Source organism: Cervus elaphus, chromosome 7 (genome assembly GCF_910594005.1).
Source record: "Cervus elaphus chromosome 7, mCerEla1.1, whole genome shotgun sequence".
Classification (NCBI taxonomy): Eukaryota; Metazoa; Chordata; class Mammalia; order Artiodactyla; family Cervidae; genus Cervus; species Cervus elaphus.
Window position 1 is genome coordinate 6,324,416 of NC_057821.1, and position 225,174 is coordinate 6,549,589.

The 225,174-nt window shown below is 39.7% G+C and overlaps 2 protein-coding genes and 1 non-coding gene across 6 annotated transcripts; 2 read left to right on the forward strand and 1 right to left on the reverse strand.

Annotated features, from left to right (window-relative positions):
- Positions 1–8,469: 8,469 nt before the first annotated feature.
- On the forward strand, positions 8,470–198,446 carry HMGCLL1 (3-hydroxymethyl-3-methylglutaryl-CoA lyase like 1). 3 transcript variants are annotated; one of them, XM_043907052.1, is made up of 9 exons: positions 8,470–8,724; positions 72,651–72,731; positions 72,959–73,066; positions 94,222–94,317; positions 97,156–97,304; positions 120,525–120,588; positions 126,494–126,682; positions 191,515–191,640; positions 195,962–198,446. In XM_043907052.1, exons 1-9 carry the CDS (start codon positions 8,617–8,619, stop codon positions 196,061–196,063), a joined length of 1,023 nt encoding a protein of 340 aa, XP_043762987.1. In that variant the 5' UTR covers positions 8,470–8,616; the 3' UTR covers positions 196,064–198,446. The 3 variants fall into 3 exon arrangements, with proteins under 3 accessions (XP_043762987.1, XP_043762988.1, XP_043762989.1); XM_043907053.1 differs by lacking the exon at positions 94,222–94,317 and having other exon boundaries at positions 8,471–8,724; XM_043907054.1 differs by lacking the exons at positions 8,470–8,724; positions 72,651–72,731; positions 72,959–73,066 and adding an exon at positions 88,278–88,338.
- LOC122696899 (src substrate cortactin-like) lies at positions 107,249–109,947 on the forward strand. 2 transcript variants are annotated; one of them, XM_043907051.1, is made up of 2 exons: positions 107,249–108,208; positions 108,320–109,947. In XM_043907051.1, the coding sequence occupies exons 1-2, from the start codon at positions 107,419–107,421 to the stop codon at positions 109,033–109,035; spliced, it is 1,506 nt and encodes a 501-aa protein (XP_043762986.1). In that variant the 5' UTR covers positions 107,249–107,418; the 3' UTR covers positions 109,036–109,947. The 2 variants fall into 2 exon arrangements, with proteins under 2 accessions (XP_043762986.1, XP_043762985.1); XM_043907050.1 differs by having other exon boundaries at positions 107,249–109,947.
- TRNAH-GUG lies at positions 142,899–142,971 on the reverse strand. The gene has a single exon. It is a non-coding gene; the product is annotated as a tRNA-His (tRNA).
- Positions 198,447–225,174: the final 26,728 nt, after the last annotated feature.

The following is a 225,174-nucleotide window of genomic DNA, read 5'->3' on the forward strand; positions in this document are numbered from 1 at the left end:
TGTAGCCCACCAGGCTGCTCTGTCCATGGAATTCTCCAGGCAACAGTACTGGAGTGGGTTGCCATTCCCTTCTTCAGGGGATCTTCCTGATCCAGGGATCAAACCTGGGTTTCCTGCATTACAGGAAAATTCTTTACCATCTGAGCCACTCGGGAAGCCTAAACCAATTGCCATCTGAGGAAAGGGAGCTAATTGAGCCAAGATCATAAACCACTGGGTCTCTCAAGGCTGTTCCATGTATGGGAGATGGAAAAACTTCACCTGTCTGTTAGTGAGAAAGTAAACTCCAGCAAAAACACTGAAGTGGAGCTTCACTGTGTATGGTTTTAGGATAGATTTATTACGGGCTTCTCTGGTAATGCAAGTGTAAAGAATCTCCTGCAATGCAGGCAACATGGGTTCGGTCCCTGGGTTGGGAAGATTCCCCTGGAGAAGGGAATGGCAACCCCCTCCAGTATTCTTGTGTGGATAATTCCATGGACAGAGGAGCCTGGCGGGCACAGTCCATGGGGTTGCAAAGAGTCAGACAAGACCAAGAGATTAACACTTTCATCCTGCTATAGCCCAAGCTAAAGGGTTGGCCACCTCATGCAAAGAGTTGACTCATTGGAAAGGACCCTGATGCTGGGAGGGATTGGGGGCTGGAGGAGAAGGGGACGACAGAGGATGAGATGGCTGGATGGCATCACCGACTAGATGGGCATGGGTTTGGGTAGACTCTAGGAGTTGGTGATGGACAGGGAGGCCTGGTGTGCTGCAGTTCATGGGGTCGCAAGGAGTCGGACATGACTGAGCAACTGAACTGAACTGAACTGAAGGGGTTAGCAAAATAAATAAATAAATCCTAGAACTGTCAAACTAAACTCATTAGAAATTCTGGCTAAACAAACCTGAAACCATTCTTCAGTGGTATTACCATATTCCAAAGATGATTCCCGTAGACACTCTCCCACCCCCATATAGCAAAACCAACCAAACAAAAAACCCAAAAATCTTTCACTGAAGATAAGCTTATACCAAGCAAACCAGTAACCAAGGATACATATTCTATGTTAAAAATATAAATGAAATTAGCAGAAATACAATTTCTGTAGTGGAAGATTTTCACTGTCATATTTTTGGAAGATCAAATTAGATAATTACTTATATAAACATTCACAAGATCACATTATGGCTGTTGATCTTCCCTTTCAAAAATAATTAAAAGTCTATACTCTAGAAGATTATTGAAAATATGACTACATATATATAGTATAACCATTAGAACCCTAGTTTTAAAGAATTTAAATCAATGTTAAATGAAAAGAGTCGAATAAAAAGCATAGATAGAAAATATTAATATAATTTTTTCTCTAAAAGAAAATTTAATAAAATATTTCTGGCCTTAGAATGATGGGTGGTTTATCTATACATCTTCTGCATTTCCCAAAATGTCTATTTTTAATAATGAGATTGGAATTATAAGGGAGCATGGGAGAGTTTAAAACTTGGGGAATTATACATAATTTGATATTTCTGGAGTGAAAGATGAGTTTACAAAATGGGCAGGAGTGAAAAGTATTGTTAAGACTGTTAGGTAGCTAAAACTCTCATCTAGAAAATGTAAGTGTATCATTTAAGAAACAACTTCTCTTCTAAAGGTATGAGAAATCTCTAAGGATTTTAAGCTTAAAAGCACTGACTAGATATGTATTTTCAAAAATTTCTTAGGCTGTGGCGGGTAGATTTGTGAATGTAAAATAAAACAAAATACCAGGCTACAGTAGCAATAATAGCTGACATTCAATGGACGCCTATTATGTGCCAGAGACCTTGTGTTGAGTATTTATATGTTCTAGCTGGTTTTATCTTTACAACAGCCCTGTCAGGTAGGAGATTTTAATCATCATTCTCTTACAGATAAGAAACAGAGACTAAAGAACTTGCGACGGTCAGTCATTTGGTGGAGCCAGGCTCTCGTAACGGGGAATCTAAAGCCAGCACATAGGCTCTGCCACTGCACAATGATGATGCCATCCAAGAGAAAGAGAGGGAGGAAGTCAGTAGGAGGACAGAGAGAGACAATTGATGCGTGGGTCCGAGATGTTAGCTGACTGCTCTGGGTGACAGATGAAATTTAGGGTGGGAGGCTAAGGAGAGAAGACAGTCAAGAGTAATTCAGGAGAGGAAGGCAAACTTAAACGATTTTTCATGGAACATTCCATTTGCAACAACATGGAGGGACCTAGAGATGATCATACCAAGTGAAGTAAGTCAGGCAGAGAGACAAATATCATATGATGTCACTCGTTTGTGGAATCTAAAATATGATACAAATGAACTTATTTACAAGACAGAAGCAGACTCAGAGACACAGAAATTAAATTTATGGTTACTACAGGGGAAAGGAAGTGAAGTGAAGTCTTTCAGTCATGTCCGACTCTTTGCAACCCCATGGACTGTAGCCTACCAGGATCCTCCATCCATGGGATTTTCAAGGCAAGAATACTGGAGTGGGTTGCCATTTCCTTCTCCAGGAGATCTTCCTGACCCAGGGATTGAACCCAGGTCTCCCACATTGTAGGCAGATGCGTTACGGTCTGAGCCACCAGGGAAAGGGGGCAGGGATAAATTAGGAGTTTGGAATTAAAAGGTACATATTACTATACATCAAATAGATAAACAACAAGGTCGTACTGTATAGCACAGGGTACTATGCTCAATATCTTGTAATAAATCATAATGGAAATTAATATGAAAAGATATGTATGGATGTATACATGTTATTATTTTCCATAGAATTTCTTAGATGTTCACTAACAGTGGTACGTATTGAGGATTTTCATTTTAATCACAAAAACTGGGAATGTGTATACTAATATTAACTGTTTCAAGTTATAAGTTGAAGCTTTTTAAATTTATAAATTTTAAGCATTCCTGATTACATTTAACATCAAACATCAAAAGGGTATCTATTTTCACTCTCTTTTACATGTGAGATAAAACATTCTTATGATGATCTTTATTTGGTCCTCATTGCTAACAGTTTGGGTATTTACAGGAATTATAGTTTCATTTTTTGTGATTATAGCATTTTCCACATGAAGTGCATGAAAATAAAACTATATTCAATATTTTGATATTTATATGGTTTCCCTGTCTAAAAAACCCCATATTCCTATGGTGAACTAATTGAGATATGAATTTGTCTAAAGACCTTCCCCATTTAGAAAAGTATTAAGTAGTAAAGTTTATTTCTAGATGTTCTTTTTCCTAGTAATAGAGGATCATACAATTTTTGACTTATCTCAGAGGCCATACTCCAAGAGTTTGGATTTCAGTATTGTCAAAGCTTTTTCAAGTTCTGAACAACTGACTCTATGGTAAAAGTTACCTTGTCTAAATACTGTTGTTCAAGTTGGGTCCTTTTAAATTCTTTCAAGTACTATTTTTCCTGTTATAGAATTACAGAAAAAATAGTATTAAGCATTGATATAACTTCTAAGCTGCATTTCAACTGTGTTGGAAAAATAACAGCTAAGCTCGGCTGAAGCCAATTATCAAAGAGATTTAGACCTATGAATATACACCTCTAAAATAGGCATATTCAGATAAATACTAATTGGAATTTGGGGTGTATTAGAGTTTTATTTCTTATTATTAGTGGTAGTAGTATCAGTAGTATACATATGTTAACCTCAATCTCCCAGTTTCTCCCACTCCCCCTTCACCCACCTTTGTTCTCTATGTCTGTATCTCCACCTCTACCTTGCAAATAAGATCATCTGTACCATTTTTCTAGATTCTACATATATATGTTAATGTATGATATTTGTTTTTCTTTTTCTGACATGCTTCACTATATATGACAGTTTCTAGATCCATCCACCTCTCCACGAATGACCAATTTCATTCTTTTTAATGGCTGAGTAATAGTCCATTGTGGGCTTCCCTGGTGGCTAAGTGGTAAAGAACACTCCTGCCAGTGCAGGAGATGCAGGTTTGATCCCTGAGTCAGGAAAACCCCCTGGAGAGGGAAATGGAAACCCACTCCATTATTCTTGTCCGGGAAATCCCATGAACGGAAGGAGCCCATGAATGGAAGGGCTACATTCCATGGAGTCGCAAAAGGGTAATAGATAACTTAGCAACTAAGCAACAATATTCCATTGTGTATATGTACCACGTCTTCTTTATCCATTCCCCTGTTGATGGAAATTTAGGTTGCTTCCATGTTCTGGCTATTGTAAAGAGTTCTGATATGAACATTAGGGTACATGAGACTTTTTGAATTATGGAATATACACAGTAGTGGGGTTGATTGGTCTTATGGTGGTTCTATTTACAGTCTTTTGCATTAGAGAGCTTTAGAGGCCTTCAAGAATTGCATGACCTCACTTTGGCAGTTCTGATCATGTTCTCCATGTTAATCAACCTTGATCAAAGTGACGAGGGTTCCCTTCATCCTCTTTGCCCCTCCAGTCCTGTTCCAATAAGGATTCAAAAGCTCCCTCTCCCACTGTTTGCCTTGTTCTATTCTTAACTGTTTTATTTCTGTTACTAGTGGAAGTCTCACCACTCTCAGAAGCGTGAATGATGACTTGCTTATTCTGTGTGTTAAATTCCTTAAGTGTGTTTATACTATATTGTACAAAGTAGTCTTTGAATCTTTTGGTGTGTAATAATGTTTGCTGCAGCAGCCCGTGGAGCTGACTGGTGCCCCTGGCCAGGCCACTTGGCAACACCAGACTGTTCCTGATGGCTGTCCATTCAAATGCAGGTGCTGAAATCCTGCTGAAGAGTCTCAGAGTGTGTAAGTGTATTTGTGCTTGTGAAAGACTGGGAGGAAGAGAGGTGGTCTGCTCCAGGACCATCTCCCCAACTCTTCACTACCCAAGACCAGTCCTATTCTAATGACATACGGATGTGTTCACAATTTTCATTTGAATGACTTTAGCCTTTATGGCTTCAGTAATTTTGTGCCCTGCATCTCTTTAAGCAACTCATCTCTATGTCAGCGCTTAACCTGTATTACCCACTTACTGTCAGCTGACTGACATGCCAAATTATCTGTGACATCTCCCCTAATCGACCACCTTCTATCTTTTCTTCTTTATTAGACCACTGCACATAAGGGTTCTAACCTTGCAAATTGCCTTAGAATATTTCCTGTTCATATTCTGTACGTTTTCAGTTGAAGGATAGCTGATTGACAGTGTTGCGTCAGTTTCAGGTGTACATGATTCACCTGATTCATATTTTTTTTAATTCTCCAAAAAGTTTATTTTAGCATATGCCATAGGTTGACATAATCATTATAATAATTCTATATGAAGTGAAACCATTGCAGAAGTAACTAAGGAGGTGCCCTTACAAGGAAACAAAAAGGACATGAAGAATTCTTGCATGTAAAGATTCTGGATCTGCACCATTTTTTTTTAAATATATGAAAACTTAATATCAGAAGCAAAAAGAAAGGTAGTAAAGAAAAAACAGAAGCTTTTTTTTTTTTTTTTACTACATATGTAATATATATGTATTGGCTGAGTTATAATACAAGTATATGTGTGTGTGTGTGTGTGTGTGTTTGTTAGTCACTCAGTTGTGTCTGACTCTTTGCAACTCCATGGACTGTAGCCCACTAGGATCCTCTGTCCATGGAATTCTCCAGGCAAGAATACTGGAGTGGGTACGCATTCCCTTCTCCAGGGGAATCTTCCTGGCCCAGGTATGGAACCTATTTATCCTGCATTGCAGGTAGATTCTTTACCCTCTGAGCCACCAGGGAAGCCCAAATATGTGTGTATGTTTATATATATATATATGTGTGTGTGTGTGTATATATATACATACATACATATATATATATGTACATATACATACATATACTTTTGCAGATTCTTTTCTTTTACAGGGCATGCAAGAATATTAAGCATAGTTCCAAGTTGCTCTCATAATATTTAAAAATATTTTTTTTCTTTTTTCAAATGGGACATCATTGAGACAGTTGGTGAAATTTGTATGGGGTATGTGGATTGGATGGTAGCACTATACCAAGGGTGATTCTCTGTTCTGGAGGCTTGTTTGGTGGTAATGCAGGAGACTGTCTTTGCCCAGGGGAAATACACATTGGCGAATTAAGGCATCGTTAGGGGTGGAGGTCATATCTATTACTGCTCTCAAACAGTTCAGGAAAAGACTAATGATAATTGGCAGAGAAGAGAGGATGATAAAAGTGGAGAATCCATGGGTTACAGGATGTTCCCCCTTTCCAAATTCACATGTTGAAAGCCTATCCTCTGGTATCTCAGAAGAACTATACAAAAAAAGACCCTCATGATCCAGATAACCATGTGGTGTGATCACTCATGTAGAGCCAGACATCCTGGAATATGAAGTCAAGTGGGCCTTAGGAAGCATCACTATGAACAAAACTAATGGAGGTGATGGAATTCCAGTTGAGCTATTTCAAATCCTGAAAGATGATGCTGTGAAAGTGCTGCACTCAATATGCCAGCAAATTTGGAAAACTCAGCAGTGGCTACAGGACTGGAAAAGGTCAGTTTTCATTCCCATTCCAAAGAAAGGCAGTGGCAAAGAGTGCTCAAACTACGGCACAATTGTACTCATCTCACATGCTAGCAAAGTAATGCTCAAAATCCTCCAAGCCAGACTCCAAAAGTACATGAACTGTAAACTTCCATATGTTCAAGCTGGATTTAGAAAATGCAGAGGAACCAGAGGTCAAGTTGCCAACATCCACTGGATCATCAAAAAAGGAAGAGAGTTCCAGAAAAACATCTATTTCTGTTTTATTGACTATGCCAAAGCCTTTGACTGTGTGGATCACAACAAACTGTGGAAAATTCTGACCACCTGACCTGCCTCCTGAGAAATCTATAACAGATCAAGAAGCAACAGTTAGAACTGGACATGGAACAACAGACTGGTTCCAAATTGGGAAAAGAGTACATCAAAGCTGTATATTGTCACCCTGCTTATTTAACTTCTATGCAGAGTATATCATGCTAAATGCTGGGCTGGATGAAGCACAAGCTGGAATCAAGACTGGTTGGAGAAATATCAATAACCTCAGATATGCAGATGACACCACCCTTATGGCAGAAAGTGAGGAAGAACTAAAGAGTCTCTTGATGAAAGTGAAAGAGGAGAATGAAAAAGTTGGCTTAAAACTCAACACTCAAAAAACTAAGATCATGGCCTCTGGTCCCATCACTTCGTGGCAAACAGATGGGGAAACAATGGAAATAGTAAGAGACTTTACTTTTTTGGGCTCCCAAATCACTGCAGATGGTGACTGCAGCCATGAAATTAAAAGATGTTTGCTCCTTGGAAGAAAAGTTCTGACCAACCTAGACAGCATATTAAAAAGCAGAGACATTACTTTGCCAACAAAGGTCTGACTAGTCAAGGCTATGGTTTTCCAGTGATTATGTATGGATGTAAGTGTTGGACTGTGAAGAGAGCTGAGCACCAAAGAATTGATGCTTTTGAACTGTGGTGTTGGAGAAGACTCTTGAGAGTCTCTTGGAGGGCAAGGAGACCCAACCACTCCATCCTAAAGGAAATTAGCCCTGAATATTCATTGGAAGAACTGATGCTGAAGCTGAAACTCTAATACTTTGGCCAACTGATGCAAAGAACTGACTCATTGGAAAAAACCCTGATGCTGGCAAAGATTGAAGGCGGGAGGAGAAGAGGACAACAGAGGATGAGGTGGTTGGACGGCATCACTGACTTGATGGGCACAAATTTGAGTAAGCACCATGATCTGGTGATGGACAGGGAGGCCTGTTGTGCTGCAGTCCACAGGGTTGCAAAGAGTCAGACAGGACTGAGCGACTGAACTGACCTGAACTGGTATCTCAGAATGTGCTCTTATTTCCAGAGATAGTTTTATAGAGGTAATCAAGTTAAAGGGAGGCTCATCAGACTGGGTTTTAATGCAATATGGCTGATATCTTTATTTTTAAATTTTTATTTTAGCAATATAGTTGCTTAACAATGTTGCATTAGTTTCATAGGAGCAAATTTATGCATATACAGGCATCTAGTCTTTTTTTCCAGTTCTTTTCCCATTCAGGTTATTACAAAATATTGGGCAAAGCTTACTGTGCTATTCAGGTGGTCCTTGTTGATTATCTATTTTAAACATAGCAGTGTGCATCTGTCAAGCTTATTCTCATGAAGACAAACTCAGGTGAGTTCAAGGCCAGGCAAGTCTGCACAGCGCAGGAAAAATCATACGTGGGCACGAGCAAACTCCCCAAAGAAAACACAGATGCTCTTCCTTTGGTGGAGACCTAACCCTTGCTTTTTCTGGGGGATCTGAACCCGATGGGAAGCCAGTAAGTGCAGGTGTGCGCCAAGGCTCTCAGCCCCGAGTGCGCGCACAGTGCGGAACGCGCGCGCCGGGCTGTGACTGGCGGGCCCGGGGCGCGGGGTGGGCCGCGTGTGCGCAGGTGCCCGTCGGCGTCCCGCGCGGCGCCGCCGCAGTGCGCAGAGCGCGCGCGGGAGGCGCTCGGAGGCCCGCACGCGGAGCGTCCCTGGGCGCCGGCCCCGTCCCTCGCCCCCTGCCTGCTCGCTCCGCTCTCCCCGCGCCGCCCGGGCCCCGCCATGGGGAACGTGCCCTGCGCGGTGAAGCAGTGCCTCAGCTACCAGCAGCTGCTGCGTGAGCATCTCTGGATCGGGGATTCAGTGGCAGGGGCGCTCGAGCCCGCCCAGGTACCATCTCGCGGCCCGGGGCGTCCCCTCCTCTCCCGCCGCCGCGGCGCCTCCCCGCCCGGGGCCCTTCCTGCGGCGCTTCTGCGGCGTGAAGGCCTCTCCTCCGAAAAGGGTTCCCACCGTCTCCGCGGGTGAACTTGCGGACCCGCCCCTCGGGGAGACCCTTTAAATTCCTCCCCCCTTGGCCGCGTGCAGGCGGTCTGAAGCAAAGTGTTCCTTCTCTGCGTTTCCCTGGGAAAGGATGCTTCATGTGATACGTAGCACTTGTCTGAGGACAGCGTCTCTCCTTTCAATTCTCTTATTATTATTGTGTGGCAGAGGCAAAGAATTTGTCGAAATATGAGGCAGAAAAACGGAAGGAAGCCAACACAGAAGGCTAGGAGAACAGGGTGGGGTGAAATCATTCCTTATCTGTAATGTATTTATGCTTGAACACGCTTGAACAAGCCTGGGGGAAGATGGTAAATAGCAGAAGGATTTCAGAGCAAAATGTATTCCCATGTGATGCCTGAAATCCCATTTGAAGACAGCTATGAGGGCCGGTGAATAGAAGGCACGTGCCTGCAATTTAATGCACTCAACCGGAAATGGCAAGTATATGAAGAAAATCTATGGAAAGAGATTGATTTTCTCTTAAAAGAGCTTACAATTTGAAGTTTCACAGAGAAATAGCAGTGGTAGTTAAGTGAATTTTGAAACGTGGGAAAAGGGAAGGAGACTATGAGGGTTTAGTTATTAATTTTTCAAATTTTTCTGGATGCAAAATATTTATTCTTTATACATCTATGTGAAAAATAAAAACGTGTATTAAATATAACAGTTTAGCGGGTAAGCACAATTTGAGTTTGTGTCTTTTAAAAAAATTTTTTTCTTAAAAAAAATATTGTAGCGGTTTTTGCCATACATTGACATGAATCAGCCAATCAACTATTCTAATACTGATATTAGGCTCTGTTTTTCCTATCGTTTTACATTCAAGGTTTATCTTCAATGTATCACCATGTTACATTGTAACCTTAGTTCTACAGTTTGGAGTTCAGCATTCGTGGATTCCTTCAAAGATTTCTCATTACCTGAAAGATGTCCGAGGTCATCTAACTCAAAGACTGTTGCTGACAATGCAAGAGAAGGAAAATTAGTCTTTATCTTCCCATATGTTTGTATGTCTTCTATTAAATTTTTTGGTCTTCTCCTTTGATCTTTGTATTATAACTTTAAACATTCATATTTACTGTTACAGAATCAGAAATCCTTACATTTCAGTCAAAAAGTGTGAGACTTTATATGACTTCTGTTGCCATGTTAATATTATTTTTCTCTTCTCCCACCCCATATTCTGATTTTGTGGGTTTGGGGACGATGACAGAGGCTAGACTGCTGGGTAAGGATGTCTGCTTTCCCCTTTTAGGATGTGGAAGCAGGGTAATTGAAAATGGCTAGAATGACTGATCTAGGAATGTAGGAAATAGGGTTTTGGGATATTCATCAGCCTAATGAAGATGCTTTGTTTCCTTTTTGAGAAATTGCTGTACCTTCTCTAAACATTGCCTTTTTATTTAACATTGCCTGGACTGATTTGCTTGAGAAACTCCTATTCATTCCTCAGGCACAGCTTAAAGATCACTTCTTTTGATCAACTCTTTTCTCTTTCTAGAGTCAGTATCCTTTTTCTGCGCTCTTGTGGCACTTTTTGCATAATTCTGTTGTGGTTCCAATGTTGTGGATTTGTAATGTAGGTCTTGTCCTGTTGAATTCCCAGTGATATCTGACACTTCACTCTGCAATTTGCCTCCTTCCCTGGCTTCTCCGTTTAACATCCTTACTGCTTTCAGCCCTCTTGCTCTGGGTTCCTCAGGCTGGAACCAGACTGGCTCAGAGGCCTCTGTCTGTCTGGTAAATATTCAGATTTCTCATGACTTTTTATCCACACTCACAGTATCTGACACTATTAGTATATCTGTATCTTCCAGACTAGTAGTCCCTTCTGTCTCTTAAACTCCGGTCCTGATGTCCATCTGCTCACCTGACATCATCACTTGAGTATCTCAAAAGCAATTCAGACTCAACATTTGCAAAATCAGATTCACATTCTTCCTCTTCCAACTGCAGCCCTTCTCTACAATTTCCTATCACAGAGAATGCTATCACAATTCATGCTGCCTGGAAGCACAAACCAAGAGTCCATTTCCTTTTTTCTGTCATATCCAGGGTGTCACTAAGTCCTACAGTTTTACGTCTTGAATGTCTCTCAGATCCATCTGCTTTTCCAACTTACTGCTGCTGTGGATTTTAAAGTGACATTTTCTTTCCCGTGCACTACTGGAGTCTTGTCATCTTTCAACCCACTGTTTCTGCAGCTAGTTGAGAGATGTTCTCTGTTTCAAATGGTATCATGCTGTTCTCTTGTTTCACAACCTTCTGTGAATTCTGCTTTTAAGAGTGAATAGCAAGCAAAACCTTTGATGCATTATTGGAAGGCTCAGATGATATTTTCATGGCAACTGTGCAGCATTGTCTTAAGCTGTCTCCTTATCCTTGCCACTGTGTCCTTCTTTGAGTTTTCCAATCATCTTTCCTCTGGAAACAGGGCCTTTATCTATTTACCTTTCTGATAGATTCTTTTCAACTAATTAACCTTGAGATCTTAACGCAGATTTTACTTTCTCAGACTCTCAAGCCAAGCGTTTCCTGTTATCTTACACTTCACAGTGCACTGTTCACTATATATAATATGAATTACTATATTTATTTTTGTTATCATTTTATGTTTAATTCCCTACCTGACTGTAAGCATCATAAAAGTAAGGAAAAATTCCACCACAAAATTCTCAGCAGTGAACAAAATGTCCAGTTAGTTTTTGATGGCCAATGAATTCTTGTTGAATAAACAAAGGAATAGAGGTTTACCTTTCTAGAGCATAAACATCTCAAGTATATGGGGACCATGGACTCCTTCTTAGCACTTTTCAGGGTTCAAAACAATGATTGGTACATTGTAGTGCAATGCTAATCTTTTTTATGTGAATTCCAACGTTATGACAGTTAAGACGGATGTCGATAAAGTTTGGTCTTAGTGCCGATAGCTGGATATTATTCCTGTTTGTGTTTTACCTTTTTTTACATTGAACTATAATGTATAATGTTTTACTTACAAGTGTGCAGAAAAGTGATTCAGTTATATACATACATATTCTTTTTTGTATTCTTTTCCACTATAGGTTATTACAAGGTATTGATTGTGACTCCCTGTGCTATACAGTAGGACCTTGTTTATCTATTTTATATACAGTAGTGTGTATCTATTAACTCCAAGTTCCTAATTTATTCCACTCCCCTTTTCCTTTGGTATCTGTAAAATAGTTTTCTATGTCTATGAGTCTATTTGTTTTGTCAGTAATTTCATTTGTATCATTTTTAAAATTCTACATATAAGTGATAGATCATATGGTATTTGTCTCTCTGACTTATTAATTCTTCACTTATTATGATTCTCTTAGTTGCATGCGTGTCGCTGCAAATCTCATTATCATTCATTTTTTGGCTGACTAATATTCCATCATACGTATGTATATGTATATATATTTGTGTACCATATCTTCTCTATCCATTCACATGTTGATGGACATTTAGGTTGTGTCTTATCATCTTTTCATCTGATCGAATTTAGTCATACTTTCATGGGGAAAGAGTTGAAAATTGATTCTGGAGCTTGTTAAATGAGCTTAACTATTTCTCCACTGCTAAATATGGTAGAGGGAGTCATGGGTAAGACCCCTAAGTTTTGAAATAATTTGGCTGCAAGTGGGACAGACAGAGTGCTCTGTTTTGGAAGAATCTGTGCTAGTCAATAGAAGCTTCAAAACCTAGACTCTTTTCTGCTACCAATAAATTATTAGATAAAATATAATGTTGTCTATGTGTGTAAGTACACTCTTTTGGAGCTTAGCAATTTATTACCAAATATAAAATGAGTCAATGTGCATTAAAGGCTTACACTACAATAGCTCAACATAATAAAATTCTTTAGATCTCTCTCTCTTTTTTTTGTTTCTCTTTTTTGATAATGGCATTGGTTTTTCAGAAGAATTCCTTAATAGGCCAGGAGGTCAAAACTGATCCTTCTGTGGTTCAAGCTATCGCTTAGGGTCTATTTTATTTTTTGTTATTCATCTCAGTTAAAATGGATATGAAGCTGGCTTACCTGGTGGTTTCAAGTTTTGATTAAAATGAAGTTTCCTTGTAAAATAGTCCTTGTTTGATTCAGTAACTAAATTTCTTTCTATATTAATAAAGAGACTTAAGCAGTAAGTAAATCTCTTTATATATTAATACGCTATCACAGCAATAAAATTTCCAGTGATCTAAATTCTATCATAAACAGCATTTTAAATATGTTTGTTTTTTAAAGACACAATTGTAGATTATCTGAGATTAAGTTTATAGTTATTTTACATTTTATCCTGATCCTTTAAGTTACATTTGCTATGAGCAAAAATTAAGATTCTAAGTAAAGTATTTAGTGTTAAAGGATTGCTTGAGTTTAACCTGAATATATAATATTTTTGTTTAAATTTAGTGAAAAGATTAAAGTGACTGTATACTTTTTGGTTAACAGTGTGCAGCTGTTAATAAACACCTTAGGGTCAGTGGGGAGGAATTGTCAAAAAAAACAAACTACCAGCCTATCCCACTGCTTGTTTTCTGTTTGACTCAGCTGTTCTTTGGCCCCTTATGTCACCCTTTTTACTTGTTTTATGACTTCTTTGAAATTATGTAATTTTTAAAATTCATTTTCCCCCTGCATTAGCTTGGTGGTTATATACTCGGTTTTTTTTTTTTTTTTTTGAGAGGTGGTGTACCAATTTATTTGAAGGAATGATACTAAGAAAAGAACTTAAGTAGATGTTTCAGTAGAATTTACAGAAAAGGTGGAGGTAATCCAAGCATGCATGCACTGTCTTGGTGACCAGGGAAGTCAGCCCCTGGTGACCAGGGAACCGGCCTAAGGCTTAGCTCTGTCTCTCGTTATCCTTACAGTGTTTCCCAGGGTGTGTTTATCAAGGGGTACTCTGCCATGCCAGATTCGGGGCCCCCATCTTGCACCGGTTCGTTCCGTGCTCACCCAGTCTTTGATGGATTTCACCTGCTCTTTCAGGCAGTGAGTGTCAATGAAGTCACCCACATGGGGGTCATTTTTTGTCAGTGGCCGGTGTGTGCAGTTCCAGTAGTGGCTGACTGACACTTTTTTCCAGGTGTAGCGCACATTCCATTGCATTCAGCCGAGGCTCCCGTCATCAGGGTCCAATTTCCTGATATCCCGAAGGACGGTTCGGCCACCCCCTTAGTTCTGCAGCTCCATCCGTTTCTCAGCATGTTCACTCTCCCCACGAGACTGGTGAAAGTTGGCAAAGTCTTTCAAAGCCACATAACCGCCGTCCACAGAGTAAGACACGGACAGGCAGACGTAGGAGGCCTAGCGCTCCAGGTTGCCCTGGCGGTCACGGCCGCCCCGGGCCCGGTGGCCTTTCTGGCACCTGCGAGGCGGCGCGGCCCTCCCTGAGGCCCAGAAAGGCCCGTGGGCTGTGCCGCGCGGGAGGGCGGGGGGTGACCCGGAGGGGGCAGGGGGGGGCACCCGGAGGGGGCAGGGGGACCTGGAGGGGGCGGGGGGGGGGGCACCCGGAGGGGCAGCGTGCGGGACCCAGAGGGGCCGGGGGGTGGGGATGGGGGCGGGGGCAGGACCCGGGGGGCGCGGGGGGCGGGACCCAGAGGGGCGGGGGGACCCGGAGGGGCGGGACGGGACCTGGGAGGGGGAGGGGCGCGGCGGGGGGGGGGGGGGGGGGCGCGGCGTGGGGGGGGGGGTCCGGAGGCTCCCGAGGGGCAGTGAGGCGTGCCCAGGGCTGGCTCCGAGGGGCGGTCCCGGCAGGATCCCAGGTGCAGTCCAAGCATCCTTGAAACTGGAAACCGCAGGGGACCTCCACTAAGATAGCCTGTGGCATACTGTTTCTACAGTACTGTCAGTTGTTACCTATAAGGTCTCAACATACAAACTTGACTTATTAAAATATCGTATCAGTTAGTTCTATATTAAAAATGTAACTTCTCTTAGTGCCTTCATATATTGTTGTATGTATTCATCCTCTACATCCTATATTTGGAATATATACTTATACAGTCAATGTACATTTACATTTATGCATGTATTTCCCATTTCCTTGCTCTTCATTACTTTCTAAAGATCCATCCCTTCATCTGGAATTATTCCCCCTTCACCCTAACGTGTTTGCTTTAATATTTTCTTTAATAAAAGTCTGGTGGTGATACTTTCAGTTCTTATTTGCTTGAAATTACAGTTATGTATACACGCATACAATATGCATAAATATAATGAATATTGAGTTTAAATATATGTTCCAAATAAAGAATTAGGATACATGACATGGCAAGCATACAAAATGCAGATTTCTCAATAGATAAATGGAAACCAGGGGCAAATGGGAGAGAAAGCAGCTGTTGGCTTCATTTCTGGGCCTTTGATGATAACCTGTCTTCAGTTCTCTTCTTGTTATCTTTGGTTTCCAACAGTATGGCTATGATGTGTCTAGAGGTGGTTTTCTTCATATCTGATAGTGGTTTATAGTGCTTCTTGGATCTATGACTTGATGCTTGTTGGTTTCTAGGTGTTTTGGCAAATTTTCAACCAGTTGTTTTCAAATATTGCTTATTTCTTTTTTACCCCCAACTCCAATTTAGGCCTACAGTTTGAAGAATCTTAGAACATTTTGTTGTGCCCCATTGATTTCTTATACTCATTTTTGTATTTTTCATCTTTTCTTATCATTTTTGATCTGAATATTTTTCTCAAGTATATTCCATTTGACTAATTCCCAATTTAGCTTTGTCTAATTTGCTGCTAATTTAATTTGCGTCCTTAATTTTTAGTTATGTTTTTCTGTTACTACATTTCTACCTTGTTTCTGAAACCAGTTTTTAGTTCTCTGCCACAGTTCTCCATCTTATCAAAAATTCTTGAATGTTTATCAGTTATTTTAAGTTTCATCTCTAATCATTCCAATATTCAAAACTTTAGTGGGTCTCTTTCATTTATCTTCCCTCTTGGAAAGCCTACTAGCTTTTCAGTTTAAGTTAGACACCTGTTATGAAAATACTATAGACAAAATTTGAGGTTTTCAGTCTTACTGTCCTTCTCCAGAAAAGATTAACTGTTCCTCCACCTCTTTTTCCTCACCCTCTACAAACTGACTTTGGAAACCACAAGCCTGTTTTCTCTCTCTCTCTCTTTATTTAAGATTCTATGTGTAAGTGAAATAGTATAGTATTTGTCTTTCTCTGTCTGACTTATTTTGTTTAACATAATGCCGTTAGGTCCCATCTGGTAGCAAATGTCATGGTTTCCTTCTTTTTATAATTGAATAATGTGCCTTTTAAAAAATATATAGCACATTTTCTTTGTCCATCAGTGGACACGTGGGTTATTTTCACCTCTTGGCTATTGTAAGTAATGCTGCAGTGAACATGGGAGTGAAGATATCTATTTGAGATAGTGATTTCCTATCCTTGGGATAAACACTTAGAAGTAGAATTGTTGAATCATATGTTAGTTTTATTTCTCACTTTTTGAGGAACCTTCATACTCAAAAATGTTTTCTATAGTGGCTGCACCAATTCACATTTTCATCAACAGTGCACAAGGTTTCCCTTTTCTGCACATCCTCACCAACAACACCAACACTTATTTCTTGTCATTTGGATAATAGTCACTCTGATGGGTGCCTGGAGAAATACCAATAACCTCAGATATGCAGATGACACCATCCTTCTGGCAGAAAGCAAAGAGGAACTGAAGAGCCTCTTGATGAAGGTGAAAGGGGAGAGTAAAAAAGCTGGCTTAAAACTCAACATTCAGAAAACTAAGATTATGGCGTCTGGTCCCATCACTTCATGGCAAATAGGTATAGGAAAAAAAGGAAACAGTGACAGACTTTATTTCACTGGGCTCCAAAATCACTGTGAACAGTGACTGCAGCCATGGAATTAAAAGACGCTTGCTCCTTGAAAGAAAAGCTATGACAAACCTAGACAGTGTATTAAAAAGCAGAGACATCAGTTTGCTGACAAAAGTCTGTATAGTCAAAGCTATGGTTTTTCCAGTAGTCATGTACGGTTGTGAGAGTTGGACCATAAAGAAGGCTGAGCACTGAAGAATTGATGCTTGTGAACTGTGGTGTTGGAGAAGACTCTTGAGAGTCCCTTGGACTGCAGGGAGATCCAACCAGTCCATCCTGAAGGAGGTCAACATTGAATATTGATTGGAAGGACGGATGCTGAAGCTTCAGTTGAGCGCCTGATGTGAAAGGTGACTCATTGGAAAAGACCCTGATGCTTGGAAAGATTGAGGGCAGGAGGAGAAGGGGGCGACAGAGGATAAGGTGGTTGGATGGCATCATCGACTCAATGGACTTGAGTTTGAACAAACTCCAAGAGATAGTAAAGGACGGGGAAGCCTGGCATGCTGCAGTCCATGGGGTTGCAAAGAGTTGGACATGACTGAGCAACTGAACAACAATAGTCCTGATGGGTGTAGGGTACAGGAAGAGTTATCTTTTGCTTCTAGCAGGCCATTAGTGCAAGGGTAGCTTTTGTTGTTCTTCAGTCGCAAGGGTAGCTTATCTTAAGGCAATCATATATTTAGCTGATTCAAGGCTGGACCTACTTCATTTGTGAGGGCTTCTCTTTTCTTGTCGTCCTAATTTTTATCTTGTCATCCTTCAGGGTTGACTAAAGCCCTAGAGTATTTACCAGAATGTCTTCTCCTTTTGGGATCTGAACTCAAAAATATTTCCTCCTCAACCTCTCAGGCTCCTGGGAGCTCTGATGCTCATCCTAGCTTTTCACCTAATTACATTAGAATTGGTGAATGCCCCAAGGGGAAAAGTCATGCTGAAAATTAGCCTCAATCACTTTATGTTTTTCTTCTGCACGATATTTTGGCCACTGAAGTGAACCTACCCCTGGAAGCCCCTAAGGCTATCAAAAGGAGTTTTTCACTAATTTTCACCAGATTTTCTGGCTTCCCTGGTGGCTCAGCAGGAAAGAATCCACCTTTAATGCAGGAGCCACAGGAGACACAGGTCCAATCCCTGGGTCAGGAAGATCCCCTGGAGAAGGGAATGGCAACCCACTCCAGTATTCTTGTCTGGAAAATTCCATGGACAGGAGAGCCTGGTGGGCTGTGGTTCATAGGGTTGCAAAGAGTCGAACAAAATGAAGACTTAGCATGCACTCTCACCAGATTTTCTGGTTCTCAGTGAGAAGTTTGTTCTGGAGAAGCTAATTGAAAGACCAACAATAAGACAGTGGAAATATAAAAAGCACTTGTTTTGCAATATAATTTGAATTGTAAAAAATATATTCATTTACCATGTTATAAAGCTTTGGAAGTGGTTACATTCCAGATAATATGCAAACTATTGACACTAATAACTTATGAATTTATTTTTCCAGCTTTATTGAGATATAGTTGACATCAAACATTATAAGTTTAAGCTGTACAGATTTGATATGCATATATTACAAAATGATTACCATAGTTTTGCCTAATATCTGCATCATATCCCATACTTAATCATCATTTAATTAATTAAAAGAAATCACCTTTACTTTTTTCGTGGTGAGATTGTTTAAGATCTACCCTCTTAACAACTTTCAAGCATATAATATTATTAACTATCATGAGGCTATACCTTAGGTTCCGAGAGCTTATTCATCTTATAGATTAAAGTTTGTATAGAAAAGCAATTTAAAGTTTAAAAAATGAATAAAGAGTTGTCTGCTTCATTAAAAAGTAAGATTTTACAGAGAACTTGACTTACACTGGTTTTCACTCTAAGTTAAAATTGGGAAAGATACAGAAGGTATTTTTTAAACATGAAAATTATTATTATGCCTAACTTAAGTATCTGTCTTTACAGAAATAGTATACTATTATTTACTCCCTTTTATGTATGATGTAGTTCAATAAACTTTGTTAAATGAGTGACTGAATAAATGAGTGATTAAGTGGATAGTTCCTTTATTACATTTTATCTCTATTGATGTAAGATTATTTTGGATCTTTCCACTTAATGTGTGTGAAGTTGGTAACAGTAATTTCTTCTTTTTATTAACCTCTTCTTTACAGTCTTATCTTTTGCTTTGCCTGGATTCATTCCTGATTCATATTTAACAGGCACTGGACACTGCCTAACTCCATGACATGCAATAACTCACGTAATCCTCATAACAATCCTTTTTATAGATACAGTAACTGAGACACAGGTTACATGACTTGCTCAGTTAGTGATCTGGGAGGTGAATTCAGGCAGCTGAGGTTCCAGAGCCCCTGGTTTTCACAGTCTACCAGTGTTTGCTGACCTTGCTGGTGAGAGGAGTCGACTGAGGCATTTATTAAATGTGCTAGAAATTCTGATTCAGTAGCAGCGCTCGCTGTCCTTTGCTTCAGCTGTCTTTGGGGAAATGCTGGGCTGGGTGATGCTGCTCCTCCTTCATCCCAGTCTCTGCTTTAGAGGGTCTGCTGTTGGCTCCTCTTTGCTCCAGTCTGTCTTTGGAGAGCTCCTGGCTCCAGCCCGCGGACTCCTATGAGTTTTGACTTCCCTTTTCCCCTCTCTGAGGGGGAGAATAGAGTTCTGCCTGGAGTAGAACTGCATTGGATACAAAAGGAAAAACAACTTGGTTTCCAATAAATTTCCTGTTCCCTTCCTTCTCCAATACTTTCTGTCTTTGGATTTCTGTTGGCTTCCCTCTTCCTTGCTTCTCTCCTTCCAGCTGGCTTTCTCATCCTTCCCTCCCCCAACCCAGTGTTCTTGTTTTTTGCATTAGCTCTGAGCTCCTCCAAGTCTTCTGGCTTCCTTTCTGCTTATTCACTCTGGGCTGCAACTTTCCCTGACCCTCTCTCCTTTCCTCATTTTCCTCTTCTAAGCTTAGCTTTTATTTTTATTTCTTTTGATTTTCCTTCATCAACCAAGGGGCTAGACTGTACAGACATATAATTTGATGTGTTACGCTCATGGAGCAGATGGTATTTAAAAGAGATCAAGCAAATTCATATATGTGGAGAATATCACTTTTAGCAGAAATTCTGATTTCAAAGTGATTGTCCAGCCTGCTTGAAGACCTCACAGTAAAATCAACACATGAACATGGTTTCCTGGTCTCACGATTGTTAGACTAAGTAGGAGATTCAAATTGACTGCTACACAGATGAGCCTTATTAACCTCTGGAAATGTTTTATTTTGTCAAGACTACACTTAAAAGATAAAAACAGATGAATGCCTTAAACAGGATTTGTATTCTTCCTCATATCCTTAGCTGCCTCAGACATCCAGTTTATCTTCCCTCCTTTTTTTTAATCTTAAAAATTAGCTCATTTACTCTTTTACAAGAAAAAATAATAAAGGCCCCTAATCTTATAAACTGCTTTACTATTGTTTTTCACCCTTAATTTGAAGATGGATACTCACCTTCTACTAGTGATGAAGCTTTCCTTAAATGTCTTTCTCTGTGTCCTTCATTTCCACCCCTGCCAACCCCAGCTGTTAAGTAACACTCAGTGAGCCCATGTTTGTTTTCTGCATCAAAGCTCTGTTCCCCATCAAAGATGATCAAATAGACGGAAACATCCCTCTAGTAAATATGTAATATTTGGAATGCTAGACTGAGATTTTCTAAAAGGTGAAACTTCATTTACCTTTTTTATTATCCAGAAGATTTAAATACTTAAATTCTGGTAAATATTTATAGAATAAAATAGTTTGTATGTGCTAAAAATCCATTCATAGTGTAAACTCAGGTAGTTTTAGCCAAATTCACTGACTTTATGACTGGCATAAAAGATATATGTTTAATTATATCAAAGATATTATTTTTATAAACAAGAATAAGGAGCTTTCAATCATAGTTTTTTTTATATTGGACTAGGATGTTTTAAAATTCACATATTCATTTTGGAAGTTTGAGCATCTATTTCTTTTCTTTCATGGCTGTCATTTAAAGGTCAGAAGGAGTAGAATCTAGCTCTTCCTTCACTTTCCACGTCTAGGTTTTTACTGGGTTAGTTCACACCGTGAAGAAGAATGCATCTTCTTGTCATCCCACTTTACAAGAGAAGGAATAGAGACATGCAGGGAATAATGACACCCTCAGGGTGAAACAGCTTCTCTGTTGCAGGGTGTGAGCTGTGGGCCCGGGTTTTGGATTCAGTGATGGTGCTGAATATCCCACTGATGATCAAATGTCTCCTTACGCTTGTTTCTTTCCAAATTATGCTTCCATGGATTTGTGAAGTAGGGAAGTGCACGTGAAGGGGAACTTCAGCTACAGGAAAAACACCTTTAATATGTTTCACCCTGTGAAATCAGCCTTTCAGAAAGCCTTTTCAGTGAACTTTATTAACAACCAGTGGAGTCTGGGAAGCTTGGCAAGCAAGGAGGCAGGAAACCCCAGAGAAATATATCTGTCAGACATCTTTCCTCCTGAAGTTTCCTTCCACGTGATTTTGGATCCTGAAGGAAGTAGAGGGTCTCTCTGTCACTGCGTTTGTACATCTGTAACCCACTGGGTGTGCAGAGTCTGGCATCCACTTTTTAAATTCTTTCCTTGATCTGTGTTTCACTGTGAAATAGAAACCAATTATAGCTGAATGTTGAAGTCAAAATATGAATCTTATTTTAGTTAGACACAATTTCTACTTTTTGAGAATTTTTATTTAAGGGCTGAGGCTTCTGAGTTTTAAATGCTATGTCACATTTCAAGCCTTGCATTCTACAGGGAGGTGTGGACCCAGTCACAGATAAAAGCTGAGGGCCATTTGGAATTCTCTTTGGCCAGGTTTTAGGGCTGGGTTTAAAAGGCATATGCAGGACCTATGGAGAAACAGATGAAGTGATTCAGGGGTTCACTCATGAATGTCTGGTATCACTTAGTTTCCATTCTCGTGTGAGAAGATTTTAATATTTAATTTAGTATAATTCTGCTGAATGTATGCTCTAGAAAATATTGAAAGGAAAAACTTGAGTTAAAGGAAATGGAACAGAAGCTTGCATAAACACTCAGCTCTGGAGAGCTGGATCTCTTAAATCTATTTGCTCTTGAACGCATGTATACAGATAGACCTCTCGATGAGAATGCCATAGTGATAACTTGTTAAATAGAATGTCAGTCATTTGTTTTAATTTTTTAAAAAAGTGTTATTTAGGGGCAGGAGGTAACTTACTTGCACTAAATTTGCAACTAACTTATTGCATAGGGCAATTTTAAGAATATATTTAATTTTAAGAATACATCAGAGACATATTATGCTAATTGTTAATAGAATATTATTAACAGGAGTTTAGAAACTTATATGATGATAATGATGATGATATTACCAACCACTCTTTTTTTTAAAAAATTATTTTATTGGAGTATAGTTGATTTACAATGTTGTGTGCAGCAACGTGACTCAGTTATACATATATGTGTACATTATTAGGGGCTTCCCTTGTGGCTCAGCTGGTAAAGAATCTGCCTGCAATGCAGGAGACCTGGGTTCGATCCCTGGGTTGGGAAGATCCCCTGGAGAAGGGAAAGGTTACCCAGCCCAGTATTCTGGCCTGGAGAATTCTGTGGACTGTATAGTCCATGGGGTCACAAAGAGTCAGACACGACTGAGCGACTTTCACTCACTCAGTCATACATTCTTTTTTGTGTTCTTTTCCATTAGCGTTGATCCCAGGAGAATGAGTATGGTTCCCCAAGCTATATAGCAGACCCTTGTTTGTCCACTCTGTATATAATAGTTTAAATCTGCTCACCCCAAACTCCTGCTCCATCCCTCCGCCACCCTGCTTGGCAACCACATATCTGTTCTCTTTCTGTGAGTCTGTTTCTGTTTCATAAATAAGTTTATTTGTGTCATATTTTAGATTCCACATATAAGTGATATCATATGATATTTGTCTTTGACTGACTTCACTTGGTATAATAATCTCTAGGTCCATCCATGTTTCCTCAAATGGCATTAATTCACACGTTTTTATGGCTGAGTAATATTCCATTGTATATATGTACCACATGTTCTTTATCCATTGATCTGTTGATGGACTTTAGGCGCCAACCTCTGTTTATCAGCAAAGTTTGGTAAAGGCTTTACATAATTTCTGAATTCTTACAGTTCTGCAAAGAAAATTCTGTTATTTTCAGTTTTCATATGAGGAAAGAAAGTGTATAATATTTTTTCCAGGTCAAATACCTGGTAAAAATGCTGGGTTTGAATCTATGTTAGGTTCCAAAGCCTGTATTTCTTCACTGTTTCATGTCAGTTGATTGAACACTAGGAACTACAATTATAGGAAAATTACTTTGTACTCATTTTTTGCAATGTGTTTTCTTTTAACACATTTGTAAAGTTCTAGATTTATCTATTATTACACTGCAGTTGGTTGCAAATGGCTTATAATGATACAGCTTAGTTTTGATCTATAGTTTATTTTGAGCCTGAGTTCATTTAAAGCCTGAGGTGGATGGACCTGAATAAATCACTCTTCTTCAGAGACAAGTTATTAAGATGTTTTATGATGATTCCATAGATTTTTGTAACGTTTCAGGATCTCCTTCCTTCACTCTGACCTACCAGCCACATTCCTCTTACTGTGAGCCTAGCTTAATGGTTTTAGAGGGTATTTCTGAGACATACACCCTTAGTTTTTAGTAAGTTGCTCAAATGGACATGTACAGTCCTATCCAAAAGGTCAGATATTTTTAAGAAGTATTGTTGCATACATACCACATATTGTGTGTGCAGATTTCATATACATACTGAAAGACCCTGGATAGCTTCTGTTGGGAAAATCTATTTACTTTATGCAACCACTGGATATTTATTCATTTTTTCTGAGTGGCCATCCGAAACCATAGTATGTAGTGAAAAGTTGCACTACAATGCAATAAATTAACTTTTTAAAAAGTCTCAGTGATCTAAAATGTGCTGAAGTGCTCTTGTGAGGTTCATACAATTTTTTATTAATAATTCGTGGGTGGTTTGAAGCCTGGACAATGATAACTTTCTGTCAAAAGCGTAGAAGTAAAGATCATGAAACAAGTTGTACACAATGGATCACAGAACAAAAAGACTACAGATGAGAAAGAAAAATAATGACAAAGCAGGTGTTCTGTACCCAGGATGTGCTCTTACGTAGAAGGATATCAGTATCTCCCATTTGAGAAACTCACTCTGAGCTGCTCAGGAACCAGAGCCAGCCGTGTTAGGATTGAACAGTGGAGTTGAAGTTACACTCTCACTCTGGACTTTCCTGCAGTTTTGCCATCCTTGCATTACCGCTCAGCATTTCTCAAGCCTGGGCCGGCGTGTGGACTGGTAAGGGGTCAGGAGTCCCACAGTCCCTCACCCTCTCCATGAGGCTGCCTTGGTTCCCAGGGGCTGCAGACATTGAGGCTGCACCATCCACCTCTGTGAATGGCAAGCGTTCCCAGATAGATGATGCACTTTTCTTTTTCCTAAAAGTGAGAAGGAAAGATGACAAGCAACTCCTTCTCAACCTTGGGAAGGAGAAGACAAATAGGATCTTCGTCATTCAATTTGTGTGAACTACTATTTAGCTAGTTCTAATGAAGCCACATATAAAACTTGATTAAACTACTCAAACTACATATAATAACCTTCTTTTGTTTTCAGATTCATAATGTTGTTGGAGGCATTTTCTCTTAACTAGTAGAGACAATAAAAAATGAATGCTGAGAACTCTATTTTATCTTTTTTTAAAATAAGTTAATTTATAATGTTATGTTAATTTCTGCTGTACTGCAAAGTGATTCAGATACATTCAAATGCAATCTTTATATTCTTCTCCGTTGTGGCTTATCACAGGATATTGAATATAGTTTCTTGTGCTTTACAGTAGGGTCTTGTTTGTCCTTTCTTTTTTTTTTTTAGCCAATCTGAATTTTTTTCATTTAATGTGGGAATTAGCCTATTTACATTTATTGAAAGTAACAGTATATTCAGTTATAATCCTATATTTTTAAAAATTACACATATATACATGCATGATTATAAAATAGATAAAAACATATAAAATACATGTGTTTGCATCTCTACTATGTAATTGATTTTTTTATTCTTTAATTTTTACATTCATGATATATTTTGTTCTAATGGTTAATCCATGCAAATATCTTTATGCTAATACCCATAAATAGTCCCTTCTTTTTAAGACACCGTCTTTTGTATCTGTATTAAGAATGACATTGGATATACTAGTAATCTCTTAGCTCCCTTCCCTAGCATCTAATTCATAGTAACTACTTTTTATTCCCACTTAACTTTTTTTTTTTCAATTATTTTTATTAGTTGGAGGCTAATTACTTCACAACATTGCAGTGGGTTTTGTCATATATTGACATGAATCAGCCATGGAGTTACATGTATTCCCCATCCCAATCCCCCCTCCCACCTCCCCTCCCACCCGATTCCCCTGGGTCCTCCCAGTGCACCAGGCCCAAGCACCTGTCTCATGCATCCCACCTGGGCCGGTGATCTGTTTCACCATAGATAATATACATGCTGTTCTCTCGAAACATCCCACCCTCGCCTTCTCCCACAGAGTCCAAAAGTCTGTTCTGTACATCTGTGTCTCTTTTTCTGTTTTGCATATAGGGTTATCATTACCATCTTTCTAAATTCCATGTATATGTGTTAGTATGCTGTAATGATCTTTATCTTTCTGGCTTACTTCACTCTGTATAATGGGCTCCAGTTTCATCCATCTCATTAGAACTGATTCAAATGAATTCTTTTTAATAGATGAGTAATATTCCACGGTGTATATGTACCACAGCTTCCTTATCCATTTGTCTGCTGATGGGCGTCTAGGTTGCTTCCATGTCCTGGCTATTATAAACAGTGCCGCGATGAACATTGGGGTGCACGTGTCTCTTTCAGATTTGGTTTCCTCAGTGTGTATGCCCAGAAGTGGGATTGCTGGGTCATATGGCAGTTCTATTTCCAGTTTTTTAAGAAATCTCCACACTGTTTTCCATAGTGGCTGTACTAGTTTGCATTCCCACCAACAGTGTAAGAGGGTTCCCTTTTCTTCACACCCTCTCCAGCATTTATTGCTTGTAGACTTTTGGATAGCAGCCATCCTGACTGGCGTGTAATGGTACCTCATTGTAGTTTTGATTTGCATTTCTCTGATAATGAGTGATGTTGAGCATCTTTTCATGTGTTTGTTAGCCATCTGTATGTCTTCTTTGGAGAAATGTCTGTTTAGTTCTTTGGCCCATTTTTTGATTGGGTCATTTATTTTTCTGGAATTGAGCTTCAGGAGTTGCTTGTGTATTTTTGAGATTAATCCTTTGTCTGTTGCTTCATTTGCTATTATTTTCTCCCAATCTGAGGGCTGTCTTTTCACCTTGCTTATAGTTTCCTTTGTTGTGCAAAAGCTTAAGCTTTTGTTTGTCCTTTCTATATAAAGTAGCTTATATCTGCTAACCCCAGCCTCCCACTCCATCCTCCCCCAACCCTTTCCCCTTTGGCAACCACAAATCTGTTCTGAGAACGTTTCAGAAAGTTTAAAATGACTAAAGTGAACTGAGACATGGTATAAAATGGTATCTTATTAATTTCCAGGAGGAAAAATGCATGAAAAAGTTGAATTTGTGCCTAATCGTTAGTAAAACCGGAGAAGGAAATGACAAACCATTCCAGTATTGTTGCCTGGAGAATCCCATGGACAGAGAACCTGGTGGGCTAAGGTCCACGGGATTGCAAGAGTCGGACACGACTTAGCAACTAAACCGCCACCATTAGTAAGACGTATGAATCTCATGTACCATAAAATTCACAGGAATTGAAAGATCAGAAAAACTAAACATATTCTTGTACAGTTTTGCTATTTGTATTACTCTTGAGGCGGATCATTAGTATATTTGGTTTATAGGGTGTGTTTTATTTTGTCCATTTGGCTTAAAAGTTCTTGCTAAAAATGATCAATCCTTTCTTAGAACACTATAATTCATTATTAGTAGTGGAAAATTTGAATACTTTTCTAATGTTGATAAATTTTAGTTGCTCCAGTTTTTGTGAGTGCAAACATTTATGGCTCATGAACTTCTTGTAAATTTATGTGTACTTATCAAATTTGCATGTGTGTATACTCATTGAAATAGACACCGTCTACATCCAAACATGTTTGAGAGGGAACGGATGTAGATCTTCAAGGAGGTAGATTTATGTCTATGAATAAAAGTAAGTATATTTTTATTACTGTTGTGTGAACAGGGACATATCAAAGCCTAAGTATTGGAGATAGAGCACTCAGGGAAATTCAGACCTGGGGCAGTTGAGGACACTCTGTATGAGATTGATATGATATTGATTGATTGACATGATAGTAGCTGAGAGGGACCCCTGAAAAGTGGGCATGTAGGAAAAGACATTCATTAGGATAGAATAATCTTATTTTTTCTCCATTTGTAAAATGGGATTAACACCTGCTTCCTTTCTTCTTTTTTTATCTTTATTGAGGTATAATTGACAGATAAAATTGTAAGATATTTAAAGAGTACAGTGTGATTATTTGACACATGTATACATTGTGACGGGCTTCCCAGGTGGTGCAGTGGCAGAAAATTCTGCTTGACAATGTAGGAGACACAGGCGATGCGGGTTCGATTCCTGGGTCAGGAATATCCCCTGGAGGAGGAAATGGCAACCCACCCCAGGATTCTTGCCTGGAAAATCCCATGCACAGAAGGAGCCTGGCAGGCTGTAGTCCATGGGGTCAAAAAGAGTTGGCCACAACTTAGCAATGGAGCACACATTTTGAAAGGATTGTAAAGCAACAGTTGTTGTTCAGCCACTCCGTCATGTCCAACTCTGTGTGACCCCATGGACTGCAGCACACCAGGCTTCTCTGTCCTGCACCATCTCCCAGAGCTTGCTTAAGCTCATGTCCACTGAGTCGGTGATGCCATCCAACCATCTCGTCCTCTGTCATCCCCTTCTCCTCCTGCCTTCTGTCTTTCCCAGCATCAGGGTCTTTTCCCATGAGTAGGCTCTTCCCATCAGATGGCCAAAGTATTGGAGCTTCAGCATCAGTCCTTCCAATGAATATTCAGGACTGATTTCCTTTAGGATTGACCGGTAAGGGACTCTCAAAAGTCTTCTCCAACAGCAAAGTTCAAAAGCATAAATTCTTCAGTGCTCAGCCTTCTTTATGGTCCAACTCTCACATCCATACATGACTACTGGAAAAACCATAGCTTTGAATAGGTGGACCTTTGTCAGCAAAGTAACATCTCTGTGTTTTCACATGCTGTCTAGGTTGGTCACAGCTTTCCTTCCAATGAGCAAGTGTCTTTTTAACGTCTGCAGTCACCGTCCACAGTGATTTTGGAGCCCAAGAAAATAAAGTCTCTCACTGTTTCAGTATTTTTCCCCGTCTATTTGCCATGAAATGATGGGACTGGATGCCATGATCTTAGTGTTTTGAATGTTGAATTTTAAACCAGCTTTTTTACCCTCCTTTTTCACTTTCATCAAGAGGTTCTTTAGTTCCTCTTTGCTTTCTGCAGTAAAGGTGGTGTCATCTGCATATCTGAGGTTATTGATATTTCTCACAGCAATCTTGATTCCACCTTCTGCTTCATCCTGCCTGGCATTTCACATGATGTACTCTGCATAGAAGTTAAATAAACAGGGTGACAATATACAGCCTTGAAGTACTCCTTTCCAGATTTGGAACTAGTCCGCTATTCCACGTGCAGTTCTAACTATTGCTTCTTGACCTGCATACAGACTTCTCAGGAGGCAGGAAAGGTGATCTGATATTCCCATCTCTTTAAGAATTTTCCACAGTTTGTGGTGATCCACATAGTCAATGGCTTTAGTGTATTCAATGAAGCAAGTTTTTTTGAAATTATCTTGCTTTTTCTATGATCTAGTGGATGGATGTTGGCAATTTGATCTCTGGTTCCTCTGCCTTTTCTACATCTAGCTTGTACATCTGGAAATTCTCAGCTCATATATTGTTGAAGGCCAGCTTGGAGGATTTTGGGCATGGCCTTACTGGCATGTGAAATGGGTGCAGTTGTACAGTACGTTCTTTGGCATTTGAACATTCTTTGGCATTACCCTTCTTTGGGATTGAAATGAAAACTGACCTTTTCCAGTCCTGTGGCCACTGCTGAGTTTTCCAAATTTGTTAGCTTATTGAATGCAGCACTTTCACAGCATCATCTTTTAGGATTTGAAATAGTTCAACTGGAATTCTATCACCTCCACTAGCTTTGTTAGTTAGTGATGCTTCCTAATGTCCACTTGACTTCTGGGCCATTAAGATCTTTTTTGTACAGTTCTTCTGTGTATTCTTGCCACCTTTTCTTAATATCTTCTGTTTTTGTCAGGCCCATACCATTTCTGTCCTTAATTGTGCCTATCTTTGCATCAAATGTTTCATTGATATCTGTCTAATTTTCTTGAAGAGCTCTCTAGTCTTTCCAATTCTATTGGGAAACAGTATTCTGATAAAAATTAATTTAAAAATTACAACAAATATCACACCTAAAGGTAAAATATTAATGATTCTCTTTCCGATCAGAAACAAAGCAATGATGTTTTATTGTAACCACTTCTATTTGATATTATATTAATACTTTAGGTCCTAAGTCAGTGCAGCTTGTTAAGAAAAAAAAGTGGAAATTCACCTGATGCAGGGGAATCCTGTCACTGTGTATATGTATGTAGAATCGTTCACAGTGCTCTTTTCCTCTTGCCTACCTTGAAGTTGATTGCTTAGCCTCTGCTGTCCCCCTCGAGAGCCCTTGAGGTTTCAGTATATTATCTCAAGTTTTCCAATGACCATTTTAAGCCATGGACCTTGTTTATCTATCTTAAGATGGACCTTGTTTATCCATCTTATATACAAATAGTTTCTATTTGCAAATCCCAAACTCACAATCCATCCCTCCCTCTTCCAGTGTGTGAGTCTGTTTCACAGTTAATTCATGCAGTTTTTTAAAAGTTAGCTTAAGATACAGCAGAAGTTCTCAAATTTTAGTCCTTGGATCAGCAGCATGGCCATCATTTGTGAGCTGGTTAGAAATGCAAATTCATTGACCCAGCCTGACCCAGTGAATCATAGTCTCTGGAGATGGGCCCGAGAAACTGTTAACAAGCTCTACAGGGGTTTGTAGGCACATTAAAGTTTGAGAAACACTGATCCAAAGGAGTTGTCTAAAATAAAGAAATGACTAAAGGCCATTATGATCTATACAGGAAACAGCTGGAATAAGAGAGATTTGGCTCCATCTTTATTAGAGGGGCATTACTTTCTTATTTCTAAAATGGAATGTACATTAACTGAGATTGTAGAACAACTAAGATAAAAATTTTTAAAGTGATTTTTATAAGATAATATGGTAATTATATTCAAGTTTGTCAATATAAAGTTTGGGATGTTAATAATTCTTTTTTTCAGATTTTTTTTGGTGTGGACTATTTTTAAAGTCTTTATTGAATTTGTTACAATATTGCTTCTGTTGTGTTTTGGCGTTTTGGCTGTGAGGCATGTGGGATCCTAGCTCCCCAACCAGGGATCGAACCCATGTCTCATGCATTGGAAGGCAGCATCTTAACAACTGGATCACCGGGAAACTCCTGGAATTAATAACTCTAATAAACATTGCACATTATTAGTTTAGAATAAGCAGTTTGTTGAGCTATACCAGTGTATCTATCGATGAAAGTAATGAAGCTGAAATGAACTGTTTAAACACAGAATAAAATGAAACATTCTTTGAGCAATCTGATGAATTTTGTTAGAGATTCTATTTCCAAATACAAGCTGAGTTTGCTTAGCTGGAAGGCAGAAGGACTAATTAGTCATTGCATGTAACCTGTTTGTTAAATGTTCCTCTGAGGAGAAATTGAAAATCAGCCAGTATGGTTTATTTTTCAATAGAAATTGAAAAGAAGAACATTGATTTATTGCCTAAAATGGCCGAGAAAGTTTGTATCCAACATCAGCAGAACCCTGCACAGATTTTTTTTCTTTGTTTTGATGTTCCAGTCTGCAGATGTTAGCTGTTTTTGTGAGGAAACAATGGTGTTAGCTCTGAGTTTTCTTGGAAAGAAAGAGCTTAAAAGCTTTGGAGTACTGGACTTACAGTCTGCCCAGCCAATTGACCATGATGGAATGTTCGGTGAGGTCTGTGGGGAGTCATTCTCCAGCAGCATCTGGAAGGAAACAATAATAGGCAGGAGGGTTTACTTTTCAGGCAAATGATTAAGAGGTGATTAAATGAAGTTTTTTGGATTTGAAGGAGGGAAGGAGCAGGGAAGGTGTGTGTGTATAACATGGCATGGAGGGGTTATGGAAGAGACTTAATAGAGTGAACTATAGATCACAGCAGAACCTAGAAAAAGCTGGACTTGGAATTTGGACAGAACAGCTTAGAGGTATCACATGATACAGAAGATGAGATTCACATAACACAGATTCACATAATCACTTGTTTTTTGGAACAGTAATGGACAGTGATGATGTCTTGTTATTTCGAGCCACTGGAATTCATGTCTTAGAGTTGGAAAGGCATTCTGCTATTACACCTTTACAGTCTTACTCTGATTATATTGGCTCTGCTTTAAAGTCCTAACTAAGAAAGCTCTGAGTTTGGGAAATGGAGATCCAAGGCTTTGATCAAATGAGGGGTTTAACTTGAGCAGTTTGATGCTGATTGGTTCATCATGTGTAGAGACAGCATTTCTTTAAATTATTTTATGCAATCACGTCTTACTGCTCATGCCTCTTGCCTACTCATAGTTCCCTACTCCCAGCTGCAAATAAATGAGTTAGTGAATAAAGAGATGAGTGAATGAGTGAATAAAGGAAAGAATGAATGAATTAGAGGATAAAAGGATGAATGAATGGATTAGGGGATAAAGGGATGAATGAATGGATGAATGCATAAAATTCTCTGATAGATGACAGAGGATGAAAGCTAGTTTATGTATCCCCCAAAGACTCATGTTTATCTTTGAAAACAAAATCAAGTTTCCTCTGAATACAAGTTTTTCTTCTTGATGCTAGATATTTGAGCTTCTGGAAAAGTTAGAGAAAAAGACAAGGCAAAGTTTAGAAGCTAGTGCTGGCTCCACCCCAACCCCTACCCAGTCATCCTTCCCAGAAATCTCTTCAAATTCCTTTAATCTCAGTGTATGGAGACTTGGCAAACACAAAAGCTCCACCTCTACTCAAGGTTCAGAGTCTAAGAATTGTGTGTCATGACCCAGGATGCATAAACACTGCAATGCACAACTCCACCCTTCCCCGCCTCAAAATCATCACAAAAGATCTCTTGCTCAAGTCCAGTGTGAATTTGGCCATTTAGTGACCCAAAGTCCTTCTTCCTGCGGCCCCACTCTGCTCTAGGTCATTGCCGTTTATTTTTTAAAAAACATTTTCTTCCTTTGTTGCCGCTGCATCAGGTATTGACTGCAGCATGCGGGATCTTGGTTGCGTCATGTGGGGTCTCTGCCTTGTGGCAGACAACTCTAGTTGTGGCGCATGGGCTCCCAAGTTCACGGGCTCAGTGATAGCGCATAGGCTTAGTTGCTCTTAGGCATGTGGATCTTAGTTCCCTGATCAGGAATCTCATCCACGTCCCCTCCATTGCAAGGCCAATTCTTGACTACCAGACCCTGGGCAAGTCCTGGTCCTTGCCATTTAGAGGAGCGGGAGAGAGACCAGGGGAGAGGCCCAGACACTTCTTACCACTTCGGAGTGAAGTGACAGCTTTGCTTTGCCCTGCTGTCCGGAGTTCTCTCAAATGGTCCCCCAGATGTAAGGCTGGCAGGGCGTGTGCATGGCCGGCTCTGCCAGGCATTCGACATTCCTGTCACGGCTCTAGGCGGAATCTTTTTCTGGATGATAAAACCGTGTACATCTAATTGGGCATATTCAAGGACAAACTAACTGGGCAGATGAAATGGAGGATTGTAGATATAGTATTTGCTTCTCAATAAGACTTGGAAGAAAAAGTCCCATAGAAATTCCACTTAAATACCTCTCCAACTTCTCCTCCTGGCCAGTCTTGGTGAACATCTGGGTCTTTAGACTGGAACTCCCAGAGGACAATCATTTCATCAAGTGGCTCTGAGAAGTTCAAACCTAAGGAGGCCCCAGATTGCTAGAGTATCTCTTGGGGCTGGTTCCATTGGCAGGTGAAAGAGATGGGAATGCCCACCTGCCCAGCATGGTTCAGCTCTCCCTCCACGTGTGGTCCTGACAGAGAGATAACCAAGGTTAGAGTCCTACCAAGATCATGGACCAGGGCAGCCACATTCTCATGAGATTTGAGAAGAAGCCACCATTTGGATATTTCTGAGGACAGCAGACCCATTGAGGGATAGAAAGAACATTTTTAAAAAAGACTCAAGAAGCAGATCTTGAGGACACAAAGTTGAGAACTGGGCTCTTATTTTTTTTTGCACTGCCTGGGGAAATGTTCTATAGTAGCACGGAGACTGTATAAGGCTTAGTCTCAGGGAGAGGGGTCCATGTACTGGGATATAGTTCTTGGTCATCATGGTCACATGAGAATTACATGCAGGGGGAGATGGGAACCTTGATCTTCACTGTGAAAACTTTGTACTCTGCAGAGGGAGGAGGGATGTGGTGTATGATTGTCTATATTTCTTCAAGGTTAACTTACAGGGAAATTGAAATGAGAGGATCCCATTATATGGTCAAAACTGGGGTACATTAGAGTAAAAGGGGATAGAATTAATTTCCCTCAGGTATCAGGTCTATATTAGGACAATCTCAAACCAGAAGGGATGTACAGCCTCCTTACTTTTAAGAGAGTGTTAATGCATGTATCTAGCAGTCAGTGTCCCAGTATTTAATCACAGCCCTCACTTTCAGAAAAAAATCTCATCTTCATATTAAACCTACTGTTTCAATTAATTCCTGTGTTAAATAAAAAGCAACAGAGACACTCGTCTTTGTAGGGTCACCCGACAGAATAAGAAGCAAGTTAGAACGTTGCCCATCAGTTTCTATGCTCAAAGCTAAATATTCCCAGTGCTTTCAACCCTCTCACTTTTTCTGTAAGCTGCTATTTTGATCACTTTGCAGACCTTTTCTAAATTCTCTGTGTCTTTAGATGAGGGCCAGCCGAATCCTGAGCGAGGCACGGGTGTTTTAGACTGACTCCAACAGGTTACACTTTTATCTAAGAATCCTGTTGCTCCCTTGCTCAACTTGAGAATAGAAGGTTGTGGAAAGAATTAAGCACAGTCTTAAGGATATGAAGTTCTGTCAAATGCAGTATGGAGACCAGCTGTGCTCTATTCAGGCAACATAATTTATTGAGTTCACCCTACCCCTCTTTTTCTTGGGGATGGTTGTGATCACCACCTTCTATACAGTGTCATGAACCTCCATCCATAGTTCTTCAGGCACTCTATCAGATCTAATCCCTTGAATCTATTTGTCACATCCAATGTATAATTTTAGGAGATTTGATTTGGTCATAAATGAATGGCTTAGTGGTTTTCCCTACTTTCTTCAATTTAAGTCTGAAAGCAATAAGGAGTTCATGATCTGAGTCATAGTCAGCTCCCGGTCTTGTTTTTGCTGACCGTATAGAGCTTCTCCATCTTCGGCTGCAAAGAATATAATCAATTAGATTTTGGTGTTGACCATCTGGTGATGTGCATGTGTAGAGTTGTCTCTTGTGTTGTTGGAAGAGGGTGTCTACTGTGACCAGTGCATTCTCTTGGCAAAACGCTGTTAGCCTTTTCTCTGCTTCGTTTTGTACTCCAAGGGCAAATTTGCCTGTTACTCCAGGTATCTCTTGACTTTTTACTTTGCATTCCAATCCTCTATGATGAAAAGGACATTTTTAATGGGTGTCAGTTCTAGAAGGTCTTGTAAGTCTTCATAGAACCATTCAACTTCAGCTTCTTTAGCATTAGTGCTTGGGGCATAGACTTAGATTACTGTGATATTGAATGGTTTGGCTTGGAAGGGAACAGAGACCATTCTATCATTTTTTTTTTTTTTTAATTTTTTTATTAGTTGGCCATTCTATCATTTTTGAGATTACACCCAAGTACCGCATTTTGGACTCTTTTGTTGACTATGAGAGCTACTTTATTTCTTCTAAGAAATTCTTACCCACAGTGCTAGATGTGATGGTCATCTGAATTAAATTCGCCCATTCTGATCCATCTTAGTTCACTGATTGCTAAAATGTTGATGTTCACTCTTGCCATCTCCTGTTTGACCGCTGCTCATTTACCTTGCTTCATGGACCTAACTTTCTAGGTTCCTATGCAATATTGTTTTCACAGCATCAGACTTCACTTTCATCACCAGTCACATCCTCAACTGGGCACTGCTTCCACTTTGGCTCCATCCCTTCATTCTTTCTGGAGTTATTTCTCCACTGATCTCCAGTAGCATATTGGGCACCTACCAACCTGGGGAGTTCATCTTTCAGTGTCCTATCTTTTTGCCTTTTCATACTATTGATGGGGGTCTCAGGGCAAGAATACTGAAGTGGTTTGCCATTCTCTCTCCAGTGGACCACGTTTTGTCAGAACTCTCCACCATGACCCGTCCGTCTTGGTTGGCCCCACACAGCAAGGCTCATGGTTGCATTGAGTTAGACAAGGCTGTGATCCATGTGATCAGTTTGCTTAGTTTTCTGTATCTGTGGTTTTCATTCTCTCTGCCCTTTGATGAATAAGGATAAGAAACTTGTGGAAGCTTCCTGCTGGGAGGGACTGGCAGTGGGTAAAACTGGGTCTTGCTCTGGTGGGCAAGACCATGCTTGGTAAATCCTTAATCCAATTTTCTGCAGATGGGTGGGGCTGTATTCCCTCCCTGTAGTTTGGCCTGAGGCCAAACTATGTTAGGGGTAAGGTAGGGAATAGCAACCTCCTTCTGAAGGGCTTAAGTGGCTCCCAGGACTGTTGTAGTCAGTGCCCCCGACCCCGAGTCAGGCCACTGTTGACCCACAGTTCCACCAGAGACTCTTGGACCCTCACAGGCAAGTCTGGCTTGGTCTCTTATATGGTCACTGCTCCTTTCTCCTGGGTCCTGTGCACACAAGGTTTTGTTTGTGCTTCCAGATGCACAAGCTGCATTTAGAAAAGGCAGAGGAACCAGAGATCAAATTGCCGACATCTGCTGGATCATCGAAAAAGCAAGAGAATTCCAGAAAAACATCTACTTCTGCTGCATTGACAACACAAAAGCTTTTGACTGTGTGGATCACAACAAGCTGTGGAAAATTCTTCAAGAGATGAGAATACCAGACCACCTTACCTGCTTCCCGAGAGACAGCAACAGTTAGCACCTGACTTGAAACAATGGACTGGTTCCAAATTGGGAAAGGAGTACGCAAAGGCTGCATGTTGTCACCCTGCTTGTTTAACTTATATGCAGAGTACATTGTGCAAAATACTGGGATGGATGAAGCACAATCTGGAATCAAGATTGCCAGGAGAAATATCAATAACCTCGGATATGCAGATGACACCACCCTTATGGCAGAAAGCAAAGAGGAATTAAAGAACCTCTTGATGAAGGTGAGAGGAGAATTTAAAAAGCTGGCTTAAAATTCAGCATTGAAAAACTAAGATCATGGCATCTGGTCCCATCACTTCATGGCAGATAGATAGGGAAACAATGGAAACAGTGAGAAACTTTATTTTGGGGGGCTCCAAAATCACTGCAGATGGTGACTCCAGCCATGAAACTGAAAGACACACTTACTCCTCGGAAGAAAAGCTATGACAAAACTAGACAGCATATTAAAACTAGACAGCATATTAAAAAGCTGAGACATTACATTTCTGACAAATGTCCGCCTAGTCAAAGCTATGGCTTTTCCAGTAATCATGTATATGGATGTGGGAGCTGGACCATAAAGAAGGCTGAGCAGTGAAGAATTGATGCTTTTGAACTGTGGTGTTGGAGAAGACTCTTGAGAATCCCTTGGACTGCCAGGAGATCAAAGCAGTCCATCCTAAAGGAAATCAGTCCTGAATATTCATTGGAAGGACTGATGCTGAAGCTTTGGCCACCTGATGTGAGGAGCCAACTCATTAGAAAAGACCCTGATGCTGGGAAAGACTGAAGGCAGGAGGAGAAGGGGATGACAGAGGACGAGAAGGTTGGATGGCATCACTGACTCAATGGACATGAATTTGAGCAAGCGGTGGGAGATGGTGAATGACAGGGAAGCCTGGCCTGCTGCAGTCCATGGGGCTGCAAAGAGTCAGACATGACTTAGTGACTGAACAACGACAACCGTACCCTGGTGTGTGGAGGGCATTTAAGCAGGACTAGATTTCAGCTTGGCTTTGCAGGTGGCTCAGTGGTAGAGAATCTATCTGCCATTGCAGGAGACACAGTAGTATGGGTGTGATCCCCAGTAGTATGGTCAGGAAGATCCCCTGGAGGAGGAAATGGCGACCCACTCCAGTATTCTTGCCTGGAGAATCCCATGAACAGAGGAGCCTGTGGGCTACAGTCCATGGGGTCACAAAGAGCTGGACACGACTGATTGACCGAGCATGAGCATGATGTTTCAGCTTACAGAACAAACATACCCATGATATGATTTAGGAAGATCAGAAATTCAGCTGCCCCAGACCACCCTTCACCAGCCTGCTCACAGCCCCAACTTGAGCGACACGTCTGGGGTTCAAGATAGAGCATCTCTAAGTGAAATTGGCTACCTGGAAGGAAAAGCATGGATACTACAGGCAGTTGTGAACTCATTAGCTGGGTCCAGGGCACTGAGGAAGCACAGCATATGTTTTCTTTAAAAATTAGTTTATTTTAATTGGAGGATAATCACTTTACAGTATTGTGATGTTTTTTGCCATACATCAACATGAGTTGACCATAGGCATACATGTGTCCCCTCCTTCCTGGACTCACCCACCTCTTCCCTGCCTACCTCATCCCTTCAGGTTGTCACGGAGCACTGGCTTTGGGTTCCCTGTGTCATACATCAGACTCCCACTGACTACCTTTTTTACATATGGTAACATGTATGTTTCAATGCTTTTCTCTCAAATCATCCCACCTTCTCCTTATCCCACTGAGTCCAAAAGTCTGTTCTTTATGTCAGTGTCTCCTTTGCTGCCCTGCACATGGGATCATCACCACCTTTCTAGATTCCATATATATGCATTAATATATGATATTTGTCTTTCTCTGACTTACTTCACTGTGTAATAGGCTCTAGGTTCATCCACCTCATTAAAACTGACTCAAATGCAATCCTTTTTAGAGCTGAGTAGTATTCCATTGTGTTTATGTACAACTTCCTTACCCATTCATCTGCTGATGGACATCTAGGTTTTTCCCATGTCCTAGCAATTGTAAATAGTACTGCAATGAACACTGGGGTGTTTGTGTCTTTTTCAGTTCTGGTTCCTCAGGGTATATGCCCAGTAATGGGATTGCTGGGTCCTATGACAGGTAGTTTCATCCCTAGTTTTTAAAGGAACCTTCATACTGTTCCCTGCAGTGGCTGAATCAGTTTGCATTCCCACCAGCAGTGTCAGAGGGTTCCCTTTTCTCCACACCCTCTCCAGCGTTTACTGTTTGTAGACTTTTTGATTGGAATCAGGGACAGTAGCCATCAGTTACGTTAAGACGTGCAGCACTCCAGCAGTCGATGGGAGAGAAGCCTGGAGGTTAATAACCCAAGGAAGAGCTGGGGCTGCTGATGGCAGTGCTGTCCTGGAGGATGGAGGTTCCCTGGGCATCCTGGCATGTGGCTTTGCTGCAGTGAGCCAGCCTGGGTTTGCTGCTACAGGAAACATGAGACAAGTGCATGTGTGGCTTGGCTTCGGGGAAAAAAAAAAAGTGTGTGTGAAGGTCACTCAGTTATGTCCAACTCTTTGCAACCCCATGGACTATAGCATGCCAGGCTCCTCTGTCCATGGAATTCTCCAGGCCAGAATACTGGAGTGGGTAGCCATTCCCTTCTCCAGGGGATCTTCCCAACCCAGGGATTGAACCCAGGTCTCCTGCATTGAGGGCAGATTTTTAACCATCTGGAGAATCAGGGAAGCCCAAGAATACTGGAGTGGGTAGTCTATCCCTTCTTCAGTGGATCTTCCCAACCCAGGAATCAAACCAGTCTTCTGTATTGCAGTCGGATTCTTTACCAGCTGAGCTACCAGAGAAGCCAAAGGGCATCCTCTAAAGTGGGAAATGGATTCAATACAGTCATATAGTACTTTCAAGCTTTGTAAATGGAAAATAAATCTTTGTGTAAGACTATTTGGTATTGGTTTGTAGATACAGGTGAACTCTCAGATTTGGGGGCTAGGGAGTAAAGTAGAACAAAATACTAGTGACATTAGAATGATTGAATTTACCTTTATAAACTGTGAGAAAGCTTCTTGTAGGAAAATATTTGGTAATATTCTGGGGGAAGTTAGAAAGGAGTTTCACAGAGAAGCAGATTTTGAATACATTTAACAATTACCTTTCCTTTTTCTTATATTTGGGACTCTGGACTTTTGTCTTGTACGTATTCTGATATTTTTCTGAATTTTACATTGTCAACTGTCCAGGGAGAATCAAGTGTAAGGTTTTCACCTGTCCTGCCTGGCCCAGTAAGACTGACTTTGTCAAGGTGAAGAATTCAGTACCCAGGGTCTCCTCTTCCATCTCTACCCAAACTATCCTAATCCAGGCTGCCAATATCTCTCATCTGGATTATTGCTGTCACTTCCTAATTTTTCTCTCCTCGTTTCCACCCTGGCCTTCTTCAGCCTGTCTCAGTGTGGCAGCCGGAGCAAGCCCAGTACCAAGTCCCTTAGGGCAGTGGTTCCCAACCATTTTGGCACCTGGAACCATTTTCATGGAAGACAATTTTTCCATGAACCTGGGTGGGGATGATGGTTTTGGGATGATTCACGTGCATTACCTTATTGTGCACTTTATTTCTATTATTATTACGTCAGCTCCACACACATCATCAGGCATTACATCCCACAGGTTGCGGACTCTTGTCTCAGATCATCTCTCTGCTCTGGAAACCTCCAGACCCTTCTCATCTGCCTGTGGCTGCGTCTGTCTAGGATTTCTTGGTGCTTCTGGTCCCTTTATCTTCTTTAAAATTGATGTTGTTGGAGTATAGTTGGTTTGCAATGCTGTGTTATTTTCAGCTGCACAGCGAAGTGATTCAGTTATACCTGTACACGTATCCCCTCTTTTTCAGATTCTTCTCCCATGTAGGTCCTTACAGAGTATTGAGTAGAGTTCCCTGTGCTAATTATCTCTTTATTTCACCACTTGCTTACTCTGTCTCCAGCCCTTCCTAGGACAGTTGACACATAGGATGTATTTCCACAATCAATTCAGACAGTGTTGCCCTTTCCCAGCGTTGCTGGAAGGCTCATTCTCAGGGTGCCTGTTGAGTTTTGCACCAACCGCCGTCTCCCACCTCCTTCTGTTCTTTTCCCAAAGCACATGTTTTTATGGAAAGTTGCAGCATGTCTCCTGTCCCAAATTCCTCTTCCTTTTTTGCCTTGATTTCTTTATAATACTTATCACTATATATTTTACTTGTTTTATTCTTTAATTTAATTTTTATTTTATACTGGGTAAATCTGATCTACAGTGTTGTGTTGGTTTCAAGTGTAGAACTAGTGATTCAACTATACATATACAGGTTCTTTTCCCATATAGGTAATTTCAGGGTATTGAGTAGAGTTCTCTGTGCTATACAGTAGGTCCTTGTTGATTATCTATTTTATATATAGATAATGTGTATATGTTGATCCTAAACTCCTAATTTATCCCTCCTCCCATCTTTTACTTCTTTTTTTTTAATTTTTATATACATTTTTTGGCTACAATTTGTAAGCTCCGTAAAGACAGAGCCTTTTGTTTGTTCTGTTCACTGCTATATTTTCAGTTCAGTTCAGTTCAGTCATTCAGTTGTGTCTGACTCTCTGACCCCATGAACCGCAGCACACCAAGCCTCCCTCTCCATCACCAGCTCCCGGAGTTTACTCAAACTCATGTCCATCGAGTCGGTGATACCACCCAACCATCTCATCTTCTCATCCCCTTCTCTTCCTGCCTTCAATCTTTCCCAGCATCAGGGTCTTTTCCAATGAGTCAGTTCTTCACATGAAGTGGCCAAAGTATTGGAGTTTTAGCTGCAGCATCAGTCCTTCCAATGAATATTCAGGACTAATCTCCTTCAGGATGGACTGGTTGGATCTCCTTGCAGTCCAAGAGACTCTCAAGAGTCTTCTCCCACACCACAGTTCAGAAGCATCAATTCTTCTGCACTCAGATTCCTTCACAGTCCAACTCTCACATCCATACATGACTACTGGTAAAACCATAGCCTTGACTAGATGAACCTTTGTTGGCAAACTAATGTCTCTGCTTTTTAATATGATGTCTAGGCTGGTCATAGCTTTCCTTCCAAGGAGCAAGTATCTTTTAATTTCATGGCTGGAGTCACCATCTGCAGTGATTTTGGAGCCCAAAAAAGTAAAGTGCCTTACTATTTCCATTGTTTCCCCATCTATTTGCCATGAAGTGATGGGACGAGATGCCATGATCTTAGTTTTCTGAATGCTGAGTTTTAAGCCAACTTTTTCTACTCTCCTCTTTCACTTTCATCAAGAGGCTCTTTAGTTATTCTTCACTTTCTGCCATAAGGGTGATGTCATCTGCGTATCTGAAGTTATTGATATTTCTTCTGGCAGTCTTGATTCCAGCTTGTGCTTCATCCAGCCCGACATTTTGCATGATGTACTCTGCATATAAGTTAAATAAGCAGGGTAACAATATATAGCCTTGACATACACCTTTCCTGATTTGGAACCAGTCTGTTTTTCCGTGCTTTATTTTAGCACTTGTCAGATGAATGGACAGAAGAAAGCTCAACTCATCAACAGTCACAGAATTCCAGGGGGCCCTTAGTAAGTCCAGTAAGTTGATACTGTTAAAATGATCTCATCTCTTCCCCTTCCAGTTTATGGAACACCTCCCCACCACCCCCAGGAGATTTAGCACACTGGTAGGTATTTGGACTCTCAGGGTCAAGACTCTTGATATATTATCTTAATATATCAGAGAGCCAGTAAAGCAATGGAGAATTTCTGCTGTACCCCATCTTGCCCTAGGGAATCTGTACAACAGAAACATGGCTATTTCTGTAAATCACAGGATATTCTATCCTTTAGAAAAGCAGTGGTCCAGGTGTGTGGCTCACTTTCGGTGGGTTGAACCTGCTTTACCCCATTCAGTTTCCATTCCAAGCAGTTATGAAGGCTTTGTTTAGACAATTTGAGGGCAGATAATGATTCCAATTGGTTTCCTTTGAGTTTCTGGGAGCAGTACGGAAAGTGGATCTTTGTTGGTCCAGAAAGCCATAATATAACTTCTGTGAACTCTGGTAGGGTGCGTCATGGCTGTTCATTTATTCCACAAGTGTTTGCTGAGCATGCTGTATACAGCAGGTTGTGTTCTAATGACTGAGACACAGCAGTGAGCCCTCACGGGGCTTCTGGTCACATAGGAAAAGATAGACATAGACCAGTGAACAGATACATATATAACAGGCTCGGTGGCGATGAATGCTAGAATCATGATAAAGATTAAGAGTGAGAGAGTGGACAGTAGTGGTGGTGGTGTTGTCATTGTGAACTTGGTTCATATCATACTGGTAGGGAAGCAGTCCGCTCCCCCAGCCATTTGGCACCAGGGATACAGTTTTTTCATGGTGGAGGGGGGAATGGTTTTGGGATGATTCTCATAAGGCACGCTCAATCTGGATCTCACATGTGTGCGGTTCACAGTGGGTTTCTTGCCCCTATGAGACTCTAATGCCACCACTGATCTAACAGGAGGTGCAGCTCAGGAGGTGACGCCAGTGATCTGAGAGGCTGTAAATGCAGATGAGACTTCACTGGCTCACCCTCCGCTTCCATGCTGCTGTGTGGCCGGGTTCCTAACAGGCCACAGACCGCTACTGGGAGACGAATAGCAGTCTGTGGCCGGGACTTGGGGACAGACCCCTGATGCAGATTTTTTCAGAAAGCAGATGCCCGAAGGAATTAAGCCACAGAGATGTACAGGGGAAGGGCAGTTCAGCAGGGGCAGTGTAAAATGCCCAGGTGTGCAAGGAACAGCAAGGAATTCAGTGTGGCTGGAGCCAGGATGCAGGAGGGGTGAATGAGGAGCTCAGGAAAGAGAATTAAGTGCAATGTCATGGATGTAAAGATATGAGATTTTTCTCTAAGGGCAATGGGGAGTCATGGAGGGTGTTGAATCAGGGGAAGTGATGAGATTGGGTTTCTGTTTTAAAAGAACTAGGCTTGGGAAGTGGGTATTAAGAGTGGAGGCGGACATAGAAGCCAGTTCCCCACCGTCCCACCCCTCCTTTCTTTGTCCTGGAATAAGACACTAGATCCAGTTGGCCTGTTTCCACCCTCTGCCTCTCACCCAGACAATGTTTATGCATCAGTCTCCCTAAATGGGCAGAAGAATGTCCATTTATTTGTTCAGTTCATTCTGTGTGCTTTGGGAATAGCTCAGGTGTTAAAACCAACTTATGACAATCCTGTGTTGTCTACATCAGTTAAATCTCTGCAGGTCCATTTGCTACTAACATAAGTAAATAGATAAACAAATAAATGGGTGGGAGCAGACAGACTGCTTATGAAGCTCTTCCAGTGATCTGGGGGAGACATGATTATTTTGAAGCTGGAGCGTGGTTTGCTGATTGATCTGATAAAGGGTGTAAGAAGAAGTGGGGGTCAGGGATGAGTCCAGTTGTAGGCTTTAGGGATTATCTTAGTATGCTTGGGTAGCTATAATAGAATTCCATAGACTGGGTAGCTTATAAACCATGGGAATTTGTCTCTTTTAGTTCTGGACTCTGGAAGTCCAAGCTCAAGATGCTGGCAGATGTGGTGGGGGTAAGCTCCTGCTTTCTAGTTGGTTGTCTTTGTGATGTGTCCCCTTTTGGTGGAAGTGGAGCAGGAGCTCCCCAGACTCTTGTCTCTAAGAGCTCTAATTCCAGTCCTGGGGATTCCAATCTCATGACCCAATCCCCTCTCCAAGGCCCTGATTCCATGTACTGTCACATTGGTGATTTGGTTTCAGCATATCAATTTTCATGGGAACATAAGCATCCAGACTATGGCAACAGTTTAAAAGAAAATATACACCATCTACTGAGATGGGGAAGCTTGCAGGAGGACAGGCTGTGCAGTAATGAAGTAAGTCTTAGGTTTAGACATAACAATTCTTGGACTTGAGCAAGTGGGGCCCCTGCCTTGGGCTTCATGCCTCCATGGGCCACTGCATTGGCATAACTTCTCCAAAAATGTCTAAGCCCCACTCCATTGTTTTAGTTTTTCACAGTTTATTTCATTGCCTTTATATTTTGAATGTCTCAAATGAGGTAGTTTCTGAAAATTATGACAGATTTTGAGGTCACAAAGCTTTTCCATTCCATTACCTAGACTAACATTGAGAGTAATGAGCATCCTCAGAGAATAATGACAAAATAAGTAATTGAGTTACTTTAAAGCATCGTGAAGTCTCTTTTGCACATGGGTGTGGGTCCACTTGAACCTTATGCTGAGGTTTGAATGTCTAACCATTCATCTGCAGCCTCTGATTCCACAAAAAGATCTACACTGAAAAGATGTAGATCTCCTGTAACCCCAAACCACTCTTTAAAGTTGCAGTGAAGTTCCCTGGGGTGAAAGAAGAAATTAAAATCTAGCTTATGAAGAAGATGAGGGCTTTTTGGGTACTCTTGCCTCTGAGCATGTGATGCCATAATCAGAATTATTCATGTATTTAATTTGCCTTTTATGTTCATATTTTTTCCATGAAAATATTTCCAAGTAAATAGCTGTGACGGCTGTGTTCGTTTGTGGCATCACGATGCCAGGTTTTTGAACATGAGCTCTTATTTACCCTCATGATGAAGTGAGTGCCCCTCTGTTGCCTCTTAAAGGTTCAAACTGAAGTTGATGTTGCCAAGTGGAACAGGATGGGTGGAGCTGGTGGTGTCAGCACTGGAGGTGAAGGAAATTGTTGGCAGGCTCCAGAAAGGGATAATGTCTCCAAAGTGTTTGGAGCTCCTTGCTGAAAAGACCTTGAATAATTTCCATGTATTATTTGAATTGTACAAGGTAATCTGCTCTGCTATCAACAATGAGTTGTTTCATTGTGCATTTCAAGCAAAGTAGGACCATTTCGAAATGATAAATGGAATTATTTTAATCCATCCTGTCTTTCAAAGTATTAGAAAATACTTTCCACTTAAATGGGAAGGAAATCGAAAAAAGAGGGGATAAATATGTATATATGTATGTGTGTGTATATATATATATATATAATAATTTACAGCTGTATGTATATAGCTGATTCACTTTGCTGTACAGTGGAAACTAACACACCATTATAAGGCAACTATACTCCAATAAGATTAGTAATAAAAGATACTTTTCATGTCGTCAAGTTAGCCTTAAGAAGGCAAGCTATAAACACGGATCAGGTGTTAACCCTTAACGAAGCACTCTATAAAATGCTTTATATTCATATCCTCACTTAATTTTCATAGAACAAAAGGCCAAATGCCATTGGGTGCAGAGAAGACTTCCCACTTTAAACAGAGGAAAACAAGGAGTAATGCAATGATTTCCTCAGATCTGAGCATCGGGACAGGGCAGAGCCATGGGGTTGCCTCCAGGACTTCTTGCCACCATGCCAGCTGGCTTCTCACACCTTCGTTTGTGAGGGACTTCTAAGATTTGCTTCCGAAGTGGTGGTAGAGACAAAGCTGCTGCAGTAACCAGGGCTTTATTTTAAGGAAGGTATCACTAGAGTAACCCTTCTTAAAGCTAATTTCCATCTCCCCATCTCCAAGTGGACTTTCTTTTCTCTGACCAAGTTCCATCTCGCATAGGGTCTTGCACATATTGTGTCCAGTCAAAATTAATGATGAATCAGTGAACAAAAAAGGATTGTCTGTACCTCCTAAGTGTCTAATGGCTACTACAGGTACAGCACTCCCCTTGGCTCTGCCACAACTCTGTATCGCTAGCATGCTGTCCATTTCACAGAGTCGTCAGTGAAGCACGTAGTGGTAAGAGGAACATTTCTACTGCACCAGCGATGGCAAATGGATTTTTTGTCTTGGGTGCTGGGCTCAATCATTGATAACAATGAATGCCTGGAGCTGGACTGTGATGCCTGCCTAGGCAGTAGCAGCTAACTGATGGTCTTTACCAGTATCAGAGATACTGGAGGAGATTGCTATACTCTGAAGCTAGGGGCCCATAGCTGGGCTCATTGTGAGAATCCGCCATGTTTCGTTACTCTTTCCCACCCTGACTCTGAAATGGAGGAGTAGTCATATTCATGCCTGACATTTTAAGCCAATACAGTGTCATGCAGAGGTGGGTTTTCTGTGGTATTCATCAGACTATATGATGCTTTGAGTTCTGCACTGATAATTCATTAATCATTTTTATTTTGTTTTGTTTGCTTTTGGATGACTGCATTAAAAATCACCACCAAAGTCTTCTGAATGACTTTTATAATTGAGTAGCTTTTCATACTGTTGGAATTGTGATTAACTCTTCATTGATGTCATGGGTCTGTATGATGATCTGAAGAATGTCCAAATAGTTCCAATCCCTTGAAATATATTATGCTAGATGGTAGGAGTGTTCTTACAGCCCTGGGAAAATTCTATAAATGTCTAATCTTGTTTGTCCCAAACAAGTGGAAATTATTTTCTCCTTTTTCATCAGGTATGGAAAAGAATCCACTCTTCTGATCAGTGGCTACATACATGTTTCTGAGGCAGTGTTTGTTTTTGCAAAGATACCTCTATTGGCACAATTCAGGTTGAGTTTGGTAGTCCACTGTCAACCTTCAAAATCTTAACATCTTTCTGGTTTTGGTAGATGTTGTACTAGTGATTAAAGAGAGTTTATCAGAGAGCAGAAAAGTGGTTTTCAGGGGCTAGAGGGTGGGGGAAATAAGATGTTGGTAGAGGGTGCATACTTTCAGTTATAAGATGAATGGAGTCTGAAGATGTAATGTTTAATGTATGACATGGTGACTGTAGTTGGTAACATTGTGTTATGTAATAGGAATTTGCTCAGAGGGTAGAACTTAAATATTCTCACCAAAAAAGGGAGCAAACATGAAATGATGGATGTTTTATTTAACTTGATGGAGGAAATCCTTTCTCAATGTGTAAGTGCAGCAATCATCACGGTATAAACTTTAATGTCTGAAAATATTGTCAGTTAAACCTCAGTAAAGCTGAAAAAATAAATGGGTTTATGATGGAGTCATCACTTCTGTGTCTTTTTTATTTAGGTACTTAAGGATGGCAATAATCTCTGCCATTTCTCCAGTTCTCCCAAAATATTTCCTTTTTTCTTTTCTTTCCATTTTTCCTTTTCTTTTTCCTTTTCTTCTCTATTTTGCCCTTCCCCCTAACTTTCCCTTCTTCCTTCCTCCCTCCCTTTCATCCTGTCTTGGCTGAATAGGAGGAATGAATAATTTCAGAGGTTTCCACTTGCCCTTCTGATATGATGAAAGCAAGCCCCATCATAGGTCTTTACACTGTAGAACAAGGAATGAAAGTATGGTTTGGGATGTTCCAACTATCAGATGCATCTGTCCTAATTATATGTTTAGGGACTGGAAATAACCATGGGGACACAGGGGCCCAGGGCTCCTTTTGTTATGTTGTCCCTCTGCTCTGCATTCTAACAAGGGGCATAATGACACTTTGAGTTCCAAGTATCAATGTCAACTTGTACCTTATGTCCAGGAAACTGAAATGTTTGGTCTCCCCTGGTCACAGTGTGGTGGTTTGGTTACTAAGTTGTGTTTAACTCTTTGCAACCCCAAGGACTGTAGTCCACCAGGCGCCTCTGTCCATAAGATTTTCTAGGCAAGAATACAGGAGTGGGTTGTCATTTCCTTTTCCAGAGGATCTTGCCCACCCAGGGTCAAACCTGGGTCTCCTGCATTGCAGGCAGATTCTTTACCAACTGAGTCACTAGGGAAGGAGCAGTGCACATTTACTTAAATAAGTGTAGGTCCCTTTGGGAAGCATCAGTTGCTATAGTAGTACAGGATCTGGAAATCTGGATTTTTCTTCAGGCAGTTGATTTTTGATTTGAAAATTGGCTCAGATACGGCAACTAGGCACAGGGATTTCTATGGAGGCAGCTAATGGAAGCTAACTGGTCAACTACATCCTCAGTTTATTTCAGCTGTGTAGGTAAGCCTGCCTGGACCTGTAGACATTTTGCATGGGTAATACCATTCTGGAGGCCTGTATTGTGCATCTTAGCAGGTCTCCAGCAGTATTCCTCATGTCTGTTCACTAGATACCAGCAGTGCCTGGCAATCCTGGCAATGAGACATGTTTCCAGACATTGCCAGATGGCCCTTGCAGAGCAGAACCCCCACCAAGGACCAGTGCATCTTTTAATAATCTTTAATCATTGCTGCAGGCTTCCACGGAGTTTTCACATCTCAACTATCTCCATGGATGAGAACCAACTGGAAATAACCAGCAGATAACCAGCATAGTAGCTTCCAAATCCCATTTGAGAGACTGCTTCCTCAGCTCATTTCTGGTCTGGTTCTCAGGAAGCGAGTCTTGATGAAGATCTGTGCCCTGGTTTCTGTACCTGTGGGGAAGCCAGGGAAGTAGGACCAACAGAGGGGGGCCCGACTCCCTTCCACAGGCATCTGCTAAGCTGAGCTGTCCTCCTTAAAATGAAGGGGCTGGTCTTTATATCTCGCATCGACCCCTCAGGGGATGGTCATGGGTGGTGGCCACCACTGAAGGTAAGGTGGCTTTCTTTAGTTGAGGGCAGTTCCCGAGAGAGGGCCCAGTGAAATGGCATCGACTGCTAGACCCCTGGGCTTCCCCGGTGGCTCAGCAGGTGAGGAATCTGCCTGCAGTGCAGGAGACAGAGGAGGCACAGGTTGGACCCCTGGGTTGGGAAGACCTGGAGAAGGAAATGGCAATCCACTCCAGTATTCTTGCTTGAAAAATCCTATGAACAGAGGAGCCTGGCAGGCTATAGTCCAAAGCGTCGCAAAACCTCTAGCTTGTGGGAATGTCTCAGTCCTGAAAAGGGTATCTGAACAGCACAACAGAACGTCCGTTAATAATAGAAATAAAAATTTCATAAAATAGATAAGTAATAACCTCCTGTATCTCACAGGGAGCTCTCCTCAGTCCTCTGGTTACCTAAATGGGAAGGGAATCCGAAAACAGAGGAGAAACACATATACACACAGCCGATTCTCTTTGCTGCACAGTACAAACTAACATAACATAAGATAAATATAAAGCAACTATATTTCAATAAAAATAACTAAAAAATAAAAATTTCCAAACCTACAGACTTTACCTAACTTCACAGTCACATGGTAGTATTTAATCCACTTCTTATTCTGCCACCTCGAGCACACAATAGTTTAACCAGTATCAAAAACTGTTTATACATCGTGAGGTCTGAGACTCCACAATTTACCAATTAGATCGTCTGTTTAGGTGCTAGTGCATTTAACCATGCAAATGCTCATGCATTCCGATTGATTTTTCCCTATTAGAAAATGCATGTTACCTTGGGGAGTGTTTTGATGCAGGGGCTTCATTAAGATCTGAAAACTTTATTCAGAGTCTAAATGGATTTTGTAGATGGCTAAATGGTATTTTTTTTTTACCTTAAAAATGTGTAATACCTTTTTTTTTAATACTTTTATTTTATTTTTTTAAATGAACTTTTATTGGAGTACAGTTGCTTCACAAAGTTCTGTTCGTTTTACTGTACAGCAAAATGAATCAGACATACATATACGCATATTTCCCCCCTTTTTGACTCCCTTAAAATAGATAATGAGAACATACTGTATGGCACTGGTAACTCTACTTAATGCACTGTGAATAGTATTACTGAACTTGACACAGATCATTATAAAGCTGAAAACTCATGCTGTATCCATGATAGGATTTCTGGTTTGTTATTGTTATATAACCAACGTAGTATAACTGAAGTTATGTAAATTAATGCAATTGCTTGTTATCAGTAATAACAATCCAAATTTAAATTACTACTTAGAACAGTGAATTGTGTCTTCTTAAACAATAAGCAAAGCTTCCCCAGCAGAAGTGCTGCTATACCACTTGGGAGTATAAATTCTAAAACTCTGACAAAATTATATATCCCAATAGTTTTTTATAAACTCTGTGGTTATAAGGTCAAGCTGCTTGTATAACTAGCTTTATATAGCTAGTTGCATTTTTTAACTACTTTTTCAGAGACTTATTCAAAAAATATTTCTGTGATGTAGCTTGGTATATTATATGACATATTACATTTTGTCCTGTGAGATTCAGACTTTCTAAAAAATATGCATGTATTTTCAATCAATTTGACTGCTTCTGTGTTTGCAAAAAGCAAAATAATCTTAGTGGTTTCATGAAGGTTTTATTAATGAAGACCTTGAGGAAAAGGAAACTTTTCATACTTAGAGTATTTCAATTCAATTTTTTCTTTTGATTTTCTAATTAACACTTCTATTACTATCCTAAACTTCAGTGATACTGATAATAGTGATGAAAAAATCTATAGATTATAATGGCAAATTTTCCATACTTTATTTCGTCTGATTCTTTTTTTTTTAACTTTAAAAAATTTTATTTATTTTTAATTGGAGGATAATTGCTTTACAGTACTGTGTTCGTCTCTGCCACACATCAACATGAACCAGCCATAGTATACATATGTCCCCTCCCTCTTGACAGTCCCTCATCTCCTCCTCCATCCCACCCTCTAGGTTGTCACAATACATGGGCCCGCTGCCTCGTACAGTGAAGTCCCACTGGCTCCTTATTTTACACATGTCGTTTATGTTTCCATGCTGCTCTCTCCATTCGTCCACCCTCTCCTTCCCCCACTGGGCCCACAAGCCTGTGCACTGGGTCTGTGTTTCCGTTCCTGCCCTGCGTATACAGATGACTTTTGATCTCAGAATACATAGGCCCAGGCTACTTGCCTCAGTTCAGGACAATTCTAAAGGTGGACGGAGCCCTTTGTGGCATCTGCATGGCTCTTTAGTTTCTCTCTTTGCTACCTGCTTTTTTCATTGCCCTTCTCCCAGCACCCAAGGGGTGATTCTAAAATACCCTCCATAAACTTCTTGCATATACAAACCTATGCTTCCTAGACTATTTCTGGGAGAACCAACCTCAGAGAGTGAGACTCTAGGACATTGATTATGACTTATTTGTTATAGAACTGAATCATTGTTTTTCAGTTCAGTTCAGTCACTCAGTCGTGTCCGACTCTTTACGACCCTGTGAACCGCAACATACCAGGCCTCCCTGTCCATCACCAACTCCCAGAGTCCACCCAAACCCATGTTCATTGAGTCGGTAATGCCATCCAACCATCTCATCCTCTGTCATCCCCTTCTCCTGCTGCCCTCAATCTTTCCCAGCATCGGGGTCTTTTCCAATGAGTCAGCTCTTCGTATCAGGTGGCCAAAGTATTGGAGTTTCAGCTTCAACATCAGTCCTTCCAATGAATATCCAGGACTGATCTCCTTTAGGATGGACTGGTTGGATCTCCTTGCAGTCCAAGGGACTCTCAAGAGTCTTCTCCAACACCACAGTTCAAAAGCATCAGTTCATCGGTGCTCAGCTTTCTTTATAGTCCAACTCTCACATCCATACATGACCACTGGAAAAACCATAGCCTTGACTAGACGGATTGTTTTTAGGTAAGTTATTTAACTTAACTTGAACTTTAAAAAATTAGTTTATTTTAAATGAAAAAAAAAATTAGACACCTAACAGCAAAGAAACAAAAATACATAAAGCAAATTCAGAAGAAGTATGAGGGAAAAGTATATAATCACTAGTCATAGTGAGGCATTTTAACATTTCTCTAAGAATATTTTATCAAGTGCATAAAAGATAAGAATAAGCGCATCTTGAACGATGTCATTAATAATTTAAATATAATAGATTTATATTTAATTGCTTTATGTTGAGCTATTATCCTGGAGCTTGCTGGTGGTGCTAGAGGTAAAGAAACCGCCTGCCAATGCAAGAGACATAAGAGAAGCAAGTTCAGTCCCTGGATTGGGAAGATCCCCTGGAGGAGGGCACGGGAACCCACTCCAGTATTCTTGCCTGGAGAATCCCATGAACAGAAGAGCCTGGCAGGCTATGGTCCATAGGATGGCAGAGTCACACATGACTGAAGCCACTTTGCATGCACACACGCAATCTTATGTCTTACACAAATATATTTAAAATTTTATATCTCATACGTTGTTATTAGGTATTCATGGGACATTTAGAAAAACTGGCAAAAAGATAAACATTACTCAGTTTCAAAAAGCAGAATTATTTTTTGTGTGATTCAGTTATACATATACACATATACTATTTTTGAAATTATTTTCCATTATACATTACTACAAGATATTGACTATAGTTCCCTTTGCTATACAGTAACCTTTGTTGCTTATTGTGTATCTATTTTTTAATTAAAAATCTAACATTCTATTTGTACTAAGTCAAATAAGTAGAATCAAAATATAAATTTCTTAGGCAAAAATTTATAAGTTTTCTGAAATACACATATTATTTATATATATGTATACAAAAGCTTTTCTACTATGCTTGATAAAAGCTTGAGAAAGAACATCAAAAAAAAATGAAGAGTTGGAGAAATTGGAAAACATAAACTAAATGAAATGGGAGCACTGAATATGAAATAAAAAAAGTCAAATAAACTAGATAAAAGTAAAAATGCTCATATAGTCCAGTTGTTTTTAAACATGACTGCTCATTAGAAGCATACCTAGAGCTCTGGAGAAAAAAAAGCAATTCCTTGTCATTTGTATTTTTCAGAAACTTCCAAAATAACTCTGATATGCATCTGTATTTTAAAGAGTGATTACAGCCTTTTCTATTAAATGGTAGTTTTGGTGATATAGAATTCCATTATTTTTCTGTTGACCGATGATGATATAATGGTATTAAGTGAGTAAAATTACATAATCACAATAGTAAAAGATGTTTATCAGTTTTCACAATCAATAGCCAGACAAAAAATAAAAGATAATTACAATTTCAAACCATAATGAGAACATGATTAACCTAACAATATAAAAAAAATTACATACAATTTGGGGGGTCAAACAGAGTGGTGTGGTAAGTGGAAGTGCATACGTGCACATGTTTTCATCTGTTCAGCCAATTGATGTCTTTTGGTTGGTGCATTTAACCCATTTACATTTAAGGTAATTAGCGATATGTATGTTTCTGTTACTGTTTTCTTAATTGTTTGTTTCTCCAGAGGATCTTCCCAACCCAGTGATTGAACCTAGGTTCCCTGCATTGCAGGCAAATTCTTTACCAGCGGAGCTCTGAGGGAAGCTCAAGAATACTCGAATGGGTAACCTATCCCTTCTTCAGTAGATTTTCCCAAACCAGGAATTGAACCATGATCTCCTGCATTGCAGGCAGATTCTTTACCAACTGAGCTCTGAGGGAAGCTCTATTACTGTTTTCTTAATTGTTTTCAGTTTAGTTTCTGTAGGTAGGTCTTTTCCTTCTCTTGGTTCCTGCCTGAAGAAGTTCCTTTAGCATTCATTACAAAGCTGATTTGGTGGTGCTGAAGTCTCTTTAACTTTGCTTGTCTGGAAAGGTTTGATTTCTCCATCAGATCTAGAGGAGAGTCTTGCTGGGTAGAGTATTCTTGGTTGTAGGTTCTTCCCTTTCATCTCTTTAAATATATCATGCCATTCCCTTCTAGCTTGTAGAGTTTCGGTTAGAATATCAGCCAATAGCCTGATGGGAATTCCTTGTATGTTACTTGTCATTTTTCCCTTGTTGCTTTTAATATTTTATCTCCGTCATCAGTTTTTTTCAGTTTGATTACTGTGTGTCTTGGTGTGCTCCTCCTCCCCCAGGTTTATCCTGCCTGGGGCTCTCTGTGCTTCCTGGACTTGGTTGACTATTTCTTTCCCATGTTAGGGAAGTTTTCAACTATTATCTCTGCAAATATTTTCTCAGGTCCTTTCTTTCTGTCTCCTTATGGGATCCTATAATTCAAATGTTCTTGTGTTTAATGTTGTCCCAGAGGTCTCTTAGGCTGTCTTCATTTCTTTTCATTCTTTTTTCTATATTCTGTCCTGCAGCAGTGATTTCCACCATTCTGCCCTCCAGGTTATTTATCCGTTCTTCTGCCTCAGTTATTCTGCTATGGATTCCTCCTAGTGTATTATTTATCTCTGTTTGTTTGCTCTTTTTTGGTCAACATTTCTTTCATCTTCTCAATCTTTGCCTCCATTCTTTTTCTGAGATCCTGAATCATCTTCACGATCATTATTCTGAATTGTTTTTCTGGAAAGTTGCCTGTCTCCAGTTCATTTAGTTGTTTTTCTGGTTTTTATTTTTGCCTTTCATACTGTTCATGGGGTTCTCAAGGAAAGAATGCTGAAGTGGTTTGCCATTCCCTTCTCCAGTGGACCACATTTTGTCACAACTCTCCACCATGACCCGTCCATCTGGGGTGGCCCTACGTGGCACAGCTTATAGTTTCATTGATTAGACAAGGTTGTGATCCTTGTGATCAGTTTGGTTAGTTTTCTGTGATTGTGGTTTTCTTTCTGTCTGCCCTCTGATGGATGAGGGTAAGAGGCTTGTGCAAGCTTCCTGATGGGAGGAACTGGCTGTGGGGGAAACAGGGCCTTGTTCTAGTAGGCAAGGCCATGCTCAGTAAATCTTAAATACAAGTTTCTGCTGATGGGTTGGGCTGTGTTCCCTCCCTGTAGTGTGGCCTGAGGCCAAACTATAGTAGGGTTAATGGTGGTGATGGCAACTTCCTTTAAAGGACTTATGCCAGCATGCCAGGGCTCCCAGGTCTGCTGCAGCCAGAGCCGCGGACCCTATAGCAGGCCACTGTCTACCCGCGCCTCCGCGGGAGACTCCCAGACACGCACTGGCTCTGTCTCTTGCGGGGTCACTGCTCCTTTCCCCTGGGTCCTGGTGCACACAAGGTTTTGTTTGCATCCTCCGAGCATCTCTGGTGGCTCTGAGATTTGATTTTAAATGCAATTGTGCCCCTCCTGCTGTCTTGTTGGGGCTTCTCCTTATAGCCATGAGTATGTTCATTCACTCAGTCGTGTCTGACATTACATTACATTACTTTGCCAACAGAGGTCCATATAGTCAAAGCTATGGTTTTTCCAGTAGTCATGTATGGATGCGAGAGTTGGACCATAAAGGAGGCTGAATACTGAAGAATTGATGCTTTTGAACTGTGGTGTTGGAGAAGACTCTTGAGAGTCCCTTGGACTGCAAGGAGATCTAACCAGTCCATCCTAAAGGGAATCAGTCCTGAATATTCATTGGAAGGACTGATGTTGAAGCTGAAGCTCCAATACTTTGGCCACCTGATGTGAAGAGCTGACTCATTGGAAAAGACTCTGATTCTGGGAAAGACTGAAGGCAGGAGAAGGGGAATGACAGAGGATGGGATGGTTGGATGGCATCACCAACTCGATGGACATGAGTTTGACCAAGCTCCTGGAGACGGTGAATGACAGGGAAGCCTGGTGTGCTGCAGTCCACGGTGTCTCAAAGATTTGGACATGCCTGAGTGACTGAACAAAAACTGGGGTTTCATCTTGTCCCTTCAACTGGGACATAACTTTATGCTTTTTCATCCTGATTAGCTTTCTGTAATGTGGTTTTTGTTTTAGTCACTGTGGGGCTGTGGTTCTTCTTGCTTCTTCTGTCTGCCCTCTGATGGAGGAGGCTAAGAGGCTTGTGTAAGCTTCCTGATGGGAAGGACTGGTGGTGGGAAAAACTGAGTCTTGCTCTGGTGGGCAGGGCCATGCTCGGTAAAGCTTTAATCTGCTGGTGGATGGAGTTGCACTGTCTCCTGGCAGTTTTTTGGCCTGAGAGGACCCAGCCCTTGGGTCTGTGGGCTCTATAGTTGGGTTAATGGTGACCTCCAAGAGGATTAAGGCCAAAGGGGACCTTCCAAGACTACTGCTGCCCACCCCCCGGTTCCTGAGACCCTGTCGACTGACACCTCCACAGGAGACCCTCCTACACTGGGAGGTAGCTTTGGTTCAGTTTCCTGTGGAATCACTGCTTCTTCCTCTGAGTCTTGGCACATGCATGGCTTTGTCTGTGCCCTCAAAAACTGGAGTCTGTTTCCGCAGTCCTGTGGAAATTTTGTGGAAGTGGAAATCAAATTCCACTTGCCTTCAAGGTCAGATTCCCTGGGGATTCCCAGTCCCTTTGTCAGGTCCCCAGGCTGGGAAGCTTGACATGGTGTTCTGAACCTTCACAACAGTGGGAGAACTTCTTTGAGATTATTTTTATCCAGTTTGTGCGTCACTCACTCAGTGGGTATGGGATTTGAGTTTACTGCGATTGAGCCCCTCCTACCATCTTGCAGTGGCTTCCTGTTTATCTTTGGACATGGGGTATCTTTTTGGTAGGTTCCAGCATTCTCCTGTCGATGGTTGTTCAATAGCTGGTTGTGATTTTGGTGCTTTCGCAGGAGGAGGTGATTGCTCGCGTCTGTACTCCATCATCTTGAACCGGAAGTCTATTTTGTTGATTCTTAAATTGCCTTAAAAGCAGGAATAAATATGGTAATGTAAGTTTCCATATTACTCTTTCCATACATCTCACCCTCTCCTCCCCTCTTCCCATGTCCATAAGTCTATTCTCTATGTCTGTTTCTCCATTGTTGCCCTGTAAATAAATTCTTCAGTACCATTTTTCTAGATCCCATGTATATGCATTAGAATATGGTGTTTATCTTTCTCTTTCTGACTCACTTCACTTTGTATTATAGGTTCTAGGTTCATCCACCTCATTAGAACTGACTCAAATGCATTCCTTTTTATGGCTGAGTAATATTCCATTGTGTATATGTACCACAACTTCTTTATCCATTCATTTGTGGATGGACATCTAAGTTGCTTTCATGTTCTAGCTATTATAAATAGTGCTGCAGTAAACAATGGGATACATATGTCTCTTTTAATTTTCATTTTCTCAAGGTATATATCTAGGAGTGGTATTGCTGGGTCATATGGTGGTTTTATTCCTAGTTTTTTAAGGAATCTCCATAACGTTTCCATAGTGGCTGTGTCAATTTACATTCCCACCAACAGTACCAGAGCGTTCCTTTTTCTCCACACCCTCTCCAGCATTTATTGTTCGTAAACATTTTGATGATGGCCATTCTGACCGATATGAGGTGATATCTCATTGTAGTTTTGATTTGCATTTCTCTAATAACGAGTGATGTCAAGGATTACCATATGTAAAATAGATATCCAATGGGAATTTGCTGTGTGGCTCAGGAAACTCAAACAGTGGCTCTGTATCAAGCTAGAGGGGTGGGATGGGCAGGGAGATGGGAGGGAGGTTCAAAGGGATGGGATATATGTATACCTATGGCTCATTCATACTGAGGTTTGACAGAAAGCAGCAAAATTCTGTAAAGCCAATGTATCCTTCAATAAAAAATAAATAAAATTTAAAAAGCAGGAATAAATAATGATATTTCTTGAAATAGATAATGTTAATAACAGTCACCAATTAAAGAAGCATAACTAGGTATTCAGGGTCTCATCATGTGCTATCAATGCATGGAAGTTTTTCTCTTTTGAATTTTTAAGTTAATACTTCTATTGGATGGTTAAATACTTGCATTAAAAGCTATTTTAGAATTAGTTTCTTACGTGTGCTTCATCTTACTTTTATTTCATTTCTATTATTCTATTACCATCTACATTTCATAAACTCTTTACACAATCTATCTTAACATTTTCTATTTTCAGCTCTCATACACTATTTTATTTAAATTTCAGTTATGTGTTTGTATTAAAGTAATAATTAATGGATGATTATTTAATACATATGTATGCATTTATTACTCAAGACATGTTTAAAATATAATTCATGTAGCTAAGAAGAAAATTATGTGGCATAGATGTTAAAAGCCTTATTTTTTATTTTAATAAATAATTTTGGATGGTTTTATATTCTACTACATTTCAATCTGACATATATAACAGATGCCCCTTATATAATATTCTTAAGCTTTTTTACTGACTCTTCTTGATTTATCTAAGTGTTCATAAAATTTGCATATTTCCTGAGGGAATTCATAGTTAATCATGCTACATATCTACACTGACACTAATACTATTTTTCCCTTCTGTGCCATGAATAAACACTAGTACACATACATACAGAAGAGTGTTCATATTTTAGAGCTAGTTTTTAATATCTGTTGAAATGTTGACCAAATGCTGTTGGGAACAATGATCTTCTGCCTGCCACTACCAAAAAGGTAAGTGGATACCTTCCTTTACCTTCCAGGTCAGTAAAGTAAGATGTGTTGTTCATGGAGTTTAAGATGACTTAGTCATATATCACAAATTTATTTTCACTTCAGTTAAGTCACTCAGTTGTGTCCAACTCCTTGTGACCCCATGGTCTGCAGCACGCCAGGCTTCCCTGTCCATCACCAACTCCCAGAGCCTACTCAAACTCATGTCCATTGAGTTGGTGATGCCATCCAACCATCTCATCCTCTGTCGTCCCCTTCTCCTCCCACCTTCAATCTTGCCCAGCATCAGGGTCTTTTCCAATGAGTCGATTCTTCGAATCAGGTAGCCAAGGTATTTGTTCAGCCTCAGCATCAGTCCTTCTAATGAATATTCAGGACTGATTCCCTTTAGGATGTACTGGTTGGATATCCTTGCAGTCCAAGGGACTCTCAAGAGTCTTCTCCAACACCACAGTTCAAAAGCATCAATTCTGACTTTAGGGGAAATGCTTTCAATTTTTCACCATTGAGGACAATGTTTGCTGAGGTTTTGTCATATATAGCTTTCATTATGTTGAGGTATGTTCCTTCTAGTCCTGCTTTCTGGAGGGGTTTTTTTTTTAATCATAAATGGATGTTGAATTTTGTCAAAGGCTTTCTCTGCATCTATTGAGATAATCATTAAATTGAATGCATTTCCCCTAAAGTCAGGAACAAGACAAGGGTTCCCACTCTCACCACTACTATTCAATATAGTTTTGGAAGTTTTGGCCACAGCAATCAGAGCAGAAAAAGAAATAAAAGGAATCCAGATTGGAAAAGAAGAAGTAAAACTCTCACTGTTTGCAGATGACATGATCCTCTACATAGAAAACCCTAAAGACTCCACCAGAACATTACTAGAGCTAATGAATGAATATAGTAAAGTTGCGGGATATAAAGTTAACACACAGAAATCCCTTGCATTCGTATACACTAACAATGAGAAAACAGAAAGAGAAATTAATTCCATTCACCATTGCAATGAAAAGAATAAAATACTTAGGAATAAATCTACCTGAAGAAACAAAAGACCTATATATCAAAAACTATAAAACACTGATGAAAGAAATCAAAGAGGAAACAAATAGATGGAGAAATATACTGTGTTCATGGATCAGAAGAATCGATATAGTGAAAATGAGTATACTAACCAAAGCAATCTATAGATTCAGTGCAATCCCTATCAAGCTACCAAAGGTATTTTTCAGAGAACTAGAACAAATAATTTCACAATTTGTATGGAAATACAAAAAATGTCAAATATCCAAAGCAATCTTGCGAGAGAAGAATGGAACTGGAGGAATCAACCTGCCTGATTTCAGACTCTACTGCAAAGCCACAGTCATCAAGACAGTGTGGTACTGGCACAAAGACAGAAATGGAACAAAACAGAAAGCCCAGAGATAAATCCACGTACCTATGGACACCTTATCTTTGACAAAGGAGGCAAGAATATACAATGGAGAAAAGATAATCTCTTTAACAAATGGTGCTGGGAAAACTGATCGATCACTTGTAAAAGAATGAAACTAGAACACTTTCTAACACCATTCACAAAAATAAACTCAAAATGGATTAAAGATCTAAATGTAAGACCAGAAACTATAAAACTCCTAGAGGAAAACATAGGCAAAAAACTCTCCAACATAAACCACAGCAGGATCCTCTATGACCCACCTCCCAGAATATTGGAAATAAAATCAAATATAAACAAAATGGGACCTAATTAAAATTAAAAGCTTCTGCACAACAAAGGAAACTATAAGCAAGGTGAAAAGACAGCCTTCAGAATGGGAGAAAATAATAGCAAATGAAGCAACAGACAAAGAATTAATCTCAAAAATATACAAGCAACTCTTGCAGCTCAATTCCAGAAAAATAAAAGACCCAATCAAAAAATGGGCCAAAGAAATAAACAGACATTTCTCCAAAGAAGACATACAGATGGCTAACAAACACATGAGAAGATGCTCAACATCACTCATTATCAGAGAAATGCAAATCAAAACCACAATGAGGTACCATCTCACACCCATCAGAAAGGCTGCTATCCGAAAGTCTAAAAGCAATGAATGCTGGAGAGGGTGTGGAGAAAAGGGAACCCTCTTACACTGTTGGTGGGAATGCAAACTAGTACAGCCACTATGGAGAACAGTGTGGAGATTCCTTAAAAAACTGGAAATAGAACTGCCATATGACCCAGCAATCCTGCTACTGGGCATACACGCTGAGGAAACCAGAATTGAAAGAGACACGTGCACCCCAATATTCATCGCAGCACTGTTTATAATAGCCAGGACATGGAAGCAGCCTAGATGCCCATCAGCAGATGAATGGATAAGAAAGCTGTAGTACATATACACAATGGAATATTACTCAGCCAGTAAAAAGAATACATTTGAATCAGTTCTAATGAGGTGGATGAAACTGGAGCCTATAATACAGAGTGAAGTAAGCCAGAAAGAAAAACACCAATACTGTATACTAATGCATATATATGGAATTTACAAAGATGGTAATGATAACCCTGTATGCAGGACAGCAAGAGAGACACAGATGCAATGAACAGTCTTTTGGACTCTGTGGGAGAGGGTGAGGGCGGGATTATATGGGAGAATGGCATTGAAACAAATATATTATCACATGTGAAACGAGTCACCAGTCCAGGTTCGATGCATGATACAGGATGCTCGGGGCTGGTGCATTGGGATGACCCAGAGGGATGGGATGGGGAGGGAGGTGGGAGCGGGGTTCAGGATGGGGAACACATGTACACCCATGGCGGATTCAAGTCAATGTATGGTCAACATCCATACTACCCTGAACGCACCCGATCTCATCAAGTCAATGTATGGCAAAACCAATACAATGCTGTAAAGTAAAATACATAAATTAATTCATTTTTAGAAAAATAGAAAAAAATAATGAAACAAAAGAAAAATGAAAAAAAAAAGCATTAGTTCTTTGGCACTCAGCTTTCTTTATAGTCCAGCTCTTACATCCATACATGATTACTGGAAAAACCATAGCTTTGACTACACGGACTTTTGTTGGCAAAGTAATGTCTCTGCTTTTATATGCTGTCTAGGTTGGTCATAGCTTATCTTCCAAGGAGAAAGTGTCTTTTAACTTCACGGCTGCAGTCACCATGTGCAGTGATTTGGAGCCCTAAAAAGTAAAGTCTCTCACTGTTTCCATTATTTCCCCATATATTTCCCATGAAGTGATGGGACTGGATGCCATGATTTTAATTTTCTGAATGTTGAGTTTGTTTTTTTTTTTTTGGAGAGCTGTGAGCTTTACTTTTATTCTGGAATCTTTTTTTTTTTTTAATTAATTAATTAATTTATTTTTTTCAGTGGGTTTTGTCATCCATTGACATGAATCAGCAATAGATTTACACGTATTCCCCATCCCGATCCCCCCTCCCACCTCCCTCTCCACCCGATTCCTCTGGGTCTTCCCAGTGCACCAGGCCTGAGCACTTGTCTCATGCATCCCACCTGGGCTGGTGACCTGTTTCACCATAGATAATATACATGCTGTTCTTTCTAAACATCCCACCCTCACCTTCTCCCACAGAGTTCAAAAGTCTGTTCTGTACTTCTCTGTCTCTTTTTCTGTTTTGCATAAAGGGTTGTCGTTACCATCTTTCTAAATTCCATATATATGTGTTAGTATGCTGTAATGTTCTTTATCTTTCTGGCTTACTTCACTCTGTATAATGGGCTCCAGTTTCATCCATCTCATTAGAACTGGTTCAAATGAATTCTTTTAAATGGCTGAGTAATATTCCATGGTGTATATGTACCACAGCTTCCTTATCCATTCATCTGCTGATGGGCATCTAGGTTGCTTCCATGTCCTGGCTATTATAAATGTTGAGTTTTAAGCCAGCTTTTACACTCTCCTCTTTCACTTTCATCAAGAGCCTTTTTAATTCTTCACTTTCTGCCATAAGGGTGGTTCAGTTCAGTTTAGGCGCTCAGTTGTGTCTGACTCTTTGTGACCCCATGAACCGCAGCATGCCAGGCCTCCCTGTCCATCATCAACTCCCAGAGTTTACTCAAACTCATGTCCATCGAGTCAGTGATGCCATTCAGCCATCTCATCCTCTGTCGTCCCCTTCTCCTCCTGCCCCCAATTCCTCCCAGTTTCAGGGTCTTTTCCAATGAGTCAACTCTTCGCATGAGGTGGCCAAAGTATTGGAGTTTCAGCTTCAGCATCAGTCCCTCCAGTGAACACCCAGGACTGATCTGCTTTAGGATGGACTGGTTGGATCTCCTTGCAGTCCAAGGGACTCTCAAGAGTCTTCTCCAACACCACAGTTCAAAAGCATCAATTTTTCGGCACTCAGCTTTTTTCACTGTCCAACTTTCACATCCATACATGACCACTGGAAAAACCATAGCCTTGACCAGACGGACCTTTGTTGGCAAAGTAATGTTTCTGCTTTTTAATATGCTGTCTAGGTTGGTCATACCTTTCCTTCCAAGGAGCAAGCGTCTTTTAATTTCATGGCTGCAGTCACCATCTGCAGTGATTTTGGAGCCCAGAAGAATAAAGTCTGACACTGTTTCCATTGTTTCCCCATCTATTTCCCATGAAGTGATGGGAGCAGATGCCATGATCTTAGTTTTCTGAATGTTGAGCTTTAGGCCAACTTTTTCACTCTCCTCTTTCACTTTCATCAGGAGGCTTTTTAGTTCCTTGTCACTTTCTGCCATAAGGGTGGTGTCATCTGCATATCTGAGGTTATTGCTATTTCTTCTGGCAGTCTTGATTCCAGTTTGTGCTTCTTCCAGTCAAGTGTTTCTCATGATGTACTCTGCATATAAGTTAAATAAGCAGGGTGACAATATACAGTCTTGATGTAGTCCTTTCCCTATTTGGAACCAGTCTGTTGTTCCATATCCAGTTCTGTTTCTTCTTGAGTTGCATACAGATTTCTCAGGAGGCTGGTCAGATGGTCTGGTATTCCCATCTCATTAAGAATTTTCCACACTTTCACTTGGCTACAAATAAATTCTTAAATTGTCAGTGATTGCCTTTGAATTGACCTTAGGGCATAGATATTCTGAAAGACAGTTTTCAGATATCAGTTTTGTTGATTCAGCCCTTCATTTCAGAAAGGCAGCCAGAGAGAGAATCATCTTTATATTGTTCCAGAGAATCAAGGTTCCTGTGAATATCTCCTCCATCAGTGATGATGCTTTATGTGTTTCCAACTATGTTTGGTTAAAAGAGACATTAATATCTAAGAAACAGCAAACAGCAGAATGTGGATACTTGTATGTTGCTGCAAAATGCATTGTGTGCATGTTTCAGATGAGATGGCAAAATGAGATTCTTTTGGAAAAGTGGACATCTAATGCTCTCTAAAAAATCCAGTTTCATTTCAAAAGAAAATCTTGCAATTTCTTGATTCAAACTTTTTATCTCTGTAGTGGAAGCATTTGATTTGGCCATTGTATCAGTTCTCCAGGGGAATATGGACTATGAAATAGGTTATCTCCATATACACAAATACTTTATGTGCATGTAGAATTACACCTCAAGAAATGAAATGATTAGAAAGTTTAAAATTCTGTCTAGAAATTTCTACTGTGGATGGCATCATTTTCCTAGGGAAGAAAAAGTGGTGTTTGTGGAGTGAACAATGAATCATATCTGTCACCACCAGGAAGGTTGATTGCATATGTAGAAGCCACCTATATTGACTGCTGGGAATTAAAATATATGTGTGTTATATAGTATATATAAAATATATATATGTAATAACATATTTATACATGCAAGCTCCCTAAAGATTTTGGAGAAATTCCCATGAAAGTATGTGTTCTATTTAATTTTATTTAAGATTGAAAAATGTGAATTAAAGCAGCCCATTTATGTTCTTCATGAAAGAATGGTTCATTATTACTTTTTCAAACAAAGCTCAGTAGTTGGTGATATATTTAATCTCATCCTAAAGAAAACTAGAACAGGAGCCAAGAAACGTAGTTGGGAACCTTAGAAAGTCATTTAGTCTCTCTCTCAGTCTGCCTTCCCCACAGAGGAGCTCCACAGATGAAATGCAGATAGAAAAGTGCTTTGGAATAACAAGGCAACACATAAATGTAAGATAGTATTGCTTCAGTTTTTGCCCTATGAAAGTGAACTTTTAGAAATCCAATTCCAGATGTGGGCATACATTCAGTCATGTAACCCTGGCATTTTGAAACCCTTATTCTGGATAATACATCTTTTGTTATTCACTAGTATCATACACTACTCCACATTAAACAGGAGGCAGTGAGCTCAGTAACAGGGCTTTTAATTCCATAAAAATAAATTTATATTATAGACCTGTTTAAGGACAGTGGCGCCCAGTTCTGTAGACTAGAACATAATTCCTTGGAACTTATAAGTCATTCATCAACTCATATATTCTGTGTATGTGAATAGTGCCATGTTCCCCCCACCCCTCTCCCAGAAGGTAGCACACAGACCCCTATTCCCTTAAAATGTAATCTTGTTATGGGCAGAGATTATTGTGCAGTTGGTTCATTTTCATATATCCAATAACTCTAATAATGCTGGTTAATAAGTGTTGTATATATGGAAGGTCAGCTTTGCTTTTCTGAATTTTAGATGTGAATTTGTTCATTCATTCAGCAATGTAATTAAGCACTTACTATGTGTCCATCCTGAAAGATTATAATAAAAAATGGGAAACAGGCAGGCAAATAAGTAATTAAGATATCTTTTATAGGACATCTCTACAAAGTGTAGTGGATTCATAGAAATGAAATTGCAGTTGACTCTTGAACAAAGGTCTGAACTGTGCAGGTCCACTTCTACGTGGGTATTTTTGAATAGTGAATTCTACAGTGCTACCTGATGGGATGTGTGGTGGGTTGAATCCACAGATACAGAAGCACAGGTAGGAGGAACTGTGGATGGGAAGGAATTGTGTGCATTTGAATGCGTGGAGTGGAGGGCTGGCACCCTTTAACTCCCATGTTGTTTAAGGGTTAACTGTGCTTAATTCTCCACGGAGGTCACAAAAGTCCTGAGTAGGTAACGAGTTGAATCTTGAATAATGAGTTAAGTGTTTTGATTGAGGACAGTAATTGAGGTCATCATAGTGTTGAGACATGATTCTTCATGGGTCTCTCACATTTCTGCATGTCTTACTAGCTTCCTTTGAAAATATCTTTGCGAAGTGTTTGTGTAGCAAGTGGCCTTGGGTAATAGTGCGTCTTTTCAGAACAAAGGGCAGACATGTTGAAATGGTCTGGTTCCCCAAGCACCGCTCCGGTAATGCTTAGGGAACCAGTACAAAACTGTTGGTGCTGTGGCTGCTGCTATCAAGGTGAATAGTAAAGCCTCTTGTCTTTGACTCAAGAGTCGCATGGCCTCTGCCAGCATCCAGAACACTGGCAGGGCCACTTATTAGCTAGCATGTGCGGTAATACCATCGCCTTTCATGGATTTTGACAGCTTTGTGGATGAACTGTTGTGGAGAGAGACATGACTTTCTGCAAAAGGAAGAATGAGGGTAGTCAGGTGGTTAAAGGAATTTGAGTGAAATCAGGGCTTCCCAGGTGGCGCTAGTGGTAAAGAATCCACTTGCTAGTTCAGGAGACCCAAGAGATGGAGTTTCAATCCCTGGGTCAGAAAGATCCTGGGTCAGGAGTAGGAAGTGGCAACCCACTCCAGCATTCTTGCCAGAAAATTCCAAGGACAGAGGAACCTGGCAGGCTACAGTCTATGGGGTCGCAAAGAGTCAGACATGACTGAGTGTGTGCACACATGTGTGCACACACACACATACACATGCACAGGAATTGGTAGCAGACATGTTTCATAGTTGGTGGAGCAACAGATGGTCCTCTGCTTTGTTGCTTGTTAAAGATGAGGACCTGGGAAGATGGCTGCTGTCTGGTTTCGGGGACGTATTAATACGTTCAACAATTGAGTGATGCCACGCTTGTGCTGGCTCTTCTCAGAGAAGGGGAACATCCCTAGGTATCTACTGGTCAGTCTCAAGTCCATCCATTGTGAAAACTAGGACTAAGATGAGTCCTGGGTGGGCTGAAGGGTCTCTTCTCTCTGTCCATCAGTAGTTACTGGAAGTGTCGAAAGAAGAAATTTGGACAACATTATGAGAGGGAGCCAGGTGAATCATAAGAACTCTGGTTGAGTTGGGAGATGAGGAGTTAAGATAAGTGATTCTTGTTAGTAAGGAATAGCGACAGTTGGACCTTCTTAGCTGCCCTGGAATCTGTCCTTACCAGCTTGATACAACTAGAGAAGGCAGCGAAAGGTCTGCAGAGAGCCCTAGCTGCTCTACAGAAACTCTGCGGAGAGTTCCCTGGGCAGGGCAGACCCCTATGTAAGGAACCATGACTGAGTCCCTGAAGAGTACAGGGCTGCTGCTGCCCCAGATTATGTATAAGGTGCTGAAAAGCAGCCCGCTAGAAAATGAGAAAGGACCCAAAGAATTATAGACGAATTTTAAAGTCAGCCTTGCCACCTTGCAAAACTCTCTTAGCCCTTATACTGTAACTGGTAAGAGATGGTATCTTAACAATGGAAGCATGTACAAGTTTGGCCCTTGGCAGGAAGAGGGAACAAGCTGATGATTCTGTTGGAAACCAGCACAGCTATGGACACTAATTCCAGGGGTTACCAAGGTTAAAATAGATGGTGTCGGAAATGATGATTTTGCTTTCTGGTAAAGGGCTTTGTGTAGACCTGAGACTTTGCAAGTTCATTGTTTTGAGCCAGTGGACAGCTGCTGTGCTGTCCTGTGCTGGGGGTCCTTCTGCACCCCCTCATCATTGCTGTCCTTCCTCCTTCAGCTGTTTTAGGCAAAAGATGATTATTGGTGCATGGATAGCATCTATCTGAGTGTGCTAGGGGCCAGTGGGAAGACTGGGGACTCTTACCAAGTCACCATCTTATCAGTCCCGTGGTGGTGGGTGTCCTGATTCAGTTGACGGGGTTCAGCAGTATTCCCAGCGGCAAAGGGGAGGTGAGGCAGCCTTGTGGGTGAGGCCTTGCTGCTTCCACATCTGAATGTGTAGTAAAAACTGGAGCATATTGTGACTGTGATTTTCTGTCCCATAAATGCCAAAGGTCCCATCTCAGTAGGAAGAGCTACATGCAGTGAAGCAGACACACCATTGGGGGAATCCCCCAAATCTCTGATCTCCTGGAGCTCCGAGACTCTGTGACTGGTGATTTGGCAAATTGAAGCTTCTGGCAAAGTCAGGAAGCCTCCTCCTCCTGGCACTTTGGAGGGCTGTGTATCCGTTACTGTCCTGACACAGCCTTCCAGGTCTCTTTGGAAAATCAGTTGTCAGCCTGCCATGGAGTCCTTTTTTTAACTGGATGCTTGACTCAGGGAGGTTTCTCTGACTCTCTGGCCCATATTTCCATTTTGGGGATTCAGCCTGGAGGTGGTGGCTAACGAGGTCAGACATTTTCAGCAGGCCTCACTAATCAAATGGAAATGGTATATTTGAGAAAGTGGCTGGCCTGTCCCCAGTGCAATCTGAGCTTTACACACGAAAAGTAGTCATTGCCCTCTGTCGTCCATTCCGCCGCCTGGAACAAAGCTACCAGCTCAGTGGGGACCCTTCTCTTCACGGTGCTTTTCTTAGCGTGGTTGGATGATGTTTCAGCTGAGCTGAAACCTGATGATGACCACTGGGCTCCTGTGGTTGGGAAACCTCCCAGGCTGCCATGCAGAACTGAAAAGGACTGTGATCACTCTACTCGTCCAGTGGAACTGGAGGCCTTTCCCATGTTTTTATGGACTCGTGGGTTGTGGTCATTGGCCTAGCTTATTTGTCTGCCATTTGGCAAACTGTGGACTGAGATGTTAAAGACACCTTGGGGAGGCGCTATGAATTATGGCAATAAATTATGGCTGCCGATGGGTCCTCGGAGGCCCATAACTCGGATGAGGCACCCTGGAATCACACTGCTGATCAAACCTCCATTGCCTGGATTGCCACCACTGCTGCCTGGATATATGATAGCACTGAACATAGTAACATACCCACCGTCATAAAAAAGGTACAGCGTAAACAACTCCAGGTTTCTGATGCCGAGGCCACTGCGGCATAGGATTCATTCTGCTGGTTGGCTCCAGGACCCTCAGGAGGAGTGGGCATGGCTATTTCTGTATTGTATTGTAGGCTGTTTTTCTCCTGTTCCTTGGAGGTCTGTTGAGACTGTTGCTGTTGTTTGCTGCTGTTGTTGTTTAGTTCCTAAGTGGTGTGCAACTGTCTTGTGACCCCATGGGCTATCATCCTTCAGGCTCCTCTGTCCATGGGATTTTACAGGCAGGAGTACTGGAGTGGGTTGCTGTTTCCTCCTCCAGGGGATCTTCCTGACCCAGGGGTATAACTCATGTCTCCTGCATTGGCAGGCAGATTCTTTACCATTGTGCCACCCTGGAAGCCACCTGCTGGACTAGCTTTAAATAAATATTTTCATAAGATAAATTGAACTGATTTGGTTCTAGCTCCTGTTCATTTATCAAAGGGGCAAAACAGAATGGTTTATTAATGTGACAATTTGCCATAAAACAAGATGGTGTAAAAACGAAGAGTGGGTATTATTGGGAAATAATTCTTCATGGGCGTCTTGAATTTCTGTTTGTCTTACAAGCAGAGGCACAAATACCTTTGTTCCAAACTCTCTTTCCAAGGATTTTTGTATGCCAAGCAGCTTTGAATGACAGAACTAGTGTATCCTTCTGGAGCCAAGGGGGAGTGTCTTTCTCTGGGACAAAAGGCAGGTGAACTCATGGTCAAGCATCATAAACACATGTCTACCTCTGTCACTAAGGGGCCATAACTGTCCGTTACCAAAGTTTCAAGCTCCATGTGCTTGGAGTTCCTTTCCTATAATGGAACCCATTGCCTGTGCAAACGTTACATGGTCCTCTTTTCCTCCTGGAAATTGCGCTTGGAGAACCACAGAAATCCTGATCCTCTAACTACTGTGGTTGTTAGGAGTGATAATACTTTTTTTCTTTTCTGACCCAGAGTTCTTGTGTCTTCTACCAGCATCCATGGCAGGCTCAGCTTGTTAGCTTGCAAGTAAAGTAAAACTTCAGACCCTTCATCTTTTTCTCACAATTAGTAGCTATAAAAGATATACCTCTCAATATTGTAACGCAGTTGATGTTTATTTTTCTATGACAAAACAATTGCTTCTTATGGAATTATTTTTCAAGTAGTGATTCAAGTGTAGCTTCCTTTCTTTTTTCTTTTTTTGTCTTTATCAGATTCAAAGTTTGCCATACTCATTTACATCAAGCTGTCTGGAAGGGAAGGAGCATGGATGCATGTACATGGGGTATTTTCATGGGCCAAGCCTGAAAGGGGTACATAGCATTCACCTTCATGTTCTGCCAGCTGAACTTGTTCAAACGTGACTCTTAGGGGAGAAATGAAGTCCAGTCCTGTGCCTGTGAAGAAGAGACACGGGTTTGGTGGAACATTTCCCCTGTGGATAGAAGCTCTTTCCAACGAAAAGTAACTTCATGTGTACAGTCATGAAAGTGAGCAGGACATGACTCTAGCCCAGCTAAAATCACAGGATGCTTGAAGTAGATTGTGGTAGAAGGTCAGAGTTAGTCATGCATCATCTTTTACCTTAGGTTGATAGATCTCTCCAAATAAATGGTAGATTCTGAAAGATTTTAATCATGGAAAATAAGATTAGGGAGAATACTTAGGAAGCAATAGACTGAGTGGAAAAGGATGACAATTTAAATAAAGCCAATGACAAAAGAGATTCACTAATGTAATCAACAAGCACTTAGGAAGTGCAGCTGCTGCTGCTAAGTCGCTTCAGTCGTGTCCGACTCTGTGCGACCGCATAGACGGCAGCCCACCAGGATCCTTTGTCTCTGGGATTCTCCAGGCAAGAATACTGGAATGGGTTGCAGTTTCCTTCTCCAATGCATGCATGCCTGCTAAGTCGCTTCAGTCATGTCTGACTCTATGCGACCCCATGGACAGCAGCCCACCAGGCTCCTCTGTCCATGGGATTCTCCAGGCAAGAGCACTGGAGTGGGTTGCCGTTTCCTTCTCCCAACTAAGTGCTAGGTGTTGGGTATATGCCAAAATAGAACCAGTAATAAATGTACCAGTTAGGTACCCATTAGATATACAAGGTAAGAGAAATGGTAGTGAATAGAGGTGGATTTTTAAGGTAGTCCGTAGGGTCACACAGAATTGACAGGACTGAAGCGCCTTAGTATGCATGCACGCACGTGCTATTTAAAGGGAAATGTTCTTTGAGCTTACTGAACACATTATAACTTACTTCTGATTTCTCAGGTATTCAGGAAGAGGTTATACATATCCATGCCTAGAAGACAAAATGCTAGTGTTAGATTCAAGAAGAAATGTAAAATAATATCAAGTGAGGACATATTCCGGTTTGACAGAAATAACAGTAATTGGTGGGGGATTGTACTTTAATTTCTTAATATTGTTTGCTACCTCTGCCACTTACAACAGTGATGCAAGGGGAGGTCCCTTTAATTATACTCAGCATACTGCTGTCACCTTGAAAAGTACCATGTTCATATTCTCTGTTAAATGTTGTTGTTTAATAAAGAAATATTTTTCATCCCCTGTATGCTCCAAGCTAATTGCTATTGGAAATGAGTTTCAGGAAACAGTCAACAATAGTAAGACCACATGGTTTAAGATTGCCTAGTTTTTTGGTTTTTTTTTTTTTTTTTTTTGGTAGTTTTAGGGCTGGATGTAATAAGAGAGAGGAGTGAGCTTCTCTTTATTTGCTCTGCCTTTCCATGCCCCCCTCTCCTGTACTGTTTGGATGAAATGACGGCTGTGATCACCATCCAAAACCGAGCCTAAGGGTGAGAAACTGCACAAGTCCTCACTCGGGCCTCACCCTCCCAACTGCGTGCATCACAACCTGCTCAGGAGATGCAGGAATGAGAGTCCGTTTCCTTTTTGGTTAATTTTTGCTTATTGAACTGCCTGATTTTGTGGACATTGCAGAGGGTGGTATGTAAACTTTGTAACAGAAACCATCTGGGTTCTTTTGCTTAGTTAGTTAGCACAGAATGCTGATAAAATCAAGCAGCAGCTATAGATCCTCCAAGGGCGGGCAGGGCATGTTCCTCCATGTTATGGAAACAGAGTCCCACACCCAAAATAGCCACTTCATCACTGTATGCTTGTGGTTGTTACCAGGACAGAGACAGTACAAATTGGTCAGCCCAGATTAATCATCCCTGATGGAAGGCAAGACAAAAAACAAAAAAAAAAACCAAGTAAATGAAAACTTAGAAGCACGGGTTATGCTGATCTGGTTCAGTTCTGTTAGCTTGAAGACTTTGATGATTGATTACCGGTACTTAACTGCGCTTGGAGATAGCAGGAGGTCATGTTTGTTCCGTCTGGAAAGATGTAGCCTATTTCCAATTTTAACTGCAATATGAAGTTGAGAAAGTCTGTTTCTATTTCTCCTGTTTTAAACTAGTGTCCTTCTAAACATAGTATGTCCATAATCCTTAGTTTAGGGACAGATGGGAATATCCAGGATTGGGTCACCCTGGCGGGGGTGGGGGAGTCTGACCTTCAGGAAGCTGTGTGTAGGTGCAGGTCATGCTGCGTGACACAGACAAGAAATAAACAACACATCTTCACCAGCACAGGCAAGAAATCTGAACTCATACTTGGCAAGTGAAGGAAAGTGCAGAAGTCTGTTAATACAAAGATCTATTTTTTTTTAATGAACTCAAATGATGCTGTTTATCATCACACGCAGAAATAATCAACAAATCTGATCTTTAGATCCTAAGTCTTCTTCTTGACAGTTTTATTTTTGAAGTTCATCTTTTGAGTTTTAATCATAATTAGACTATTATGCTATGCTCAGTCGCTTCAGTTGTGTCTGACTCTTTGCAACCCTATGGACTGTAGCCCACCAGGCTCCTCTGTCCATGGATTCTCCAGGCAAGAATACTGGAGTGGGTTGCCATGCCCTCCTCCAGGGGATCTTCATGATCCAAGGATTGAACCCATGTCTCCTTCGCCTTCTGCATCCCAGGCAGATTCTGTACTGCTGATCCACCAGGGATGCCCAATTATACTATTACTGGATTGTAAGAAAAAAATGACTTCATGTTGTTAATAGGGTAAACCTTGTATTTTGCATTATATCATTGTATTGATTTCTTACCTTTCTTAACTTTCCAGGGTGAGAACTTAATCTTAACAAAGTGGAATTGTTTGACTTTTCATATAAGCAGCTTTGATGACATAACAGTTATCTCTTTTTCTTGCCTTGTATTTTCCATTTCAGGAATCAGCCCAGTTATCTGGATTCCCTGAATATGTTAAAATAGTAGAAGTTGGACCTAGGGATGGATTGCAGAATGAAAAGGTAGTTTGATGTCTATTTTACACAGTTTATTTAAAATGTTAAATCTACATATTTACTCAGAGTCTAAAGGCTTATGTGGATTTCATATATTAGATGATTATCTTTGTTCTCAGTCACTACTTGAATTTATACATCTTAAATATTATTTGCTTTCAGTTAAGAATTAATTTCTATTTATGTGCCTTAGACTCTACGCAAATAACATGAGATTTTTAATGTTTCCTTAGGTTATAGTTCCTACAGATATAAAAATTGAATTTATCAATCAGCTTTCCCAAACTGGCTTGTCTGTAATAGAAGTGACAAGCTTCGTGTCTTCCAGGTGGATACCACAGGTATGTAACTCCATAATTCCTTAACTGGATTCTGAATCCAGCATTGCCAAGATTTAGTGACCAGCGTGATATGCGTTGTGATATTAACCTGATAGAATTACCAGTTTGCTATATTCTTACTAAATTTTGGTTCATATCCCTGATGGCTCAGGCAGTAAAGGATCTGCTTGCAATGCAGGAGACCTGAGTTCCATCCCTGGGTCAGGAAGATCTTCTGGAGAAGGGAAAGGCTAAACACTTCAGTATTCTTGTCTGGAGAATTCCATGGACAGAGGAGCCTCGGGGACTACAGTTTGTGGGGTCACAAAGAGTCAGACACGACTGAGTGACTAGTGCTTTCCACTTTAGTGAAAGATTTAGTGAACAGCATGGTATACCTTGAGATAGTAACGTGATATAATTACCAGTTTCCTGTATTCTTATAAAATAGTAGTCCATACACTTAGATATAATTAAATAAAAAACATATTTAATTAAATATACCTATTAAGTCCTAAAATGTTATTTGGACTTAATTGTTTAAAAGCTGTTTGGAATTTCATCCTAAACGTCCAAGAGTGTATGGTCCTATATAATGAGTAAGGCATAAGACTCTCAATAGCAGTTTAAGGTCCTGCCTTCCCTTTATTTCCATTTATAAAAGCAGACTTATTATTGATCTTGCTTTATGCTCATAGCACACTGTTCCCTTGGGAATCTTGGATTTGAATTCTCAAAAGTCTTTTGTATCTAGTTAGTCAGTTACTGATACAAAATTCTTCCTCTTTGATGTAGCCTGTGGTTGTCTCTTTTTTTAAACTCTATGGATGAGTTAGTAACCCACAGCCTTATGAATTAATTATTGGGATGGTCTCTTAAATGATATTTGTAAGCATTGTCTCTCCCCTCTTTATGCATTCCACCCATTGCTTCTAAGATAACCTCCCAGAACCTACCATTTTTATGAGTGATCTGAATATCTCCAGCGGATTTACCATTTTTGTCTGTTAGAAGAAAGTGATGTTAAGTGTGGCCTGACACCTTCCCCATACAATCCCATTTTAAGCAGTGAGAAATGTATAATAGATATGCACTCTTTTTTAATGTTCATATTTGCTAGTTTATATATATTCATCTAATTGATGAAAATACATAGATTCATCAAAGACAAAAGGGAGTCATCTGGAATCTTCTCTTGAAGAGGATGTACTCTTATCCAGAGCTGGCTGGCATATGGAAGCAGCCGTTACTTCTGAGACTTGCCTCTGATGTTTGAAATGTGATTAATAATTAGCAAACAGTGAACCCCTCTCCCTTCCCAGTCCAGTTCTCATTCCCTGGATCCTTGGATTCCTTGAACCCTGTTCTTATTCTTTGGGTCCCCTAATCTCTCCCCAGAACTTAACTTCACTGATTATTTTTTCATCCTGTTTCCTTGGTTTCCTCATCAATCCTCCTTCACTTGCCACCCTGAAGCTCCTCTTGGCTTGCCAACAACATTTCCCCACCACCAAATTCCCTCAAGATTCTTTAGTAATTTCCCCTGCCTCTGCTCTCCTCTTTTCCGACCCTTCCAGTAGCAACAGTCACTTCTGAGAGGATGACAAGTCTGTGTTTCCAGTTCTGTCCTTTCTGACGAGCTTCAGCTGGACATGCTATTAGACACTGAAACTCAGTGGGTTCAAAACCATACTTATTGTTGATCCTACTTTATGCTCATAGCCCATTGTTCCTTTGGGAATCTTCGATTTGAATTCTCAAAAGTCTTTTATATCTAGTCAGTTACTGACCCAAAATTCTTCCTCCTCAATATAGCCTATCAGTTCAGTTCAGTCGCTCAGTCGTGTCCAACTCTTTGTGATCCCATGGACTGCAGCACGCCAGGCCTCCCTGTCAATCACCAACTCCGAGAGTCCACCCAAACCCATGTCCATTGAGTTGGTGATGCCATCCAACCATCTCATCCTCTGTCGTCCCCTTCTACTCCTGCCCTCAATCTTTCCCAGCATCAGGGTCTTTTCCAATGAGTCAGCTCTTCGCATCAGGTGGCCAAAGTATTGGAGTTTCAGCTTCAATATCAGTCCTTCCAATGAACACCCAGGACTGATCTCCTTTATGATGGACTGGTTGGATCTCCTTGCAGTCCAAGGGACTCTCAAAAGTCTTCTCCAACACCACAGTTCAAAACCATCAATTCTTCAGCACTCAGCTTTCTTTATAGTCCAACTCTCACATCCATACATGACCACTGGAAAAACCATAGCCTTGACTAGATGGACCTTTGTTGGCAGAGTAATGTCTCGGCTTTTATGTAGTAATGTCTCTACATATACATACATACAACATACAGACTAATGGCAAAGTCGTGTCTCTGCTTTTATGTAGCCTATACCTATCTCTTATTTTCCAGCTCCATGGACGAGTTAGTAATCCATATCCTTATGGACTGATATTAGTAGTCCATAAGGTCTCTCTATCAGGCCCTACTTCCTCTTGCAGAAGCTTCCACCAAACCAAACTGCTTCTTGTTCCTGCTCATGTCCTGCCTCTGTATCTAATTGCGTTTCATTTATGCTTTCTTATGTACATCTCAGTTTCTGCATTGCTTTTCAGTTATAACAAGATGGTATAAAAAGTCTTAAGACACTAAAAGCTTTTAAGTACTTTTTAAGGTGTTGGAAACAACAGAGACCACAAAAGGATAGATAGTATTATTAATAATCCATCAGTTTTCACAGCTTCAATATTCAAATATCAGGGTTACTTTATGTATCCTTAAAATAAACTGACTTTTCTTCGTCCCAGATGCCACCATTTATAATCATATATATATTTTATAAATGCCATCTGAAGATCTGCTTCCCAGACTACGAGGGCTAAAGAAATCTTGACTGTGTCTCTGTTGACTGTCACTGTGCCCCCATTGCTTGGTCCCTAGTAAGTAGGTGCTCAATAAATATTATGAAATGAATAATGAACCTGTTAGCCTGAAATCCTCATAACACATGACTCCATTCTTTGATATGGACAAGTGACTCTTAAATTTTGTTCATGTATTTGATCTTGTGTTGCAAAGGCTACAGATAATTTCCTTAGGAAGACACAAACAGCTTAATGAGATTAGACTTATTTCCTTGACATTGTCATTTTGCAGACTGTGAGCTGTTATTATTTTACTTACTATCACGTGAGACTTTTTATCATCTTTTAAGTCTTCATGACATTGCCTATGTATTCTCTTTAGTTAGTGCTCTTTTCATGTATTTGATTATTGTTGGAGAGAATCTATACAGGCTAGCATAATTTTAGAGTAAGGTTTAGGAAGGACAGGTAACATTAACGATGACCCACCAAGATGATGTTTCAGATTTTGTGTTTTTCATTAGCATCAGAACAATGAAATCTTCAGAGTCCCATGATAAGTGAAAGTGAAGGTTGCTCAGTTATGTCCGACTCTTCGCAACCCCATGGATGGTATAGTCCATGGAATTCTCCAGACGAGAATACTAGAGTGGGTAGCGGTTCCCTTCTCCAGGGGATTTTCCTAACCCAGGGATTGAACCGGGGTCTCCTGAATTGCAGATGGATTCTTTACCAACTGAGCATGTCGGAAGCCTGACATGATAAGATAACCTCCAACTACAACATCAGTATCTCTTCAAGAGACTGTTATTTCCCAATGGTTTTTTTAAGCTGTCTCTTGGCTGTGGTGATATTCAGGAAATTATCTTATTCCGCTATACTGGAAATTGCTTGGCGGGTTATTCTTGAGCCTAATCTGGGACACACCCAGGGCCACTGAGAAGAAGGAAGTGAGAGTCCCTTGCACGGAGGCCACTCTTCTGACAAGAACAAAGGAGCGAAACAGAGGGAGGGCCATCCCTCTGGGAGCAGTAGTGGGAAAATGCCTTCTGGCCTCACAGGAAGTAGAGGCCTGTGATAGGACCATAAAATAGCGTGATTCATGCGGGGCTTGGTTCTGAGGTGGATTCAGGACTTGACCTGTTGAGAGGTAATGAACTCAGCATTGGCTCAAAGTATTACTGGATGAGGGACAGAACTCCCCGCACGGCCTGTGAGGACAGCTGTGAGGAGCAGGGGCTCCTCTGTGCCGTGTCCAATCTGCACTGCCCGGAGCTGCAGTAAGTGGCTGAACCTCTGTGAACCCTGGCAGTCCCAGCGGTGATGCCTTCAGCGCAGGCGGGTTTATAAAGCCCGTGAGTGGGTCCCTGTCTGTGGCGGCCGGAGCCCAGGGCCCCTGGCTCCCACTGTGCTCACCAGTGTTATCCGAGCGAATGTCGACTGACAGACGATTGACTGACTTATCTGGGGCTCCTTATAAGTCAGTTGCTTTCTCTGGGATAAACTGCCTTTTTCTTAAATATTGAAGCAATGTGTTTAGTTTAAATATTGGATTGGACCCCACTCTGAAAAAGTAAAGATACTCATCCTTCAAATATTAAAAAAATATGCTATATATTTTACTTTCAATACTCATCTGGTTACATACATTCCAAACCGAAAAAAAAAGAGAAAAAAAAAACAAAAAAAGGAGTGTTTTTATTAAATAAATCACTGATCTATTTGTAAAGAACAGTGTGCCTGGATCAAAGATAATATCAGATTGAACTTTCAGAGTTATACTGGTTACTTATTACTACACATCATGAGTTTTTCAAAGGGCAGGACGGAGACCATACCATTTTGGCAATTTGATTTCCCATAGTCATGTTTGGATTCTAGATTTTACTAAGTTTGCGTGATGTAGACTTTTCTATTATTGTTGGTGGTGTGTGTGTGTGTGTGTGTGTGTGTGTGCGCGCGTGCACGCTGAGTTGCTTCAGTCATGTCCAACTCTTTGTGATCCCATGGACCTTAGCCCGCCAGGCTCCTCTGTCCATGGGATTCTTCAGGCAAGAATACTGGAGTGGGTTGCTGTGCCCTCCTCCAGGGAATCTTCCTGACCCAGGAATCGAACCCATGTCTCTTATGTCTCCTGCATTGACATTTCTGTTCTTGTTGTTGGAGGTTATTTCATCATGTAACTCTGTAGAGTTCATTGTTCTGATGTTAATATAAAAGGCCTTAAATCAAGAGAAATAACCTATAATGATAATTTGAAGTATTATAGCCTCCCATTTTTTGAAAGCAATTTATTTTTATTGATGTATAGTTGATTTACACTGTTGTGTTGGTTTCAGGTGTATAGCATAGGGATTCAGTTATACATCTACCTATATATATATATATATATATTTTTTTTTTTCCCCCCCAGGTTCTATAACTTCTCATTTTTTTGAGAAAATATCATGACACCAGGCCTGTCTCACTCAAAAGAATGTCTGAGATTTGTGTCAGGATGATTTTAGTGTACCAGCTTACTTGTAGTTGTCTGAATAATTTCTAATTCTTCTAAATATCTTGAATGTGGCTTGAAATTGCTATACTGTTAATTCTCTGCATCTTCTTCTATTTCTTTCCCTTAAACGTGGGTCATGGGAAGAGTCCTCTGGTTTATGTTTAGATTGCTGCTTGCTCACTTATTTCTTTTTTTAGCATTTTAAAGCGTTTTTACAGCTTCCCTCCTACTGTTTTGTTTGGCAGCAGCTTTTCTAACTAGAGCAGCTGAAAGAAAAGTTCCCCGGTAGCAGGCTGCCATATAAAACAGGATCCCACACCTATAATCTAAATGGCCAGAGATGATAAAATACCTGCCATTAAAAAATACATGTTCTTTACAACTTATCTGGAAAAAGGGTTTCCTTAGAGTGACATATAATCTAAGGACATTTGAAATGAGTCCACATAGCTCCTTACTTCAATAGAGTGAACAGCGGTAACAGTAGAAAAAAAAAATGTGTTTATAAAACTCTATGGGTTTACTGAAACTTTGGAATGGAACTCTCAGTAATGAGCTATTTAAATCATTATAAATGCAATAATTTTTGAAAGTGAACTTGAGTTTTCCATTATCTTTAATGTAGCCATTTGGTTTTAAACATGTTCATTCACGAGTGAATACCATTTATTTAAAAATAAGAATGCCTGAAAGGTACAAGACATGGTATGTTTATATCTGTCACATGCAAAGTCTCAGTTATAAATATTTGTTCCCTGTTTAATTAATTTTTAACTGTTGGAATAGGTGGGTCAGTAAGGGGCAGAAATAGCTTTTCTCTATAAAAGTAGAAAGAAATACACATAAAAGGCTGTAACAATTATTTACAAATCAGTCTAACACTTAAAAACATGGCCCAAACACAGTGTAAGCAAGAAGGAATGTGTAAACTTTTCCCTGTCCTCCTTTTAGTGTGTGAGACAATTAATTCTTTGTTAGGAATGAAAACGCACTTACTGGGCTGAAGTTTAAGATTTAGATACACTTGGATGAGAAGCGGATGGTTGTAACTTCTGCTCCTGAGCGCCCCCTGGCTGCTTTTCCTTGCTCTGCTTTTTCTGAGGGAGATGGTTGTGTGGGGAAGAGGCAGGGAAGGGGGTAATTGAGCAGAGAAGTCGTGTCTGCCTCTGTGTGTGTGTGTGTGTGTGTGTGTGTGAGAGAGAGAGAGAGAGAGAGAGAGAGGAGAGAGAGAGGAGAGAGAGAGGAGAGAGAGAGAGCTCCAGGGCGAGAGGGGAAGTGGCAGGGCTTGTGTGAAGAGCTTTTGGGGAGAGCTTCCAAAGGCCTCTGTTTATAAGGCACAGTGTCCTGGCAGGGTAATTTCATCTTCTGTGAGTCTCATCCATGTTTCCCAGAGGAGCTGACCTCTGCCTGTGGCCCAGAGAGGATGAAATTTGTAAGACCGCAGTTCCCATTTCCTGGGGTCACGGGAGCCCTTTCACCCACATAGGCTCGTTTGGATTTCCTCCCAGCGTGGCAGCCTTGCATCTATCACATGGTGATTTAGAGTTGCAGAGGTTCCAAGAGGCAAGCACAAATGGTATGCCTTTTATAGCCAAGCCTTATAAATTTTCTAGCATCACTCTTCCATACTGTATGAGCTGATGTAGCTACAAAGGCTCTCGGTTTCAAAGGGAGGGATCCATGCCACCTCTTGACTGGGGTGGGGTGTTGCGGAGGAACACATGTGTAGGGGGATATCATTGGAGCACTTTTCTAAACTGTGACACTTGTGTCTTTAAAAATGATCTAATAATTAATCTAGTTACTTATGAGCTTTTCCTTATGAATAATGAAAGAACAGAGTTGAGAGAAAAGCAGGCTAGGCAGGCATTCTGAAACCCCCAGATTCCAAAAGATTTTAGCACTTTTCAGGGCTACTAGTATTTACCTGACTTCTGCTCACTCCCAATAGGCAATTGTGCTGCCTCAAGTGGTACTGGAGTGATTGGTACTGGAGTGATTAACCTGAAATGCAATATTTTAAAGTTGTTTCATCCTACAGTTACCTCATTTGCCAGTTATCACAGAGGGTATGCAGATTGCCTAAAGCATAGTCACAGATTTTTTTAAACACTTTTGTCTCTCTCAGGAAAAAATAAAAAATATGGAAAAATTTTTATTGTTAGTCTTGTACATATTACTTGGCATTCAACAGTAACTTATTCTCTACCTAAGATGTAATTTCACTTCTGTGTGCAAAGCAAAAAGCAAAGCTTACAATGAGAAGCAATAGCGTTGCAATTCTACTAGTTAGATTTTCTTTTTTTTTTCACAGTGAAGGTACAATTCAGTATTTTTTTTACTTTTTCTCCATGAGGACAAAAGCTATGATTCTGCTCAAAGATTTACTATGCTTAGCATACACTGCTTTTCTAATGACTTAATCTTATCAATTACATTTTGACTAACAGTTTGTCTTTTTTTGTTCTTAGATTTATAAAAAAGGACCCCAAATGTTCAACTACTTTATCTCACTTTTTATTTGAGTCTGTCAAATTTTCTCTAAGTTAATCCATGAAAGAAAGAAACTTTCAAGGCATTTTTATCATATGAAAATTCTATTTTTGTATGCAATTAACATTACTTTAAAATTGGGCCTCATAGAATTATCAGTATGCATTGACAGCTTGAAAGGTCTAGCATATAATAAAATTACATAAAAGCTGAATAGAGATACAGTTTGGCACAGAAAGACTGAATTTTACCTTTTTAATGGTAGTTTCTTCATTATTTTGATTAGTTTGTCAATCTTGTTTTAGTGTAAACTAACTCCACTGGTATGGCTCCTGACTAAGCCACTTACATCCAGTTTAAGAGAAGCAGTCTGTCCTGCGGACCAGGCTCCAAGGAACTCAAGCACTTCCTGCGTGTCATGGTTACCTGTCTCGTGGGATGAGTCACAGCCATTAGTGAAAACCAGGTTTAAAGTCTTAAGATTAAATGTGGACTGTTTCAATCATCAGTTTTAAGACTGCCAAGGAGCAGCACTTGTTTTTAAGAATTCATCATCCTTGTACATTAACACTGAAAATGAAACATATACTAATTATTTTTAAATTGATTATGGTTTTAAAAGACATATTTTGTTGATATGTTTATAAAGAATTATAATTCCAGTAATATTTTAAAAATAAAAATAAAGCATTTTTTCCTAATTTTTAGATATGCACAAATACACACATGGCATGCACACCAATCTAATATTGCCTGGTTAAATTGCTGGAAGGTTCTACAGGAATAATATGTAGTGAACATAGGAAATTAGATAAATCTGAATGCTAAAAGTAGCATTACATTCCAAAAATCATATTAAGCAGTAGGTAAGTTTTATATTTCAAACTTATACATTAGTGAGACATACCTATGTTAACATTTCACTTCTTCCACATTTAATAAAGTAAAAGGAATATAAACGTGTAGTTTTTCTTTTCACCTAGCGTAGATATAAAGCATTTACTTTTATGTGCTTAAAAATTTTATCCAGATTCATTTATCTTGAATATCCTGTTTATCAAATTGAAGACTAATTGGAATTATATTTTTAGAAAAATAGAATATTTTGTAATGTCTGTGGAATTTGGCTGTTTGTTCATTGTCAATATATAAGACATTCTTTTGAAGAACGCTGTTTGTTTTATAAACGTCTTGGACAGCTTCACATTTACAATGGCGAACGCGCATAGGTTACAGTTACGCTGCTTAAATGGTTCTAGGCTCTCACATTCCTGTCTGCTTCTCAAACTACTAAATGAACCATTCTTTGAAATTTCAACATATTGAAGCAAGTCCATGCTAACAACTTGAGAAAATTAATACTACTTACTCCAGACCTTGCACTGCTGTGATGTGGAACCATCAAGAAATTGTATCACTGTTGTTAGTCAAGACTGATTATAATAAGAAACACATCTCTTAGTAATCCCCGAGTAATTATTTCTTCCCAAGTCCTCCACTTTCAGGTTTCTTGAGCTTTCAGTGACATCACTGTATCTGTTTAGAAATAACAACATACCTATTTTCCAATAGAATGTCTGAGAGCCGACTCTTGTTTCTGATACGATTTGGCAAAGTATTTTCATTTGTTTATGCCTTGGGTTCTTTCTATTCATTTATTCACCCATTCACTGCTTTTTATTATGTCTCTATTATCTGCATTGAATTCTTTGTTGAACCCAGACGTTGAATAATGTGTGGTTGATAGCATTATCTGTATAATAAGCCAGTTATAAAGTTAAAATGGGTAATGGAAATAAAATTACTCAAATCAAGTGGATATCTGTAAATGAACTGTAATAAACTAGAACCTAGTAATCAGAATATGTTAAGCAGTTTGTGTTTAAGAGGTTGTCTGTCCAGTCTTTTCAAGGTCTATCTTCTCTTCTGCTTACTGGATCTTCAGACACATATGAGGCCAGATCATTGCAGTTTGATCGTATAGGCTATTGTCCTGATGGCATTGCTTGCCAGGGTATTAAGAACCCTTTTGCTACAACTCTTTCTTTTTGCCAGTAAGATAATGTCCCTCAAACAACCCAGTCTTCCCCTCTTCTCATCAGCACAGCTCTCCAATGTGGGCAGAGGGGCTTCCAGGAGGAGGTGTAAGTATAGATGGGCAACTCCATTTACAGTCATCCAGAATGAATATAATTAGGCACAGTATTTTAAAAGTCATTTCTGCACCCATGCATGAGAAATAACACCGTTGACAGTGTTATTAACAAACACAAAGGCATGATATATGAGAGACAACACAGTTGAATGAAAAGAAAATTATACTGAGGACTTTGAGACTTGTTTTGACATGGGAAGACCAGGAGGGTGGTCCCCAAAGTCATTGACCTGAACAAAGAATCACTAATGCATGTTTGTTATATTTGCCTTAGGAAATGTCTAGTGGGGGTGGAAGGTGGGGTTAGGGGTGGGGGGATGTTAATGAATAAGGTGACTGGTTTCTCTGTCTGGAGCATTGGTCTCCCAGTTTATGACACACAAATCCATTGGGTGGATTGGATTTATTTTATAATTTAAGAATGAATATTTGTAGACATTAATAGATTATGATGAAAATGGCTTGCAGGCATTCACAGTAAGAGTGTGGGGTCATTATGCTATTTGCTCAGGTCACTCTTGAGAAGCTTGTGCATTCCTTTCCTTAGAGGGCGCTACAGAGGCCCTTAGAACACAAAGATGATGCTAAATAAGGAAACAGGAAATTATACACCAGCCCAAATTAGTTTTCAGGCTTCTGGACTTAAGAAGTTTTGTGAGTATGGTGTCAGACCATTTTAGCAGCAGCAGCCAAGACAGGGTATTGGGTAGAAAAAAAAATAAAACTAGATGTTCAATTTTCCAGAGATTTCCTGTGTTTATTATTGTAAGACTGTGATTTATTAAAACTGTCTTACTTCTTCAAGCAGACCAAGATTTCCTCTGTGCTACTGAGGCTAAGATATATGGGGTTTGTGGAAAGAGTCTGTGAATGAGACAGGGTTAAAGGACCCAGTCTACAAGCTGTTCATGGCTGGGTAGAGTGTTTTCACCCACAGTTGTCAGGAAGGACTCTAGTCCCATTTTTTCCTCATTACTGAATTTACGAATGTGTTACCTTTAACAGGAGTTACTGTTCAAATTGAGTTTTGAGTTATAGGGTCTGGAACCACATTATTTACATTTGTATAGTAATCTGTGGCATGTGTTGAAGAAATGGCACATCCTGTATCCATCCCTCCTACTGTATAAGGAAAAGTATTACCATCAGCGATATCTCACTGGCCCGTGGAGACAGTAGGCGAACACCTTCTGATATTGTCTGCTCATTTCGTGAAGATCAGAATGCTGTCCTGAGTGATAGTGGGGTGAAAAGGAATCCTTCAAATATATTCCTAAAAAATTATTCCACAAAGCATATTATTGAGGGCTATAGATCCATAAGTATATTTCCTGGCAAAATATAAAGTGGTATATTAAGCAGAGACTTGATACAAAATAAATTTACCCAGAAATATGATGGTTATACTAAGAATAAGATATTCTCTGTTACACTAAGAATAAGAAGCAGTTTATACCAAACTGATCTCAAGTGTTAAGGAAAAGAAATCCCTGAAATCTTTATTTCAGATAGATTAACTACCTTGATGATAAATTGCTAAGAGCAGGGGTAGGCAATTTCATCCGGGTTGGGGGTCTCCAAAATGTTATTTGTTTTTAATCCATGAACCTTATCACCCTTAGTGTAACTTTATTTGGAATCTCAGTATATTATTTTGTTTTGTTCAATTGCCCAGTTGTGTCCGACTCTCCGTGACATGACCCCATGGACGGCAGCACGCAAGGCTTCCCTGTCCTTCACCATCTCCCCGAGCTTGCTCAAACTCATGTCCACTGAGTCAGCGATGCCATCCAACCATCTCATCCTCTGCCGTCCCCTTCTCCTCCTGCCTTCAATCTTTCCCAGCATTAGGGTCTTTTCCAATGAGATGGCTCTTTGTATCAGATGGTCAAAGTATTGGAGCTTCAGCTTCAGCATCAGTCCATTCAATGAATATTCAGGGTTGACTTCTTTTAGGATTGATTTCCTAGTCATGTGTTTTAGTAAAATTTACTAACATTAGAGATTTTTGAAAAAGGTTCCCTTCCAAATTGCAATAATTTCAGATCCACAAAATGTGGAGTCACTTCTGAATAAAAATAAAGTGAGGCTTCCCATATTGAAGTGAGGGCCTCTTGGATGCATTGATTTTGTCTCCTGCCAGCCTAAGTGGCAGTCTTTGAGAATGAAACCACTGTGATTCCCAGAATTGTTGATATCTTGACATCTTCTGAGAATTTTTAGGAACAACAGATTCCTGGGTCCTCAACTGAACAGATTCAGAACAGATTCTGTGCAGATGAGTTCAAGAAATCTTTTTTTTTTTTAAGAACCTCAAAAATTTTGATGATAGATCAAGTTTAGGATACACTGGGTTAGATGAAAACACATACTCTTAAAACCATTCAACATGAGTGTAAGATCTTTCTAGGAACTCTTCTCTTGACATTGTGATGCAGAAAAACTTTAGCAATGACTAGGAGGAGGAGCGAGAAGATATTTAGAGGATAAGGAGGATGTACTTATCCAGGAGGAATTAGAGAGCATGCTTGGGGTCCATCCCATCTCCTGCACTTACTGGGTGATTTTCCTCAACCTTTCCATCTCTGTCTACTTCTTCTTCTACAGAAACTGTCCCTCTCATTGGATGGTTAAAAAGTGTTTAAAGAGATAATGCATGCATCTCAACACATAGAGACCTGCCCTATAGACCGGCATAAAGCAAATATTTGCCTTTATCATTAAAACATTATTAACTAACAATAAAATATTAGAATTGGTGGAGAATAAGAATCATGATTCAAAGTGGATTGAATTCAAATTGAATGTAAACTAGAATAAAGGGCAAGGAGAAGAGATTTCAGTTCAATTAAACAACCAATTATTAAATGTCCCTTTTATGTGAAGTCTTTATAGAGAAAGGATTTAGCCAGGGAGAGAAATACATAAATCAGTATAAATTATACAAACTTTGGTAAGAGTAACTATAGATAGATAGATATACACAGAGAGAACTATGGTGGAAAACAGATGTGGAAATCAAGCTGGTTGTTGAGAATGCATTCTAAGAGTTTTTGAGTTGTATATTATGAATATTGGAGGGTGAAGTAAATTGACCTGATGAAAACATAAAGAATGATATCTCATTAAGAAAGAGTGTCTTAGGACTTCCCTGGTGGTCCAGTAGTTAAGATTTCATGTTTCTAATGCAAGGGGTCTGGGTTCAACCCCTGGTCGGCGAACTAGATGCCACGTGCTGCACTAAGACCTGGTACAGCCACATTAAAAGAAAGAAAGAAAGAATGTTATTTTCCCTTGCAACAATGATCAAGACTTTTTATTATTGATAAGGGTCAAAGAGGAGAGGGAAAAAGCTGGCTTGAAATTCAACATTCAAAAAACTAAGATCATGGCATCTGGTCCTATCACTTCATGGCAAATAGAAGGGGAAAAAAATGGAAGCAGTGACTGACAAAATCACTGCAGATGGTGACTGCAGCCATGAAATTAAAAGAAACGTGCTCCTTAGAAGAAAAGTTATGATAAACTTGGACAGCATATTAAAAAGCAGAGACATCACTTTGCTGACAAAGGTCCTTATAGTCAAAGCTATGGTTTTTCCAGTGGTCATGTACAGATGTGAATGTTGGACCATAATGAAGACTGAGTGCTAAAGAATTGATGCTTTTGAACTGTGGTGTTAGAGAAGACTCTTGAGAGTCCTTTGAACTGCAAGGAGATCAAACTAGTCAATCATTGAGGAAATCAACCCTGAATATTCATTGGAAGGACTGATGCTGAAGCTGAAACTCCAATACTTGGACCACCTGATGCAAAAAACTGACTCATTGGAAAAGACCCTGATGCTGGGAAAGATTGAAGGCAAAAGGAGAAGGGGGCAGCAGAGGATGAGATGGTTAGGTAGCATCACCAACTCAATGGACGTGAATTTGAGCAAACTCCAGGAGATAGTAGAGGACAGAGAGCCTGGACTGTGTAGTCCACACAGTCACAAAGAGTCGGATATGGCTGAGCTACCAATGACAACAATTGGGCATTTGTTTTTATATTTTATGTTATATAATATATTTTATAGATATTAAATATATGACAATATTTTCACCAATATTCTTGGAGAACACAGCGTTGTTCAAGTAACAAAGTGTGCCTGGTTCACACAGGAGTAAAATTAAGAGTTTGTGATTAACATCCACACACTCCTATATATAAAATAATCAATAATCAACAGTAATGCTATGCTTACTGTATAGCATAGAGAAATCTACTCATTATTTTGTAATAACCTAAATGGGAAAAAGATTTGGAAGAGAATATATATATATGTGTGTGTATATATATATATAGATATATGTATAACATATGTATAATGGAATCGCTTTTCTGTAAACCTAACAAAACACTGTAAATCACCTGTACTCCAATATGAAATATTACTACCAAAACATAGCTCCTGGACCTATCCTGTCCCTCTCCCACTTCATGACCTTCTAAATTACTTAGGTTTTCCTGGTTATCTTATTTTCTTTTCCCTACCTCTTCTCACCTTCCTCCTTTTACTTTATACATGATGATAAGGAATCAGGTGCAGGACTCTTGTTAGATGGCGTGAATGTCATGTCCGACTCTTTGCGACCCCATGGACTGTAGGCTGCCAGGCTTCTCTGTCCATGGAATTTTCCAGGCAAGAATACTGGAGTGGGTTGCCATTTCCTTCTCCAGGGGATTTTCCTGACCCAGGGATTGGACCCGTGTCTCCTGCATCTCCTGCACTGGCAGCTGGATTATTTACCACGGTGCCACCTGGGAAGCCCTGTTTGATGGCAGGGGAGGGACGTAATTTGAGCTCTTTAGCAAGTGAGTGGAGGGAAGGGAGGAAAGGTGGTTCAAGCTCACCATTGATGATGCTTGACTTGGTCCTGTTGCCTGGACTGCCAGGGCAGAGAGGAGAGGAGACAAAGCAGAATTTTACATTTAAGTTACAAGACCCAGTGGTACAAGAAATGGCTAAGTTATATAATATTGCAGATAATTCTGTAAAGAGAGAGTATCTTACCTTTTTTTCTTACATGAATTTTAGATTCTACTCTAAACATGTTTTCAATTTAAAAACAGTACTAACTTCAACTCTGAGTAATTCTGCTCCATCACGCAGTACAATTGCCTCATCTTCACCAGAGCCACCTTGATGCACTGAATAATTTTAAACATGCAGAACAACTCAACTCTACTTAGGAAGTTTGCAGTCTCCTTAATGAGTCATCTCCTACTGAGTTAAAACTAATAAAGGTAAAAGTATTATGTGTCATTAATGTGTGTGAGACTATCACATAAAAATTTTATAGAAAACGCTGCTTCGGTACTTACTGAACTTTACAGTGTGATATTTTATAATTGTACTTATTCTAGGAAGAGAAAAAAAAAGTTCACCAGTGATTAGATTTTGCTCCTTTTAAAAAAAGGCCTTTCTCTGATAATGAGTGATGCTGAGCATCTTTTCATGTGTTTGTTAGCCATCTGTATTTCTTCTTTGGAGAAATGTCTGTTTAGTTTTTTGGCCCATTTTTTTGATTGGGTCATTTATTTTTCTGGAATTGAGCTGCAGGAATTGCTTATATATTTTTGAGATTAATCCTTTGTCTGTTTCTTTGTTTGCCAATGTATGGCAAAAACCACTACAATATAGTAAAGTAATTAGCCTCCAACTAATAAAAATAAATGAAAAAAAAAAAAGCCTTTTCTCCTTTAAAAAAATATTTTGCTCCTTTAAAAAAAGGCTCCTAAGTTATTTACATTTGACCTAGATAAGGGTTAGCTTAAGTATTGGTCATTATTCTAGTTTAGGTTGCAAAGAAAAATACTTCCTTATGTGTTTCATACAACTTCAGATCACATGGTATTTGTATTATTTTTTATTTTTGATATGTACACACACACACACACACAAGCACACATGCATACACATATCTTCCATTACTAGCCAAAGTGTAATATGTGTATGGTCTGCCTCAGCTTCATTTTTAATGCTATAATATTAAATATATTGTAAGTGTATAACCTTTTGAAATGTCAATATTCAAAAATTGGAAGGCATTTTAAAAGTTCATTTTAAGGGTTTCATGATATTTTAAAATTAAATTCTGTATTCCCCAATGACAAATTTTATAGTCTGTTTGCAAAATGTGTACTCATATGCATTATCTTGAAATTCCAATACTCTCAGGAAATTTGAATGAGCACTTAGCAATGCTCAAACTGTACTTTAGCCGTTGCTGTTGTCTGGAGAACACATTCAAGGTGTTTAGGAGAGATTATTGTATTCAGATGATGACAAAATCTTAGTAAGATGTCTAAGTATGTGTAATGTGGAGTATCTGAAGGGCTTCTCAGGTGGCTCAATGGCAAAGATTTTGCCTGCCAATGCAGGAGACACAGGAGGCACAAACTCGATCCCTGGGTTAGGAAGATCCCCTCGAGGAGAAAATGGCAACCCACTCTAGTATTCTTGCCTAGAAAGTTCAAGAGACAGAGGAGCCTGGTTGGCTACAGTCCATAGGATTGCAAAGAGTCAGACACAGCTGAGTGACTGAGCACACACACAAGGAGTGTCCAGATATCATCACCCCATGATAGAGTTAGTAGCAAGTAAAATAAATCTCTAAGTATATGTCTAGTGCACTCTAATTATGTGACCCTTTGCATATCTTTAAGATACTTGCAAATTGTGACTGAATCTGTATCAAAATTTGGATACCAGTGAAATTAATTCACCATGGTATAGCCTGTTTGGTTGGCTGGAGAGGTAAGGTGATTCCCACACAATGGCCAGATAATGGCAAATCCTGTTACTCACCAAATAATGGGAATTCTTATGATCCTAAATGAAAAGTCACAGCAAAATCTTAAAAATATGCTAATTCAAACCAGACGTAGAAAGGTTTTGTTAAAATGTCAAAATAGTACTGTAAAGGAATAGTTCTATTATTGTTTAAATAATAGTTAAACTTTAGACATTAAAATAACATCAGGACTGAAGTATAACATAAACTCCCTAAGAGTAAAAAAATAAAGTAAAGCAAGGATTTTCTACCTTTAATTGAAACCTGCTCTAGTTTATTCATTGTAATAAAATTATATCCTATCACAATTTCCTAAAGCTCTTTACATAATTGTCTTTATTGACCAAATTTAGAGAGAATACTATTATGTCTTAAATGACCTCAACATATTGTGGCTATTTTTATAAAGGAAAATGTTCTGATTTGTTGGATTCTAATTAATTAAATTAATTCTAATAAATTCTAATTTATCATAATTTCATTAAAGTATCTTCAATGATTATCAAAGTTTAGCTTTCATGACCTAAAATTTGGTTTACATTCAGAATTTGGTTACTGTCATCTCTGCTTATTTTCCAGTTCTACAAATTGAAATATCTAATAAGTTGTTTTCTTACATAATTTTCTACATAAACATTCGAGATTTTTGTTAAATTACATGTAGAGTGAATTAATCACTTACATGTTAATACGACCTAAATTTCTTGAAGATTAACATTTGTCTTGTCCCCTTCATACTGTAACGCATTGCATACTTTATTCTCTAACTATGTGTTGGTTAGAGAAGCACTTTTTATTGATTCCTGTTATCACGTTAATATAAATATGTCATACATGTTTAAACATACGACATCTAGTTAGACATAAGTGTTAATAATATCGATTAGCATTCACTGCGTTGTCCTAAAACTAGCAGTAACTTTTCTTTGTGCTTGAAGTTAGGAATCAATGCTCGAAATATTGTATGATGATTTGTGAGTGCCTTTTGCATGTATGCGTGTGAGAGAGACACATGGAGAGAGAGAGATGGGGAGAGAGACAGAGCTCACGCTCTAGCCCCAGACACAGAGGCTGCATTCGTGAATGTACAGTCAGGAACTGTGTGTTGAAACATGCACAGATCGTAGCTGTTTTAAAAAGAAGCTCTAAGAGTGAAGATTACATGTTAAAGTAAACGCCTCCCTGATCCTGCCAGCCTCTGGGTGCTCACCGGTTTGTCTCTGGGGTCTCTTCCCAGTGTCTGTCTCTGCAGTGAAGCTTGTCAGAAGCTGATTTCTCCTCACTTGGAAACTGCCTCTCTTTTCTTCCAATTGCCCTTTGCACCTCTCTCTCCCAGGTCAATCTTTCTAAAGTGCTGCTTCTCGCCCAGTCTTCCTCCGCTAATTCAGCAGCCACTCTTCATGGCTTTCTGCTGTCGTCACAGTAAATCCCTGAAGTTTTAGAATCACATGAGCTTAACTCAAGATACATCACCATGCGTTGCCCCTGTCTTAATTTATAACCTATTCCCTGATTCTTTTCTGATAATTTTTCCAGCCAGGTAGTGTATTCCTGCTGCTGTAACCTATAGTCATCTCTCCCCCTCTCCCCACCCTATTGATTCTCAGAGTTTCCGCCTTTATGGCTTTGTCATGAATTGTCTGTGAATTGAGTGGTGTCAATAAACATTTGCCATGCTCATCAAATCTTAGCTTTGGAATTTGAACAGGTTACAGGAACAAAGTTATCTGTGGTCTACCATGTCTGGGGCCTCAGGCTGAATCATCTGGAGCTCCTTTAACCACAAGTTTAGGGCTTAGGGCTCGTGTTGGTGTTGGTGGGGGGCTCACTTGCTCTAAGTGGGTCTCTCGCGTGGCCTCTCCCTGTGACCACCCTGCAGAAGCTGCTTTTTCTCGCGCAGATCCGCTGACTTTCTCATGGTGGCTCCCCCCAAAGGAGAAAGCCCTGTGGAAGCTGTGTGCTTGTTCATAAGCTAGCCTCAGAAGTCACATGGCGTGACTTCTGCTGTGTTCTGTGGGTTGAAGCAATCACAAGTCTGCCTGGGTTCCAGTGGAGGGTAAAAGCATCCATTTCTTGATGGAGATGGGTGAGGTTCTAGAAGAACATGTGGGTTTAGAAACACTGCTGTGGCCATTTAGGAAAAATTATAATGTGTCATAGCAGGGACTGCAGTTCATATCCCATATACTCTTTTAGACTATTATAGGCCCTACCAATCTTTCCCCATTCCGAACTCTTATAAACTGTGCTGTCATTCACAAGTGTGCAGTAGGTCCCCTACATACAAACGAGTTATGTTCCAAGAGTGCGTTCTTAAGCCCAGTTTGTTCATAAGTCCAATGAAGCTAGCCTAGATGCCCACCTAACCCCATCACCTATACAGTATTTTACTGTAATAGGTTTATAGTATTTTTCACACAAATAATACCCTAAAAAACAAAACACAAAAAATAAAGAAAGCATTTTTAATCTTACCTTGAAAGGGAGAGTAATGCCATGCAACAGTGGGCATACAAGGGCAGCTGACGTTCGGAGAGGTGGGGGATGGCAGAGCTGAGGATGTCAGCCGCAGGAGATGGGGGCAGCCGCAGCTTCGCGCATGCTTGACGTTGGCGTCGCGGGTTCTGATTCCTTTTCGGAACCAGTGGCACATTCACATCTTTGTTAAGTTCTCAACTTGAAGATTCGTGTGTAGGGGACTTGCTGTATTTCTTTGAATTGTGAACTCTTCCTAGTGCATTTCTTGATCTCCCCAACTATACTGCACATTTCTCAGTGCAAGGACTTTACTTTCCTGTATGTATATTTCCCACATGACCTAGCATGGGGTGGGGCTTTGGACATAGTTGATGTTCAACAAACCTTTGGGTTAAAGTGAAATAGGCTTACAATAAAATAAGCCTTGGTTTTAATACATTGTAAGTGTCTGTGGTGGATGGTCTTTGTAACACATGCAGCTGTGGGGTGGGGGATGGTAGCTGTGATCTCTAAGAAATAAGTGCCCAAGGATCACGTTTTCCACAGAATTAAACGTGTTTGGATTGAATGAAAATGGAAGCTTAAGTGTCAACTAGGCGTGATGGCAGGCAATGGGAAATGCTTTTTTACATCTTAAATATTGAATTTAAAATTTTGAATATATTTAAAACGTCATTGAATGATTCCAAATATTAGTCATTGAAAGTATTTGAATTCTACTGGCATTTAACTGAGAGTCAGTAAGACCAATGGACTAATAACAGTAAATATTGCAATATTTCACCTTTAAAAAATGTACAGTTGTGTGAATAAAAGCGTTTATATTTTAATTCTGTTTTATTTGCTTCTAAATTAAAAACACTGCATGCTTATTTTAATAAGCCAAGTTATATAGAGAAAAAACAAGTCTTCCTTCAACCATTACCACACCAGAGACACACCTTTTGGTTTAGCGCATGTTTTTACAGCTTTCCCCATGTTCATTTTGTGTACTTTTGGTGTTTATACATTATTCCTTATATTTATTGTTCACGCCGTAATTTGTTATTCTTCAGTATGCAGAACTTGTGGTTACATCAATGGTAATTTTTCTATAAGATGCTTATGGAGTTTGATCATCAGTTATTGCTCCAGGAGGCTAAATTACAGACTTTGTGGTGAACTGGCAAGTTTGATATTTTAATTCAAAGTTGATTTTTCTTAAATAGATTCAAAGAAAATATAGAAAATAAAGTCTTGATAGGATGAGCTTCCTATTGTGTGCTCCACTATATGTATTAATATTTGTTCACATTACGAGAACAAATAGTAACTCAAGGATAGAACTATGTAAAGCATTATGATTGTTAGTAACTAAAACCAATAGTATACTGGGATCTCAGCCTTGTTAAATTCTTCTAATGGACATGTGTAATTTACACTTTACTAAACATTGTAAAATTTCACATGTTGAAAATTATCTGGACATAAAATTTCCACGTGGAAGATAAATGCACAGTCTTTGCCTTTCAAACTCTCCCTACTCTCAGGGGTATTGGAGGCTTGGCCATAAAATGAAAGGAAGAGAATAAAGATTAGTCAAGTGAAAACACAAGAGTTCAGAATTCCTGAGTACCTGTAATCGGTCACTTAACCAGATCCTGTTATATAATACATAAAATCCAGATCTAGTTATTATGTATTTATGACATTGAGAACTACTTATCATTAGCTATATTGACATGGTTTTGCTATTTCAAACATGAATCAGTAGAATATAATTTCCTGTATATTTATAACCTTCCTGAAAACTAAGAACATGCTCGATAGAATATTCCAAGTCTCATGTCTCCATATAACTTATTATGTATTCAAGATGGCAGATCACACTGAAGTGATGAAGGGCATTCATCAATATCCAGGAATTCGATATCCTGTCCTTACTCCCAATCTTCAGGGTTTTCACCGTGCTGTAAGTGTGCTACTAATTTTCCCTAAAATTGATATGCTTTTTATTGTAAAGATTTTTACAAAGTTAAATGGTGTGATATGTGACTCCCTTGTTATCCTGCATAAACACTATTGCTATTATACTCATGTGGGTACTTGGCGATCAATGACTTTGTGGCATTGTTGGGACTCAGATGCTCCACACAAATGGCTCTTTCAGTTTAACCATCCAAGAATTAAAACACAGAAATACAATTGTTCATTTCAATGAGATTCTTTTGAAAAGTATATTTTGTGCTTCCCTCCCTCTTAAACAAGGAGTACAAAATAAACATTTCTCAACACAATGTTATAATTATTAATGTAACTGTAGCAGATAATTGTATTTGTCACCTCTTTTGGCCTTGCTGTTGTTCCCATCCTCTTCATGAAGCTAATCACTGTCATTGGAACTAACAGCTTTCTTTATTGTCTTCTCACTTGTTTCTCCGAATCCAAGGTGACTTGGGAATTTATATGCCAAAAAGCTTTTGTGAGTATACATATCCACCTGCAATGCGGGAGATCCCAGTTCGATTCCTGGGTCAGAAAGATCTCCTGGAGAAGAGATAGGCTACCCACTTCAGTATTCTTGGGCTTCCCTTGTGCCTCAGTTGGTAAAAAATCCGCCTGCAATGAGGGAGACCTCGGTTCAATCCCTGGGTTTGGAAGATCCCCTGGAGAAGGGAAAGGCTACCCACTCCAGTATTCTGGCCTGGAGAATTCCATGGACAGTCCATGGGGTCTCAAAGAGTTGGACACGACTGAGTGACTTTCACTTTCATACTAGAAGAATCAGTGTAGCTTTAAGTAAAGGCTTGAGGTGGTATGCTTACATGGATTTTTTATAAAAGCTAAGCAGCAGCTATTTCTGATTTTAACAGACATTTTTCACTTTTGTATTTGTGACTGTGTTGCATGAAGTTGAAGTTCTGGGTCCTAGTTGAGGTATAACCTGTTAGTGTATCTTGTGAAACTACTTTTCTATTAAAAAAATTAATACAATTTTTGATTACATTGTAAATAAAGACAGAGATCTTTTAAGAAATTGTAAATATTCTGTCATCTGGTCCTAACAGAATAGGAAATGTACCTACCCTGAGAAATATATGAAAGGACACCCTCAGGATAGCTTAGAAAGTAATAGAAGCAATCTTGGCCTGGGAGTTATGCAAACTCATGTCTAAAACATGGCCCCAGGACTTCTACTGACCTTGGGATCTCCTACTAGAGATTTATCCTCTTTGAACCACAGTTTTTGCATCTGTAAATTGGTATAGTACATGCTTAGTTTAGAAGATTGTAGATTAGAAATAGGGTGTGCAAAGTACAAACAGCAACATGGGATCAGAGTAGGTGTTCAGTAAATAGAATTTTATTTTAATTTATATCAAAAAATAATGAAATGTAGTTGATTTATGGTGATGTATTCATTTCTGATGTACGGCAAAATGATTCCATTATACATATACATTATACATATTATACATATATACATTCTTTTATACATATTACATATTATACATATATTACATTATACACACATATATACATATATATACATTATACACATTCTTATACATATATACATATACATATATATGTATACATATATACACATTCTTTTAAATTATACATATTATACATATATACATATATTATACATATATACACATTCTTTTAAAATACTCTTTTCTATTATGGTTTATCATTGGATATTAAAAATAGTTCTCTGTGTTATAGAGTAGGACATTGCTGTTATCCATAGACTTTTATTTTAAAGGTTAAGAATTTATTGTGGATAGAGGAGTGGAAGCCAATGTTTTTTTCAGTGTTGGAGGAAAGATGACAGAATTTTTGTTTTCCTAAGGTGTTAGGGTATTGGTGAGGAAGGGCAATCTAGGCACGGTGCTAGAGATATATTGATAGAAAGACTTACTCCGTCTGGAAAAGTAAGAGGCTTGACGTTTGACAATAAGTCTGTGGGAAGACTGGAGGAAGGAAGAAAGATGGCAAAGTGGGCAAAAAGGATAGTTGATTAGGTCAACATTTTGGATTTAAAGATTGGCTAGAGGGGAGGGGACTTTCTTGGCGGACCAGTGCTTAGGACTCCACGCTTCCATTGCAGGGGGCATGGGTTCAATCCCTGGAAGGGAAACCAGGATCCCTCATGCTATGCAGCACAGCCTAAATAAATAAATAAATAAAAATATAAAGTAAAAAAGACACCTACATTTACTAAAAAACAAACAAACAAAAACTGGCAAGAGGGTTAAAGAATTAGACACACAACGGTTTATTTGTCATAGTCAAAGTATGAAACAGTGGAAGGGAGGTTGAGAGATAGGGAGAAAACTGGGGGCAAAATCGAAGTGATAATTTGGAAAATTTTTTTTCTTATAGATTATAAGGAAAGAAGAAAACCAGAAAGCATTTACTATCCTCTATTTAAAAGTATATGGTCTAAAAGAAATGTTTTCCATAGATGTTAAGAGGTTTTATTGGGATGCTGGTATTTTCCACAATTTGGGTTAAAATACTTCTGAGGATAACTTTTAGGAAAGGCAAAATTAAATTGAAATACCACCATTATATATTCTGTGATTTATGAGTGTTGTAGTTTATGGAATTATCCTGTTATAAAATATTTTTACATGCCAAAAGAGAGTATATAGCAAGTAGAGAGAAATCTAATTTTAAATTCTAAGCAGAATGCTAAAGAATACAAGTATTTCTTTACAGAGTAATTAATATTTCTTCTACTGCTTTCACTTATATTGTTGAAACTAATTAGCTTTTGCCTTTAAATTATATTTTTCAGGTTGCTGCAGGAGCAACCGAGGTATCTGTTTTTGGTGCTGCCTCTGAATCCTTTAGCAAGAAGAACATTAACTGTTCTATTGAAGAAAGTATGAAGAAGTTCGAGGAGGTTGTTAAGTCTGCAAGACACATGAATATTCCAGCACGAGGGTAATTATGAAATCCCACAAATTCTATTTAATTCATTAATGTCTGATGTTAGAACTCTTTAAGAATTATTTTGACATTGTTTTCCCACATGTAATAATATACATAGAGTATGTTATTTGCACCTTATGTGATCAGGGCTGTCATTTTATAGTTACTGCTATAACTACCTCAATAATATCACCTGAATCCTGAGGGTGTATCTAGCCTGTGGGGCATGATGTATTTGAGGTCATGGGGACCAGCATCACAGCTGACACTTTCTCATTTCATTAATTCCAAATTACCCAAATGTAGCCGTGTTGTTTGGATGTCAGCCTACTATAGTGGATAGATTGGTATAAACTCATAGTAGCATTTGGAAAGTAATCATTTAATGTGGTTTCCAAATTTTTAACTTTTTATAAGAACCATGCTTTTTCTTCAAAGAATATACTGTATAGAAATTGAATAACATATGCAAACTTTAAAACTGAGAACTGCACTGGGGTGTAGGTTCACCATACCACCCATTCAGCTGACTTCTGGGCCTTCTCTGTGTGACTCCAAAGCAGCTGTATTTGGTGAAGGAGAAGAGAAAGGAAACCTGCTTTTGTTTTTGCCTTCTTTCAAGCAAGCAAGAGAGCATCTCGAGCAGACAGGCTCTACACCCAGATCCATGTCTGTGAAATGTATAATAAATTCATTTTTACTTAAGAAAGAAGTTTTTTCTAACACATTAGCTAATTTTCTATTTTTATAATTATGGAAGTATGATAAACATGCCATATCATCTTAGTAATTTAAAATGCATAGTGTTTGTAAGAGAAGGCTGAATGCTGTCCCTGGGCTTCCATGCTGGTTGTCCTTCCCTTGATTGAAGTGAGCAAGGTTCAGAGTGGCAAGAAAGATCAGTCATCAATGAGAAAACAAGTGGACCCAATTTGGAGTGAGGAGATTAGAAATGGGTTGGAATTCAATCAAGGTCATTTGGAGAGTAAGTAGAATTAGATTACATTGTAGTTAGGTACTTTTTGGTTTGCTTCCTTTTTAAAACTTCTTTTCCTTTCTCCTTAGTAAATTTCCAACATGACTTTTTAAAGATATAAAGTTATTTTGTAACTAACATGTATACATAACATGTGGAGTGCATGCAAGAAAATTCAAAAACCAAGATAATCTATTTCCATAGACAGAAAATAAAGGATGTTTGTTTTTAAGGCAAAAGTCACATAACAACCAAAAATATAAAAGTTAAATAACCACCATCAAAAAGGAGAGGTGTCCTGCAAGTTCTTAAATTCAAACATACATAAGTTGTTTTGTTTTCTTCTATTTAAAAAAAAAAAGGGAAAAATGAAGAAGCTATTCTGTTTCAGTGTACGTTTATGTTTGGAGTATAGGCTATTGAGTAAAGTAATTCTCATTGAAAAGTTGAAAGAACATAAAACCTTAAGAAGTAAGGTACATATTTCAATTGGGAAGATTTTTTTTTAATGTGGAAAGATGGGTGTTCACAAATTTTATGACAACTGATTTTATCACTTTATTTTTTATAAAATAGTATAGGCAAACTTTATAAGGCTAATAGAAACCCTGAATCTCCTTTAATACTGATTGTATTAATAAAACATTTATAACATTTAATATAAAAATAAATAAAATAAAATTTAATAAATGTTTAGTACTAAATGCTAAACATTTAATATTGTCCTATCAATAAAGAAACTTCTAACCATGCTACAACCTAAGAAATTTTTCAGGATTTGATAAGATGGATATAGAAGTACAGATGAACGAGAACTAACCTACAGCAAAATGAAATCAGCAAAAGTACATCATAGTTATACTATAGACAAATGCATGTTTTCCAGTGTAGATATTCTTCCTTTGGAGCCCCAAGTCCTTGATTTTCTGAAATACTAGTCGCTTTTAGAAATAACGCCTTTCGACGGATGGATGTGAGTTCACTACTTGTGCAGTTGAAAATTATCTTCTTCTCCCCCAAACTTTCACAGACTTTAAATTAGGTCTTATTTTAACTGGAAATATAGAAGGTTCAGTTCAGTTCAGTTCAGTCGCTCAGTCGTGTCCGACTCTTTGTGACCCCATGAATCCCAGCACGCCAGGCCTTCCTGTCCATCACAAACTCCCTGAGTTTACTCACATTCATGCCCATCAAGTTGGTGAAGCCATCCAGCCATCTCATCCTCTGTTGTCCCCTTCTCCTCCTGCCCCCAATCCCTCCCAGCATCAGGGTCTTTTCCAGCGAGTCAGCTCTTTGCATGAGGTGGCCAAAGTATTGGAGTTTCAGCTTCAGCATCAGTCCTTCCAGTGAACACCCAGGACTGATCTCCTTCAGGATGGACTGGTTGGATCTCCTTGCAGTCCCAGGGACTCTCAAGAGTCTTCTCCAACACCATAGTTCAAAAGCATCAATTTTTCGGCACTCAGATTTCTTCACAGTCCAACTCTCACATCCATACATGACCACTGGAAAAACCATAGCCTTGACCAGACGGACCTTTGTTGGCAAAGTAATGTCTCTGCTTTTTAATATGCTATCTAGGTTGGTCATACCTTTCCTTCCAAGGAGTAAGCGTCTTTTAATTTCTTGGCTGCAGTCACCATCTGCAGTGATTTTGGAGCCCAAAAAAAATATACAATATACAGCCTTGACATACTCCTTTTCCTATTTGGAACCACTCAATATTAAAAGGCATAGGCTATTGGTGCTCATTTTAGGGAAAAAGCCATGCTCAGCTAGTCAAACCTAAAGTAGATGTTCCAGCCAGTGTTACTATGGCAACAGCTGCATCAATATGGACCGTTGTTCAGAAAATGTATGGTGCCCGCTACTGTCAGATTTAAAGGCCATACAGCAGGACACATTTTATAATTGCTCACTAAAGCCATTTAAGCTTCTGTAAAACAGTAAACTTTCATATGGTCTAAATAGCAGCTTCTATTAAAGTTATGAAGTCTATTGTTTTTTTCTCCCCTCCTGGAAATACACACATACCTATGTATGCCTATGTACAGGTTTTTTTATAGATGCTTGAAACTTTATGTAACATCTGGGACACATTGGGAAAGACACCATGCCAGGTTGCCGACGTAAAATGCAGAGTCAGCTAACTACTGCTGCTCATCCACTGTATGTGAGTGAGCAATGAAATGTCGAAATTTTGGACTTCATTTTTTAGTGTGTATTTCACATATGTGTAAAACATCTAGGTTTTTTTTTCTCTTATCTGTCTAAATCTTTAAAATGTTAAAAAGAGAAAAATAGAAGCCTGTTATAAATTTAGTCATTCTCATTTTTTTATCAGTAGATTTACTAAATGAATTATCTCTTGATGTGTATTTAAAATTGAAATCCCTCAGATATGAGGTAGTTTTCTCATCTATCACATAAGACTTTCAGCTTTTATTCCCTTTTGTTTGAAATGAGTATCAGCTTCTCTTTAATGAAGACACAAGTCACAAGAATCACATGCTCCCTCTTCTTGTGGAAATTTAATTTTAAAAGGAAACTGTCACTAAGGTGACTTGTTCATTTCATTGTTAAGATACTTATAAATAGGTTATAAATTCACAAAGTGAGCAGTTGGGCATATCAGAGAGTTTTAACATGATTACTTCTTAGACTTCTCCTATAAGGTGGTCTAGAATCATATGACCCATGATTAACTTCCTGAAGGTCTGAGCCTACTGAAAGTTGAAAAAAGTAGATTGGTAACATTTTTTTTTTCTAGGAGTCAAACAAAATTATACATTCACTATTAAAACAAAATTACAAAATGCAAAAAAAAATATTTCATCGTGAACTGTCACTGCTGAATTTATTCTCAAATTCCCAGAAAAAAAAAAAAAAAAAAAACCTAAGGTACAAAATAATGAGAACAATGAATTTTAAAAAGCAAATTAGTAATTAAAGTAACAAAGACAACCATAGATCTCTGGAGGAGTGTATGGCAACCCACTCCAGTATTCTTGCCTGGAGAATCCCATGGACAGAGGAGCCTGGCAGGCTGCCGTCCATGCGGTTGCAAAGAGTTGGACATGACTGAAGGGACTTCGCACACAGACAACCATAGATAACTTTGAAGTATGAAAAAACAAAGGTGGTTTTAGGATGTAATAGCATTTTGCTTTCATCTTAAACTCTTTATAAGGCGTGATTAATATTTATTCATATTTTGGAGGAGATGAGGAATCAGACTTTTCATAAAACTCAAATGAATCTAGGATGCACATCTTACATACCTCTTCATCTGTCACCCATGTCACTTACTTTCTTCCTATCTAAATCAAAACCAGTGAAAACCCAATCTGTTTTTAAATGCTTCTGAATAAAATTATATCATTTATATGAGCGACCAACTGTTTTGATAAGACCCTCAATGTTTGGGAATTCTTCCTGTGCTTAGTTAATTTTAACTGGTTGCCTAGCTCTGAATAATTTCTAACCTTTAAAATGGTAGCCATTTCTTATGGCTGTGAAGTCAGGGGAGAGTATTCTCTCTCAAAATGGTCAGCTTTCCCTGGATTTCCCTTGGAGAAAGAACTGATAACTTAATGCATTTCTTCAGGAATTTGCAACCTACTTGTTGGTTCACCAAACCATCTAGGTCATGTGAACATGTTAGGAAGGAAGGAAGAAAGAAAGGAAGGGAAGGAAGATCTTCTGTCCTTCCCTTGCCTAAAGCAAAATGTCATTACAGACCCTGATCCTGAAATAGCAGCCTTTTTGAGTAGGATAATGAACCTCCTTGTTGAGGGCTTAGAGTTTTAAATACACAGTAAGTGACTGGCAGTTTTTCTCATGACTGATGATGTCAATGCCTCCCATAAGCTAATTTATCCTAATGAAATTCACTTGCATAGGTGGCACCATTGTCTTATAAGTAGAAGCTCATTGGTCAAAGTTTCTTTCCAATTTCTATTGTTAAACTGAAGCCTTTCCACTGGTGCCTGGAAGAGGAATTCAAATCATCATCTACCAAAATATGGCATGTGAAACCTTAAAATTGAGACATCTGTTAAAATGATTTTCTTTAGTACATATGGTGGTTTTGAGTTCTACTTTTCTTAGCCTTACATATTACTCTGTCGCTGCTGTGTGCCAGATAACACATCCCCAGCTACAGTTAATATGTATAAGTTGTGTGTGTGTGAAGTCACATCTAAATAGCCTCTTTTGAGGCAAGAATGTGTTTTCTCATTTCTCATGAAATTCACCTTTTAGAACTAAAGGTGAATTTTAGCAGAATTGCTTCTCGAGACTAAGGGACCATCATTATCTCTTCTATCATCCACAGTGATAAGGGCATGATAGGCTCGCAAAATTTATTCATAATTGGTTTGTTAATAATCGGATGCTGTTTTGTATTGCTTATAGGCTAATATATTCTGCATGGCTGCATCAAATTCACTACTCTTTTTAAATGTCTTAATTACCTTTCTTTGACATCAAATGTCACCTCATCATTCCTGACACTGACATTGTTTTTCTCTTCTGAGTGTAGCAGTGGTTCATTCTTTATGCTCCAAGTATTTGTGACATTTATTAAAGGCTTCTTTTGGTTTCTTTTTGCCAGGATGATTTGAGGAACATGGGAAAGTAGGCCTAGGTAAGGCCTAACTAGGTGATTTTTTCATGATTCAGTTCTTCTAGGTAAAGTTGTTAAAGACTTGAATGCTGCTGTTTTATCATGATTTTGCACAATACTGATAAATGGACTCAGTAAGCACAAATAAAAATAAAACAACTCATATTTCTACCCAGGGTTTATTGTAATTTTAGTACCATAGGTTTCAATATTGTTGGTGATTTTTTTATTACTCTGTCATCCTAAATAATGTTTAAAAGATGATTCCAAGTTTGAACTCTCAAATATTTGCCATCATTTCTGGATACAGAATTTGAACTGCTAAGAACTGGGATCTGGCTATATGTTGACTATAAAGATTGGGAATTTTATGAAAAATCATTCTGAAAGTTAAAATGACATCTTTACTAACATACTAATATTTTGCATGAATTCATTTAAGAAATATTGATTGTTTTATATCATGTCTTGTCTTCTGATGCTGTGTGGAATATAAAAATGAAAAAGTAGCCTAAAGAGTTTCCAGCAGACTGGGGAAGTAATTTGTATAGAAATAATGACTATGTGGTAAAAAATGCCAAGTGTTTAGGAGAAATACAGATAAATCCCATTAATTTTTAAAGTAAGACTGTCTTAAATTTCTCTGGAATTATTTGTAAAACCCTCATGGAGGTGTCAATAAAATGAAGCATAAAAATGAGTAAAAATATGGAAACATAATCAGAAATAGTGGCCTTTTCAGTGAGAACAGGAAATTTACAAAGAGCAAAGGCACAGTGAAGAGAAACCTCCAGAAATGTTTGGGTAACAGGGAGAAGTTTATATTTCCTGGAATAGGAGCTTTTAAGGCTGTGAATGGAAGAGAGGTAGAAGGTTGGATGCAGTTTCACAGATTGCTGAGCTTGAATACAAAGTTTATTTGGTAGACAACAACAGGCCATTCAAGGTTTTCAGAGTAGAAAAATATTCAATCAGACTCATGCTCCAGGAATATCGTTTCAGCAGTCGATACCGGAGTACAAATGAGGGCGTGCCGTGAGACCAGAAGCAAGGCGGGCACTTGGAGACGTCTGTGGCCATCCCGAAAAGGGCCCGCGGGCACCACTCTGCCCACGTGAGCTGGGCCAGCAGTTCCTGCTCTAGGGAAAAACCAGCCAGCACTGGTTAATGAGCCTGTTCTTAAAGGTGACCTTCAAGAGATTTAGTGGCTGAAAATGACTCTGTCTTCTTCTTCTTAATGACAAATGTGGGGAAAACAGGAATGAACATTATTTTGAATCTGTTGAGCTTCATATGCCATGTGAATGTGTCAAGCAATCAATTTATAATGTTCATAAGAAGACTGGAAGTTTGTTCTTGTGTGATAGTGAGAAAGAGAGAGATTATGAGGGACTGGGTGGATACAGAGACTCCCTTGTCTGTTCCCATTGCAAACACATAAATATAACAACTTGTAAAACCTAAGGTGAAGTTCAGAAAAGAAAAGAAGTCCTCAGATTTCATCAAAGAAAGTGCGGTAAGGATGCAGTTTGATGTCACTAGCACATGGGGATGTTTCTTGCAGCTATAAGCCCTAGTGACTTAGAAATGGGGTTTTAGAATCTTTATGAGAAAAGATAGATGTTCTGCTAAGTCTAGGATTTGAAACAGTGTTTTTGGATTCTGGAAGCACTTCCTTGCCAATGCAGAGTCACTTAAATCTGTGCCAGTGTTATAGGTTGTGGATTTATGACTTAGGAGTATTGTGGAAACCCAAATTGAGAAATAAAGGTAGACATTTGCTTGGGAACTGGTAAAGTCTGCAAGGCAAGGGAAAAAGGAAATTAGATCTCCTTTATAGGAACATTTAAATAACTCAGGACTTTCATGGAACTTCCACAGAAACTAGAGCACCATGAAAAGGCATTCACAGTAAAAATTACAGACCACATGAGGGAACAAATTACCCTAAGCAAAACAAACAGAAGAAAAAGAAAAAGAAAGAGAACTTTAGCAGAAAAGGACATATAATAACCCAAGAAGGAGATGGTAAATTAACTTTTACTGTATTTATAGAGGCAACGGAAGAATATAATAAAAGAACAAGTCTTCATGAAAAAAAGAATGAAGATTTGAGGAAAAGAAATGGAAGTGAAAAATATATGTGTTAAATAAAAACAGTAATTGCAGAACAGCAGACTAGATATAGTTGAAGTGGGATTTAATGGTCTAGAAGTGGCCTAGAACCAGGATTTGAGGAAATTGCAATAATGAGTAGAAAAATAATAGAAGTTTTGAAAGTGAAAAGAGAATGCCTAATAGAATTCTCAGAAGGAGAAAACAAGGAAACTAGATATGAGAGATATGTTTGATGAAGTATTATAGTACCTTGAGGATTTTCTAGAAGAGTAAAAAGCATTAATGTTAATAATGAAGAAGTGTAACAAGTCCTGAAGGACTCATAGTCAAACGCAGGATATTAACTGTAAGTAGATAATCCTATAGCAGTAGAGAAGACGTGTGCTCAGTCACTTCAGTTGTGTCTAACTCTGTGCAACACTATGGACTGTAGCCTGCCAGGCTCCTCTGTGCATGGGATTCTCCAAGGCAAGAATACTGAAGTGGGTTGCCATGATTTACTATAAAGCAATTATCTTTAGAGGGAAATATTCTCATCAGCAAAAACTGAGGTCAGAGATAATGAAACAATATATTCAAAATGACAAAAAAAAGAGAAAAAACCCCACAAAAACTGTCAGCTTTAGAATTCCATACCTAACCAGACTATTGAACTAAAAGTTAACAAGACCATTTGTTGACAAAACAGTCTGAAAAATTCTACTTTGCTGAAAGAAAGAAAAAAGAAATTGAGTCAGAAGGGAGGAATGAAAAAAAAGAAACAGGTAGCAGGCTGAGGCTTCGGCAGAGCAGAAACCATTTGCAATAGGTCTGTAAAAACTGATACCAGCCATTTAAAGTGGATAAATGTAAGAAGTGCCATGGATTTAATCAGAGATAGATGCTGTAGGGTAGCACTGAGATTAAACATTATATGTCTGTGTAACTTACATCCCTTTTACATAAAGGCATCAATTGAACAATCCAGGTAAGGAAATATTGCCAGAAGTTGAGTGGTTTTCTTTTTGCCTTGTTTTGCTTAATTTAAATTTTATTTTTAATTGGAGGATAATTACTTTACAATATTGTCATGGTTTTTGCCATACATCAACATGAATTAGCCACAGACATACTAAGCATGTCTTCTCCCTCTTAAATCTCCCTCCCACCTCCCTCCCTTTTCCACCCAAATAGATTGTCACAGAGCACTGGCTTTGGGTTCCCTGCATCATACAGTAAATTGCCAATGGTCACCTGTTTTATATATGGTAATGTATATGTTTCAATATACTCTCTCAAGGCATCCCACCCTCTCCCTCCCCCACTGTGACCAAAAGTCTGTCCTTTAGGTCTGGGTCTTCTTTGCTATCCTGCAAATAGGATCATCAGTACCATATTTCTAGATTCCATATATATGTGTTAATATATAACTGTGTAATATTTCATTGTGTGTATATATACCAGTATTTCTTTATCCATTCATCTGTCAGTGGACATCTAAGGTTGCTTCCATGTCCTCAGTTCAGTTCAGTTCAGTTACTCTGTCATGTCTGACTCTTGTGACTCCATGGACTGTAGCACGCCAGGCTTCCCTCTCTATCACCAACTCCTGGAGCTTGCTCAGATTCATGTCCATTGAGTTGGTGATGCCATCCAACCATCTTATCCTCTTTCATCCCCTTCTGCTCCTGCCATCAATCTTTCCCAGCATCAGAGTCTTTTCCAATGAGTTAATTCTTCACATCAGGTTGCCAAAGTATTGGAGCTTCAGCTTCAGCATCAGTCCTTCCAATGAATATTCAGGACTGATCTCCTTTAGGATGGACTGGTTGGATCTCCTCGCAGTCCAAGGGACTCTCAAGAGTCTCCTCCAACACCACAGTTCAAAAGTATCAATTATTCAGTGCTCAGATTTCTTTATGGTCTAAGTCTCACATCCATACATGACTACTGGAAAAAGCATACTTTTGACTAGATGGACCTTTATCAGCAAAGTAATGTCTCTGCTTTTTAATATGCTGTCTAGGTTGGTCATAGCTTTTCTTCCAAGGAGCAAGTGTCTTTTAATTTCATGGCTGCAATTATCATCTGCAGTGTTTTTGGAGCCCAAGAAAAGAAAGTCTGTTACTGTTTCCACATTTATTTGCCATTAAATCATGGGACTGGATGCCATGATCTTAGTTTTTTGAATGTTGAGTTTTAAGCCAGCTTTTTCACTCTTCTCTTTCACTTTCATCAAGAAATTATCTAGGGAGCGGGGCGCCTGGGAGCTGCGGGCGCGGCGGAGGCTGGGCAGTGCCGAGCCGGACCAGACCGACCCCAGTCGGCGACAGAAGCTCTCCCCAATGCCTGGGAATTCCTCGTTGGATTACTGCGTTTTCAGCAGAGTCTTGTGAGCGTCTCGCATCTGCACCTGGAGAGGAAAGATGTGGAAAGCCTCAGCCGGCCACACTGTGTCCATCACCCCGGACGACGGGGGAGCTGACGACTGGGAGACTGACCCCGATTTCGTGAATGATGTAAGTGAGAAAGAGCAGAGATGGGGGGCCAAGACCGTGCAAGGATCTGGGCACCAGGAGCACATCAACATCCACAAGCTGCGGGAGAATGTGTTTCAAGAACACCAGACCCTCAAGGAGAAGGAGCTGGAAACGGGAGCCAAAGCCTCGCACGGCTACGGAGGGAAGTTTGGCGTGGAGCAGGACAGGATGGACAAGTCGGCTGTCGGCCATGAGTATCAGTCAAAGCTCTTCAAACACTGCTCGCAGGTTGACTCCGTCCGGGGCTTTGGAGGCAAGTTTGGTGTCCAGGTGGACAGAGTGGACCAGTCTGCTGTGGGCTTCGAGTACCAGGGGAAGACCGAGAAACACGCCTCACAGAAAGACCACTCGAGCGGTTTCGGTGGCAAGTATGGCGTGCAGTCCGGCCGCGTGGACAAGAGTGCCGTGGGCTTCGACTACCAGGGCAAGACGGAGAAACACGAGTCACAGAGAGATTACTCCAGAGGTTTCGGTGGCAAGTATGGTATCGACAAGGACAAGGTGGATAAGTGCGCAGTCGGCTTCGAGTATCAAGGCAAAACGGAGAAGCACGAGTCCCAGAAAGACTACGTGAAAGGCTTTGGGGGGAAGTTTGGTGTGCAGACGGACAGACAGGACAAGTGTGCCCTCGGCTGGGACCACCAGGAGAAGCCCCAGCTGCACGAGTCCCAGAAAGATTATAAGACTGGTTTCGGAGGCAGATTTGGTGTTCAGTCCGAGAGGCAGGACTCCTGTGCTGTGGGGTTTGATTACAAGGAGAAACTGGCCAAGCACGGGTCCCAGCAAGACTACTCCAAAGGCTTCGGCGGGAAATACGGGGTGCAGAAGGACCGGATGGATAAGAATGCCTCCACTTTTGAGGACGTTGCCGCGGTGTCCTCGTCTTACCAGAAGACTGTCCCTGTTGAAGCAGTGAACAGCAAAACAAGTAACATCAGAGCGAACTTTGAAAACCTGGCTAAGGAGAAAGAACAGGAGGACCGGCGGAAGGCCGAGGCGGAGCGGGCGCAGAGAATGGCCCAGGAGCGGCAGGAGCAGGAGGAGGCACGGCGGCAGCTGGACGAGCAGGCCCGGGCCCAGAAGCCCACGCCACCCGCGTCCCCCACACCCCAGCCGGCTCAGGAGAGGCCAGCATCGAGCCCCATCTACGAGGACGCGGCTCCGTTCCGGGCTGAGCTGAGCTCCAGCACCGAGCCTGAGCTGGGCTACAGCGTGGAGACCACAGGGTACTCGGAGGCCTACGTCTCGGAGGCCGTCTACGAAAGCACGGAGGCGCCGGGCCACTATCAAGCAGAGGAAGGTACCTACGATGAATACGAAAATGACCTTGGAATCACTGCCATCGCCCTCTACGACTACCAGGCTGCGGGTGACGACGAGATCTCCTTCGACCCCGATGACATCATCACCAACATCGAGATGATTGACGACGGCTGGTGGCGCGGGCTGTGCAAGGGCAGGTACGGGCTCTTCCCCGCCAACTATGTGGAGCTGCGGCAGTAGGCGCCTCGCCCGGCCACGGCCGCCCGGCCTGGCGCCTCTTGGGTGCGGAGGGGCGTGTACGCGCCTGCTTTTCTATTTAATACTTTTGCTGATGCTTTTGGAAATGTTTACGCCCCAGAACTTGCTAATATATTGTAATCATGTTCCTTGGAGGACTCGCTGATTGTTTTTATGCATTTAAGGTATTTTCTTTTTTTGCCAAATCGACTGTGGCGTGGAGCCACTCCGGTGACCTTCAGTCCCGAGTGCGGGTTGTCTGTGCCCCACTGTCGGGAGGCAGGACCACCCCTTGTGGTGGGGGCCTTGTCCTGAGGGTTTGGAGGAAGAGGGAAGGGCCTGGTGGGAAGTTAGTGTTGCTGGAAAGCTCTAGAGATTACTGGAGTGTTCTGGTCACGTGGAGGTGCTGCTCTCGCTGTGAAATCCTGCAGTGGTTGCTGGGTTTCGCAAAGCCCTGCCTTTCTCCTCTTGTCCTGGATGCTGTGGGAAGGCAGGTCCCTTCCCCCTGTGAGCCGCAGAAATGCTTCCTATCAAGGGAGATGTACTCTTTCTGCCAAAATAGCATGTTAAATGACAGCAAAATGTAATGGATCGACTTGCCTGAGAATGTGAGGGGAACAAGCGTGAGCTCTCCTGGGCTGATGTGGGGAGCCCGTCCCCTGGGAGGGGCTGGGAGGCCCGCTCAGCACCCTCCCGAGTGACCATGTGGAACTGCTCAGGTGTTGGGACCTCAGTGACTGCAAGGGACACATTTTCTTTCCTGAAGTGCATTTGCTTTACCAGAGTTAGGTTGGGTTTTATATGCAATCCTTGTATCTAAGTTTCTGTAGTACACCTCATAGGTATGGTTTTTTTAAATTAAATATTCAAAATAAACTTTTTTTGACCCCCAAAAAAAAAAAAAAAGAAAAGAAATTATCTAGCCATTGTAAATAGTGCTGCAATGAACATTGGGGTACATGTGTCTTTTCACTTATGGTTTCTTGAGGGTGTATGCCTAGTAGTGGGATTGCTGGGTCATATGAGCTTCCCTGGTGGCTCAGCTGGTAAAGAATCCGTCTGCAATGCGGGAGACCTGGGTTCAATCCCTGGGTTGGGAAGAGTCCCTGGAGGAGGGAATGGCTACCCACTCCAGTATTCTGGCCTGGAAAATCCCATGGACTGTATAATCTATGGGGTGGCAAAGAGCAGGACATGACTGAGCAACTTTCACTTTCATGATACTTTTATTTCTAGTATTTCAAGGAATCTCCATACTCTTCTCCATAGTGGCTGCATCAGTTTGCATTCCCATTAACAGTGCAAAAGAGTTCCCCTTTCTCCACACCCTTTCCAGCATTTATTGTTTGTAGACTTTTTGATGATGCCCATTCCTACCAGTGTAAGATATCTCATTGTAGTTTTGATTTGCATTTCTCTAACAATGAGCGATGTTGAACATCATTTCTTGTGTTTACTAACCATCTGTATGTCTTCTCTGGAGACACGTCTGTTTATGTACTGCTCACTTTTTGATTGGGTTGTTTTTCTGATATTGAGCTGCAGGAACTACATGTTCAAAAAATATTTTTTATATTTTGGAGATTAATCCTTTGTCAGTTGTTTCATTTGATATTATTTTCTCCCATTCTGAGGGTTATCTTTGCTCCTTGCTATAGTTTCCTTCATTGTGAAGAAACTTTTGAGTTTAATTAGGTCTCATTTGTTTATTTTTATGTTTATTTCCATTACTCTAGGAGGGGGAGTCATAAAGGATCTTTTATGATTTATGTCAAAGGGTGTTCTGCCTAAGTTTTCCTCTAACAGTTTTATAGATTCTGGTCTTACATTTAGATCTTTAATTCAGTTTGAGTTTATTTTTGTGTATGGTGCTAGGAAGTGTTCTAACTCATTCTTTTACATGTAGCTGTCTAGTTTTCCCAGCACCACTTATTAAAGAGACTGTCTTTTCTTTATTGTGTATTCTGCCTCCTTAGTCAAAGACTGGTGTGTGGACTTATCTCCAGGCTTTCTATCTTGTTCTGTTGGTCTGTATTTCTGTCTTTGTGCCAGCACCATACTGTCTTGACAACTGCAGCTTTGTAGTATAGTCTGAAGTCAAGACAGTTGTTTCCTCAAGCTCCCTTCTTCTTTCTCAAGTTTGCTCTTATTATTCAGGATCTTTTGTGTTTACATACAAATCGTGAATTTTTTTGTTCTAGCTCTGTGAAAAATACCATTGGTAGTTTGATAGGGATTGCAATTAAATCTGTAGATTGCTTTGGATAGTATAGTCATTTTCACAATATTCATTCTTCTAATTCAAGATCATGGTATATCTCTCCATTTGTGTCTTCTTTAATTTCTTTCATCAGTGTCTTACAGTTTTCTGCATGCAGGTCTTTTGTGTCTTTAGGTAAATTTTCTCTTAAGTATTTTATTCTTTTCGTTGCAGTGGTGAATAGGATTGTTTCCTTAATCTTTCTTTCTGATTTTTTATTGTTACTATACAGGCATGCAAGGAATTTCTGTGTATTAATTTTGTATCCTGTGACTTTAGTATATTCACTGATTAGTGCTAATAATTTTCTGGTGGCATATTTCTGGTTTTCTATGTAAGGAATCATGTCATCTGCAAACAGTGAGGGCATTACTTCTTTTCTAATCTGGATTCATTTTATTTCTTTTTCTTCTGTAATTGCTGTGGCTAGGACTTTCAAAATTATGTTGAAAAATAGTAGTGAGAGCAGGCACCCTTGTCTTGTTCCTGATTTTAGAGGAAATGCTTTCAGCTTTTCACCATTGAGAATAATATTTTCTGTGGGTTTGTTGTATATGGCCTTTATTAGGTTCAAGTATGTTCCTTCTGAGGAGGACATGGCAACCCACTCCAGTATTCTTGCATGGAGAATGCCTATGGACAGAGGAGTCTGGTGGGCTACTGTCCATGAGGTAGCAGAGAATTGGAAGTGACTGAGCATTTAAGCACAGCACAGTAGATTCCTTCTATGCCTGTTTTCTGGAGACTTTTTAAAAACTATAAATCAGTATTGAATTTTGTCAAAAACTTTCTCTGAATCTATTGAAATGATCATATGGCTTTTATCTTTCAATTTGTTAATATGGTGTATCACATTGATTGATTTGCATATATGTTGAAGAATCCTTGCATCCCAGGGATAAATCTCACTTGATCATGATATATGATCTTTTTAATGTGTTTTCAGGTTCTGTTTCCTAGAATTTTGTTGAGAATTTTTGCACATATTCATCAGTGATATTGGCCTGTAGTTTTCTTTTTTTGTGGCATCTCTGGGTTTGGAATCAGGTGACGGTGGCCTCATAGAATGAGTTTGGTTGCTTTCCTTCCTCTGCAGTTTTCTGGAGAGTTTGAGCAGGATAGATACTAGCTCTTCTCTAAACTTTTGGTAGAATTCATCTGTGGATTTGTCCGTGGAGTCACTGGCTGTGGATTTTTGTTTGTTGGAAGATTTTTTATTACAGTTTTGATTTTAGTGTTTGTGATTGGTCTGTCCATATTTTCTCTTTCTTCCTGGTTCAGTTTGGATAGGTATACTTCTATAAGAATTTGTCCATTTCTTCCAGGTTATCCATTTTATTTGTATATAGTTGCTCATAGTAATCTCTTATGACCCTTTTTATTTCTGCTTTGTATGTTGCAATTTCTCCATTTTAATTTCTGATTTTATTGATTTCAGTCTTTTCCCTTTTTTCTCTTGATGAGTCTGGCTAATGGTTTATCAATTCTGTTTATCTTCTCAAAGAACCAACTTTTAGTATTATTGTCTTTGCTCAACTCTCCTTCATTTCTTTTTCATTGATTTCTTCTCTAATCTTTATGATTTCTTTTCTTCTACTAACTTTAGGGGGTTTTGTCCTTTTTCTAGTTGCTTTAGGTGTAAGTTTAGGTTATTTATTTGATGCCTCTCTTGTTTCTTTATGTAGACTTGTATTGCTATAAACTTCCCTCTTAGCATGACTTTTACTGCATCCCATGGGTTTTAAGTTGTCGTGTTTCATTGTCATTTGATTCTAGGTATATTTTGATTTCCTTTTTGATTTCTTTAGTGATCTGTTCACTATTCAGAAGATAATTCTTTAACATGTGAATTCAGAAACACGTTTCCATGTGTTTGTGTTTTTTATAGTTTTTATTTTCCTGTAGTTGATATCTAATATTATAGTGTTGCTATCAGAAAAGATGCTTGAAATGATTTCAGTTTTCTTAAATTTACCATGGCTTGATTTATGGCCCAAGATGTGATCTTTTCTGGAGAGTGTTCCAGGTACACTTGAGAAAGAAGTAAAATCTATTGTTTTTGGATGAAATGCCCTGTAGATATCAATTAGGTCAAATGTATTGCTTAAAGCTTGTGTTTCCCTATTAATTTTCTGTCTATATGATCTGTCCATTGGTGTGAATGGGGTATTAATGTCCCCCACTATTACTGTGCTATTGTCTATTTCCCCTTTAGTAGTTGTTAGCATTTGCCTTATATTTTGAAGTACTCCTGTGTTGGGTGCATATATTTATTTATAATTGTTACCTCTTCTTCTTGGTTTGATCCCTTGATCATTATATACTGACCTGCTTGTCTCTTGTAACAGTCTTTATTTTAAAGTCTATTTTATCTGAAATTAGTATTGCTACTCTTATTTTCTTTTGAATTCTGTTTTCATGGACTCTCCAGGCTTCTTGGATTTGAGTGGCTATTTCCTTTCCCTTGTTAGGGAAGTTTTCGACTATAATCTCCTTAAATATTTTCCCATGCCGTTTCCTTTTATCTTCTTCTTCTGGGCCCCTATGGTTTGAATGTTGGGGCACTTAATGTCCCAGAGGTTTCTGAGACTGTCCTCATTACTTTTTATTCTTTTTTCTTTTTTTTTGTTCTGCTTCAGTTATTTCCAGCATTCTATCTTCCAGCTCACTTATCTGTTATTCTGCTTCAGGTACTTGATGGTTGGTTCCCTTCAGTGTATTTTCAATCTCGGTTATTGCATTGTTCATTGTTGATTGTTTATTCTTTAATTTTTCCAGGTCCTGGTTAAATTTTCCTCAAATCATCTGGATTTGTGCCTTTAGTCTACTTATCTGTGTCTTCATTTAATTTCCAAGATTTTGGATCATCTTTACTGTTATTTCTTGGAGCCCCTTTTTTTGGGGGGGGGGGGTGGGCAAGAATACCGGAGTGGGTTGCCATTCCTTTCTCCAGGAGATCTTCCCGACCCAGGGATCGAACCCGGGTCTCCCACACTGTAGGCAGATGCATTACTGTCTGAGCCACCAGGTAAGTCAAATGGTAACCCACTCCAGTGTTCTTGCCTGGAGAATCCCATGGACAGAGCCGCCTGGTGGGCTACAGTCCATGAGGTCACAAAAGGCCGGACACGACTGAATGACTTCACTTACTATTATTACTGTGGATCCTTTTTCAGGTAGACTGCCTGTTTCCTCTTTATTTGTTTGGTCTTGTGGGTTTTTACTATGTTCCTTCATCTGCTGCATATTTCTCTGTCTTTTCATTTTGTTTAATTTACCATGTTTGGGGTCTCCCTTTGGCAAGCTGGAAGGTCATAATTCCTCCTAATTGTGGAGACTGTACCCCAACTGATGGGGTTGGATCAGTGCTTTGTGAAGGTTTCCTGGTGGGGGGGACCTGTGCCTGTGTTCCCATGGATGGAGCTGGATCTTGTCTCTCTGGAGGGCAGCGCTGTGTCCAGTAGTGTGTTTTGGAGTGTCTGTGGTTTGCTATGGCTTTGGGCATTCTGTTTGCTAATGTGCAGAGTTTGAAAAGGGCTTGGTCTTAGTGTTGACATGGAAGCCTTTGGGAGGGCTCTCACCTATTAAAGTTCCATGGGGTTGGAAGTTCTCTGGTGGTCCAAAGTCCTGGAGTCAAGTTTCCTGCCTCTGGGTTTCTGGCCCATCAACCAACAGCAACATCAAGGCTTCACAGACCATACAGAACAGAAGACAAGCACCTTGGATTAATGGTGAAACAACTTTTAATAGGTAAAAATATCCAAAGAGTTTCACATATTGAAAAAAGAAGAGGGGTAAGGAGAAAAAGGGGAAAGAGGGATAAATGGAGGGTTCTAAAGTGAAGAGAGGAATCTAGCCAATAAGGAAACCCTTAAGTGAAAATGGGTACCATATATTAGACTCTCAAAGCTACAGGATTAAAAACAATAGATCAAAAATCAAACGTCAAAAACATGGAAAATATTACTCTCAAAAATACAACATCAAAACATCACAACAAAAATAAAATGCATGCAATTTGTTTAAAAATAAGTTTTTTTTAAAAAAAGTATGTTATAAAAAATACAAATTGAAGGAGTAATAAAGAACCATATTAAGACAATATGAGAAAAATAAAAGGAGAAAAGAGGTGAGGGATAGAGTGGAAGTGAGAGGAATGTCCAAGTGTTTCCCCTTCTATCTGCTGCAGTTGAGTTGCCCATTCAGAACGTCCTCCAGCATATCTAGGAAGGCCTCTGGACCTGTTGCAGGCAGTGCAGAGTCAGCTCAGACTCAGATCTTCCCTTGCTCCCGCTTGCACTTGCAGTCAAATTCTACAGTTGCTCCTAAAGCGCACAGCCCCAGGCTAATTGCAGGAGTGTAAACTGCTGGACCTACCACGTCCAGGGTGGTTTCCCTTCTTTCACTTGCTCATGCAGTACCTGGTGTTCCACCTAGGCTTGGGGCCCACCCTGTTTGTAAGCCTCTGTCCAGATCCAAGTAGGTGGATGGAGCTGCTTATCAGGGTTCGCTTGCTCAGTTGTGCTGAGAAGACCGAGGGTTACCACAAACGCCACTGGGGCGTGTGGGTAGTGCTTCCGTGGCGTTGGCCTGTGGGAGGCCGCCACAGTCTGAGGTGGGTCGTGCACTGCCCCAGGGGAGTTGGTCCCTGGTTGTGACAGCCTTGGCAGAGCTGAGCCGCTCGGGCTTCCGGGAAGATGTGAGGAGAGACCCACAGCCACTCACAGCTCGTGGTCTTTGGGGTGGAGACCATAGCGGCCCCCTGCCTTCTGCCTCTGGCTCACGAGCCGTCTTCTGTGCCTCTGGGGCTGTCGGCCTCCGCCACTTTCCTCCGCTCCAGTGTCCACCAGGATGGGGTCCTTTGTCCCGTGAGAGTGTTTTACTGTTAGAACGTGGTGTCACAGCCTTCCCGTGGGAATGACCTTTTGCTTCTCTGACAGTTCCAGAATTTTCCCTGATCTGCCTCTGTGGTGTCATGTTAGCCCACTCAGAGTATCTTCACAGTCAACCCCGGTCCTCTCCTGAGGACTGGCCTTCCAGATCGGAGCCCCTGCCCCCAGCTGCCCCTCGCTGTGGGCGAATGCGAGCCTGTGAGCTGCTTCTCAGCTGAGAAGTCCTGTTTGGCACAATCTCTGTGGTGAATTTTTGCCTTCGGAGCACCTTTCTTGCTGTGCTCCCCTTTGAGGTTGCACATCTCCCCACTGCCCCAGTGTGTGAGGGGATTCCCTGGTGTGCGGAAACTTTTCCTCCATGGAAGCCTGGGGTCCTCTGCCAGCATTCACAAGATGTTTTTCGGGAATTGTTCCACAGGCTGACGAGATTTTTTGATACGTTTGTGAGGGAGAAGGTGGTTTCCTCATCCTATTCCTCTGCTGTCTTGAAGGCCTCCTTGAGTGGTTTTCAATTTTGGCAGTGTGGTAATTTTTTATTTTAATATATTGATAGTTCGATTCTATCCCCTGAGTTTCTGATTTAAGTAGTTTGGCTTGTCCTACCCATTAGTGTCTTTTGCTTTTAAGCTCTCTAAGATGATTCTGTATAGCCAAGATTGAGAAGTTCTGTAGTAGACTGTCTGAGAAGAGCAGAAGTCTAGAAACAAACTTCCGCCACCAAAGCAGATATGGCAGCCTCTTTTCATGACAGAGGCCTCTTCACATTCGTGAAAATGCCTCACTTTTTACCATTGATTGGCAAGCTTTTTCTATTAAGAGCCAGGTAGTAATATTTTAGATTTTGAGAGTCAGATGATCTTTGATGCAGCTACTGTTATGTTATTATAATGCAAAATAGCCGTGGAATATAGGTGAGCAGATGTGCATAGCTTTGCTCCAATAAAATTTTTATTTGGAAAAGAGTGATGAGCAGGATTTGGCCTCTGGACCTTCCCTTCCAACCTCTGCTTTAGAAAGTTAAAGTACAGTTAATGGACATAGTTGAGAGTCATCGCATTCACTTTGAAGAACGTAGCCCCACGTGTGAATAGGTTAAAAAAGAGGTGGAGAAGAATGTGTGAAGATAACATGCAATGGAGGATGAGGATCAGGTCAACCACAGGCCGGGGCAGGGCTGGTGGGGAAACTTGAGTGAGTGAAAATGTACCCTGAGAGAGTTAGGGGCATGGCACAAAAGGGCAACTATGGCCAGGCTTCGCCATGTGAGTTAAGAGAACACAGGAGAGGTGTGCATGTTCTATATTGTATTACATTTGTTGTTTTTCGCTTGCTTTGGTTTTTGCCTTTAGTGGGATGGCGTGTAATTAGAGAGCTTGGATTTCATTTTTAATCGTATTTAGATATTTTGGGTTCAGAATAGATGTACTTCTGTTTTCAACACGTTATTATCATTGTAGCTGAATTGAAAATATATGGCCTTTTACCTCCCTTGCCATCTTCTTCAGGGCTGTGTTCACATAAGAACGTTTCCTTTTCCACATATCTTCATTAAATTTGTAAAGATCACTCAAGCATTAAGTTTAAATTATTGTGATTGAAAGGTCAGAGAGATGGGTTTCCTGTCCAGCATAGCTTCCAAAGTTTGCTTAAATTAATCCTCTTTTCTCCTCCTCTGTCCTCATAATTGCTTGTGTGGTTATAGAACTGCTTAGTTATTTCAATTCTAAAATGCAAATTTTATTCATGCTTTGATACTTTTGAAATTCAGTTGCCTCTTTGGGATCACTGGATGTATACTGAATTATTGAATCTATGTTTCATGTTTTTTACTCCAAAACCTGTTGTGAAGTTTGTAGCTTATCTTCCAATTGACAGCATCTTTTTTATTCTTTTTATTTTTTTTCATTTATTTTTGTTAGTTGGAGGCTAATTACTTTATAATATTGTAGTGGTTTTTGCCATACATTGACATGAATCAGCCATGGATTTACATGTGTTCCCCATCCTGATCGCCCCTCCCACCTCCCACCCCATCCCATCCCTCTGGGTCTTCCCAGTGCACCAGCCCTGAGCACTTGTCTCATGCATCCAACCTGGGCTGGTGATCTGTTTCACCCTTGATGCCCATGCCCATCAGCGGACGAATGGATAAGGAAGCTATGGTACATATACACAATGGAATATTACTCAGTCATTAAAAAGAATTCATTTGAATCAGTTCTAATGAGATGGATGAAACTGGAGCCCATTATACAGAGTGAAGTAAGCCAGAAAGATAAAGACAAATACAGTATACTAATGCATGTATATGGAATTTAAAAGATGGTAATGATAACCCTATATGCAAAACAGAAAAAGAGACACAGATGTACAGAACAGACTTTGGGATTCTGTGGGAGCAGGCAAGGGTGGGATGTTCTGAGAGAAAAGCATTGAGACAGCATCTTTTTTAAAAAATAATCAAGTATAGTTGACTTAAAATGTGTTAATTTCTGCTATACAGCAAAGTGATCCAGTTATACATATATATATATAGACACACACATATATATATACACACACACACATATATAGACACACACATATATATATACACACACGTATATATATACACACACACATGTATATATACACACACACATATATTTACACACATACCCACACACTATATATATATACACACACATATATACACACACACACATATACACACTATATATATACACACACACACATATACACACACACATATATACACACACACATATATATACACACACACATATATATACACACACATATATATATGCACACACATATATCTATATACACACACATATATACACACACACACATATATATACACACCCATATATATACACACACACATATATATACACACACACATTTATGTATACACACACACATTTATATATACACATATACACACACACATATATATGCACACACATTTATATATCTATACACACACACATATATATACACACCCATATATATACACACACACATATATATACACACACACATTTATATATACACATATACACACACACATATATACACACACACATATACACACACACATATATACACACACACATATCAAGGAAACGTAGGATCGCCTTTGCTCATGTTTTTGCCCCCACCCTTCCTGTGGTACCCACTTCCAGAGTTTGTGATGAGTTGCATTTTTTAAAACAATTTGCATCTTGTCATATAGGTGTTTCAGAATAATTTTGAGTGATCTTAAAGTTTCAACCCCATTGCATAGCATCCAAGACCTTGCTATCTAAAGCCTTTCGTATTCGGCCCCAGAGAACTGTCTCCAGTCTCCTTCCCCACCAGCACTCTCCTTGTGTGAACTGCTTAATTCCTGATGACCAGGCATATGATGCATTGTATTCATAGTGTTGTAACGTGTCTGAGAAATCTTTAATAAAACAGGACTGGTGTTGAGTTGAAAATAGCTAAAAAGAGACTTTTCTTAAAGTTTCATACTTTCAGATGGAAGTGTATCATTCTTACAGGAAAGGCTTGACTTTTTATATTAAATGGTTGAAGAAGTTTATGGAATATCTTTATTTGAAGCCATTTAAACACAGACTAGACAGTCTTTGATTGTCTTGGGGATGATTTAGGTAGACCCATGAGAGATAGGCAAGGTGAAGTTTGAGGTTGTGGTCAGTTCTAGGAGTTTGGGGGTGATTAACGACTGTATCTTGGTGAGGTCAAAACATCCATACAGAAATGAAGAGAAAAGTTCAGTTAGTCAGCTACTTGCTGCCTATATGATTCCAAAGACCTGGATGTTTAACAGATGAATGTATGTACTTATTTAAGTAAAACAATAAATCTCAGGCCTCCCTTAGTGGTTCAGCGGTTAAGACTCCATGCTTCCACTGCAAGGGGCACAGGTTGAATCCCTGGTCAGTGAACTAAGATCCCACATGCCACATGCAACAACCAAAAAAATTTTTTTAAAAAACAACAAAAATAAAGATACATCTCTCTGGTATTTTCTGCTTTCGTGTATTACTATAGTGTAGGCAACCCCAACAGATACATACTTATTCCCATCTGCCATCAAATAACATATATCAAATTATAATTAGAAAAAATTTTAAATGAAAAATATGAGTAAATTGAAAATGTTTCCAGTTGTTTTTGTTTGGTTTGAGAATAAGATAATAATGAAAGAAGAGAGTAAAATAAAATTTTTTGATGAACCTTTGTCTATTCTTTTCATTTTTATACAATGGAAATTAGGAAGTGGCTTATCTACAGACACATATTTATATGGCTCTGTATTTTAAACTTAGGTATGTATCCTGTGCCCTGGGCTGTCCATATGAAGGAAACATCACAATTCAGAAAGTGACAGAAGTAAGATATACGTCTGGTTTTCTGGTTCATGGTAAAATGATGTCTATTTTTTAAAATGGGTTTTTTTTCCTACTGTTTATTACATCTGCACCACAAGGCCAAAAGAACCATGGACCGGGAGACATATTTGATCACTGAGCTAATAGTTTTATTTTAATGCTAAAGACCTAGATAGTGGCTATCACTGTCCAGAGTTAGAATCTGAGTCTTATCATTTGGATGTTCGAAGATGGAGGGGATAAAAACATCTGTGTTGTTTTTACGTGAATAGAACATAGTGAGTGGCCTGTCTACTTTCTTTTGGAATGTCAGGGCCGTTTTTGCACATATCCTTAAGCTTTGCCTTGGTTGCTCAGGTGGCGTCCCTTTGCTGTCTCCTGCCTATTTTGACTTTGGTATGAGTCCACACTGCTTCCCTGCTTTTATTCTTTTTAGATCCCATAGCTCTTTCTGCTGAGATTCAAGTTGCCATTATTCCAGAGGCAGAGGCAGATATACTATAAAATAATGAAGCTTAATTAAAAAAAATTATTGATGTGCAGTTGATTTGCCATGTTGTGTTAGTTACTGCTGTACTGAAAACTTATTCAGTTAAACATATATATTCCTTTTCATATTCTTTTCCGTTATGGTTTATCATAAGATGCTGAATGTACTTCCCTGTGCTATATAGTAGGACCTAGTTGTTTATTCATCCTATATATTTAATAGTTTGCATCTGCATACAACTTAAATTTTGCAGTCCTTTGCTGGCATCAGACCCTTCCAAGGGTCTGTTATTAATTTGTATTCACAGTTATATATCCTTTTCTTGAAAAATGTTTCCAAAATAATATGACTTCAGACTGCACAAAACCCAAATCCAACTCTGCCTATACCCCTACCCCTTGCTCTTCTGCCTTCTGCCTCATGCTGCCTCTGGACAGACCTCCCACAGCCTCAGGCTCTTCATTTTTGCTCCACAATGCCTGGGGTGCTGCCAGAGAGAATCATGGAACAGACAAATCAGAAGCGTTAGGAACTCATGACCAGTGACCTTGCCTGGGTCCTCTGTTCCACCCCAGGGTAGGGCCACCTCCTGGTCTCACTTTCTGAAATGACTGTTGCAAACCATGTCCCCTCCGCTGACTCCTCCCCTTCTCTCACTCACCTGCATATGCAACTGCAGAGCCCTTCCTGTTGACACTTGAGCATGCACAAGCCTCTTCCCTCTGAAAACTTCCTCCCTTCAGTCAGCATCCTTGGCTGGCTAGTTATTGACAATCCTCTCCATCCCACCACAGCTACATTTCAAAGGGCTGTCTGCATCAGTGGTGCCCTATCTGTGTGGCATCAACTCTTCATGACACCCCTAATGATGTCTAGACCCTTGGTGTCCATGGATTTGCTCTCTATGTCTGTGTCTGTATTTCTACTTTGCAAATAGGTTCATCATATCATTTTTCTGGTTCAACATATATAGCACAGGGAACTCTTCTCAGGGTTCTGTGGTGAACTAAATGGGAAGGAAATCCCAAAAAGAGGGGATATATGTATAAATAGAGCTGATTCATTTTGCTGTACGGCAGAAACTAACACAATATTATAAAGCAATAATTTTTTTTTAAATACATGCGAGATCCTATTCAGTCCTTCTCTTGATTATCAGCAAAATTTGGGGCTGATGACATTCCTTCCTTCCTGCCAGTCTTGTAACCCTGGGATTCCCCTGACTCCACGCATAGAATGTTCCTTTAATCACTTGGGTGGCAGCTTCACTTTTCTTTACATGGCCATTAAGAAATTCCACTATTTAATAGGCTTTTGATATAATTAATGACTGTATCTACATGAGGCAAAAAAAAAAACCCAATGGAATCACAGAGAGAAATTCAGTCACCTACATGCTTTCTATATGATTCCAAAGACCTGGATATTTAACAACTGAACGGATATACTTAAATAAAAGAGAAGAAAGAGGAGGATCAGCATTATGCTTTTTTTATCCAAGTTTCCATCCAGTAATAGTCATTGCCAAATTCAGACTTAAACTGAAGAAAGTAGGGATAACCAGTAGACCATTCAGGTATGACCTAAATCAAATCCCTAATGACTATACAGTGGAAGTGAGAAATAGATTTAAGGGACTAGATCTGATAGACAGAAAGCCTGATGAACTATGGATGGAGGTTCGTGACATTGTACAGGAGATAAGGATCAAGACCATCCCCATGGAAAAGAAATGCAAGAAGGCAAAATGGTTGTCTGAGGAGGCCTTACAAATAGCTGTAAAAAGAAAAGAAGCAAAAAGCAAAGGAGAAAAGGAATTCCAATTTGAATGCAGAGTTCCAAAGAATAGCCAGGAGAGATAAGAAAGCCTTCCTCAGCGATCAATGGAAAGAAATAGAGGAAAACAACAGAATGGGAAAGACTAGAGATCTTTTCAAGAAAATTAGAGATACCAAGGGAATATTTCATGCAAAAATGGGCTGAATAAAGGACAGAAATGGTATGGACCTAACAGAAGCAGAAGATATTAAGAAGAGGTGGCAAGAATACACAGAAGAACTGTACATAAAAGATCTTCACGACCCAGATAGTCACAATGGTGTGATCACTCACCTAGAGCCAGACATCCTGGAATGTGAAGTCAAGTGGGCCTTAGAAAGCATCACTACGAACAATGCTAGTGGAGGTGATGGAATTCCAGTTGAGCTATTTCAAATCCTGAAAGATGATGCTGTGAAAGTGCTGCACTCAATATGTCAGCAAATTTGGAAAACTCAGCAGTGGCCACAGGACTGGAAAAGGTCAGTTTTCATTCCAATCCCTAAGAACGGCAATGCCAAAGAATGCTCAAGCTACCATATAATTGTACTCCTCTCACACGCTAGTAAAGTAATGCTCACAATTCTCCAAGCCAGCCTTCAGCAATATGTGAACCAAGAACTTCCAGACGTTCAAGCTGGTTTTAGAAAAGGCAGAGGAACCAGAGATCAAATTGCCAATATCCGCTGGATCATTGAAAAAGCAAGAGAGTTCCAGAAAAACATCTATTTCTGCTTTATTGACTACGCCAAAGCCTTTGGCTGTGTGGATCACAATAAACTGTGGAAAATTCTGAAAGAGATGGGCATACCAGACCACCTGACCTGCCTCTTGAGGAACCTGTATGCAGGTCAGGAAGCAACAGTTAGAACTGGACATGGAACAACAGACTGGTTCCAAATAGGAGAAGGAGTACGTCAAGGCTGTATATTGTCACCCTGTTTATTTAACTTATATGCAGAGTACATCATGAGAAACGCTGGGCTGGAAGAAGCACAAGCTGGAATCAAGATTGCCAGGAGAAATATCAACAACCTCAGATATGCAGATGACACCACCCTTATGGCAGAAAGTGAAGAGGAACTAAAAAGCCTCTTGATGAAAGTGAAAGAGGAGAGTGAAAAAGTTGGCTTAAAGCTTAACATTCAGAAAACTAGATCATGGCATCTGGTCCCATCACCTCATGGGAAATAGATGGGGAGACAGTGGAAACAGTGTCAGACTTTATTTTTTGGGGCTCCAAAATCACTGCAGATGGTGACTGCCGCCATGAAATTAAAAGATGCTTACTCCTTGGAAGGAAAGTTATGACCAACCTAGATAGCACATTAAAAAGCAGAGACATTACTTTGCCAATAAAGTTCCATCTAGTCAAGTCTATGTTTTTTCCAGTGGTCATGTATAGATGTGAGAGTTGGACTGTGAAGAAAGCTGAGTGCCGAAAAATTGATGTTTTTGAACTGTGGTGTTGGAGAAGACTCTTGAGAGTCCCTTGGACTGCAAGGAGATCCAACCAGTCCATCCTAAAGGAGATCAGTCCTGGGTGTTCATTGGAAGGACTGATGCTGAAGCTGAAACTCTAATACTTTGGCCACCTCATGCAAAGAGCTGACTCGTTGGAAAAGACCCTGATGCTGGGAGGGATTGGGGGCAGGAGGAGAAGGGGACGACAGAGGATGAGATGGCTGGATGGGATCACCGACTCGATGGGCATGAGTTTGAGTCAACTGCGGGAGTTGGTGATGGACAGGGAGGCTTGGTGTGCTGCGATTCATGGGGTCGCAAAGAGTCGGATACGACTGAGCGACTGAACTGAACTGAACTGAACTGAACCTGGACTAGGTAGCCCTTCTGAGTGCCTTCAACCTGTTTTGGATGTTGATTGATACTGCCTTTCTGAAACATCAATCCAAGTTTATCACCACCATTCCGCATTCAGTCGAGATTTTCTACTGCTCTTATGATAGAATCCTCAACCCAAATCCTAAACCCAGTTGGTTTACAAGACTGTGTGTTCTTTGAATGCTCTGCCCTGGGCTTCCTCCCCAGCTTTATGGAGCCCTATTGCCCCTTAGTTTTTACTTTCTTGTTGCAACTGTCCTTAGCATTTGATCTTTTTTTTTTTTTTCACCTTGCTTCCTGGCATGTGGGAGCTTGGTTCCCTGACCAAGGATTGAACCTGCATCCCCTACAGCGGAAGCACAGAGCCTAGTCACTGGACCAACAGGGAATTCCCTTGACTTTCCTTCAGAGTTGGAATGCCCTTCATATTTGATATTTTAGTTGCCTCAAATTCCATCTGAATATTCTCACATCTTTCTTTTGCCACCTCTCCAACAAGTTGATGCTGACTTTATCTCAAGCTGCACTGAGGCCCTTCCTGTTTGACAGATCTAGGTCAATTTCCTTTGCTCCATGCTCTTACAATCTTGTTTCTTTGTTCTAAAACTATTATTTTAGCTGTGTTTACACATTCCCGAGTGGAATTGATTAGGGTCTGTCCTCACTTGGCTCCAGACTCCATAATACCATGAGCCTGGACATCTGCATCCCTGTCATATCCCACCACGCAGGGCAGCATCTGGAGTAAAACAGGCACTGAAGACACACATAAGGCATGAGTTTGCAGGTAACCAGGTGTCTGATTTTGCACAAAGTGATTTTTATATATTCTCATTTCATTTTCACAACCAAACATTTCAACACTAACCTCACCTTATTATGATTTCAAAAAGTTAAGTAGTAAGGCTTAGAAAATGTCCTATACAAAGATGTTTTATTGTTTGTATTTTACAGAACAGAGACTGGGGCTTCAAAATGTTCATCTTCTGCCCAGCATCATATGAGGAGCATAGATGAGATTTAAATCTAGGCCTGTGTGGTTGCACAAGCAGAGTCTTTGTCAACATATCATGCTGCCTTAAATCAAATTCATATTGCTCTTTGGTAGTAATATTATATGACTTGAAGGGAACTTGAAATTTACTAGGCTTAAGATCATCTGTTTATGAGCTAGAAATTTTAAGACAAAAATATTGTGTCTGTATCAATTACAAAGTTCCTTGATTGATATCTCTTGACCACTAGTCTAATGGCTTGAGGAATACTATTAATAGTTTCAAAGTAAATTTCTGATACTTTTGTTAGATTAAAGGGCTGAGAAAATAAGCCTCCCATAATTGAAATTATAACTTACAATGTTATCATTGAACTTGCAGTTACACAGATAGATATGGTTCTAAGGCAAACTTGAATGTTAGAAACAGATAATTGCAGGAATATCAATGGACATGAGTTTGAGCAAACTCTGGGAGACAGTCAGTGAAGGACAGGAAGCCTGGTGTGCTGCAGTTCCTGGGGTCTCAAAGAGTCAAACACAACTTAGTGACTGAACAACAACAGAAATGTCATTCAGAGTTTTATGTAATGTTTGGGATTCACAAGCAAGGGAAAAGACTAGAAAACTAAAATATATGTTTTCTATGAATACGCATGTGATCTTAGTTGTGATGTTCACCTCTAGATTGTGTTTGCTGAGGAACAGCAGGAGTTGAGTCCATTGATCTCCATTGTTTTACTTGCTTGCTTTTCCTGGTAGGTGTCTAAGAGACTGTATGGCATGGGCTGTTACGAGATATCCCTGGGAGATACAATTGGAGTGGGAACTCCAGGAAGCATGAAGAAGATGTTGGAAAGTGTCATGAAAGAAATCCCACCCAGAGCTCTTGCTGTTCACTGTCATGACACCTACGGACAAGCCTTAGCAAATATCCTCACGGCCCTTCAGGTATTTTGTATTATTTGTGTGTCTGTGTAAAGGTGTGTATACTTGTTTGGCATACAAATGTATCAAGAACTCTAGTGAGAGAATATTTATAAATTACTAAGAATATAATATTTAGACAGTACTCCACACACTCAGGAAATATTTGTCAGTTTGCCCATGCTTTTTTGGGCAATGGTGTCTCTTATTACAGTTCATTTGATTTGGTAAAATCCCTAAATTTGTTCTTTTAAAGAGCATTAATATTCTCAGGGCTATGTCTGTTTCTTTCAACTCTCACTTGCTCTCGGCCTTACTGAAAAATGATGGTATTTTGGGGGTGCAAAGCACAGAGATAGTAGCACGTACTGTTGTAATCATGTAACTTATACTCCTTTGGATAATTTGGTGCTCTGTGATGAGGAAATATGGTGCTGAAATATAGAGTATTTTGTTTAAGATGTTTTCCTGATGTTGGCAAGCATCCTTTTGAAAGAACCCCTGGTTTTTATCAAGTATATTCTGATCAAAATCAAGAGATTTAGAAAGTTGGAGGATTGAGAATTGCTTATTAAATTCTAATGGTACCTCAGTTCTTTTTAATGTATTTATTGAAAAGAACACATAAATTGCATTTTAAAATATTTATTATTAAATCAATGCTATTTCTTAAACTTGACTAAAAATAGATTCACTGGATGTTCTTTGAACCTAAGATTTTGACAACTAAAGATAAGAGTGTCTGAAAGCTTTTTGGTGAGGCTGAAAATCAATGCCTGAAGCTTAATGTCACTGTCCTGCAGTGCACAGTTATTTGGCAGAAGTTAAAAAAACCCTGTGAAGATCAAGCCCCACAAGGGCTTATTTGGACTTTGTAACATATGTGCACAAATCCTTATTTATCCTCTGGAAGCAGGCAAGGAACACTGTATTGAATTAGAAGAAAAAATGATATCCCATGGACTTTGGGGCGTGGGAATTTTGACAATTTTCCTTCTTTCTAGTTTCTAAAACAATAGAGAACTAGGCACTGCTTCAGGATTCTGTGTTCAGCTGCAACTGTAACTTATTAAGTGTTCCTCACCAGCAAGTTCCTGGAGAGGTCTGTGTGTGTGTGTGTGTGTGTGTGCATGTTTGTGTCTGGGTGTGTGTCTCTCTCTTATTTCATATATGGATATATCTTCTGTATGGTAATGCTTTGGGTTATATTTTATTCATGTACCATATTTATTGCATAATGAGTGATACTAAGGAGTGATACCTTAGTTTGGGGGAATCCAGGGCTTATAGTGAAAATTCTGGAAGCCCAAACATCTAATTTTTAAGCTTTATGCCTCTTGAAAATGCTCCAGTGTGAAATATTGCTGTTGCCTGGTTGTGATTGTGACAGTTAAGGAAGGCCTATCTGAGGAGTCTAAAATCAGATGCAAAGAATGAGAAGAGGGACTTACCTGGTGGTTCACTGGCTAAGATTCCATACTCTCTCTGCAAAGGGTGCAGGCTCAATCCCTAGTCTATGAACTGAGATCTCACATGCTGGGGGTTGTGACAGAAAAAAGAAAAAGAAAAAAGAACGAAAAGAAAGGAACTTCAATCATGGGTGTGTGGGGGGTGGGGGCATCAGTGTGTGGAAAGAATGTTCAAGCAGATGAAACACCACTCGGGCAAAAGGCCTTGGAGAGAGAGGATGATGTCCTAGGAGCTGAAAAGTCAGCTAATAACATTATTCAAAGGGGAAGCTGAGCTTTATAACATTTGCTGAGTTAGTTGAGCTGCAAAGTCTCCATTTACAGAGATGAGAACTCCAGTTCTGGAGCGTTTGCCCATCCATCCTGTAACAGCCATACGGGGTGCGGGTGTAGGAGAGAACGCTTGGTCCAAGCAAGATGGGGAGCAAAGGTCAGAACCTGACCCCCACCAAATACCACATCCTCTTTCAAAAAAGATGAACCAGCAAAACTTCCAACTCACAAAGGGAGAAGGCAGCAAGCATAGTCATTCTCAAGGCCTTGGCTGTGAGTAAGGGAGAAATACACAAGCTCCCTTTCCACTTCCTGGCTTGTTGACCCTGATGTGGATTTAGGATTCAAATTCATGTTGCCTGCAGAATGTGAAAAACCTGAGCAGATGAGTGGCTGTGGATTAGTAATACCTAGAGGTGTCAGGAAGAATGTAAATCTTGTCAGAAGGAACGTATCTTAAATTTAAGCTGAACTGTTTGGAATCTGTGTGTCTGTGTATGTCTCTGTGTGTATATATGTGTGTATGTGTATGGTCTATATCTATGTGTGTAGGTGTCTATGTATGTACGTGTGTGTGTGTATATGTGTGTATGTGTATGGTCTATATCTATGTGTGTAGGTGTCTATGTATGTACGTGTGTGTGTGTATATGTGTGTATGTGTATGGTCTATATCTATGTGTGTAGGTGTCTATGTATGTACGTGTGTGTGTGTATATGTGTGTATGTGTATGGTCTATATCTATGTGTGTAGGTGTCTATGTATGTACGTGTGTGTGTGTATATGTGTGTATGTGTATGGTCTATATCTATGTGTGTAGGTGTCTATGTATGTACATGTGTGTGTGTTTGTGTGTGAATGGATATGTGTGTGTGTGTCAGGGGAGGGGTGGATATTCTGCTCTGTTCTTGTACAAGTTAGGAGGGAGCATGTCCTCAAGCCCTGGGCATTGTGTGCACAAGCTCTAAGTATATGTGGGAGGAAAGTGCGCTTGGAGCCTGTCGGGGGCCACAGCGGGAACTTGATGTCCAGTCACTGTGTAAGCAGGCAGTGGGGAGGGTCAGAGCGGCTTGTGTAAGAAGCACTATGTAGCCCGCATGGCCAGTTCAAATGAACTTTTGAGGAAATGGTCAAAAAGCAGAGACCTGCCGGGGGAGCTAACCACTAGAGTTGTAGAGTTTGTCTTTGCTGCTGTCCGCTTTCCAACAGTGGCATCCAGTTTGATAAGCCAGTGGTAGTGTGAAATATATACACGCCTTTCTCTTTGAATCTGTGTGTAGCTGAGACAGTCTGTCAGTGTTTTGGGAGGTCTGTGTTCATCTAGGCATGGAATGTCTTTGCAAACCCACGCGTGCTGGTCCCCCAGCAGCACGAAGTGAGACAGTGTCAGCCTGGACCCCTCCCCGTTTCCTGTATCCTGTCTCCTCCCCAATAAAAGCAGCAGCAGCAACAATAACTAGGATTACCTTGAGTGGAGGAGAAAAAATATGCCTCAGAAGAAAAAGCTGCCAGTGTTTAAATAGAAGGGAAATCAGAGAAAGTTCCACTTCGTTATGAAGCCGGCCAACTTTGGCTTCAGGAAGCACTGGCCATACTTCATTCTTTAAAATGGAATCTTTGAAGTGGCTTCTAGTCAAATTGGTGGTACATGTGGAGTGGATATCATTTGCTTTAATTTAAGGGTTGAGAAACAGTTTACAGTGCTCCAAACTGGAAGTTAAGATGATGGCAAGGAGACACGCAGTAAGTGGAAACTTGGCCACGATGGTCGGAAACAAATGAGAGTTATAAATGGAACATCCCCCCTTGGTCTGGAAAGCACATACTAATCGTGTAATAGAGGGATCTTTCTTGGGTTCCCAGGTTTTATTATATTTTTTATTATTTAAACAGACTTACAGGACTGTACATGCTTGTATGGGAGTCAAGAATTTATAATTATCAGCTATTCTTTAATATAGAGAAATAATTGAGACTATAGGTTTGAGTGGGGGATATTTATAACCACCCAAACCCAAAAGAGCAAGAAAATGAGGTGACAAAATGTACAGCATTTCAGTAATGGAAGAAACGTACATAGTCCAATATACTTGTCTTAATTTTTATGTAAAAAGTGAGTCTCACCCTTCTGCATATTCCCAAGTACCTAAGTAAAACACCAGTGAACAAATTATTTAATCTACTTAATACTAAACAATTGCACAGTCTCTGTTTTTCTCCACTCAAATGATTTGAGTCTTCATAACTGGGTAAAACAGAGTAAACAAATGAGTTCTAATACCACAAATAATAAAACCACATTAATTGGTAGCAAAGACAGTAGAACAGGCAATATTTAGCTTTTCCCTAAAGAAATACCATTTGCCTTTTTTTCTCTTAAACTTAATATACATTTAGCTAATGTGCCTTTCTTCATGATGCTTTCCATATGTTTATTATTCTCTTTTAGAAAAACCAAATCATTTACCTAATTTTTACAATAAAGCATTCTTTTCTTCATATTGACTCTCACTAAGCCACATTTAAATGCTACCAAACAGCAAATATGTCCTCACATAATTGATTCTTGAGGTTCTCAAAGAAAATTTTTTAGATTCCAAATTCTCTTCTCAGTTCTATACCTATAGAATGTGTACAGTGATTTATATATCCTCAGATTTTGCAAAACTGAGATGAGGTGCAGAGTTTCTAGAACATTTATCGTTGTAACAGTGCATGTAGTTAATACTTCATATTATTACAATCATTGCAGTTAAAACTATTAGTACTGCTGATATATTAATAACAATAATAATAACCTTTATTACTCAAAGAGCTAGAGGACAAAGCATTGCTTTACAAATGTATACATTTGTAAATACATGCTTTAGATATTGTTCATTTATTCAACATCTATTAAAGAGCTAAATAGAAATCAGTGACCAAGAAAGAAAATAAAAAGTTGCAAATTGGATGCCCTTACAGAAATTTTACAAAATACATCATTAATTTATTCAACAAATATTCATTTTATTAGACACCATTTTAGATACTCGATTCAGATATAAAATCTCTAAACAGTCCTGCTATGGAGAAAAATGTTTTAGTTTAACACAGTACCTCTAGAAGCATTTTGAGTAGGAAATAGTTTTTTTTTGGGGGGTGGGGTGATTTCTTTTGGTTTTTATTTGTTTGCTTTTTGCTACACAATTGTCTTTCTCCAGTACAGTATTATGTTGAAAAACATTTTCAGGTGGAATGAGGTGTAAGTTATCATAAAAAATTAAATAAATAGTAAAGCAATTATAATCCAATTAAAATATTTTATAAAAAGAAGTGGGAAAAAGAAATAAAAGAGATCAACTAACATAATATTGTAAATCAACTATACTTCAATTAAAAAGTACTTTTAAGATCAAAATAAGCAAATAAAAGAGAACAGGGAGTCCAGCAAAAGTTTAGCACAGTTCAGCTTTTGAGTGTGTGTAATCAGGGCTTTGAGCAATAACGTCAGTAAGAAAAGATGAACAAAGTTCCATTCTATTTTTTTTTTTTTTTGTTACTGCCTGGATTGCTTGTATCAGTGATGAAAAATAAGGAAGCATAAATGATTTTGTTTTCTTTTATCTCCAACATCTTTTTATTAATAAAGATATCTTTCTGATTTTTGACTATAGGTCATCAGGTGAGATGGTATAGAATATACCTATTTATATAGATAGATAGATATAGATATAGAATATACCTATTCTATATCCAGATATTGAAGGGGGCAGTTAGAAAAAAATTCTTCTGAGCTAGATGGCATTTTAAACTGGAATTTGTGTAATCAATATTTAAAAATAGCATGCATGAATTTGGTTCTAATATGCTAAACATGAAAGCATTTAATCTTTATGTAGTGGGTTACACTTAGATATAAGCCTGAAATTCACCAAGAAAGAGAAGATGCCCCAAAAGGTTCTGTCCCTCTCAAGGCACTTAATACAAGCTGGTCAGGTAGGCAAATGTTACAAAAATTGATTATTGTTGGTGGGGATTAGGGCCAAGTTATGGTATGACTCTTGCTGTGACATAAGAGGTGAAAATTTCAGAACTCACTACCGTTCTGAGCTTCTCTCTAATTCATTCTGTAAATGTCGCATCCAGTTGTTTTAATCTTGTTTTCAGTATCTTATTTTCAACCAAGTATCTGTCACACCTTTCTTCATACAACTGTCTTTCATTTGGAAATCTTGCTGTTTTGCCCCGTTCACAGAAAAACACATTAAGCTTTTTTTTTAATATCTTAAAAGATTTGTTTCTTTTTCCTCAATTTTTCTCGCACGAAAATTTCTATTTACAAGGAAACTTTATAACTATATACACTCTTGCCCATTAATGTAACTTGACACAGAACTTTTTCCTTAAAAATATTGGTCTGAAATTGGTCAGTTTGGTATTGAACATTAAGTATTATTCTCACTACTGTCTTTTGGTTTATTGTAATGTAATCAATTAATGGTAATAACAAAACAAATGTGCGCACATGTGCGCGCACACACACACACACACACACAAATTAGAACCACTGATACATATAATAACCAAAATTCAAGAATGCTTTAGCTTTATTGTTTGAAAAATGTTCTCACATACTGCCACATATTCTAGTTCTGGGAGTGGCATACACTATTAGCTCACACTGGTTCGTTTTTTAAATGATCATTTTAGAATATTAAAGTTAATAGTATTCGTAAAGGCTAGATTGAAGACTGAAAGACAACAGCGGGTGAGGGCCAAGTCGAACATGTGGAATCCCAGACTGGATTGCTGCAAAGTTGTTTTCCTTCTCATGTATTTATAAATCTCTTCAATGCAGAACACACTATAAAATGGAAATCATGTCTATCAAAAATGACCATTTATAATTATTTCATGAATTATTTTAGAATGCTTATTTAACCAAAAACATATTTATTAACTACTGTTAATAAATCGTGTTTATTGATCATGTTAATAAATCCTGTTCCTGACGCCAATTGTCTTGCAGTATCTCACTGTGCACGCTGTTCGTTGAACGCGGGGTAGGCGAGGTGCCCGCTCAGAGGCTGGAAGAAGATGCAGGGAGCCATAGGAACGCAGACGCGTTTCCTCTCTGCTGGCCGGCGCAGCGGCCGTAGCAATATTCTTTCGTGGCGGACGCGGCGAGCCTCGCAGCAGACGCGCTGTGTCCTCGCGGGCTGAGCCCACGGACACCGCCGTGACGCCGCAGTAACACCCGCCACTGCCCAGGTGGAGCTCACGTGCATGCGCGCCGCACGCTGCCGTGACCAAGCCAGGACTTCCTGACGTGCGTGTGCAGTGCTAGATTATGAATGACCTCAGCTGTTCCATAGTCATCATTTATCAAATGAGAGGAGAGCCGGAACACCCCCTTGGCCAGTCTGCTCTCTCCCTACAACTGCCTTCTGTGTGATAGTCTGTCTGCGATTAGGAATGAGAAAAACAAACAAAAAAAAGGAATGAGAGACAAAACTGCAGGATAAAATACCATCCTATTTATTAATTATTTTTTCATATATCACAAAATGTGGGAATCATGCCAAATTGCTTAGGAAATGAGTCAGATTATTGTCACATAATTTACCTTTGACACTTTCACCTAGGTTACATTGGTAGGTGAGTTATCCTGACTTAAAAATTTGCAAAAATTATAAGAACTGTAATAATCAGGATATGATTTTGAAAGACTTCAAATTAAATAAAACTATTTTTGTAGTAATTGTTTTTTCCATGTTTATTGAGATATCATTGACATACATTGCTGCATAATTTTAAGGTATCCGGCATAACAGTTCAGTTCAGTTCAGTCGTTTCCGACTCTTTGCAACCCCATGAATCGCAGCACGCCAGGCCTCGCTGTCCATCACCAACTCCCGGAGTTGACTCAAACTCATGCCCATCGAGTCGGTGATGCCATCCAAACATCTCATCCTCTGTCGTCCCCTTCTCCCCCTGCCCCCAATCCCTCCCAGCATCAGGGTCTTTTCCAACGAGTCAACTCTTCGCATGAGGTGGCCAAAGTACTGGAGTTTCAGCTTCAGCATCAGTCCTTCCAATGAACAACCAGGACTGATCTCCTTTAGCATGGACTGGTTGGATCTCCTTGCAGTCCAAGGGGCTCTCAAGAGTCTTCTCCAACACCACAGTTCAAAAGCATCAATTTTTCGGCACTCAGCTTTCTTCACAGTCCAACTCTCACATCCATACATGACTACTGGAAAAACTATAGCCTTGACTAGGCGGATCTTTGTTGGCAAAGTAATGTCTCTGCTTTTTAATATGCTGTCTAGGTTGGTCATAACTTTCCTTCCAAGGAGTAAGCGTCTTTTAATTTCATGGCTGCAGTCACCATCCTCAGTGATTTTGGAGATCCAGCATAATAGTTTTACTTAAATATGTTGTGAGATGATTATAGCAATATGCTTGGTTAGCATCCATCATCTCATGTAAAAAGTAAAAGCAAAAAAGGAAAAAAAACTCCTTGTTATGAGAATTTTTAGGATTTGCTCTAGCATCTTTCAAATATATTATACAGCAGTGGTAACTATAGTCATCGTATCATACATCTCACCCCTAGTAATTGTTTCTCTTAAACCTGGAAGTTGCTCCAGTTTTACTACCTTCCTCCAAGTTCCCTTCTCCCCACACCAACTCTGATAAGTTTTTGTCTCAGTTTGCTGGGGTTTTTGTTTGTTTTGGTTCCTTTGGATTTTAGATTCCACAGTGAGAACATACAGTATCACTCTATGTGACTTACTTTAGTTGGCATAATGCCATCACGTTCTGTCTGTTTTGCAAATGGCAGGATTTCATAGTTTTATTTGTGAGTGAACATTATTCCAATATAAAAATATGTAATATTATATGTATGTTATATAAATGTATACTATACTGTACATTTTACATTATATTGCATATTAATATATAAAATAATTTGATCATTTTATATATCAATAAATACTTTAACTTATTTAAATAAATACTTATACAGTGTTTAAATAATTATATAAAATATTTTATTATTTATATATAGTATATGACATTATCAAACTCTATGTAATATAGTATAAATCCTATACTTTGTATAATACATAGTATCTGTTATTTAACAGTATGTGACATTATTATCATACTATATGTAATATAGTATATATTATATACATTGTATAATATGTAGTATCTTATTTAACATGTAGAATATAAATTGTGTAAAGAATATATTACAGATATATATTGGAAATATTATAGATATTATATAGGTATTATTATAGTATATATAATGTATCTTATACATTGCATATAATATGTACTATATTATAATTCTTATATGTAGTTCATAAATATAATAAATTTAATATTTTACTTAAATTTATCACATTTGTATATTACATTTATATATTTTATATATTATATGCAGTATATTTAACATATATAATATACAAATAATATATTAATACTATATAATATATAGTACATGTATATACTATATTATATATTGAATACATAGAATATACTTTGTATAATGTTTATATATTGCATGCTAAGTTGCTTCAGTTGTGTCCCAATGCTTTACAACCTTATGGACTGTAGCCTGCCAGTCTCCTCTGTCCATGTGATTCTCCAGGTGAGGATACTGGAGTGGGTTGCCATGCACTCCTCCAGGGGATCTTCCTGACCCTGGAATTGAACCCATGTCCCATGTCTCTTTGTCTCCTGAATAAGTAGGCAGGTTCTTAACCACTAGCACCAATATTTATATTTTATGTAGTATATATAATATATTTATATAAGTACAAATTTATATATTGAATACTATGTAATATCTGTATATTACATAGTATATAATTCCAGAAATATATCATATAAAATATATAACTATATAATATTATGCATAATATTTCACTATATATATTTATATATATATATAGCTCAACATTTTAATTTTTTCATCCATCAGTGGACACTTGGTTTCCATGCTTTGACTATTGTAAATAATACTGCAGTGAACTTGGAGGTGCAAATATCTTTTCAACTTACTTTTTTATTTCTTTTGGATAAGTTTTCAGATGTAGAACCCCCTGATCACATGGAAGCTCTATTTTAAATTTTTTGAGGATTCTCCATACTTTTTTGTGTAGTATCTGTACCAGTTTATAAATCCACCAATAGTGCACATGGGTTCCTTTTTCTCCACATCCTCACCAGCATTTGCTATCTCTTCTTTTTTGCTGATTATCACTCTAAAATGTTTAAAGTGATAACTCAATGTAATTTTTATTTGCATTTCCCTAATGACCATTGATTTTGAACATCTTTTCATTTTGTTGCTCAGTCATTCATTTGTGTCCGACTCTTTGTGGCCTCATGGACTGCAGCACAGCAGGCTTCCCTATCCTTCACCATCTCCTAGAGTTTACTCAAACTCATGTCCATTGAGTCAGTGATACCATCCAAACATCTCATCCTCTGTCATCCCCTTCTTCTGCCTTCAATCTTTCTCAGCCTCAGGGTCTTTTCCAATGAGTTGACTCTTCACATCAGGTGGCCAAAGTATTGGAGCTTCAGCTTCAGCTTCAGTCTTCTAATGAATATTTAGGGTTGATTTTCTTTAGGATTGATTGGTTTGATATCCTTTATGTCCAAGGGACAGAAGACTCTCTCAAGAGTCTTCTCCAACACCACAGTTCGAAAACATCATTTCTTCGGCACTCAGTCTTTATGGTCCAGCTCTCGCATCCGTACATGACCACTGGAAAAACCATAGCTTTGAATAGACAAACCTTTGTTGACAAAGTAATGTCTCTGCTTTTTAATATGCTGTCTAGGTTTGCAATAACATTTCTTATAAGGAGGAAGTATCTTTTAATTTCATGGCTGCAGTCACTGTCCCTGTTTACTATTCAAATATCGTCTTTCGACAACTGTCTATTCAGATCTTTTGCCCATTTTTAAAATGGGAGTATTTGAAATTTTTGCTGTTGAGTTCTATGAGTTTTTCATTTATACATGTATATGTATATGTATTCACACCTATATATATATGTGTGTGTGTATTCTTTTTCAAATTTTTTCCATTGTGGATTAGTATAAGGTAGTGAATATAGTTTCCTTTCCTATACAGTAAGTGCTTGTTGTTTATTTTATGTACAATCATGTGTATCTGCTAATCTCCAGCTCCCGTTTATCCCTCCCCTGTCCTTTCCCCTTTGGTAACCATTACGTTGTTTTTTCTATGTCCATGAGTCTGTTTCTGTTTTGTAAATAAGTTTATTTGCATCATTTTTTAGATTCCACATATAAGTGTTATGATATAATACTTTTATTTTTCTGTCTGATTTACTTCACTTAGTATGATAATCTCTAGGTACATCTATGTTATTGCAGATGGCATTGTTTCACTCTTTTTAATGGTTGAGTAATTTTCCATTGTATCTATGCACCTCATCTTCTTTATCCATTCTTCTGTCGATGGACACTTGGGTGCCTTCCATGTCTTGGCTTTTGTAAACAGTGCTTCTATGTACTTTGGGGTGTCTGTTTAATATTGTTATTTGTATTTAGGTGTCATATTAAAAAAAGTCAATGTCAAGAAGCATTTTTTCCTATGTTTTCTTCTAGAAATGTCATTTTTCAGATCTTATTTAAATCTTTACTCCATTTCAAGTTAGTTTTTGTGAGTGATGTAAGACAGGGGCTTTCTTTAATTCGGTTACCTGTGAAAAATCCATTGTCCCAGTGCCGTTTATTCAAAAGTTTGTCCTTTCTCCACTGAGTCTTCTTGGGTTCTGTGTTAAATATTGGTTGAACTTATATAGTTGATTTATTTGGAGACTTTTTTAAAAATTAATTTATTTTTTATTGAAGAATAACTGCTTTACAGAATTTTGCTGTTTTCTGTCAAACCTCAGCATGAATCAGCCATAGGTATACATATATCCCTCCCTTTTGAAACTCCCTCCCATCTCCCTCCTCATCCCACCCCTCTAGGGTGATACAGAGCCCCTGTTTGAGTTTCCTGAGCCAGACAGCAAATTCCCGAATCTTGATTCTGTTCCATTGATCTATTAGTCTGTTTTTGTCAGTACCATCCTGTTTTGATTACCAGGCATTCATACTATAACTTAAAATCAGGAAATATGACATGCTCTGTTTTGTTCTTCTTTCAAAGGATCGCTTTTCCTTTTTTGTTTCCATGTAAATTTTAGGATTTTTTTTCCACTTCTATAAAAAATGTCATTGGAAACTTGATAGGAATTGCTTTGAACTTATAGATGGCTTTAGGTAGTATTGTTATTTTAACAATATTAATTCTTCAATCTATGAACATGGGTAACCTTTCCATTTATGTGTCTAAGAAATCTTTAGATTTGTTGACTCAATGTCTTGTAGTTTTCAGAGTAAAGATCTCTCACCTCTTTTTAAGTTTATTCCTAATTATTTTGGGGGGAATATTATTGTAAAATGGATGATGTTCTTTATTTACTTTTCAGATAATTTGTTGTTAGTGTACAGAAATGTTTCTGATTTTCTGCATGTTATTTTGTATCCTTCAACTTTAATACATTTATTAATTACGTTTAACTGGGCTTCCCAGGTGGTGCTAGTGATAGAGAACCCATCTGCCAATGCAGGAGACATAAGAGATGTGGGTTTGATCTCTGGACTGGGAATATCTCCTGGAGAAGGGCATGGCAAATCACTCCAGTATTCTTGCCTGGAGAATCCCATGGACAGAGGAACCTAGCAGGCTAAAGTCCATAGTGTTGCATGGTGTCAGACACAGTTGAAGTGAATGAGCACACACAATTGCATTTAACAGTTTTTTAGTGGAGTCTTTAGGATTTTCAATATGTGAAATCATATCATTGGCAAATAGAGATGGTTTTATTTCTTACTTTCCAATTCTGATGTCTTTTCTTTTTCTTGCCTGATTACTTTGGCAAGGACTTCCAGTACTATGTTGAATAAAAGTGGCAAGGATGAGGCTATGGATTAATTCCCTGCCTGGGTGTTGTAGGGGAAACCTCCCTGCCCAGTAATTAGCTCTGCTCTGTGGAGGATCTGCAATGCCTGCCTGCTTCTCAGCTCCAGTGTTGCTAAGGCTAAGCAGCTTCTAAGTGTTCTCACTAGCGCTTCTCATCATGTGGGTCCTAGGGTCACACTCTGAAGCTTGTTGGTCTGTGACTCAGCTACCTTGCCTGGGGGTGGGCAAATCAGGTCCTTTTGTTGCTGTCGTTGTTGTTCAGTCACTAAGTCATGTCCAGCTTTTTGTGACCCCAAGGACTGTAGCATGCCAGGCTCTACTTTCCTCCACCATCTCCCAAAGTTTGCTCAAATTCATCCATTAAATCAGTAATGTCATCTAACCATCTCATCCTCTGTCATCTCACTTCTCCTCCTGCCCTTAGTCTTTCCCAGCACCAGGTCTTTTCCAGTGAGTTGGCTCTTTGCATCAGGTGGCCAAAGTATTGGAGCTTCAGCTTCAGCATCAATCCTTTCAGTGAATATTCAGGGTTGATTTCCTGAATATTGACTGGTTTGACTGTTTTGATCTCCTTGTAGTCCAAGGGACCCTCGAGACTCTTCTCCAGCATCACAATTCAAAAGCATCTGTTCTTTCGTGCTCAGCCTTATTTATGGACCAACTCTCACATCTGTACATGGCCACTGGACCCCTTAGAGCCACCAAAACTCCTTACTTGAGGATCTGACTCAGGAAAACCTACACCTGTCCTTCTCCCTGGTAAGATTGTAACAGGAACTTGGTCCCACGATTCAGCAAAATTGATGGCTGGTACTACTACTTAGAGTCTGCAGGTAAGAACTCGAGCTTGCCAAGATCCAGGTATCACCCACCCTCTTTTCTCTGTCATGGTCAGGTTCCCAGTGAATGATCTCTGAAGATTCTCCTGAAATCCCTGTGGGGCAAGGTCAGAGTAGGGGTTCCCACAAAGTGATCCCCAGCACTGGGTGGAGACTGGATATTTCCCTGGGCTGTCTTTCCCACTGGAAGTGTCATAGGCTCAGGGGGGAACTCTTGTTGGCATAAAGCTACTCCAGCCTGGGGGACAGGCAAGGTGGTCAGTGTATAGCCACTTTTCTTACCTATTAGTGAGGTCTCTTTTGGTGTGTGTGGTGCAAAGGTGCTCAGCCGTTTCCCTGTGTTCTAGGATTCTCGTAACTGTCTTGTCCATGAATAGTTATTAGCTGTTCTTGGGAGGGGGGGACAAAGTCAGGAATGACCTATGTTATCATTATGGTGATGTCACTCCTATTGGCTTTTAGTGGTTAAGAAATTTATATTGATTTTCAAATACTTGGAAAATATAAATTAGTACAAAGGAGAATGAATTACTTATAATCCTACCTCAGAGGGAGTATTAGTATTAGTTGCCAAAATAGGTCATTTTCATTCATATATGTATGAATATATATATATATACACACACATATATATGTGTGTGTGTGTGTGTGTGTCTGTGTCTATTTTATGGGCTTCCCAGGTGGTGCTAGTGGCAAAGAACCTGCTTGCCAATGCAGGAGATGCAGGAGACGTGGGTTTGATCCCTGCATTGGGAAGATCTGTTGGAGGAGAGCATGGCAGCCCACTCCAGTATTCTTGCCTGGAGAATCCCATGGATAGACGAGCCTGGCGGGCTACAGTCCATAGGGTCACAAAGTGCTGGACTCAACTGAAGTGACTTAGCATGCACACACACATATATTTTATTCCAGTATGCTTTATTATTTGTTTATTTTTTATTATTTTATTAAATTGAAGGGTTGTGATAATCCTTTGTTGAGCAAGGCCATTTTTTCAACAGTATTATATTTTAATGAAGGTATATACATGATTTTTTTAAGACATAGTGCTCTTGCATACTTAATAGCAACAGTATAGTGTAAATATTGTTCTCATATGTATTAGGAAACCAAAACATTTATGTGATTTGTTTCATTGCAGTGTTTACTTTTTTGTGGTGGTCTGGAACCTGCAGGATCTCTGAGGTCTGCCTCTTTGATGTATGTGTGTGTGTGCGGGCACGTGTGCATGTATATACAGAAAATGAAGGAATGATTGATAGCGTATTGAACTACATATATCTGCACTTCATGATTCCTACAACTCCCTTCCTTACATGTAGGCAGTTGGATATATAAGAATTGATTTGGGGAGAGAAGTCTATGCTGAAGATATGGGTTTAGAAGTAGCAGTATTTGTTGTTATTTAGTCACGAAGGTAGCAGAGTTTTGATGGTGGTTTAATCGCTAAGTCGTGTCCGACACTTGTCACCCCGTGGACAGTAGCCTGCCAGGCTCCTCTGTCCATGGGATTCTCCAGGCAAGAATACTGGAGTGGGTTGCATTTCCTTCTCCAGGGTATCTTCCCAACCCAGGAATCGAACCCAGGTCTCCTGCATTGCAGGCAAATTCTTTACTGGCTGAGCTGAGAGAAGTCCCATATATAGTATTCAATTCCAAGGAATTCTTGAGATGATAGAGAGGAAGGAGAGAGAAAAATATATTTAATAATTAAGAAATCAGAGAAAAGTGGATATTTAGGAGACAGAATAGTGACTCATGAGATAGGAGAAAACCAAGACTGCCTTGAGTGTGAGGCTCCTAAGGAAGAAGTCTATCAAAAAAAAGGAGGTGGCCCTCAGTGTAAGATGCTGGGTAAAGGAAAATGAAGACCACCAGTGATAATACTGTCTTCACTTTATGCTTCTGGCTTCAGAATTTTGCTGAGAGGACCTTGAGTTCTTCAAAACTTTAGTATTTACATAACCTGATTACTGTCTTCTCTTTGACTTGATTTCTTATAATTAAATCTTTCACCCAACTGTACTGTATTTTTATTCATGGGGCAGGATGAGAATCTACATTTTATATAAACACACTGCTATCCCTTTATTGCATAACCTACTAGTTCCTCAGATACAAAATATTCAGCTATGACACATACTGTGTTGTTATATTCTTTTTTTTTTGTTATATTCTTGAGTGGAACTCTAGAGTTTCTCTTCTGTGACAACATTAGCTGATATTTTTTGAACTGTTAAACTATGTTTTACATGCATTATTTTATTTTATCCTTGTAACAATCTTATAAATTAATTTTTTATATCTATAATTTTTTACGTGAGGGAACTGTGGCTTTCCAAGGCTAGATTAGTTGCCCAAAGCCCTTTATTTGAAAGGTAGTAAAAGTCAACCCAATTTATCTTACCTCTTCCTCTTTGGTCATTTATTTTGTATACATACCATACTTTTAATTAACATGACTTTATATTAGATTTCAAATTGAGTACTATATGACCCTTTTATGAGTCTTATTATGAAAGTGAAAGTGAAGTTGCTCAGCCGTGTCGACTCTTTGCGACCTGTGGACTGTAGCCTACCAGGCTTCTCCATCCACAGAATTTTCCAGGCAAGAATACTGGAGTGGGTTCCCATTTCCTTCTCCAGGGGATCTTCCTGAACCAGGGATTGAACCTGGGTCTCCTGCATCACAGGCAGATGCTTTACCCTTTGAGCCATCAGGGAAGCCCCTGAGTCTTATTATCAACCCTATTAAATTATTTTATGTATTTGTTTTATGTAATTGAATTTTAACAGAATTTGGCCCAAATTTCATCCTCCAAATATCTATTTTATTAAATATCTAGACTAATTTAGAGAGAATTGGCTTAAAAATAGCATCTCCCCATTCAAGAAATTGGCAAGTTTTTCCTTTTATTCATATTTTGGTTTGTATAAAAATGAAATTTAGAGGTTTTGTTTTGTTTTGTTTGATGTAGAAGGCCTATGAATTTTGGTTTCCTCCCTGGTTGAGAATCATTGTAATATGCACTACTGTTTTTCTTCATGATTTTGAATCACTTCTTCCTGTGTTCTATCAATCTCTCTTCCTCCCTTCACTCAGAAATTATCAGTCTCACATTAATGGTATAGTGGTGAGCTAGAGTGGTGTAACTGCCTTCCAGAAATTAATATAAATCTCACCAAGACTCATTAATTAATTAACAAATAATCCCTCATCAAATTTCTCAGCAGATTCTTATATTTAGTTGTGTTTGAAATGTTTAAATATATTCATATTAAATATGTGAATACCTTGAGCAATTTCTTCGGGGAAAAAGTTTTCTTGCAGGATATGGAAAATATGTTTATGACATCAATTTCCTGAGGTAAAAAAATGTTGAGGTTTGAAGAGGATGCTTTGAGAATTAGATTATTTTACTTTGATCTCATAATAACAACAGATAACTAAATAAAGCTCACATTTCTTAGTAAAACGTTTGCAGTTCAGTAAACATTCTTAAGGGAAACATTCACTTCAGTAACCAAAACCCACTGTTTTCATTGAAGGCCCAAATTAAAAGAATACTGTTTCTATTCTGTAAGGAAAGAAAAATCTTATTTATTTTTCTATGTAGACATTTTGGAACAGTTCCCCTTGAAATTACACAAGACTTTATAGATAACAGACCTGAGAGCGAAAAGACTCAGGATCTGCATGAGCTGTAAGAAGACCAACAGTGTTACCCATAACAGATCTACTAAAAAACCTTCAAAAACAGGGGGGATTCTTTTTGGTTGCTAGGACAACGTCAATAAATAGATAAAGGCAACTTTCTGAAGTTTATCCTGCTGTATCATTGCCTTTTGGCTTAAAAATAGCTTTTAAGTTCCTTGACGATTAATACAAGTCCTCAGTGTGTCTGAAATCATGTAAATTTAGAGAAAATTGTGATTCAGAAATATTACTGGGTTATGTGATGTGGCTATCGGGTTTATTTAAAACCATGCTATCTTACTATAGAATCAGGGAACAACAAATACGTTCCTGTCTGAAGTTCTAGGTGAGTGGTTCCATGTGTGGTCTAGGTGGGAAGATATACCAAATTTATAAGAAGTGAAAATGAAACCACTCTTTGCTTAAGGAAATTTTATATGTGCTGTAGCAAGGAGGCAGAAGAAGAAAAGCCTCTCTTGGCCCTTTGGCTTGAAATGTACAATTGGGGAGAGGACATTAGTAAGGAAATTTCTTATGGCAAACATGAGTGTTGTTTTTATACTTCAATCTTGATGCACAAAGTTACATAAACAGGTATAAAGGCATTGAGTACCTTCTTGTAAAAAAAATCCTGCCTCACTATGGCTTTTCAAAAAGTGCTGACTGATTATCAAAGTGAGTTCATATTCTGGCATGACAAAAATAGGCTGGAAATAAGTTGAAAATAGCCCAAGAAACAGGGCCAGTCTCTCCAGCTTACCCAGACTGATCTGTGTGCTCTGAGGTCTTAGCTCTCCTTTGTATCTCGTGTCTCACTTGTTTCACCCTTGCAAGCAGTTTAGAAACTGGATCTGTTTTTAAGGGAGGAAATAGTGGTAGTGGGATTAGGTCATGGTAAATTGGTAACGAGAATCTGGGGCTTCTTACTAATTCAGGACTCAAATAGAGACAGTGGTCTTTAGTAAATAGAGAAATTCTGGATTAAATGAGTAGGTATTGGAGATTAAAGTGAATTTTGTTGAATTCTGTTGAGTTAAAGTAAATAAAAGCAGTAGAGTAGATCTATCTTCAAAGAAGATACGTTCTACAAGGAGTAGAACGTATCTACAAAGTATGTTTGCAGTTATCTTTCTGTGCACTGAAGCAGTGCTTTCTTTTCTTCAGTTTAGAAAGAAAATCATTAAATGTCTACAAATGAGTTTCTACATTGTACTGACCTGCTATGCAAATACAAAAATGAAAGAGAAGAGCATTGATATCAAAGATAGAGAGTAAGGATAAGATTACATGAGGATCACTTGTGGTTATAGAAATGAAAAAGTTAAGATGAGAGTGGCAGGGGACTTATAATTTCATATTTCATGAAAATGGTTCAGGAAATTTATTCAGCCTGCTCAGATTTTATTAGGACTCCATGTTTCAAATACACTACACCCCATACTTTCAGACATATGTTAGAATGTAAACATATCTGCAGCACCAATATACAGACATAATGTAAAGAAAATGGTGCCTTCTATACGTTTCACATGTGTGATTAAGGACAACAGGATTGACAAATTTTTTTTCAGCAGATAGTAGAATGACTGACAGTAAAGAGCCTCATAGAGAATGTGGACAATCTGGTAAAGAGCTTTTCTGCTGTATAGGAAGTGATCCCTATATAAAGCCCAAGCCAGGCAAAAGTGGCTTATACATCCGCAACTTTGGTGTCTTCAGGTCTAAGTCGGGAGCACTGACCGAGTGATCTCTGAAATTCCTTGTTGTTGTTTAGTTGCTCAGTCATGTCCGACTCTGCAATGTAGCCCGCCAGACTCCTCTGTCCAGGGGATTTCCCAGGCAAGAACACTGGATGGGTTACCATTTCCTTCTCCAGGGGATCTTCCTGACCTAGGGATCAAAATCCCTTGACTGACTGTCAAAAACATGTAAAGCTATGCACAGTTCCATCCATTGCTAGAAGATAAGGGAACCAAAGCAGACAAATGATGAAACGTGAGGGCATTTAAAATTCATGGTCTTCCAAAGTTGTATATTTAGGTAGCGATTAGAGGAAGATTTCTCCTTCGACATGTTGAATTTCTCTATTTACCATTGAAAGGATTTAAGTGGGATAAAATTGTCTTTCAATCAGTCCCGTGAGACAATAGCCTACATCAAAATTAGTTTAGTAGGGTGACATTGTCAAGATGGTCATGTAGTCATTCCTGGCTTTGTTCCCGTTCACAGGAAGGACAGCAGACAACCTCATAGGCAAGACGCCCCTGAGAGACTCCTAGAACAGGAGGTGAAGCTAAAGCCCTGTGTGCGCCCCAAACCCCCCATTATCACAGAGGCCACGACAAATTGTGTTAGAAGGGTTAGAAGGACAAGTGCACGCTGACCGCATTGCACCTCCCAGGTCCATGCGGCCCCATGCAGGGAGGTCTCCTCTGAGCCTGTGATACTTCCAGTGGGAGAAGAGCCCTGGGGACATCGACCTCCCCTGCATCTTTGTGGAAGTCCCTGCTCTTTCTTTGCCCCGAAGGGATCACAAGGGAATCCAAGGGCTCAACCACTAGAAATTTTGTTGTCATAAGGAAAGAGGGAGAGGCTTCCAACAACCAGTGGTCAGTTTTTGACAGACCAAGTTCTTCCCTACAGAGTCTGCATAACAATCTCAAATCATTTCTTTGCCCTAATGCAAGACCCATGTTGGTGGCACAGTATGCCAGGAGAACTAACTTGGGTCCAGATTTGCCTAACTTGGGCAAATACCCCCAAATGGAGTTTGAAACCTTGAAGATGGATTTGCCCTACCTAGGCAGAAGTACTCAATCACAGCCCCACCCATTACTGATCTTCATTTCTGGCCACCCACAGCCACCAAAAAGCATATTTGGGAAAATTTTGGAGTTGCCTGAAGTGGCCCTCCTACGTGAAGCCTGGTTCTAGCCCCACCTGAGAGGAGGGATTAGTGAGACCACCTAGAAACCAGGAAACCCAGCAATCCTCCAGCCACGAGGGTTCAGGCAGAGCTGACTGCCTTCAGAGCAAAGTCAATGGCCCTATTCGGACAGGGAACTTGAGGCACTGGTCTAATGCAGAGATACCAATGTAAGCAATCAGGGATCGTGAAAAATCAGGAAAATGCAGCACCACCAAAGAAAACTATTAAAACTCCAAGAACTGACCTTAAAGAAATAGAGATCTATGAAACGTCAGGCAAGTCCAGAATAATCCTCTTAAAGAACTTCAGTTAACAGAAGAACATACAACTACACAAAATTAAGAAAAAAACAAAGAGCAAAATTAGAAATTCAGCAAAGTAATAGAAATCATCAGAACAAAGAATCAAACGGAAATCTGAGAGCTGGAGAATAAAGTAACTGAACTGAAGTCGTCGATAGAGAGAAATGCATACTCAAACCATGCAAAAGAGTCAGTGACCTGGAATACAGTACACTTCAAAGTATCCAGTCAGAAGTGCAAGAAGAAAAAAGAATGAAAAAGAGGGTGAAGCATGCCTGGGGTTTTATGGGCCACAATGAAAATAAGTAATCTTTACAATATGGGAATTTCAGAAGGAGAAGAAAAAGAGGACATAAAATATATTTAAAGAAACAATGGCTGAAAACTTCTAAAACCTAAGGAGAGAAATAAACATCCATATCTAAGAGGCCCAAAGGAGTTCGGATAACTTGACCCAAATAGGGCGGACCCCAAGATATTGATACATTATAATCAAGTTGTCAAGGTTAAAGAAAGAGAAGGAATTTTAAAAGCAGCAAGAGAAAAGAGAAGTTACAGATAAAGGAATTCCTACAGGGCTGAAATCAGTGGATTCCTCAACAGAAACTTTTCAGGCCAGGAGAGGCAATAGGCTGAAGTATTCAAAATATTAAAGAAATAGAAGCTGTCAAGCAAGAATGCTATCCATAGTGAAACTGTCCTTCAGAAATGCAGGGATAAAGACTTTCCCAGAACAATAGCTGATGGAATTCATCATTGTTAATCCTGCCTTATGAGAAATGTAAAGTCATTGCTTTGAGTGGAAATGAAAGGATACTAATTAGCATCATGAAAGTACAAGAAAGGAGTGTATAAATCACTGGTAATGGAAAATATGTAGTCAGAGTTGGATTCTGTAACGTGGTAATGGGGATACCTAATTCGCTTACAACGCCACTTTAAAACATAACAAAAATAAACACCAGTACAATAATCTGTTATTAGTTACACAATATTAAAAAAATGTAAATTGTAACATTAACCTAAAATATGAGGGGGAGAAGTGTAAAACTTAGACACTTTATTGCAATTAAGATGTTGCTACTTTAAAACCGAGGGTTATGGTTTTATTCTTTTTTATGTAAGCTCCATGATAACCTCAAGGCAAAACCTGTAGTACTTATACAAAAGAACATATAAAAAGTTAAAGCATCCTGATACCACAGGATATCAAAATACAAGAAAGACAATGGGCGAGAAAAAAGGAACAAGACAAGCAGACACAATTAACTGGTAATTATAAATGGTCACCTCTGAGAGCTGCTCCGGGCTTTGGATGCTCTTATCAGGTGCTGCTGGGACATTTTGTGGGGGCCCAAGACACACACAGTGTCTGGGGCTCCGCCAAGCCACTCAGCCTGAGATTCTCTTTGCTGCCGGGTGGGTTTGTATGGACAGGCTTGTCCATCTGTAACTTCATTAAGGCTTGCAGTCCATCTTCAGTACTTCCCCTTGCAGAACCTTATAAGAATTCAGCTGGCAAAGCAGACTTGTGGTTTGCAGAGTCCCACCGCCAGCATCATTAAGGCCGATTGGGAAGAAGGGATGTGAGTTTGGAACTGAGGGGCAAGAACTTAGGGTTTGGAACTGAGGGGCAAGAATTTAATAACTTGTTCCAGCAAACCGCTAAGAAATAGGGTGTTAAAAAATGTTGCCTCAGATCTGTTTTGCAGCCAGTGTTTATGTGATTTTAGTAGGGTGCATGCATGCTAAGTCGCATCAGTTGTGTCCGACTCTTTGCACCCCTATAAACCATAGCCCACCAGGCTCCTCTGTCCATGGAATTCTCCAGGCAAGAATACTGGAGTAGGTTGCTGTGCCTTCCTCCAGGGGATCTTCTAGACACACATCGAACCCGTGTCTCTTATTGGAAGGTGGATTCTTTACCATTGATTTTGTAAATCATGTGAAATCATATATTATGTAAGATTCACAGGTATACCTTGCAATCTGAATCTACTGCATTCGTGTCCTGAGTTTGGATAGTAGAAGTCTGGGTAGTGAATAGGGTCTTCTATGTCTAGTTTATTCCTGAGTTTTGGATAGCAAGAGTGAAAGTTCAGATAATGATGGATATAGTTTTATAGTTTCCTAAAAATTTAGCAGTATCTGTTTGCTTACTGAGTTTATATAAGATGGAGTTGAATACTGAGGTATACCTGCATTTTATTCCAGGTACAGATTCAGTAATAGCAATATCATAGCACTAGACCATTTAAAAAATTTGATTTGATTAAAGCAAAATAAAATTTGATATTTCTTTGGACTTGTTAAAATGGGGCCCTTTCTACATTTCTGAATTGCCTAACATTTTTGAGGATTGATCTTATAGCGCACATGTGTATTTACCCTAGGATACTGGGTTATCAGTAGTACTCTAAATATCAATAGTTTTTGATCTTCTACCTGAGATTTCTTCCTTTCATTATCTTTTTCTATTTTTATAGTTCACACTTACCTTTTGCTTCTTGTTGCAGTTCTCCCTTAAAGATGCCTTTTATTATTGATCCAGTCTGTTTGCTTAGGTTATATGCGGGAACACACAGGGATTTTTAGCCCCAGAGAAAGCTTGTGTGTTAGTGCCCCAAATGAGTGTCCTGTCCATCTGTTTCCTCATTTCCCTCCATTTGAGGTTGATAACCAGGCGATTTAGAATGACCAGAGAAGGGTAGATTTATTTTAAGGCTTTTCACTGTCTTGTTTCTAGTAGCAGAGTTGGTATCATTAAGGCAGCTCTGCTATGTAGTCTCAGAATTGGGTAGACACAGGTTCAGATCTCTGCCATGTATTATTCATATGATCTTGGTTAAGTTACTTCATTTCTCCTAATTTTTTTGTAATAGGGCTGTTAATATTTACCTCACTGGCCTATTTGCATTCATGGGATACATACATAAAACATTTGGCAAATTTTTTGCTCTTTTGCATTTCCTAGTAGTAGAAAGGTCTTCCCAAGTGCTATGGTGGTAAAGAATCCGCCTGCCAATGCAAGAGATGTGAGTTTGATCCCTGAGTTGGGAAGATCCCCTGGAACAGGAAATGACAGCCTGTTCCAGCATTCTTTCCTGGAAAATTCCGTGGACAGAGGAGCCTGGTAGGCTGCAGTCCATGGGATTGCAAAGAGTCAGACACAACTGAACAACTGTATACACTCTTATTAATAATTACTTTAAACATAAATGGATTAAAATTTTTGCTCAAAAGACACACTAAAGAAAGATGCTGACAATAGGAAAAATTAGATATAGTAATTGGTTGTGGTTAATATGAAAACCCTCTGTACTATGTTCACATTTTTTTTTCAGCAAACCTAAAACTGCCCTGAAATAAAAAGTTTAATACAAGGAGATTCATTATGAGAATGAAAGAGAAGCTAAAATGTGGGGAAAAGGGGAAAGATATTGGCCATTCATGTATCTGACAAAGCAATAGTATACTGAATATATACAGAAATCATACTAATCTATGAAAAAAATAAATAGCAAACAAAAAACTTGAAGAGACCTTTCACAAAAAAATGGTAATTTTTTGGTAACCTTTCATTAATCCATGAAAGGATACACATCTTCATCAGAGAAATGTCAATTAAAGATACCACTACGATAAGATACCACTACCTAACCATAGGAACTGCCAAAATTATCAAGTCAACCATACTGGTAGAACTGAAATGAATGGAAGTCTCACGTAATGCTGTGAGAGTTTAAATTGGTACCACCATTTTGGAACATGTGCATGCTTTAGAACACAGCGATTCCATTACTAAATGTACATCAACTGCAATGCACGCACATGTTCATCAAAAGAACTGGTTTGTTGCTGTTGCTCAGTCACTAAGTCGTGTCTGACTCTTTGCGACCCCACAGACTGCAGCACACCACTCTCCCCTGTCCTCCACTGTCTCCCAGAGTTTGCTCAAATTCATGTCCATTGAGTTGGTTATGCTAACCATCTTATCCTGTGCCATCCCCTTCTCTTTTTGCCTTCAGCCTTCCCCAGCATCAAGAATGTTTATAATAACCACTATTTGTAATAGCCACAAATTGGAAGCAACTCAAATGTACTTGAGTAAGAGAATTTATGCAGAGTGTGGTATCTACATTTATTATTTATGAAAAATAACAAGACACTGCTGCATGCAACATTGTTAAATTTTAAGAAAAGTTGAACAAGAGAAGTCAGACTTGGTAAAGTGATTATTATAATATTATATAATATATTTTATATAAAATTGTATAAATTATATAAAATTTATATATAAATATTATATTTTAATACTATTATAAAATAATATGGTAATATTATTATAATATTAAGTGATTATATTTATATAACATTCAAAAACATGCAAACCAATCCATAGTCAGAGATGTTAAGATGAGAATGAGATAAAGTAGTAGGGGCATGAAAGGGTGTCCTGTGCTGGAAATATTCTCTTTTCTGATGTGGGTGGTATTTCCACTTTGTGAAATCATTCATTTGTGCTCTTCTCTGTTATGTATGTTACACTTAAAGTGTATCCTTTAAAAACAAACAGACAAACAGAAACCAGCAGGAAAATGGTCAAAGGACTTCATTAGGTGTTACACATAAAAAGGAACACAGGTGCCACACAAGCATAAAATATATTTAACCATATTAATCAGAAAAAATGCAAATTAACTACATGATTCTATTTTATGTGGTATATTGACAAAAATTTAAAATTCAGACAATATCACATGTTGGAAATAATATGGAGTCACAGAAAATCTCACATACTCTTGGTAAGAGTATGTCATGATATAACCACTTTTGAACAATTTGACTCCATAGTAATTTGGGGTGTGTGTACCCTGTGATCCAGCCACTCATTCCTTGTTATATTCTTAGAAAATCTCTTATAGAGGCATAGCAGCAGAGTCTCTAGTATCACAAGAGAGTCTGCAGCAAAATTGTTCCTAATAATAAAAAAGGAATCAGTTCCACTTTCCATCTCAAATTAGTTAGATAAAGCCTGACACATTCACACAATGAAATATTCTCTGTTAAGGAATATCTTATTTGTTGGAAGGAAAGTTATGACCAATCTAGACAGCATATTAAAAAGCAGAGACATTACTTTGCCAACAAAGGTCCGTCTAGTCAAGGCTATGGTTTTTCCAGTGGTCATGTATGGATGTGAGAGTTGGACTATAAAGAAAGCTGAGCACTGAAGAGTTGATCCTTTTGAACTGTGGTGTTGGAGAAGACTCTTGAGAGTCCCTTGGATTGCAAGGAGATCCAACCAGTCCATCCTAAACGAGATCAGTCCTGGGTGTTCTTTGGAAGGACTGATTTTGATGCTGAAGCTCCAATACTTCGGCCACCTGATTCAAAGAGCTGACTCGTTGGAAAAGACCCTGATGCTGGGAAAGACTGAGGGTAGGAGGAGAAGGGGACGACAGAGGATGAGATGGTTGGATGGCATCACTGACTCGATGGACATGGGTTTGGGTGGACTCTGGGAGTTGGTGATGGACAGGGAGGCCTGGCGTGCTGCAGTTCATAGGGTCGCAAAGAGTCAGACATGATTGAGCGACTGAACTGAACTGAACTGAAGGAATATCTAGAGCTCTGGGTGATCACATAATTGATCTCCAAAACTTAATGATGCATGAACAAAAGCAAATTATTGAAGAATATATAAAGTAATATTCCAGATGGATAAAGTTTAAAAACTGACAAAATTAGCAATAATATCATAGTGTTACGCTATAAAGAAAAACAAATTATTTTCTGTGCGGGGGTGGTGGGACATGCTATTAAGGAGGACTCACAATTATTGTTGATGTTCTATTTCTTAAACTGTGCGGTAATAGAAGTATGTTTTATTTTTTATTTTTTAAACTTTGTACTTTAAATATACTTTTTATATCAACAATAACAGAAATGAAAAGTAAAAGAAAGAAATATGTCAGCATAGCCACATTTGGATTTTTGGTCATGAGTTTCTGAACCAAAGCTATCAATTAAAATTTAAAAAAAAACATTATTTTGCAGTTATTTTAGAAAGTGTTCATGTGATATCTTTCAGCTCATGGTCATTTGAGAACACAGTGGAGGGACCAGTAGGGTGAATCACCAGGGCTTATTTACACAACAAAAAATGTGGCTGTAATATATTCTCCACTGATGTTTCTGAAACCAGAGACCGGAAACGTAGAGTGGAAATGAGACCCTTTACTTTTCTTGCGCCAACACAAGCAACGATTACAGCGCCGTGTGAGAAAAGTTGTAAGAAATATTGCTAGGTTTTAGCAGTTCAACCAAGTCAGCAGATTTCTGTAATTGTGGCAGATTGGACCTCAGAAACTTCACAATCTTCAGCAAAGAATGGCTTTTACATGTTAAACTGATCCCTGATAAAACAACCCCAGGGTCATGAGAAGGCTGCGCTGCCAATTTGTTTTCACCATGGGACCCACTGACATCTGGCTTAGCTGGAAGCTGAAAAACTTCTTTAAAATTCTCTTGACAGTAAAAATGGACATGTGGAAATCATTCTAATCTGTTAATCTTTGGTGCTCCTGAAAAAGGGACATTTGGCTTGATATTTCATGATGATAAATATGAAACCTCCAGATCGAGTTGTACTTAACGGCACTGGAATAAAGACTAGAATTTTCATTTCCCACATGAGCCAAGATGTTCATGCACCTGCACCAGGCCCATGACTTAAGGAGCCTGCCGGATTCTGGGTTTACACTTGGGCGTTGTAATTTGTCCCGTTTTACATGTGTTCCATTTGGCCGGTGAAAATTAGTGAACAGTAGCAAGTCATTCTTCCTCTTGTTCTCTTCCTTCCTCTCGTCTCTCTCCCCTTCCCCTCTGCTCACTCACTCACCCGCCTGTTCAAGCACTGCCTCTTTTCCTCCCTCTCTCCCATTGTATTAAATATTTCAAATAATCAAGGCAATAAAATAGCATAAGTATTCTCACATGTATATATTTGCATGCTATTAATAAGTGACTTTTAGGGTCGCTGCATAAATGTCTGCCTGCAAGATCAGTGAAGGTCAGAAGGAGCTTGCTGTGTCCACAACGTATGCAGAGCAGCGGTAACTTGTAGCCATAGTTTGGACTGGTTTTTCCTCCCTTCAGCTTCTGTGGTGGTTCGGGCTCCCCACTTTACCTCTGAGCACATTCCCTCACTGTGAACTGCTGTTTGAGGGAGTTTTTGTTTCTTTAACATCTTTTGTTTCTCCAGTTTTTGACTTTCACTAAATCCCTCTTTTCAGCATTAATATACATTGTTAATTAGTTAGTTAATTTGGCTGTGCTGGGTCTTAGTTGTGGCATGCAAACTTAGCTGAGGCATGTGAGGTCTAGTTCCCTGACCAGGGATCAAACCCGGGCCCCCAGTATTGGGAGCACAGAGTCTTAGTCGCTGGACCACCAGGGAAGCCCTAACATTAATATATTTTTTATTTCCGGTGACAAAATTTATCTTAGAAGCCCTGGATTGAAACTAATAAAATGAATTAGTGAATAAAGGAAATATGGACAACCAGATATAGGTCTACAGAAGAGATGTTAGTCGCTCAGTCGTGTCCGACTCTGTGATTCCATGGAATGTAACCCACCAGGCTCCTCTATCCACGGGGTTCTTCAGGCAAGAACACTGGAGTGAGTTGCCATTTCCTTCTCTAGGGGATCCTCCCGGCCCAGAAATCCACCTCTCTTCTGTCTCCTGCATTGGCAGATGGTTCTTTACCACTAGCGCCACCTAAGAAGTCCGTAGGTCTACAGAATTCCCCACTAAACAGATGCTGTTCAAGAGGTTTGCTCTCCTTGTTTTCAAACATCCCGTGCTGTCTCTCATCAAAATAAAAATGCAAATACAGAAATGAATATATTAATTCATTTAAAGTAATAAGCACAAGTGTTGCTTCTGAGAAGCCAGTGCATAGCTTTTTTCTGGTTCTTTCTCTGTATAGTATCTTGGCCCTTGAATGGGAGAGTGGCATACCGGTTGTGAGCAGGGCCTCTGGAGTCTACATGTCTTGGTTCCAGTGTTGACTCTGTGGACTTGGGCAGATTACTTCACTTTTCTATGCCGCATGTTTCCTCATCTTTAAACCTCGGGTATTTTTAGCATTTACTTGTGAGTGATGGCGAGGATTAAATGGATGTAGGTCCCTAGTAGGCACTGGAAGTGTTAGCTTTTCTCACCCTTCCTCTTGGCTCCATTCCTCAGCTAACAGTCAGTCTCAACCTCAATACCAGAACCAGGAACATCACTCAAGAATTCCACCTTTCCAGTGGAAGCTTAGCTTCTACCCTCAACCCGGAATCTAAAATTTAGATGGGTATTTTTGTGGATGTGGCAATATTACATGATAAAAGAACTTTCTGTATGCCTTGCAGGAATTCATCCAATGTCTCCTGAGTGCCTTCTATAGGATACTGTTCTTTGCTTGGGGCTAGATTTGACTGGCCATTGTGTTACTTGGCTGTGATAGAGTGTGTGTGTGTGTGTGTGTGTGTGTGTGTGTGTGTGCGTGTGGCAGGGGGTTGTCTGTGAGAAGAGATTGGGTCATTCATTTTCAAATAATCCCTGGATACTGTTCTTTGCTTGGGGCTAGATTTGACTGGCCATTGTGTTACTTGGCTGTGATAGAGTGTGTGTGTGTGTGTGTGTGTGTGTGTGTGTGTGTGGCAGGGGGTTGTCTGTGAGAAGAGATTGGGTCATTCATTTTCAAATAATCCCTGACTCATGAAGCTTGAATCCATTGCTACCTTATGAAGTATATTGTTAGCCATAAGAACTCACATTCTACTCAGACTTCCTTGACTCCATTGTACCCTCAATAACAAGTCATCAAAGTAGATGCAAACCCTGGGCAGGCTGCCCTGGCTGCCATGCTGACCTCATCTCTAGTCCTGCTCTTCTTTACTCACAAGATCCTACATTGGAGACATAGTCAATGCAATCTCTATCAAGATTCCAGTGGCAGTTTTCACAGAAACAGAAAAAAGAATCTAAAGTGTCTGTGGAGCCACAGAAGACCCCAATAGTCAACCCAATCCTGAGAAAGAGCAAAGCTGGAGGCTTCATGCTTCCTAATTTCAAATTATTCTGCAGTCAAATAGTAATCAAACTAGTATGGTGCTGACATAGAAGTAGATATGTAGACCAATGGAGCAAAGCTGAAAGTTCAGAAATACATCCTCACATATACAGGCAACTAACATTTGATAAGGGAGCCAAAAAGACTCAGTGAAGGAAGGACAGTGTCTTGAATAAATTGTGTTGGGAAAATTGGATAACCACATGCAGAAGAATGAAATTAGACCCCTATTTAAATCACTCACAAAGGTTAACTTGAAATGAATTAAACTCTTAACGTAATAACCTGAAACCATAAAACTGCTAGAAGAAAACAGAGGTAAAACGGTCCTTCACATTGGTCTTGGCAGCAATTTCCTAGGTACAACACCAAAAGTAGCAGCTACAAAGGCAAAAATGAGTAATCTGGACTACTTCAAACAAAAAAGCTTCTGCAGAGCAAAAGAAATACCAAAATGAAAAGACAGTATGGGATGGGAGAAAGTATTTGAAATCATATGTTTGATGAAGTATTAATATCAAATATATGTAGAAAACTCATGCAGGAGAAGAAATGAAGTCACTCAGTCGTGTCCGACTCTTTGTGACCCCATGGACTGTAGCCTGCCAGGCTCCTCTGTCCATGGGATTTTCCAGGCAAGAATACTGGAGTGGGTTGCCATTTCCTTCTCCAACTCAATAGCAAAAGTAACAAAGTGACTCAATTTTTAAAAAAGCAAAGGAATAAATAGAATTCAATTTGAAAGAAGGCACTGTACTCCACTAATCATCAAGGAAATGCAAGTTAAAACTATGATGAGGTCTCACTCCACATCTGTTAGAATGGCTATCATCAAAACAACGTGATGTAACAAGTGTTGGAGTGGTTGTAGATGAAAAGGAACCCTTGTGCTCTGTAGATGGGACTGTAAATTTATGCAGCCACTAAGAAAAGCACTATGGAGATCTCTCAGAAACTTAAAAATGGAACTACTATATGATCTAACAATCTTAATTCTGGGTGTATATTTGAAGGAAATGAAATCATTACCTCAAAGAGATACCTTTACCCTGTGGTAGCAATATTCACAATAGCCAACATATGGAAACATCTGAGTGTCCACCAGTAGATGATGGTATGCATGGGCATGTGTGTGCATATATATGTGTATGCACGTGTGTGTGTGTGAAGGAATAGTATTTATTCTTGAGAGAAAAGAAAATAATGCCATTTGTGAGGATTTGGATGAATCTTGATGGCAGTATGCTAAGTGAGATGAGTTAGAGAAATCCAAATACTGTAGGATGATACTTAATTGTGGAATCTAAGAAAGGCAAAATCTGAAAAACAGTAGATTGATGGTTATCAGGGCTTGCAGGGTGGAGGAATTCAGGAGATAATGGGTCAAAGGGTACAGACTTCCAGCTACCAGATTAACAAATTCTGGGAATCATTAAATAGCGTAGTGATTATAGCTAATAACGCTGTATATCCTTGAATGTTCTTGCACGATGTAACTTACATGATGTTACAAGTCACTTAGATGTCAAAAATCTGGAAAAGAGAAAAAAAAAGAGTAAAAGGTAAGAAAAAAAAAAAACTAAAATATTTTAGTACAAGATTGGAGAAACTGCCTTATCAAGGGTTTATCCGAAAAAACTTCCTAATGATAAAACAGTCTACAGGATAGATTCTCTCCAGAGTCCTAGGCAGGCTCACAAAGCCTGGGGTGATGATCTAATCAGTTCAGTTGCTCAGTTGTGTCCGACTCTGTGATCTCTTGGACTACAGCAGACCAGGCCTCCCTGTCCGTCACCAACTCCCAGAGCTTCATCAATCTCATGTCCATTGAGTTGGTGATGCCACCCAACCATCTCATCCTCTATTGTCCCTCCTCCTCCTGCCTTCAGTCTTTCCCAGCATCAGGGTCTTTTCCAACGAGTCAATTCTTTGCATTAGGTGGCCAAATTATTGGAGTTTCAGCTTCAACATCAGTCCTTCCAATGAATATTCAGGACTAATTTCCTTTAGGATGGACTGGTTGGATCTGCTTGCAGTCCAAGGGACTCTCAAGAGTCTTCTCCAACACCACAGTTCAAAGGCATCAGTTCTTTGGCACTCAGATTTCTTTAGAGTCCAATTCTCACATCCATACATGACCACTGGAAAAACCATAGCTTTGACTAGATGGACCTTTGTTGGCAAAGTAATGTCTCTGCTTTTTAATATGCTGTCTAGGTTTGTCATTGGAGAAGGAAATGGCAACCCTCTCCAGTATTCTTGCCTGGAGAATCCCGTGGACAGAGGAGCCTGGTGGGCTGCTGTCCATGGGGTTGCAGAGTTGGATGTGACTGAAGCAACTTAGCATGCATCCATGCATTGGAGAAGGAAATGGCAACCCACTCCAGTATTCTTGCCTGGAGAAGCCCAGGGACAGAGGAGGGCTGCCGTCTATGGGGTCACACAGAGTCGGACAAGACTGAAGCGACTTAACAGCAGCAGCAGCTAGGTTCTCATAGCTTTTCTTCCAAGAAGCAAGCGTTTTTGAGTTTCATGGCTGCAGTCACCATCTGCAGTGATTTTGGAGCACAAGAAAATAAAGTTTTTCACTGTTTCCATTGGTTTCCCATCTATTTGCTATGAAGTGACGGGACTGGATGCCTTGGTCTTAGTTTTTTGAAGGTTTAATTTTAAGCCAACTTTTTCACTCTCTTCTTTCACATTCATCAAGAAGCTCTTTTAGTAATATCAATAACCTCAGATACTCAGATGATCTAAACTTTATTCTAAAAGACTACCAAGGATGCAGGGATAGGAGAAGACCCTCTCTGTGTCAGAACTCTTACTCTGGTAGGAATTCAGTTTTACCTCTGGGTACCAACACAAGGGAAATTTAGCTCTGCTGTTAATCCTGAGTTTCTGAATCTGAATGAACTTGTACTATAGTCAGAACTGAACTTGAGGTTCATCTATTGTCATGTGATTTGTTTCTGTGTGGAGAACATGTTTTCAGTTATATTTCTTAGAAAATGTCCTTTAGGCAGTTATCCATGTGGATGCCTACAGGCCTGAGAGTGGAAATGTTTTCTTAAAAACTCAGAGAAGTTGTTGAATCGTAAAAAGTCGCATTAGTCATTTTTATAGCTGCCAAATAGGACTTTTATATCCTTCACTGTCCCTTTTTATCTGAATTCTATCTGCAACTAGGAGTCTAATTTTTTTCTGTAATTATCTTGTGAGATTATTTTGTAACCAATAAATCATCTATATGAAACAGTAATGACAGATACATGTAATTATGTTATAGTGATACTGCATATTAGCAAATTAAGATAATTAATTTCTCTTGGAGTTTACTGTTAATACTGCTAACAGTTACTATCTATAGAAATGTGTCTTGAAAAAAATTTTGATTCTAGGTGATTGTACAAGAGCCTCATTACAAGGTATTATTTACATTCTAAAGTATATAAAAAGTGAGCAATAAACAAGTAAATCAAAATAACTATCATATGTTAATTCATATATATGGAATCCAGAAAATGGTACTGATGAACCTATTTGCAGGGCAGGGATACAGACGCAGACATAGAGAATGGACTTGTCGACAGAGCAGAGGGAGGAGAGGGTGTGATAAATTGAAAGAGTAGCATTGAACCGTATATATTATAATGTGCAAAATAGCTCGCTAGTGAGAAGTTGCGGTGTAACACAGGGAACTCAGCCAGGCGCTCTGCGATGACCTATAAGGGTGGGGTGGGGGAGGGAGACTCAAGAGGGAGGGAATTATACAAATATATATACTTATGGCTGATTCACATTTTTGTATGGCAGAAACCAACACGACATTGTAAAGCAGTTATCCCCCAATTTAAAAAAATTTTAAAAATTAATAAATGAAATAATACTTTAAAAATCAAAATGAAATAATACATTTTACTGTAAAGCCTTGTTGTGTCTAGTTCCTGATTTCCACCTGTTTCACACTCTCATTTTTAAAAATGCTTCTCCACATACAGAGTATTGCCTTGGAGGTGAGACTCACACCATTCCAAAGAACCTAGAAATACTTCATCCTACAGTGTATCCCACGTGTTCTGCCAGGAAGGCAGGACTATACGGAGCAGAAAAATGAACAGCTCAGTCAGAAATAGGACAAAAGACAAAGCTCACTTTCTTTCAGTGATGATTCCCTGGAGAGGTGCCTGGGGCTATTTAGGGGGGGAAAGTAAATATTTTGTTTTCAGTACCTGAAAGTCTGCAGTTGCACAAGTGTTCCAAAATTATGCTTCTGTTGTTATATTTTGAAATCCTTGCATCAGAATATGTTTTATTATCTTACAGGAGTGTGTTGAAAATGTGTATATTGTAGCATAATGTTTCTGGAATTTTCTCCTTAGTAAAGAGTTCTAAAGCAAGGAAACTAAGGCATATAAGTAAATAAATTATGACTCATAGCATCCCTTTTTCATTTGCTTTAAAATAGCTGCACAGTTTTTCACATGGCAAGGACCATTTTCCCCACATGTTCTTTCTCTTCTCAGGCAAAGTTTATATGGACTCAATATCACAAACCTGGCATACTTGGTGAATTTTGAGCACACATACTGTTCCAACTGAGAAGAGATCCTCTGTATTTTCCATGAACAATTTTGTTCATAAACAGTGTTTTTCACTGTGATGGAGTCATTGTTATGTCTACACATTCTGTACATCACTCCTCCTGACAAGCCTGTGAACTGAAACCTGTATCAGCAGTGAGAGGCATAGAAAACTGACGCATCGCAGGCGTGCACTCCGTGGGGAGAGGGTGCGGTCTGCTCCATTTCAGATAGTCAAAATAATCCTAAAACCCTTGTGTGGCAGCTTATCCAAGCACAGGTAAAGATGGCCAGCATTTTCATTGACCGTTTGCATGCCCTAGTTCAGATCAATTTAAAGAATTTATAAGATTCTGGGGTCACAACATGATTGATTATATTTTGAAACTTAAATCTCTAGAAGTTAAAATGATAATTGTTACTTCAGACAGAGTTGAAGGTGGACATATAAGTGAGAGGATGGCTCTGGAGGTCAAGGATGTGAAGGGGAAGCTGCAACATATATATGTGAACAGAGAAAGTTTATTGCAGGGTCATGAAAGGAAAATGGACAACTCATACTCAGAAGACCTGAACTCTCCACAAATTATACTCTTATTTAATTTTTCCACTATTTAACTTCCCTCTCTAAAGTTAGAAATATTATCGATTATTAATGTGCTTTAGAGCTAAGAATTTTGGAGGAACAAGAGTGGTCAACTTTCTATTGACTATTTTGAGCACTTTAATTTATTTAAGGCCATATAGCTCATTCATTGGAGAAAGAAATGGCCACCCACTCTAGTGTTCTTGCCTGGAGAATCCCAGGGACGGGGGAGCCTGGTGGGCTGCCGTCTATGGGGTCGCACAGAGTCGGACACGACTGAAGCGACTTAGCAGCAGCAGCAGTCCAATCAAATACATTTAAAACGCAATCTATTACTTTGTAGAATATCAAAGTCAGTCAGTTTTCAGTAAATGTATTTAATAGTCAGACTACCATGAGAGAAAAATATAGTTCTATTCTCGTGCTTAACATGTTCCAAATATTCTACCCAACCCTTACTGTATTTGAAAATTAACAGATCTTCTCACATTTGGTTTGAGCACCCCTGAAGAGGTCACACAGAGTCGGACACGACTGAAGTGACTTAGCAGCAGCTGAAGGGTTTCTCAGGTGAAGCTAGTGGTAAAGAACCCGCCTGCCAATGCAGGAAACATAAGCGACCTGGGTTTGATCCATTGGTCAGGAGATCCCCTGGAGGAGGGCATAGCAACCCACTCCAGTATTCTTGCCTGGAGGATCCCATGGACAGAGGAGCCTGGTAGGCTACAGTCCATACTGAAGCAACTTAGCATGCACACAGGACTGATTAGTAGGCATCAAAACACTAGCTAAATCTTTTATGATAGCAGTAGTCTTTGGGAGACATAGTATTACTTATCTGGAAAATAATAATGTGATTTGTCTTTCTTGTTTTTGAAACTTTCAAAATACTATGTATGTGTCACTCACAGTTAGAGGTTTTGGAAACCAGGGGATGGCTTCCACGTGTTTCTTCTTTCACTCTCAAAAAAACAAAACAAAACAAAACTTACTGCCTTAAAGAATGTCTAGATGACTAAAAAATGGAGTGGGTCATCATTCTTTAGGATGTTTACACTACTTGCCAACAAAACACCACAGAATACATTCTACAAATTAAGTTGAATTTTTTTTTTTTTCATATTCAGGGCAAGGAGTTGAACGATTTTGGTTCCAAACCTTAAGAGCACCATAAGAGCAAAAGTCTTAATAAAATACATTGTTTCTCATGAAAAGCTACTACCTCTTATGTTTTACAAGTTTCAGAAAGTTCCTACTTTATTTGGTCAGCTAAATGTTTGCATGCTGCTTTAAATAAGGAATGTTGATATTAAAACTCATCTTCACACTAAATTTCAGAAACTGCTGGGTTGAAAAAGACTAACTCACACAAAAACGTTAAGATATATGGCTGTAGTGCTCACAAGTGACAATAGAATGTTTTTCTTCCTTTGGAGAAGCGTGATCATGAAGCGAATTCAGTATATTTTGTTAGAGAAGTGTTCTGCCCATGGGTGAGATCAATATATACAATTTTGAGTGTGTCTTTTTGTGAATTTTTTTTTTTTTTTTTTTTAGCAAAAGTATACAGTGTTTTCTTCTTGATTCCTAGAGGAATCCATTGGCTTATGAACTGTGATTTAGAAATGGGTTTTCTTTGTATTGAGAATTTTGAGGATTTATAGCACAATAAACACACTATTTATTCTGTTTACATTAAACATGAATTTTTGACCGTCATATATTTTATCAGGAGAATAATCTACAGAGGCACAGACCATGTTCGTTTAATCAATAAACATTTATAGACTGTCTGCCTACCATGTGCAAAACTGTGCTGCAGACGTGTGATGCTAGACAGGTGTAAATATGAGCACCTTGAATGCCCTCTTGTTAAAACTTTACATGGAGCTTTTAAGCATCTCTCATTTCATTTGTAATTACAAGAGTAACCTTGAACTCTGTGCTAGCTCCATTTTTTGAGAATATTTTTATAGACTCCAAAAGTAAGATTTTCAAGGGAATTCCTTCAACAGCTTACTTTGCAAATGTGAAAAGTGAGCCCCAAAGAAGTAAAGTGACTTTTCTAAAGTCAAATATCCAGTTACTGAAGAAGTGAAAGCAATGTCAAAGGCCAATTTTGTTACCAAAAGCAAGTTCATGTGCCAGACAGACGGTGATGACAGACAAACCAAAAGTTAGAGTTTGGAGCAGAGAAAGGTTTATTGTAGGGACAAGCAAGGAGGTTCAGAAAACTAAGATCATAGCACCTGGTCCCATCACTTCATGGCAAATAGATGGGGAAACAGTGACAGACTTTATTTTTCTGGGCTCCAAAATCACTGCAGATGGTGACTGCAGCCACGAAATTTAAAAACATTTGCTCCTTGGAAGAAAAGCTATGACAAACCTAGACAGCATATTAAAAAGCAGAGACATTACTTTGCCAACAAAGGTCCGTCTGGTCAAAAGTATCGTTTTCCCAGTAGTCATATATGGATGTGAAAGTTGGACTATAAAGAAAGCTGAGCGCCAAAGAATTGATGGTGTTGAACTGTGGTGTTGGAGAAGACTCTTGAGAGTCCCTTGGACTGCAAGGAGATCCAACCAGTCCATCCTAAAGGAGATCAGCCCTGGGTGTTCATTGGAAGGACTGATACTGAAGCTGAAACTCCAATATTTTGGCCACCTGATGTGAAGAAGTGACTCATTGGAAAAGACCCTGATGCTGGGAGGGATTGGGGGCAGGAGGACAAGGGGATGACAGAGGATGAGATGGCTGGATGGCATCACCAACTCAATGGACATGAGTTTGAGTAAACTCCGGGAGTTGTTGATGGACAGGGAGGCCTGGCATGTTGCAGTCCATGGGGTCACAAAGAGTCGGACACAACTGAGCAACTGAACTGAACTGACCGAAGCAAGGAGGTAGGTGGCTCCTGCCTGAAAAAAACAACAGCAAGAACAAGAGCAAAAAACTCAACTCCTTGAAGGGTTTTAGCAAAGTACTTTTAAAGGCCAGGTGAGGGAGGCGTCTGGTTGGTTGTTGTAGACTTCTTGGTGTAGGACTCGTTTGTTCTTGCAGCTGTCCACATAGGTCAGGTCACGATATTCCTATAAACTTCCAACGAGACAAGTATTATTCTTTATCCTGCAGCTTTTTATCTCTATATGAATGGATGCTTCAAGGTCAGAGCCCTGAGAATGGATTGTCCTATATAATTTGGGCTATTGGCAACATTCGTTCACAGAAAGTGCAGAACCAGCATGATTAAGAACAGAGCAGGAGGGTTAAAGTGAAAGGAACAGATCCAGCATGGAATCAGATTTGTTCTTCCCTATACAATTTCACAGAGCCCCACCAAACTTTGTCTGGTTTTGTATCGTATTTATAAATATGTGGTCGGTGGAAGGGACAAAAACTTGGGTAAAATGAAACTTGAGCCCTTTCTATGAATTTCAGTTGTCTGGCATTCATCGCTGGTAAAGTAGAAATGAATAATTTTTGAACATAAGTGATTCAGTTTAGAGCTAAAACCAATGTGAAAATAGTATTTTTGGTTTTATATATATTGAAGTAAATGACGGTTTTTTCACAGATAACTATATCATGTTGTGCCTCTTTTTAGGTAAGGTTCTGGATATCTCTCCTCCTTAGTGAGACCTGGTACGTGGACATGTTTCTCCATGTTCACTTCCTAATACAGCTATCTTAGAGAAACACCCATGCATTTGTGAGATGACTCACAGACTCTGGTGTAAATCTCTCCTGGACATGTGAGATGATTTGAATAATTGATACAAGATTAGGTATTGACCTGAAATACTGAGTAAGAACAGACATACTTCTATTAAGAAATGCAGTAGTTCTTACAGTTATCCTGTACACAATAGCCATACAGAAAGTGAGAATTCTAAGTTAAACAGTTATTGTGCATGCAATAGAGCTGAAACACACACATACACATATAGCTAATATACATGTGTGTATCTCTACATATATTTTTACATGCCCATTTTTGTTTAATTATTTACTTGGCTCTGCCAGGTCTTAGTTATGGCATGTGTGATCTTCAGTTGTGTTATGAGAACTCTTAGTTGCAGCCAGTGAAACTTTTAGTCACTCAGCTGTGCTTGAGTCTTTGCAACCCCAGGGACTGTAGCCCGCCAGGTTCCTCTGTCCATGGGATTCTCCAGGCAAGAATCCTGGGGAGGGTAGTCATTCCCTTCTCCAGGGGATCTTCCCAACCCAGGGGTCAAACCAGGGTCCCCTGCATTGCAAGGTGGATTCTTTACCATCTGAACTTATGTGGGACCCTTTTCCTTGACTAGAGATGGAACCCAAAACCCTGCACTGAGAGTGCAGAGTCTTAGCCACTGGATCACCAGGGAACCTCCTCTACATGTATTTATGTGTGGCTATCTTAAACATATTCAATAACCTATCAAACTGAAATTTTAAGAGTATATATATGTATATAGATTCTTATATATATATGACGTATGTACACCCTAATGCTATCTTAAGAAATCCATTGTTAGGCATCTAGAATTATTTATAATATCACATCTTACTTATATTTGTATCCTCCATAATGAGTTGCCCAGAGAAATCACTTAATAAATATGTTTTAATAAATAGTGAGTGAGTAATATTTGGGATACCTCTTCCAGACTGTGCTACTTCCAAGGGGCATGCAGCTTCATGTCAGGGTTAACATTCAACATTAGTAAACAGGAAACTGTTGCTCACTAGTTTAGTCACTGGTGGTGTTTCTAGCTGTGTTTTAAGGACTGCGCCCCAAGCCCCATACTCTGTAGAGTCATCCTGCTCCTCAAGGCCAAGTTCAGATGTCATTTCCTCCATGAAACCTGCTCTGATTAACCCAGCCTGAGATAATTTCCTTCGCTCTGAACTCTTTTTTTCCTAATTGACCAGAACTAGTACTTCTCAGAGCCTCCTTTGTAGTATCCAAGTACGCATCATGTCTTTTCTGCTAAATGGTAAGTTTTCTCAGTCAAAGCCTGTGTCTTAATGTGTATCAGCATTCTAGGCCTTTTGTGAGTAAATAGTCAATATTGGCTGATTGCCTGATTTATTCTTCAGCTTATGTAAAGCTGAGTCTAAGAACTATGCCCTTTTTTTTCCATTTATTTTTATTAGTTGGAGGCTAATTACTTTACAATGTTGTAGTGGTTTTTGTCATACATTGACATGAATCAGCCATGGATTTACATGTATTCCCCATCCCTATCCCCCTTCCCACCTCCCTCTCCACCCCATCCCTCTGGGTCTTCCCAGTGCACCAGGCCCGAGCACTTGTCTCATGCATCCAGCCTGGGCTGGTGATCTGTTTCACCCTAGATAATATACAGGTTTCGATGCTGTTCTCTTGAAACATCCCACCCTCACCTTCTCCCACAGAGTCCAAAAGTCTGTTCTGTACATCTGTGTCTCTTTTTCTGTTTTGCATATAGGGTTATCATTACCATCTTTCTAAATTCCATATATATGTGTTAGTATGCTGTAATGGTCTTTATCTTTCTGGCTTACTTCACTCTGTATAATGGGCTCCAGTTTCATCCATCTCATTAGAACTGATTCAAATGAATTCTTTTTAATGGCTGAGTAATATTCCATAGTGTATATGTACCACAGCTTCCTTATCCCTTTGTCTGCTGATGGGCATCTAGGTTTCTTCCATGTTCTGGCTATTATAAACAGTGCTGCGATGAACATTGGGGTGCACATGTCTCTTTCAGATCTGGTTTCCTCAGTGTGTATGCCCAGAAGTGGCTAACAAACACATGAAAAGATGCTCAGCATCACTCATTATCAGAGAAATGCCAATCAAAATCACAATGAGGTACCATTACATGCCAGTCAGGATGGCTGCTATCCAAAAGTCTACGAGCAATAAATGCTGGAGAGGTGTGGAGAAAAGGGAACCCTCTTACACTGTTGGTGGGATTGCAAACTAGAACTACACCCTTTTGTAGTAATTTTGACAGAAAAGGAGGTCTCCCTGTAAAATTAGAACTTGTTCAACCCATAGACATTTATGAAATTCATATGGTCCAGTAAGAAACTCAAATCTCCTGTAATTAGTACAGGACACTTTTGCTCAAGTAAGCATATTTACTTAACAGAAAAGCATTACAATAACCCCAAATGAATTTGTCAGTTGCCTCATATGAGCTTTGGTTCAGAACATGCTCCCTTTCCTGTCTGTCATTTACTAATTCAACACTCTGCGGCCTGCCAAACAGCAGAGTGTTCTGTAATGAAAAAGTTCATTGAACAGAGATATTTTCTATACCTATCATTGAAAAATTGCAGATGGGGCTGCACACTGACACGCTGATTATACTGACCTGATGGAAGATCAGTCCCCACCATCTGGCCCTGCCACGGGTCTGCTGTTACGTTTCCACTTTGCCTCCCTGGCCCCTCTGTTCCAGGCCTAATGGTCCCCCCTCCTCTCTAAACATATTCCTGAGCCTCCCTGTTCAGGACATCTGTGCTTACTTTGTTCACTTTGCACTAAACACTATTGTGTCAGACAAATTCTTAGTTCACTTTCCTGCTTCATGCTGGTTTCAGCTCAGATTCCTCCTAACAGACCAGTGTATGCTGAGAACCACCTACACACGCAACCCTGCACTTGCCTTCCTGCATTCTTCTTGTAGTTTGACCGTCATAACTGGTTTCCTTCTCTACTGCGCAGCTGGCTCCACGAGAGCACAGATTTTGTAGGTGTTGTTTTCCATTATTGTGTATCTGGCACCCAGAAAAATGTAAGAATTCAGTAAATATCTGTCCATTGATATCAATAGAATGAGCAGTTGCCACTACCAAGTGTTAAATCATGTGCAAAATCTCCTGAAACAAGGACTTAAAGAGAGGCATGAAAGCCTAACTCTCAATCTTTCTATGGTGTTGAACTTTAAGTGGAATGTACTGAGTGGCTTCTAAATGGTCTGAATATTTGCATTTTGATCTGCTCACAGTCACATGTCCCTTCTTCTAAGAAACTGTTCCCTTACCTCTCAAGCTTGGGGTTTCTCTGGAGGCCCGAGGAGTTGCAGCATCTCCACCCCCACACTCTCCCCTCCTGGGTGGATTCTAGTGCACTGGCTTCAGTGACTGTCCAGGAATGGACCTGTGACTCAAAGAAAGTCAGTGAAGACTCCTCTCCTGAGAATTTCTGGCCGGAGCTCACGAGAAAGTGCTCACTTTCTTGTATAAGACTCTGTGACTTCTGGCATAGTAGACATGGAAGAATAAAGCCAGCAGAGTGAGAGGACAGGGGAGAGAGACAGAGACGGGACAGCGAGAGGAAGGAGAGAGAGGAAAGGGAAGGAAGGCAAGGGGCGGGACGGGGAGGAGGAGGAGGAAAGTAGTGCTGGAGTCCTCGGTCTAGTTTTTCCCAAGATCAGCTCCGCCAAACTCTTCCCATTTAAGTAAGCCCATAAATGTTCCCTCATTTCTTCCCTTAAGCAATTCAGTTTAATCACCCTGATTAATACATGGTACAACATAGTAACATTAAGGACAATATCCTCAGCAGATGTTTTTAGAATAAATGTGGGGAAGGATATTTATTTTTAATTTTTCTCTTTCCTGTCAATAAAAGACAAAAGAATAACCTTAAAATGGGATTCAGGGAAGCTGTGTCTATAGGAGTCTGAGCTAATGAGATCCAGGTATATGTCTTCCTAGTGAACTAAACTGATTGTATAAAGATAGAACTCAAATACATTAGAAGAGAATGGGCAGTATATTTCTTAAGGCATCTTCTTTTAATATTTTCTCAGTCTGCCTCTGACCAAAGCTAAGTGGAAGCAAATTCGTGGTTAAATTCCCTGCAAAGAATGTTAGAATTTGTCAAGGTCCAGCCAGAAAGCAGGCTACCTGTAAACAATGGAATAGAATCGGTCATGCGGGTGATGGGAGAACTCTACCACTGAACAGCAGACAGTAAAAGCACCCCAAGGCTGAGCAGGGCCTGGACTTGGGCAGGCAAGCCAGGAACCCAGGGTACAGGGTATAGGAGGCGCTCGTATTCAAGCACCGACCTTGGTCTGCCCAGCTCTGAGGGTAAGAGCTTCCTTAAACCTCGCTCCCTGGGTGCCTCACTTCTAAGGAGGCGCTCCTGAGATTAGCAACAGCAAGGGGACCACTGCTGGAACTGCGTGAGGCCCCCGGGCCAGACGGACAAAGGCGGGGAAGTGTCACTGCAGCTCACCATCAGAGTCACCAGGAGGAAGTTGGAACCAGTCACGAGGGCCTTTGGAGCCACAGAGGTACCACCTGAAGCAGTCCACAGGGACGCTGTTCTAGCTCCTCCATCTCACGGAGCCTTCTGCTGGCTGAACCCAGCAGGAGTCCCATGGGTAATGGGAACTTGGAGATGCAGCAAGCAGCCACCCGGCCCCTGTGATAAGAAGCACAAAAGGAACGGACAAGCTCGACCTCTGGGAGCCATCTGCTTGACTTTCACAGGGCTGTGTCCTTTGAAGAACAGAGGCGTGAATGACACCTTTCTTATTCTGTTGAGAAAGCTGAGAAGCCTAACTTGTATTCTTGTCCAGAGAAGATATTTGTCCAATCTGCTTTCTTTCCCCATGATAGATACTTGGTATATCTTCCTGCATATCCCCTAAGTGATTCTTTTTGTCTTAATGGTATCTCACCTGTGAGCAAAATTGCTCCTGAATTGCACTCGGATCTGAAGATTTCCATCTGCTTTTCTACTTTAATACTTAATGAGGGGTGGCATTGAATTTTAGGTGGTTAGAAGTATTAAAGTTAAAAAAAAATCTTCAAATATGTTATAGGTCATATGGAAGCTTTTGTAAACCCATGGTATTTGGCAGCCTCGCCACAAATACCAAGTATGTGTGGGTTTGGCACCTTTCAGGAGAATCTCCAACAAATGGTTTTTCTTTTAAAACTGTGTTTTGTATGACTTTTTCTTGGCTGTTAGCATTGGACATCCCAGTTGGATGCCATCTGGAGGCTTACAGCATGTGGCTTTCCCCAAAAGTCACTGTCTTGCTTATAATTTTCCTCTCACGTGTTCCAAGGAATGGACCTACCACAGTGATGTGTTGCCTCAACTACAATAGCAGAAGCCCTTACTTTTAACTTCATTTCACTAGGTCTATAGCTTTATGGCTAAATTAGATGTTATTGAACAAGCTACATTCAACATGCATTTATAGAAAGCCTTAAGAGTGGATAAAACCCTAGAAACCCTCAAAGTCAATAAGCTTCGGTCACTATATAAAGGATTCAGTCTACAACTTTTAGATTGTCTTTTAATACTTTCAGTGGCAGGGAGATCATTATTTTGAGAGTGAACGCATTTAAGTTTGAGGAGCTTTAAATGGCTAGAGAGTTATTTCTTGTAATCAACCAAAATGTACCCCTGCCTATTTGCCTCTGAAATTATACAGAATATGTCTATTTTCTTGACCACATAATGGTCTTGAACTATGTAACTACAGCCATCCCCTACCTCTAAATTTCGCCCAAGATAAATACCCACAGATGCCTCAAACACTGGTTATATCATGTTTTCCAGATATGTTGGTTCGCTTCAAACCTCCTTCATCTCCTACATATATAATTGTAATTATACCTACTTTTATTTTCCCACCTTTTTTGAATGACTTGCTTTAACTGGGGAGAAAACCATTCTGGATTTCATGTGCTCTCAGCTTTTTCTCTTCTTTCAAATTATATTCACTGCTTAGAAAAATTAATGCCATTGTTACCATAACTATCTTGTGAGGCATTTTGATCATGGTGGCTCTAGCATAAACAAGGTCCTCGGCAACTCATTTAGAAATCAAGTTGAATTTGAGCTATTGAAAATGAACAATAAAGACATAAGTGGTAATACTCATACAGTGACAGAGTAATATACATTATTTTAAACTCTATTATCCATGTAAATAAATAACAATGTCCAGTTTAATGAATCCTTCCATTTAAATGCCCTGCAATAAATATCTCCTAATAAATGGCTGAATACATTCATCAGCTTCATGTTCATCATCTTAAGCTTCTACTGCACATCTTTTCCTCCTGTTTCTACAGGAAAGCTAAGTTTGAAGGGAGCTAAAGGACAGCCCTGCCAATGGGCAGGAGTCACCTTGTTGGAGGGCATCTTAGTCCTCCCTTGTTGCCCTGAGATGGAGCTCTCCAACCTTTGTCCTTTGTCCTTTGTCCTTGTGATGGCACCCTGGCCATGGTCTGTGGGTGTTGGCCTATTCACTGTATCATTTTCGTCATGATCCTACTTCATTCCTGCCCACCAATGCTACTGAGGGAAATAAGAAATTATTGTGTGCTTTCTATGCCAGATGTGAGCGCCCTATCCTCTTTCGGGCTGCCTTGAGCCCCACTTGCCAGGCACCTCATCTAGCCTTTGCTGCCCTGGCACCCTACAGCTGGATGGGAGACTGTGAGTTTTGTCATTTCCCTCCAGCTCATGCCTTTGGAAGCAGAACCAGTCTTTTCTGATCTAGGGCTTCCTCTAAATCTATCTGGAATTCCTATCACTTATTACCCCCAACTAGTACTGAGTACCAATACATCCCTGGTACTCAGCAGAGAGGAGGGGCCTTGAACTCTTCTCACGTACCCAGGAAGCACAACATTATTTTTAAAAATTATTTTACTGCCCCATGGAGATCAATACTTTGAGTTACAAGAATATTGAGTCATGAGTTTGAGTATTACCAAACCATGACATTACTTTGTCAGCAAAGGTCCATCTAGTCAAGGTTATGGTTTTTCCAGTGGTCGTGTATGGATGTGAGAGTTGGACTATAAAGAAAGCTGAGTGCTGAAAAATTGATGCTTTTGAACTGTGGTGTTGGAGGACTCTTGAGAGTCCCTTGGACTGCAAGGAGATCCAACCAGTCCATCCTAAAGGAGATCAGTCCTGGATATTCATTGGAAGGACTGATGCTGAAGCTGAAACTCCAATACTTCAGCCACCTGATGCGAAGAGCTGACTCATTTGAAAAGACCCTGATGCTGGGAAGGATTGAGGGCATGAGGAGAAGGGGACGACAGAGGATGAGATGGTTGGATGGCATCACCGACTCAATGAACATGCGTTTGTGTGGACTCTGGGAGTTGGTGATGGACAGGGAGGCCTGGTGTGCTGCAGTCCATGGGGTTGCAAAGAATTGGACACAACTGAGCGACTGAACTGAACTGAACTGAAACCATAAGATTAGCTTCAATGCAGATGAACAAGTGGAAATCGGTATGTAACGAAAGATTTACAAAAAGTAAAGTTAGTTTTCAACAATCAGGAAGGAGTTAAGAAACATTAGGTATTAAATTTATAGTTTTCTATATCTGTAACGATTTTCAAGAGAGAAACTTCTGCCTTACACTGAAGGCAACACTATGTTTCACTCCAGTTCACGGAGCAGCCTCCATTTAGTTGTTAAGCTAGAAATCACAGAACTTTTGTTAATGACACCTTTTTCTTCCATTAGTCTTTTTAAAATGGAAGTATAGTTGATTTGCATGTGTTAGTTTACATTGTGTTAGTTTCAGATTGCAGCAAAATGATTCAGATATATTATTATATGGGCTTCCCTGGTGGCTTAGGTGGTAAAGCATCTGCACGGAGCTCGTGGCGAAGAACCTACCTGCCAATGCAGGAGCCCATCTACAATGCATAAGACATGGATTCGATCCCTGGGTCAGGAAGATCCTCTGGAGGAGGGCAAGGCAACGCCTCCAGTAATCTTGCCTGGAGAATTCCATGCGCAGAGGACCCTGGTGGGCTACAGTCCATAGGGTCGCAAAGAGTCAGACACGAGTGAAGCCACCTAGCACACACACACCTATTAATATGTGTGTACACACACACACACATATATATGTGTGTATGTATGTATATATATATGTTCTTTTTCAGATTCTTTTCCCTTATAGATTATTACAAAATATTGGATAGAGTTCCCTGTGCTGTACTATAGGCCCTTGTTTATTGCTTCCACATAAAGCAGCGTGTATCTGCTAATCCCAAACTCCTGATTTAGCCTCCTCTTCTCCCTCTGGTAACCACAGTTTATTGTCCAAGTCTGGGATTCTGTTTTCTAAATAAGTTTATGTGTATCACTTTTTTAGATTCCACACATAGAAGGATATCATATGATATTTGTCTTTTTCTGACTTACTTCATTTGGTATATTATCTTCCATTCGTCTTCATTCATTTAGACACTATTTTAACTCACAAATTGATCTCTAATTTATTCCTTTATGAAAATGGTTTTCTCTTTTGCTCTGTTTTAAATACTCACCATCATTGACTTGATGCATTGCACTGAGTTTCTGACTGGTATTTGTATTTGGATATTTCTCAACTCTGTATCCATCTCAGCTGTCATTCCCTTGCTAACAAAATCTGCTTGAAGCAAAGTGCTGACGATGGCACAATTATTCATGAACTTTAAGTAGGTCTTTATTTCCCAGAGAATAACGTTTAGCTCCTATAGAATGGCATGCAGGACCTCCCGTGATTGGGAGCTCCACTCCACCCACACCCCAAGTCTCTGTACATACAGTAAAAGTCTCCTTAAAATCTCAGTGGACCCTTGACCCGTTCATCATCTATGTATTTTCTCAAGCTGTTCCCTCCCTGTAGAACATCCCTTCTCCTTGCCATCCCCCATGTGCCAACATCCTTCAAGGGCCGATTCAGCACCAAGCCAGTCATCAAACTTCACCTAGCCCTACCCATTCTTGCTTCTCGAGAAAATATAGAAACCATCTCTCTGATGTTCCTAAACAGCTTTATTTGTAATTTTCATAATAACTACCACACACTGCATCAAGTTCTTTGTATTTGTGAATATCTTCTCTGCCAGGCCATTAGCTGAAGGAGGTGTCAGTTAATGTTCTTTGTTTCCAAGTAGCAGCAGACAACTCAAGCTGACCTAAGCAAAAAAAAAAAAGAGAGAGAGAGAGATGGTGTTGTGAGGAATTAAGGGTGTGAATGGGAAACTTCTTAAAGGATGAAGAGAAGTAGTGAGCTGAGACTTGGACGCAGTCACCCTGGCCCTGAGTCTCAGCTCTCACCATTTGCCCAGAATGTATCACTCTGTGTGGCATAGGACACATTCTGTAGCTCAAGTTCCGCACGTGCGGAATGGGGATGATAGTAATGTGACTGTGTCCTAGCATCATGCACTGTTGTTTGACACAGCTCTCATTAAATGTTATTTCAGAAACAAAAGTGGGGAGACTGATGCTGGAACTCAGGAAGGACCAAAAAACTGTCTGGAATTCAGGTGGCATCTCTCCAATTCAGATATCCCATTCCACCCCCAATTACAGACCAAATTTCTCTGCTTCTCATTGTGCATGTCTATGTGTGTGTGAAAGTCGCTCAGTTGGGTCTGACTCTGCGACCCCATGGACTGTAGCCCGCCAGGCTCCTCTGTCCATGGGATTCTCCAGGCCAGAATACTGGAGTGTGTAATCATTCCCTTTCCAGGGGATCTTTCCAACCCAGAGATCGAATCCAGGTCTCCCACATTTGCAGTACTTGTCTATAGCTCCTATGTTGTACATCTCATCTCTTAGAAAGATAGAGCCTGTCTTTGTCCCTGCTCCACATTCTGGGGGAGGAGCCCATGATTGACTCAATTTCAGTTCCAATAGCTGCGCCAAGATTAATAGTGACTGAGCAAATAAGCAGGTTCCATAAACCTGTCATTATGAGAAGGCATTTTCAAGAGAAGAAGGTTTAGGGAGCAAGCAAAATATGCACTGGTCCACTGAAATGTCTCATTGATTTTGCTGTCCTCGACACCTTGTTCTGTCTCTCCATTTGGGTTGGATCAAGTTCAGTTCAAACGTCCTTGCACTCCGGGGTTGGTACTGCTAACATTTTATTCCCTGCGCCTCATTTGTTCAGTTATTCATTGAAAAGCATTTGAACAGTAACTTATTCTGTTCTTGGCATTATGCCATGTACTGAAGGTATCATGGAGTGAGGTATCTTGAAGTTCTTGATCTCACTATGCTAATATGTATTGATTGCTGCTTTGACTTAAAAAAGGAAAAAAGGTGTCATCTTCGCATTCTCACCACCCTGCCTGGCTTGTAAGTGTTAATAGCACTTGGCTGGTGCTTTGTCAGCACCACTGGGCTTCCCATTCTTTTTCTCTGAACAGTCTCTTTTGTTTTTTGAACATTTAGTTATATTTTCACAATGTTAGGCAGGCCTCCCACTAACATCCAATTTGAAAGTAGAAATAACTTACCTCCTACCACTGCAACTCCAGAAGCAGGAAGGCCTGAGTGGCACAAAGGCTTCAGTTCCAGACGCAGCCCTGCCACCTCTGTGACTTTTGGGGACCCCCCGGAGAGCTCTGGAGCTTAGCTCCTTCCCTTTAAACTGAAATCAATCAAGCATATATGGGATTTTTTTAAATTAATGTATTTATTTTAATTGGAGGCTAATTACTTCACAATATTTGGTTTTTGCCATATATTGATATGAAATCAGTCACGGGTGTACATGTGTCCCCCATCCCGAACCCCCATCCCACATCCCTCTGGGTCATCCCAGTGCACCGGCCTAGAGCACCCTGTCTCATACATCCAACCTGGACTGCCGATCTGTTTCACACTTGATAATATACATGTTTCAATGCTGTTCTCTCAGATCATCCCACCCTCGCCTTCTCTCACAGAGTCCAAAAGTCTGTTCTCTACATCTGTGTCTCTTTTGTTGTCTCACATATAGGGTTATCATTACCATCTTTCTAAATTCCATATATATTGGTTAATATACTGTATTGGTGTTTTTCTTTCTGACTTACTTCACTCTGTATAATAGGCTCCAGTTTCATCCATCTCATTAGAACTGATTCAAATGAATTCTTTTTAATGGCTGAGTAATATTCCATGGCGTATATGTACCACAGCTTCCTTATCCATTCGTCTGCTGATGGGCATCTAGGTTGCTTCCATGTCCTGGCTATTATAAACATTGCTGCGATGAACATTGGGGTGCACGTGTGTCTTTCAATTCTGGTTTTCTCAGTGTGTATGCCCAGGAGTGGGATTGCTGGGTCATATGGCAGTTCTATTTCCAGTTTTTTAAGGAATCTCCACATTGTTCTCTATAATGGCTGTACTAGTTTGCACTCCCACCAACAGTGTAAAAGGGTTCCTTCTACACACTCTCTCCAGCATTTATTGCTTGTAGACTTTTGGCTAGCAGCCATTCTGACTGGCGTGAGATGGTACCTCATTGTGGTTTTGATTTGCATTTCTCTGATAATGAGTGATGTTGAGCATCTTTTCATGTGTTTGTTAGCCATCTGTATGTCTTCTTTGGAGAAATGTTTGTTTAGTTCTTTGGCCCACTTTTTGATTGGGTCATTTATTTTTCTGGAATTGAGCTGTATGAGCTGCTTGTATATTTTTGAGATTAATTCTGGCTGTGAATATCTGATTTGTAGATTGTTATGAAAAAAATTCATGGAGACTCCACCTTTGTAGATACAAGATCTTCCTTGTTTACAGTGTGAGTCATCTATCCATCCCCTTTCCTTCCTCCTTCTCATTTTGTTACCATGGTCTCCATCCATCACTTTTGTGCACTCGCAGAAGGCATTGTGTGAGCTAACTGGAACTGGAATGCAATGGTCAACTCTTTCTGGAACTCCCAGCCAATGAGCTTAGTTACTGTGTTTCTGAGAAGACTGAATATTGATTCTCCTTGGAAGCATCGAAGTCACTGTCCCTTCACCAGTCTGTCGCTCTGCCTGGCCCCTGCTTCTGTCCCACCTCATAGCATGGTGTTCTCCATGATTTCCTGGCTCAGCTCCATGTTTCTGCCCTAATCTCAAACTCATCCCCACTTCCCTAAGTGTTTGTTTCCTTTATTTTATTTAAAACAAAAGCAACAGCAAGTCGCTGTACTAGAACTTGATGCCAGGTCAAATATTTTGGCCACACAGTATGTGGGATCTTAGTCCCTGACCAGGGTCCAAAGCTACATCCCCTTGCATTGGACCACTAGGGCAGACCCACTGTGTGTTTTTTGTTAATTTCTCATCTACTGCAGCCTCAGTCTTTACTCCCACTCGATAATCCCTGTCCTTTATGGCTTCCAGCTCACGTGTCTCCATTTCCACGCCTCCCTTGCTATATTCTGCCCCAGCTCTCTGCTTCATTTAACACAGCCACATCCTCTGCCCGCCTCTATCTCCTTGGTTTATGCCTGTGAAAACCAAGACTTCTCAAGTTATGTACCCAGCTATGGGATATGGGTTTTCCATGGAACATCACATTGTATCCTGAGCAAGTCTGTGCATTAGTGCTATTAAATTCATTTTACAGCTGGGTGAACAGAGAGATAAAGTGACACCCTCAAGATCATACAGCTAACAGGTGGCAGAGCACATTCAAGCAGAAGTCTATCTCTTGAAACCAATCTTAGAAGCTTGAGGCTGTAGTTTCTCCGTCTGTTTTTGAATCTATTGCCACTTCACCCCTGTTCTGTCTCTGCTGAAACAGCCCATTCCCAGTCTCATGAAATTCAGTCAATTTTATCAGGTCTCATTTTCCTTAACTATGTTTGGCAAGCATCAGTGTAGTGTAGTTAGGGAAATGTCCACCCTGTTCTGTGACATTGAACTTCCCCCTTAACTAAAAAATCTTCCTTCTTCTAATTCCAAAAAATGTGTTCACTAAATACCAGGATTTGAATCTCTACTGTTGTTTCCTAGAGAAGTTCCTTCAAAGAATTCAGAAATGAAATAAATCAAGATGAAATTATTTTTTTCTTATTTTTAATTGCTCTAAGAGCAATGTATTGTGTGCTTATATATGTAAAAGTAAATGGTTGGGAAACAGTAATGCAAAGGATGAGTGGAAGGAATTGAGAATATATTGTATATGATACTGTGAGGTCCTTCTGTCCATGTGGATAGCTCTTTGAAAGTAGGCTATTATTAATTAAGTAAGGTGAGTTGTATTCATTTAATTGTATTAAGTTATACAGTAAACCGTGGGGTAACTACTCAACAATTTTGAGGTAGAAATATTAAGGAGGAGATAAAATAGAATCATAAAAGATGCACAGTTAAGAAAATCAAAGATAGAAAAAAAAAAAGAAGGAAAAATAGATAGCTAATGAGAACACAGGGCTGTGGAGAACTAAATGGGAAGAAAATCCAACAACAGAGGGCGTATGTATATGTATGACTGAGCCACTTGGCTGTCTAGGAGAGACCAACACAACGTTGTAACGCAACTATACTCCAATAAAACTTAAAAAACAAAAGAAAAAACGCAACCTGGACCAAATAGAACAGAGAGAATCACAGGGACATCTGCCCCTTACTCTTCAGATGGCCCAGTGCATTGCTCCTGGCCGCAGGCTCTTTCCTCCGGGGGGCCGCTCAGGGGCCTGGCCCTTCTCACTGCATGGCTCCCCATTCCATCCAGCCTCACTCTCATGGGCCTTTGACCATTAATACGGAAGAGACGGGTAGCTTCTGGAGGGACCCTGTCTGGAAGCGGGCTGTGTCTCTTTGCTCACGAGGCATGGCTAAGCCTCATTCATGCAGGCTCGCCTGCACAGAAGGGCGGTTTGGTGATGTCCAGCTGCATCCTGGGAGAGAAGGAGACAGGCGTTTTGGTGAAGAACCAGCGCTGTATGCTATGGGTGAACAGCTAAATTCAAAGGTTAGAGATTTTCCAGCTTTATTATCCATAAGAGTCACCTTGCAGTGTGAAACAATGCACATACTTGAGCTTTACATGAAAAACATCAGATTTCAGGGTGGGGCACAGAAATCTGAATTTTTAAATAGGTAGTTTTAATTCAAGTGAATCTGATACTCCTGAGGCTTCATTATGAGAAACGTTGCATGCGGAGCCATTATGGTCACTGGAGTGGGTGGGGTTGACTCCTGAGAGGTTTCTGGAAAGAAAGGTGATCTTTGTGTTCTGAGATCATCCACCTTGGTATAATCTGGGAGTGGTTTGAAAGGCAGAGGCTCAGACCCCATCCTTAGACTATCAACTGAAATCATATGCGCAACGAAATTTAAGGAGAACGGGTCTAATTATTTTGTGCCAGTAGATTAGAAAGCATGAACTGTAACTGAAGATGGAGCCAGCCGTATCTACTCAAGAATAGGCAAGAGGAGGTGATCCTCAGAAGAGGCATCAGTAGGATTTGGATTGAAGTTGAAATGAGAAAATGGAGCCTATAATGGACCAGAGCTATTCTTGGGTGTTGTCTTGGCAGGAGAAGGAAATGATTGAGAAAGAAGGGTACACATTCATGAATATGACTCATTTGTCCTAATTACGAGCAGTATATAACAACAACAACAAATTGTTAGAAATCTAGAAATACAAATGAATTATACCAAGCATAGTTACTGTCCTATTCTTTTATCTTTCGTTTTCTTATTTTTTTCATTTTAAAAAAAAAAAAATTATCTATTTGGCTGCACTGGGTCTTAGTTGTGGGCATGTGGGATCTTTGATCTTTGTTGAGACATGGAAGATTTTCAGCTGCCACATGTAGGATTTAGTTCACTGATGCTAGACTGGCCTTGGGCCTGTGAGTTGAAGTGTGGAGTCTTAGCCACTGGACCACCAAGGAAATCCCTCTTCCATTTTCTTATTATCATTTTTCCATACCATTATCACTCAGTCAGTTCAGTCACTCAGTCATGTCTGGCCCTTTGCGACCCCATGGACTGCAGCACGCCAGGCTTCCCTGTCCATCACCAACTCCCAGAGCTTGCTCAAACTCATGTCCATCGAGTCAGTGATGCCGTCCAAGCATCGCATCCTCTGTCTTCCCCTTCTCCTCCTGCCTTCAATCTTTCCCAGCATCAGGGTCTTTTCCAAGGAGTCAGTCCTTTGCATCAAGTGAACAAAGTATTGGGGCTTCAGCTTCAGCATCAGTCCTTCCAATGAACATTCAGGACTGATTTCCTTAGGATGGACTTGCAGTCCAAGGGACTCTCAAGAGTCTTCTCCAACACACAGTTCAAAAGCATCAGTTCTTCAGCACTCAACTTTCTTTATGGTCCAACTGTCACATCCATACATGACTACTGGAAAAACCATAGCTTTGACTAGATGGACATTTGTTGGCAAAGTAATGTCTCTGCTTTTTAATATGCTGTCTAGGTTTGTCATAGCTTTTCTTCCAGGGAGCAAATGTCTTTTAATTTCATGTCTGTAGTCACCATCTGCAGTGATTTTACAGCCCCTCAAAATAAAGTCTGTCACTGTTTCCATTGTTTCCCCATCTATTTGACATGCAGTGATGGGACCAGATGCCATGATCTTAGTTTTTTGAATGTTGAGCTTTAAGCCAACTTTTTCATTCTAACCTCTTTCACTTTGATCAAGAGGCTCTTCAGTACCTCTTTGCTTTCTGCCTTAAGAGTGATGTCATCTGCATATCTGAGGTTATTGATATTTCTCCCAGCAATCTTGATTCCAGTTTGTGCTTCATCCAGCCTGGCATTTTACTTGATGCAATCTGCATATAAGTTAAATAAGCAGGGTGACAATATACAACCTTGATGCACTCCTTTCCCAATTTGGAACCAGTCTGTTTTTCCATGTCCAGTTCTAACTATTGTTTCTTGAACTGCATACAGATTACTCAGGAGGCAGGTAAGGTGGTCTGGTATTCCCATCTCTTTAAGAATTTTCTACAGTTTGTTGTGGTCCACACAGTCAAAGGCTTAGAAGTAATCAATAAAGCAGAAGTAGATGTTTTTCTGGAACTCTGTTGCTTTTTCTGTGATCCAACAACTGTTGGCAATTTGATTTCTGGGTCCTTTGCCTTTTCTAAATCTAGCTTATACATCTGAAAGGTCTCAGTTCACATACTGTTGAAGCCTCACTTGGAGAATTTTGAGCATTACTTTGCTAGTGTGTGAGATGAGTGCAGTTGTGCAGTAGTTTGAACATTCTTCAGCCTTGCCTTTCTTTGGGTTTGGAATGAAAACTGACCTTTTCCAGTCCTGTGGCCACTGCTGAATATATTGAATTGCTGGTATATTGAATGCAGCAATTTAACAGCATCATCTTTTAGGATTTGAATTAGCTCAGCTGGAATTCCATCATCTCCACTAGTTTTGTTCATAGTGATGCTTCCTAAGGCCCACTTGACTTCATACTCCAGGATGTCTGGCTCTCGGTGAGTGATCACACCATCATGGTTATCTGGGTCATTAAGATATTCTTTGTATAGTTCTTCTGTGTATTCTTGCCACCTCTTCTTAATATCTTCTGCTTCTATTAGGTCCATACCATTTCTGTCCTTTATTGAGCCCATCTTTGCATGAAATATTCCCTTGGTATCTCTGATTTTCTTGAAGAGATCTCTAGTCTTTCCCATTTGTTTTCTTCCATTTCTTTGCTCTGATCACTGAGGAAGGCTTTCTTATCTCTCCTTGCTATTCTTTGAAACTCTACATTCAGATGGACATATCTTTCTTTTTCTCCTTTGCCTTTAGCTTCTCTTCTTTTCTCATCTATTTGTAAGGCCTCCTCAGAGAGCCATTTTGCCTTTTTGCATTTCTTTTTCTTTGGGAGGGTCTTGATCACTGCCTCCTCTACAATGTCACAAACCTCCATCCATAGTTCTTCAGGCACTCTATCAGATCTAATCCCTTGAATCTATTTGTCACTTTCACTGTATAATCATAAGGGATTTACTTTAGGTCATACCCGAATGATCTAGTGGTTTTCCCTACTTTCTTCAATTTAAGTTAAATTTTGCACTGAGGAGTTCATGATCTGAGCCGCAGTCAGCTCCTGGTATTGTTTAGCTGACTGTATGGAGCTTCTCCATCTTTGGCTACAAAGAATATAATCAACGTGATTTCAGTATTGACCATCTGGTGATGTCCATGTGTAGAGTTGTCTCTTGTGTTGTTGGAAGAGGGTGTTTGCTATGACCAGTGTGTTCTTTTGGCAAAGCTCTGTTAGCCTTTTCCCTCATTCGTTTTGTACTCCAAGGCCAAATTTGCCTGTTACTCCAGGTATCTCTTGACCTCCTACTTTTGCATTCCAGTCTCCTATGATGAAAAGGACCGTACCGTTATACATACTTCAAAACAATTTGTCACATGAAAGTCTATCTTATGTAACTTTCAACTGCCTTCCTATTATTGGACATTTCACTTACAGTCTTTTTTTCCACTATTACAAATAATGATACAAAAAATAGCCATGCTTGAACATAAATCTCTGCTAACATTTCTGGTTGTTTTCTTGGGCTAGCTTCCTAGAAATGCAATCACTGGGACAACAATCATTTACTTCCTCAAGTTTCTTGATAATGTTGAGTTGTGTAGAAACTTTTCAGAAAGTTGAAGTAAGGTTGATGAGAAAATGAAAGTCTTTTTTCCTGCTTTTATTCTTTTTGAAAATTTTAATTTTATTTCATGTTGGAGAAAGTTTATTTATAGTGCTATGTTAGTTTGGCATGTACAGTAAAGCAATTCAGTTCTATGTATACATATATACATATATTCAGTTCTATGTATACACATATACATATATATGTATATACATGAAGTCTGTATATACATGTAAACGTATATCCTTTTTCAGATTCTTTTCCCTTGTAGCTTATTACAGAATACTGAGCAGAGTTCCCTGAGCTATACGGTGGGTCCTTACTGATCATCTGCTTTATATATAGTAGGATATACACATAATCCCAATCTCCTAATTTATTCCCCACCATTCTCCTTTAGTAACCACAGGTTTGTTTTCAAAGTCTGCAAGTCTGTTTCTATGTTGTAAATAAATTCATCTGCATCATTATTCTAGATCTCACATGTAAGTGGTATCGTGTGGCACTGGTCTTTCTCTTTCTGACATCACTTAGTATGATCATCGCTAGGTCCGTCCGCGTTGCTACAAATGGCCTTATTTCCTTCTTTTTGTCACTGAATAGTATTCTATTGTATATTTGCACCACATCTTCAGAAAAGGAAGTCTTCTGATTTGTCAGTGGCTGTCTTCCTAATTCACAGCTGTGCCCCTGGAGTTGTTACAGCGATTAAACGCAACCATTGTGTAACGCCTTTAGTGAAGCCCCTGTCATTGGATATGGCGTATAAACTATCAATCCTGAACTGTAAGCACACAGATATTGCAGCTTTTACAGTCTGCCTCACATGCACTGCGTGAAGCACCGACCCCCACTTGTCTTCTCTAAGCCTCAGTTTCCTCATCAGCAAAGGAGCTTGACTTCCCGCCCACTTAGCTCTGACTTTGTGGCGCTTTACCATATGTGACGCGCGTGACAAGGTGCATGTGATAAAATAAGCCTTCGGTGTTCGCTGATGGTATTGAGTATTTCTCAATCTACTGAAATTGAGAATTTCTTTACCTATTTTTCCACTTTCTTATGCCTTCCTAGGTACACACTCTTCTTTCTGTCTCAATTTGCAGTATACGAAATGAAAGTATGAATATATTCTCTCATTATGTGTGGTGAGGCAGGGTAAAAGGAAGCATGTGGGAAAGCCTTTTCAGAGGTGAGATATGGTCTATGAAAGCATTGGTAATCCATCATGTTAGCTTACTTACCCCAATAGCAAGGCGTCATGATTTACATGCCAATGTTGGTGTATAATTTCTGTGGTTGAAAACAGTGGGCTTTATTCATGTATGCCAATGGTTATTGTCTGAGGTTTTCAAAATATGGTATGCTCACAGTACACATGAATGGCAAGTAGTTGGTACTGTAACTGAATATGGTAACTCTTTAGAGTGATGGATGGGAAGCATCTCAGGGCAAGATCTGGGCTCCTTGGAAAGAATGCTATGACCCCACTAGTGACACTGGCCTGGCTGCTGGGGGAGAAATAGCACTCACATGTGGATAATTATGATCCTCTGTTGGCAGGAATGTTAGCTGTGAGGAAGAAGTGAAGGGGAACAAATATCAGGAAAATGGGTATATTTTTAATATTTTCTCTTACATGAATATTTGTCTTTTTCCCCATGAGTAACTTAAATCCCCAAATGAATCATTTCCCTATCAGAGATATTTGGAAAATCAGACACATATGGAAGATTATACATTTTGGAAGATGATATCTTTGATTTGTCTTCTCATATTTTTCAGTTTTATTTGGAGAATAAGTTCTTACAGCACTGAGAAAAAGTCAAAGTGATATTTTCAGTTATATATCAGATATATCAGTGTGATCTGGGCATCTAGCCACTATGCGAAATTAAAAAAATTAACATTCCTCAGAGCTTATATGATATTGCAGTACAGAGTGATAATGCTCATGCTATGTCTATATAGATAATCTGCCAGTTTCCAAAGTAGCTTCTCGTATTTTGCCTTTTCCTCAGCCTGCAGTCCTGGTACCCGTCTGGGGGCTCAAGCAGATGGAGCTCACAACTCTACTCACAAGGCTTGGGATAACCTATGTCACTGGGTTAACAGCTCTGATCATGACGCTGAGGAAAGTGGGAGCCTCGGTCACCTTCATCCTTTGAGTTTTGGGTTTATTTCATTTTTAGGGAGAATTCCTGAGTTCTAGAGAGAACGGTTTTTCATTTGCTAATAGTGAACTATTTCTCAGTGACAGAGCAGATATATAGTAATTTTAATTTCTAACACTAATCTCCATGTGCTATAGGGCTGTGTATGTATCCAAGTCCCTGGCACATAGAATGTGCTCAATAAACATGCTGAAGTCAAAGGAAGAATAATACAAAAACCACATTTGATGTGTTATGCACAATTAGTAAAAGTCTCCTTATTTTAAAGTAAGAAAAATATTTATTTGCATAATATAAATCTGTTTAGTTTCATATTTGCCATTTCTGAGCTGGAACCCAGTGGCATTTCAATGCTTGACTTTCACTTGGTGGATTTTGGTGTTACATCGCCACCTTGTGGTTGTTGATCCAAAAATATTTCTTTTAAAACAAAACCCAAGTCCTTTGTTTTTGCAACATACTGGGCGGTGCAGAAAATCATCTGTGCTTGTGTGCTTATATACACACAGACACACACACACTGGGGAACTGAAAATCTGAAAGCAGTGTTTTAGGTTTGGAGACGTATGTAAAGAAATATCTAAGAATAATCTTTTAATGCAGGCTCTTGTATGATAAAACCAGCCATGCGGCACATCTACTAACAAATACACGATATTGTTGTAAATGTAATGCATTTACTATAATACTATGATTTCAACAGTAAAGTACCATATGTTTCCTCTATTTACCATAAATAACAGATGAGGAAAACAAATTTCTTCTTGCTCTGTTAAGAATTTGTTTACATTGTATTGTGTACCATTTCTAATAGGACACGGAAACAGAGATAAAGAAAACATACACAGTGGAGTCACATTTTCTTAGATGACTATGACTAGAAATTTCCAAAGCAGCTTGTTCATAAATAAAGCCATCTAACTTATTGTGTGGGTAACACTGTCCATTGAGAAGATGTTTTTTGGCGGGGGAAAGAATCACACATTTAATAGAGGTCAGAGTTGAGGGGACAGTGGGTAGGAAGTTCTGTTTTTATTTTTTAAGATTATTTGTCTGTGTCAGGCCTTAACTGCAGTGTGCAGCCTCTGTTGCGGAGTGCAGGTATGTGAGATCTTAGGTTCCCATCCCGGGCCCGGACCCACGTCCGCTGCATTGGAAGGCTGTCTTCACCACTGTACCACCGTGGAAGTCCTGAAAGTTTGAGTTTTAAATGATTGTGATTTGTTTTTGGTTTTGTTTTTTGAAGAGACTTTAAAAGGAACACATATTTTAGTAGTCTTCTTCATAGGTAAGGTATACTTTAATAAACTCTTTAAATTAGCTGTTGAAACTTGAAATCCACATACTGCTTTTAGAATTGATTCAATTAAGTTGTGACTAATGCTCACAGAAACATCATCTGTTCCAGAGCAAATGTGATGGCAGGGAAGAAGGAAGGACCATTTTTCAGAGAGCCTTTCCCCCAGATCATGTCTGCTCTTATGAGATTATGTACACACATTAGCCTGCAGTCTCAAATCCTAGAAAGACCAATTAGTTGCAAAATAATGTTGTTAATCAAGGAATTCAGCCTTAGGTTTATTTATTCCCACTCTGATTTATTTACTCTCAGTCTGTCACAGGGTACAGTTTGCAGAAGCTTTTCTTTTTCTAATTTTATATATATAATTACATTCATTGTGGGGTTATTAGAAAACAAAGATAAAAAGAATTAAAATAAAATAAATGACATGCAACTCATTGATCACCTTCTTAGCATTTTGATATTATCATCCAAATTCTTTTTGTTTAGAAAATGGGATTATGATTGCATGCACTGTTATAATGTTTTATAATCTGTTTCTTTCCCTTAACTATGCATTTACAAAGGATTTATCATTCCATTTTACAACTGTGCCTTAATTAATTTAAATTAGCCCCAATTACAGGCATTAGGATGGTTTTCTAATTTTTATCCGTATAAAATATACTTAATAAGTCTATGTGTAAAGGGATGTATTTCATGTCTGAGACATATACACTCACCCTGTACTTAATTGCTCAGTCGTGTCCGACTCTTTGCAACCCCATGGCTCCACTGTAGCCTCCAAGTCTCCTCTGTCCATGGGGCTCTCCAGGCAAGAATACTGGAGTGGGCTGCCATGCCCTCCACCAGGGGATCTTCCCAACCCAGGGATCGAACCCCAAAGCTCCCAAATTGTAGGCGGATTCTTTACCATCTGAGCCACCAGGGAAGCCCATATACATCTATTTGTTTCTATTTTTTGCCTCATTATTTACTTAGGATTTGTGAACTATTCCAGGGAAGAACTATTTTGACAGGAATGTCTAGCATGATAGATATTGGTAAATAAGAATAATTATAAGTTAGTTGCACAATAGAAAAAAAATTCTCATTCATCTTCCTACCAGTTTAAGTTTTCCTATTTACCTTCAGTTCCAACAACACTTCCTTTTTGTCATTGTTATTTATTGAAGTCTAATATACATACACTTGCTCCTTGGAAGAAAAGCTATGACCAACCTAGACAGCATATTAAAAAGCAGAGACATTACTTTGCCAACAAAGGTCCGTTTAGTCAAAGCTTGGTTTTTCCAGTAGTCATGGACGGATATGACAGTTGGACTATAAAGAAAGCTGAGCACCGAAGAATGGATGCTTTTGAACTGTGGTGTTGAAGAAGACTCTTGTGAGCCTCGTGGACAGCAAGGAGATCCAACCAGTCCATTCTAAAGGAAGTCAGTCCTGAATATTCATTGGAAGGACTCATGCTGAAGCTGAAACTCCAGTACTTTGACCACCTGATGAGAAGAGCTGACTCATCTGAAAAGACTCTGATGCTGGGAAAGATTGAAGGTGGGAGGAGAAGGGGACAACAGAGGATGAGATGGTTGGATGGCATTACCAACTCGATGGACATGAGTTTGAGTAAACTCTGGGAGTTGGTGATGGACAGGGAGGCCTGGCGTGCTGCGATTCATGGGGTCGCAAAGAGTTGGACACGACTGAGCAGCTGAACTGGATACACATACGGAAAATTTTACAGATCATAAGCTCTCCTGGTAGGCTGAAGCTATCTTCCAGCTATCATGCACATATTACTTACATTCACTACTTCAGATACTTTTGGGAGTGTCCTTTCAAAAACTGATTTGTTGAAAAGTTGATCCATCATGGTTAACTCTGCTGCCTCAGGGTACAGAGCATCTTCAAAATGAAAGCTCACTCATACCCACAGCTGATAAGGGCTGAGATGGATGAGAATCTTGCCTCAGGAGTTCCCACACATAATTACTCAAGAGAATCACCAGGGGGGAGCTTTAAAGAAATACCAAAGCTGACTCACTTCCAGACAGAGATCCTGGGGAGAAGCAGCTTGTGTGTTATTTTTAAAAGGACCCCAGGTGATTATAATTGATAGGGACTGAAAATCCTGAAACTTCTGTCTCCTTGGGTGATAGATTCATTTCAACTGAACAGATAAATTTTAACCTGTGGGTGAAGAATGTCTCTGACTGTTTGATGTACTGCTTAATCCCCAGTGATGAGCCACTGTCCTACCATTGTGCTGTCCAACTACTGGACCACTCCACAGCTTTCACTCCTTGAGCATAAGTCCTTATACTTACTATTTTGATTCACCACAAATGTGGACTGTCCTAAATGGACCAGTACTTCAGCTGGTCAATTATTAACACCCGAACACAATTAAACTTGGAGAGAGGTCGTGGTAATGGAAGAAGAGCCATATAGACCTTCCCATGTTGCAGAGGATAGTAAGTGGAGACAGACATACAGAAGCAAACAAACTATATCTGTAAACTTGTATTAGTCACAGAGACATCCATGGCTTTTGGATATGGTTCTGCTCTTGGGAAAATTGGTAAACAACCTAGATCTCACAAGGGAAAATCTAGAAAATTTATTAAAAATGGGCAGCCCTTCAGACCATAAGGGAAAAGAATATAAAAAAGAATATGTGTGTGTGTGTATCTGAATCAGTTTATTGTACAGCAGAAATTAACACAACATTGTAAATCAACTACACTTCGATTAAAAGAATGCAGCCCCCTTAGCTTGTCAAAGGAGATGGAACGAACTGATGAGCTCCCAGTGGCCAAATCTCAACCAACATGAGTGACAAGACATACAAAGGAATATTGGAACACAACGCAAAGCACTAAATAAATACCTATGAGTCTCTACTGATGTAAACAAATGTTTGAAGAAATAAATGATTATGGCAGGATAGACAAATCTCCCATATGGCTGACTTGTAAATAATTTAGGTAGATACTATCCACTCCTAAATCTGAGCTGCACATAGTGACTTTTTTTTTTTCCCCCAAAAAGTACCACATGGAAAATGGGGCATGGGATCAAGGTGAACATCATCAGTCATAAACAATAACTGTGTAGGGTGTACCTTTGATATGATGTGTCTAGAATGGCATCTCATCTGTGTTGCCTTCCTCACAAAAGTTTAGGACTCCAGTCTAACCATGAGAAAACATAAGACAGACCTACATCAAAAGGTACTGTAAAAAACACATGACAGGTACAACTCAAAATGGTCAAGGTCAATGAGGGCAAAGAACGGTGAAAGCTGAGAGGACGCCACAGCCACAACGTCCCGAGACAAGATAACTAAATGCAGCGTGGTACCCGAATGAGTTCCCAGACCAGAAAGAAGACAATGGCTTCCAAACTAAGGAGATCTGCATCCTGTGTGGACTTTGGTTAATACTATCAGATGTGTTCGTTAGTTGTGACAAGTATACTATGATGATGTAAGATGTGAACAGTAGGGGAAATGGTATGTAATGTATGGGAATGCTTTGCACTTTCTTCCCAAATTTTCTGAAAATCTGAAATAAAAATGTTATCAAAAAAAGAAAAGGAGAAAGAAAGTGCAATTCCCCAGAACATCAGTGAGAACAACATCTGGAATCTTGTTAAAAATTCAAATTTTCAAGGCCTAGCTCAGACCTCCAGAATCAGAAACTGAGGTTGTAGCAACAATTTGTGATTCTGCTTCTGTGATTCAGAACCCCTGACCCAGCACGTTGATCAGGGCTCTGCTTCACAGTGCTTCTTGTTTTAGATGAGGCCATGGCCATTTTCTCCAATGTCCAGGAGTGAAGAATCAGGTTAGACCTCAGGTGGCTCCTGATTACCCAGCTGTCATATTGCATGGAGGGCTTCTCTGCTCACCTCTCTTCTTGAGTTATTAGAGTCTGATCTCAGGGGTTCCTTTTCAGACCCATTTGTGCTCAGGTCTTTCACAGCTTTTCCAGACCATGGAGACTCTCCGCCTCGGATCTCCCCAGACGTACAATGTGAACCAACTTCCATGTTTCCAGAGCTTACAGCCCAGAGCAGAGTGTGAATTCTCTGGAGACAGAGGTGACCTGGGACAAATTATGCGATCCCTCTGTGCTTGAGTTTCTTCATCTATGATTTGAGAATGATGGAAGAGTATCTACCTCATGGGGATTTATAGGGATTATGAATTAGCATCATATGGTATTAATACTATATCTAGCACTCCATCCTAAAGGAGATCAGTCCTGGGTGTTCATTGGAAGGACTGATGTTGTAGCTGAAACTCCAATACTTTGGCCACCTCATGCGAAGAGCTGACTCATTGGGAAAGACCCTGATGCTGGGAGGGATTGGGGGCAGGAGGAGAAGGGGACGACAGAGGATGATATGGCTGGATGGCATCACCGACTAGATGGACATGAGTTTGAGTAAACTCCAGGGGTTGGTGGTGGACAGGGAGGCCTGGCGTGCTGCGATTCATGGGGTCGCAAAGAGTCGGACACGACTGAACAACTGAACTGAACTGAACTGAACTGAGCACTTAGTGAGAACCCAGTAAACGTGAACTGGTATAGCTGTTGATGGTGGATGTCCTACCTCTTAAATGTCTCTTCACTTCTCCCAAAACATCCAGGTTTTGTGTGCAAATTAATCAAAGCAGCCGATCAATAAACAATGGGTGAATTGAATGGATGAACTCACCCCACAAGACACAGCTTCAAACACAGAGACACCCCTGACTTGTCTTCTAAGGCATCTTGTTTTTTGGGTCAGGCTGTTGAAAATATTTCATATTGGTTATACAAGACTGTTAGAATAAAGCTCAAAATTAGATTGGAAAATACACCCTAGGTATGAATTAATCTTACTTCAAGCTTCACCCCCTGCCTTTGTTCTATTATCAATCAGAACACCGTTTCAATTTTGATCTAAGACTATTGTCATTCCTGAGATCTTTTAAGAGTTTCTGTTAGGCTGAAAGATAAGATTAGTCAGGAAAGAAGTCCACCTTGGGGACCGTTCTAGCGGCAGGTGGGTAAGTGAATAGAGTGGGACCATAATTCAGATTTTCCTTATTTGCTCTTTGAAACAGGTTAAATAGACACAACAACTTACATGCCATAAAGAGACAAGCTTGGGTGTTTGGGTTTGTTTTCCAGATGGGCATTAATGTAGTGGATTCTGCAGTATCCGGACTAGGTGGTTGCCCTTATGCAAAAGGTGCTTCTGGGAACGTAGCCACGGAGGATCTGATCTACATGCTCAATGGCCTGGGGGTCAATACGGTAAGGTAACTTAGCATATTTTAATATTCATACATTCCTTGCAGATTGAAATTGGAATGCGTCTCAGATTTGGGAAGCAACTTTGAGGTCAAGTTTTACTACACTTTTGCTCTTTCCTAAAATGCACAGTGGGAAAATACAATAAAAATTCTTGAGGGGGACTTTATAAAAGAACTTATTGCTATAGCTCAATCACCAATAATGCTACCATTTCACTTTTTTTTTCTTTTTTTTTTACTGCTTCTTGACTTCCAAAGTACGTTTTCATCCAGTATCTCATTTAATGTCACACGCTTTGTGAGTTAGAGCCTGTCTTTGCTTTTATGATATTTGTTTTTGCTGTTTTCTTTTCCTTGGAGGAAAACTGGGATCTTGGTTTTCTCACGGTGACAAGTAGGGCTTCTGGAAGAGAGCCCAGGGCCATTTTAAAATGGCCAGTGGAGGAGCAGGGTTTAATAATACTTAGCATGTGAAACATTGGCCGGCAGGAATAGTCTCTTTGCAAGTGGTATCTGAGAAAGTCACAGGCCCTATAACACACATGCTTATTAAAATGATCTACTAATCTCTAAGGCAGAATCTTTTAGGGAAAAGTATAAAAGGCAAAAGCACTGTTCACAGATGGTCAGGAATTCCACATGTTTTCTGAGATGTACAAATCACCACCTGGATTTGAGAATGGAGCTGTCCTTCTGTCTGGCCTCTCTGCTCCTCCCTTGCTCTTCTGAGAGGCGCTCCTGCCCAGCTGACTCATCTGCGCATCCTTCCCTGAGCTCTCCGTCTCTCAGCTCTGCCCCTCCCTCCTGCCTTCCCCGCCCCCGGAATGGCCTTCCTCCTCCTCCTCAGTTTCACCTGAGAGCGAGTAAACCACCCTCAAAAACACGCCTTCTGCTACTTCCCTGCTGATTCCCCGGGTCCACCTGCTGGGCTCCTCTCCTCCGCATTTGGTGCCTTTCTCGGAAGCTCCCAGGAGGTTGCAGTACCATCTTCTTTCTGTGTTCAGCTCTCCCTGGAGACCGAGAGCTGGCATTACAATGTATTCATAGTTGCCTGTTGCCTAGAGACACTCAATCCTGTTCATTGAAAGACTAATATCACCTGGAACTAAATACCAGAAGCTGTTGCCTCTCTTCTCTGGTTAGGAATAGCTATTACTGAGTAGCCTGATCATTTCCATCATTTCTATTAGAGAGATATGACTGTGACAGAACCTGAAAAAAAAGTAGAAATATTTCCTCTTTTTTTCCAATTTATTTTATTGAAGTATAGTTGGCTTACAATGCTGTGTTAATTTCTACTCTACAGCCAAGTGGCTCATATATATATATATATATATATATATATATATATATATATATATATACACATACACACATTCTTTACCATATTCTTTTCCAATATGGTTTATCACAGGATATTGAATATAGTTCCAAGCAGGACCTTGTTTATCCATTCTGTATATAATAGTTTTCATCTCCTAATCCTAAACTCTCAAGCAATAGAAATCCTTTCTTGAAGATTTATATAACTCGGTTGAACTCAGTTGATGCTTCCCATGAGTCAGGCTGTCTGGGTCCAACTGCACATAAGCCATGTTTCCATTTCCAAGAATTTCCCAATTTAAGTTGTTATGTTGGGTAGCAACCAACAAACCAAGGCTCTCTGTGGAACCTGTATCACTGGCTCCCACGCCTACGCAATTAGCAAGAGTCACTGATGCGACTTCTAAACTGTTTTGGTTGTCTGTCCCTTCCTTCCTACCCTGGCTGTAACTACATCAGCAAAAGTCCTCGTATCTTCCGGGGATGCTCATCCTCTATCCTGGTCTGCGGGACTTCCCAGGTGGGGCTAGTGGCGAAGAACCGGCCTGCCAATGCAGGAGACATAAGAGATAAGGGTTCGACCCCCTGGGTAGGGACGATCCCCTTAAGAAGTACACGGCAACCGACTCCAGTGTTCTTGCCTAGAGAAGCCCATGGACAGAGGAGCCTGGCAGGCTATATAGTTCATAGGGTCACAAAGAGTCAGACACGCCTGAAGCGGCTTGGCACATACTGGTCTGCTGACTTCAGACTGCCTTCAAATTCATCCTCCATGCTGCCGTGGAAGATTTCATCTAAGATACAAATATGAATATGCCTTGCTTCTGCTTGGGCATGCATCAGTGGATTCCCATTTCCTGAAAAGCAGGGCTGTATTTTGTCACACTCTGTGGCCTTTTTTTTTCCCTTTTCCAGTCCTTCTGCCCGTTCCTTTCCACGCATCCCATGATATGTTTCAGATGTCTGCACTGACGGTGCCTCATGCCTCCTCCTTCCTCTCAAGGACTCATACTCTCTGTACAAGCCTTGGGTCAGGATTTACCCTTCCTGGAACTCTTCCCAGACACACTGCTCTTCGTTCATTCCCATTTCCTTTTCCTCAGTGGGTTGACCACCCTGCAGCTCTGCCCTCGTGGTCATCTGGATATCTCAGTGACTTTAGCTGCAGTGCAGGCTTTCCTGTTTAGGGTTCCACATTGCCTGCTTGACCACAGGCACCCTAAAGACAGAAACTGTATTCTATGTGAAGTTCTTGAAACTTCATAATGTATCATAGTACATTAACATATTTAAGCACCTGGTTTAAACGCTGAAATGATTTAAGAGTAAATGCCACATTATTTCATAAAGGTATCTTTTCATTGGGCTTCCAGGGTGGCTCAGTGGTAAAGAATCTGCTTGCCAATCCAGGAGAAGCAGGTTTGATCCCTGGATTGGGAGTATCCCTTAGAGAAGGAAATGGCGACTCACTCTAGTATTGTTGCTTGGGAAACCCCTGGGCAGAGGACCCCGACAGAGTATAGCCCAGGGGATCGCAAAAGAGTCGGACACGACTTAGTGATGAAAAACAAACAAAAATAATCTGTTCTTTAAGTAAATTGGTTAGAGAAAGGCCAAAACAAAATTACTCTGTGCTGTGATACCAACCAATCCCACTGCGTAATTGCTATAAATGAAATTACTGAAAAGCAAAGAACTTTGATGACTAAAATCTTCTTGTGATCTTTTGTTAGATGTAATTCAGAAATGACAGACATATGTAACTTATTACTTACAAAATTTGCATATCACTGTATTAAGAATGTGAAACCAAACTATGCCTAAAGGACTTTCCACCCAAAACCATTACAAAACCAAAAACAAGTGTTAGTGTCCTAAAAACAACTTCACAATAAAAAGAAACATGAAAATTATTTACATGTCATTTTACAAATTACTTTTTGGTGATTCTTAAGCAGACGTAAACTGCAAAGAAAACAGAGCTGTGAAAGTTTGTGGAGAGAAGTAACTAGCTGTATTAGAGTTATGATCTCTTTATGATCCCTGGTATGAAAAGCGCCTGTGAGTATTTATGCTTGTTCGTTTTAAGAAAACATCGAACTTACATAAATTTTAAAAACTACTGCTTAATAGCAAGGGAGCTTGAGTCAGTTCAGTTTTAAGTCCATGTTGTTTCTAGTCCATGTTGAGGCAAGACATAGGAGCTTACAAAATGCTCTGTGGGGGCAAATCTCTGGTTAATCTGCCTAACGCTCTGTCCCCCCAGTCCCCGCCAGTGATAGCTCGGTGCAGGCTGGAAACCTTGGTGGTGATCCTTGGCTCCGCCAAGCCCAAGATGAGGAGCCTGCGCTGAACTTGGCCTTCATACCCAACTGCCGATCTGTCATCCACGGATTTACCAAAGCCTTTGTTGATCCTATTTATGCTTCCAGTCAGTACAACCTCTCAGGCAAACAAGTTCCAGATGTGGACTAAATACTACTTCATTTTATTAAACTACCTCCTTCAGTTTCATGCCAGCAATAGTGTTTCTGGATGTAGTTAAAAATTATACATACATTCATCATTCCTATGTTTCTTACAGCTTTATCAGGTTTGTTTGTTTATATACTAAGATATACTATGAGATTCCCCTGCCAAAGCCTTATCTATAAACTGCTCCAAAGCATTATCATTTTAATTGCCCTTCACTGATATTTGTTCATTCTTTCTGATTCTACTGTTGTCCTTCATAGAGTTTAGGTACCAGCGTAATTACACTGGATTATTCAGGTGTGGTTAGCCTAGGCTCAGATTCAAGATATGTTTTAATAAAGCAAAAAATTTTAAATCTACATAATTTATGGAGACAAATGTCCCCCAATCAATAACGAACATTTGTTTGATGATTTTAAATGGTTAAGTAACTACTAATATAATTAAAAGAAGTCTGTTTTGTCTTCTTTCTTCCTACCCCTCCACCCCCCTCCTACCTGGCCCCGTCATTTCTGCCTCACCAGGGTGTGAATCTTTACAAAGTGATGGAAGCTGGTGACTTCATCTGCAAAGCTGTGAATAAAACTACAAACTCTAAAGTAGCACAAGCCTCATTCAGTGCTTGACTTGAATAACTTGGTGACTTGAGTTTGAGAGGCTCCATTTCAGCTACAGATATGCGTCTGAAAATCATTACTGTCAGCTCGTTCTGAAATGTGGAGTAATAGACAAAAGTGGGGGAAAAAAAAAGAGAGAGAGACTTGGAAAAAGGGCATCACTGGATGGATTATGAAGTGGACGGGAAGATATGCCGGTCATCAGGTAAATTGCAAACCAAGGCTAAATAATAAAATTTGCAGACGTCCTTTGAACTTGTAGAAAAGTCTACTCTTCTGCTCTTACAGAAATAACTTTTTAATTTAGTCGACGTGAAAATTGACTTCAGATTTCCCTAAGTATCAAATACTGTGTTAATACTTAATCAAGCTGGCTTAGCACAGCGTACATTTCGTCAGTAGTTTATGAGTCCCCGTTTGCTGTGTGCAGTGTGTGGTCTCCGTATTACACGTTATATGCCTCTGGATCTCAACTTTGCATTTGCCAAGTCAGTTAAATTATGGACCAAGCGCCAAATCTCCATCTGACCCCACATAATTTTTAGCAATAGAACTTTTATATCTCAAGTATGCTAACATCTGTTAACTATTTCAGTGACTTTATCTTGTTCCAAGAGGCTGTGGTCAATGGCCAGATGCCACATCCTGGAAACATATTACCTCTTGTGTTTGTCACATGCATCCAGTTTGCCATGCTCTCCCTTTCATCAGTTGTAGTAAAAACCAGCGGAGTGTTGCTCCGCTATTGAGAAACAAAAGGTACAACTTTCACCCCAATGTCTAAGTTGCAGTGATGAGAATACAGAGATACGTGTACCATAATCCACTTTTATCATTTTCAGCTCACTTCCAAGTTGTCCAAGCAATGTCACCATGATGTGAAGAATATTAATGCAGTTATTAATTTGTGAAAACAGACCTTTTCCATTGATTCAGGGTAGTTTGATTAAATCACATCTGTTTGGGAGGATTGACATTTTATGGTTATTTTTAATGTTGAAGTGGCTGAAATTTTATCTTTTGTAATAACATTGCCAGGAATAGCAAATATATATCCAAGTTGAGAAGAGGCACAGGAGGGCTGTGTTAAGAAAAATTTACTTCTATTACCTATGCAAATCATATGGGGGCAGTATTATTCCATGTGGATCTAAATTGTCAGTATTTTTATTAATATTTATGTAGACTTTCCAATGATACTGGGTGATCTTATCTTTGAATACATTTGAATAGAACTTGAGATATGAAAGTGAGCATTGTGGGCTTTCTATTAAATATTCATCAAAAGCACAGGAATAAAAAGAAATTCAAGAAAATAAGAGAATTGCTGATTACTACTGTTTTAACTTTAAGGATACATAATTACAATACAAGGATTACAAAGGAAACATATTGGAAATTGACAGAAACTAAGTTTCCATGGAGGAGGCTAAAGCTTAGGTTGTGATGGGTGACATAGCAGGAGGTTGTCATCAGAACTGAGTGACCCTCTGCACTTGGGTTAGTGCTGGCGCATGGGAAATGCAGAGAGCAAACAGAATTGCATCTCTTTATGGATCTGTTACATTGTCTCTCTCCAGGAAGAGCTTGGTGCTGCACGTGGGGGCAGGAATGTACACCTCCCGTGTACAGCGGGATACCTCCCTTCCCATCTTCTGAGAAGACTGACTTTCCCTCTCTCTTATGCAACTGTGCAGTTCTTAGTTTTGTGATATTTGGGAAGAGCATCAGTTTATGCAGACTGCTTATAGAAACAGTGAAGGGCCAAACTTGGCTGTTTAGAAATGAAAACCACCACGGACTCTTCAAAAGGCAGAGCAAGTCGTCAGAACCCCAGGTGCAGCCTAGCACACACATGCATCGCATATACAGCGGTCCACCTATTCATGTCCCAGAGCCCCTCGGAGCTTCCTAATCACGACACCACAGGAGAAGTTTGTCCTTTAGGTGTTTGTTATCCTTTCTTCACCAAAACCATCTAAACCCTTCTCTTAACTTAAGGAGAGTTTCTTTTCTGGTTTTGAGGGGGTGGGGATCACATAATCAAATAAAACGGCCTGAATTCCAGAGGCAGAATCCCCCCCCAAAGCTATATTTCCACTAACTAGGAAAGTTTGGAATCACTGAAGGACCTACCCAAACAACCTACCCACACATAAACCCACACCAGGGTTAGCCCTGGGGAAAGGCTTAGGAATGGCAAAGCAATTATGAAGTACATTTAGAAGTAACATTTTATGACATCTGCCCTTTAAGACTACTGTTTTCTAAGTTCTGGATTCATGAAATTCATAAAGCGAAGAAAAGGAAACTTGCTGAGAAAGTTGAGATTGCCCTTTTATACTGTTTCTTCTGACCACTATAACATTTAATAAATACCCCTTTAGCTGCACTTCTATGGTTATTCATTTCTATATGTGTGCATGAACTTTAGACATGTAACAGGATACTTAGCATTGAATACATAAGCCACCAATATTCCTATCACAGCCGTAAAGGAGAGATAAAATAAAGCTGGGACCCCTCCAGAAATCTACATTAAATAGGCATATGAAAAACTGCCGTGAATACTCATAATCATCTGCAAAGTGCTTTTTGGACCAGAAGATAGAAGTTTTATGCTTGCGTGGGGCAGGTCTAAGAGTTAAAAGGATAGTTTTGGAGGTATAGAGCTAGGGAAGAATGGGTAAGCTAGGGAGGAAGGGAGAGAGGAGGGGAACAGAATGGAGTGAGGGAAGAGGGTGAGAAGAGAGGGAGGGAGAGAAAGAGAGGGTTGAGAAACTACTTGCCCTGCCTTTGGGCAGCTCCAGTGGCAGTCACCTCCTGCTCTGGTAGAAGCATCAACTAGGCTGCTTTAAACTGCAGACAATAGAAAACCAACTCATTGGAAAAGACCCCGATAATGGGAAAGATTGAGGGCAGGAGAACGGACTGACAGAGGATGAGATCGTTGGGTGGCATCATCAACACAATGGATGTGAGTTTGACCAAACTCTGGGAGATAGTGAAGAACAGGGAAGCCTGGCATGCTGCAGTCCATGGGGTCACAAAGAGTTGGACATGACCTAGCAACTGAAAAACAAGAACTGCAATAGAAGACTTGAACTCCACAGGCTTAATCTCAAATATCTCAGAATTACTGCTTTCCCACCATCATTTAGCTTGGAGATGCAATTATGTTGCAAGATAAGAGTTTCTGCCCATTTCCCTGTTGACACCTTCAGGCTCCTCTTCCTCTAAGTTGCAAAGTAGTAGTAGCATTTTTGAGTCACACCATCCCCATAGGACTCAGCCTCTGCTGAGGGCTTTTGCTTCTGGAATGCCTGTTTTTAATCAATGAAGGGCATTTCCCCCATCCCACCCCAAACTTTCTCTCCTGTTTCACTGGGCAGAACATCATCACGTGCCCATCCCTTAGCTCCTTACTTACTTACATGAGGAGTAGACCGTGAGGATAGACCAGCCAAGGTCATGGGTGACCTAGAGTGGGTCTGTGCAGTGGTTCAGAAGATGACCCCATAGTAGCAGTGTCCTGGTGAGAAAGGGTAGGAGAATGGAAGGCAGAAGACCTAATACCTCTGAAGAAGGACCCATATCCAAGTTCTCGGAGACAGGAGCAAAGGATGGAAATAGCAAAAGCTTCGAATGTGCAAAGGGTAGGTTTTAAGGGGAAAGCTGTCCATCGTGCTAATTGGTCTCTACATTTTTTTTTTTTTTTTTCAGGAAAGTAGGAAGTGAGGTCTGCGAGCATTACAAGTAAGGGTGGAGTGAAGGCTTGAGAAGAATAGTAATCTGTGAAACCCACCCAAATTGGTATTAGAGGTTCACATACTCTAAAAAAAATGGTACAGATGAATTTATTTACAAAACAGACACAGACACAGAGAACAAACCTGTGGTTCCCAGAGGGGAAACTGGAGTGGGGGGAAGGATAAACTAAGAGTTTGGGATTTGCAGATGTACACTACCACATATGAAATAAACAGCAACGATTTACTGCATAGTCCAGGGAACTATACAGTGTTCTTTCCCATTATAGGTTACTGTTCAGTGTCTGGTAGTAACCTATAAGGGGAAAGACTAGAATAAAAAGAATATAGATATATACATAAAACTGAATCAGTTTGCTGTACACTGAAACTGCAATATTGTAAATCAGCTATACTTCAGGTACAACCAAAGAAGTCAGCTTACTTTATAACAGTTTCCAGGGGCGCTTGTGTGCTGAGTCTCAGGCTGCTTCTCAGTCCTCTACCTTTATGGCTCTGTGTTCCATGCACTTCCCCCTCTTTGAAGCGCTTCTTGATTTCTGGGGTCCTGCTCTCTTCTGGGGCCTACTATATCCTTGATCCCAGGTCCTAGCACATCTGTCATTGTTTGGTCTGTTCCTTCTCTCTGTTGTGTCTAACTTGAGACTTACAAATGCAAAACTGCTCACAACTCCTGTCCTTGTCCAAATGCCTTCCATGGCCAGCAGGGTTATCATTGCCTGGGTTTTTTTGGGAAACGCAGCCTATGGGGCTCCACTCCAGACCAACTGCATCACCATCTGCCTTAAAATTTTTTAACTTGATATGTATTTTCATTTTTATTCAGTTCATGACCTTTCCTTTCTTTCTTTCTTTTTTTTTTTTTTTGGTTATGAGGCATATGGGATCTTAGTTGCCTGACCAGAGATCAAATATGCAACCCCTGAAGCAGAAGCATGGAGTCTCAACCACTGGACTTCCAGGGAAGTCCCATCATCTGCATTTTTAACAAGATCTTTACAGGACTCATATGCTTGTTAAAATTTGAGAAACACCTGCCAGTTTAACACTTCTTCCTGGGCATCTAATGGGCATCAAAAGCTTCATGTATTCAAAGTACCTTGTAGCACTTGCCTCTGTGTGTTGTGTCCTAGCCTGTTGTCTTTTCTCTGCTCCTGGAACAAGTTAGCCTGGGGCCTATTGCGCAGGTCCTTTACCTGGCTATTCTCTCTGCCAGTCTTTCCCGTTTGCAACTTCTGGGCATTCAGGTACCAACAGCATAAATATCACCTCCTTAGTGAGTTTCCCCAGACAACTCAGTCTAAAGTAAGGCCTCAGATACTCTTCTGTGACATCAACGTGTTGCATTTTCCTTTTCATTATATAATATTTAAGTTGTATTTATTTAGTTTATTTTTTTGCTCAACAGAATGCATCTTCCAAGAGAGCAGGGGATTTTCTGTGTTCAGCATTCGTATTTTCTTATGGTTTGGTGTGATAGCTATCTAATACATGGTGGTTAGGAGGAAAAATAAAAATGAGTTCATTTCAAGCAAGAAGAAGGGAAGTATGCAACACAAATATCACATTTCCTGCCACCTTCCTTCCCTTGACTCTTGCTTCTCAGCAAGATCCAACTGAACAGGCTCATCATGATTTCTCCAGGATACTTGGATTGGAGACAGATTTCACCAGTTTCCTATATGTGATATCCCTCAAGCTTATTATAAGAGCAAATTAAACTGAGTACTAGGGACTGCTGTAATGAAAGATTAAAAATAACACATCAGTTGTGGGAAAGAGACCCTGACCCATTGTTCAGCCCTTGGAGAGAGGGGGTATCCTGGACTTATTGCCCATCCATCTGTCATGAGTTGTCCTTGACATCATCTGATCTATTACTCGGCAGCTATGAAACCTCAGTGAACTTACCAATCCCTTTAAACCTTACTTCACACCTCGCTTCCTTTATGTATAAAACTTGCATGATAATGGTCCTTATTTAGACAACTGTTGGAAGGGCTTCATGAAATAATGCTTATAAGTGTTTGGCAAAGTGCCAGAAAGTGGTCAATAAACGTTGACTATCATCTTTTTTATTGCCCCTTTCTATGGCACTGCCCTGGAGTGGGACTCCTTCTCCCTTAGGAGTGGTTCAGCTCCCAGGAAGACTCTCATAAAAGGTCATCCTGTATTCTGTTCCATGTAAAGGTGCATTGTCTTAAAGGGCTCATTGTGATCCTGAAAGAGATAACTCACCATTAAACCCCATAAATATGTAATCTTAAATTGGCACCAAAGCCCCATGCTTGGCTTATTACACTGCATCATTGAACTATGCTTCTGAGCTGACTTTTCTATATTTCACAGGACTGTAATTCCCATAGGAACTTACTGTGAGCCTTTTACTGAGTAACCCCATCTAAAGAACATCATAACAGCCTTACTCTCCAGATCCTGTATCACCAAAAGTCAGAAATTTCATGAATATTAGGCACTTATTCCTACTCTTTTTGTGGTTGCATGAGTGGATTGCTCTCTACTGCCACATTGGAGTGTTTTCTTGGTGGGTTATCAAGTTAGGCAGACTTCTCTTTTCTTCTTGTTCTACAGAATATGCTTCCATTATGAAGCCATGAGCTTCTTGAAGAAGACTATTCTTTTGTTCCATGAGAGCCACCCATCCCCTGACCTGAGCCATAGTATTAAGTTTATGTGGCTTAGGGAAGGGCTGATCCACTTCTAGGAATTGAGTGGTAATATCACAAAAATTCTGGTAACTGCTTCATCTGAAATTTCTACCACTGGCTCTTTAAGGTCATTGGTAAAGTAGACAAACCACATGCAGTAGGTAACTGGACCATTATCCTGGGTTGTTGAATCTTGAAGAGCTGTCTCTCAATCAAAAGTTTTCACAGTGGCCCCTCTATCTACTCATGATGCTAATGTATTGGATTGTTGGACAGATATTCTGGAAGCTTTCTGAGAAGCCAGAGGCATCACAAAGAAGAGAAACACTAGCTGCCTTGCTTTTCCCCCCAGGAACTTCATCCAGATGTAATTGGATCACCTGGGAGTCAACTGACTAAATTCATATTCTGAATGTATGTGTGTTCCAATGAAGTTCGAATGCAAGTGCCTGGTTCCTTCTTTTTCTTTGTTTCTCTGTTTGTCTGTTTCTCTCCCTCTTTCTTTCTTCCTTCCCACCCCTCTTTCTTTCCTTCCCATTTTCTTTCTCTCTTCCTTCCTCCTTCCCTTCCTTCCTTTGTCTCTCTCTTGATTTTTGAAAATAGTTTATTTAGAAATATTTCCATTATTTTATTTATTTTTGTTAAAAATAATGTATGTCCCCATAAACGCCCTGTCTTCTCACTCTAACACAGCATGTTACTTAGTTTAAAAGTCTTCCAGCAAGAACCCCAGTAGTTTTCTTTTTAAAATTCATTTGCTAAGAATTTAAAAATCCAATTTCTTTTGGTGAGCTTGCAAGAACAACTGATTTACATACATATGTGCACACATATACACGTGGCAGCCACAGATTAATGCATTTCATTAAAACCTTTTTTATGGAATTAGTGGATGAGATTACAACCTTAGTCATGGTTTTGTAAGTTTAGTCCCAGGCGCATTTATATTTCAAATCACATATCTTTCATAGCTTGCTTTCTTTTCTTTCAGCTTCAAAGTGTATTCTGTTCCATGTAAAGGGTGCATTGTACAATGAGACAGTTTGATGCACTGATATAGTACAAAATGATTACCACCATAGTGTTAGTTAACAGGTCCACCATGTCACAGAATTAACCATTACCTTTTGTGATGAAAACATTTCCAATCTGCTGTCTTAGAAGATTCAAGCATATAATACATTATTATTAACCATAATCACCATAATAGAATGGTGGTTAACAGCAGCTGAGGATAGTGCAAAAGGGGAGATGTTGGTCAGAGTCCAAGCTTCCAGGTATAAAATGAATACATGCTGGGGACCTTACAGCAGCTCTGAATTTTTACATTTGTACAAAGGGAAAAAAATGTTATCTGTGGAGTTCTCTTTGAAAACACAGTATGTCTTAAGTTTATCAACTCAAGATCTTCGCAGACGTTGAGGATCAGGGGCGCTCAGGCTAGAATAGTGGGCAGTGAGAAAGGAAGGAGAATGATGTGATGACACATGTTAGGAGCGTGAGTGGGGACGGATGTGTTCTGCAAGGAGTCTGTGCACACAGAAAGCATGGTGTGCAGCGCACTGCTAGGCTTTCAGTCTGCTTCTGCCTCCTGGCCTTACACCGCTCTGGTGACTGCAGGCTCTTCCCTGGACCCACGGCATTCTGCAGAAGTGTCTCCCATTACTACACATTATGTGCAGGCAAGGTTGTCTTCCAGATTTGTAGTTTGGGAAAGTCATGCATTGGTGTCAATGATATTATAATTTCAAAGCTGGAATAACATTGAATCTCTTCCATATTAAAAAACTAAATTTTGTTGTTGTTGTTTTTGTTTTTTCATTTATTTTTATTAGTTGGAGGCTAATTACTTTACAATATTGTAGTGGTTTTTGTCATACATTGACATGAATCAGCCATGGATTTACATCACATTCAGTTTTTATATTATGCTATTCCCTAGCACAGTAAAGCTCAAGGCCATTCACCTCTTCCTTCCACAAGCCATTTTCAGACCTGCTTGAATATCTTTCTTGATCCTCTCAGAAAGACCCTCTATGTGAAAGTATAATATGTAGGAATTCAGCTGGGCAGAGGAAAGTGAAAGTGAAAGTTGTTTAGTCATGTCCAACTCTCTGTGACCCCATGGACTGTGAATTCTCCAGGCCAGAATTCTGGAGTGGGTAGCCGTTCCATCCTCCAGGGGATCTTCCCAACCCAGGGATCAAGTTGCAGGTGGATTCTGTACCAGCTGAGTCACAAGGGAAGTCCAAGAATACTGGAGTAGTGGGTAGCCTATCCCTTCTCCAGCAGAACTTCCCGACCTAGGAATTGAACCAGTGTCTCCTCATTGCAGGCAGATTCTTTATCAACTGAGCCATCAGGGAAGCCCAGTTGGGCAGATACTTGGGAGTTATGTTTAGAGCCTCCAACTTATACACAGAGGTGCTCAGTAATAAGACGTAGTAGTCACTCTTTGCATCTGTGTATTTATTTGGCAAAAAGAAGGCAGAGATTTAAAAAGAACTAGGTTGCTTAACAGGAATTAATTTTACCATGTGATATGTCATTATTCCAGTAAAGGTTCCTTAAACAATACTCAATTCCTTAGGTCTTAATAAAAATATGTATTAAAAAAAGAGAAGAGATATCTTCCCTCCTCCATATTGTCTGCCTGTTAAGGAATATTTGGAATGAGAATCATATATTTTTTTAAATTTAATTACCTTGATGTTCTTATAATGTGAGAATTATTGCCTATCACTTGATCTTCTCCTGGAAGCAAGGGGCTGAAGTAACTAATGCAAGAGAAAATGGTTGTCTCTCTGGATCTGGATATTGTGTCTGTGAATCAGAGGGTAAAATGGTAAGATCTGTCCCAGGAAACAAATAGGGTACAGTAACAATGTAGAGGGCTTTCCAGGTGGCACTAGTGGTAAAGAACCTGCCTGCCAGTGCAGGATACATGAGAGGCAGGTTCAGTCCCTGGGTCAGGAGTCCCCTGGAGAAGGGAATGGCTGCCAACTCCAGGATTCTTGCCTGGAGAATCCCATGGATAGAGCAGCCTGGTGGGCTAGTCCATGGGGTTGCAAAGAGTCAGACACAACTGAAGTGACTTAGCAGCAGCAGCAGCATGAAGGTTAAATGATGAAAATTCAACATGACTTTGTTGCTGTCCTGCTTTGCAGTGGATGATGAACTAAATACAGAAGAATCTGAAAGACTATGCTTGGAGAACAGCAAGAAAAAAAATTATATTTAGCATTTACTTGACTCTAAGGAACGTTTAGTAGACTTCACGTTATGCAGAGTTCACCCTAGGAGATTAAGAACAGTTGAATCACCTGACACAAACTGAATTTATGTATTTGAGAAGAAGAACTTCTATCAGCCCTGGTTTACATAGCCTTAAGTTAAAGTTCTGTGCCTTGTTTTCTAGAAACATCACTTAGAGAAATGAAATATGTCTTTAAATGTCTCTGTGACCCTCAAAGCACCTTAAACAGTGTCCATAAACTGCTGTTGTTAAGTTCTTTATTTATATGATGTTATTTTTGTCAGCATGTAGGCCTTTTTCAGGAATACTGGTCTTATTCTGGACAATGAGCTGTATTAGAGGTTTTCAAATCTACAGTCCTTTGTAGAATCATGTCAAGGTGAACCAATACCAAGTGCTGAGAATGGAATTAATAAGAGTTTTATTGATTCAAGGTGCTTTGCACCAGCTGTCAGACACAGACCAGAGTCCTTAGCTATTCTTCACTCTGAATTCATAAAGAATAGCATCCCCATAGGACAATTTTAATTGGAAGCATATTTTTCCTCCATAAGGCAAACTCAGGGTCACAACAGGTAACCTGAAAGATTGTTCCACCATATGTTATTCCCAGAAAATATATTCCCCCAAATATCATGATACACAAGGGGCGAAGATTACATAAGTCTTAAGATAAACTTCCCATCAAGTCAGTTTACCATAGACTGAATGGTTGGGTTACAAATGAAGGCAAGGAGCAATTTAGACTCTGGTCTACATTAGGACAATGAAAATTATGTTATCCACCTGTTTGAGTGCCTGTTCCTTTTATGCTAAACTTCATAGTATGTGTGCTTCAAGATATTCAAGGATGGACATAATATATGGTTATATATTCTGGAAACCAGAAAAGGTAAGGTTTTTTTATTATAGTAAACTTAAATTTATAGTCCTATTTATTTTCTGAGACTTTAAAAGAAGTCTATTAGTAACACAATTTTAGTTCTCATAAGACGTAGAAGAAATTTTAACAAAAGTTGTTTTTCTACATTAATGTTTACTTGTAAGTACATGTGAAGTCATTTTTGAATGCTGATGTATAATCTATTAAGTACTAAATATAATTCTTTTTAAATTTCATGAGGAAATCTGTTTAAATTTTAAGCCTTCGAAAATAGTCAGATTCAAGATATAGGTTTTTATTTCTGATAAAAAATGTTTCCAAATCCCCCCTATATAATTGCCTGGGCATGAATAGATATCATCAAGACTCCAAATGCCTACATTCTATTATATACTATGAATTAATTATAATAGATCTTAGTTTGGGAAGCTGTTAACAAAGTACCATAGACTAAGTGATGTATAAGGAACAGAAATTTATTTCTCACAGGTCTGTAGACTGAAAGTGTGAGATGTGAGCACTGGTGCATTGGATTCTAGTGGAAAACCCCCAGGCTTCTTGCCCTGTCCTCCCATTGTTCAGTTGCCAAGTCATGTCCGACTGTCTGAGACCCTGTGGACTGCAGCACTCCAGGCTTCCCTGTCCTTCACTATCTCCCTGCCTCTGTTCAAACTCATGTCCATTGGGTCAGTGATGCCAATTAACCATAATCCTCTGTCATCCCCTTCTCCTCTTGCCCTCAATCTTCCCCAGCATCAGAGTCTTTTCCAGTGAATCAGCTCTTCACATCAGGTGGCCAAAGTATTGGAGCTTCAGCTTCAGCGTCAGTCCTTCCAATGAATAGTCATGGTTGATATCCTTTAGGATTGACTGGTTGGATCTCCTTGCAGTCCAAGGGACTCTCAAGATGCTTCTCCAGCACCAAAGCCCAAGCTATGGATCTCTCGGATCTCTTTTATAAGGATACTAATCACACATAAGGACTCTACTCTCATGACCTAAATTACCTCCCAAAGGCACTCCCCCAAATACCACCACATCGGAGGTTAGGGTTCCAGCATATGCCTCTTGGGGAGATACAACCAGTCTGTCGATAGTAAAGTTGAAGTGAATATATCTGCTGTTGTTTTCCTGTTGAATTCAGGATACTATGTAAAGAAATATAAAGGGATATGCTGCCAAAATGTTTTAATGCTGCCATGACTGATATTCATTATTATTTAGTCTAGATCACCCCACTTGACTTTCAGCCCTTGGCTGTTGCATCCAAGTCCACTGCAAGAACTGGTGTAAAATAGTCTCAATGTTTCTTGAATTAGAAGTGCCTTCATATACTCTCAAGAGGTCTTAAGAAATCACAGTGGATACAAATGAACTTATTTACAAAACAGAATCACATACTTAGAGAGTGAATTTATGGTTATTACCGGGGGGAAGGGATAGTCAGAGTCTGGGATGGACATATACACACTGCTGTATCTAAGATGGATGATCAGCAAGGTCCTACTGTATAGCACGGGCTTCCCTGGTGGTTCAGATGGTAAAGAAGCTGCCTGCAAGGAAGGAGACCAGGGTTTGGTCCCTGGGTCGGGACGATCCCCTGGAGAAGGGAATGGCAACCCATTCCAGTATTCTTGCCTGGAGAATTCCAAGGAGAGAGGAGCCTGGTGCGCTATAGTGGGTAGGGTCACAAAGAGTTGGACACAACTGAGCAACTGGCACTTTTTACTTTATAGCACAGGGAACTCTGCTCAAAGTTATGTGGCAGCCTGGATGGGAGAGGAGTTTGGAGGAGAATCGATACATATATATGCATATTTGAGTCCCTTTGCCATCCATCTGAAAATATCACAACATTGTTAATTGGCTGTACTCCAATATAAAATAAAAAAAAATTTAGAAGAAGAAATCATAGTGGAGAGTTACAATGGGAAAGCAAGAATAATTTTGTATGCAAAAAGAAATAGCTTCCAGAAAACCATAAGGCTACCTATTCAACAAACCAAGAAGGGTTTTAAGGTGGGAAAGCATAGTAGTTAGTTATTAGTTCATTAGGAGGCCCATGATTTAATCCAATTATCACGGTGCTAGGTTTTATTTCATATATGAAAGATGACATCTCAAAAGATACAAAGAGAATGAACAGGTTTCACCTTGATTCTCCCTTTGGTTTTCATACATATAACTTATCTTTGGGTACATAATTTTTATATTTTGAGAATCTAGTTGGACCTTTTTCAGCTACCCCAGTTGACCCCTCATTTTATTGGTTTTCTGGACACCTATTGATAAGTGCTCCCAGGCTGCAGGCTGATTAGCTACCAAAGACAGAAGACTGTTAGTTCATCTGTTGCAGATCATCAACTGGCTGTTGGTTCCCCAAACAAGGTTGGAGGAAACTGTGTTACAGTTAAGTTGGATTTTCTTAACATCGGGGTGATAATATGGATCATTTAGCTCCTTATAGGCTTTTTATGGGCTTCCCTGGTGGATCAGTGGTAAAGAATCTGCCTGCAATGCAGGAGACCCAGGTTCAATGTCTGGGTCGGGAAGAGCCCCTGGAGGAGGGCAGGGCAACCCACTCCAGAACTCTAGCCTGGAGAATCCCATGGACAGAGGAGCCTGGCTGGCTACAGTCCCTAAGGGTCTCACAGAGTCGGACATGACTGAGCATGCATGCACACACATCCTGGATGGACGTTTTAAGAGCCAACATGTACTTTGTCATAATCTCTAATTTACCTCTGGTAATAGTTCCGAGAAAAGTGGCTTTGTCAGCCTGAATCTCTGTGTGAAGTCAACAGAGCAAATTCAGAGCTTCCTGACAGCTCATAGTAATGAGCTTTCAGTGTGAGCAAGAAATAACCCTTTGTCATTATAATCCACTAACATATCATGATTGCTTGTTACTGTAGGATAACCCAGCCTTTCCTGTTTGAGACACTTATTACACAGAGTATTATTACAATAAGATAGATAACAAGGTGAATTCAAATGTACAATAGAAAATAAAAATATAATAGGAGTCTATACAGAGGGAATCTTTCTAATTGTTAGGTGCAAAGGAAACTCTGACTTTCTAGGAGCTGTATCATAAAGCAAATATATTTAGATATTGGTTTCAGTGTCCGTTATATAAACATACATCAGTTCCTCAGTGGAATCAAATGATTTCTAGTCATTTCTAGTCAGAAATCTCAAATATGCCTCATGGATTTTAACAAAAAGGATTACATTTGACCAACAAATTAAATCCAGTGTGGGAAAACTGTGTGATTTGGGGTCTTCTCTGATTGACTTCTGATGAAGATAACTATAATGACCTATAAAATTATAGTGAAGCAACTACAACCTCCAAAGCCCTAATCTGAATATATCTGCAAACACTGTTTCTCGGGTAGTTTTATAACCAGGGTTCTCTCCACTTACCATGTGCCCTCTGGTATTCTGCCTGCAAAAGGGGAGATAATTCAGAAAACTGAGACGAGAGTGAAACAAGGCCAATCTCAAACTCGCTGGCATTTGTTTTGTTTTGTGTTTTTTTTTTTCCTTTTCTCATTTCTTCTCATCACCTCATTTCTTTTCCTCCCATTTCCCTTGCCCTTGTTGCCTCTCTAATAATGCTAGTTTTTAGTCGAACCATTGTATATCTGTAATAGGAACATAGTGGAATATCTTAAGTCATCACTTGTTTTTTTTTGTTTGTTTTTTTTTTTTTTCATTTTCCTCGAATCGTGATTCTCTACAGCTCCAAAGCCAAGCAGCAAGTATCCATTACTCCTGTAAAAGACTGGGTAGAGCCTTAGAACAAAGGAGTCATTGTTCAGCTGGAGCTTAAAGTCTAGTCTTTTCAAGCACTTAAAGGAATAATGGCTTTGAAAGCCAGGGTTTGTGAAGAGAGTAGTGTTTTCTAAATGTTAAAAATGTCCTTGTGTTATCATGATCTAATTCTGGTAGATTTGCGTCATAAAGCTGCATTAAAAGTTATAGTGGAAAAGAAACGGAGGCTATGGCGGGATAGAAGTCTACTTTAGATGGTGACCGTGGAGAGATGGAGGGAAGAAAAAGGTGGAGGCAGGAGTTTCAGTGTGGGCATCGTGTCCTGTCTCCTTCTTGACCACTCCCCTCTGCTCAGTCACAACACACCATCTGTAATGGATCTCCCTGGGGGTTTGGGGCCAGGACAGAAACTTACACCCATATAAGTTTGGGGAAAATCCCAGTATAAGAGGCCTCACTTCTTTCCTGTCAACAATGCTGTGTATTAATCGTATTACCAAAATTTTATGGCTCTGTAACTCCAGCGGGATGGGAGCTATGACTGAAGGAGGGAACTGATGTTCGCTTCAACAAAATAGCACATAATATAGCCGTGTGCAGAGAGAGTGGCTGGCCCTTTAGCTCTCCAGAGGAAGACAGGAGTGCAGCGATCCTCTCTAGGGAGCGAGATGAGGCCCAGCTTTAGAGGAAGAAAACCACCCTATATGGGAGCCTTCCAAAACTGGAAGCCTTGACAAGGAATCACGGGGCCCTAAGGAGCAGTGTGGACCGGTCATCCTAGCAGACTTCCGCAACGTGGCCGGAGACCAGACAGAACAGCGCCTCCCAGCGGAGACCAGAGAACGCACAGAAGGCCGCCGTCATGCCTCCGCCTGTTCTCCCTTCATAAATTCACCCTCCTGGGAAGGAAGAGGGCAGAGACAGGTGCGAGGTCCCCCAACTGGGAGTTCAAAGCTAAAATATCTGACTTGTTTTCCAAGAGGACCAAGTTCACCTGAATAAACATTCTGGTTTCTTTCTTGGAGACTTTAAGGTATATTTCCCATCACGGGAGGGAACAGAAACTTCTGAAAGCAGACCAGATAAATATAAATATCCATTACCTTTCCATACATGTTTGCTGATATCAGGGAAGCCCTGATATGTATCAGGTATATATCAAGTATGTATCAGGGCTTCGCTGATCGCTCAGTTGGTAAAGAATTTGCCTGCAATGCAGCAGATCCCGGTTCGATTTCTGGGTTGGGAAGATCCTCTGGAGAAGGGATAGGCTACCCACTCCAGTATTCGTGGGCTTCCCTTGTGGCTCAGCTGGTAAAGAATCTGCCCGCAGTGCGGGAGACCTGGGTTTGATCCCTGGATTGGGAAGATCCTCTGGAGAAGGAAACAACTACCCACTCCAGTATTCTGGCCTGGAGAATTCCAAAGAGTGGCAAAGAGTTGGACTCCACTGAACAACTTTCACTTACACACATGTTACATACATGCTACATGCATGTTACATATATTCTGTAAGACAACAGTATAATGTTTGTATCCTTTACTGTTTTATAAGTTGTTTAGATTACATTACTCAGAACTGTTTCATATGCTCTTATGTGGAGCCGGTTATCAGTTAAAAGATTAGAGTTGCCACTATCATAAATTTAGTCTCAATAATGAAGAATATCCCCAAGCAACAAAGCAACAGAATATGAAAATGTTCTCTTATTCAACAGTATCCTTACAGATAAGAGGGACTATTTGTCTCCTTCAACCCCTAAAATACTTATTTAAAAATTTTTATTCGTTGTATATACCTGCCTCCCTGTCACTCAAGGAAGATGGATAAACTGATACGCAAGTGACAAAAGCCAACTTCTCCAAGTGTTGCCCATGTAAACATGGACAACATGCATTGTATCAGACCCCCACACTAATGATGCTCCCATACCTTAATGCTTAGTCCATAGGTTTGGTAGACCCATAACCAGCTTCTGGCTATTCTCATCAATTTTCTGAATATTTATATAAAAATATAAATTATTTGCCATTAGTTCTCTCTACTTTCTTTTCTCTTGTACTGAATGATTCAAAGACTCGTGGACATGATTGGAAACCAAGATTAATTACTCTCCCCTAGCTTTATTGACATACAACCTTGGGTAAATTTAAGAGGTACACTATTATGATTTGATACAATTATATAATATGCCAGCAAATTTGGAAAACTCAGCAGAGGCCACAGGACTGGAAAAGGTCAGTTTTCATTCCAATCCCTAAGAAAGGCAATCCCAAAGCATGCTCAAACTATCGCACAATTGCACTCATCTCACATGCTAGTAAAGTAATGCTCAAAATTCTCCAAGCCAGGCTTCAGCAATACATGAACCGTGAACTTCCAGATGTTCAAGCTGGTTTTAGAAAAGGTAGAGGAACCAGAGATCAAATCACCAATATCTGCTGGATCATCAAAAAAGCAAGAGAGTTCCAGAAAAACATCTATTTCTGCTTTATTGACTACGCCAAAGCCATCAACTGTGTGGATCACAATACACTGTGGAAAATTCTGAAAGAGATGGGAATACCAGACCACCTGACCTGCCTCTTGAGAAACCTGTATGCAGATCAGGAAGCAACAGTTGGAACTGGACATGGAACAACAGACTGGTTCCAAATAGGAAAAGGAGTATGTCAAGGCTGTATATTGTCACCCTGCTTATTTAACTCATATGCAGAGTACATCATGAGAAATGCTGGGCTGGAAGAAGCACAAGCTGGAATCAAGATTGCTGTGAGAAATATCAATAACCTCAGATATGCAGATGACACCACCCTTATGGCAGAGAGTGAAGAGGAACTAAAAAGCCTCTTGATGGAAGTGAAAGAGGAGAGTGAAATATTTGGCTTAAAGCTTAAGATTCAGAAAACTAAGATCATGGCATTTGGGCCCATCACTTCATGGGGAATAGATGGGGAGACAGTGGAAACAGTGTCAGACTTTATTTTTGGGGGCTCCAAAATCACTGCAGATGGTGACTACAGCCATGAAATTAAAAGATGCTTACTCCTTGGAAGGAAAGGTAAGACCAACCTAGATAGCATATTAAAATGCAGAGACATCAGAGGAATCGGGTGGAGAGGGAGGTGGGAGCGGGGATCAGGATGGGGAATACGTGTAACTCTATGGCTGATTCATATCAATGTATGACAAAACCCACTGAAATGTTGTGAAGTAATTAGCCTCCAACTAATAAAAAATAAAATAAAATAAAATGCAGAGACATTACTTTGCCAACAAAGGTCTGTCTGGTCAAGGGTATGGTTTTTCCAGTGGTCATGTATGGATGTGAGAGTTGGACTGTGAAGAAAGCTGAGTGCCAAAAAATTGATGCTTTTGAACTGTGGTGTTGGGGAGGATTCTTGAGAGTCCCTTGGACTGCAAGGAGATCCATCCAGTCCATCCTAAAGGAGATCAGTCCTGGGTGTTCATTGATGCTGAAGCTGAAACTCCAGTACTTTGGCCACCTGATGCGAAGAGTTAACTCATTGGAAAAGACCCTGATGCTGGGAGGAATTGGGGGCAGGAGAAGAAGGGGACGACAGAGGATGAGATGGCTGGATGGCATCACCGACTCGATGGACATGAGTTTGAGTAAACTCCGGGAGTTGATGATGGACAGGCAGGCCTGGCGTGCTGCGATCATGGGGCCGCAAAGAGTCGGACACGACTGAGCGACTGAACTGAACTGAACTGACTATTATATACTGAGAAATGATTCCTACAGTGTTGGTCCTTTATTGGACCGGAACCTGGTGGTCCGGAGCTGACGATGAGAGAGTGAAAGAAGGAAAAATGCTAATATTCCCTGGGTTACTCAGCCGGCTTTCGCGCTCCAGGGAATCAGCCAGAAATAGAGAGAGAGAGAGAGAGAAAGAAAGAAAAACTCAGGGACCAAAGCTCTGATGGAGTAAAGGTGCTTTAATCAACATGGTGTGGGCATATATACTGTCTTACAAGGTAATTATTCTCAGCAAAGATAAAGATTAAAATTCCAAACTTAACAAAACACAAGGCAATCCCTATTAAAGAGAGAAGAGGGTACTTATCACCATAATGAGAAGCTAACAAAGGAAATGCGTGGATTCCTCAGCCCTGGAAAGGTGTGCCTCTCCTCTTAATTCCTGAATATTCAGGAATTAATAAGGGCCAAAGGTTTCCTGACAGATCCAAAACAGCACACAGGAAGCCTCCTGTTAAATGCTTCCTGACACTACACCATGGTTATTTAGCACTTTTGTTACCTCATATAGTTAACATTTCTCTTCATCTACTCTCCTATGAAGTTCCAAGTGTAAAATATGATATTGAACTACAGTCACCATGTCCAGAATATATTAGTCTTATAACTAGTAATGTGTCCCTTTGACCAGCATCTCTTCATTTCCTGCAGACTCTAGCCCCTGGAAACCACTCTAGTCTCTGTTTCTGTGAGTTCAGCTGTTTTTTAGATTCCACGTAACTGTGAGAACATACAGAGTTTTTCTTTGTCTGCCTTTTCAGTGAGCATAATGCGCTCAAGTTCCATCCAGGTTGTTGCAAATGACAAGATTCTCCTTTTCTTATGGCTTAATAATATTCCTGTGTGTGTGTATCTTCTTTATCCATCATCCATAGATGGACACTAGGCCTGCTTCTGCGTCTTGGCTGCTGTGAATAATGCCGTAATCAACATGGGGGTACAGATATATTTTCAAGATGCTGCTTTCGTATCCTTTGGATATACACCCAGAAGTGGAATTCTTGGCTCATATGATAGGTTTTTTTTTTTGAGGAACCACTGTTTGCCATAGTGGCTCAATTTGCATTCCCACCAGTGGTGCACAAGGATTCCCATTTTTCCACATCCTCTCCAACACTCATCTCTTGTCTTTTTGATGGTGGCCATTCTAACAGGTGTGAGGGGATATCACCTTATGAGATAAGGAATGCACTTATTTTACTTTGTAAGTCATTTCATCTGAAGTGCATTTGAAATGACTAAAAGAATGGATCTCAGTGTTTTTATGGGCAGTGCCTATTTCTTAGCCCTTTCACAGTATTCTGCTGCTGATTTCTCCTTTCCTAAACTTATTTCCCTCCTAGCCTTTATAAACCTTTAAAACTTAGAAAAAAATTTTATGGAAAATTTTTAGGAACTTTTTAGGAAAATTTTAAGGAAAAAAGATAGCAGAAGAGGAGGAAGAAAAGATGGACAAGGATTAATAACTGTGATGAAAGAAATTTACAGTATTTGTAAGACAACCAGATGGATGTGTAAAATGATATTTCCTTTTCTTTATTATCTAGTCGTTTGCTTTAAATAGAACTACCATCATAGGTGGGATATACCTTGTAATTTTTACAATGAATTATCCTTGTGCATTTCAATATTTCTGCCCACAGTGCTGTTCTGTTCACTCCTTATTTTCACTCCCCTCTTCTGCACCCACCTCCACATTCTATCAAGGTTCAGAACAAACATGGAAATACTAAATAAGTCTTTATGTGTCCATCAACCATTGTGCTCTTCCAAATCCCTCAAATCTGATCTTCAAAGAGAGGAAGATCTCTACTATTGAGATATTAGGGGCATTAACAAATTCTGTTTTCCTATTACATATCTTTAAATTCTACTGTTTTAGTCCAATGCTTATTATTTGCACACTAATTTTGATGACATGATCTGAAAAGCTTAGGTATTTCTGAAGCTTGTTCCTAACAGACACCTACTCTTTTTGAATTTCCTCTTTCTGGAAATTTTGTTTCCCAGCATTTTCTTCACAGGTTGTACCTCACCTTTACCTTTTAGGCGTGACCCCTCTGTCTTGATGGTGAACTTGTTTGGCATCAGGGACCTCTGATATTTTGTTTTATTAACATTTGGGAACATGATATTAGTATCTGAGAGACATTTATTTAACCAATCTAGTGCTGTTGAAGCAGAAGTTCCTAATACATAGATGAGTTCTCTGATGAGCACCTCCCAGGAGAAACACAGGCAGTGATGTTTCCCTCATCACTCACCGGGTTCTTCGTTTTCAGAAGCACAGCCTTCAAAAATTTCCTCTGCCAGTGAATGGATGATCTCTACATTCCTGGGAAAAGTTTTACCGGAGATGAAAAGTTCCTGCCTACACAAAAAAACCAATATTGTTTTCTACCATATGAAATGTGTCCATTAATAAATAGAAAAAAATTTTGAATCAATAGAACTTGAACCCTTTGACATACAGAGAAACACTACTTTAAGTTTGTGCTCATTAGTTCCAAAGAGCCTCAGGAAATATAGAATTTAAGCCTAGACTGATGTGGTTTATTTTTTTGATGTCTTGACAGGCATCACTTATTTACAAAGAAGGTAGTTGGAGGTTCACGAGGGAGGGGATGTAAGTGTACTTGTGGCTGATCCCCATTGTTATATGGCAGACCCAACACAATATTGCAAAGCAATTATGTTCCAATTAAAAACAAATAAAAATAAAACTGTTGGCTGCCTACCCAAGCTTCCTATCCTCTTCATCCTTGCTAAATAGAAGTCTGATTTTACATGGGAATTCATCCTTTCCTCAGATGATTTGGGGTCAGTTCTTATTAGACTAAGTGAATTCTGGCAATTTAAATTCGTGTATGTCCATATAAGTTTCCCCCTCAGTCAGTCTCTCTCACCAGGAAGCTTCCATAAGACTCTTATGCTTATCCATCAGAGGGCACACAGAATGAAAACCACAATCACAGAAAACTAACCAACCTAATTGCATGGACCACAGCCTTGTCTAACTCAATGAAACTATAAGCCATGACAAGTAGGGCCACCCAAGACAGATGGGTCATGGTGGAGAGGTCTGACAAAACATGGCTCACTGGAGAAGGGAATGGCAAATCACCTCAGTATTCTTGCCTTGAGAACCCCATGAACAGTAGGAAAAGGCAAAAACATATCACAATGAAAGATGAACTCCCCAGGTCAGTAGGTGCCCAATATGTTACTGGAGATCAGTGGAGAAATAACTCCAGAAAGAATGAAGAGATGGAGCCAAAGGGAAAACAAAGCCCAGTGGTGGATGTGACTGGTGATGGAAGTAAAGTCCGATGCTGTAAAGAGCAATATTGCATAGGAACCTGGAATGTTAGGTTCATGAATCAAAGCAAATTGGAAGTGGTGAAACAGGAGATGGCAAGACTGAACATCAACATATTAGGAATCAGTGAACTAAAATGGACTGGAATGGGTGAATTTAACTCAGATGACCATTATATCTACTACTTTGGGCAAAAATCCCTTAGTACAAATGGAGAAGCCATCATAGTCAACAGAAGAGTCTGAAATGCAGTACTTGGATGCCATCTCAAAAATGACAAAATGATCTCTGTTCATTTCCGAGGCAAACCATTCAATATCACAGTAATCCAAGTCTATGCCTTGACCAGTAATGCTGAAGAAGCTAAAGTTGAATAGTTCTATGAAGACCTACAAGACCTTCTAGAACTAACACTGAAAAAAAGTTGTCCTTTTCATTATAGGGGACTGGAATGCAAAAGTAGGAAGTCAAGAGATACTTGGAGTAACAGGCAAATTTGGCCTTGGAATACAAAACAAAGCACGTCAAAGACTAACAGTTTTTCCAAAAGAACATGCTGGTCATAGCAAACACCCTCTTCCAACAACACAAGAGATGACTCTACACATGGACATTACCAGATGGTCAATACCAAAATCATATTGATTATATTCTTTGCAGCCAAAGATGGAGAAGCTCTATACAGTCAGCAGAAACAAGACCGAGAGCTGACTGTGGCTCAGATCATAAACGCTTTTTTGCCAAATTCAGAATTAAATTGACGAAAGTAGGGAGAGCCACTACACCATTAAGATATGGCCTAAATCAAATCCCTTATGATTATACAGTGGAAATAACAAATAGATTCGAGGGATTAGATCTGATAAACAGAGTACCTGAAGAACTATGGGCAGAAATTGTGAAATTGTACAAGAAGCAGTGATCAAGATCATCCCCAAGAAAAAGAAATGCAAAAAGGCAAAATACTTGTCTGAGGAGGCCTTGCAAACAGCTATGAAAATAAGAGAAATGAAAGGTAAAGGAAGAAAGGAAAGATATATCCATTTGAATGCAGAGTTCCAAAGAATAGCAAGGAGATATAAGAAAGCCTTCCCCAGTGATCAATGCAAAGAAATAGAGGAAAATAATAGAATGGGAAAGACTAGAGATCTCTTCAAGAAAATTAGAGACACCAAGGAAACATGTCATGCAAAGATGGGCACAATAAAGGACAAAAATTGTATGGCTCTAACAGAAGCAGAAGATATTAAGAAGAGGTGGAAGAATACACAGAACCATACAAAAAAGATCTTCATGACCCAAATAACCATGATAGTGCAATCGCTCACCCAGAGTCAGATATCTGAGATTGCGAAGTCAAGTGGGCCGTAGGAACAAAGCTAGTGGAGGTGATAGAATTCCAGTTGAGCCGTTTCAAATCCTAAAAGATGATGCTGTGAAAGTGCTGCACTCAATATGTCAGCAAATATGGAAAACTCAGCAGTGGCCACAGGACTGGAAAAGGTCAGTTTTCATTCCAGTCCCAAAGAAAGTAAAAGCCAAAGAACATTCAAACTATCACACAATAGCACTCATCTCACATGCTAGTAAAGTAATACTTAAAATTCTCCAAGTTAGGTTTCAACAGTATGTGAACCATTAAATTCCAGATGTTCAAGCTGGATTTAGAAAAGGCAGAGGAACCAGAGATCAAATTGCAAACATCTGCCGGATCATCGAAAAAGCAAGAGAGTTCCAGAAAATCATCTATTTCTGCTTTATTGACTACACCAAAGCTTTCGACTGTGTGGATCACAATAAACTGTGGAACATTCAGAAAGAGATGGGAATACCAGACACCTGACCTGCCTCCTGAGAAACCTATATGCAGGTCAAGAAGCAACAGTTACAACTGGACATGGAACAACAGACTGGTTCCAAATCAGCAAAGGAGTAAGACAAGGCTGAGTATCGTCACCCTGCTAATTTAACTTATATGGAGAGTACATAATGCAAAATTCCAGGCTAGATGAAGCACAAGCTGGAATCAAGATTGCTGGGAGAAATATCAATAACTCTAGATATGCAGATGACACCACCCTTGGCAGAAAGCAAAGAAGAACTAAAGAGGCTTGTGATGAAAGTGAAAGAAGATAGTGAAAAATTTGGCTTAAAACTCAACCATCAGAAAACTAAGATCATGGCATCCAGTCCCATCACTGCATGACAAATAGATGGGGGAAAAATGGAAACATTAAGAGATTTTATTTTTTGGGCTCCCAAATCACTGCATATAGTAACTGTAGCTATGAAATTAAAAGATGCTTGCTCCTTGGAAGAAAAGCTACGACCAACCTAGACAGCATATTAAAAAGCAGAGACATTACTTTGCTAACAAAGGTCCATTTAGTCAAAGCTATGGTTTTTTTCCACTAGTCATGTATGGATGTGAGAGTTGGACTATAAAGAAAGTTGAGCACCAGAGAACTGATGCTTTTGAATTATGTTGTGAAGACTCTTGAGAGTCCCTTGGGCTGCAAGGAGATCCAACCAGTCATTCCTAAAGGAAATCAATCCTGAATATTCATTGGAATGACTGATGCTGAAGCTGCAACTCCAATACTTTGGTCACCTGATGGGAAGAAGTGACTCATTTGAAAAGAACCTGATGTTGAGATAGACTGAAGGTGGGAGAAGAAGGAGAAGACAGAGGATGAGATGGTTGGATGGCATCACTGACTCAATGGACATGAGTTTGGATAAACTCAGGGAGTTGGTGATGGACAAGGAGGCCTGGTGTGCTGCAGTCCATGGGGTCACAGAGTCGGACACGACTGAGAGACTGAACTGAACTGATGTCCATATCTTCTTATGAAGCTTGACCTGTGCCAGTCATTCACTGACTATGAAAATAGTGGAAAAGAAAAATTTGAATCCTAGAACTTGTCACTAAATGGCTAAATCAACTGATCCTTGAGATGTTCTATTTTGGAACTTTTGATATAGGAAATATTATGTGTTCCTTATTGCTTAAGGCATTTTACTACAGGTGTGTGTGTGTGTGTGCTAAGTCACTCCAGTCATGTCAGACTCTCTGTGACCATATGGACCACAGCCTGCCAGCTCTTCTGTCCATGGGATTTATTACAGGTAAATGCATCTAATTACTATACAAGTAATGTAAATTGATAAAGGCAGTGCTTCAGAGAAGATTATTTGAAACAGCTATTTCCTGGTTGTTTATGTGCAAAAATGGCATAATTAAAGCTGCGAGGAGAAACTGGCAGTAGAGTTTAGGATTTAAGATAAAAGATTCTGAAATCTACTTTATCAGTGTTCAATTACTAATTTTTTTGTTGACCACTGTAAGACTACAAGAAATTGCTTTATCTTTTTAATCCTCACTTATTATTTCACACAGTTGAGCTATTTCAAATCCTGAAAGATGATGCTGTGAAAGTGCTGCCTCAATATGCCAGCAAATTTGGAAAACTCGGAAGTGGCCACAGGACTGGAAAAGGTCAGTTTTCATTCCAATCCCTAAGAAAGGCAATCCCCCAAAATGCTCAAACTACCGCACAATTGCACTCATCTCACACGCTAGTAAAGTAATGCTCAAAATTCTCCAAGCCAGCCTTCAGCAATACGTGAACTTACAGATGTTCAAGCTGGTTTTAGAAAAGGCAGAGGAACCAGAGATCAAATTTCCATCATCCGCTGGATCATCGAAAAAGCAAGAGAGTTCCAGAAAAACATCTACTTCTGCTTTGTTGACTATGCCAAAACCTTCGACTGTGTGGATCACAATAAACTGTGGGAAATTCTGAAAGAGATGGGAATACCAGACCACCTGACCTGCCTCTTGAGAAACCTATATGCAGGTCAGGAAGCAACAGTTAGAACTGGACATGGAACAACAGACTGGTTCCAAATAGGAGAAGGAGTACATCAAGGCTGTATATTGTCACCCTGCTTATTTAACTTATATGCAGAGTACATCATAAGAAACGCTGGGCTGGAAGAGGCACAAGCTGGAATCAAGATTGCTGGGAGAAATATCAATAACCTCAGATATGCAGATGACACCACCCTTATGGCAGAAAGTGAAGAGGAACCAAAGAGCCTCTTGATGAAAGTGAAAGAGGAGAGTGAAAAAATTGGCTTAAAGCTTAACATTCAGAAAACTAAGATCATGGCATCCAGTCCCATCAATTCATGGGAAATAGATGGGGAGACAGTGGAAACAGTGTCAGACTTTATTTTGGGGGGCTCCAAAATCACTGCAGATGGTGACTGCAGCCATGAAATTAAAAGACACTCCTTGGAAGGAAAGTTATGACCAACCTAGATAGCATATTAAAATGCAGACATTACTTTGCCAACAAAGGTCTGTCTGGTCAAGGCTGTGGTTTTTCCAGTGGTCATGTATGGATGTGAGAGTTGGCCTGTGAAGAAAGCCGAGCGCTGAAGAATTGATGCTTTCGAGCTGTGGTGTTGGAGAAGACTCTTGAGAGTCCCTTGGACTGCAAGGGGATCCAACCAGTCCATCCTGAAGGAGCTCAGTCCTGGGTGTTCATTGGAAGGACTGATGCTGAAGCTGAAACTCCAGTACTTTGGCCACCTGATGAGAAGAGCTGACTCATTGGAAAAGACCCTGATGCTGGGAGGAATTGGGGGCAGGAGGAGAAGGGGATGACAGAGGATGAGATGGCTGGATGGCATCACCGACTCGATGGACATGAGTTTGAGTAAGCTCCGGGAGTTTGTGATGGACAGGGAGGCCTGGCGTGCTGCGATTTATGGGGTCGCAAAGAGTCAGACACGACTGAGCAACTGAACTGAACTGAACTAACTGATCTTCCACTATTCTCTATTCAACACAAACATATTTCTAAAAGCAACTTGATTTCCTCCCTCTGTTTTCTAGAAAACAGCCCATTTCTCAGGCTTTAGCAAGCCTGTATTAAATGGCAGTGACTGCGAGATGGGAAGTACTATTTACCTTCTCTTATGTAACTAAGAGAATGAACAGCCTCTGGGATATGGAGGGCTCTTTGACGAGTTTTGTGACTCACTGAATATCATTCTTCCCCGTTTGAAAAGATAAAGGTTGGCTTTTCCGTTACTCCAGCTAAACACAGCCAAATGTTAATTTCAGATTTAATTGAATGTAGACAATTTGACCTGAAGTGTAGTGAACAACAATACATATGCTACCAAGCTGGTAGAAAATGTTGACTTTTAATTGTAAATATATCACTGAATATATGTTCCTGTTCTTGAATATTTGAATCTCTGTGTCACTACAGATAAAACAAGCTCATGTTTTTTCTTAGCAATGGGTAACAATGTGATTGTAGACAATTGAATAGCACATATGTATCAAAAACTTAACAAACATCTTTTCCACAATTTTCTGTTCATAATTATATTCAGATGTCAAGTCAGGCTTAAAGTAGCAATATAGTAACACTACAGAAAGTAACAATTATCATGTTACTTTATATTGCAGAAGCTCAGTAAATATTAGCATAGAAAAAATTAAGTTTACAAATGAAATATATCATTGAAATGCACATTGATTTTTTTCAACCAGTGTAGTTGCTTTATATCTCTCCGAATATGACATAAAGACATCAAGTTAAAAAGTTCAACAATATTCAAATTACAAAATCCAAAAATATAACTTCTGATTTTTACAATTAATCATCTAATCAAGCATATTTAGAAACTTAAAGTCAATGCTAATGATTTGGTTGATGATTTGGAAATGAATATACAAATAACAAATATACTGGATTTTTTGTTAGCATTTTTCCTTTTGGCAAGTTAATAGGCATTTAGCTTGGATGGCAAAGCATCTGCCTACAATGTGGGAGACCAGGGTTCGATCCCTGGTTCAGGAAGATCCCTTGGAGAAGGAAATGGCAACCCACTCCAGAATTCATGCCTGGAAAATCCCATGGACCGAGGAGCCTGGTGGGCTACAGTCCATGGGGTCGCAAAGAGTAGGACACGACTGAGAGACTTCTCTTCACTTCCCTTCATAAAATTGATCAGAAAAAAAAACCTGTCAACTATAAAATGTTACATTATGATACACAACCAATTACTCTTACATGGACTCAAATTTACCATTAAGCAAATCATGCAGACTATAATTTAGAATAACAGTTTTTGGCTTCAAGGATAATTCTATAATTCTATAGAGTCTATAATTCTATCTAGTGTCACAAAAGATATGACTGTAAATTTATACTTGAATATTTTCTTAAGAAAAAACAAATCTAACATCATACCAATTATTATACCTTACATGAACATGTTGGATGATCCAGGATCATTAAATCCACCCTAACATTTTCTTTGATGATGGAAAGGATATTCTGTTGACTTGCTTTAACAAAAGTGATTGTTAATGATCCGTGACTCTTAATGAGTCATGAGTCTGCCAGGTATTTGGGTTGGTGCAGGATCTCTTGTTTTGATTCAATATCCTGAAGGTTCTATACAAAAACAAAAGGAAAAGTCAACAATATGCCATTTTAAGGATTTTACAAATGTGTCTGGCTTATATTTTTGGTTTGATTCTATGCCTGAAGAGGAAGATGATAAAGCTTTTGGAAGTAAAGTTTAAAAAAAAATAGAATATTCTAAGGTCTAAGTATCATGCATTTAACTATGTTCTCCAAGAAATCATTTTCAGAAAAAAGAGTCTTTTTTCTCATATATTTAAATTTTTAGTTGCTGGCTTCTTTGCAAAATTCTTTGATAATTTAGAGCTGTTTTGATTTAGTATAACACAAAACAAATGCAAAAACCTTAAATGGTTTACTGCATACAAACAAGTGTTCACATGGATTAGATTTGCCCATCAGGTAAGTGGCAAGCGGCCTGATTTCATGAAGAAAGCATTATTGATCGCCAGTGTGAGTTGACACAGGTATTGTGGTTACTGATGCTTCTGTTTCATTTCATTCCTTCTTTCCATTATGGCTTTTACTTTTCTCATTTTTTAACACTGAGTCTGGATCTTTCAGATCCATGTAAGGATCAATTTAAAATTGCATGGAAAGCAAGTTATAGCTAAGTATAATATAAAATAATGGTATAATGTAGTTATAATATTATAATTTAATACATAATAAGCTATATTATTAATAATATTATAATATAGTATAATTATTATATTATTAATCATATAAGTAATAATAATATAATATGAAATTTGTTTTTCAATACATGTTACAGTCAACTCAAGATTTTTGCCTGTAACACTCTCATTGTTATCCAGTAAAGGAACATGACTTTCTATGCAGGTAAGGAAAAAGAAGTTAACAGCTGATATATAGGAAATTTTGAATAGTCATGGGCCTTATTTACCTGAAACACAAGAGTAATCTGTAAAAAAGCCCTGGGCCCAGGTGGCAGATGTGAACTTTATACTTTAAGTGCGTGGCTAAAAAGTAAAGATTGAGGACCTCTGAGGATTTTGCTAAGCTGGAAAGTTTTTATGCTTCTCCCCATCAGTCCTCTGTGATGGAATATCTAGGCGGGCCCAGTAACTGAACCATGCTTTCAAGTATTCTAAACCAAACAAAGGAAAGTTTAATAAATTCCAAATGCTATTTCCCCCCCTTGAAATTGACTCTAATACTTTGGCCTTTAAACTGTATCTTGGA

Excerpts from the sequence above, each read along its gene's own strand:
- HMGCLL1 (XM_043907052.1), top strand. The coding sequence starts at position 8,617 with ATGGGGAACGTGCCCTGCGCGGTGAAGCAGTGCCTCAGCTACCAGCAG. Across the intron at positions 8,725-72,650 it reads GGGCGCTCGAGCCCGCCCAG|GAATCAGCCCAGTTATCTGG; the intron begins GTACCATCTCGC and ends TTTCCATTTCAG. Across the intron at positions 94,318-97,155 it reads TTCAGGGTTTTCACCGTGCT|GTTGCTGCAGGAGCAACCGA; the intron begins GTAAGTGTGCTA and ends TATATTTTTCAG.
- LOC122696899 (XM_043907050.1), top strand. The coding sequence starts at position 107,419 with ATGTGGAAAGCCTCAGCCGGCCACACTGTGTCCATCACCCCGGACGAC.